General features: G+C 43.0%; 3 protein-coding genes across 11 annotated transcripts; 2 read left to right on the plus strand and 1 right to left on the minus strand.

The window, feature by feature from the left end:
• The first annotated feature begins 12,241 nt into the window (after positions 1-12,241).
• LOC129855458 (pre-B-cell leukemia transcription factor 1) lies at positions 12,242-105,259 on the plus strand. 4 transcript variants are annotated; one of them, XM_055923126.1, is made up of 10 exons: positions 12,245-13,041; positions 14,376-14,449; positions 90,322-90,569; positions 92,452-92,514; positions 94,469-94,659; positions 95,867-96,002; positions 97,167-97,326; positions 98,187-98,299; positions 98,756-98,845; positions 101,780-105,259. In XM_055923126.1, exons 1-10 carry the CDS (start codon positions 12,857-12,859, stop codon positions 101,870-101,872), a joined length of 1,353 nt encoding a protein of 450 aa, XP_055779101.1. In that variant the 5' UTR covers positions 12,245-12,856; the 3' UTR covers positions 101,873-105,259. The 4 variants fall into 4 exon arrangements, with proteins under 4 accessions (XP_055779103.1, XP_055779104.1, XP_055779101.1 ...); XM_055923128.1 differs by lacking the exon at positions 98,187-98,299 and having other exon boundaries at positions 12,242-13,041; positions 101,780-101,870; XM_055923127.1 differs by lacking the exon at positions 92,452-92,514 and having other exon boundaries at positions 12,246-13,041.
• Positions 105,260-113,953: 8,694 nt separating this feature from the next.
• On the minus strand, positions 113,954-116,865 carry LOC129855460 (mediator of RNA polymerase II transcription subunit 8). The gene is made up of 7 exons (XM_055923137.1): positions 116,546-116,865; positions 116,212-116,333; positions 115,733-115,877; positions 115,415-115,555; positions 114,810-114,897; positions 114,408-114,644; positions 113,954-114,141 (listed from the first exon to the last, which is right to left on the minus strand). The coding sequence occupies exons 1-7, from the start codon at positions 116,549-116,551 to the stop codon at positions 114,074-114,076; spliced, it is 807 nt and encodes a 268-aa protein (XP_055779112.1). The 5' UTR covers positions 116,552-116,865; the 3' UTR covers positions 113,954-114,073.
• Positions 116,866-116,885: 20 nt separating this feature from the next.
• Positions 116,886-226,993, plus strand: LOC129855459 (KICSTOR complex protein SZT2-like). Of its 6 annotated transcripts, none has more exons than XM_055923131.1 (75): positions 116,886-117,079; positions 117,730-117,855; positions 118,159-118,332; positions 121,145-121,315; positions 121,571-121,714; positions 122,878-123,043; positions 123,297-123,403; positions 128,428-128,638; positions 134,819-134,989; positions 135,575-135,806; positions 137,409-137,538; positions 137,821-137,966; positions 138,230-138,382; positions 138,610-138,724; positions 139,088-139,293; positions 139,466-139,702; positions 139,887-139,965; positions 140,235-140,323; positions 140,562-140,730; positions 146,630-146,852; positions 147,058-147,258; positions 147,503-147,600; positions 147,875-148,013; positions 148,496-148,789; positions 148,973-149,180; positions 149,734-149,781; positions 151,213-151,340; positions 153,812-154,070; positions 154,483-154,657; positions 154,775-154,873; positions 155,015-155,087; positions 155,280-155,600; positions 156,272-156,410; positions 156,742-156,858; positions 157,339-157,408; positions 161,846-162,031; positions 162,245-162,538; positions 162,762-163,194; positions 173,786-173,860; positions 174,097-174,235; positions 174,854-174,986; positions 175,366-175,486; positions 176,440-176,592; positions 176,910-177,012; positions 177,201-177,318; positions 177,718-177,826; positions 185,703-185,821; positions 186,107-186,271; positions 186,918-187,002; positions 191,555-191,728; positions 192,761-192,958; positions 193,427-193,665; positions 193,964-194,127; positions 195,095-195,192; positions 195,527-195,659; positions 195,868-195,995; positions 196,986-197,033; positions 199,174-199,295; positions 199,457-199,639; positions 202,337-202,604; positions 203,226-203,305; positions 206,145-206,273; positions 206,573-206,775; positions 207,445-207,538; positions 207,858-207,938; positions 208,233-208,307; positions 211,503-211,598; positions 214,096-214,309; positions 214,597-214,783; positions 214,862-214,984; positions 215,722-216,058; positions 216,339-216,548; positions 221,763-221,873; positions 224,873-224,941; positions 225,093-226,993. In XM_055923131.1, the coding sequence occupies exons 1-75, from the start codon at positions 117,056-117,058 to the stop codon at positions 225,234-225,236; spliced, it is 11,583 nt and encodes a 3,860-aa protein (XP_055779106.1). In that variant the 5' UTR covers positions 116,886-117,055; the 3' UTR covers positions 225,237-226,993. The 6 variants fall into 6 exon arrangements, with proteins under 6 accessions (XP_055779106.1, XP_055779107.1, XP_055779109.1 ...); XM_055923132.1 differs by having other exon boundaries at positions 211,530-211,598; XM_055923134.1 differs by lacking the exon at positions 196,986-197,033.
• The last annotated feature ends 61,365 nt before the right edge of the window (positions 226,994-288,358 follow it).

The following is a 288,358-nucleotide window of genomic DNA, read 5'->3' on the forward strand; positions in this document are numbered from 1 at the left end:
TTTGCTGCTAGCGCAGGCTGGCTTGACAAATTCCTCGAGCGCAATGGGTTTTCAGTATGATGGCACACTACTGTTAGAAATAGACACTGGCTCAAATTGAAGCCTGTTTCTAATAAGCGCCAGTTGTGTTCAGTGATCGAAGCAAATAAACGGCAGGCTACTAATTGAAGTTTTATGGTGTGTCGACATTTTGTTCAGATACCTTTTTCAATACAGCGGCCGTATGAACATCCTGTGCATACAGTACACCTAGGTTACATGCCAATGTCCAAAAATGTATCAACGTGCAAATGATTAAAACACGTGAAATGAAACATTTTCCAACAGGGTGTGTTTCACTCTGTGTTCATTGTGATTTGAACGTAGCTACCTTGAAGAGTCATCTTAATTGCAAAGGCTTCAACACTTGACCCTCCCCATCAGTTCACTAACCTGACAATAAAATAAGTTCTCATGCTTCCAAAACGGCATCCAGTCTGCCCATTCAAAAACCATCTAATTCCCTCCTCCTCCTTACACATTCCCCTATTGAGCAAATGACTCCACCGGCCACTTACTTCATCAATTGCCTTCATAATTTTAAAAGCCTTTTTTATGTTGTTGTTTTTCCTCTCGTATAGTAAATGGTGCCATAATTTAACATTTTTAACGCATGTTAATGTGTTGTTTAACCTTCTAGCAACAATCAGGCGTCTCTAAAAGGTTAACCTTGAACGTGAGCCAGTGCAGGCAGCGGTACAATAATGCGTCAATCTTTGAAAAACATCTCTGTCTAATGGATTGGTGGTTGATTGCCCGGCCCCATCTCGAGGTAGATGCCGTATATATTGGATAGGCATTAAAACCAGCATTTCTCAATTTTCTCCCTGCCACCCCTCAGGGTCAATGGATCGCTGGGGAGAAGAAAGGCTGAGTCAGCTGTACTGTTCTGTTGCCTCTGAATTTATCTCCGGGTTAGATTAGAGCTTCATTTAAGGCTCCACCACTCTACTACCACCACAGGCGGGAAATTAACATTTTTTTTTTTAACTAAGAGACATTTTGCAAAGTTTGGGATGCATGCAAGCAGCGTTAATATGTGCGTCAAATGGAGCTCAAGTCGACATATTATTTCATTAAAGGTCTTTCTACAGGGAAAGGGGGATACCTAGTCAGTTGTACAACTGAATGCATTCAACTGAAATGTGTCTTCCGCATTTAACCCAACCCCTTTGTGATATAGATTACGTTCTATTGCTTAAGTCAACAACAAAAAATAGTAGCTACCATACAAAAAAAGATATCCTTTGAGTCTATCAGCAACATGAATGCTATGTGTTGCTGGAAGCTACAGAATGTGAATGGACGCTATGTCACACATACTTTGTGCAAAGCCTTCTCTGCAACTGGGGAAACACTATCAACACTGCAAATAAACAACGTCATGATGTATGTGACTGGCAGCTTGTACAGACACCCTCAGACTTCAATGGCTAAACGAAAGAAAGTAAAGGCTCTCCTAAAGGCTCTATAACTGGTTTCTAATGGTACATAACAACACATACAGTATCTGACAGAGAATGTCTCTCAATGGTTAAGCTATTAGAAGTCACAATGATGACCCATTTCAGCTACGTTAACAAGCTTTAACCACCAAGCCACAGCATCAATCGTCCATCCCCAGGTTTCCTGGTGTGTTCCACAGCTCGTTCACTCATACAGTTGTCTGTCTTCATCCTAGACTATTTACTGAGACCCAAATGGCACCATAAAGTGCACTTTATATGGAATAGGGTGCCATTTGGGACACAGGTTGTGTGTAGCAGGGGCCTCTAAGCTGTGAAAGGTACATGTGAGATGCCTGTGATACACTACTGTGACAGTGGTTGAGCTGGTTGAGAAATGGGGCCTGTCGTGTTCTGGAGCCCCTGTCCAAATACAGTTCCCTTTTGTTCCATGATGTATCGATCCTTTCAGACCTCCCTTCCCCAATGTACTCCACACTCTGGTTCTCTCTCTCTCTCTCATACTCTCACTCTGCTCCAATACCAGCTTCTGTCGTGTCTCCCATTTTAGACCTCCCTTATATACTCCTCTCGTTCTCGCTCATTCTCTCTCTTGTTCTCTCACTCCGTGCCAACCCGTTTTTAAATTCCTCCTTCATTTTCATTCACAGTTCACACCTCAGCAGCCTTCCCCACAAAACAGACCCCACGTGGCTTAACTTCCTCAACGGGAGATCCCCTGCTTCCTTTGTTTTTCTGCTCCACTATGTGACCGATGGGCTGTATGTCCCAAGACTCCTGGCAGTATGGTTGTGGAATGGTGGGTCTTTTTGCTTTTATCAAAAGCAATTAATGCACAGAAACTATTACATAACAGAAAGGTGAATCTAGTTGTCCTGATCACTCATAGGCTACAGTTTTTATATTTGTTTTGTGTGATGTCCAATATTAGTCTCTGGTGACAGACTGTTAGATTTGTTTCTGGGTTCCAGTATTTGTCCGATATCTATAGTTCTATCTTGAACATACAGTAGTTTCAGTACCTGCAGGGATATAGATCTGTCTCCCCGATACTGACTGTAGATGACACTGTTCCTATTTCTTGTTATCATTGATGGATGAATTACTCCATTATTTGCTCATCGATTGATAGGCTCAGCCCCATCCCTGTCTTGTAAAAGAATGTACCATGTGCCAATGTATATATATCTGTTACTGCCTCAGGGGAGGGTTAGGGGAGGGCAGACATCAATGTGTTCACCTCGTCATCTATTGTTTTGAGGAAGAAGGACAGTATGTTATGTTTTTCTGTAGTCAACTCCAGACAAGAAAAGTCAAACGTCAGAAAGATGAAGAAGATGACTTTGAGAGTCAGCCGTCCGTCGTCTTAGTTAACTTAGAAGCAGTGAATAGATGAGGCCTCATTCTCACACTGTGTCACACGGACTCTCTCTCTCCTATCCCATGTCAATAGAAGGACCGATCAGTCTGAAGAATTGCAAAGTGACTGTTCTGCAGTGCTGTCTGATAAAATGTTCTTCCATACTTTGGGTGAGATCTCAATCCTTGTATTTCCTTTTTCACCTTACAATATCCTACATGGCATGCCAAAATAATCAAAGACAAACATGAATATGCAGGGAAGGGAAGTCCTAAAGCCTTTCGGAGTGAGACAGAGAGATGTATCTACATAACCTCATCACATGAGTTGACCTGAAGCCAAGAGTAGAGGGGAAAGAGCAGCACTGTGTCTCAGCTACTATGCACTAGGCCAGGGTTTCCCAACTGCCGGTCCGTGGGTGGTTTTATTTGCCCCACGCATAATAGAGAGACAAATGATCATATACAAATGTAAGCAAGGTTTAAAATGATTATGTTTTAGTCAAATATTATTATTACGATCAATTTGTAATTATGTTCTAGCCCCTCGACCATCTGCTCCAGAATCTAGTTGATGAGCCCTGCACTAGGCACTAGCTTGGGGACCTACACTACACTAGCTTGGGGAACTACACTACACTAGCTAGGGGAACTACACTACACTAGCTAGGGGAACTAGGGCAGCAGGTAGCCTAGTGTTTAGGGCATTGGGATAGTAATCGAAAGGTTGCTGGTTCGAATGCCCAAGCTGACAAAGTGAAAAATCTGTCGATGTTCTCTTGAGCAACCCTAATTTGTTCCAGGAGCACTTTACTACTATGGCTGACCCTGTTAAAAAAACACATTTCACTGCACCTATACGTTATATGTGACAATAAAATGATTGAACTTACACTGCAGCACTGTGAGCTCCCATTTACTTCAGCCATATCTGAGCCTAACAAACAGGGGTGAGCACGGCACACACACAGTATGTGGCTGATAATGGTAGAGAGTGTGTTTGCTGTTGCATTGGGTTGTCTCCCTGGCGTGATTAACATTGAGGCTCTTTCATAGACGAGAAACGTGATATAAGGCATGTCATGAATTACTGTCTACTGAAATGCAGCGATAGTACTGGTAAAGTCAATCTTTTTCAAATGCTACCTGTCAGGTGTCTCTCTTCGTGCTTTATCAGAGAGAACTGATACCACATAATACTTTATTTGTTTAATTTCATTCATTTTATATAATTTCAGCCAGTAGTTTAAAAACTGGTGGTCACGAGCATAAATGGGTCCCTGTTTTTTTGTGTTAGAATTTCTTGTGCTTATTATCCCGAAGTGCATCTTTAAGTAGTCATGAGAGTGATACACTATAGGTAATGGTACAAGTCAAATAAATCTACAGAATGCAAATTTAATTTCATAGAGTCTTTGGATTACACTTTCTACATAGAACATATATTCTGTTATGTTCTTCTAAACACAATCTAGAGATAAAAAGTAAACTCTCTTGCAAAAGAGATTTAAAAAAAATATGTTATCGACAGAAGAAGCAAAGCAAAGCCACTGAAGTTCTACATGTACTTGTGAGGGGCTAGGGTTGCTGCTCCCCCCATGGTGTTATATTTGACAGGACTGTTAGAAGCTGCTGCCGTCGTAACTTATAATAATTGGGATTATATTACAGAGAATCATATTAGCCAGGGCAATATTGTCTCATATGAAATGAACAAATACATTGCAAAGACAATCCTTATTATACAACTGATCACTGCTGCAATTAATGTCGCCATTTTGGTTTATTAGCATTTTTTATTGTATTTCAATTGGTTTGTGCATGAATGATCACGTGTTCTTCCTTATGGTTTCGAGATTGTGGTTTTACCTATACTACCGTTCAAAAGTTTGGGGTCACTTAGAAATGTCCTTGTTTTTTAAAGATAAGCACATTTTTTGGTCCATTAAAATAACATTACAACACCAGTTTCAACGTCAACAGTGAAGAAGCGACTCCGGGACGCGGGCCTTCCAGGCAGAGTTGCAAAGAAAAAGCCATATCTCAGACTGGCCAATAAAAATAAAAGATTAAGATGTGGAAAAGAACACAGACACTGGACAGAGGAACTCTGCCTAGAAGGCCAGCATCCCGGAGTTGCCTCTTCACTGTTGACGTTGAGACTGGTATTTTGCGGGTACTATTTAATGAAGCTGCCAGTTGAGGACTTGTGAGGCGCCTGTTTCTCAATCTAGACACTCTAATGTACTTGTCCTCTTGCTCAGTTGTGCACCGGGGCCTCCAACTCCTCTTTCTATTCTGGTTAGAGCCTATTTGCGCTTTTCTGTGAAGGGAGTAGTACACAGTGTTGTACGAGATCTTCAGTTTCTTGGCAATTTCTCGCATGGAATAGCCTTCATTTCTCAGAACAAGAATAGATGGCCGAGTTTCGGAAGAAATGGTTTGGACAACAATGGAGGCCAAAATTGGGCAGAGAGTAAGAGGGGTGAGAACTAGAGGAGGACGAGGAGGAGGAAGAGGAGGACAAAGAGGTGAAGAAATAAGAGGAGGAAGAGGTGAAGTAGGACGGGGGAGAAGGAGAGGACGGGGAAGAGGAAGAGGAAGGCGAGTCAGGAACACAATAACTGATGAAGTCAGAGCTACTGTGGTTGATCATGTTGTCAACCATGGGATGAGCATGAGGGGGGCAACAGGTTCAACCAAATCTGAGCCGCTATACTGTTGCAGGTATCAACCGGATATTTCGAAATGAGAACTGGCAAGCAACTGTAAGTGCTGTAGTCTTACTGGTACAGTAATGTGCTTACTGGTATGTACTGTACTTTCATAATGAGAAGGATATATCACTAAAACCATTCAAATGTTTTTACACAACTGCAAGAAAACCAGTATCTGGTGGAAGAGGTCGACTGTTCACCCCAGAGCAGGAGACCCACATTGTAAATATGGTCATTGCAAATAATTGCATCAGACTCAGAGACCTGCAGGCCCACATAATGGCAGATAACACCATGTTCCAAAACGTCTACAGAGTGAGTCTCTCTGCACTGAGTCGTCTACTGAAACGCAAAAGAATTAGGATGAAGCAGCTGTACAGATTCCCTTTCAAAAGAAACTCAGACTGTGTAAAACAATTGAGATGTGAATATGTGCAGGTAAGCTATACTATCCTATCATTGGTACTGGATCTGGAAGTGTCTGGTGCTACATCATATTGACTGATCCCTGTCTTTTCATACTGTGCTACATTGTTTTGTCTTGTCTCTTTCTGAGAGTCATGGAGCTAGAAGCAGATGCAGTGCATCATGAGCTAATATATGTGGACGAGGCAGGTTTCAACCTTGCAAAAACAGCAGAAATATCATCAGACACCGTGTCATCATCAAAGTCCCGGGACAACACGGTGGCAACATAACAATGTATTAGTAAAAACGGCGTCCTTCACCATCATGCCATCCTAGACCCATACAACACTGCACACATTATCAAATTTCTGGACACCCTCCACAACAGACTAATCTCTAATGACCAGGGGCCAGAGCAGCCCAGCTATGTTATCATCTGAGACAATGTTAGTTTCTACCGGGCTGCTGCGGTTCGCAATTGGTTCACAGGTCACCCACTTTTCATCGCACTCAATCTCCCCCATACTCTCTGTTCTTGAATCCTATTGAAGAATTCTTCTCTGCATGACGTTGGAAGGTGTATGATCGCCAGCCCCACGAACGCATGCCCCTTCTACAGGCAATGGAGGAGGCTTGTGGAGACATGGATCAGGGGTCATGCCAGGCCTGGATACGGCACTCCAGGCGATACTTCCCACGCTGCCTAGCTCAAGACAACATCGCATGTGATGTGGATGAAGTCTTATGGACAGACCCACAAAGAAGAAGAGATGTAGCCTCATTTTCTTCTGTTCTATTTTTTCTAGTCAAATGTTTTTGTTTTCTTCTACTGCACTGTTGTTTGAGGAGTGGTAGAACATTTTGAGAGAAATAATATCTAACTTTTTCCCCTTATTTGTATTGACAGTGTGTTACATTCGGTATACACATCCGTACTTTACACATTCGGATACCTTTGTGTATGTGTGTTTACTACATGTATGACAAAACCTTATTGCAAACAGCCATTCCCTGCACACAGAAAAAAATAATTTATACTATCAGTATGTAGTTGGTGCTTTGTGTGCTTATTCAAATGATGGTTTGTGTGTACTGTATTGACGCAACAACACCATTTATTTAAAGAGTTTAAAGAGTTTTTCAATAATTTTTGCTTTTGCAAGAGATGTATAATGTTTTGCTGGTTTGAGTGTGTAGAGTTTTGTAAAAATAGCCTATAGTTTCAAAGATAGCGCCTAAGCACTCAGAAAAAACTGTAAATAAGAATGTATTATTGGTTAATGTGTCTTGTGGCCATGCATAGAACAGAATAGAATAACATCAGCATATGTTTAGCTAGCTAAATGTCTTGGCTGATAAGAGAGCTCGGCAGATGTTACTTAGTGTAAGGATGTCTGGTGCTGCAACAACATACACCCCCTCAGGTATTCTCATTTTTCTCTCACTTAGCAGATGGCAGGAAAACTTGCTACACTTACCCCTTCTACATCATACATATTCTGACTTCTATTTACATAGCCACTGACTCAGAGGCAGCTGAGGCGAGTATGAGTGAGAGTGTGTGTGTGTGTGTGTGTGTGTGTGTGTGTGTGTGTGTGTGTGTGTGTGTGTGTGTGTGTGTGTGTGTGTGTGTGTGTGTGTGTGTGTGTGTGTGTGTGTGTGTGTGTGTGTGTGTGTGTGTGTGTGTGTGTGTGTGCGTGCGTGCGTGTGCGTGCGTGCGTGCGAGCGTGTGTGTGTGTGTGTGGTTGTTTGTGTGTTGTGTGTGCACACAGCAAGAGACAGTACCAAGCTCAAGGATACAACTGCAGCTTGCTGGCTTCACCTGGGACTGTGGGAGAAGAGAGTCTGACATGTCACTGTCAGTACAGCTCAAACTTGATATGCTAAACAGCTGTATTCCAATGGGCTCAGCTCATTTGTATATTTTTGATTGTACTGTATATGTTATTCTTGTTATAAAAACAACCCCCTGACCCGATGATAGTCAAGAAAAATACATGACACAGCACATTCAGCTTAGAACACGGTTGGGTTCTAGGGAACATGTCGGATTTGATTGAAAAATTAAGTGGTTTGTTACTCTAGACAATTTTCGCCTACCTGAGTATTCTATTCCATTCTATTCAATTCCTAAAAATCGGACTTTTTAACCTGAGTGCAAATCTAGCTTTCTGAATAGTACAGCATTGTTCATACTTTACTTCCACACTAGAGAGCTTTGGCTCTCCCCCTAGCATTCTCCCTTAGCTGTGTATGCCCACTACAGCAGCAGGAGGAGTGGTACTAAAGGACTGAGGGCTGTGCTGTGAGTTGCGTCCCAAATGGCCCCCATTCCCCATAGGGCTCTGGTCAAAAGTAGTGTACTATATAGGGAATAGGGTGTCATTTGGGACAAAGCCCTGTGCTGTGCAGCCTGGGCCTTAAGGGCACTTTTCAGCCTGGCCAGACGCACGCGGGCCTTACTGCTTGGCTGCGCACCATGGGTCACCGGCTTACATTAGGAGCACCCAGCCAAACCCAGCCATGCGGGGCCCTCCAACATACAGACAGCACTGTAGACCTACCTACCTGAAATACTAACAAACAATGTGAGAGCAGTGTGTAGTCTCAGTGCACCAAAATTCAAGTGTAAATTTGCACAGATACAAGCATGGTTATAGGCTATTCTAAATAAAATGTTACATTGTATCAAATGAAATACGAATAACATATGGTAATGTTGTTATTAAAATGTTGCCTCCAATGTATTTCAGTGTGATCATTCTACTTAGTAGGTGGATTCTTCTTTTCTGGTGTTAATCTTTAAATAAGTAGGCCTGCCTTATCTATCTAATCATTTTCCTAAATGAAGGGGATTGTCAATTGTTTTGATTCATGTAGGCTACCTTGGCAACAGGCAGGGGAAATGAAATGGACTGGTGTGGAGAGAAAATGGGGACACGTCTGTGGTCAGAGGGGAAAAATACAGCAGACCTCTTGTGTCAGCCACTATTATTTATTTGTAGTTCAGGTTCTATCCATCACATGGTTGCCACTCTGAACAGCCTAGTCTCATAGGCTAGACGTAACATAGCAAAAGTATATCCAGGACACTCGAATTAGCATGACATGTTACATTTGGTATGGTTACATAAGACTTAAGATTACTTAAGTCAAAAATTAAAGGAGGTTGGTTGGTCGGGTGTATAACGAGAAAGTCTAGTAACCGAAAGGTTGTGTGTTGGAATCTCATCACGGAGAACTTTAGCATTTTAGAAACTTCATAACGACTTACTACTTTTTTAGCTACTTTGCAACTACATAGCATGTTAGCTAAACCTTCACTTAACCTAAAACGTTTCACACGCGAGTCCAAATATCTCTAACGGTCGCCCCAGCGTAAGTTGTTTTATGCACGTGAAGTAAGAATGCACTCACTGTCCAAAATGTGATTGTTACGCAACAGGACAGTTAACACGGGCTACCTATTAATTATCTATAGGCTATGTTTCAACTTGTCAATTTACAATTATTTTCAAACAAGTTGTATTTTCTAACAACAGTTTGAATTGAGGTGTGTTCTGCCTCCTCATTAATTCACATAGAAGTATCCCGTTTCAGTGTTGAGGACAATTTATGTTTGAGGCTTTACTGAGTTAGACAAACTTCCCTCTTCTAGAAGAGCCCTTTCCCATTTTTTCTGCACATCAAGTATGCAGACATTTGCGCAGTCTTGCACGAACTGGCACATTTTCTGGCTGACGCTCACATTGTTGCATTGTTGTTTTTTTTACAAATAAAAGCTTTGGACATGTGTGCGTTCCTATCAAAATAAGTGCCTTATTTTCTGTATATCGTGTTGTCGTTTGTACTGTAGCATAAAGTATGTATGTATGTATGTATGTATGCATGTATGTATGTATGCATGCATGCATGTATGTATGTATGTATGTATGTATGTATGTATGTATGTATGTATGTATGTATGTATGTATGAATGTATGTATGGAGCATAATGTATTTATAGTTTTATTCACATTTTCAAGTACTGGTGACAAATAATGCATTCTGAATATTGCATAGATTGGAATGGACACCTATGATGTGTGTAAAATACTTTTGGGGTATTTTGTTGCACTGATTATAATGAGCTAATGCTAAGCTATTTGCCAGCTATGTGTAGCACCATGTTTATTGACATGATACAATGAATTCTGGGTGTCACTTAAACATATGTCAGACCAAAGATGTTATAATGAGGTGAAGGAATGGTTCACTTATCTTTTGAGTAAACTTCCGGAAGTGAATGAAGGAAAGAGAAGTATTGTAGACGACACAACCCCCTTCAACATGCATACTGCAAACTGACCAAACTCATCTTGTCTCATCATATTATATTTGGTTGAAGCGAAAAAAAACATGGCGGTGCGCACAAACTACCATTGTCAGATTACTTTTGATTTTTTAGAAAGTGTTTATTTCGATCAATGTTGAGCTCACCCGTGATGTTATGAATTATAAATATGAATTGCTATTAGATATTTCATATTGTGGTTTCTGTCAGACCAGGGTTCTCTAAATATGACCGCTTATGTTACGGCAATCTTTCTTCAGTTAGCGCTAGGCCTAATGTAGCCTACATTTTCCAGTTTGGATGATTGTGTATGCTGTAGCTACTTCTGTGAATGTCTGAACATTCCCAGCTAGCACAGTGGATCTGGGGCAATTCCGGCTGAGAGTCGGGGCACTCGGCTGAGAGTCAGACTCGGCCGACTCATGTGGCCCGAGTCTGGGCCGCCTTAGGCAGTATTACTTATGGCTAGGATGCGGGGATTGAGTTCGGGCTGATTTCGGTGTGAGTTATCTGGCCCAAATGTATTACTTGGGGCTCGGAACAATTCCAGAGTGAGTTATCTGGCCCAAATGTATTACTAGGGTCCCGGGCCGATTGGGGCTACTCTCTGGTAGATGATTACACGGACCGCTTTATATAACATTTCACCCCCCCCCCCCACATTTTCTCATTGTTTCTGTGATCAAAAAATACAATTAACATTTAAATTCAATTCTTTAAGAGTCCTGTTTAAGTAGTATTTTAGTATTTTGATACTTCGTACAAGGCAATTGATAAACATTCAAAACTTTGTGGATGGAGCCTCCCGAGTGGCGCAGCCGTCTAAGACACTGCATCGCGGTGCAAACTGCGTTGCTACAGATGCTAGTGTGATACCCATGTCGGCAGCGACCCGGGAAAACCATGAGGCGATGCACAATTGGCCCAGCGTCATCGAGTAAGGTCAAGGTTTGGCCGGACGGGATGTCCTTGTCCCATCGCATAGCAACTCCTGTGGCGGGCCAGGAGCATTCAGGCTGACACGGTCACCAGGTGTACAGTGTTTCCATTTTTTGGGGGGGTGGATGGGTATAATTTGTATGCATAAAATGTATAATAGCAATATTTACAATTTCTAAATCTGGTTATTTGTCTATTTTGTATACATTTATTTACATTTGCATCTGGCTGCTTCTGGGGGGATTCTGGTAAGATGCTGGCAAAGTCGACTGAATTCCTGTAGACGGAAACGGCCCGATGTACTTGGGCCGATTCTGGGCAGTCATTCATTTTGATCCCGGGCCGAGTCTGACACCCAATTCCGGGCCGATTCAATCAATTCCGGCCCCCTGGAATAGAGCTGCTTCTGGGCCGATTCCTCATTGCTAGCTGGGTTGCATCCAAAAATAAACTGGTCATATTCAGGACATAACTTTGTAAGGACTGTGATTGTGCAAAATGTTTCTGTGTGGCTAGCTTAAATGCTCACTGCTGCGTCAATCGAAACTGGAAGTTCTAAAAAAGCATTTTAATCATACCCGGTTTGAGCGTAAGCTGCAGGGACCACTGTAGAAGGATCACACCCGTTTGTTGGTACATGTGAAAAGGTTAACCCTTTTAGCTAACCCTTCCCCTAACCTTAATCTTTTAACCTAACTCCTAACCTTAACCCTAACCCTTAACCATAACCCCTAGCCTAGCTAACATTAGCCGGCTAGCAAACGTGTTCCACCTAGCCACCTAGCTAATGTTAGACACAACAAATTGGAGATCATAACATATCATGCGTTTTGGAAATTCACAACACTTTGTAGGATTTGCAATGCGTAACAAATCATACGATATTACATATCTTGGTTTAACGTACATAATAATACGAAATGCTCTGAAACCAGGTTGCTCCCAGTGCTTGCATGTGGCAACATCTGTGGCAACATCTCCTGCATCCCTCCTTCACACAGCGCTATGATTGAAGTTTCACGAGAGGCACCTCAAGGTGGGGCTAAATGGTCTCTATTCCCAATAATTTCGCGTAGGCGGAGTCTCACTTTCATACTCTAGCTATGTGCTGCCTTTCAGTGACTACCGTGCCGTACTGTAGGCTACTCAGCAAAAGCAAGCGGATGGAATAAGTCGAAATAGCTTGCACTTCAGGTTTCCAAAACCCTCCTTCGATACCGCCCAGTCTCGTAGAAAAAGTGATTGTGTTTCGGGAAGACACAGGCTCTGACACATGAAAGGAAGACGCATACAGATTCCAATGTTGTAGTTGAAGACAGTTTATCTTTTCCACGCACAGTCTGATCTGCTAAAGGGAGTATTTCATATCAGGTTTCACGTTCAGTTCTGACCAGCTGGGAGAGCAGAGAGAGGGAGAGAGAGGGCTTGTTTCTCTTCCCCTCCGACTCTGGGTCTTGGAACTCAGGAGCGCAGGAAAGCGAACCACGGCGTGGAACCCTAAACCTGTGTAGGCAAGATAAAACGTCCGTCGGAATTTGTTAAGGATTCTCTTTTGCGAGATTGACACATAGGTGAGAGCAAATAGATCGTAAGAGATGGACGAGCAGCCGCGGTTGATGCACTCTCATGCGGGAGTAGGGATGGCAGGGCATCCCGGCTTGTCTCAACATATGGAAGGCACGGGAGGGACGGACGGCGATGGGAGAAAACAGGACATTGGAGACATTTTACAGCAAATAATGACCATCACAGATCAAAGTCTGGACGAAGCTCAAGCTAGGTAAGGTGCTCGGGACCTACCTGGTCAAAATGTACAGCGAATCGTTATGGCAAACTACTCTATGCATTCAATAACGATGGATAATAAGACATTTCAAGAAAGTCAGATTTCTAGTGAAAAATATTATATTGATGAATTGAAAATAATTCGGGTTTCGCGCCCAACAGCCTACAATAATGATAAGCGGCCAAGCGGGCATTTGGAAAAATTATGACATCCTAAGTGCACCAGTTACTAAATGTACACTTTGAAGTTCTATTATTATTAATATTTAGAAAACAGATAATTTTTCTCCTGACTTTCCAGAAATTATACACAGTAAAATTGCAGCAGTTTAGTCTACAGGCTGCAACTATAGATTCAAAGTGTTTTCACACTACTGACAAATCAATAAAGACTCGCAAATTTGACATCTCAAGTTTGTGCATGCGATTCGTCATCAAAATAACAAGCATCACATTGATTGACAACATCATCATTTTGATGAACTTTTGTGCAAACACAGCTCTCTCTGTCACTCCAGGCAAAATATAACTGATAAGGCATAGCCTTAAATCTAATATAAATCGGGACTAAACTATTAGGTTATCATTTGTTATTTACATGGTAAATACAATGGGCTATTGATAGTAATTGCAGAAAATAATTTGCATTCTGTTATTACATATTTTGTTGACTCAGACGCTAAAGAGAAGTGCTCAGACGGGCACGGTGCGCGTGTTTCGCCTACATCGTCGAGAACGAGGAGCAGAGAGGAATCTGTTAAAATGCTATTAAACTCTTTGGACAACCTTTTCCGCTGTCGCCTGTTTCACTGCAATATACATGACTGTAATTTATACAAAGTCAACAACAAACAAGACATATAATAATTGTTGATCAAACTTTACCTTTCTAAACAACAAAAAAACATCTTCAAAGCTGTTGTATAAATTGTTGTTGGTATTGTTGCTCAATCAGTCCATAACTCAGCATGATTTTTTGCATGACATTTTTAGGCAGTAACAAGTAGCCATATATTCTAGTTTACTTTCTTTACTTGCGTCCAGTAATAATAATAATAGCATTATTAATAATAATAGGCCTATACATATTAATTTGTCATTTTTAAATAGTACATATGCAATTTTACTTTTGAAATTAAGCATGGATATAAAAAACACATCAGGCTATCAGAAAAAGGTTGATGCGATGGGCAATTGTATCACACAATTGCCAGTCTCCATAATTTGCGGCCCATGCTTCAATAAACCCGTTATAGCATACATATGTTTTTAAGATATAACACTTTTGTGATTTACGATAATTTTTTAATTGACTTTGTTTTGTTTTAGGAAACACGCCTTGAATTGCCACAGGATGAAGCCTGCTCTCTTCAACGTCTTGTGTGAAATCAAAGAAAAGACAGGTAGGCCCAATGCGTTTAATAAAGTTATCTACTGGTAAGATATTGATTGCACATCAAATATAGACATAGCCTGCACAATTTGAAGGGAAACTATTTATACTATTGGCTACAGAAGCCCACGTAAAGGGGATATATTGTATGCGCTCTGATGCGCGCATAGGACTCAGAAATGGCTTCACCGAAAGCGCGTTTTTCAATTCACAGCCATTCCTATCCACAAACTTGTTGCAGGACATGCATGATCGTTTTTCGATATGCTTTGAATTACATATGAGGTATACAAATGGTTTATTATACTTGTGTTTTTGCCTTGTGTTGTCGTGTAATCCATTTTATGCTGTTACACACTATGTAGGCCTACAGTCAGTGCTACTACATTGGAAATCCTTATCAATTATTGTGTCAAACATCTGAGCGCTAAATTACCATCTACATCATCATTTTCCCCCCTTGTGTGTTAGCTGTCAAGTCTCTCTGCTGAGTGTGTCTCATTTAATTCACTTGTGTCTGTTTTTTCATTTGTCTGTGCTGTTGTGAGAGACCTTGTCGCTAGAATAATTTCACCAAGAGCAGATGCAGTGACATTAGGCTTAGGGAGAGGCATAACATACGTCCTCTTTCCAGAATACAATCCCCTTTTCCCTTGACATTTCTGAAATTGGCACAGATAGAATTCAGCGTTGTTTAGTGTGTATATAAAGTACGGTGCCTATAGAAAGTATACACCCTCTTGAACTTTTTTCACATTTTGTTGTGTTACAAAGTGGGATTGAAATATATTTAATTGTACATTTTTGTCATTGATCTGCACAAAATACTCCATAATGTCGAAGTGAAAATAAAATTCTACAAATGTTCACACACTTATAAACATGTAATGACTAAAATATAGTTGTTGCATAAGTATTCACCCCCTTTGTTTAGGCAAGCTGAAATTAGTTCAAAAGTCAAATTTGGCTTAACAAATTACATAATAAGGTAGATGGACTCACTCTGGTTGACATCAGTGGCAGTCAGTGCCGTTTTAGATTAGGAGGCCAATTATTTTACGAGCATAGTCTTATTTCTATTACATCATATTGGATCACTGTCATTCATATTCCATTCACCCAGCTCAATGTAACACCGATAGGTTTATGTTACTATATGATACTCGAATTTGCCCTATACCCATCATGTGGTTGCTACAACCTAGCCTACAAATGAAAGTTTATAACGTAGGTGCACAGGTCCCAAACCAAATTGGATGAGTCAAGGTGATTGACAATGGGGCCGTCTGAGTGGCGCAGCGGTCTAAGGCAATGCATCGCAGTGCTTGAGGAGACCCATGAGGTGTTGCACAATCTGCCCAGCGTCGTCCGGGTTAGGGGAGGGTTTGGCCGGAAAAGATCGCCTTGTCCCATCACGCTCTACCGACTCCTGTGGCGGGCCGTGTGCATGCACGCTGACACAGACGCCAGTTGTACGGTGTTTCCTCCGACACATTGGTGCGGCTGGCTTCCAAGTTAAGCAAGCAGTGTGTCAAGAAGCAGTGCAACTTGGCAGGGTCGTGTTTCGGAGAACGCATGGCTCTCGACCTTCGCTTCTCCCGAGTCCGTATGGGAGTTGCAGCGATGGGACAAGACTGTACTACCAATTGGGGTGAAAAGGGGTAAAAAAAAAACTGCACTGACTATTTGTGATGTAAATTGAGTATATAGTATAGTTATTGGTCATAGTATGGATATAGTTTGTATGCCAAAAATTCCCGGATGTCATACATACTACATTCTCCAAAATACAAAGTATACCAACACGATTTCAGTGCTTTTAGGGCCCATAATGCAATTCTTCAGAAAATGGGCGTGGCTTCACATCGTTTTCAAATTTTGAAGAAAATGGCAGAAAATATGCAGCCGAAGTATGAGTGCGGAGACAAATTAATTGCTTTAACTAATTATGACAAAAGTTAAGAAAATGTTGAGCAATGTAATAAAGTAATGACTTTTCAAATAAGTTACCATACACGTTATGTTGGCTAACAATTTGTTTGCTACTCTATCCTTACGAACCACATAATATATCATTACAGCAGTATGTACCGATATGTTAGCTAGCTACCTAACGTTATTTAGCTACTATTACATCAACTTACCAGCATATTAACTATATGCTATCTAACTTAAATGTTTATTGACGTGATTATTCCCGTCATTCTTAGCTTAGCTGTGTGGTATAGTCGTTGTGTGTTCTCAATGGACATTCGGGTGCTTTCGTATATTCACTCTGGCTATCTACTCTGATTTCATTTCACTCTCATTCATCTGAGTGTACCAGAGCGCAGAATAACTGATGATGACTTTACAAGCGCTCAACACCCGTTGAACATGCCCGGTGTCAGTAAACGTCGGCAAAAAAGCGTAATTAAATTGTTGCCAGCAGCACAGTTACAGTCACCAACACTCTGGATCAGTGGTGTAAAGCACGTAAGAAAAATACTTTAAAGTACTACTTATTTCGTTTTTTGGGGTATCTGTACTTTACTATTTATATTTTTGGCAACTTTTACTTTTACTCCACTACATTCCTAAAGAAAAGAATGTACTTTTTACTCCACACATTTTCCCTGACACCCAAAATTACTAGTTACAATTTGACAGGAAAATGGTCCAATTCACACACTTATCAAGAGAACATCCCTGGTCATCCTTACTGCCTCTGATCTGGCAGACTCACTAAACACAAATGCTTCGTTTGTAAATTATGTCTGAGTATTGGAGTGTGCCCCTGTCTATCCATCAATTTAAAAGAAACAATTAGAAAATTGTGCCGTATGGTTTGCTTTATATAAGGAATTGGAAATGATTTATACTTTTACTTTAACTTTTGATAAGTGCATTTTAGCAAATTCATTTACTTTTGATACTTAAGTATATTTACAACCAAATACTTTTAGACTTTTACTCAAGTAGGATTTTACTGCATGACTTTCACTTTTACTTGAGTCATTTTCTATTAAGATATATTTACTTTCACTCAAGTATGACAATTTAGTACTTTTTCTACCACTGATCTGGATAACATGAAAACTGCCTTACCAGCTCTGCTAGGGCGAGTAAAATGGTCAGAGTGAGGTCATTTGTGTCTGGAAGTAGCTAGAAAGCTAGCCAACGTTAGCTTGGGTGCTTGACTACCATTGTAAGGCCAGAATGCTCGAATCAACCCTACTGCTAGGCCCGAGCATCTAGTGTGCGCTCCGAGAGCGCACCGCTAGTGTGTTTTAATCAGTTATTTGGTGACATGAATATATTTTGTATAGTTTTATCTAAAAAGGATAACTTTTTTAAATGTTTCACTATTTATATTTTTATAAAATTCACTGAGTAGGATGGTCCCCCACTTCCTCCTCTGAGGAGCCACCCCTGGTTGATCGGATTTTTGAATGACTACCCCTTCCTCTGTTCCCAATACATATAGCATCTGTAAGGTCCCTCAGTCAAGTATTGAAATTCAAACACAGAGACAACTACAAAGACCAGGGAGCTTTCAAAAGCCTTAAAGAAGGGCTGTGATTGGTAGATGGGTAAGAATAACAAATCAGACATTGAATATATATTTAAGCATGGTCAAGTTAATTATTATGCTGTGGATGATGTATTAAACCACCAAGACACATCAAAGATGCAGTCGTACTTCTGAACTGAGCTGCAGGACAGGAAGGAAACTGCTTAGGGATGTCACCATGAGGCCATTGGTGATTTTAAAACAGCTACAGAGTTCAATGGCTGTAATGGAAGAAAAATGACGATGTAGTGTCTCCACAATAATGACCTAAATGACAGAGGGAAAATAAAAATAAAAATATACAGAATATTCCAAAAAATGCTTATACTGGATGTATGCAACAAGGCACTAAAGTAATACTGCAAAAAACATGGCAAAATAGTGCACTTTTTGGCCTATATGCAAAGGCTTATCTTTGGGGCAAACTCAACACAACACATCACTGAGTAACTGCCTCCTTATGGTGAATGAAGCATGGTGGTGGCTGCATCATGTTATGGGTATGGTTGACATCAGCAAAGACTGGGGAGTTTTTTGGGATGAAAAGAAACAGAATGGAGCTAAGCGCAGGCAAAGTCCTGGAGGAAACCCTGCTTCAGTCTGCTCTACACCAGACACTGGGAGAGGATTTGACCTTTCAAGCAGGACAATAACCTACAACACAAAGCCAGATCTACACTGGAGTTGCTTACCAAGAAGACAGTGGAAGTTTCTGAGTGGCCAAGTTAAAGTTTTGACTTAAATCTGCTTGACAATCTAAGGCAAGACTTGAAAATTGCTGTCTAGCCATGATCCCCAACACCTTGACAGAGCTTGAAGAATTCTGAAAAGAATAATGGGCAAATATTGCACATTCCAGGTGTGCAAGGCTCGTATGAGACTTACCCCAGAAGATTCACAGCTGTAATCGCTGCCAGAGGTGTTTCTAGCATGTACTATATTGGGGTTATATTTTTCATTAATCGTACCAACAAAAAGAAAATCACTTTGACATTACATTTTGTGTAAATCGTTGACAAAAAAATTGCAATTAAATCCATTTGAATCCCACTTTGTAACACAATACAACGTTAATGAATACAAGGGGCCTTGTAGACTTTCTATAGGCACTGTGTCTTGTCCAATATTTTCCCTTTATAAGACATGGCGTGGAATAGGGACTCATTTAAATTTGCACTTAGATTTATTGAGATTCTATCGCTGTGTGCGTTTAATATGGAAGCATGTCCACTGTGTTTCATTGTCATTAGTGCATTAAATAAAATTGGATAGATACATAGATAGATAGACAGATAGATAGATAGGTAGATAGATAGATAGATAGATAGATAGATAGATAGATAGAGGCCACCACCTTCCACCTCCACCCTCCCACCAACCCAGTCCTTCTGCCCCATGTAGCTCACTCTCAATCTGGCCAGTGTCTCAGGAGAGCAGGGGGGCTTTTGAGGCCTGCTGGCTCTCTCTCCTTTCTCTGTTCTCTCGGTAGGGTTTTGGAGGGGGAGTGAGTGGCACAGTTATGCATAGTGTTTTACTCCCTGGCGTTTCTCTGAGTTCATCCAAAGTTCGTCTCTGCATGGAGCACAAAGTAACTTGGATCTGGTCCTGGCTGGGAGTGCTGTGCACTCTGTGCTAATTTTCTCTCAGTCTCGCTCTAAGCCGGCTACGACCCCAACAACCCAATAGCCCAGGTTTCTGTTTCTCCTGAAGGAGAATACTCTGACTCTGACCCCCTCTTCTCAGAGGAGGTTTAGTTACACATACCCACTGTGGGTGGAGAACATTGGGGTTCATTACATCAAGTGAATATAGATATATGGATGTACAAGATAGATGGTTTTGTACATCTCTACTCTTTTATATACTGTGTGAGACATTGTTTCATCTGCTCCCTAGTGTTGCTGTATAAGGTGTTAGAATTAAATTGTCACCAGTAGTTTTGATAATATCTTTGGGAAATGTCTGCTGCTGAAACCTGGAGTATATCTCTGTCGAGTAAACCTCGACTGGGTCCTCTTGGCTGGGTGCCAAAGTATTAAAAACGTTATGATGATTCTCCATGTAAAAAGAGCCTACCTGTTTTTAAAAACATTATTACGACTCTACCTGCCACAGTACAGACTACAGACAAGCCCTAGTGAGGCTGTGTAGGGTTGAGCCGGTTTGTCGGTGAGCACGGTTACTGTTAGGTCTTAAAGTAAATAAAGCTCAGCGCAGGACCTACTGACTGCACAGACCTCTGCTGCTGCAGCTCTGGAATCTGTCTTGTTTTTAACCATTAAATATGTATGAATGCACCAGATGCATTAGAAAGGCTATTTTGTAGTCTGGTTTTTACACCACGTGATTTTCACTTAGGATAACTGTTTTGTTAATATCTTATTGTAACATTTATTTATTTGTATAATTTTGTCATAGCAAAATTTGAGTGCTAAGAATTGATATAGGTGCATATAGCACATTACATTATATTTGTTTTTATTAAATGAAAAGTGGCCTAGTTTTTAGTCAGAACCTTCATTCACAGTTTTTTGATTTTGTGAATATATCAATATTCGTGGAATTTGGTTTCAGCAAATGGAAATCTTTTCCCTCAATCTCCACTACGCGTTTTACGTCTCTGACTGTCCCCAGTACCAGAGCAACTGACATCACCTGCAGGAGTCAGGACAGGATATAATGCCATGCTCAGGGAGGCAGGACAGGCAGGCAGCGCTGATTAAGCCAGTGCCTGAACTCCTGACCGACTCTGTGTATTTGTACTGGGATATTGCGGTGTGGTGTGGTTAGCGAACGGTGCCTAGCAGAATGACTGCTCACTATAAACAAGCACAATGCTGTGCTCAGCTCACACCCCACAGGAAAGGAGAAGAAGATCGAACAGTTGATTTTTTCCCCCCTGCCAGGCATCTTTCTTTTCTTTTTCTTTTTTAAAATTCTCACCGACACTGGTTTATTTTTTCCCTCCTTGACTGCATGTTTTGGTTGTCTTTCTCTACTGAAAGGAATGCTGCTGTTCACTAAAAGGCCTACCGTGTGTGCATGTGTGTGCATGTGTGTGTGTCTCTGTCTGTAATACGTTATAAAACGAGACAAGAAAATGTCTAATTTACTTTCATAGATTCTTAGAACTAAACATTGTTTGACCACTTACCCCTAAGGTCACTTTGAAGTACAGTCAGAGTAAGGAAGATAAGCTAAATTTAATCTTAGGGTCTTGTCTATGACAGTAGGCTACATGTCCCAGCAATACCCACCCAGAGCCATGCAATAAGAGGTTTTGGCACAGGGTACTTTCCTCAAATATACCCAAACAATTTGACTCCAATGCTATTGTGCCATGAAACCTTAACTTTCTGCAAACTCAACGCATTATAACATATACAAATGTAACATAACTCAATCTAACATCAGGGTTTTTAAAAGAAATAACATATTTTAAGTGTCATTCATTTCCTATCTTAAACACAAAATGAATGAATCACAAAACCTGAATGTAGAAGATTGCAAAAATATATGTTTCAATCATGTTTTAAAAACATTTCCACAGTTTGTTTTTAGAACTGATCTAAAGAACTGTCCTTCTCCTTTTGATAAGCAAACGGTTGACATCGAAAATTGTGCTTTGGAACATTTTCGAAAACTAATTGACTTCTGTAAACACCTCAGCAACGTCATAAATCTCCACCAGTGTCAAACAACCTCTCTGTGACTGAGATGCTCGCTCAGTAAATCTAGTGTGTGTCCCAAATGGCATGCCCAACATTTGTTCCTGACTACTAAAAGTAGTGCACTATATATGGAGTAGGGTGCCATTTGAGACGCATCCCTACTGCTCTGACTGGCTGTTTAGTTTTTTTCCCTCTCAACCTCAACAAAAGGCTAGTTTTCTGGTGGCCCGTGTTTGAATAGTGTAAGGTTTCACGCCTGGGGGATGCTCCATTTATAAAAATGTCTAGTGGAATGATGTAATGTTATTTTTTGAAGGGTGAAAATGGGGTGTTTTACAGAGGGCAGCGGAGTAATATTTGACGTGGGTGAAATGAGCCAGAGATCTGATTATAGATAGGTGTATTGTACAGTACATTACATTGAGTTGTCAGTCCATTCAGATGGCTTGGCATCTGCCTATTTTTACTAGAGAATGTAGAGTCCATTCAGAACCCTACAACACTATAGCACACCATCTTCATATAAACAATTTATGTCAGCCGTCATGATCCACAGAAGAAAATATCATATTAATTTTACCTTCGAAAACCAATGTGGTATAGAAACTCATAGGAATTAACAATTTGACTGTATATACAGTATTTTGTGTTTTTTTAAAGATTAACACAATAGTGTATTTTGAGTGTGTATCTAAGTGTATTGCCAATGCCAAACTGATGGTAGTCGAAAGATTAATGTTGACATATCAGTCCTCTCTCTATCTAAATCCCCCTGGTGTCACTTTGGCATGGGATGTAAAGTGTGTTTCCCAAACGCACCTTGTTCCTTCTATAGTGCACTACTTGACCAGGGCCCCAGCATTGGGATGCTGACATAGGCTAGGCCGGGGCCTGTTCAGAGTTCATGTTAACTAGCAGCCTGTAACAGTTTATTTTCCTTCCTATCAATGCAGGAGGATGTAAATGTCTACTCAGAGTGTTGTGTCACGGTGATATGCATCCCCCTCCCATCACTAGCTGGGATTTTTGCTAATACGTGCAGCAGCTTTTGTTGTTCCTTTTATCCAGCCTACTCTTCTATGCTGATGCTGCAGCATTCCGTGTGTGTGTGTGTGTGTGTGTGTGTGTGTGTGTGTGTGTGTGTGTGTGTGTGTGTGTGTGTGTGTGTGTGTGTGTGTGTGTGTGTGTGTGTGTGTGCTCGCAGCACTCACAGGAGAAACAGAAACACAAAGCTGTACTCTCCTCCACAGCTGTTTCCCTCCCATCTCTCTGTTTAATCATCCATCCAGCTGAAGCTCTACTTCTACTGCTCACAGAGTCACAGAAACACAGGCAGTGGCAAAGTAGGAAAATGTGACATTGTGCGTTTTTTTTGAGAAGCCTTCAAAAAGCTTTGCTCTTCACCTCTTTTTGTTAGTAGCGTTATTATGAACACAGTATGAAGGGATTCGTCGTATTATTGAGTCCCATGCTATGTGAGGTTTGTGTTTTTTTCCTCCAATCTTACAGGATCATTTAGTTACCTTATCAATTATGGAAATGACCAGAGGCCTAACTGATACATGTTAATCACATTAAGGGGCTTAATCATAGAATTATTAGTGTGATGTGATTGGGTCGTTAACAATGGCATCACAATGGTGGTGACTGTGAAATTGATCTTGCTGTTTCGCGTTGATCTGTTGTTTTTCCCCTCGTTGTTTTTTTTGTGATATTATCCCAGTGGTGATACCAGGGAGCAACCTTCTATGTTGTGTGTGAACGTGAGTAGCGAAGACAGAAAGACAGAGAGGCCTGAGAAAAAATAAACACAAGGGGAATGACTAGCATAAGTCGAACTCCTATTTCATAGGCTGGTGACCTAGCTACTAAAAGCACTGTAATTTGTTCCTATTATAGCATCAGCGGCAATGCTAAATGCTATTCACTAAACATGCAGATGATGTGCTTGTGATCTCCAAAATGAAGCATATTCCAGTCAGGGTGGTGAATGAAATTGATCAAATGGATAGCTGTTTGGTTGGATTTAGCCCTCATGCCTCACCAGACTGAATTAACAGACCACAGTATCCACTGCTTTTAAGATGGGGATATGGTAGCTTAAATCTGACTCTGCGTGCTTTTAAAAGAGCTCTGTTTGCAATAAGGTTTGGTCTGCCATAGCTTCCTCTAATATGTTCTGAATTTAATCAAATCTGCAAATTTGTTATGTACATTAAATTGAACATGCAATGGCACTTTCGAACGCGGTTGCCATACCAACCCCCCAGGAGTTCATTTTTCTTAATGCAGGGCTCGGAATCTCATTTCATACACTCTCCCCTGCTGCTAGGAGCTGCTCCGAGCAGGCGCTAGCTCAAGGCTTCCACGGTACCACTGACAGAGCCCCGGTCTACTATCACAGCCTTCAAACACTGGAGCTGTTATAGAGAGAGATGGTGAGAGGGGGGGAGGGGGGTGAGAAAGGGGGGGTGAGAGAGGGAGAGAGATAGAGAGCGAGGGAGAGGGAGAGCAGAGAGAGAGAGTGACAGAGCAAAGAGAGGAGAGAGAGAGGAAGATGTCTCTCTCCACGTAGTGGAAATGACACAAATTAATATACACTACTTAAACCAGACTAAGATTAATGGTTGCCTTTCGCGGCAGCTTAGTCCCACTGTCAGTTGCAGAGTGCTCGTTGGACAAAATCAACACTAATCAACATTTATTCCACTTTTGCCCTGGGCCCTCAGGAGTCTTGCAGGCGGCAGGACTGTGTTACTCCTCTCCCCCCCTCGCCTCCCCCGTCCGTCTTGCTACGCTTTTCACCTCCAATCCAGCTCCTTCATACATCACCCTGCTCCCTCCCTCCTTCCCGCCCCCCGGCCTGGCTCCTCGCAGGGGAGATCGCCCCCTCCCATCAGGACACATTACAGTCATGATAGATTTTCTCTTTTCATTTGCCTCTGATATTTAACACTTTAAAGCAGTTGCTCTGGCACTTTACATTGCAGGAGGTGTGTGTGTGTGTGTGTGTGTGTGTGTGTGTGTGTGTGTGTGTGTGTGTGTGTGTGTGTGTGTGTGTGTGTGTGTGTGTGTGTGTGTGTGTGTGTGTGTGTGTGTGTGTGTGTGTGTGTGTGTGTGTGTGTGTTTGTGCATCTGAGTATATTTTGTAATCAGAGTGATCTGTGACATTATCTGTCCTCAGTCTCACATTGAATTATCACTAGCAAGATCTGTGTTGTGTTGTGTGTATGCATTATGTACATATTTGAGTGGGTTTTTCTGAAAGTAACATTATGTATGTGTATGGCCCATGACTAGGAAACTGAGCACCGCTTTCTCTCCCAATAGGGCTCGTATTTCCTTCAGAGTGAAAGACAAGGCAATCTCCCGTGTATATTTGTGTCCTCATTTCAAAGAAACATAATATCAATTTCTGTGAAGTCATCAGATTCCGTTGCTGTCTTTCATTCTAGTGTTGCCCCCAATTTTGTTGTACTACATATTGTATATACACTATGCAGACCTAGACCAACTATCTATCCGTGTTTGACTAAAATTGAATTATTGTAAGGATATGGATTTTTTTTCAGCATTCATTAGATTAAACAGACTACCTTTCACATCACTCGTGACATTGATCATTGTACAGATAACATTGCTACTGTTTCATCTGTGTTTATGCAGAGTAGGGATGTGACAAATTGAACATGTTCTTCATGTTTTAAAGTTTTGGGGTTTTCCGTTAAAACGATACAAAATATTGATAAAATTCCATGTAAATTCACAATGCATAAAAAAGTCCTAATGCGCAATCACAGATATATACCGCAGTTCTATATAGTCATAGATAGATACATTAGGCTTTCTGTAATCAGCGCTGTGATTTTCTTACGCCGTCTCTTATTGCACATAGCCTACAATGCATCATCTAAAAAGTAACATATGCCTACACATAGTGGCTCCATTTTTTAAATCCTAAAACACCAAACTAGGCCTACATTATTATAAATTAGGCCATCATCACTGCCAAACGTGAATGATCATTCTTCACGTTTTATGTGTGAAACGTCCATGCATCGGCATGCCAACCATTTGATCCCAATCAGTTTCATGTGAATATGCATTTTGATCTTATTCTGCTTGAATGATGTAAGTAGCCTAACTATTGTATAATCAACGTTTAAAGCAGAGGGAGTTAAGAAGCTACACTTCCACCTGTATTTTGTTTCAATCAAATCATAGGGTACTAGGGGGTATCTAGCCCCGCCCCCCCTAAGGACTAGTTGTCTAATTACTGACACAAAAAAGCTACATTTGGGAAAAAATTGGTATGTGGATGAAGGTCATGCTTAGGTGAATAATCTATAAAGGGAAATAAATGGCTACAGTTTACACTTTTTTAGTTATTTCATTAAATGTTGTTTTTAGAAAAGGGGAGGTTTTTTTTACCCTCGGGGGTGCCAGTTACCCCATTAGAATATATATATATTTTATATATATTTTTTATTTCACCTTTATTTAACCAGGTAGGCCAGTTGAAAACAACTTCTCATTTACAACTGCGACCTGGCCAAGATAAAGCAAAGCAGTGCAACAAAAACAACAACACAGAGTAACACATGGGATAAACAATTTGCTGAGTAGAGTGTTGGAGGCTATTTTGTAAATGACATCGCCGAAGTCAAGGATCGGTAGGATAGTCAGTTTTACAAGGGTAGGTTTGGCAGAATGAGTGAAGGAGGCTTTGTTGCAAAATAGGAAGCCGATTCTAGATTTAACTTTGAATTGGAGATGCTTAATGTCAGTCTGGAAGGAGAGTGTAAAGTCTAGCCAGACACCTAGGTATTTATAGTTGTCCACATATTCTAAGTCAGAACCATCCAGAGTAGTGATACTAGTCGGGCGGGCGGGTGCAGGAAGCGATCGGTTGAAGAGCGTGCATTTAGTTTTACTAGCATTTAAGAGCAGTTGGAGGCCACGGAAGGAGTGTTGTATGGCGTTGAAGCTCGTTTGGAGGTTTGTTAACACGGTGTCCAAAGAAGGGCAGATGTATATAGAATGGTGTCGTCTGCGTAGAGGTGGATCAAAGAATCACCAGCAGCAAGAGTGACATCAGTGATAAATACAGAAAAAAGAGTCGGCCCGAGAATTGAACCCTGTGGCAACCCCATAGAGACTGCCAGAGGTCCGGACAACAGGCCATACCAATTTGACACACTGAACTCTGTCTGAGAAGTAGTTAGTGAACCAGGTGAGGCAGTCATTAGAGAAAGCAAAGCTGTTGAGTCTGCCGGTAAAAACACAGTGATTGTCAGAGTCGAAAGCCTTGGCCAGTTCGATGAAGACGGCTGCACAGTACTGTCGATGGCGGTTATGATATCGTTTAGGACCTTGAGCGTGGCTGAGGTGCACCCGTGACCAGCTCAGAAACCAGATTGCATAGCGGAGAAGGTACGGTGGGATTCGAAATGGTCGGTGATCTGTTTGTTCACTTAGCGTTCGAAGACTTTAGAAAGGCAGGGCAGAATGGATATAGGTCTGTAACAGTTTCGGTCTAGAGTGTCTCCTCCTTTGAAGAGGGGGGTGACTGCGGCCACTTTCCAATCTTTGGGAATCAAAGACGATACGAAAGAGAGGTTGAACAGATTAGTAATAGGGGTTGCAACAATGGCGCCAGAACATTTTAGGAAGAGAGGGTCCAGATTGTCTAGCCCAGCTGATTCGTAGGGATCCAGATTTTGCAGCTCTTTCAGAACATCAGCTGTCTGGAATTGGATGAAGGAGAAGAGGGAGGGGCTTGGGCCAGTTGCTGCGGGCGGTGCAGAGCTGTTGGCCGGGGTTGGGATAGCCAGGTGGAAAGCATGGCCAGCCGTAGAGAAATGCTTATTGAAATTCTCGATTATTGTGGATTTATCGGTGGTGACAGTGTTTCCTACTCTCAGTGCAGTGGGCAGCTGGGAGGAGGTACTCGTATTCTCTATGGACTTTACAGTGTCCCAAAACCTTTTGGAATTAGTGCTGCAGGATGCAATTTTCTGTTTGGAAAAGCTAACCTTTGCTTTCTAACTGACTCTGTGTATTGGTTCCTGACTTCCCTGAAAAGTTGCATTCGCGGGGACTATTCGATGCTCGTGCAGTACGCCACAGGGTGTTTTTGTGCTGAAAGGGGAATGCTCATTGAAGATGGTGAGGAAAGCACTTTCAAAGAACAACCAGGCATCCTCTACTGACGGGATGAGGTCAATATTCTTCCAGGATACCTGGGCCAGGTCGATGCTCGCAGAAGTGTTTTTGTGGGTGTTTGACAGTGATGAGGAGTGGTCGTTTGACCGCGGACCCATAACGGACGCGGGCAATGAGGCAGTAATCGCTGAGATCCTGGTTGAAAACAGCAGAGGTGTATTTAGAGGGCAAGTTGGTCAGGATGATATCTATGAGAGTGCCCATGTTTACAGATTTGGGGTTGTACCTGGTAGGTTCCTTGATCATTTGTGGGAGATTGAGGGCATCTAGCTTAGATTGTAGGACGGCCGCGGTATAAAGCATATCCCAGTTTAGGTCACCTAACAGTACAAACTCTGAAAATAGATGGGGGGGAAATCAATTCACATATGGTGTCCAGGGCACAGCTGGGAGCTGAGGGGGGTCTATAACAAGCGGCAACAGTGAGGGACTTATTTCTGGAGAGATGGATCTTTAAAAGTAGAAGCTCAAACTGTTTGGGCATAGACCTGTATATCATCCACTGCATCTTGCCATCTTTTTGTAATACATGTATCACTAGCTACTTTAAACTATGCCACTTTATGTTTACATACCCTACATTACTCATCTCATATGTATAGACTGTACACTATACCATCTACTGCATCTTGCCTATGCCGTTCTGTACCATCACTCATTCATATATCTTTATGTACATATTCTTTATCCCTTTACACTTGTGTGTATAAGGTAGTAGTTGTGGAATTGTTAGGTTAGATTACTTGTTGGTTATTACTGCATTGTCGGAACTAGAAGCACAAGCATTTCGCTACACTCGCATTAACATCTGCTAACCATGTGTATGTGACAAATACAATTTGATTTGATTTGATTTGATTTATGACAGAACTCTGCAGGTTATCTCTACAGTAGATTGCAATTCCGCCCCCTTTAGCAATTCTGTCTTGACCAAAAATGTTGTAATTGGGGATGGAAATTTCTGAATTTTTGGTGGACTGCCTAAGCCAGGATTCAGACACGGCTAGGACATCAGGGTTGGCGTGGTGTGCTAAAGCAGTGAATAAAGCAAACTTAGGGAGGAGGCTTCTGATGTTTACATGCATGAACCAAGGCTTTCACAGTTGCAGAAGTCAACAAATGAGAGTGCCTTGGGACACACAGGGCCTCTACATCACCAGAGGAATAGAGGAGGAGTAGGATGAGGCTACGGCTAAAGGCTATAAGAACTGGTCGTCTAGTGCTTTGGGAACAGAGAATAAAAGGAGCAGATTTCTGGGCGTGGTAGGATAGATTCAGGGCATAGTATACAGACAAGGGTATGGTAGGGTGCAAGTACAGTGGGTGTAAACCTAGGCATTGAGCGACGATGAGAGAGGTTGCATCTTTGGAGCCGCCAGTTAAGCTAGGTGCAGTCTCCGCATGTTTGGGGGTGGGACAAGGGGGCTTTCTGAGGCATGTTGAGCAGGACTAAGGGCTCCGCAGTAAAATAAAACAATGAGAGCTGCCCTTAACAACAGTATTCAAGGCATATTGACATTAGAGAGAGGCATAAAGCAATCACAGGTGTTGATTTGGAGAGTTAAGACAACAATGGGTGAGACAGCAACGGGTAAACAGCTAGGACAACAACAACGGGTAAATGGCGATGAATGGGCAGAGAGGGTCAGTTTGCTACACACAGGGCCTGAGTTTGAGGCTGGGGCCGACAGATAAACAAAATGAATTACTGTGTTAATGAACAGTCCAGCATGCATCAGCTGTGTAGCCGAGTGATCATAGGGTCCAATGAGCAGCAATAGATGAAACAGGGAGCCGTTCGGTAGTCGATTACTGTGATAGGCGAGCGGGAGACACGGCGTTCAGGAAGCTAGCAGGCCGGGGCCAGCAGATGGATCATCACCAACATCCACGACGCAGAGGCCGGTTGAGAGCACATCGGCCGAATTATGTCAGCAGACCAGCAGGCCAGTCGTGATGGATCGGCGAGGCATAGGGTTTCTTGGGTTTCACACAAGTGTGTTAAAATCCATTTAATCGGTTTTATTTAGAAATTCTTTAGTAACTAATACTTAAAAGCTAAGTCTAGTTGTCTTATTTTAATTATTTAAATAAAATATGGGGGGGAAATGGTGTTGCACATATCACCATTAATATCCGCACTATGAGGAGATTTGATCTAAAGTCCCTCTTTTTAACTCACCTGCACATGAATTTTCTTTGTTCTTTCTTTGTTGTTCTTTTCCATATAATACATTATGTTCAATTGCACTCAATATCAATCCCAGCAGTCTTTAAAATGACATTCAGGAGCAAACTGTTTTCAATAGTTGTTTTTAATGAATGAAAAACATATTAATTGGAAAATATATATTGGAATCGAATATAACTAATAACATTGAAATATAACATTTAATAACAATAACTTAACAAATTAATTCAGTGTAACATTGATGTGGTAACTCTCTTAAGCGCTGATATTGCATGATTCTAATTTGTACATAGGTTAAAAATAAAGCTATCCTCAGTAAAATTGGAGCACAACTCTTGAGCCCACCTCCAGCACTGCTCACACCTAATCCAGTCCCCACCTGTGATTGAAAACAGAGGGAGGGATGCCAATTGAAAAGCTCTCTCTTAAAAACGTAGCCAGCTATTGAGCTATATGACATAAAATGCTGTGTAAAATAGCTAAAAGGCTATAAAGTAACATTAACTGTAAAGCTATCAGTCACTAGTAGAAACATTTACAACTGCATTTAAGTTACGTTAACTTTTTAAAATGTATTTTACCTCAGACGATCTGATAGTAAGGTTGCTAGCTAGCACTCCTAGCAGCTTATGCCAACTAGATAGCTAGCTAGCATTTACTGCTAGTGAAGTTGCTACCTAGCAAGTTAGTATAATAAACTAGCACTAACTGGGCTAGTCATTGTCTTAATGGCAGGAAGAAACACATTCATAACCATAAAGGTAAACTAGCCCCCAGGGGCCAGTTACCCCCTAAACACACTCATCCAACATATTACTACTTTTCTCAAAAATGATATAACATTTTCTCTTTAAACAAGTGGATTTTTTTTATCTTAAGGCTTTCCTACTTGTATATCTAAAAAACAATTATAGATCTAACTTCATTTAAATATATCTTCAACTTTTTCTGAATTTAACTTAGTTACCCCCTACAGTATTTAGCCTAGTGGCTGTTGAGTTATGGCCACATGAGAAAAAAAATGTCATAAGTAGCCTAATTGTGTGGTGTTTTTTGTTTAACAATAGAGCCTAACATTGTACTAGGTTATTTATTCTATTTGGTTTGTTATGTAGAATACTGATGAATCATTAAGTGATCTTGTAAGACATTAAACAAGCACCATTCTGAGAAGTGGTGGGGACAGAATCGGTTTGGGTCTCACGGTACGTCCTTTTCAGATGGTTAAGCATTGCGCCTGTACTACCATTACTGTACCTCAACTCCACCTCACAAAGTTTGCATTTCACCACCTTCTCATTTAACTTCTCAAAGTGTTGTCATACAGGACTTCACTGCTATTGCTTGCCTTTCCATTTCTCCAACTGTTAACGACGATAACGTATGGAGTGCTCTATATCCGTGGCAAATAATATGAAAGATACATACAGTGTACTAACGTTAATGCATTGTTGCGTTAGGTTTTTGTTTATTTAAAAATGTTCCCTTTACGATGATCGGGACCTGTTAGTGGTAGTTTTGTGATAACTGCACTGTGGTTTAAATTTTGTGGTAAAAAACATTGTTTTTCAGTCAGGGATTTTTTCTTAACGTTAACACTACCAATTTAGTATAAACGTTTAAACGTTCACACCCCTAATGCAGAGCAAAGATGAAGAGATTCCTCTGTTTCACAGAACAGCCTAAATATCCTTGGTAGAAACCACCCGTCTAACGTTATGCAAATCTTTTATAATTAGACAGTCTAATGCATGGCAGTAATCAGCTGCTGGTGCTCATTATATCTTCCTGTCTCCCCACTGTGTCACTGGGAAACATGCTCTGGAGGAACATTTTATCTTTACCTTTAAGTCTCTAAATATGCTGGATTCCCAATACAACAGAAATGAATCAAAATCATTTAAGGCTAATAGTACACCAGAGTTCCATTTTATTTTCCTACACATCCTTTGATTACAAAAGAAGTTTAACAAAACAATTATATCTGTATTCCACCCACCATACACCCTACGCCCTCTCACCAAACTGTCTTTATAGGATTGAATAGTCATTGTTGTGCCACCAACTGGCATCCTCGATGCGACACCAACCAAGAGCTTTGTCAGCTCTCTATGACTGACGTCACAAATGGCAACCCTATTTGCTATTATAGTGCATTACTTTTGACCAGCACCTTATGTGCCCTGGTCAGAAGTAGTGCACTACTGTATATAGGGAATAGGGTACCAATTGGGACAGGCACTATCTCAGGTACCAATCGGAATAGATCAGCCAGCTTCATGGCATGGCCGCTTGGCAGGGGAGTGTGTGTGTCTGTGTCTGTGTCTGTGTCTGTGTCTGTGTGTGTGTAAATGTAGAAGGAGTGTGTTGGGCCTCGTGCCCCCTGAAAGGAAACAAATGTTCCGTAGCAGAAACACAGCGCTGCGGTGGTTTTGGACAGTTTCCTGGTACACAGACACAAGAGACATTTCGGGTAACTTTTAGCACGGGAAGAGGGGGAGGGAGGAGGGGGGAGGAAGAGAGGGGGGGATGCTACTGTATCAGTGGAGGACAGGGTAGTGTGGTAAAGGAGGTTGGTGAGTTAGGAGTGTGTTATGATATGTAGCTAATGTAACAATAATGTAATCAAAAGCTCACTGATGAGTGGAAGTGTTTTGGGTATTTCAGATTTCAACACAATTTTATTTTGAATAACTTATGCATGTCATGGAAATATATACCAACACACAGAATTGTACTAAATATGAATTCTGCATATGGATTTTATCCTAAAACCTTTTAAAAGACTCTTACATTAGCTACATCACAACCCATCCAATGCTTTGTTTACTGTACCTTTCTACAGTATATTTCTCCCAGTGCTGAGAAGTAATGATTGCTTCCTAAACCGATATTGCATTTTATGTCAGAGTCCCCATACATTTAATGACAAAACAAACAATAGCAAAGCAATTTTCTGCAATATAGAATTTTCCAATTTTACTTAGGGCTGTAATTAGGGTTGGTGTAAACGCTGCTTTGTGTAGAAAAGCTTTTGTCGTGTTGCATTTTTCTGAGCATGCGATAAGCCAACCTTGGCCTTGTTAGATTACTTGACAGGTCTTTGTTATCCATAGAGGGCCTTGTACAGTAGTAGTTATTCTTACTGATGTCCAGTTTGTGTTCTATAAATGGCTATCGTTTCCATTATGTGACTGTTTGCAGTAATACACACCAGCACCTTTGGCTTGGAAGGAGAAAGCAAAAAAGTGGATGTTTGATTCAATTGATGACTGAAGTCACATTCAGTGTTTTTCTCTATAGGCCTTGGATAAAAATAGTGCAATGTAGGGAATAGGGTGCCATTTGGGAAACATGCTAGGACTTTCTTGTGGGAAGAGTTGGGATGGTGTGACTGTGACGATAGACGGGTTTATATACAGACAATTGGCACATCTCCAAATTGCGACCTTCTCGGCCTCACCTCTTTTCCCCGGGCATGTGCCCTTGAGCGTGTGATTCCTGTTAGAACTCAGTCTGCATCCCAAATAGAACATTATTCCCTATGGGCCCTGTTCATACGTAGTGCACTATATAGGGAATAGGTTGCAATTTGGGATCTATTCTGAGTGTCACTCCTGGTGCCCTCGCTCCTTTGTTCCAGAGCTATAGCTGGCATGGCATTTTTATGACTGGTACTGTGGTGCTGCCTGAACTAAAGGTGGAAGTGCAGGCAGAGGGTCTACTCTGAAATGGAGGAAGTGTACGCTATAGCTATAACTATGCCACATGCAATGGCAGAAGGTCTAATCACACACACAATGGAAAATACTGCTCTCTGTCCTTGGGGACAGTGTGGACTGTCTATATACTGTACTGTATGCAACTGCTGCAGAACATATGACAGAATGGGAAGTGTGTACACTAAACATTTCGTTTTACATACATGTGAACTAGAGCAGGTCAAGAATGTAGATTTGGTGTTGGTGAGTGATGTTTTTATAGGTTTTGTATGTAAGATGTTGCGGATGTTGCTGTTAGAGGTAGGATCCTTGGAATTTGATTGTATGATACAATCACACATGTCCTGTTTGTATCAATGTTGTTTCACTCAATTGTATGCAAGTGTCCATTGATAACATTGTCATTGTTCGCTTGCTCCTCTGAAATTCACATCACCGCTCCAGTGTTTCCTTATTTCCCTCTGCTATGAAGAGATTGCATTGATAGCTTTATATTCTGTCAACAGAGGCAAGATAAAGAGGGGTTTAGGAGTTTGGAGGATAGGATAACCTTGATAAAACGTTCATCTCAATGACACTGATTTTCTCCATCTATCTTCATCCATTATGAAATATGCAAATGGAACTGTGGGATGGGAACGGATGGGAGTACAATACAGTGCTGTTAAATGGGCCATTTCAAATGTTCTGTGTACCATGCTGACTTCCAAATTTACCACCATCCAATTCAGTGCATGCTCAAGTGTTTTTCTCTCTCTCTCTCTCTCTCTCTCTCTCTCTCTCTCTCTCTCTCTCTCTCTCTCTCTCTCTCTCTCTCTCTCTCTCTCTCTCTCTCTCTCTCTCTCCTCTCTCTCTCTCTCTCTCTCTCTCTCTCTCCTCTCTCTCTCCTCTCTCTCTCTCTCCTCTCTCTCTCTCTCTCTCTCTCTCTCTCTCTCTCTCTCTCTCTCTCTCTCTCTCTCTCTCTCTCTCTCTCTCTCTCTCTCTCTCTCTCCTACACTTCACTCTCTTTTATCATTTATCTCCCGCTTTCTCTCTCTCACTCCCTCCATCTCTCTTGATTTGGTCGTGTCTTCTTTCCCCTTTTTTCTCCCTCCTCCCCCACTCTGTCTTTCTCTTCCCTTGCTCCCTTTCTTTTTCTATCCTGCCTTGCCTTACACATTACAGATATACTGCACAGTGTCAGAGTGGCTACTTATAAAATATTAACAGCGTGTAGAGAATTTTACATCGACACATTGCTTTTCATTTTTAACTACAGTACCAGTCAAAAGTTTGGACACACCTACTCATTCAAGGGTTTTTCTTTATTTTTACTATTTTCTACATTGTTGAATAATAGTGAAGACATCAAAACTATGAAATAACACATATGGAATCATGTAGTAACCAAAAAAGTGTTAAACAAATCAAAATATATTTTAGATTTTAGATTCTTGAAAAACTAGTTTTAATGACTCCAACCTAAGTGTATGTAAACTTCCGACTTCAACTATAGTACTGTAGTGTTTTTTTTCCCATTAAAAAAAAATATACAGTATGTAAAAAAAATATCCAGTTTGACGTTACAGAGTATTTTGTGTATTAAATCCATCCCACTTTGTAACACAACAAATTCTGGGAAAAAGTCAGGGGGTGTGAATACTATCTGAAGGCACTCTGAAGGCATCTTTTTCTACATAGTATCTGTTCAGTGGTAAGACGTTGCATATTATGTATCCTTTTGTGATTTAGGATAGGTGTTTATTGGGACTTTTATCATCTCAGTTTTTATGTTTTTATGAGAGAGGACCAGACCCTTTTAGAAACACCACTGCTCACATTTGGGATAGTGATTAACAAATGGTATTTGAGAGATTATTAATATACACATAACTTTTAATAGCCAAGATAAACAAATATATAGGCCCAATTAAAATTTGAGCGTGCACGATAGGCAACAAGCTTATGACGAGGATCACAAGATAAAGGATGGTGGTGGTGCTCAATGCTTGTGGATTAAGAATTGTATTGTACTAAGCGTCAGTTTAAACTGAGTGTGCGTCCCAAATGACACCCTATTCCCAGACACCCTATTTATACAGTGCACTACTTCTGACTAGAGCCCCTTATGGGCCCTCTGGACCCAAAAAGGGAATAGGGTGTAATTTTGTATAGGGAATATGGTGCCATTTTGGACGCACAATAGGATTTGGGAAGCCCATCATTTGATTGACAGCTCCCTCTTTATAGGAGGCCATCATCCAACAAAACAGTAGACACCAAAGGCCATCCCCTAAAACCGCCCACAGGGCCCAAAGTGCTCTGGGAGGCCAGTTGTGAACCAGAGAGATAAAATAGAGGCACTGAATCAATCATCAGCATGAGCAGATACTGTAAATCTACAAAAGTCCAACCTCCCTCACAGACACTCAGGATACATTCCAAATGGCACCCTATTCCCTAAAAAGTCCGCTAATTTTGACCAGGGCCTGTAGTGCACTTTGTCGGGAATAGGGTGCCATTTGGGACTCTGCCCTAAAGAGGAGCGTTGGTTTGTTCTGAGGCTGTTCTGCTATTAGAGCAGGGACTGGAACAGAACAATGACTTTTGTTGCCACAAGTGCATATCTGTATCTGTCTGCTGGCCTGGCTATATGGCCAAACCAGAGGTCGCCATCCTAATCCCATGAATGTATAATTTCAATTTGAATATACATAATATCACAAAGACAGGCACAAAGGTTGAGAGATACAGTTCTATGGATGAAGGTGATATAGTGATGCAGTTTCAGTCAGTACTGCCATCCATTTGGTTTTTCATTGATGCGTTTTGACAGAGGAAAAGGAATGATGTTTTGTTTTTAGCAAAGGTGTGGTTAAAAATTCATAATAACGCTCGATGCTTGGTAATCCACAAGTTGTGTTTGTGCCGTAAAATGGCATGAATTATGTAGCCACTCCTAGTGAATGGGATGCCTGTTAACACTTGAATGGATTGCATAGAGGACATTTGATTATGGCACACAGTATTGCAATGGGAATACACTTCTTCAAAAGTAGTGCACAATATCGGGAATATGTTTGGGTGGCGTAGAGATATCGGCAGCGCAGTGCAGAGGGGAGGCGCTGCCACTTGTCTTACTCTCTGACCGGCCACACAGTCACAGGAAGATGACAAAGTGGCCCAGTTTTCCTTTTAATTAATCCTAGCTTGCTGACAGCTACCTGTGCTACACATCATCATTAGCAGACAGGAGAGAGAGGAAGACCCGTCCACACATTAACGATAAGAGAGGAGGATACACCTCGTTAACTCATTTTTCTTCCTCCGTTTATTGGCTTTATTTATTGTTTTACAGCAACACAGTCATCCCACATACAATATTTCCTTGGAACACTCTGACGCTGTTGCCTTCTCCCAGACATAGAACCGGCACCCTATTTTCTACATAGTGCACTACACCTCTATGGGTCCTGGTCAAAAATAGTGCACTAAGTAGGGAATTGGGTGCAATTAGGGACACATACAGAGACTGCCAGTGGAGATCAGCACTACTGTGGGAAAGGGCCAACAAATGACACCGGAGGCTCAGGAGGTAGTAATAGCAAAGACAGTACAGTATGAAGAGATGCAGAAACTGCTTCCTCCTATAGAAATCCCCGATCACGCTTGCAGGCGATGTCATGGCGACGTTGGCTAGCTATGCTCATTCACAGAAAACATAATCGGGTCTGACGGTCGTCTCGCGCCGATCTTCGCTTGTGCAGACTGTCAAATCAAAGGCACTCCTTCAATATAAAGTTGTTTTTGACGAAAATGAAAACGTGTCAGTTTGTCACTTTCACGAGGTTGTAGTAATAACATGTTCAACTACTTAAGACGTTGTTTTGAATGTAGGTTGTGCCTTTAGATTTCTAGAAAATGAACAGCTAAGGAATAATTTTTCTCTTCTCTCATTGATTTCTCAAACCCCAAACCACGGCCTGGTCTGCTTGGTCTGCTTTGCAAGCATTCCCGGAAGTCTCGCAATGTTGCGCCTCTGGGTTTAGAAATTCTTCGGTAATAGATTGCAGAATCTGACAAACTCATAGACCTAGTGCTTAGATGTAGATTATTTTATTTATTTACTTTGCCTGTGACCTGCCTTTTTGCGAGGAAGGGAAAGAACACCCCAAAAAGGGTCCAGCATTTTAGAGGCAATTTCATCCACATCTTCCTGCTGTTCCACCTGCCAGTACCTGACAAATTTATTCAAAGAAGTGACATGAAATACTGGAAGCCAAAACGACTAATGCTATTCCCCTCCTCCACCCATTTCTCACAAACTGCGTCCCAAATTGCCCCCTATTCCATATATAGCGCATCATTTACCAGAGCTATGGGCTCTGGTCAAAAGTAGTACACTGTATGGGAAAAGGGTGCCATTTAGGACAGTTTTACATCTCCTTATTTTGTGGCTAGCTGTCCCATTACCTCTCCACGTATTATTTTTGTAGTCATTTGAATTGATCTGCGGTGAAGCCAGACAAAGATTGCTACATATTTAATGTCTTTCACCAGGTAGGCACGTTGAGGCTGTCGGTTGAATAGGAATGCTGTGACATTAATCATTTAATTGCAGCTGTGTATCTGAATGCTGCTGCACTGTTAAAATGAAGTGCTTTGCAACACCAAAACTAGTGGCAACTGAGCTGCCACCAACTTGAAGGAGACAAAACCTAAACTTTTCTGGAGTATTGAAACACATCATCCTGAGATGTTTTGAAACATTACATGGTGTGTTGTAACACCACTCAAGCAAGTGTTGTGCAATACCTTGCACTATCGAAAATGGTTGAAAACACTATTTTGGTGTTCCGAGTTACGTTTATTGCAGAATTAGATACCTTCTCTTTTGGTGTCGTTTCCTCTCTCTATAGCGTCAAAACACTATAATGGTGTTTCAAATCCTGTCTATTGCAGAATTAGATCACTGCTTCTGGAGTATTTTAATGTTTAACATAGATTTATCTGTATGATCATTTGCCAGTTTAACCCATTTTGGCAGACATTGTTGAGCACAGTGCTCAATCCACCAGCAGTAACTAGAGATTTTACAGCAAGCATTGCAGGATACTGAACTTGGAAATGTACATCATTGAACATAATTTTGCCTAAAGTTTTGATATCCGTTCATCATGATCCATTACACCTCATGGCACAACAAGCTGATTAATACTAAAAGAAATGTACTTTTCTTTCTTTAAACATGCATACAACATTGTGTATAAGAAAGTCACATTTTTTTGATTTACCCACAATCCTCTAAAAACAGAGCCATGTGGCAAAATAGGAAGTGCAAGGAAATTAAAGCCAGTTGTCCAACGGGTTCTGTCACGATCGTTATAAGGAGTGGACCAAGATGCAGCGTGGTATGTTTCCATCCTCTTTATTAGGAAAAGAAACTCAATGAAAAAACAATAAAGCGTTAAACGAAACGTGAAACTCAATGTAGCGCTCACAGGCAACTAATCCTAGACAAGATCTCACAAAGCACAATGGGGAAATGGCTGCCTAAATATGATCCCCAATCAGAGACAACAATAAACAGCAGCCTCTGATTGGGAACCATAACAGGCCAACATCGACATATAAACGCCTATATGACCCACCTTAAATCACACCCCGACCTAACCAACATAGAGAATAAAAGCTCTCTATGGTCAGGGCGTGACAGTACACCCCCCCAAAGGTGCGGACTCCGGCCGCAAAACCTGACTCAATAGGGGAGGGTCCGGGCGGGCATCTACCGTCGGGGGCGTCTCCGGTGCGGGGCGAAGTACCCACTCCGCTCGCAGATACGTCATCTTCCATGGCGGCTCTGGTGCGGGGATCGTTGCTTAAAGCTCCGGACCGTGGATCCTCACCGGAGGTACCGGACCGTGGCTCGTCACCGGAGGCACCGGACCATGGCTCGTCGCCGGGACTCCGGACTGTGGACCGTCATTGCCAGGGACTCCGGACCGTGGATCGTCGCCCGGAGGCACCGGACCGTGGATCGTCGCCGGAGGACCAGGACAGTGGATCGTCGCCGGAAGACCAGGACAGTGGATCGTCGCCGGGGGCTCCGGACCGGGAACCCTCGCCGGAGGCTCCGAACCAGGAACCCTCGCCGGAGGCTCCGAACCAGGAACCCTCGCCGGAGGCTCCGGACCGGGAACCCTCGCCGGGGGCTCCGGACCGTGGGCCGTCGCCGGAGGTTGCGGACCGCGGACCGTCGGCGGCGGTTCCGGACTGTGGACCGTCAGGCACCATGTTTTGCGGTGATACGCACTGTGTACTGCGTATCACCGCAAAACATGGTGCCTGACCGGTCACACGCTCCCCACGGTGAGTACGGGAGTTGGCTCTGGTTCAAAACCTGGCTCCGCCAAACACCCCGTGTGCCGCCGCCAAACATCCCGTGTGCCCCCACCAAAAACATTTTTGAGGCTGCCTCTCGGGTTTTCCTCGTGGCCGCGAACCCCGGTGTCGTCGTTGTTGTTCTCTCGCTGCCTCCATCTGATCCCATGGAAGGCGATCCTTTCCGGCCAGGATGTCTGTTCCTCCTGGCCACGCTGCTTTGTCTGTTTGTGTTGGGATCTTCTGTCACGATCGTTATAAGGAGTGTACCAAGATGCAGCGTTGTATGTTTCCATCCTCTTAATTAGGAAAAGAAACTCAATGGAAAAAAACAATAACGCATTAAACGAACCGTGAAGCTCAATGTAGTGCTCGCAGGCAACTAATCCTAGACAAGATCCCACAAAGCACAATGGGGAAATGGCTGCCTAAATATGATCCCCAATCAGAGACAATGATAAACAGCTGCCTCTGATTGGGAACCATACCAGGCCAACATAAATCATTAATCACCTAGATAACCCACCCTAGTCACTGTCACGCCCCAACAAAAATAGAGAATAAACAGCTGTCTATGGTCAGGGCGTGACAAGTTCAATCACTCAATCTTCTCTATCTTTGCTTATCCTCATAAAAGATACTTACATTTTGAGAAACATAATAAATTAGATTTTTTCTTAAATGTTTTGGTAAAATAAAATAATACTAATTGAAATGACTTGCATTCATTTATATTTTTTAATCCGTTTCAATTTGCCCTCTATTGTCCCCTTCTGTTTTTCTAATCTGTGTAAATAAATAATTGAAAAAGTGGGATTCCACCAAAAATATTCTCCATAGGCCCTTATCATCAATCAATATTTAGGCTATAAACCATTTCCATTTCTAAACCACTGATTGTATGAGAGATACAGTCTGCAAATAGTTTTTTGTATGTGTGTTTTGATGCTGCCTTTTACATGCACTGAAACCCCCAAAAGTTTTTTCTCTTAAAAACACCAATATTCAGATGGAAGAACCACTTTGGGTGTTTCAGAGTACTTCTATTCTGTTTTAAAACACTTTCTATGTATCAGAACACTTACGTACGTTGGGTTTACATTCAAACACCCTCCAGATCTCAGGCTAGGTGCACTACTTTTCATGGTTTCATTATACAACGTGGTGTTTTTAGTATTTCTATTTTTAGTGTGGAGTTCAAAGTGATATTTTTTTATGAAGTAAATGAAGAGTGAAGGCTAGGTGGATCAACGACTGCGTGTCAACACAAACACACATGCATGCACACACAAACAAATATAAACTCAGCAAAAAAAGAAATGTCCTCTCAAGCAAAAAAAGAAACGTCCTCTCACTGTCAAGTTCGTTTATTTTCAGCAAACATAACATGTGGAAATATTTGTATGAACATAACAAGATTAAAAAACTGAGACATAAACTGAACAAGTTCCACAGACATGTGACTAACAGAAATGGAATAATGTGTCCCTGAAAAAAGGGGGGGGGGGATCAAAATCAAAAGTAACAGTCAGTCTCTGGTGTGGCCACCAGCTGCATTAAGTACTGCAGTGCATCTCCTCCTCATGGACTGCACCAGATTTGCCAGTTCTTGCTGTGAGATGTCACCCCACTCTTCCACCAAGGCACCTGCAAGTTCCTGGACATTTCTGGGGGGAATGGATCTAGACCTCACCCTCCAATCCAACAGGTCCAACAGCTCAATGGGATTTCGATCCGGGCTCCTCGCTGGCCATGGCAGAACACTGACATTCCTGTCTTGCAGGAAATCATGCACAGAACGAGTAGTATGGCTGGTGGCATTGACATGCTGGAGGGTCATGTCAGGATGAGCCTGCAGGAAGGGTACTACATGAGGGAGGAGGATGTGTTCTCTGTAACGCACAGCAAGCTCAGTCCGATGATGCTGTGACACACCGCCCCAGACCATGAAGGACCCTCCACCTCCAAATCGATCCCGCTCCAGAGTACAGGCCTCGGTGTAATGCTCATTCCTTCCACCATAAACGCAAATCTGACAACACCGTGACTCGTCAGTGAAGAGCACTTTTTGCCAGTCCTGTCTGGTCCAGCGACGGAAGGTTTGTGCCCATTGGCGACGTTGTTGCCGGTGATGTCTGGTGAGGACCTGCCTTTTAACAGGCCTACAAGCCCTCGGTCCAGCCTCTCTCGGCCTATTGGGGACAGTCTGAGCACTGATGGAGGGATTGTGCGTTCCTGGTGTAACTCGGGCAGTTGTTGTTGCCATCCTGTATCTGTCCCGCAGGTGTGATGTTCGGATGTACCGATTCTGTGCAGGTGTGGTTACACGTGGTCTGCCACTGCGAAGACGATCAGCTGTCCGCCCTGTCTCCCTGTACCGCTGTCTTAGGCGTCTCACAGTGTACAGACATTGCAATGTATTACCCTGGCCACATCTGTAGTCCTCATGCCTCCTTGCAGCATGCCTAAGGCACGTTCAAGCAGATGAGAAGGGACCCTGGGCATCTTTCTTTTTGGTGTTTTTCAGAGTCAGTAGAAAGGCCTCTTTAGGGTCCTAAGTTTTCATAACTGTGACCTTAATTGCCTACCGTCTCTAAGCTGTTAGTGTCTTAAAACTTCTCACGAGTCACAAACCCGGATCCGGCACCCCCCCCATCAAAAAAGCTGACTAGCATAGCCTAGCCTAACGCCACAGGGATATCATATAATATAATTTTCATGAAATCACAAGTCCAATACAGCAAATGAAAGATAAACATCTTGTGAATCCAGCCACCATTTCCGATTTTTAAAATGTTTTACAGCGAAAACACAATATGTATTTCTATTAGCTAACCACAATAGCAAAAGACTCAACTGCATATTTTCACCATTTGTCTACCGCATAGGTAGCTATCACAAAACCGACCAAATAGAGATAAAATTAGTCACTAACCAAGAAACAACTTCATCAGATGACAGTCTTATAACATGTTATACAATAAATCTATGTTTTGTTCGAAAAATGTGCATATTTCAGGTATAAATCATAGTTTTACATTGCAGCTACAATCACAAATAGCACCGAAGCAGCAAGAATAATTACAGAGAGCAACGTGAAATACCTAAATACTCATCATAAAACATTTATGAAAAATACATGGTGTACAGCAAATGAAAGATAAACATCTTGTGAATCCAGCCAATATTTCAGATTTATTAAGTGTTCTACAGTGAAAACACAATATAGCATCATATTAGCTTACCACAATACCAAAACACACAACCGCATTCATTCACCGCAAAGGTAGCGATCACAAAAAAACAGCAAAAGATATAAAATGATTCACTAACCCTGACAAACTTCATCAGATGACAGTCCTATAACACCAGGTTATACAATACGCTTATGTTTTGTTCGAAAATGTTCATATTTAGAGCTGAAATCCGTGGTTATACATTGTGAAAACGTAGCAACTTTTTCCCAGAATCTCCGGATATATTTCTGACACTTACCTAATCTGACCAAATAATTCATCATAAACTTTACTAAAAAATACATGTTGTACAGCACATGAAAGATACACTAGTTCTTAATGCAACTGTCACGTTCCTGACCTGTTTTCTGTTGTTTGGTATGTGTTTAATTGGTCAGGGCGTGAGTTTGGGTGGGTAGTCTATGTTATGTGTTTTCTATGTTGGGTTAATGGGTTGCCTGGTATGGCTCTCAATTAGAGGCAGGTGTTTCCTCTTTCCTCTTGGCGTTTCCTCTGATTGAGAGTCATATTAAGGTAGGTTGTTCTCACTGTTTGTTTGTGGGTGATTGTTCCTGTGTCTGTGTAATCCACATGGGACTATTTCGTTTGTTCGTTCGTTTTAGGTAGTCTTTTCCTGTTCTTGCGTCCTTCGTCTAATTGTAAGTTCATTTGTTTCAGGTCTGTTGCCTTCGTTCATTGTTTTGTAGTTTGTTCTAGTGTTTTGTCAGTGTTTCGTCTGTTTGTAATAAATCGTTATGTATTCAACACCCGCTGCGCCTTGGTCCGTTCATACACCACCAGACGAACGTTACAGCAATCGCTGTGTTAGATTTAAAAAAATAACTTTAGTACGACATACAGCTTACGTTATAGCGAGACAGCGCCCGCAATGAGGGCGGAAAATAGGAATAAACATTTTCCACAGAAATACGAAATAACATCATAAATGGGTCCTACTTTTGCTGAGCTTCCATCAGAATCTTGTACAAGGAGTCCTTTGTCCAGAATAAATCGTTGTTTGGTTTTAGAATGTCCTCTTCTCCTGTTGAATTAGCAACCAATGCTAGCCAAGTGGCGCGAAGTTGTCCATCTTCACCAAACGCAGAGAATGGAAAATGCCAAAACTCCCGATAAACGTTCAATAATCTGATAAAACTATATTGAAAAAACATACTTTACGATGATATTATCACATGTATCAAATAAAATCAAAGCCGGAGATATTAGCCGTCTATACCGATAGCTTTTCAGAAGGCAATCCAGGGTTCCTTTCCGCGCCTTGCTGGACAAAGGAAATGTGTGTTCACGTCATTCCAAGAGCTCTTGTTCGACCTCAGATCAAGCTAGACACCCCATTCCACCTCCCACTGCCTGTTGACATCTAGTGGAAGGCATATGAAGTGCATGTATATCCATAGATTTCAAGCAAATGAATAGGAAGGCCCTGGAACAGAGCCTCGATTTCAGATTTTTCACTTCCTAACAGGAAGTTTGCTGCAAAATAAGTTCTGTTTTACTCACAGATATAATTCAAACGGTTTTAGAAACTTGAGAGTGTTTTCTATCCAATAGTAATAATAATATGCATATTGTACGAGCAAGAATAGAGCACGAGGCAGTTTAATTTGGGCACGATTTTTTACAAAATAGCGCCTCCCTATTGACAAAAGGTTAATGACCGTTCCACAGGTGCATGTTCATTAATTGTTTATGGTTCATTGAACAAGCATGGGAAACAGTGTTTAAACCCTTTACAATGAAGATCTGTGATGTCATTTGAATTTTTACGAATGATCTTTGAAAGACAGGGTCCTCTAAAAGGGCCGTTTCTTTTTTTGCTGAGTTTACATAAAGTGAATTTGGAAAGTATTCAGACCCATTGATTTTTTACACGTTTTGTTACATTACAGCCTTTTTCCAAAATTGATTAAATCGGGGTTTCCGTCATCAATCTACACACAATACCCCATAATGACAAAGCAAAAACAGGTTTATAGAAATGTTTGCAAATGTATAAACAATAAAAAAGGGAAATATCACATTTACCACATTTGCCTTTGGCAGCGATTACAGCCTCGAGTCTTCTTGGGTATGACGCTACAAGCTTGGCACACCTGTATTTTGGGAGTTTCTCCCATTCTTCTCTGCAGATCCTCTCTAGCTCTGTCAGGTTTAATGGGGAGTGTCGCTGCTCAGCTATTTTCAGATCTCTCCAGTGATGTTAGATCGGGTCAAGTTCGATCTCTGGCTGGGCCACTCAAGAACGTTCAGAGACTTGTCCCGAAGCCACTCCTGCGTTGTCTTGGCTGTGTGCTTATGGGTTGTGGTCCTGTTGGAAGGTGAACCTTCGCCCCAGTCTGAGGTCCTAATCGCTCTGGAGCAGGTTTTCATCAAGGATCTCTCTGTACTTTGCTCCATTCATCTTTCCCTCGATCCTGACTAGTCTCCCAGATCCTGCCTCTGAAAAACTTCCCTGTATTATGATCTTGCCACCACCATGCTTCACCGAGACTATTAAATATCAAGGAAATGTGAAAAACTTATTTTAAATGTATTTGGCTAAGGTATATGTAAACTTCCGACTTCAACTGTATGTAAATAATATATATATATATTTTTTTACATTTGTAAAAAACTATTAAAATGCAGTTTTTGCTTTGCCATTATGGGGTATTGTGTGTAGATTGATGAGGAAAAATGTTTTTTTAATCGATTTTAGAATAAGACTGTAATGTAACAAAATGTGGAGAAAGTGAAGGGGTCTGAATACTTTCCGAGTGCACTGTACATGCATAAATGCAAACACATACACACATGCCATCATCTCACACACACCACCACTATCTGTACCTCTTGAACATTAGGTGATTTTTTTTATTTCCAACTAAATAGATTTCCACCCATAAGTCATTATTTTTCATGATATGGCCATCTCAATAATTGGAAATGCTGCATGGTTTTAGAAAGGTCCTGAACTCACCTTTCTGGTAAAAATACTCATAAATTACTGAGGTGTACTCACATTTGAGGACACAAGATCAAGTACATATTACAAATATAAAGATTTTTTTATTTTATTATGAGTTATATTTTGTCGTATTCAACAAAAGTGGGCCAATGGGGCTTGAAATGATTGAAATGCTTTCTAAATATAGTAACAATTCAATTATAAATGACTTACTTTAAGATTCTACCGTCCTAAAACTGTAAAATAAATACAATCATACCTAGTGACAGTACAATATTGGCTGCCAAGCGTCCTCTGAGCGATGCAGAAACACCATTCAAATGTGTGCAGACTCGTTACAACTTCAGCTTTAAGCTATGTGACCAAGAGAAAGTTTAGGTCTGGGAATTGCTAGGTACCTCACGATACGATATTATCACAATACTTAGGTGCCGATACGATATGTATTGAGATTCTCAGGATTCTATATGTATTGCGATTAGATACTGCTATTTTATTGAGATTTTGATGTTCCTAACATATTGCTCAGCTATGTCTGCTGTAGAGAGACAAGAGAGAGCATGAGAAAATGAGTTTTGATCAGTCAAATAAAAGTGCTAAAAACATGTTGGCTCACTATTCAAAAAGAAGATGGATAACAAGATATAGGATGAAAAATGCAGGAGTTTTGGGGCTGGTATTGCTGACAAGCGCTAGCTAACGCGATCTAGATATTTCTAATTATTTTACAAATCGATACTTGGAATCAAAGAATGAATATAAAATTGTCCCAAATTTTTCCCCCGTCACTAATTTTTAAGGGCCTAAGAAGATAAAAATCCACCAAGAATGTATTGTTTCGGTCCTAATGCCGTTTGCTTTGATCTTTGGGACCTAAGGTCTGAAGGTCTTCGGCCCAAATGACTCTGTCCCCTTAGCTGCTGCTGTCAGGGACTGACAGACCTCATGTTTATTTCATCCTGCGTCTTCCTGGGCTGTCTCATTTCCATATTTTCCCATGTCATTAACGTGTGGAGCGAGGAGGAGCGGTGGGTGGGGGAGTGAAGAGGAGCGGTGGGGGAGTGAGGAGGAGCAGGTACCCTGTAGTGGCTGCTCCTAATGAATTCCACTGTGGCTGCTCCCCTCCACCATCCCGCCAGCTTGTTACACAGGCTCAAGGTGATAAATTAAAACAGCGTTGGAAAAGAGTGTGAGAGAGAGAGAGAGAGAGAGAGAGAGAGAGAGAGAGAGAGAGAGAGAGAGAGAGAGAGAGAGAGAGAGAGAGAGAGAGAGAGAGAGAGAGAGAGAGAGAGAGAGAGAGAGAGAGAGAGAGAGAGAGAGAGAGAGAGAGAGAGAGAGAGAGAGAGAGAGAGAGAGAGAGTTCACATGTGTATGTTAGCATGTGTATACACCCACATTTGTTGAACCAACTCTTGTCCAGGGGATAGGATTTGGACTAACGAATGAATGGTTGAAGCCTGAGAGATTCAAATATACTGTATGTGTACAGTGGTCAGGAAGACAACTGAAATGAAAGATTACAGCTGCGTCCTCAGACCAAGACAAAAAATCTCACAGCAGAAGTTGAACGACGTGAGTGAATTCATCTACATCAATGAAAGCACGCGTCTGTTGTCAGAGGCTCCTGCCATAGCATACGGTTCAGATATTGACTTTCTGGTTGAACTTTTCCTTCATTTCTCCCTCTGTGCTCACCATCAGTTCTATGATGATGAAAGCAGGGAGTTGCACACAACAGTTGGGTCTCACGGATAACCTCGTATATGAAATCGTCAGCATCGAGAGTGTCTTGGTGATCGGCTAATTGTGCTCATTTAAGTTGTCAATGTTATAAGGGTAACGGGAGTAGATGGGCTATTGAGCTGCGAGGTGCCTGGGACAGGCATAGCGGTAGCATTGCTTCTCTGACTGCGACTGACTACAGAACAGGGTTACATACTGGAAGGTTGCAAGTGCTTTCGGGCAGTACATGAGGGTAGTCTGTTTGGGAGAGGGCTAGCTATTGTTACAATACCAGGTAGCGCTGGCTAGTCATGATATCAGTAGTGTTCGGCGTGCACCAGGCTTGTGCTACTCTATAAACATATCTGGTAGCTAAGTGAGGCTAGCTCTGTGACGTCTACTTATGTGCATTTCCCAGTGGACTGAGTAACCATCAGAAATGACCGCTACTGGGCCATCTGAGGAGGAGGAGGCATCCCTATGTGTCTCTCTCTCTCGCTGACAGCGTCAGCAGATGGAAAATTGTGTCTATCAATTCACCATAGCAGCGTGTCTCTGTCTCTGTCTCTACTGGGACTGGGACTGGGACTGGGACTGGGACTAGGACTGGGACTGGGACTGGGACTGGGAGGAGAGCTGGGGGCGTGGTGAAGAGAACGTATCTGTGCTGTGTGGAGGTGGTCATAGGAGGTGCCGATGGAGACTGCCTGGTCTGCATGGGAAAGACCATGGGAAAGACCACCCCAAATATCACCTCAAAGACCAATCCATCATCTAAGACTGATGATAAATGTGGGACTGGGAAAATAACTGTTTTCCCATGTAAGTGATAATGATTTAGAGTAAGGCTCTCCAACCCTGTTTCTGGAGAGACACCCTCCTGCAGGTTTTCGCTCCAACCTCCGTTGTAACTAACCTGACTCAGCTTATCAACCAGCTAATTATTAGAATCAGGTGCGCTAGATTAGGGTTTGAGTGAAAACCAACAGGAGGGTAGCTCTCCAGGAACAGGGTGGGAGAGCCCAGATTTAGAGTGATTCATTGCGTTGTTGTGACTGTGATCATCACTGTTGTGACTTCACCAGTTGTATCTGATCTGAAGATGGGTCGGCCATGTCTTTGAGGGGAAGATAAAACACAGAGCTTAGATGACATGACCATTATATTGTCCTCCCCCTATGTGAGTAGGTCCCGCCCCTGTCCTCAATGAGGTACCCCTCTGCACTGCAACACTTGATACTCAAGAAGCACAGTCAGTAGCACTGACTCACAGAAGCCATTGGCTACACACCTGCTGAGCTTTCCAGAATGATGCTCCAGTATAGGTGGGAGTGATTTTGAAAGTCCAGTGTCTCTGACTCTGACGGCGATCCCCTCCCCATATTACCCAGAGTACATTTGTGCCATGGTGGATCACCTTGGCCCTCCCATCAGCTTGTTAGACTGAAAGAATGCGCAGCTTTAATTAAAGATATGTAAATATCCTTCAATGAGCTGCATTTGCACATTAAGAGAGATTTGCGGAATCAGCGGCATAATACATTTTAATTAAGGATTAATTAAAAAATAATGGGGATTTCAGTTTGCCTGGCTGGCGTACTGGGCCGGGTGTGTAGAGCAGTAGATGGGATGCTGCCTAGCGTCTGCTGTGAGATCATCAGAGACATTTTGAGCACCGTGGGTTTCTGCTTGACGCATGCTGCTTCGCTTTGACAGGAGCTGGGGGAGCATCTCAAGGTCTCCCTAAATACAAAAGCTCTCCCAGTCCCTCTCTCCCACTCCGATCGGGAAAAAAAGAGACAGTGTTACGGGTGGTGGGAGGGTCTCTCCCCTTGCTTTGGCTTAATTAAATTTTCTCTCCGCCTCCTCCCCCCATCCTCCCTCTCTCCTCATCCCCCCCTTCCCTCTCTCCACATTCTCGTTCGCCTGGTGGAGCAGCAGAGTGGCTCTGAGACACGGAACACTAGTTGTGCTGGCAATTATGTTAATGGGTTGCTATTAGGCCATGATTCCGTGTGAGCGATCGGGGAGAGGAAGAGCCCCGGCGGCAGAAAGCGATAACAGAGCGTGCGCCTCGTTGATACCGCTCCAGCAGCACCATTTGCATAATGAACCCTCCCCACTAACGAGGGGTGTGGCTTTAGCGGCAGCAGCAACAAGCTCGTCAGGAAACTCAGGAGTCTCGTAGCAGCGTGAGGCGAGGATAGTAGAGGAACTGAGGAAGCACAACGTGACAAACAAGATGCATCGTGAAGCATCAAATCTTCATTACAACTGTATAATTATTCAGTTGGTACCTCCACACATCTCATTTGTGTTTGGGATATACAGGACACATTTGTGAAGTATCCAGCCATAGGTTCTGACACCTCCCACTCACACTTGCATTGGGGTCTCCTATTTAAAGTCTTCTCAACGAGAGAGAGTCAGACAGAGAGAGAGTCAGACAGAGAGAGACTCAGACAGAGAGAGACTCAGACAGAGAGAGAATCAGACAGAGAGAGAGTCAGACAGAGAGAGACTCAGACAGAGAGAGAGTCAGACAGAGAGAGTCAGACAGAGAGAGAGTCAGAGAGCGAGACAGAGGGAGGAGAAAGAGAGAGAGACAGAAAGAGGGTGAGAGAAACAGAGAAAGAGAGTAGCGAGAGAGAGAGAGAGAGAGAAACAGAGGGAGAGACATAAATACACACATGCATATTTATAAGTATAGCTCCCATGGTGCTGCAGTGATGTTCCTCTTCAATCCCACCTCTGAATTCCAGGTATATATCTGATCCAGCTGATACATCCACAAAGCATTGTGCATCTGACTGGTATCACCCTGGGACTATGAGGCCCCATGCGGATGCCTGCCTGGCAGAAGTAAAAGGGAGATGAGCAGGGAATGCTCTAATTCACGGTGCTATGTTTATTTTTGATATATTTGGAGGAGCTCCTTTTCTCCCATCATATTAATACTCTCCAAGGCTATGTGCTGATGTTATTGATCCCAACCTTCACAATTCATTACTAATCTGCTGGAGCCAAACTACATCTTTGTTTATGCATCGTCTACTGTCTCTCCCTCTCTCACTTTCTCTCCGTCTCTCCCTGTCTCTGTTTTGATGTATTATTTGTGCATAGCTGTGTGTCCATGGCCAAAAATGTGTGTGTCTGTGTTTGTGGTATGTGTGTCAGCAGCGCTCTGTGTGCATTTGTGTTTCTGCGGTTTGTAAGGTCTGTCATCTTTAGACCCAGCCTCAGGCTTTGATCAGAACGATCCTGGCTTTGTGCGTGCGGGCATCAGTGTGTGCGTGCGTACGTGTGTGTGTGCGTGTGTCTGTGTGCGTGCCTGTGTGTGTGGAGCTGGATCCCTAGTGCTCCCTCCTCTCCCTTCGCTCGGACGTGACTGCTATGCGGATGAAGGCGCGGAATCAATAATTTAGGCCCGAGCCTTAATGGTGGGGTGAGGAAAACCGATACATCTGAGTCAGAGATTACATTTGAAAGGCACAGCCTGGCAGCCAAGATCAAGTGAAACACTAACAGGAGGCTGAAAGGATAGTTAACTGCAAAAGGAAGCGTCTTACTTTGTTTTCCCTTAAATGTGCCGGGCACGTTTAGTGTTTTCTGGAACTCCTATCACAGTAAATGCTGAGTCGGTATCTATATACACTGCTCTTTCCATGACATAGACTGACCAGGTGAATCCAGGTGAACGCTATGATCCCTTATTGATGTCACTTGTTAAATCCACTTCAAAATCAGTGTAGATGAAGGGGAGGAGACAGGTTAAAGAAGGACTTTTTTGAGACATTTGAGACAATTGTGTATGTGTGCCATTCAGAGGGTGAATGGGCAACACAATAGGTTGAGATGCCGTTGAACGGTATGGTAGTAGGTGCAATGCTGCTGGGTTTTTCACGCTCAACAGTTTCCCAGGTGTATCACGAATGGTCCACCACTCAAAGGACATCCAGCCAACTTGACACAACTGTGGGAAGCATTGGAGTCAACATGGGCCAGCATCCCTGTGGAATGCTTTCGACACCTTGTAGAGTCCATGCCCTGACGAATTCAGGCTGTTCTGAGGGGAAAAAGGGGGTGCAACTCAATATTATGAAGGTGTTCCTAATGTTTTGCATAGCCAGTGTATGTTCTTGTTTACCTATCCTCTTTCTATGGCCTGCACTCAGTAGATTGCGTGAGGCCATGCCAGTCTTGGAAGTCACTCTGAATAAGACCATCATGCAGCCAAGTGATTTGCATTAGAAGTAAATCTAATTGACTATGGGAAAAGTAATATTGACTATCTGTAGACGATCACAATCATGGCTAACTCAAGCGCACTCTGTAGTAGAATAATGGTCCTCCGAGCCTTTTTCAGGTCATCTTCCTTTAGAGAGCCTTAGCTCTGAGCGTTGTGCAGCCCTCCACACGTTCCCCCAGGGAAACATCCATGCATCTATTAAAGGTTTCCTCCACATTGCACCAACAAGGCCTAAGCAGAGAACCTTGCTCTCCTCTCTGCAGCAGTCACTCGCTCAATTATTAAAGAAAGCCTGGGTTCTGACACTCTGTTTTAACGTTGCCCTGAATTAGAGGGCAGAGGAGAAAGGAGACACATGCATAGGACAGTATCCCCAGCCAAGCCTCAGTTTTATCCCCCTCTACCCAGAACCGGAGAGAAAAGACAAAGAGAGATGGTGACAGTTTTACATTCACTCAGTTTCTGTCTATTAGGAAATCATATTTTTGTTGGAAACTTGGAGCGGGTTGTGCAACATTCATAGGGATTTCATATTTCAGACGTTTCCCCCTTCAAACAGAATTATGTATTGTGGGTTGCGTTGCAATTTTCCATCACTGCATGCAGTGTCACTGTCAATGACAAAAGGGCTGTATGCAAACAATTATAGCAGGAACACATTTGGTCAGGACTTGTTCTGTGATTGATGTGTGAGGGCTGTGGTTTTAACCCTAATGAAGTCCAAATGGTCGAGATAGCAACGTTTGTTATTGACTTCTCTCTGACAAACACAAATAACAGACCTCATTGTATCCTCAGTACAAACGGCACCCTATTCCCTCTTGGGGCTCAGGTTAAAGCAGTGCACTATATAGGGAATATGAGTCATTTAGGATGCAGACTATGGTAGTGAGAGAAATGAGAAAAATGAACAAACAGAACATGAGACACGATTCCACATTATTCCAGTCATCATTTGTAATATGAGGAGGATTCAGTTATTTCTTGGCTGTGTTAGAGTCTTGATGTGATCGTTTACTTTTTCATTCAAGTATTGAAGTAGACCTGATGGAAAAGTCTTCTGGCTTTAGGCAACAACGTCATTTTATATAAACTCCATCCATTGTCTGTCTGAATTGTTGCTGTCTCAAAACTACAATTAAATATTGATATCCATGTAAACACACGTCCCATATTCAGCAGTTTATTCAGTCACAGCCATCAGACTCCCAAATGGCACCCTATTCCCTATAGTGCACTCCTTTTGACCAGTGCTCAGGGTTAGCCCATAGGGTTCTGGTCAAAAGTAGTGCACTGTAGGGAATGGACTACATTTAGGACGCATCCTGAGCCGGAGTCAGAAAGGAATAAGCGGCTATTAGCTTGAATAATAGTCCCATCGTTTTCTCTTGACTTGTCATTTACGGTGACAAACCAAAGTGTTCAAACGCCAAATTGAAATTCATGTTCCTTCGTTGTCCCACCAAGCTGTCAATAAATTTGAATCCTTCTGTAAGTAAGAGCGAACATGCATGTGGATGTTTGGAGACGCACATAGGAATCAATTGTTCAGTGCCGTGAAAGTGGGAGTAATTTCCTCGTCCCAAAAGACATAAATAATATTTCCCTCGTTCAGACAAAAGACAGACACAGGATTAGCAGTGGATAATTGATTCACAGACACAGTTAGATTTATTCACCTTCATCCACAATCAATCAACACAGGACTCTGAAGAGGTTTTGTTGTTTGAAAGAAACATATGTCTTTGATTGTCATACATTGTCCACATTGGTGTCATCCAAAATAATATGTTCTAGATTCTGATTCCAGAGTTCTGGAATTCTGCTATAAGATTCTATGTGCTGTCTGTGAGTCCAGTATTCTTTATCTGTCTTGCCTCCATTAGTTTTATGAGAATGGCTATTCTCTTTGTTGAATGTATTGTTGTTGCATAGGCCTCGGCTTGTGAGATCCCTCAAGAATGCATGAACATCTGCCACATGGAGCATTGACAGTCAGTAGCTGCATGCTAAAATAGATGAAGGAATTTCGGAGGAAATTCTTTGCTCAAAAGGAGAGGCGTCAATTTTTTCTTCTCTCTTTCGCCTCTCTCTCTCTCTCACTCTCTCTGCTTCTCTCTGAATTATATATCTCCCACCGGCAGCCAGGGTTGTTTTTTAAAATTTTTCCTCCATCTTAGCGTGATATCTCAGGGTCGACTCGATGGCTTTGTGGAATAGAAACATTATAGACTCTTACTGTCAGAGTGTTAACTGTGATCTATAGAACAACCGAGGGGGAGGGGAGGTGTGTGTGTGTTTCTATGTGTTTCTGTGTGTTTCTCTGTGTGTGTGTGTGTGTGTGTTTCTCTGTGTGTGTGTGTGTGTGTGTGTGTGTGTGTGTGTGTGTGTGTGTGTGTGTGTGTGTGTGTGTGTGTGTGTGTGTGTGTGTGTGTGTGTGTGTGTGTGTGTGTGTGTGTGCCTGCCCACCTGCGTGTATTTGTGCGTGTGTGTACCATGAGCCGTGTCTTGAAGCTTCCATAACAGCCTCTGTCCTGGGAGAGGGGGAGCCATCCACATATACGAAATGAATGAGGTAATGTGCAGGGAGGTAATGTGCAGGGAGGTAATGGGTTTATGCAACATACTGGAACAGAGGAGCTCATTAGATACCGCGGATACCCCTAAGGGCACTGGTCAAAATTAGTGCACTATGTAGGGCATAGCGTACCATTTGGCACGCAGCCATAGACTGGGATGACTGTGGTCGTCTGTGGCCCAGTTGGTAAGTGTGTGGTGCAACGCCAACGGTTGTAGGTTCAGTTCCTCCAGGGGTCACATTCACTGTACTGCTTCCGAATATAAGGCATGGGATTTAGGATGGAGTAGATGGGAAGTCAGTGTATTCAATGTGTGTCGGATAAGTACATTAAAGTACAGGTGTGTAGTTCATGTCAGACAAATTATAATTACCAGTATATCTGCACTGTACACGTTTTATACATTCATGGGGAAATATAATCAATATGAAAACATTAAATGATTAGTGTATGTTGTGCCAGTGACCAAGTTGTCATATTACATATTTGCAATAAGAATAGTGTGTAGTTATTACTCCTCATGCAACATGTCTGTGTTTACCCCTGTGTATAGAGCCCACAGTGCTAGCTGCTGCGTTACTATGATTCCTGTGACTCTCTCCCTGTACCTGTCTTGGTTTGCCAAGGGCACTAGAAAGGTCACTGCCTACGCACAACTTATAGGAATGAGGTGGTGTGTACATGAGGGAGGCATGGGTGAGTGACAGTACTGTTGATATGTATGTGTAGGAGTCAGTGTGTGTTATACATACAGTATGTCTATGAATCCTGTGAGCCCCAATGTAATCTGGTCACATATGTGAGAGTAGACTGAACTCTCTAAATGTATAGATTTTACTGAGTGGAAAAGCCTGGAATGGGCATTTTGCCATGCACTGTGCTCTCACATCGCTGGCCACTAAGCTTAATATAGTTGGCCTACAGTCTCACTCGATGTAACCATGCACAAATATAGTATAGTACTGTAGATGAGGTGATATTTACACTATATAAGTATGATACACTATGTTATGATAGCATTTTGTTCATGTGATGTCTATTGGCTTAGTATCTCTCTATTATCCCTTTGTGAGAGGGAGGCAGACAGACAGACAGACAGACAGACAGACAGACAGACAGACAGACAGACAGACAGGCAGACAGGCAGGCAGGCAGGCAGGCAGACAGACAGACAGACAGACAGGCAGGCAGGCAGGCAGGGAGGCAGGCAGGCAGGGAGGCAGGCAGGGAGGGAGGGAGGGAGTTAGTTGTTGCTGGATTGGTTTCTGGGCTGAGAGGAGGCAGTGGGGAGGCTGGCAGAGTTTCTGGTCTATTTCCAGCTCTGCTTCTCATTCTAGGTGACTGGGGGGACAGTGTGTCATTAAAGGGCCGTCCTCTGCCTCTACCCAAGTGTGAAATGCAGCGCCTTAGAGATGCTGGTCTGCTTTTGTTTGTTCCATCAGAGTGTTGCAACATGGAAATCCTGGATAGTGCTGCTTTTTAGGGTCAAGGATAACCATGGCGGAATGTTTTTTGTCATGCTTTGTTCATATTAAACCAGCCTTTTCTTGACTGCACCTGACTGAACCCTAGTCTACATTTTTCATTGATCATAAATCAATAGCCTTTCTTTTAAGGTATTGCTTGGGAAATGTCTGAAACATCAGCTTTATCCGAAATCTATGTTATAATGATAAATTGTGCTCCCAGTTCCCACAGTGTAGATTGCAGTGTAGATTCTGAGGAAAAAGTGTAGATCAGTAATATATCACAATGTATCTTATTTAGATAGTGACACTACATCTTTGGGGTTTCCTCGAAGGTAAATGTCAGAATGTCCGACTGAGCCAGATCGGAGCATAGAGAACAGTCTCCTGAGACCTATAATGATAACAGTAAAACAGCCCCAATTATTCCTCAGTCGACCGTTTTCAAACAATTTCATAGTTGATTCAAAGATATAAAACTTTATTGGGTAAAAGGAGGAGGGACAGGTGACAGTGTGCAGTGTGGTTTTCCAGGCGCAGATTTACACTGTCTATGTTACAACCCCTCTGTGACATTTAAAACTTTATTGGACAATACTTTGAAATCTGGAGGAAGTATATGAAGTGAGGAATTTATTTGATTTTGTTCCCTGTATGTGTAGACTGCATGTTGATTGAAAGATTGTGTTGTAGACGCAACCAGCTGAACTCAGCTTGCGTCCCAAATGGTACCCTATTCCCTACATAGTACACTAGTTTTGACCAAGACCCATAGGGTAGTGCACTATATGTGGAAAATGGTGCCATTTGGGTTGCAGCCACAGTCTGTGTGTCTATCTAATGTTCTAATGAGTAATTCATTCAGAACTACAGACAGTAAATATAAATAGTATTTCCCAGACAGCTGCTGAAACAAACCAAATGTGACAGTATAACTTTACGTCGTCCCCTCGCCCTGACACAGGCGCGAACCAGGGACCCTCTGCACACATCAACAACGGTCGCCCACGAAGCATCGTTACCCATCGCTCCACAAAGGCCGCGGCCCTTGCAGAGCAAGGGGTAACCCTACTTAATGTCTCAGAGCAAGTGACGTAACTGATTGAAATGCTACTAGCGCGCACCCGCTAACTAGCTAGCCATTTCACATCCATTACACAAACATGTTATACGTGTTAAAAACATTAAGAACACCTGCTCTTTCCATGACATAGATTGAACAGGTGAATCCAGGTGAAAGCTATGATCTCTTATTGATGTCACTTGTGTACATGGGACTATTAAACACTAAATCTCTGAGTCTCTGAATATGAAATCCACTTCAATCAGTGTAGATGAAGCGGAAGAGATAGGTTAAAGAAGGATTTTTAAGTCTTGGGACACTTGAGACATGGATTGTGTATGTGTGCCATTCAGAGGATGAATGGGCAAGGCGATAGATTGAAGTGCCTTTGCACGGGGTATGGTAGTAGGTGCCAGGCGCACTGGTTTGTGTCAAGAACTGCAACGCTGCTGGGGTTTTCACCCTCAGTTCAATATTAGGAAGGTGTTCTTAATGTTTTGTACACTGAGTTTATAAATATTTAGCACCACAGATTTTGCTTGGTTTTTACAATGCCAATAATCTCCCGATCGACCCCTCTAAGTAGCAAACAGAGTGATATCTTCCAGTTAATTTCCAACAACACAATAAACAAACAGTGAATATCAAGATGTCTGATTATAACTCTTCTAATTGGTCAGCCTCTTTAGTTTTTAAAATGTCCTGTGTGATTTACTGTAATGGAACATTTCTTATACTGTAGTATTCAACATTGTTGAAATAAAATCTACTTAATTTCATATTTTGGGTGATCTAATGATACATACCATACAGTGCATCCGGAAAGTATTCAGACCCATTGACTTTTTCCACATTTTGTTACATTACAGCTTTAACAGCTTTTTACAGCGTTGGGCTCCCGAGTGGTGCAGCGGTCTAAGGCTCAGTCTTAAAAATAACAAACTGAAATACCTTATTTACATAAGTATCCAGACCCTTTGCTATGATACTTGAAATTGAGCTCAGGTGCATCCTGTTTCCATTGATCATCTTTGAGGTGGATTTGATTGGAGTCAACCTGTGGTAAATTCAATTGATTAGACATGATTTGGAAAGGCACACACCTCTGTATATAAGATCCCACAGTTGACAGCACATGTCAGAGCAAAAATCAAGCCATGAGGTTGAAGGAATTGTCCATAGAGCTCAGAGACAGGATTGTGTCAAGGCAGAGATCTGGGGAAGGGTACCAAAACAATTCTGCAGTATTGAACGTCCCCAACAACACTGTGGACTCCATCATTCTTAAATGGAAGAATTTTGGAACCACCAAGACTCTTCCTAGAGCTGTCCACCTGGCAAAACTGAGCAATTTGGGGAGAAGGGCCTTGGTCAGGGTGGTGACCAAGACATTTACATACATTTACATTTAAGTCATTTAGCAGACGCTCTTATCCAGAGCGACTTACAAATTGGTGCATTCACCTTATGACATCCAGTGGAACAGCCACTTTACAATAGTGCATCTAAATCTTTTAAGGGGGGGTCAGAAGGATTGCTTTATCCTATCCTAGGTATTCCTTAAAGAGGTGGGGTTTCAGGTGTCTCCGGAAGGTGGTGATTGACTCCGCTGTCCTGGCGTCGTGAGGGAGTTTGTTCCACCATTGGGGTGCCAGAGCAGCGAACAGTGATGGTCACTCTGACAGAGCTCCAGGGTTCCTCTGTGGAGATGGGATAACCTTCCAGAAGGACAACCATATCTGCAGCACTCCACCAATCAGGCCTTTATGGCAAAGTGGCCAGATGGAAGCCAATCCTCAGGAAAAGGCACATGACAGCCCGCTTGGAGTTTGCCAAAAGGCACCTCAGACCAGACTCTCAGACCATGAAAAACAAGATTCTCAGGTCTGATGAAACCAAGATTGAACTCTTTGGCCTGAATGCCAAGCGTCACGTCTGGAGGAAACCTTGCACCATCCCTACGGTGAAGAATGGTGGTGGCAGCATCATGCTGTGGGAATATTTTTCTGTGGCAGGTACTGGGAGACTACTCAGGATCAAGGGAAAGATAAACGGAGAAAAGTACAGAGAGATCCTTGATGAACATCTGCTCCACAGCGAGAAGGACATCAGATTGGGGCGAAGGTTCACCTTCCAACATGACAATGACCCTAAGCACACAGCCAAGACAACGCAGGAATGGCTTCGGGGTAAGTCGCTGAATGTCCTTGAGAGGCCCAGCCAAAGCTCGGACATGAACCCGATCGAACATCTCTGGAGAGACCTGAAAATAGCTGTGCAGCGACGCTCCCCATCCAACCTGACAGAGCTTGAGGATCTGCAGAGAAGAATAGGAGAAACTCCCAAATACAGGTGTACCAAGCTTGTAGTGTCATGCCCAAGAAGACTCGCAGCTGTAATTTTTCATAAATTTGCAACAGCTTAAAAAAAACTGTTTTTTGCGTAGTCATAATGGGGTATTGTGTGTAGATTGATGATGTATTTCTAATCAATTTTAGAATAAGAATGTCACGTAACAAAATGTGGAAAATGTAAAGTGGTCTGAATACTTTCCGAATGCTCCGTAGTTCTTCAGCACATAGTGTTGGCAGCTGGGAGGAGCAGGTATAGAATCTCTTTGCTAAGACGGCTGTGTGATCGTGAGGCATGTGTGCATCTGCCTCAGCCGCGGTCGAGAGGAGAATTTCAAAAGAGCTTGGTATATAGGTAGATAGGCTGAGGCTCTGTGGGGAAAGCAAGGTAGGAGGAAGTCAATAAGGTGAGAGAGAGAGACAGAGGCCTGCTGATTACAGGTATATAAGGAGTTTGGGAGATGGCCTATATCTACCTCAGATTTACCTCAGGACTCATTAACGTACCAGTCCCTTTCTACTGCCTAGCTCGTCTTGAGTCTGTGTGAATTTCAGGTGATTCCTTCATACCTTTCTGAGGGTTCGCAAAAATATAAATCAGGCATGTATGTTGAAGTGCAACCAAACGTCTCATTAAACACGTGACTTATGTGGACTATGACACATAACGTAGGATCATTATTTTACGTTTTTAGAAACCAGAATGATAATGCTTAAACTTGACTGTCTCACTGTCAAAGTATATTACATTTGTGTGCAGCTGACCTCTAGTCTTGTGTGTAATGTGCTGCTCTCAGGTAACGTCTGTTTTCCCCCAATATCATTCATCTTTGGGGAGAGGCTTTTATTACAGGATCCTATTGAAGCCCAGAGCATACACCAGGCCATGAATCTAGTGCAGGGCAGTTGCAACCACAGCTACACTCACCTTCGGTTCTGTCAAAGAAATCTTTGATCAAGTTTTTTTGTTTTTTGTCTAAGTCAAAACTCCACAGTGTTTTCACAGGCTCGGAAATAGGTTTTCGACAACATGCAGTATGTGTTTTGTCACTGATGCATCTCCCAGATGTGAATTACAGATTCATTTTCTCCAAATCATTTCACAGATGTTTGGTATTTTGCAGACCTTACATGAATGAATACTGTACATCTTGACAACATAGTTTTTGTGCCTCTTTGCTATGTTCACCCTTGGGAGTGTTGTCAAGTCACCCGCTATGCTACGCAGACATTGTTTATGCATGCAAGAGTCTGAACCTGTTCACTTTATGGGAGCCCTGTACACCTCTACCTGTCTACCTCTCACTTCAGCAAGATTTTTAATGCGTCTGTCTCAGAATCCCAAAGTCATTTTTGTTTTGAGAGTGTGTCTGGGAGTGTGTCTGAGTTACTGTTGTTTACCCAGCCTGGCTCTGCGGACGTTAGAGTTGGTATTGATTAGCGAGACAGAGAGCGCGTCTGAGAGAGAATCCTAGCCGTTGTTGTCGGTGAAGTGAGGCATCTGTCTAGACGCAGCTCTGCTAACAGCCAAACATCTCCCGTCACATCATCGCCTGATGTAAGCCATGCCTACTTACAGTAGCCTCCCCATCTAATTGACCATGCAGATAACAAAACAAACAGACAGACATGAAACTGACACCAGATGAAATGCAGACAAGAACTAAAGAACCCATGGTACTATAATTGGTGCCAGGAGGAGGTGTAACGTTGAAGTGGTTCTGCTCTGCTCAGTCATGATATCTAGGAGGAGCAGGTGGAGGACAGCTGAAAGGTGAGCATTGTGAGCCTGGGCTGGTTTGAACCAGGGCTGCATTCCCTCTCTCTTTTGGGGGGTGTTTTTCTTTCTTTTTTTTTACCCAGGATGCTCTGCTCTGGTGGCTCTTGTTGCAATTAAAAGGAAGTGTCCGCCAGAGGCTATCTGTGCTGTGTGTGTGGGTGTGTGTGTGTGTGTGTCCGTCAGAGGGCTATCTGTGCTGTGCTGTGTGTGTGGGTGTGTGTGTGTGTCCGTCAGAGGGCTATCTGTGCTCTGTGTGGCCCATATGTTTGGCTGCTGATAGAGCGTGGATTACTGTGTTAGGGCCTGAGATAACAGGCTGTTTATAACCTTGGCAGAGTCTGGGGCCTAATCTGGCAGCAGCATATTTCCCCTCAGCTCCCCGATAAAGGCCTGTTAGCAGCTTTATCACACGGCTAGATAAAGGCAGAGCCAGAGCGAGACGAGCAGGGCAGAGTACAACACAGAGCCCCAATCTGGCACCGCACACACACTCACTCACGCATGCACACACACACGCACATATGCACACGCGGTTCTGCTGCACGGTTATTTTTAGAAGCCCTGTCCCCCTTAGACACACTGCCGGAAAGAGCAATCAATTTCTACATCTGCCTTTAGAGGCAACATGGACACCAGCAGACTAAATTAAAAGGACCATGTCCTCATTCGTCATTGGGGCTTTTGTTTACAAGTTGGTAAATAATGAATGGTGGGAGTGCAGCAGTACAGGTTTGTCTGAAACTAAAGACTAGGAAGTTTGAGGTTATATAAGACCGGGAGTGAAGAACAATGAAATGGTTACTGTGCCATATTTAAAGGCCCAGTGCAGTCAAAATAATAATGTTCCTGTGTTTTGTATCATATTGTACAACAGCTGATGAAACTAACACTGTAAAAGTGTGAAAAGATGTGTTCATTGTTATTTCCTGACAGTTTCTTCTTGAAAATACGATCTACACAAGACCTTCTATTCAGCAGGTTTGCATGGGATGGAGTTTCGGCTTTCCATGGTGACATCACAAATTGGTTAATAGACTAATAACAAAGAGAGTTCCAAACCTCTCTGCCAAATACAGCTAGTTTTCAGTTTTCCCCTCCCCACTCAGACCACTCCCAGTCAGCCCTAGCAAAATTCTTGCCTGAGAAATATTTTTTGTTGTTGCTAAAAAGCACTTGTTGCCCTTTTTAAATTAAATCTATCACAGTAAAGTACAGTATCTAATTTTTCCCCAATTCTGGGGGGATATTGATTTAAAAACATCTGCATTAGGCCTTTAAGTATGCTTTTAAGCAATGTGACGTATTACTACTTACTGGGCGATACAAAACTATTGAGTTAGCATATCTCATATCCCAAAGCCAACACCTCCTTTGGCCGCCTTTCCTTTCAGTTCTCTGCTGCCAATGACTGGAACGAATTGCAAAAATCGCTGAAGTTGGAGACTTATATTTCCCTCACTAACTTTAAACATCAGCTATCTGAGCAACTGATCGCTGCAGCTGTACATAGCCCATCTGTAAATAGCCCACCCAATCTACCTACCTCATCCCAAAATTGTTTTTATTTACTTTTCTGCTCTTTTGCACACCAGTATTTCTACTTGCACATCACTATCTGCTCATCTATCACTCCAGTGTTAATTTGCTGAATTGTAATTACTTCGGTTACTATGGCCTATTTATTGCCTTACCTCCTCATGCCATTTGCACACACTGTATATAGACTTTCTTTTTTTTCTATTGTGTAAACTTGTTTATTCCATGTGTAACTCTGTGTTGTTGTTTGTGTCCCCACTGCTTTGCTTTATCTTGGCCAGGTCGCAGTTGTAAATGAGAACTTGTTCTCAACTATCTTACCAGCTTAAATAAAGGTGAAATAAAATAAAATAAAAAACAATTGAGATGCAGTGGAGATTAATTCCCTTGGTTAATTTTAACAGAGAGTAGAGATTATTTTCCTTGGTTAACTTACTATCCTATCAATTTCATGTGAGTCTTTGTGTTTGTATTTCTTCTGAGGCTGCTAGACATTATGGGTAAAGTGTATCTGCCTGGTATACTAGTCCCCTCCACCCAAAACCCAACTCTACCCCCATCCCCGTCATGGCGGCTCTGCCTCAGCACAATTATAAAGCACTCCTTTCAGAGGCAGGGAAGGAAAATTGTCATCCTCTATAAATTGCCTGTACTTTTCCTGTAGCTTAAAGAAGACCTTTCGTTCGTTCCGCTCTCGTTCAATCGCTCTTTCCTGCCTGCTCTCTTTCTCCGCTTTCCCTCTTTCAGGAAAATTGCTTTCCCGCAATCAACAGAGTTTTTTCTGCACTTAGGGGTAAATACAGGTAGCCTGAAGCATTAGCATACCATTATTCAGGTAAGTGTCAAGCCTTTAGCAGTTCCCTCTGCATCAGAGCACAGTGTGAGCTAGCAGGGTTATCAGGAGTGGGAGGACAAGGGGGATAAAGACTGGGCCTTCAGTCAAGACTAGGAAGTTGGTGAAGAGTTTGAATTGCCTAAAAATGCTGAACTACCAAACATATGCGCCTGTCATTTATATATATATATATTTTTACATCTAGCATGTGATTTTTTACTTAAGGTCCATTGAAATAAACAATTAGGTGCCTCATTCCTCAGAAATATATGAATAATTCAAGATGATTCCAACTATTGGTAAGTGCACATGACAACAGCTGCTCCTTTTGCAGGGTGAAGTCATTCTCAGCTAGATGTGGTGTCCAAGACAGGCCTGTGTAGTGCAGCGTAGAAGAGAGGATGACAAAGAGGAGTAGAGAAGAGACGAGAGAGAGAGGAGACGAGAGAGAGAGGAGACGAGAGAGAGAGGAGACGAGAGAGAGAGGACCCGAGAGAGAGGAGCTGGATGCAGGCAGGAGGGTATGTAGCATCTAGGTCAGACTACTGCTTTTATCATCCAGCCAGCACACTACAGTATGCCGAGGAGAGGAAAGGACTCAACAAACCAAAAGTGAAAAGCAAACTTGATTGTGAAAACAGTATGATAAAGCATATCTCAAAATACCAGCATTATCTGGATGTTATTCTGAACCATGTTAGATTCTGAGAGCTTAGGGTCACAGAAAGTAAACAAAATGTCTCCTCTTAAAAACCCATCAGGGTCTGTTATATATGTTTACCCAATATTAGCCAATAATTACTGAAAATATAAAATCCTAGTTTTAACACTTACTATAATAATAATAATTAAAACAAATAGTTTCACTCACTAAAGGGTAATGGAAGTCAAAGCCCCACAAAGCATGATTCACATGCTGTGTTAGGGACGGTTCACCAGGTTGAATGAGGAAGCCTATCACTACCCTCCTAACCCACCTCTCACTCTGCTTTCATTTAATATTCTTTTGTACACCTCTCCTCTGGGAGGGACGGCTGTGATGTGCAGCAGGCCTGATCTCTCACCCTTTCCAGGGAGTCTCTTTCTTTCTTTCTCACTCTCTTTTCTCCCTCCTCGGACCCCCCTCCCTCCCTCCCCCGCTATCTAACTTTCTCCACCCCCCCACCCCTCTGCTACTCTTCTCTTCCACTCCGTTCTTTTTTGTCTCTTGATTGACAACAGGGGTTCGTCTAGACCTAAATTTGCATCCGCTCCGTGACCCAGATAGGGCTCTCCTGTCCTCGTCTCCCTTAGCCCTTCCTTACCCTCCCCTCCTCTCCCTTTTTCTACCCTCCTGTAATGAGCCAGTCCACTCAGTCACTCACAGTAAATCTTCACTACTTGTGGTTCATCTTATAATACAGTGTCTTAGAGCTGGATAGTACTAGTGTCACCAAGTGTACAAAACCCTATAACTTTAATCATTAAACCCTCACTGAACTCTCTCTCTCTCTCTCTCTCTCTCTCTCTCTCTCTCTCTCTGGGATTTAAACAAATGCAGACAGACAATCTGTGTACTGCAAATGGCTAACCTCTCCGCCTTTATCACAAGCTTTAAACTAATGATACACTGTAACACTGCAAATAATTGCTTTTAACACTGCCACATTCTCCTTGAAATTATTGTTTATTTTTATTCATCCATTTTCTAGTCCACTCCATTTCATACGATATGTCCCTATCTGCTATGAACCGTCAGCTGGGGAGCCTTTTCCAGCGGCTATACTGAATGCGCTTTCATTTTCCCAGGCTGAATGGGCCTGCAATCATAATGACATTGTCTGCATTCCACATGGCTCCTTATTCCCTCTATACTGCACTGGGCTCTGGTCAAAAGTAGTGCACTATATAAGGAATAGAGTGCCATTTGGGATGCAGCCATGTCATGAACAGTCCCCTGCAGTGGACTGTATTGGATCCATTACAGTTTACAGTATATATTGTACTATATTCACTGTGATTTAAAGTACCACAAAACCTATTATTTCTCTGGCTAAAGAACAGGTAGGATTCCCAGCGGCACTGTAATGTTTAAACGAGAGACGGAGAGAGAGAGAGAAGAGAGAGAGCTGTCTGGAAGGCCCTGATGCCGCGACGATGTGATGCTCAACACTGACTTCTCTCTCTGCTGCGTTTCCTTAAACTGCCAAGCAAGAGCGCCATTAATAATGCAGCTCATTAAAGTGTGTAATTAATCCGTGGCCATGTAAGAGGGAGAGACTGGGGCACACCAGGGAAGAAACAGGGAGGGAGGCTCACCAGGGGACAGGGAGCTAGGGAGGGAGCTGGAGTTGTGCTCTCCAGGGGAGCAGGAGAGGGAGGGAGAGGAGGGGGGAACAGGAGGAGGACGGGGGAGCTGTGTAACCACTATGGTATAAAATTACATTATCTACTCACATTCGCATATGCCAATTCATGAACCGTCTATAACCAGGTTGCATCCGGTTTACACGGCACAACTTCACATGCGCTTTAGCACTCAGTGCGCACAGGAAGCAACGTGAGCAGTGTCGACGTCATCACGTCTTCCAAAAACATGGCAGACATTGGGCGAATATAAAATGTTCATATCTTCGGCTGTGAGTGATGAAAAACAAAATTGGGCCTCAGTGACAATTATTTGAATAATTCAGTGGACATTTTGTGCACAAATGTGATGAGTAAAGTGTCTTATTAGGAATTTTCTAATCTGACTTCTCTATGTGGCCGTCTATGGCACTTGTCTTTCTGGGCCGGGCGTCAGTTAAATTGCAGTACCGAGCAAAACTGTACGAGCAGTCGAAACCATGCTTCTAGACCAGAACCCTGGCCCCTTGTGTGTAACAGGGATAGACTGGGGCGCACCATAAGGGGAGTAGGAGGAGAGGAAAGGGGGGAGAGAAATACAACACCCCCCACTATGAGGGAGCCAGCCTCCACAGCAACACGACCATGCCTGATGCATCATTAATGTCTCAATGGAAGAATATAAATAGATAGGATGAGAGAGAGAGAGAGAGAGTGTGTGTGTGTGTGTGTGTGTGTGTGTGTGTGTGTGTGTGTGTGTGTGTGTGTGTGTGTGTGTGTGTGTGTGTGTGTGTGTGTGTGTGTGTGTGTGTGTGAGCGAGAAACAGAGGGAGAGAAACAGAGGGAGAGACAAATACACACACATGCATATTAATAACTATAGCTCCCATGTTGTTCTTTTGGGGACACAGAGACATCAGAGACATCAGAGACATCTTCAGGCATCAAAGACAATCAAGAATGCAGCATGTGTACTAGAGTGCAGAGGGTGAGGGGTGTGTTTAAAAGTCTATGTGTGTGAATGCATGCTTGTGCACAGGTGTGTGTGTGTTTGTGCTTGTCCTTGTTCAATAATGAATGTGGGGAACATGCTTTGATGTGTCTGTTTGTAATACATGCTGAGGTCAGTATATCTTGGATAATATTTATATTGTGGATATGGATTTAACGTGAAAGTGACAGCATTTAACTACTTAGCAGATATGAAACAAACAGAAAATCACATCAGTCCAAAATATCAAATTCCCAGTTTATGCTACAAAATCAACTTTATAAGAGGTTGTAAAAATAGGTTATATTTGACTTAACATTCCATGATGTACAATAAGGCATTATTAGCAGAATAGATGGATGCAGTACAATGCATGATTGATATATAGCTTCCCTTCGGGATGCACTGTTTCAGTTTCAATTACTCAATATTTTGGACAAAACAAATGAATGTAACTAAGTCTGGTAATGCCAATACAATCAAACTAGCAAGGGCAATGATCATGAGTCAGTAATAATGTGGATAATATGCTAGCGTATCTATTTATGTAGCAAGCTACAAACAGAGCCTAACGTTAGCTAGCTAGCTGCTAGGAGGGCGTCATGTCATTGGAGGACTGGGTGAGTGACTGACTTTTTCCCCTCATATTGTTTTTCGGTGGTTACACAGCTAGAGATGAACGTGTAATTTGGTTAGCTAGCAAGACATTTGAATCGCTTTGCCAGCTATGTTAAATTACTGTTATTCAGTTAGCATATCTCTTGCCTTTGCAAATTAACTATTGCTAGCTATCTACTCCGATTTTAGAGTACTCTTGTCCGAGTGTGCCTGAGCCCAGAATAACTGATGAATTTACCAACGCGCAAAATAGTTGGTCATGAACGCTCTACATGTTACATGCAAACAGCCTAACCTGCTCTACTAGGGTTAGTAAAATTGTCAGTGAGGTGTTCTCTCATTTGTGTCTGGAAGTAGCTAGCTAGCAAGATAGCCAACTTTACCCAGTTAGCGTGGGTGCTTGGTTGGGACTTATGCATTGGCAGGCAAGCCTCAGAAGGGCGAGCAGGATATTAGCAGTGCAATTTTGACAACCAACTAGCTGATAAAGTATGAGAGGGTTTATCTGATGTTCCTTCATTAGATTTTAGTTCATCTTGCTTTGGCTAGTCTTAGTTGTTGATCTTGTTGTTGTTGATGTGCATATAGGAGAAGATAGCCAACTGTTGTATGGTTGTTTGATCAATAGAACTGTAAAGTTCCCAAATGTAAGAGGACTCCCGTGGTATTTAGCTACATATTTGCAGAAATCCAAAATCCAAGTGTATTTTGTGGCTTTTCCCGATGCGTTCTAGTGATCTAAAGTTGCGCTGTTGCAACTGCCTGTAAACACACAGTCCAGTTCAAAGTGAATGATGGCAGGCCCTTGTGGCAAATGGCTTGTTTGCATATAGGCCTACTGTAACTCTGATTGGATAGGCTATGGCGCACCGGTCTGCACAGACTCCGGTCCTGGACGAGACAAGTGTTTTTATTAGGTTTTATTTACTGCAGTTTCTATTAATTGTCCAAACACTCGGCCACTTTACCACTATATTGCTATAGAATTAGTATAAGTATATAGTATACGTATAGCATACGTAAAACGTGAAAAAACTCTCACTTGTCAGAAAATGTTAAAAAGTGTCATTCTTCCTGGGGCTGTATATTAACAGATTTTAATAAGATTTTACGTTGCTAAAATGCTGTCAGTTCCACTTTAAAAGAAGGTTTTACTTGTTGGGTAAGGTTGAGAAAAGATGACGAATTGTGCTCTGGAGTGATCAATGTGTGATCTGTTTGTGTTTGAGCATATAGCTTAAAGGACTTTTCTCCAGCTAAGTGAGTAAAGACATTACACCCCCCATTTACAGTAAAAAAAACATTATATGCATACAACTCAGCACAGTGGTGCATCCAAACACAGCAACACTTCCAGTACAAGGTAGGCTTCAGTTCAGTAAAGGCTGCAGGCTAGCCAAACTCAGACACTATCCCAGCCTCTACTCTCTCCGTCTACTTCAATCACAGGCCCTCATCTGCTCCAGATGTGGACTAATTTACTGCGACTTGGCTAATCATGGTGATTAAGGATTAATTACTGTTAATCACTTTTACATAAGCTGGTTGGCAGTAGGAGAGCTGTGCTGAATGAGAAATAACCCCCCAAGTTAAAACAGTTAGATAGATTGGGGGATGGAGTGGAAAGGGAGGAACAGAGGCAGCCGGGCTCTCCATTCTGCTGGGCTTTACAGAGAGTCAGCTTGGGATATCGTCTATCCACTTGACCAATGAGCACTCCTCTCACACTCCAGTGACATCTAAAAGACCCTACCCTACACTCGCTCCACACAATACCATTGTAAACTTCATAAGAATACCCCCCCCCCCCCTTACTTTATGCAGTAGCACCGTCAGTCTGTAAAATATTGGTTTTTAATTCTGAAGCATGAATTGCCTTTCATCCATCTATGGTGTCCTTCCTATTCAGGGAGGTTGGTAGCCTAGCAGTTAGAACGTTGGGCAAGTTACCGAAAGTTTGCTGGTTTGAATAACTGAGCTGACAAAATGAAAAATCTGTCGATATGCCCTTGAGCAAGGCACTTAACCCTTGTTTTCTCCAGGGGTGCAGTACTACTATGGCTGACTCTGTAAAATAACACGTTTCACTGCACCTATCAGGTGTACGTAACAATATATATGCTGATCTCATAAGCATATTTGTCTCTGCCCTTCAGTCTGTCATTCTGGGTGGCCCATGGTGGGCGCGTACAGTGAGAGGTTGTTTGACCGTCCACTCACCCTTCAGAAGGACAGAGAGGACAAAGAACCACTTGAACGCCATTAACTCACACTGACAAGAGAATCACAGAGATCTGGTGGTGACCAAACATTGGCTGAGTGTGTGCTCATCTCTCTGCTTGGTCTCGGTGCTCATGATTGCAGTGTGCACAGTCACCTTTAGCTCTCTGGCCTGGTTTGAGGCATCGGTGACATGTTCATCTGATCTCCTGAAGGAATGGCTTTAATAAGGGGAGGAGGAGTGGGAGGCCAATGTTAATGACATGGCCCAGTCCCAGTCAACACGCCCCCTCAGGCACTTAGATCAGGACAGGCACCCCAGTCTGGTGCCTGCTGCCTTGATGCTAACTTAGACAACACTACAGTTGAGTGACTGGCTCCTCTATTTTTTTTATATATGTTTTTATTTAACCTTTATTTAACTATTGCCTGGCAACTGGGTTATGTTCACATATAGAAGAGATTTGCAGCAATTGTATCATGTCAGCAGTCATCGTCGTCATAGTTCGGCTCACCAACAGTCAATATCAGCTCTAGTGACTAATGAAAGATATTTTCCTTGATGTTTTAAACAGCCCTTATTAAAGTCTACTGATCAGACTTTATTTTTTACTCATTCAAAATCAGTCAATCGGATGGGTGGAATAGAGTTGCTACTCCGTTGTTTCCTGGAAAACATTGTCACTCTTTAACATTGCTTCATAGATGTTAATATAGCACGACTTTCCATGAAGCCTCAGGCTTCTTTTTATTGCATTAATGGTATCCTACACCATGACCTCAAATGTGATCAGATCAAGCATCTCAAATCACATATTTAAAGCGTCTTCATAAAAGAAAGAGGGAGTTTGACAGAAGAAATGTATTTGAGAAAATGTATTTGACCCGAGGCCCAATATATTGTCTCTCCCCTGAATAATGAACAGAATCTTTCTTATGAATACCTTTCACTTAAGATCCCAGCTCGTAGGAGTGGTGGGACAGGCGTCTCTCCACTGCAGCAGGGACTGCATCATAACTACCCGCCCCTAGGCCTGGCTACGGCTTGTACTGATTATAATTGCCATTGTTAGAGGTGGCTGCAGTGAAAGAGGGTGAGAGGACACAGCAAACAAAAAATGTAGGCCTTCGTCCCAAATGGCACCCTATTCCCTATATAGTGCCTGACTTTTGTCCAGAGCCCTCTGGTGCCATTTGGGACGCACGCCAAAGGGTAGCTAGCACTCGCTGCGATCTGCTCACTTTGGAACTGCTGGTCACAAACTCGTGGGACCGCGTAAACGACAAGAAGCCACCAAAGCAAGCTAATGTTTAATGCAACGTATGTCTGCTCCTCTCCCGCCCCCTGTCACCTTCTGAAGAGCACGGGGGATTATTCTCTTAATTGACATTTTATCTTATTGTTAATATCTCCTTTAGCTTAATAGCCTTCATCTATTGTACCTTTCGTGTGTCTGCTCTAGTATCTTCCTCGATGTGACTAATGGGCATTTAAATGGTATGAGTAGGCTCCCTCTCTCACTGCTATTACACTTGGCCTACTCTACGGTATTTACATTTAAAAAAAATGATAGGCCTTTATCAATTTGAAATCTTCCTTACGAAATAAAATATTGGACCAGTAAAAACAAAATGCTATTGACTGTAAACATAATTGATCACGATCATAAATGTTTTATATGTCTGTACATTTATATTCTGTCTTAATTATATGTTTTATAGATTATTTCCAACATTACCCATGAGCTGCAGCTTCACCTCTGATAACAGGCTCAGTATACATTTTATAAAGGCACAGAGAGGGAACAGACAACACTACTAAAGGACTGACCTGGCCTGGTTTTAACAATTTGATGCCTGTCGTTATCCTCCCGGTGTGTGTTGGTTCCCTTTCCGTTCCACTACCCTCGTGACTGTATAATGAATTATGCCGATGTTGAATTAGCATGTAGCTGTCGCTTCGGCTCTGCTGCCTGCCTTGTGACAGGACCACCGCGGCACACGCTCCTCACTGGCGTTGGGAGAGAGGGGGCCGCTGTGATTTATTAACTTCTAAAGCCACAATGAAGTGTGCCCACTGAATCACCAATGCAAACAAATAGGGCCAGTGCTGTCACTATAAATTAATCTAGACAAGCCCACCACAACCCCCCAACCAGAAAGGGTTAATTATGCAAAGGACTTTGGCTCAGCCACACACACACCACAATGTTCCCAGCAAGCATGTTTGGTTTCTTGGAAGTTGTGGGAATGTACGTTTTTGTTTTCCCATTGGTTCTGGGAATAAAGCCATACGTTTCCTTTTGTGTTCTGAGAAACGGAAGTGAACTTTCCCCTGTTCTGGGAACTTTAGTTTAAAGGTTGCAGGGAGGTTCTGAGAACGTTTTACTATGGTTCCCTGAATGTTTTCTTGGGAGGTTTATTAACGTTCTGAGAACGGAAATGTTGGTTATTTGAAGGTAGTTAAATAATGTTCTGAGAACATGGTTCAATAAGACTTAATAACACTGCTAGCTTAGGTTAACTGTTTTGAACTCCAAGCTCAGATAGAACTGTCACGTGTGCTTCCTCTCTGGCCTCTAGGTCACCAGGCTGCTCGTTAGGGCGCACACCTGTCACCAGCATTACGCGCATAATGACACTCACCTGGACTCCATCACCTCCTTGATTACCTGCCCTATATGTCACTCCCTTTGGTTTCTTCTCCAGTCGTCATTATTCCTGTTCCATGACGGTGTGTTGTTCGTGTTTCTTATTATGTTGCGTTTATTTATTAAAACACTCACTCCCTGAACTTGCTTCCCGACTCTCAGCGCATATCGTTATAGAATGAAGCTTCACCAAAGGGAAGCATCAGGGGGGATTTAAATTTTTTTTGTGTTGGAGGTGATGATGGGTCCAGGTGGCCTCAACCGGTTTGTCGGGTTTTCCTGCCTCAGCTGACTCGACGGGTTTCCATACCTCAACGGGATCGATAGGCTCCCTTGCCTCAGCTGGTGAACAGGTTCCCATGCCTCGACCGGGGTACCTGGGGAGGTCTCAGCCAGCTCATCAGGCTCTCACGCCTCAGCCGGTTCGTCAGGTTTCTGCGCCTTAGCGGAGGCGACCGGTCCGCTCCGGATCCCCGGGATCATCCCTTTGGTTGGCATCCTGTGGCTGGAGCCGTACGCACCGGGGAGGGATTACCGTCACGTATGCTCTCTCTCCGGCGCTCTATGCTGCCATGCTCCCGCGTCTCAGCCGGATTGACAGGTTTCCCGCGCCTCAGCAGAGGTGACCGGTCCACTCCTGATCCCTGGGATCGTCCCTTTGGTTGGCATCCTGTGGCTGGAGCCGAATGCACCGGGGAGGGGTTACCGTTACGTATGCTCTCTCTCTGGCTCTCTAGGTTGCCATGCTCCCGTGTCTCAGCCGGATTGACAGGTTTCCCACACCTCAGCAGAGGTGACCGGTCCACTCCTGATCCCCGGGATAGTCATTTTGGTCGGCATCCTGCGGCTGGAGCCGCGTGTCGGGGAGGGGGTTCTGTCACATGTGCTCCCTCTCCGGCTTCTAGGTCACCAGGCTGCTCGTTATGGTCCACACCTGTCACCATCATGACACACACCTGCGTGTCATCAGACTCACATGGACTCCATCACCTCCTTGATTACCTGCCCTATACTGTATATGTCACTCCATTTGGTTCCTTCCCCAGCAGAGGTGAACAGGAAACTCATTGTTTCTGTTTCATGTCTGTGCGATGTTCGTGTTTCTTGTTTTGTATTATGTTACACTCACTCCCTGAATTTGCTTCCCGACTCTCAGCGCACATTGTTATAAGAACACATGGAAATTAATTTGCTTCGGCGTTAATCATGCAAAAACATTTTGTTTTATTGTGGCATGGCATCAGTGAGATTCGATCATACTGTATGATTCTCTTTCCATGGAATTAGTCCACTGCGCCGCCAGGATGGAGCTAGCGTGCCATGATTTTATTAGCTCATATTGTTCATTTTTGTTTATTCAAACAGACCCCATTTCAAAGGAAACGAGCACTCATTAAGAGCAGGTGTGGCCAATTAGTGGGCACGGCCAACACACCTGAACACACTAACAAGATGGAGGCTAGATAATTTTGTTGATTCTGAGAATGGAATGTATATGTTGTCATTCCAGAATGTTCTTAGAATGTTCTCTGAATTCTTAGAATGTTCTCTGAACATTACTACAGTTTTCTTGTAGTTTTTATGAAAAGTTTTCTTAACGTTCACGGAACAATTTGAGAACATGAATTGAAATAGAACTATGGAAACCTGTAAGGAAACATTATGCTGAAGTGCTGAAATTCCCACAAGAATGTTGTTTCTTAACGTTCTCTGAACTATTTGATAACATTCCCAATGTCAAACCAGTTGGAGAACATTCCTAAAATATCAACAAAATTGAAATTAAATGTAACCATCTTCGAACTTTAAGGAAACGTTCTGTTATTAAAGTAATGAAATAAAGTTCCTTAATTGTGTTGAGGATGTTTCAAAGTCAAGCAACTATCCTGCATCATTCCAGAAAGTTGTTGGAAGGTTGTATGCAAAATAACAATAGGATAACTACGCTTTCACCAAGCTCTAAGAAATGTATGGTTCTCAAAACATGTGCTAGCTGGGTTGATGTTGGTTTTTTATAGTTGAGTTTTCTTCAGGTGGGAGAACAACATTAGAAACCATATACATTATGCCTTTCGATAGAGTTATTTGAATTCTAAAATGTTTTCATCTGTTCCTACATATGTTTCTTTCTAAATTACGCAGAGATATTTCATATTTTTGATCTTCTCTTTTTCCACTTAAAAAAATATTTACTCAATCACTTTGTGTATTACTCTAGTGAGCATGACCACCATCCCTTTTCCCTAAGTGCTAGTTTAACACAACTAACCTCACCCTGTTTTCATAATGCTACCCTTAGCACTACAGTACGTATGCCAACTATAATGCCAGACCCTGTGCCCTATTCAGTCCTAATCAATATTCAGACCAGACTAGTGTGTGTGTCCTGTGCATGGTGTCTAGTAGGGGACTCGCCCGGCCCTGCTGACCCTGGCGTAACACAGCAGATCACGTTACAGCATCGCTATGCAAAATGGAGAGGCTCCAAAGGTGTCTGTTGTCTGTCTATCAGCCCACGCAGTTTGAGACCGCAGCACAGAGACCGCAGTGACCTGTCATCTCTGTCAGAGGCACCCTCGGCTGTCACATGCACATGCACACACGTGTGCGCACACACGCATGCACGCACACACACACACACACACCAGTGTACAGTGGTTCCTCCTTTAAAAGTTGCGTCCTACTGCGGCACACCTTGCGGGCTGCTGCAGCATTCTGTGGTACGTTATCTATTTGTCAGCCATTTCTTCTGTTAATGCAAGTTATTGCTAGTTTGACCACCAGAGGGCATCTTTGAGAAGTGTTTCATAGTCTTCCATATTGGCATTAACAGAGAATTTAAAACCTTGTTTGTAATAACATAGTATATGGGATTGATTTTAAGAAATGTGTCTTAATTAATTTTATTAATATTATGGTGTTTCTATTCAGAGAAAAACGAAGGGGGGGTCACACCTAGCTCGGCTATTAGACAATTCTTTAGTAAAGGTTGAATAGTCTATTGTTCAGCTAATAGCCCATCCTGCTAAGCTTGTGAAAAACGAATAATAATACATTTTCCCCTTTCCACTTTAAAGATTCCAAATGATAAAGTGTTTTTAGCCAAAATCGGCCCCAACCCCAATTAATACATTTGGGCACAGTCGATAGCATGCTGGACTTCGGGCTAGAATGTTGAGGGTTTGAAACCTGCTCCCTGCTAGTTTCATTGCATTATTATGCCGGTCTCAGAGCAAATAGCCTGGATTGTTATTCCCATCTCGTTCCTCGCTCTCATCCACGCTTCATTCTCCGCCCGAGGGTCTCGCTTGTGGGTGTGCTGGCAGGATGTACTGTTTTTTATTCTGTATATATGAATTACAAATCAGCCTTTACTTAAATTATGTTTCTAGTCTATTGCATAATTACAATGTGTAATCATTGATGTCCCTGGAGCAGGAGTGGTAAACACTGTTGAAGTTTATAATTGTAATACATCATTCAAGGAATGGAGTTTGATACACATGATATTGGATATGACTGGAAAAAACTTGCTAAATAGCGATTTTCGTAAATTAACTTTATGACAAAAAATATGCACAATCGTTTGTCTCTACGTTAACTGACATATTCCTCTCAATTGTACATTTTTTGCTTGACTCGTTTTGACGTTATAATTACTTCAATTTGCTTCCACCATGTTTTGTCAGCCATCTTTGCTGAAGAAGGTCACCAGAGACGGGTGGCTCGCGTCAAATTCGCCATTGGAACCATTCGATATGATTGGTCCTATAAAAACCTTGGGACCCAAATGCATAATGAGTGCTTAAACGCCCCCTTGCGGGGGTCTGGAGCAATCAAGCCGTGACGCTGGGTACCTCTAAGTCCCACGGTGTAAACTCACACATTTTTTATTTATTTTCTTATTTTTAATTTGACCACCTTTTTCTCCCCAATTTTCGTGGTATCCAATTGCTAGTAATTACTATCTTGTCTCATCGCTACAACTCCCGTACGGGCTCGGGAGAGACGAAGGTCGAAAGCCATGCGTCCTCCGAAGCACAACCCAACCAAGCCGCACTGCTTCTTAACACAGCGCTCCTCCAACCCGGAAGCCAGCCACACCAATGTGTCGGAGGAAACACCGTGCACCTGGCCCCCTTGGTTAGCGCGCACGCGCCTGGCCCGCCACAGGAGTCGCTGGAGCGTGATGAGACAAGGATATCCCTACCGGCCAAACCCTCCCTAACCCGGACGATGCTAGGCCAATTGTGCGTCGCCCCACGGACCTCCCGGTCGCGGCCGGCTGCGACAGAGCCTGGGCGCAAACCCAGAGACTCTGGTGGCACAGCTAGCGCTGCGATGCAGTGCCCTAGACCACTGCGCCGCCCGGGAGGCTAAACTCACACATTTTAAAAAGGAACCACTTTACGCATCCCAGACATTACAATGAGCCCTTCCTCCTATAGCTCCTACCACCAGCCTCCCCTGGCACACACAGACACACACATACACCTTGACCATACATGTCTCTAACTGTGACAGAACGACCGAACATCATTAATTAAACATCAGGGTTTCCCCTATCATCAGACAGTCATGGCGAGCTTCCACAGAAATTCCCTGTCGACATGTCGGAGAAATCTAGTTTGGGATTATATTTTGTAATAGCTTTTGACAGCCCCGTTCGTTGTCGTTGGTGTTGGTTCGCCTCCCTCCCCTAATCCTATAGGATAAGATATCTGGACCGCGGACTGCGGTGGGTACGGGGTGTACTGTGCTGTAACTATCAGGGCCTGATATTGTTATACCATTTAAATTACCTGTCCAGTGAAAATCTCACTTTAATAGGTTAATATTCTGTTAAATCATACCCAGATAATGTTGTTGACTCATCCTATACACATATTTGTGGCCAAAGCATAAATTTGAGAAAAAACATTTAAAAAACCCAACCTCAAACTTGAATCTCATACAGACCATTTAAAAAATGCTTGCTATTTTTAAGGATGAGCTTGCCAATCATTGGTCTACTCGTGTTAATATAATATTTTTTAATATTTTAATGACTGGTATATACCCACACCATTCTGTTGTTGGGGTACGCCAACACCATTTCAACACATAACATTTTATACTTAATTTACATTTTTTTGGAAGGAAAACTATTTAACTTCTTACGGCTGAGATCCCGTTAACGGGATCAACTTGACAACAGCCAGTGAAAGTGCAGGGCGCCAAATTCAAAAAACAGAAATCTCATAATTAAAATTCCTCAAACATACAAGTATTTTACACCATTTTAAAGATAAACTTGTTGTTAATCCAACCACAGTGTTCAATTTCAAAAAGGTTTTACGACGAAAGCACACCATCTGATTATGTTAGGTCAGTACCTTGTCACAGAAAAACACAGCCATTTTTCCAGCCAAAGAGAGGAGTCACAAAAAGCAGAAATAGAGATAAAATTAATCACTAACCTTTGATGATCTTCATCAGATGACACTCCTAGGACTTCATGTTGCACAATACATGTATGTTCTGTTCAATAAAGTTCATATTTATATCCAAAAATCTTAGTTTACATTGGCGCGTTACGTTCAGTAATGTTTTGTCTCCAAAACATCCGGTGATTTTGCAGAGAGCCACATCAATTTACAGAAATACTCTTAATAAACATTGATAAAAGATACACGTGTTTTACATGGAACTTTAGAACTTCTCCTTAATGCAACCGCTGTGTCAGATTTCAAAAAAACTTTACGGAAAAAGCACACCATGCAATAATCTGAGTACGGCGCTCAGAAAAGAAAAAAAAACAAAAAAAAAACAAGCCATACAGGTACCCGCCATGTTGTGGAGTCAACAGAAGTCAGAAATAGCATTTTAAATATTCACTTACCTTTGATGATCTTCATCAGAATGCACTCCCAGGAATCCCAGTTCCACAAGAAATGTTTGTTTTGTTCGATAAAGTCCATAATTTTCCAAATACCTCCTTTTTGTTTGCACATTTAGTACACAAAAACTCAGGATCCGCGGGCAAGTACAGGCAAAAGTTCAGACGAAAAGTCATATTACAGTTCGTAGAAACATGTCAAACGAAGTATAGAATCAATCTTTAGGATGTTTTTATCATAAATCTTCAATAATGTTTCAACCGGAGAATTCCTTCGTCTGTAGAAATACAATGGAACGCAGCTAACGCTCACGGGAGCGAGCGAGACTGAGCTCGTGGCACTCTGCCAGACCTCTGACTCAAACAGCTCTCATTCCCCCCTCCTTCACAGTAGAAGTATCAAACAAGGTTCTAAAGACTGTTGACATCTAGTGGAAGCCTTAGGAAGTGCGATATGACCCCATAGGCACTGTATATTCGATAGGCAATAACTTGAAAAACTACAAACCTCAGATTTCCCACTTCCTGGTTGGATTTTTTCTCAGGTTTTTGCCTGCCATATAAGTTATGTTATACTCACAGACATCATTCAAACAGTTTTAGAAACTTCAGAGTGTTTTCTATCCAAATATACTAATTATATGCATATCTTAGCTTCTGGGCATGAGTAGCAGGCAGTTTACTCTGGGCACCTTATTCATCCAAGCTACTCAATACTGCCCCCAGCCATAAGAAGTTTAACTCATATTGTAATTAATTATAGGTCATATTTGATTGAAATCTTGAAACACTGGACAGTTACTTTAAAAATAGCTGAATCACTTGGATAAGGCACACAGGCAGGCAGACAGGCGGGCAGGCAGTGTCCTGGAAGAGAGCTAGCTATAGCTGAATCCCCCTTCCCCAAGGCTTTGAACAGAATGGCACCGGAGGCGATGGCTACCATTTTACGTTTTCCGTGCATCGGCAAGACAGAACAGCTACCTCCGGTAAGACGATGGGTGGTGGTCTGTGTCTATTTGTTAATAACAGCTGGTGCGTGTAATCTAATATTAAAGAAGTCTCAAGGTTTTGCTTGCCTGAGGTAGAGTACCTCATGATAAACTGTAGACCACACTATTTACCAAGATAGTTTTCATCTGTATTTATGGTAGCTGTATTTTTACCACCACAAACTAATGCAGGCACTACGACCGCACTCAATGAGCTGTATAAGGCCATAAGTAAACTAGTGGCTGGGGACTTTGATGCAGGAAATCTTAAATTCATTTTACCAAATTTCGACCAGCATGTCACATGCAACCAGAGGAAAAACAACTCTAGACCACCTTCACTCCACTCACAGAGACATGTACAAAGCTCTCCCTCGCCCTTCATTTGGCAAATCTGACCATAATTCTGTCCTCCTCATTCCTGCTTACAAGCAAAAACTAAAGCAGGAAGAACCAGTGATTAGCTCGATACGGAAGTGGTCAGATGACGCAGATACAAAGCTACAGAACTGTTTTGCTAGCACAGACTGGAATATGTTCTGGGATTCATCTGATGGCATTGAGGAGTATACCACATCAGTCATTGGCTTCATCAATAAGTGCATCGATGACGTCGCCCCCACAGTGACCGTACGTACATACTCCAACCAGAAGCCATGGATTACAGGCAACATCCACACTGAGCTAAAGGGTAGAGCTGCTGCTTTCAAGGAGAGGAACACTAACACTGATAAGAAATCCTGTTATGCCCTTCGACGAACCATCAAACAGGCAAAGTGTCAATACAGGACAAAGCTTGAATCCTACTACGCCAGCTCTGACGCTCGTCGGATGTGGCAGAGCTTGCAAACTATTATGGACTACAAAGGGAAACCCAGCCACGAGCTGCCCAATGACACAAGCCTACCAGGCGAGCTAAATGACTTCTATACGCGCTTCGAGGCAAGCAACACTGAAGCATGCATGACAGCACCAGATGTTCCGGACGACTGTGTGATCACGCTCTCCATAGCTGATGTGAGTAAGACCTTTAAATAGGTCAACATTCACAAGGCCCCAGGGCCATATGGATTACCAGGACATGTACTCAGAGCATGCGCTGACCAACTGACACGTGTCTTCACTGGCATTTTCAACCTGTTCCTGACTGAGTCTGTAATATCAACATGTTTCAAGCAGACCACCATAGTCCCTATGCCCAAAAATGGCAAGGCAACCTGCCTAAATGACCACCGACCCATAGCGCTTCCTTCTGTAGCCATGAAGTGCTTTGAAAGGCTGGTCATGGCTCACATCAACACCATCATCCCAGAAACCCTAGACCCACTCCAATTTTCATACCGCCCCAACAGATCCACAGATGCAATCTCTATTGCAATCCACACTGCCCTTTCCCACCTGAACAAAAGGAACAGCTACATGAGAATGCTGTTCATTGACTACAGCTTATCGTTCAACACCATAGTGCCCTCAAAGCTCATCACTAAGCTAAGGACCCTGGGACTAAACACCTACCTCTGCAATTAGAACCTGGACTTCCTGACGTGCCGCCCCAGGTGGTAAGGGTAGGCAACAACACATCACATAGGGTTGCGTGCTTAGTCCCCTCCTTTACTCCCTCTTCATCCACGACTGCGTGGCCAAGCACAACTCCTACACTATCATTAAGTTTGCCGATGAAAAGGAGGGCCGAGCACGCCCCTATTCACATCGACTGGGCTGTAGTGGAGCAGGTCGAGAGCTTCAAGTTCCTTGGTGTCCACATCACCAACAAACTACCATGGTCCAAACACACCAAGACAGTTGTGAAGAGGGCACGACAACGCTTCCCCCCCCCCCCCCCCTGGAGACTGAAAAGATTTGGCAAGGATCCTCAGATCCTCAAAAAGTTCTAAAGCTGCACCATTGCGAGCATCCTGACTGGTTGAATCACCATCTGGTATGGCAACTGCTCATCATCCGACCGCAAGGCGCTACAAAGAGTAGCGGTACTTCACTGGGGCCAAGCTTCCTGCCATCCAGGGCCTTCATACCAGGCGGTGTCAGAGAAAGGCCCTACAAAATTGTCAAAAATTCCAGACACCCTAGTTATAGACTGTTCTCTCTTCTACTGCACGGCAAGCGGTACCAGAGCACCAAGTCTAGGTCCAAAAGGCTCCTTAACAGCTTCTACCCCAAGCCATAAGACTGCTGAACAGTTAATCAAATGTCTACCCGGACAATTTGCATTGAACCCCCCCCTACCTCCTCGCCGTCTTTTTTATGCTGCTGCTACTTGCTGTTTATTATCTATGCACAGTCACTTTACCCCTACCTAAATGTACATATTACCTCAATTACCTCGACTAAACTGTACCCCCACACATTATTTTTTTTATTTTTTAACCTTTATTTAACTAGGCAAGTCAGTTAAGAACAAATTCTTATTTTCAATGACGGCCTAGGAACAGTGGGTTAACTGCCTGTTCAGGGGCAGAACGACAGATTTGTACCTTGTCAGCTCGGGGATTTGAACTTGCAACCTTCCGGTTACTAGTCCAACGCTCTAACCACTAGGCTACGCTGCCGCCCGGGTACTGGTACACCCTGTATATAGCCTCGTTATTGTTATTATATTGGTTAAGGGCTTGTAAGTAAACATTTCACGGTAATGTTTACACCTATTGTATTCGGCGCATGTGACAAATACAATTTGATTTGATATACTACCAAATATTGTCACTGCTGTCCAAACACTGACATACAGACACAAAGCTGGTATATTTTGGGAGGGTGGGAGATAGATCCTCTTATGCTGTTGTATTGTTTATTATATTTCTCCAATAAAACAGTGTGGTATTCCAGTGCCTGTGGAGGATATTCCTTTATTTTGTCAATTACTACCGTGGTCTATAGTGTCAAGTGAATATTTCCCTTCCTACACTAGCTGGTTATAACCTGCCTCTGTCTGCATATGGTGTCTCCCACAGCCGATCCCCTCCTCTCCTCTTCTCCTTCTCTCTGACACGCTTCAGTCTCTCTCAGAGAGAGGAGTGAGATTTGTCCCTTGACCTTGTTCAATTACGGCTCGCTCCAAACTCAGGGTTAAGCTGAAATTATCTACCGCTCGGTTCTAGCAGTTCAATTCATATTTCAACATCCAATGATGTTCCCCCTCACAGAAAGCCACGAGCGTAGCCTGTAGCTGGGTGATTGGTAAATGGAAAATACAGGGAGATGGAGAGAATGTTACACATCCTGAGAGAGAGAGAGAGAGAGAGAGAGAGAGAGAGAGAGAGAGAGAGAGAGAGAGAGAGAGAGAGAGAGAGAGAGAGAGAGAGAGAGAGAGAGAGAGAGAGAGAGAGAGAGAGAGAGAGAGAGAGAGAGAGAGAGAGAGAGGAGAGAGAGAGAGAGAGAGAGAGAGAGAGAGAGAGAGAGAGAGAGAGAGAGAGAGAGAGAGAGAGAGAGAGATCTCCAAATAGAGGTGTAAATCATCACCATGCCTAATATTCCCAGTTTATCCTCAAAGAACACGTCTGTTTCCTGAACGGCTTCTTGGAAAGGAAATAAATATTCTCCTATAAACGACCAGACAGTCAGAAATTCAGCTATCCAAAAGCCATGTGCCCCCAGGTTTTTTATTTTATTTAATATAGATTTTGATTTGTAAAAGGCCAGAGTTGAATTAATGTCATGGTCTCCCATTGGTTTAGTTTAAATTTATTTTCAGTGGTTGACATTTTTCCTGGATGCCTGGACTGTGTGTTTGCAGTGACGACGAAACTGACCAATGGTTGTCATCCGTCTGTCCTTTGTTGCTCGATCCATTGACCCTCCACTGCGAACAGTATGCATCCATCCACACTGATGCCTGCCTGCTCACTGTCTATATAGGCAAACAAAGAGACTACCTGCCAAGAGGGAGTTGATTAGGCCTAAACAATGCTCTCACTGTTTTCAAAGACACTTTTCTATCTCTCCAGAAAGAGAGCGAGAGAGATGCTGGGGGGGTAACAATCAATGTATCAGCCTGCTATGGCACAATAATATACAGTATTGTGCAGGAATAAAGTTTGGCTTCGCGCCTATACCTAGTGGGACTAACATGTCAGGGACGCCTGGAGAGTTGAAGAATAAGGCATTACGCACACACACACATACACACAGACACAGACAGACAACAAGCCATCAATGAAAGGGAAAGGGAGTCCATTAGAGACTTACGGCAAACGTGATATTCTCTGGTGAGGGGAGAGATGGAGGAGAAGGGGGAGATAAAAGGAAGAGGAGACAGGAGGAGGAGGGAGGGGAGAAAGGAGGAGGAGGAAGGGAGATGGGAGATAGGAGGGGAAGGAGTTAAAATCCCACACGGATAATTGTTTATCCCTGGGAGAACCCTCAATGTTTGTCTGAGGGTGGCTAAGTAAATTCAGCAGCACTATTGGACAGGGAGAGCAGAGCAGAGCCGACCTGGGTTCAAACGCTATTTGAAGTCTGTCAAATACTTTAAGTGTTTGCTTTAGCCTGCCTGGAGTGCCAGATGGGCAGAGTTTTGTGACTATTCTATTGGTCCATTGCGACAGGCAAGCTCAATCAAGCCCAGCTAAAGTATTTGAAATCATTTCAAATAGTGTTTGAACCCAGGTCTGGAGCAACACAACACAAACCCAAGGCTGGGAAACATTAGGATGAATCAATTAGCCTGCCATTAGCCACTAAAGTGGCCCTCAATGACTCGTGTAATTATGACCCACAGCAAAGATCGTTTTACCGAGGCACATTGTTCCCCCCTTTCTTTCTTTTCTTTATTTATTGTATTTGTTTAAGATAATCCGTTCTGTGGTTTTAATTATGCGCTTTAGGTTCAGGGCGGAATAAATAAATCATAATTTGCCTCCATCAGGGCAGAATCGCCTCCAGACCAGGCAGAGGCAGCCAGACACACTGCAGGTCCCAGATCCCTGGTTCAGCCGACTGCTCCTATGGGGTTCCTGTCTGCGGAAACCCCAAATACCCAAATACCTCCAATATTTTACATATCAATTATATTATACAATATACATACCTAAATAATATACTCCAATATCCTTGGAGGCAAACACACACTGCAGCAGGTTCTTTGGTTCTGTCTCTCATACGACCTGATAATGCTCCCTTCGGGGTCTCGTCTGTCTCATATGACCTGATAATTCTCCTCTGGGGGTCCTGTCTGTCTCTCATAAGACCTGATAATGCTCCTTTCGGGGTCTCGTCTGTCTCATATGACCTGATAATTCTCCTCTGGGGGTCCTGTCTGTCTCTCATAAGACCTGATAATTCTCCTCTGGGGGTCCTGTCTGTCTCTCATATGACCTGATAATTCTCCTCTGGGGGTCCTGTCTGTCTCTCATATGACCTGATAATTCTCCTCTGGGGGTCCCATCTGTGTAAACCAAATGCCCAAATAATTCCAGGGTGAAACCAGGATACAGGGAGGATGAAGGGATTGAACAGTAGCTATTTCTTGTAGCTATTGTATTGCTCAGAAAACAATTCTGTCTTTGCATCACATGTATGAAAACACAGGGAAACGCTGCGAATGTTCAGATTATGCTAACTAAATGATAGTATTACTCATGTCCCTAGCCTATAGCCTTCCACAAATAACTACTCTCTATTAACTACGGTATCACATAAATCTTTCATTTTTTCTGGTGCATTTTGTTGCTGAACTTTGTTCTTAGTTCACTATCTAAATGTGGATCAAATATTTTCCTTCTCTGTTTTTCTCTACGAGAAAGATTTTATAAGCTCTGACCTGCAGTAGAACGGTCGCTCACTTATAAGACTGATGGGGGAGGTACTTCAGGCCAAGTAAAAGAAACACTTTGTGAATGTTAAAGACATACTCCAGCAATTTCTTTCCTTTTCTCTTTTCCTTTTCCAAGACTTGGCAGACGAGAATCGAATCATTGCATGAATGCAGGAGGGTTTTTTGGGAGCATCCCAAATGGCGTCCTATTCCGTATCTAGTACACAACTTTTGCACTACAAAACTACTGCATTATAAAGGGAATAGACTGCCATTTCGGACAATACCCTTTATGTTCCGTTTTCACTTGACAGTCTAGACATTTTATGACTTTGGGAAGAAATCTGTGAGCCTCAGTTTTCAGCTGCATACAGCTGTGAAGAGGAGAAGAGCATCCTCCCTAGCTTTCGTGTGCTCTTTGAGTCTCAAAATTCTGTTAACTGTGCGACTTAGTTGGAAGTCTTTATCCCTGCCCTTTAACCAATGGACGGAAAGATCGTGTGAACTTGCAGTAAACAATAGACTTGGTTTAGTCATCCAGGTTTACTCAAAGTCCAAAATGTAGTATAACTTGCATACAGTATCAGTAAGTATTTCATTCCCACTATTCTAGAAATGTATTCCTGTGGTATTATCCTATGAGGAATTAAAGGTGATAACAATATTGTTCAACACATTTTTACACAGGGTTATTCTACTTTCAAATCAAAGTTTATTGGTCGGGCACACAGATTTGCAGATGTTATCGCAGATGCAGCGAAGTGCTTGTGTTTCTAGCTCCAACATTACAGTATAAGACCTAGCAATTAAAATAACAATACACACATAATATAGTATGAGCCATGACTAGAGTACAATATATAGTAAGTCCCATTAAGGGTCCCAATATGCCTGGCAAAAACCAAACACTGCATTCCACATTAAGAACCTCATACCAACAGTTAAGCACGGTGGTGGTTATGTGATAGTTTGGGGATGCTTTGCCGCCTCATGACCTGGATGACTTGCCAAAAGGAACCATGAATTCTGCTCTGTATCAGAGAATTCTACAGGAGAATGTCAGGCCATCTGTCTGTGAGCTGCGGCTGGAGCGCAGCTGGGTCATGCAGCAAGACAAAGATCCAAAACACACAATAAAGTCTACATGAAAAGTTTTGAAATGGCCTCGTCAAAGTCCAGACCGAATCCAAATTGAGATGTTTTTGCGAACTTGAAACGAGCAGTTCATACTTGAAAACCCACAAATGGCGCTGAGTTAAAGCAGCTCTGCATGGAATAGTGGGCCAAAATTCCTCCACGGCGACGTGAGTGAAGCGTTTCGTTGGAGTCTTTGCAACTAAAGGTGGGGCAATGCATTTTTCACACAGGGGCATTGGGTGTTGCAGAACTGTTGTGTTATTTGTTCACTCAGGTTCCCTTTATCTAATATTAGGTTTTGGTTGAAGATCTGATAGCATTTAGTATCAAAAATGTGCAAAAGTAAAGAAAATCTTTTTTCACAGCACTGTATATGTTGTACTGTTTACAACATCCCGCTAAACCCCCACCCAGCTAAACCCCCACCCAGCTAAACCCCCACCCAGCTAAACCCCCACCCAGCCCAGACACTCCCACCCTAACCACCTCAGCCATCCCATCCTATGGCTGGGGCAGCGATCTAATCTGGGTCTAATGCTACAAACTACTCCCATTGTCTCTGGATTAATGAAGTATTCCCTGCCTGTTCCATTTTGTTCTGAGACAATGAGACATGTGAGGAGGGTTAATGTTTTAAATAACAATTCTCAAACATTGGCCTTAAAGTCAGTAAGTCATACGGTGCTTTCGGAAAGTATTCAGACTCCTTGACTTTTTCCACATGTTGTTACGTTACAGCCTTATTCTAAAATTGATTTAAAAAAAAATTATAATTCTCAGCCATCTATATACAATACTTCATAAGGAAAAAGCGAAAACAGTTTTTTAGAAATGTTTGAAAATGTATAATAAAAAAAAAAACTGAAATACCTTATTTACATAAGTATTCAGACCCTTGCTATGAGACTCGAAATTAAGCTCAGGTGCATCCTGTTTCCATTGATCATCCTTGAGATGTTTCTACAACTTAATTGGAGGCCAACTGTGGTAAATAAAATGTATTTGACATGATTTGGAAAGGCACACACCTGTCTATATAAGGTCCTGCAGTTGACAGTGCATGTCAGAGCAAAAACCAAGCCATGAGGTTGAAGGAATTGTCTGTAGATCTCAGAGATAGGATTGTGTCAAGGCACAGATCTGGGGAAGGGCACCAAAACATTTCTGCAGCATTGAAGGTCCCCAAGAACACAGTGGCCTCCATCATTCTTCAATGGAAGAAGTTTGGAACCACCAAGACTTCCTAGAGCTGGCCGCCCTGCCAAACTGAGCAATCGGGGGAGAAGGGCCTTGGTCAGGGAGGTGACTAAGAACCTGATGGTCACTGACAGAGCTCCAGAGTTCCTCTGTGGAGATGGGAGAATCTTCCAGAAGGACTACCATCTCTGCAGCACTCCACCAATCAGGCCTTTATGGTAAAGTGGCCAGATGGAAGCCACTCCTCAGTAAAAGGCACATGACAGCCTGCTTGGAGTTTGCCAAAAGGGACCTGAAGACTCTCAGACCACAAGATTCTCTGGTCTGATGAAACCAAGATTGAACTCTTTGGCCTGAATGCGAAGTGTCACATCTGGTGGAAACCTGGCACCATCCCTACGTTGAAGCATGGTGGTGGCAGCGTCATGCTGTGGGGATGTTTTTCAGATGCAGGGACTTGGAGACTAGTTAGGATCAAGGGAAAGATGAATGGAACCAAGTACAGAGATCCTTGATGAAAACCTGCTTGAGAGCGCTCAGACTGAAGCGAAGGTTCACCTTCCAACAGGACAACAACCCTAAGCACACAGCCAAGACAACGCAGGAGTGGTTTTGGCACAAGTCTCTGAATGTCCTTGAGTGGCCCAGCCAGAGCCCGGACTTGAACACGATCAAACATCTCTGGAGAGACCTGAAAATAGCTGTGCAGCAACGCTCCCCATCCAACCTGACAGAGATTGAGAGAAACTGCAGAGAAGAATGGAAGAAACTCCCCAAATACAGGTGTGCCAAGCTTGTAGCGTCATACCCAAGAAGACTCAATGCTGTAATCGCTGCCAAAGGTGCTTCAACAAAGTACTGAGTAAAGGGTCTGAATTCTTATGTAAATGTGATATTTCAGTTGATTTTATTTTATAAATTAGCAATCATTTCTAAAAAACATATTTTTTTTGTCATTAAGGGGTATTGTGTGTAGATTGATGAGAAACCCCCCCGATTTAATCAATTTTAGAATAAGGCTGTAACATAACAAAATGTGGAAAAAGTCAAGGGGTCTGAATACTTTCCGAAGGCATTTTAAATTTAAATTTAACCTTTAACATTTTAAATTTAACCTTTATTTAACTAGGCAAGACAGTTAAGAACAAATTCTTATTTACAATGACGGCCTACCCCGGCCAAACCCGAGTGGCGCTGGGCCAATTGTGCTTCGCCCTATGGGACTCCCAATCACGGCAGGATGTGATGCAGCCTGGATAAGTGGCTGTAGCCTTAAAAGTAATGACATTGTGTATGCTACATTTGATGCACTTGCCTTCCCTGTTATCAGTTTGAATGCATAGACAGTGGGACAAGGTGTTTGTAATTGGAATGGATAGATCTGTGAGTGTGTGTTATTTCAGAAAGTGGAAGGTCGGCCTTGTCTACGCTAATGAACAGCAAGGGAGACCTCTAGAGGAAGGAAAGGGAACAGCATGAATACCTTCGCTCTGCCACTCCACACACACTGCCAAGTCCAGTGCTTGGCCTCACAATGTGCACTATCGCTCAATGACAGACTTCAGTTGTCGCCCAGATCCTTACGCTTTAAGAATCAGCACTGTTAGGGCATTGTAACAATAGTAACCAAGCACCACGGTAAGAGTATCAATCAGTGTGTTTTCTGTGTGAATGCATGGAGGTCACATTTACACACTGAACTGGTAATCAGTGAAGTACAAAACCACCATTATCCACAGTTCAATGTGTCCCAATACTAATATAAGGCACCTAAGACACCAGTGATGTCACCGACGTGATGTCCCCACATGGCACACTATTCCCTTTATAGTGCACTACTTTTGACCAAAACCCTGTGGGCACTTGTCAAAAGTAGTGCACTATAAAGTGAATAGGGTGCCATTTGGGAAGCCATAACTGACTCCTCAGAGACGATGCCTCATTCATTATCAGAGCGTAAACCCCATTTATAGTATTTGTTTATTTATTCCTCCAATATCATAAATTGCTTTATGACATATGTATTGAATACCAAACAGTCCTGGCCAATGCTCTGGTAGTTATTATTGAAGTTGCATTTTAAGTTAATGAAATTATATAAATTGAGTTTTATTATAGTGTAGTCTTGCCAGAGTCTAGCGCCGTAGCCTTTATTCTGGCACAGAGATGAACCATAAAGAGGCAGGTGATTTATCAACTGGATGAACCCTGTCCAGACAGGGATGTCCTACTGCCAGCTACACTACACGATGTACTTCTACTGCCATTTACACTACACACTGTACTCGAGTAGTCTGAGTCTCAGTCTGAGCCTGCTGGCTTTTACAGTCCACATGGATGCACCACCAAGCGTTACCACTGTGAAAGAAAACAATTCTGCCGCGCCGTTGCTCTCCAGACCAGAGGAGGAGGATGTGTCAGGCATGGTGTGTGTGTGTGTGTTCTGTGTGTCAGGCAGGGTGTGCAGCGCTGCCTACAGCCGACAGCTTGTTATGGTGTCACAGCGCTGTGTGTGAGTGACCTATGGCGTCACAACGCTGTGATTGGTGACCTGTGGGACTGACCTCTAACCTTTGACCCTTCCTGTCGTTTGCAGTGCTGAGTATCCGTGGCGCCCAGGAGGAGGAGCCTCCAGATGCCCAGCTCATGCGATTGGACAACATGTTGCTGGCGGAGGGCGTGTCTGGACCTGAGAAAGGGGGCGGTTCTGCAGCGGCCGCGGCTGCGGCTGCAGCCTCAGGAGGCGGGGCAGGAGCAGATAACTCAGCGGAACACTCGGACTACAGAGCCAAGCTCTCTCAGATCAGACAGATCTACCACACAGAGCTGGAGAAATACGAACAGGTAAGGATGGACGGGATACACTCACCCCTCAGAGAACTACTGTCTTAGGTGTCTCTTCCCATAATCACATACTCTAACCCTGTAACCGAAACGCACCAGCTCCACCCATCACCATTCCCATCACAGTGATTATTTGTTAGCCTATGACTACCTGAAGAATGATGAGTGATAAAGTTAGAGACACACAAATATCATACCACCAAAGGCATGTTAAACCTCTCACCATTTGGAGGAGAATTACAATAACAGGGGAGGTCAGCATTTTCAGGGGGTATGATGTTTGTGCGCCTGTAACTTTCTCACTCATCATTATTCACGATTTATTCAGAATTGATCTGTAATCATGATAGCATCCACATTCATGTATAAGTGTTCAGAAACATATTCTATTCTTATTTACAATAAAAGGGACTCCAAAATGACACAATACATATTTACCATTTAATTTCTATTGGGCTCAAAATAATCTGAAACAACCAAGACAAACAACAAAAGCATCCAACAAATGTGTAGAGTCACAAGCTTGATGTAATCATTGTGTGCTAGGAATATGGGACCAAATACATAACTTTTGACTACTTTAATACACATATAAGTGAATTTGTCCCAATACTTTTGGTCCTCTAAAATGGGGGGTCTATGTACAAAAAGGGCTGTTATTTCCCAACGGTTCACCCGAAAAGAATGAAAATACCCTCAAATTAAAGCTGACAGTCTGGATTTGAATTTATACAATGACTATGAGGTCAAAGTGCAAAGTGCTGGAATACAGAGCCAAAAACAATAATAAAGTGTCACTCTCCCAATACTTTTGGAGCTCAGTGTATATGCCATTTAGCAGATGTTTTTATCCAGAGTGACTTACAGTCATGTATGCCCCGTGTGGCTCAGTTGGTAGAGCATGGCGCTTGCAACGCCAGGGTTCTGGGTTCGATTCCCACGGGGGGCCAGTACAAAAATGTATGAATGTATGTACTTGTAAGTCGCTCTGGATAAGAGCGTCTGCTAAATGACTTAAATGTAAATGTATGCATACATTTTACATATCGGTGGTCCCGGGAATCGAACCCACGATCCTGGCATGCAAGCATCATGCTCTACCAACTGAGCCATTCATCTTTTTATATTTACATCCCAATTTAAGGAGACTTTCTACATTTATGGCATCCATCTAAAGATGTGACAGATTTTCTCTCATCTCCATTGCATCCCTATGTAATGTGCAGTTTCCTTCTCTTCTCCTCCATGTCATTATCCACCATGCCAATAAATCAGAGTGGATTTTACTGCATAACGTTGTCTACTTCCTAACCAATATACACACAGTCAAATGTTAAGGCCCTGACTGGCTGGAATGAATGCATGCCCTGTTTGATGAAATGCAAATGTATTTTCCGTATAGTCCCAGACACTGCTTACATTTATATAAAAAAGCAAAGTCAGTGTTGTGATGTTAATCTAGTCTGTAGACAGGGTTTAGTGTTGTGATGTTAGTCTAGTCTGTAAACGGGTTCAGTGTTGTGATGTTAGTCTAGTCTGTAGACAGGATTCAGTGTTGTGATGTTAGTCTAGTCTGTAGACAGGGTTGCCATCCTGAAACACACAGACAGTGGAGTAGGGTAAAGTTGCCTCTAGACGCTGATCTTGGATCGGTTTTGCATTGTCCCCACTAATGGTTAAGTTTAGGATTGGAGAAGGGGAAGCTGATCCTAGATCTGTATCTAGGGGAAACTTCACCCCGGAGCCACATACAATAGGCAGGACTGTAGCAGTCGGAAGTAGTGTGGAAAACAGTCCTGCGACTATGCCACCATTACATGCTGACAATGTGCTATATAATTATATATAATATGTAATATATCTGTAATATACTGTATTTAAGATGGTATCCCAGTGCGGATGGAGGGGGGAGAGTTACACAGGGAGTCATGGCAACGGAAACAAGGTACTCCTCCACTGCAGACCACTGCCCAACCATACACTATATAGAGAGATAATATATTTTATAGTCATAATATCATTAGTTAATAACATTATTTTACTTTGGTTAGGTTGTTTACCAAATAGACACCCTTCGGGAGGAGTTGAATCAAGTACATTTTTCCACATCTGACTAGTATTTATAAAGCTGGGTTAGTAACTAAATCTATTCGCGAATCCAATGTGAACTTGGCTCCAGTGTTTTTATTTACAACCCAGAGTTTTCTAAACCCAGCATTTTATACCACGCTTCCCTCCCGTACAATCTCAGTGATAGGGAACATACCTTCACTGTCAGGATCACGATTAGGAACTGGATGGCAACCCAGTCTTTTAAAGCCGTAGTGTTGCTTACGGAGAAAAAAAATACTATAACTCACTTATCATTTATCACCACAATTTATTTGTGGTTTAACAGTTGTTTTTTTTCTTTATTATTTTTCTATATATTTATTTATTTCTATACGTTTATTTGTAATTGATGCTATGTCTGCTTGCTTTAGATGCTTCCAGTAGCATCATAATCAGTACATTGCACTATATCATGTTTGCATGTATTTTGTTTCAGACAAGGCCCACATACACATGAACCAGGATATACATTTCTGTGTGTGTGTGTGTGTGTGTGTGTGTGTGTGTGTGTGTGTGTGTGTGTGTGTGTGTGTGTGTGTGTGTGTGTGTGTGTGTGTGTGTGTGTGTGTGTGTGTGTGTGTGTGTGTGTGTGTTAACCAATGTTGTTATGATGACATTATGTCTATAGTCTATCTGGGGTTGTGCCAGATGGCTTCACTGTCATCCACATGCATCACTGTATGACACCAACCGCATGACTACTCTGCACCTTACCTCTCATATCATCCACCTATTCACTGTCATTTACATCTGTTGTACAGACATTTTTGTATTGTTGTACTTTGTCTTGTTACTGTCTCTCTTCATTCACATACTTCTGCTTTGATAACTATTGCTTTCATGTCAATAAAGGCCCTTTGAGATGAGTGTGAATATGACAGACATATTGTAGAGTGACAGAGAGAGAGAGAGAGAGAGAGAGAGAGTGAGGGGGAGAATTAGAAGGAGAAAGAGAACAAGACACGACAGGGAAAGAGGGAGAGAAAAAGACAGGGAGAGAGACAGAGGGAGAGAGACAGAGGGAGAGAGACAGAGGGAGAGAGACAGAGGGAGAGAGACAGAGGGAGAGAGACAGAGGGAGAGAGACAGAGAGACAGAGAGACAGAGAGACAGAGAGACAGAGACAGAGGGAGAGAGACAGAGAGACAGAGAAGGAGAGAGACAGAGGCATACTGTAATATCATGTCAGGCTCACGCCTAGTGCCACACAGGAGGGTGAGTGTATCATCATGGCATGTTAATCTCTCAACCCGCTCAGCTGCGACTCGACTGCGGTAAGAAGAGAAGGTTTGCTGCTCGTCAGCAGGGACCAGCAGCTGTCATTTCTCCATGTCTCCTTTCTGAAAAACGAGACTTACAGTTGCCATTGCCACTTCTGTTTAATATGAAAAATATCACCACTTATATTCCCTCTTGGCTTCACAACATGGAAGCATTCCCCAGAACTACATACATTAAACACCTCTTAATTTGCATCAAATTTTTCCTTTCTGTCTTTGTGCATGACCTTGACTGATGTAGAATACCATACAGTATATTTTTGCACTGTATGCAAACACTGCATTAATCCAATGCTAGAGGACACCACCCAGCCTGTCAATAGCCATATAGTATATCACCATCATCATGGTGAGGCTGCTATGAAAACTCTCACCAACAACATTTCTTTTGACAGTCTCGATAGAAGAAACTGATGTCTGCTAAATGACTCAAATGTAAATGTAACAAACCAGATTGCTCTATCTATCTGATCATCTCTCTCTTTGTCTGTTTCCCCCCCTCTGCAGGCTTGTAACGAGTTTACTACCCATGTGATGAACCTGCTGAGGGAGCAGAGTCGCACGCGGCCCATCTCTCCCAAGGAGATCGAGCGCATGGTGGGGATCATCCACCGCAAGTTCAGCTCCATCCAGATGCAGCTCAAACAGAGCACCTGCGAAGCCGTCATGATCCTGCGCTCACGCTTCCTCGACGCCAGGTGTGTGTCTGTGTGTGTGTGCCTACAGCTGTACAAATTACCGTGTGCAAAGTCACTGTACCACTGCAATGTTTTTTGTTGACTTGCATAGCTAGCTACAGTATTTCCATACATGTAACTGCATTATTCACATCAGGTGCTTTTGCAGTCATGTTGACAGCATGTTATTCTAGTTTTGAGCCTACCTACGGCACATCTATTGGTGCCATTTCAACCAGCACATAGAGCCTTGCTACTTGGCCACTGACAATTATCTCCTCTCTCCAGGCTCCATAACGCTAAATATTTCCCTTTTTTTAATATAATCCCTTGTTCCTTTTGATGCATGTTTTGGATTTGCATACATTTCTCTGAGGATAAATTTCACTCTGAGTCGGAGTCGGAAGCATAACATTTAAATTAGGCTTGGGCTCGTCTTACAAAGCTCCCCCCTATTCTTCTGCAAATGATTGTGGCCGTGGTGCAGGGAGGGAGGCAGGGGAAGAAGGGAAGGGCTTTCAGTTAGAGAGTGAGTGAGTGAGAGAGAGAGAGAGAGTCACTGCCTCCCTACCATTCTCATCTTTACTGATTAATCTGCAGCCTGCCCTAGCACCATGCTGTGCACATTTACATATTCTCAAGCAGGCTTTTGGAGTGCGGGACGAAGATTTCAGCACAAATCTCTTTCACCAGTCAATCGATGCGATGCATGGAGGCACGCATTTTACAGGGTTCCCGACCTAGCTTATGTAAAGCCCTCTCATGAGATGTGGCACATGCAGACATGACCTGATAGAGGGTGGAGATGGAGAAGGAGGAAGAGATGGAGGGGTCAGTGAACTGAACCGGCATCAGCGCGTGCTTACGGCACGTTTTCTAGCCTTTAATAAGGAAGGCCAGTGTTCTGTTGTTCGTCAGGATTTGCAGGCGTTGTTCATTTCTATTAGTGAACCTCCGCAAAGAAAACATATTTCGTACCAGCTTAGGCAGCTGTATTGAAATGGGGTGGCAGTTGTATGGAAGGTATTGGATCGAATTGGGTGGTAGTTGTGTTGTTACTGTATGAGGTGCCCCAGTTTTGCCTGTATTACCACAAGTGGCTTTGACACATTTCCTCTATGTAGGCTTCAGATTTGTATATGCTTTGACCGGACGGTATTAACGGTATCTATTTTACATAGTGTTTATTCCGGTCCTAACTAACCAATTTCTATCATTCTCCTTGTAGACGGAAAAGACGGAACTTCAACAAACAGGCGACAGAGATCCTGAATGAGTACTTCTACTCGCACCTGTCTAACCCCTACCCTAGTGAAGAGGCCAAGGAAGAGCTGGCCAAGAAGTGCTCCATCACAGTTTCACAGGTACAGTACAGTGCCACCTGTCTTCAGGAAGGCCACAGTACACGTAGAACAGGATTAGAGGCAGTAGTGGATCATGTGGAAGGCCATTATAATCATTTTCACAATTTCACAGTATTATTCCAACCTCATTGTGTGGAAATATACATACAAAACTGGAAAATCTGTTTTTTGACTGCACTGGGCCTTTAAGATGTGAGCGTTACATTATTTTCTTAATTCATAGGCTACATCACAGGGACTACATTGATAGTGTAATATGATGATTGATAATGTAATTAAGAATGCACCAACAATACCAAGGTGAACAGCAGTTATGTTATGTGTTTCTCATCCATCATCTCCTCAAACGGTTTCATTAAGTTTATGCAAAATTATTTTGAGGATGCATCTGGGCGTTGTTTGATGAAAACAACATGCTTCAGGGTCTGAATGATTAGTTGAGCATCTGTCTATGCCCCAAATGGCACCCTTTTCCTTATGTAGTCCACTACTTTTGACCAGGTCCCATAGAGAATAGAGTTCCATTTGGGACTCAACCTCTGTGTTCCTGGGTCTATGATAAAATAATATGTTTACCTACCTTCTCTCTGCATTCGTTCAAACTCAGCAACAGGATTGATTTCGTTTTTGATTTTAATGTTGTTTATCATTAGCGCTACCTGGCTTATCCTGGTAGCTTCATCGGGGAGTCCATTAGCTCTAATGGGTGTTAGATAGTGGATGTTGACTGATTGGTGCTAGCGTGAGCTCTGATGATAGCTGCAGTCATACTGACATAATGAGACTGTTACTGGCAATCATTCCCTTCTGCCACTAATGTGGATTCACAGTACTGGTCTACGTAGCGAGTGGTAGTATTCACTACTACCTCAAAAGGCTATGTTCCAAGTGGCACCCTATTCCCTATATACTGCACTACCTTTGACCAGGGCCTATAGGGCTCTGGTTAAAAGTAGTGCACTATAAAGGGTATAGGATGCCATTTGGGACTCACAAAAGTCTTTCTTCAGTGTCGGATAGGATATGCCAGTGGAGGGCCATGCATGCAGTGCTCATTCTGATTCTGATTTCACACTCAGAATTTGCTCAGTAAAAAAGTGGGACATTTATTTGTGTAACATTAACGTTGTGTAAGCATTTACAAGTTGCACGTTGTTTGTACAGGTTTCCAACTGGTTCGGAAATAAAAGAATCAGATACAAGAAAAACATTGGAAAGTTCCAGGAAGAAGCCAACATGTACGCTGCCAAAACTGCTGTGAACGCGACCAACGTATCCTCACACGGGAGCCAGGCTAACTCGCCCTCCACTCCAAATTCTGCAGGTGAGACTAAAGAATAATACCAATGGGTTATTTGGAAGGCTCTGAATGCACTCTATATCAGTCAAGGGCATTTTTCTATGCTCAAGTCAAAAGAAAAAAAGGGAAAATGGCTTTGTCCAAGAGTAGGATACCAGGGCCCCATGTCAAGTCTCCCAATACTTTCTTAGCTGTTGTCTTCTTTTCGAATAACACACCTTTTATTGTACTTTATCTCAATACAGAACATTTACATTTTCTTGTACCAATTGCATTTACTGAATTAATTTAATCTTGTTGACCATGAATAACAGTTTTACAGAAACACATAACATATCATTCATGATACTTTGACTGTAGAGTCCCACTACCATTTTACTTTCATGTTGACAAATAGTCACAACAACAACACATCTGACGACTGTATTCGACTCACCGTTCCCTCAGCTCTATGCTGCCACTCTCTAATCTGTCTGCTCGCTCTGGCCCTAACCCTAACACTAGCTCTATTTCTAACTTTTTCTCTCGCAGGGGTGGGCAACTCCAGTCCTCGAGGGCCTGATTGGTGTCACACTTTCCCTCCATCCCTAGCAAACACAGCTGATTTAATCAAATTGCATTCTAAACTGAAGCTCATGATTAGGTGATTATTGGAGTCAGGTGTGTTAGCTGGGGCTAGGGGCAAAACTGTGACACCAAGGCCCTTGAGGACTGGAATTGCCCACCCCTGCGTCCAGCGCTAACTGCATTTGTTTGCCTGCTGACACTTTGCATGGTGCTTCTCCGGGTCTAAACCTGGACGGGGCCAAGTGGCTGAATTCTGCTCTGCTTGCTCCTCTTTCTCGCTGCTCTGTGATTCCAGTGCTCCCTCTCTCCTCTTCCAGGTTCTGCTGGATCTTTTAACATGTCAAACTCCGGTGACTTGTTCATGAGCGTGCAGTCTCTCAATGGGGACTCGTACCAAGGGGCTCAGGTGGGAGCCAACGTGCAGTCACAGGTAGGGCCCTATAACTAAGCAGTGCAGAAGATACGACTATAGGAACAGATCCACCTCCCTAAGAATAGGCCTTGTAATCTATCCTAAACGCACCACAGGCATCTCAGTACTCCTCCAGTGTCTACATCACTATGGGCTCCTAATAGCGCCACACCATAGGGTTTTCAAGGTATCTTCTTCCACCATACTAAAACATTACAGCGAGTGTAACAATGAAAGTAATTCAGTGCTCTCTGCAGCTCTCACTAATTTCATCCTTTCGACAGTCTTCTAAACACGTAATAACATTTTTGGGTTATCTTGCTTCATATTGTCCATGGCTGGATGTATTTCCTGTGTGTTGTCTCTGCCTGTACTGTGTATCACGCTCCTTCTTGTCTTTGTCTTACAGTGTTAGTCTTGTTTATCTTCTGTGCTCTGACCTTGCTTTGTTTGCGTTCCTCTGTTGTGTTTCAGGTGGATACCCTTCGCCATGTTATCAGTCAGACAGGCGGATACAGTGAGGGCCTCACAGCCAGCCAGATGTACAGTCCGCAGGGCATCAATGTAAGGAGAAAAAAAACACACGTTTTTTCCCCGCTTTCTCTTCCCCCTACCAATTATTTTAAAGCCATAGGGCTCAGAATGCCACTTAGTAGGACTTGTCTCAGCTCCACCACAGTCACCTAGTTGATTGCTTCTGTATCGGTCACGCCACGGGCAGAACGCCAGAACGGCGTGGGGCCGGCCACACACACACACACTCGGAGCGGCCGCCTGAGCCTGTCACGTCCAATCAGCTCTCCCGTAGCACCTGCAGCCAATCGCGGCCGTGCAGGAATGGCACAAACAGGTGACACATCCTTTGACGCGTGAATCGGACACCCCCCAACGCCCTCACCGACCACCTGATCCTAATCATCACTGCGGATCCAGAGGCCCCGTTAAAACCCTATCAGAACAACCCCAGAGTAGAGTCACACTAAAAATAAAACTAGCCAAACTGCTAGCCCCTCGACAGAGCACCGAGGGGCATAACATGGGGGCGTATTTCCACCATGTTATATTTTTTTCTTATTTTTTAGGGGATGGGGGGGTTTGGGTTTGGGGGAGTGTGTGTGTGTTTTGGGTGAGGGCAGAGGAGAGGAGGGGATGAAGGGGGGAGGTTAGCTGGCGGCTGCAAACAGCAGGGAAATTCACAGCGACAAGCCGTGTCGTAAAAGGGAAAATCAATAAGACAGACACAAGGAGAGCGGAGTGTGGACTTGGGACAGCAATCCAAGCGCATTGCTCAGATCATGCTCCCGCCACACTAATGGCCCTGACAGCGAGCCACGGCAGTGTGGGTCGGTGAGAGCTACGACGAGAGAGAGGACAGTCACAGGCACACACAGCCACGCGGCTAGGCTTCTGGCTTCCTCTCCCGTCGTGCCTCAATGGCCATATGATAATGAGATGAAATGCCTCCTGTAAAACAAAAGTGGGGTATGTAGTGTGTATTCAAATCCCCCCTCCTTTCCTGGCTTGCTCTCCACTCTACGCTCATCTCCCTCCCACAGAACAGGCTGTGATAACCCTGAGAGAGCACTACTAACGTGTTCAAGCCTTGTTCTCAGACAGCACTCTGACCTCATGGATATCGTTATCCTTGGACCCCTGCTTGCTGTACCACGTCCTAAAATGCCACAATATTCTATTTTTTGTCCACACGCTTTCATAGCTTTTAAAGAACCCTCTTACTGCGTAATACGAGAAGGATATCGTGTTATCTGATTTTTTAAAATAAAAATGTAACAGCAGACTAGGCTTACGTTGTTATCCTTTCATTTTTTTCGAACAAAAATATCACATACAAATATGGTTCCCCATTTTTAATGTAGGATTTGGGGAGATATAATAACTGTAATCATATCTTACAGAAATGATTTATACATTTTAGAATTCTAGAGTGGGGTTGACTAGTTTTATTTCCTTGCCTCTCTGCAGCATTTTACTGCAATAGTATTTGTGTCAAAGGGAAATTTCACAATTAGCTTATGTTCATCATCTCCAGCACCACCCCAACGTCAACATACAGTATGTGAAAATGACGCGTTTCTATGTTTCGTAGTGAAAGAGAGAGGAAGATAAGTGTTTCCAATGATATCATCAACCAATTGGTAGGCAATGCCTACTCATAATTGGCTAAAATCACACGATGCACACCGATGATGTCATTGGAAACACTTATCTTCCACTATCTTTTTTAATACAAAACTTAGAAACGTGCCATTTTCACATATGTTGATGTTGGGGTGGTGCTGGAGATGAATAGATGAATATGAAGTTGAAAATTACACATTTACCTCAGTATCGAACCTATTCACAAAAGCAAAGGCCAGGAAAGCTGTCACCTTAGAAACAGTGTATCAAACTTTATGCTCGTCCAGCTTTACAGATGGATAAGGAGAGAGAGAGAGAGAGAGAGAGAGAGAGAGAGAGAGAGAGAGAGAGAGAGAGAGAGAGAGAGAGAGATCGGCAGTATGTCCTATCTGTGAAACGATGAAAAGACTCCCCTCTCTCTGTGTTGATAATGACTGAGCAGTTACATAATGGGTTTTGTGGTAGACAAGAACAGTAATTACAGTTTGGAAATAGACAGAGAGAGTGTCACCAAAGTCAGACATTTGAAGACATTTCTTTTTCCTCCATTTTTGATTACAGACTTTCTTCTGGCTAAAATAACAGGCTTTGAAGTGAAAGGCTGTCAAGGACCATTTCCAGTTTTTCTGATGGCATGAAATTTGCTATTAATATCTCAATGCTCTTTAGCAGGCCTGTCTCTGGGATTGGAAATGGCTTACGCGTCCCTCATTGTGTTTTCATTCAATGTCACAATTGGCGACCATTGATTCCTCTTATGACTGTTTTGTGACTTTTGTTTTAAGGTCCTTTTCAGACATTGTCACTGTTATTATTATGTGTGTCGTTGAATGTAACAGGCATTTATCTCAACCCCAGTGATACAAGAATGCAGTATTGGTTTTGAAGTGAAGACAAAATTGTCTTCATTATAGAAATTTGAGCACACTGCATGTGATCTGAGAGGTACATATATGTGATTTACAGAATTTTCAGTTGCTTTAAACAAGTACAATTTTTGTGACAATTCTGTTCTGAAATATGAGGTCTAGGTTACTGTAATTTGAGTGAATCAGATCTTCGTCCAATACAGATTTGGCTTGAGGCTTTAGTGGAATGTTGGTTGTTGTTGTTTTGAGGTCGTTCTAGCATTAGTAAAGCTCATACCGTACCTACTACACGTGTCCCCAGGACTTCACAGATATGGCATTCAGTACTGCAGATAAGATGATATTATAAACTAATTGAACTGTATAATGAATATGTACTCTGAAAGAGAAGAGAAAAAATAAGAAGCAAAAACATAGGGTATAATTAGTGTCTTTTATGCCTGGGCTCATACTTCCTCCCTCCATTCTGTCTCTCCTGTCTCTCTCTCAGGCAAACGGAGGCTGGCAGGATGCTACCACCCCCTCATCAGTGACATCACCCACAGAAGGACCCGGAAGTGTTCACTCGGACACGTCCAACTGATCCCTCCACCCTTCTCCTCCACCACCGTCCAGACAGCCCTAACCTCCACCCTCGATCATCCAGCCAGCTTCCCAGCCAGCCCCCCCATCAGGACTGGAGGTGACACACTAGACTCGTCACAGGGCAGGAGACCTCTCTCTACGGGTGGGGACTACAGAATGAAACACCATCACCACCACCAGACAGTTCTTTACAACCAACCATGACACAGTCAGTCAGTCAGTAGCCCGAGTAGGGCTCTTTTCTTCCACCTATCTACAACCCCCTCACTGTCTGTTTGTACAGTTTTCTTCGCCATTTATCCATGTTGCCTCATTGTGTGATCATCTGATTTATAACACAGTAGGCAAACAGTTACAACACGTATATACAGTATGGCCCGTATCTTGTAGATTTAAATGCTTTTCACACTACCTCTATTGAAAATAACAAGAAAACAACAACAATGGTACATCTTCTAAATAAGCTTTGTTTTTTGTTGTTGTAATTACTGGTATCGACAGTAGCTCTCAATCTCCTTTTGTCCTGTCTCAAGGCTTGTTTTTAAGGACAGTTTTGCCTTTGTGACAAGTTTCACCCTATATAATTACTTAATTCACAACATAAAATAAATTCTATTAAAATTGTCCAGTGCCAAAGTTCAACACAGGAGATGAATTTGTATAATATGAATTGTGCTTGTAAATAAAACATCCCTCTGACATTTCATATCAAAAAATGGTTCATCACTGTATTTAATTACATTTCATGTTAGCAGAGTATCAACAGGGTGCTTTGAAAAGGAGATTCAACCTTTCCTCCTCATTTTAAGCATTCCGTTTCAGAGCTTCTACATTGGCCAATAAGACGTTAAACATTTTTACTGCAAGAATGGTAGCCTATGTTTTCTGCTCATACTGAATGCAGCACAGCATGAGTGATAACCAATGCATAAGCAAACATTATGAGAGTAACAGTGTGCTCCAGAATAAATGGAAGAGACTGTCTGGAAGGTCAGAAGGGAATGGATCGTGGGGATTCTAGCTACTGGAATTCTAATAAATTCACCGCTCTTGAAATATTGTTTGTAGTGTGCACTGCATCCAGAGACCATTGACCTGCAGTTTACAATCTACCCAGAACACTTAATCAATGAGTACATTAGCATCAATTATAATAAGCCAATATGTCTTTAAGCACAGTGACTTACAGTGATTACCCTGGGTAACACTTATATTTGTCAAAGAGAAGAACACAGTACAGAGAACACACATGAATGATAGTTGTACTCTATTCTATACAGTCTACATATACGGAACATATGGTGTGTATGCATCCTGTACACATACATACACTACCATTATCACCATCACTGTGCTATCGTAATAGCCAAATACTGCTGGTAACCAAAATCACTTGTTTAAGTGCAAAAAAAGGCATTTTAATGTAGATTTTAATTCTGATTTTGTGGTATAATGTTGTAGTAATTGAAGACACGACTACACATGATGAAATATCTCTCAAAATTACAGTCTTTGTTTGGTGTTTTTGGTGCTAGTTAGCTCTTTTATTTCCTATTTCTCAGTAGTATATTTCTGTCCATTTATTATTGTCACCCAGTTTGAATTTCTCCATTCAACCTCATCACTCATATCATCCTGTTTTTACATTTTGGTTATCACGGTTGGTCTCTATTCACTCTTATGTTTCAGCATCCTCCTAGCATATGGCGTCAGTCTAAATTACGCAAATAAAAAATAAATCATTTGAAATTAGATGTATAATTTTGTTGTATTTGATTTTAGCTACAGTATTTATGACACACAAATACACATTGCTTTCTTGGGCATTTCAACATATCCACCATATTATTACATAGATACCAAAAAATAACTGCAGAAACATCAGCTCTATACATTGGGATCAGCTTGACCAACTCGACTTTGTTTGTTTTGTAAAATTGTGTATTAACTGAAGTACTCCACGAACATCTCATAGGAATGTTCAGGTACTCTTTCTGTACTCAAAACACCAAAATGCAGTCCGAACACGGTAGTGTTTGTTTATAGGAATGAAATGGAAAAGACTAACCCTAATGGCACACAGACAGATACAGATGTTTGGATATATTTTTATGTCCTCATGTTGTGAATAAATACATTTGGCTACTGTTTTACTTTTCTTTTGCTTGGTTACAGGACTTACAGTACGTTCTATTTTATTTTCTTGCTAGCATAATGTGAATTAGCCCAAGAATGCTCTATGTATGTAGATGTACACCTTAATTCTTGTTTAGCGTTTTTTGGGGAATTGGACAGTATCCATTTTAAAACAAAGCAGCTACAGTAAATGTTTGACCGAGACAGACAGACAGTAGGACAGAGTTCCTTTCACATTACGGATATAATCCACTCGCTGGTTCACTTTGTACTTTCTAAAGCATCGACACAAAAGCTTGCTTCTAAAATGGGTACTGTCTTGTTAATTAAAGGTGATGTGAAAAGTTTGTGTGAACACTGTCTCACGACAGTGTTTTTAGCCCAACTAAATCCATGGTAATAGATATACATTATATAGTATTTAAAATCATAATCAACATCTGTATAGATAACTACAGTACCACACAGCTGAATCCACCATAGACTGCATATCACAGAACTAAGCTCTTCTTTCACAAACTACATTTTATATTTGATGTACTTTTTGGAGACGTGGAAGTGTACTATGATGAGTGAAGCAAAATCTTGTTATTTTTTTGATAACTACAAATGGCTTAATTTGCTCCCACATCTGACAGTCCAGTTGACGGACAACACATAGGTACACTATGAGTGGAGTATGTTTGAGTGGTATCCTGGCCTTTCGATACAGATTTTAGCCATGTGGCAAGCAGAACAATAGCTTTTGTGATGCGTTGGCCGTAAAATAAGTAAAAGTTACTCTACTTTTCACATTGACTTTCCAGTATCATCATTATTATTGAAAGCTTCATGTAATGATGCTTTTAGTTTTTGGATATAAAAGGGAGAGAAAAAATAACTATAAAAAATAAAGAAGAAACTGAACAATTTGTAAAACATCAAATGTTTTCTTTGTGGCATGTCTTTTGTTCTTTAATAAAATACCGTACTGCAGTGTTTTTGAATGTTACTTATTTTTTATAAAGATTTCAGAGTGAAATCATGGATCCTTTTCTTGACAGGTTTGACATTTTAAGATCTCTGCATATGTAAAAAAAAAAAAAAAAAAAAAAGTATAACATTGGAAACCGCAAAACTATTGTCTTTTTAATTCCGATTTAAAACCTGTTTTCTGTGGAGAAAAAAATAGCTAACAAGGTGTAGGTTTTATGGTCTCTTTCTTTGTACTGGTAATGCATATTCCAAATAAATTGTTTCTTTTGTTGCATACTTTTGTATTGTCCTCATTGGTTTTCCTTGTCACACACATACTATGGAGATTTCCATACATTAAATTAATTTATTCAGCCCCGTCCCTTAGCTTTATAACAAAACCAAGTAGTTGGGATGCAGTTGACTGAAAAACAAATCAAAGATTGTGAATTTAAGACATATAAGACTTCAGTAACAGGGTCAGGGTCATAAGTTACTGTAGGACACAAGTTTACACGTCTCAGACTTGTCAGTCCTTCACCTCTGGATAGGATCGCACATCACACTTCAAAAACATGCTTAAGCATTGGGGGCATTTTCTCACTGTTGACATAACGTCAGAGCTGGGGTGAGCTGGAGAGGGTGTGAAGGGGACATTTTCTCAGTTTTCTAAGTGAGTGAAAGCTGTGTGCTTACAGCAAGCAGACAGACGCCCCCGGTTCCCCCTCCTACGTCCTACCTCCCACACATAGCAGAGGGGAGGAGGGGGGGATAAGGAACTAGGAAGGGTTTCCAAAACGATCAGAGAGCAGCCAAATCACAGAGCGTGACAGAGACTGTGGGAGTGACATATGCAAACATGATCAAATATAATTACATGGGGATGTCTCCTTGTTTCTATCAAAGGGTTTCTTCTAGGCTCTGTTAGGAGGATGAAAGAGAGGAACTGTTGGATGTGTACTGTATGCTTTAATATATTCACCATGTCTTTACAAACCAAAAAGGTATTGTGAGTTTAATTACTGTACGCTGCTCTCTTGAAAAGGCATAAATCCCATACTGAGTAGAAAATCAGTTGCACTTACTATTCAAGTGCTTTAATCATCAGCAAAACAACCTGGTTAATGAGTTTCGCCTGTACCTTGCTGCCCATTCAAACACTTGTTGTGAATTCACTGTACTGTAAGCTATCCTACTGAATGCACAGAGCAATTGGGGATGCACAGCACTCTACAAAGTGTATGTAACAATATTATATATTCTGTGGTAATGGGTTATATTTTTCTTATAAATATGCAATAAGCATAATCCCTTTAACATGCTTTGGTTTTTAGGTGGTATTTAGTATGTCAATATTGATCTGTTCTATGTCTTGTAGTTGGGCAAATTAAAGGGACATATGTTTTAAAAAGCTCTGGCATTTCTCTAGTTCTATCAATACATACTCATTTTTCCAGCTGCACTTCATGAATAAATCACTTCTCAAACATAAATTGTTTTTGTCATATTGGCTGTTTTAGAAGTGTCTTTTTGAAAGGTCAGCAGCCAGGGACCGGTGTCTGAGAAACAAATTAAGTTAGGCAGAAGACCGATGCCAACCAAAGTGGTGGTGTTTATTGCTGGCCACTATTTGTAGTCCCTCACAATCCATATTTTTCATTTGTGCTTGATTTTGTGTTTGTTTTCTGCTATAGTATCCAATAACACACATGTGTTGAGCATAAACTGTCTCAGTACTAATACATAGCTTATGTCATATCTATACTTTCAACCTAATGCATGTTGCACACAAATCCCTTGCCAATGCCCACACCGTATCAATGGCAACACAATGCACAATGTACACCCCCCATATCAAGTTTAGTGTTATTCAGTGTTCATAAAGAAAACCAATACCTGCCAGCACAATACACATACACTGTAGGAATACAATAACCATCATACACCGTATAAAGGGCTGCAATGCAAGCCTGAGGGAATGGCTATGGAAGCAGAGACATGGCAGGGTCTGAGGGGCTGTGGTCTGATTGCAGGGGCTGAAGGGTTGTGGTCCTGGGGGGCAGGAGATTATGGAGGTCCCTCATTCCCTCATTCGAAGAGATCGCTAAGGGAAGGACCTCTCTCTGGGTCCTACTGGGCAGTTGGAGATGGAGGATCGACACCTCATGGTGAGGGAGATACCGCAGTCTCGACTGAGGGAGGGTTGGGGTCAATGCCACTTCAACTCAGGAAGTAAAGTGAAATTCAAATGTTTACCTCTTGAATAGACTGGACTGAAATGGATGGAACTCTGGTCTAAGTGTGTGTCTATTTGTATTGGTTTTCAGTGTGGCAAAGTCACTTGAGCAAAATGTTGTTGGAAGGAATGCTTGCGTTTCTTCTTACCTTTGCATTGCCACCCACAGATCTGTAATGAATTCTTCTGATCCTCTGGTGCTGGAAGTTTCATAAAGGAGACATGTTCGAAACGATTTTACAAATCAGTGTGTCATCATGGTCTTTCATGTCTTAAACCGTGTAATAATTTTACATTTGGGAGATATGGTCCATTTTCTAGTGTGGGAGTATGATGTTGTAGGCTAAAATGTTGCTTTATAATGTTAGCCTAAAGCTTTCTTAATGAGCCAGATATGGACCTTATCATCTTCTTCCAAAAAATGTAGCCTATATTTCCCTCGAAAACTGTGCCCAAAGACATTCTTTCAAGAGAATTCAAAGCCAAAGACAACCCATCTTGGAATATAAATCCAAAACAAACTGAGAAATGCTAAACATTATCCTCTCTAGATGATCAGGGACATACACTGCTCAAAAAAATAAAGGGAACACTAAAATAACACATCCTAGATCTGAATGAATGAAATATTCTTATTAAATACTTTTTTCTTTACATAGTTGAATGTGCTGACAACAAAATCACACAAAAATTATCAATGGAAATCAAATTTATCAACCCATGGAGGTCTGGATTTGGACTCACACTCAAAATTAAAGTGGAAAACCACACTACAGGCTGATCCAACTTTGATGTAATGTCCTTAAAACAAGTCAAAATGAGGCTCAGTAGTGTGTGTGGCCTCCACGTGCCTGTATGACCTCCCTACAACGCCTGGGCATGCTCCTGATGAGGTGGTGGATGGTCTCCTGAGTCATCTCCTCCCAGGCCTGGACTAAAGCATCCGGCAACTCCTGGACAGTCTGTGGTGCAACGAGGCGTTGGTGGATGGAGCGAGACATGATGTCCTAGATGTGTTCAATTGGTTTCAGGACTGGGGAACGGTCTGACCAGTCCATAGCATCAATGCCTTCCTCTTGCAGGAACTGCTGACACACTCCAGCCACATGAGGTCTAACATTGTCTTGCATTAGGAGGAACCCAGGGCCAACCGCACCAGCATATGCTCTCACAAGGGGTCTGAGGATCTCATCTCGGTACCTAATGGCAGTCAGGCTACCTCTGGCGAGCACATGGAGGGCTGTGCGGCCCCCCAAAGAAATGCCACCCCACACCATGACTGACCCACCGCCAAACCGGTCATGCTGGAGGATGTTGCAGGCAGCAGAAGGTTCTCCACGGCGTCTCCAGACTCTGTCACGTCTGTCACGTGCTCAGTGTGAACCTGCTTTCATCTGTGAAGAGCACAGGGCACCAGTGGCGAATTTGCCAATCTTGGTGTTCTCTGGCAAATGCCAAACGTCCTGCACGGTGTTGGGCTGTAAGCACAACCCCCAACTGTGGACGTCGGGCCCTCATACCACCCTCATGGAGTCTGTTTCTGACGTTTGAGCAGACACATGCACATTTGTGGCCTGCTGGAGGTCATTTTGCAGGGCTCTGGCAGTGCTCCTCCTGCTCAAAGGCGGAGGTAGCGGTGCTGCTGCTGGGTTGTTGCCCTCCTACGGCCTCCTCCACGTCTCCTGATGTACTGGCCTGTCTCCTGGCAGCGCCTCCATGCTCTGGACACTACGCTGACAGACACAGCAAACCTTCTTGCCACAGCTCGCATTGATGTGCCATCCTGGATGAACTGCACTACCTGAGCCACTTGTGTGGGTTGTAGACTCCGTCTTATGCTACCACTAGAGTGAAAGCACCGCCAGCATTCAAAAGTGACCAAAACATCAGCCAGGAAGCATAGGAACTGAGAAGTGGTCTGTGGTCACCACCTGCAGAACCACTCCTTTATTGGGGGTGATTTGCTAATTGCCTATAATTTCCACCTGTTGTCTATTCCATTTGCACAACAGCATGTGAAATTTATTGTCAATCAGTGTTGCTTCCTAAGTGGACAGTTTGATTTCACAGAAGTGTGATTGACTTGGAGTTACATTGTGTTGTTTAAGTGTTCCCTTTATTTTTTTGAGCAGTGTATATATACTGGTATTACAATCACTTTGCATTCAAAGCCAGAACCAAGACTATCGTGCTGGGCTACACACAGTGCCTTGCAAAAGTATTCACCCCCTGGGCATTTTTCCTATTTTGTTGCATTACAACCTGTAATTTAAATTGATTTTATTTGGATTTCATGCAATGGACACAAAATAGTCCAAATTGGTGAAGTGAAATGAAAAAGATTACTCGTTTAAAAAAGTTCTAAAAAATAAAAAATGGAAAAGAGGTGCGTGCATATGTATTCACCCCCTTTACTATGAATCCCCTAAATAAGACCTGGTGCAACCAATTACCTTCAGAAGTCACATCATTAGTTGAATAAAGTCCACCTGTGTGCAATCTAAGTGTCACATGAACTCAGTATATATACTCCTGTTTTGAAAGGCCCCAGAGTCTGCAACACCACTAAGCAAGGGGCATCACCAAGAATGCGCCACCTTGAACACCAAGGAGCTCTCCGAACAGGTCAGGGACAAAGTTGTGGAGAAGTACTGATCAGGGTTGGGTTATAAAAATATCTGAAACTTTGAACATCCCACGGAGCACCATTAAATCCATTATTAAAAAATGGAAAGAATATGGCACCACAACAAACCTGTCAATAGAGGGCCGCCCACCAAAACTCATGGACCAGGCAAGGAGGGCATTAATCAGAGAGGCAACAAAGAGACCAAAGATAACCCTGAAGGATCTTCATAGTCCACAGCGGAGATTGGAGTATATGTCTATGGAACCACTTTAAGCCGTACACTCCACAGAGCTTGGCTTTACGGAAAAGTGGCCAGAAAAAAGCCACTGCTTAAAGAAAAAAATAAGCAAACACGTTTGGTGTTTGCCAAAAGGCATGTGGGAGTCTCCCCAAATATATGGAAGATGGTACTCTGGTCAGATGAGACTAAAATTTAGCTTTTTGGCCATCAAGGAACATGCTATGTCTGGCGTAAACCCAACACCTCTCATCACCCCGAGAACACCATCCCGACAGTGAAGCACGGTGGTGGCAGCATCATGCTGTGGGTATGTTTTTCAACGGCAGGGACTGGGAAACTGGTCAGAATTGAAGGAATGATGGATGGCGCTAAATACAGGGAAATTCTTGAGGGAAACCTGTTTCAGTCTTTCAGTGATTTTAGACCGGGACGGAGGTTCACCTTCCAGCAGGACAATGACCCTAGCATACTGCTAAAGCAACACTTGAGTGGTTAAAGGGAAACATTTAAATGTCTTGGAATGGCCTAGTCAAAGCCCAGACCTCAATCCAATTGAGAATCTGTGGTATTACTTAAAGATTGCTGTACACCAGCGGAACCCATCCAACTTGAAGGAGCTGGAGCAGTTTTGCCTTGAAGAATGGGCAAAAATCCCAGTGGCTGGATGTGCCAATCTTATAGAGACATACCCCAAAAGACTTGCAGCTGTAATTGCTGCAAAAGGTGGCACTACAAAGTATTGACTTTGGGGGGCATGAAAAGTTATGCACTCTCAAGTTTTTTTTTTTTTTGGTCTTATTTCTTATTTGTTTCACAATAAAAAATAGGTAGGCATGTTGTGTAAATCAAATGATACAAACCCCCCAAAATCTATTTAATTCCAGGTTGTAAGGCAACAAAACCGCCTTCGTATCTACAAAGGTGTTTTCGGGGGAAACTGATTTTTAGAGAGGAACTTGGATGGGTAGGAAGCTGTCACATTGAGTTTCCCTGCCGTCCCAAGTATCATACCACAGAATGTCTCCTACCCCTCATTGACTCTGTAGGAGAGATGCTCTATTTGTGTCTGTATGTATTTATGCACAAAACTCAGTGAGAAAAAATATGTAATTATCACCTAAGTAAATTATGTAAGTGTCATGATAATTGTCAGTGAAAAGGCAACACGAACTCTAAAATATCTCTATCAGAGAGTGTACATCTGGACCATGAACTTGCACCCTAAAGACTGAAGGAGCTACTGTAGGTTGTAGAACTTTGCCCGATTCTGTTGTGAAACACCGCTGACCCCTTATGGTCAGTTAGGGCAGACTAATCCAAAGGGATAAGGCCTGACTGATTTACATAAGCTCTACAGTACTAGAGAGAACGGGCTACTGTTAAGTGGCATTCAGTGATGTCCTGAAGCTCATTGTATCCTTGAAAAGGTAAAACACTTAAACAGAAATTCCAGATCTCACCTTATCATTTTAGATAAGCTGTAAAACATGTTTTGATGATGAACCTGAATCACATGGAGTATGTGAATGAGAGGAAACATAATGGATCCCCAAACAATTAATAGGAGAATGATAAGAACAATGCAGCCTCTCTCTAAATTCACCACAAGACCAGTTCACTGCTTATTTATCAAATGAAGGCACTTCTGGTACACCTTGCAATTCGTCTCGTGACAGATTTTCTGTACACATTATTAATTAAATATTTAGTAGGACAATTAATCTATTCACATAATATTATCTTCCAGTAAGTGCTAATTTAATGTGCATAGAGGTCAGCCCAACCCCCAACCTGCTTCATTATCACCACCCTTCCCAAGGATTAAAAAAGGGGGGAGGGATAAAGAAAATAAGAGAAAGTGCAACATACAGTGCCTTCAGAAAGTATTCATACCTTTGTCAAGTTGGTTGTTGTACAATGCTATAAAGCCATTTTTAAGTCATGCCATAGATTTACAAGCTGATTTAACTCAAAACGGTAACTAGGCCAATCAGGAACATTCAACGTCACCTTGGTAAGCAACTTTAGTGTATATTTGGCCTTGTGTTTTGGGTTATTGTCCTGTTGAAAAGTGAATTTGTCTCCCAGTGTCTGTTGGAAAGCAGACTGAACCATGTTTTCCTCTAGGATTTTGCCTGTGCTTAGCTTTATTCAGTTACTTTTTTACCCTAAAAGACTCCCTAGTCCTTGCCAATGACAGGCATACCCATAGTCATCATTAGCCTCATGGTGAAATCTCTGAGTGGTTTCCTTCCTCTCCAGCAACTGAGTTAGGAAGGATGCCTGCATATTTGTAGTGACTGGGTGTATTGATACACCACCCAGTGTAATTAATAACTTCACCATGCTCAAAGGGATATTCAATGTCTGTTATTTTTAAAATGTTACCCATCTTCCAATAGGTGCCCTTCTTTCCGAGGCTTTGCAAAACCTCACTGTTCTTTGTGGTTGAATCTGTGTTTGAAATTCACTGCTTGACTGAGGGAGCTTAAATATAATTGTATGTGTAGGGCAGAGATGAGGTAGTTATTCAAAAATCATTTTAAACAACTATTGCACACAGAGTCCATGCAACATATGTGACTTGTTAATTACATTTTTTTTTACTCATGAACTTATGTAAGCTTGCCATAACAAAGGTGTTGAATATTTATTGACTCAAGAAATTTCAGCTTTTCATTTTTATTAATTTGTAAACATTTCTAAAAACATAATTCCACTTTGACATTTTGGGATATTGTGTGTAGGCCAGTGACACATTTCAATTTTAAACTCGAGCTGTAACACAAATTCTGGGAAAAAGTCAAGGGGTGTGAATACTTTCTGAAGGCACTGTATGTCATTTTACAAGGGCCTCACGTCAACCGAAAACATTTTCTTTATTGAATCAAGAGTTGCAGCCCTAATTTTTCTTAATATAAAAAGGAAGCTGCAGTAGCAAAATAAGCCTGTTCAGAGCTCAGAGGTAGGTCAATAGGACATAGGCAGATGGACATTCTACTGGCTATGAAGTCTATTGTTTTTTAAGACATCTATATACAGTCTGAACCTGTGCATCTTCTAGCTGTCTCAGCAGACTCTCCTCTCATAACAGGGCATGAAGGCTGACACAGCGAGACGTCGGCCCGGCAGAGGACAGAAGGCGTGTGTGTGTGTAGGACAGAGGGTGTATGTGTGTGTATGTCACTGTGTGTTTGTATGTAGGTCACCCAGCGACCTGTGTCGTATCTAGTGACAGCCACAGCGGTCATTGTGCCTGTGCCGTGGTGTCGCCCGCCCAGCGGGAGGTGGGATAGGGATTAGAGTGGACAGACCACGGTGAGGCAGAGGCCTCCCCCACACGTCAGCGTCAACTTTCTCATCTCCTCCCTTAACGACTTTGACGTTATCAGGCCAGGCAGTGCAATGTCCAGCTGCATTACTCTCACCGGTCCTACATTATTCATAGCGGCCACAATGTAGGCAGAGTGTAGGGAGGGATAGGAAGCGGTGTGAGGGTTCAAAAGACTGGACAGACAACATGGTGAAGCAGTTCAAATATAAGGTCTGAAATATAATGCCTGTTCTCTGACTGACTCACTGACACTAAACTCCACACTTGTGTTATATATTTTGAAAGACATAGCTCAACATGTCTGTGATAACACATTTTCTTTGTGTGATAAATTAACACATTGTGGGTTATCTGGATAAAGGTACATCGAAAAATAAAGTGCTAATATTCCCTTTATTCAATATTAATATCACATCTCATTTAGATTCTCCTGCAGCAATTACCAAGTTCTCAAAATGTCTTGTCCCTCGAATATAAATTGGAAGACCGTGCCATCTAGTGTTCACAAATTGAAGCACATATATCCGTTTCACTACATTCAACGACACCTCCTTTTCAAATGGATTTATTTAATCAAAAGATAACACAGCATATATGAATATTTTCATTGCTTTACATCACTCTCTCAGCATCCTGAACACTTTCTCAGTATGGAATAGAGAGAGAATCTTATCGGTTGTAAGGATGCATTGAGGAGGCAGCCTTGATGTTTGTCTTGATGTTGCTTGGCATTTTCCCTGAAAATCAAAAAAATGTAATAATAATAAAAAGTTCAGTTACAGAGCAGTCCTTTGATCAATACCTTTAGGGCCGGGTCCCCAGATACACATTAAGCCAAGTTCTCTATATAGTTATTTTTAGTCCAGAACTAGGTATACTCTGTGTCTGAGCAACCAACTGCCATTATTATACAAGTCTATAGAACCTTGATTTAGTGCCTTCAAATGAATATAAGACTTCAAAGTATAGTAAAGCCAGATGATGATATTCAGGCGCATCATACCTGGCTGTCCTTGTTGCTGAGGAGCACCAGGCCCCATGCCTTGCTGCTGGCCTGAACCCCCACCAATGGTAACTTGCTGTAAGGTGGGACCTCCACTCATCATGGGTCCTTGTCCTGGGTGACCAGGGGCAACTGGCCCAGGGGGCCTGCACTTCGAAAGCCCCTTGCCAAAGCCCACCGCTGCCACCAGTGCATTGGTGTCAGCGGTGTTGAATGATGGTTTGTTCTGCCGTATAGCTGAAACAGAGTAGAGTGCATAAGTATCAACTCCATAACATGGATCTTAGGTTAGACAGTGTGTACATTGAGTAAATAAGCATCAATAGCAACTCCATAACGCAGTTCTTAGGTTAGCTTGTTTAAATGTTCAGGTAAAAAACATTATTGGTTCAATCAGTGTACCTGCACTTTCTGCATCCCTATCATCGCGAGGATTGTTCAGTTTCTCCAGTAGATTTGAGCAAAGCTTATTCAGTGTCTGGATTTGTTTCTGTTGTGGGAAAAACAAGGGGTGCTTTTGTTACTCATTGCTTCCAAATATAGTTGTGGGATAAAAAGACTTCAATGTGCGTTACATGACTTGTACCATTTTACTTAGAATTGTGTCTTCCCACCACACACCATGGTCATGTTCATTATGTAATAAAGGTATCCACAGCGTGAAATGTATCCACTCGCTTCGCCAAATTGGTACCTTTTCAGTGGCACAACTGGCTAACGGCGTTGTCAAGCAGGCAGATGACTCTGGTAGGAGCTGTTGTACAGCACTGTACCGAGAACGGGAGGAAGTGAAGCTGCTAAGCAAGCATATTGAGGTCCGTCACACTTGCTTGAAGTGGCCTCAATATTTTCTTGTCGTATTGTCCTTTCCAACAAATGGTGGATGTACAACTTCACTCAGTAGTATGAAAAGGATACAGATTGCCTTATGTGAACCAGGGACCTACTCTCCTCACACACCTACCATAAAGAACTTGTATGTTGAGATAAAGACCATGTCTGTTTACCTGTGCCACCTCAGGTCCTATCCGGGCAGCTTCTGCACTCAGCTGTTTCTCCTGCTCCTCCACCTCAGGATCAGGCTTGGTGCGCAGGTGATCTGGCACAATCTCATGGCTGAACACAGGCACACGCTGCTCTGTCAGTTTCTGGATAGTGGGCACAGTATGTATGGATGTAAGCAAAGACTAGGGTAATGGTATCTGTAAATCCATCCTCCTCTAGCCTGGTTAAATCGGAATCAAAGCTATTCTCACCATTGTTTCACTTAGTGAGCACAGTCTGGTTCAACCAGGCTAATCCATATCCACAGAAAATATACTTACAGCTAGTTCCTCATCCCTGTCTGGAGACAGCAGAAGGGGGATGATGACCTGCTGACGGAAAGATGGTGTCTTCTCATTCCTCAACAGTTTATTGATGGTATTCAACTGACCGGACAGGAGGGCAAAGTTGTCCAACACTGAGGGCCTGTTGTCCAAGTTGTTCAATTACAAAGACACAACAACTTCATTAGCTAGTAGAGTATATTCATTTTTAGACAATCATATGCATTTATCCAAATAGCTCGTTAGCTAGCCAAGTCTTACATATTGGTTTACGTGATGTTTTTCTAAAAGCAACACTAGGACCTTAGTTCACTTTCTCCAAACTCAGCATTATACACGCCACGCTGTGGTAATTTATTTGAATGAGAACCCAATGGCTGTACGGGCTTGGGTTCTCGAGAGTTTGCTAACTAACTCATAATTTCAAAGTGTTGCATGCACAATGCTGTCTAAAGTTAGCTCGTCACTTAAGTTACCATGTCAGTCGTTCATACTCGTTTTCCAACTTGTAGATGAAACTGTGAAGAGCGTTTTTGAGATGAGCCACGCGGGAAATAAGGGATTCCACGGAGGCTTCCAGTAGTTTTTCTTCCCGTTGCTTGATATAAACAATTAAAGAGACATTTGATTAGCTAACTAACGTTAGTTTTTAAGCTATCGTTGGTTAGTTAAAGTAGCAGAGTGACATGGGGTAATGTGAGCTGAATCAAACGAAATATTTAACCTGCGATGGTGATTTTTTATTCAATGGATTGAATTTCAAACAACTGACTGCTTAGGAATTTAACATTTGTAGAAAACGCACCTTACCTGCATTTTTATCAGCCTCTCTTTATGGTAACTGGCTAGCTAGATAAAACAAAAAAAATCTTAACCGGAAGTAAACAATGAGCGCAACAGTGCGCATGCCCCGTTGAGAATCATTTTGCTGTATGTTCCACATCTTTATACTGAAGTCGCCACATAATCGTGTCTTTGAGTCATCATGCCGTGAAATATTTAATAATATATGCTATATCGCTTATCTGCACGCATTATTTTTCAGAAAGCTGGTCATATTGGAATCAAAATAAATTAGACCTACAAAACCGTCTAAACCTAGCTTTTTTTGTTGTGTCGTTGTCTAAGCCTAGCTGTGTTGTTCCGGCGGAAAGACTAGGACGCGAGCATCCAGATCACGTGCTTCTTAACTAAATAAACAATACAACGATAGCCTACAATCGTGCATGAAAACGAACTAAACAAATCGTTATATGTCAGCCAGGTCCTGAAAATATCCGCGGAGCTTTCACAGAACCTGCTAGTTATGCCATACAAGGCATGGCAGAGAGACAGGACAACGAGGTAATTTACTGAGGTTCATGTTTTTGTAGCCCTGACCTGTCACTAGCGCTAGCTATAGCTTGTTATGCTAGCTATAGCTAACTTCTCCACGTAAAACAGCTAGCAAAGCAGCGCTAACTTTAGCTGGCGTGTTGCAAAGCGCTCGCGCCTGAACTGAGCATACCAAAGATACTGTAACGTTACACATGCTGTAAAATACAGGGACAATTACAGTTACTTGACAGGCCATATTTAGCTATAGCCAAGTTGTTTGGCCAGTGTCATGCCGTGCATCCCATGAGTCAAATTGGGATCAGATTGCTGCTCATTAAGCTTTGCAATGATGTCACACAGCGTAATAGCATATGATACTATTTGGAAAACCTTACATCCAGAATATGCTAAATGTTTAATGTTGTCAATGTATTGTGGTAAAGCCTTCATACTGACATAAATAAAGTGTATCTTCTTCCTAAGACAATATTGAACAAAAGGTACAGGGTCAGGATAGTCCTTCCTTTGCAGATGCAGTCTGCGACCTCAGTACCCTTTAGAAAAGTTCATCAAGGTGTCAAACTTCACCAAGATATTTGCAGAAACATGCATGGGGGATCAGGCTCTGTCATTCTTTTCAGGAGAATACTATATGTTTAGATATTCTCTTTCTTCAGGTGGAGGAGGCAGACCAGGTGTACCTGCTGATGAAGGAGGAGTACCGTATCTCACGGAATGTACGTCTGGCCTGGTTCCTGGGCAAGCTCAACCAGGTCATCTGGCCGGTCCCAAAGTCTGAACTGGTGGGTTAATTAGCTCTACTGGAGGAGATGTAGCATGCTCCTAGATCTGTTGTGCTGTCTCGTCGATGACAACGACCATAGGGGTTGGAAAAACAGCATAAATAGATCTGGGACCAGCCCAGAGGAGATGGTTCAATCACTATTTTTATGATTATGATGTACTGATGTTCCCGCATGGTCCATATATACTGAATTGATGTGTCACTTCAAGTTGCTTTGAATGAAACTTAGCGTCTGCTAAATGATCATATTTACGTTGGGTTGTTGTTGATGATGATTGTTGTGGTTCCACCTACTGTGCAGCTGAACTCTGAGAATGAGCTGGATCTGCTCAGCATCTTGCCGAAGGGATGGCAGCCAGACTTTTCCCCCTCCACCATACCCTACCTGCTGGTACCTTCCACTCGGGTCACCTTCTTGGCCCGCAGGTACCGCTTCATCATCGAGCTGGACCTCAGCCCCTCCACTGGGATCGTGGTGAGTAAAGAGGCTTCTTCAACAAGTTACAAACTAGGCTACTAAACACAATCTAGGCTACTTGGGTTTAAACAGATACCTAATGGAGCAGGTTTTACATTAGCCCCCAATTGCCGGCTTTTGCACCCCCCCCCCAAAAAAAATGAAAAGCAGATTTATAAAACTGTGGTTGGCCAAAATGACCAGGAGAAAAAGCATCCCATTGTAAAATAATACTTTTTATTCATAGATGGAAATACCAGTTGACGGAAATACATCAATACCGTCATGACGGAAATACCGTCATGATTATCTGTCTGGGTTAATTTGCATAATATAGTGGAATTAAATAGCTGTGTGTGTATTTTCGTTAATCATCATGTAGCCTATCTTAATTATCCAACACAACTATCACAAACATACAACATACAGAGCGGGATTTCTCCTGCAGCTCCTCAGCTGGCTTTTGTAAGCCCATTCATTGCGCAACAATTCTACATGCAATCGTGTGTTAAAATCTGTTTGTGCACGATTAAAAAAAGTTAGGCCTACTATTTTTAGCCTAATTGAAGGGCGCTTCACATTCAAGTGCAGGCAACAGACTATCAGCGCGTCACCACCACTTTACGATATGAGCTGGAGGCAGTATGCATTTTGAAAACATAGACCTACTTAATTGTTTGAAACCTGAATGTTTTACATCATATTATGAGGCGTGTCTTACCTTGCTTCAAAGTAGCCTATAGACAAATCCAACCATGGAAACGTGGAGGCAATTATTTTATAAAGACTTCATAGGTGCGTGAGTTTCAAGTTTGTGGTAGCTTACAATTTATCCAACCATTTGTACCCATCTGTGTGCCAGTTATGATTTTCAAATGTGCATTTCCATGGAAGAGTTTTTAATTTTAATAAAAACATTTTTGTTTCTTAAAATCGTCACGTGGTTAATCATAAAAATAAAAATTGTATAGATCTAAAAGTTCAAATTCAACTATTGCGAGAGCACCAGCCTCTGCCATATGGACACATTGACACACCGTGATCCTAAAGAAATTAGCGCATGGAACTCATAGCCTATAGGCTAATGCAGCCGTAGGCATGTAACTTAATTGTCAATTAAGTCCAAATACATAAAGCTGACAAAAACAGAAAATATGATACATTCAGGTTCTTTCAATTGCATTCCTCTCTACTCAGCCTGTCTGCCTCCCTTTCTGTAGGTGTGGAGCTACTCTATTTATCAATTCCCAATTACATATGTTTACTGCTGGTGACATACAGTACCAGTCAAAAGTTTGGACACAGCTGCTCATTCCAGGGTTTGTCTTTATTTGTTTGTAATATTTTCTACATTTGTAGAATAATAGTTAATACAGTAAAACTATGAAATAACACATATGGAATTATGTAGTACACAAAAAAGTGTTAAACAAATCAAAATATATTTTATATTTTATATTTTTCAAAGTAGCCACTCTTTGCCTTGATGACAGCTTTGCACACTCTTAGCATTCTCTCAACCAGCTTCATCTGGAATGCTTTTCCAATTAACAGGTGTGCCTTGTTAAAAGTTAATATGTGGAATTTCTTTCCTTCTTAATGAGTTTGAGCCAATCAGTTGTGTTGTGACAAGGTAGTGGTGGTATACAGAAGAAAGCCCTATTTGGTAAAAGACTGAGTCCATATTATGGCAAGAACAGCTCAAATAAGCAAAGAGAAATGACAGTCCATCATTACTTTAAGACATGAAGGTTAGTCAATCTGAAAAATTTCAAGAACTTTGAAGGTTTCTTCAGGTGCAGTCTCAAAAACCATCAAGCGCTATGATGAAACTGGCTCTCATGAGGACAGCCACAGGAAAGGAAGACCCAGGGTTACCTCTGCTACAGAGGATAAGTTCATTAGAGTTACCTGCACCTCAGATTTTAGACCAAATAAATGCGTCACTGAGTTCAAGTAACAAACACATCTCAACATCAACTTTTCAGAGGAGACTGTGTGAATCAGGCCTACATGGTTAAATTGCTGCAAATAAACCACCCACTACTAAAGGACACCAATAACAAGAAGATACTTGCTTGGGCCAAGAAATCGGAGCGATGGACATTAGACCGGTGGAAATCTGTCCTTTGGTCTGATGAGTCCAAATTTGAGATTTTTGGTTCCAACCGCTTTGTCTTTGTGAGACGCAGAGTAGGTGAACGGATGATCGCTGCATGTGTGGTTCCCACCGTGAAGCATGGAGGAGGAGGTGGGACACACAATGTGTCACACACATTTGAATTACTTTTCACTGACAGCCGGTGGCCACGCGTTCTGCCCAAATTGCGAATTTGAATTACCGGTACCATAATCTAAATGTGATTTCTGAGCGTCGTAGGTGGATGCCCTAATGGGTTATGCAGCCAATGCATATGGTTCCGGTAAATTTCTCAAATGGCCAGTAAATTAAAATATTCCTGGTCATGTTGTCCGGCGCTACAATTTCCTAATGGAAAACCTATAATGGATTTGGTTCTCTGAACCGCTGAGCTCCATTAGAAAACAAGCACGCCGTTATAAGCAATGGCATGCAGGAGACCTGGATTTGAACCCTGCTGGTCGGACAATGTGTGCAATATGACTATTTTACAAGCATCTATGGGAATCTATGAAGGGATGCTTTTCTTTTTGACGGCAGGAGGAAGTTTACAATCCTTTATGAAAATCGTGCTACATATCACACTTTCATGCTATAGCTATTTTGGTCTAGTGCCAAGAGCAGATCCTCCTCATGATGTGTTGTTTGGTGTGTTAGGTACATCATGTTAGTTTTGCCTTCTGTTCACAGGATGACAGCACGGGGGAGATGATATTTGATGAGGTATTCCATGCCTTGTCACGATGCTTAGCTGGACTGGTCCGGCCCTTCAATGTTCCAGGCACAGATCTTGTTTTCCAGCCGGAAATCTTTGTCACTATCCTGGCTTATTCCTCCATTATTGGGCTCAATACACACCAGGTGATCATATTATTCATATCAAAATGATATACTACTTGGTGATTGAACGAGAGACAGATGAAATCCTTATTTTGCTGGTGCAGGTAGATGTGCTACCCATGATGGAGACAGATTTTAAAGGGGACGGGAACTATAGTAATACATTCTAGTCATGTGAGCCAATGTAGCTGATTGCTAAGTGTATCACTACTGAAAACTAGAAGCACTCTCCATCACACCTATAAAGAAACTGTGTTGTGTCTGCTTTGACTGTAGGTGTTGGTGCAGGGTTGTCAGCTGAATCGTACAGACCTGGTTCAGTTCCTACACCAGGTTTATCAGCAGCTGCGATCAGTGGAGAACAACATTGCAGAGGTCCTACAACAGCAGCACAGCCATCTTCAACAGCAGCACGACCAGGCAAGAGGACACATGGTTATTACAGTACTATATGGTTATTACAATACCTTTTAGGTCATCCGTCAGTCTTTTTACTCTAGAACAGAACCATATAATTACATATGTATAATATAGTCAGGTCCAAAATTATTGGCACCCTTGATAAAGATGAGCAAAAAAGAGTGTATAAAATAAATTATTCAAATACAGAGCTATATTGTATGCTCAAAAAGAGGGGGAAATTATATTATTTTATATTATATATATGCTAAGAGAAAGAGATTTGGTTTAAAAAAATAAAAATCTCAAAAAGATAGGGGTCAAAATGATTGCCAACCCTAAAGATTCTTATAAATATAAACAAACAAAATTACATCTACATTAAGATTCTACTTTTTATTTTTATTAGTCGTAATAAAATTAATTGTATTATGGCCTTCCATGGCTTTCTGTTTCACTGGGGTAAAAAAAATAGGTAATACACATGTAAAATCACTTTGATAATCATCACCATGGGAAAAGGCAAAGAACTCACAATTGAAAGAGACAAATGGTTGTTGACCTTCAGAAAATGACATCATGCCTACTGTAAAACATAGCACATATCAAAATTCAGAAATAAATGGTTTAATTGACCACTAAATCAACATTTTGCAATGGCCATCTCAGTCTCCGGACTAGAACCCCATTGAAAACCTGTGGTTTGAATTTGAAGAGGGCAGTCCTTAAGTGCAGACGAAGGATATCAAGCATCTGGAAAGATTCTGTATGGTGTAAGGTCATTGGCTACAAAACATTTTAGAAAAAGGCTCAGTGTCATTATCATCACAAGGGTTGTTTTGCGGAGTATTGAAAACGGGTCCAATCATTTTTACCTTAGATTTTATATATTTTTTAAATTATTACTTGTTAAACAAAATATATTTCTCTGAGGAATTGTATTAGTACAAAATAATATAATTTCAAAATTTTTGGGAGCAAAAATTTACAGTAGTTCAGTATTTGCATTATTTATTTTATACAGTTCTTTTGCTAATCTTTATCATGGGTGCCAATAATTTTGTACCTGACTGTACAGTATATAGCTCTGGAGTAGAGTATGACTATGAAAATGTTGTTAGAAGATGTTTGATATAATTTCCAGGTTGATCTCAGTTGATTATTATTCAATTTGTTTCTGATAGTCTGATGGGCCAATCCCGTGCTCCGGGCTTGGCAGTGACATCACCATGGAGGAGGTGCCTGTGAGGAAACATGGCGTTTCCATGGTGACTGCAGACGTCGGGCTGGTCAGCATGGTGCGACAGGGCATCCTAGCTCTACAGCTGCTGCCCCCCAACTCCTCCGCAGGTTGGTTAAGTCTGTCAATACCTTCACTGTTAAAGTTGAGCTTCTCAAGGCTGGTTCCATAGGGAGAAATGACACTTGTTTGAGTCAGACTTATAAGGTCCTCCTTTATTACAGCCTATTGAGTGAGCTAGCCAGGTCTGAAAGGGCACTATCGGAGTAATTGTCTAAAGGCACCATTCGAAGGGAGATCTGATTTATTTATATATGATTGATTATTTTAGACCTATGACACAGTTCCTGTCACCTCTCCCAGGTATAATCATCATCACAGATGGGGTGACCAGTGTGCCTGATGTGGCTGTGTGTGAGACCCTTCTGAACCAGCTCAGGAGTGGAACCATCGCTTGCTCCTTCGTCCAGGTACTGAAACATGCCACAACATATCCCAGTGGGTCAAACTGCTATTTGTATTCAGTCTACATTACAACATGACACACCATGAGAACTGCTGTCTGTCATCTACTGCATAGATAGTTGTATCTTCTCAACAGAGGCAGGCAACTAGCCCGGAATCCAAACTGAATCCATGCTCTGTTTAACTAAGTGAATCAAAGTGAAACGCAGCATGGATTCAGTTTGGATTCCAGACTAGCAGGCAACTGCCCTTTACAAAAGTCCATTTACTAATTACTGTCTAATATCTATCATTCAATGAAAGTTTCTTTTGTAATCAAAGTTCGTTCTGAATATATTTTTATGTACAGTGGGTATCGTAAGTGGGTATCGTAAGTATTCACCCCCATTTTGTGTTACAAAGTGGGAATAAAATTGATTTCATTGAATTTTTGGTGTACACAAAATATTCTAATGTCAAAGGGGTTTTCCTTTCTAACATTTCTTAAAAAGTAATAAAAGTGTATGAAAACACGAATATACCTTGATTAGATAAGTATTTACCTCAGTCAATACATGTCAGAAAGAACTTTGGCAGTGATTATAGCTGTGAGTCTTCTTTGGTTAGTCTCTAAGAGCTTTGCACACCTGGATTGTGCAATGTTTGCCCATTATTCTTAAAACAAAATGTAGGCTCTGTCAAGGAGTTGAGGGTCATGGCTACACGGCAATTTTCAAATCTTGCCATAGATAATCAAGCAGATTTAAGTCAAAACGGTAACTTCAAAATGCTCATCCAGAAGCGGCACACCTAGTGGCTGGGGACTTTAATGCAGGCAAACTGAAATCCGTTTTACCTCATTTTTACCAGCATGTCACGTGCAACCAGAGGAAAAAAACATTTGACCACATTTACTCCACACACAAAGACGCATACAAAGCTTTACCTCGCCTTACATTTGGCAAATCTGGCCATAATTCTATCCTCCTGATTCCTGTTTACAAGCAACAACTAAAGCAGGAAGTACCAGTGACTCGCTCAATACGGAAGTGGTCAGTTGACGCGGATGCTATGCTACAGAACTGTTTTACTAGCACAGACTGGAATATGTTCTGGGATTCTTCCAATGGCATTGAGGAGTACACCACATCAGTCACCGGCTTCATCAATAAGTGCATTGACGACGTCGTACCCACAATAACCGCATGTACATATCCCAACCAGAAGCCGTGGATTACAGGCAACATCCGCACCGAGCTAAAGGCTAAAACTGCCGCTTTCAAGGAGCGGGGCACTAAACCGTACGCTTATAAGAAATCCCGCTATGCCCTCAGACGAACCATCAAACAGCTAAAGCGTCAATACAGGACTACGATTGAATCCTACTACTCCGGCTCTGATGCTCGTCAGATGTGACAGGGCTTGAAAACTATTATAGACTACAAAGGGAAACTGGATCCTGCAACTGGATCCTGGACTTCCTGACGGGCTGGCCCCAGGTGGTAAGGGTAGGCAACAACACATCTGCCTTGCTGATCCTCAACACTGGGGATCCTCAGGAGTGTGTGCTTAGTTCCCTCCTGTACTCACTGTTCACCCACGACTGCGTGGCCAAGCACGACTCCAACACCATCATTAAGTTGGCTGACGACTCGGTGGTAGGCCTGATCACTGACAACAATGAGGCAGCCTATGGGGAGGAGGTCAGAGACAAGACAACAACTTCAACCTCAATGTGAGCAAGACAAAGGATCTGATCATGGACTATAGGAAAAGGAGAGCTGAACTGTCCCCCATTTACATCGACGATGCTGAAGTGGAGCGGGTCGAGAGTTTCAAGTTCCTTGATGTCCACATCACCAACAAACTATCATGATCCAATCACACCAAGACAGTTGTGAAGAGGGCACGACAACATATTTTTCCCCTCAGGAGACTGAAAAGATTTTGCATGGGTTCCCAAATCCTCAAAAAGTGCTCCAGCTGCACCATCAAACATCCTGACCAGTTGCATCTTTGTCTGGTATGGCACCTGCTCGACATCTGACCGTAAGGTGTTACAGAGGGTAGTGCATATGGCCCAGTACATCACTGGGGCCAAGCTTCCTGACATCCAGGACCTTTATACTAGGCGGTGTCAGAGCAAGGCCCAAAACATTGTCTGAGACTCCAGTCCAGTCTTAGACTGTTTTCTCTGCTACCGAACGGCAAGCGGTACCGGAGCGCCAAGTGGTACCGGAGCGCCAAGTCTAGGACCAAAAGGCTCTTTTAACAAAAGCTACCCCGAAGCCATAAGACTACTAAACAATTAATCAAATGGACACCCGGACTATTTACATTGACACCCCACCACCCCTTTGTTTTTACACTGCTGCTACTCGCTCTTTATTATCTATGCATAGTTAGTTTACAAATTACCTTGACTAACCTGTACCCCCGCAAATTGATATTGGTACCGCTACCCCCTGTATATAGCCTCTTTATTGTTATGTAATTTTCTTGTTACTTTTATATTTGTTTTTTTATTTTATTTAGCAAATATTTTCTTAATCAACAACACAGTTCAAGAAATGGAGTTAAGGGCTTGTAAGTAAGGATTGCACGGTAAGATGTTCTGTTCGGTGCATGTGACAAATAATACAATTTGATTTGATTTGGCCACCCACTGTCTTCTTGGAAGCAACGCCAGTGTAGATTTGGCCTTGTGTTGTAAACTCAGCAAAAAAAGAAACGTCCCTTTTTCAGAACCCTGTCTTTCAAAGATAATTTGTAAAAATCCAAATAACTTCACAGATTTTCATTGTAAAGGGTTTAAACACTGTTTCCCATGCTTGTTCAAAGAACCATAAACTATTAATGAACACGCACCTGTGGAACGGTCGTTAAGACTAACAGCTTACAGACGGTAGGCAATTACGGTCACAGTTATGAAAACTTAGGACACTGAAGAGGCCTTTCTACTGACTCTGAAAATCACCAAAAGAAAGATGCCCAGTGTCCCTGCTCATCTGCGTGAACGTGCCTTAGGCATGCTGCAAGGATTCATGAGGACTACAAATGTGGCCAGGGTAATAAATTGCAATGTCCGTACTGTGAGACAGGATGGACAGCTGATCGTTCTCGCAGTGGCAGACCACGTGTAACAACACCTGCACAGGATCGGTAAATCTGAATATCACACCTGCGGGACAGGTACAGGATGGCAACAACAACTGCCCAAGTTACACCAGGAATGCACAATCCCTCCATCAGTGCTCAGACTGTCCGCAATAGGCTGAGAGAGGCTGGACTGCGGGCTTGTAGGCCTGTTGAAAGGCAGATCCTCACCAGACATCACCGGAAACAACGTCGCCTATGGGCACAAACCCACCGTCGTACACAAACCCACCGTCATAATCTGGAGCGGGATCGATTTGGAGGTGGAGTGTCCGTCATGCTTTGTGGCGGTGTGTCACAGCATCATCGGACTGAGCTTGTTGTCCTTACAGGCAATCTCAACGCTGTGCGTTACAGGGAAGACATCCTCATCCCTCATGTGGTACCTTTCCTTCAGGCTCATCCTGACATGACCCTCCAGCATGATAATGCCACCAGCCATACTGCTCGTTCTGTGTGTGATTTCCTGCAAAACGGAATGTCAGTGTTATACCATGGCCAGCTATGAGCCCAGATCTCAATCCCATTGAGCACGTCTGGGACCTGTTGGATCGTAGGGCTAGTGCCATTCTCCACCAAAAATGTCCGGGAACTTGCAGGTGCCTTGGTGGAAGAGTGGGGTAACATCTCACAGCAAGAACTGGCAAATCTGGTGCAGTCCATGAGGAGGAGATGCACTGCAGTACTTAATGCAGCTGGTGGCCACACCAGAGACTGACTGTTACTTTTGATTTTGACCCCTCCCTTTGTTCAGAGACACATTATTCAATTTCTGTTAGTCACATGTCTTTGGAACTTGTTCAGTTTATGTCTCAGTTGTTGAATCTTGTTATGTTCATACAAATGTTTACACACGTTAAGTTTGCTGAAAATAAACGCAGTTGACAGTGAGATGACGTTTCTTTTTTTGCCGAGTTTAGTTTAATGTCCTGCTAAAAGGTGAATTCCTCTCCCAGTGTCTGGTTGAAAGCCTGAAGCAGGTTTTCCCTTAGGATATTGCCTGTTCTTATCTCCATCCCGTTTCTTGATGCAGCTACCACTACGCTTGAAAATAAGCAAGCACTTACTCAGTGATGTGTTTTGTTGGACGTATGTGATTTGGTAGCCCTTAACACTCGTAACCTAGCGTGGCTGACACGCGACCCACATGACTACACAGCAGGGATGTAGAGAGGCTAGTGTTAGCAAGACTATAACTCATACCTGTCCTACCCCACATTTTTCGGGAATATTCTTATGTTACTGAATGTATCCAGAGTATTTTCAGATTTCTTTATCAACAAGTACGGGAAATGTAACGTAAAATCAAAAGTGTAATGTTTGGATTCAGTTCTGTCAGGTGAACTGTTGTGTCCTCAACTTTGGTCTAATAATTTTCCCATATTCTCCAAACGGTTCCCTTTCAATTGCTATCATGCGTATGCTTTTCATATTTATTCTGTCACAAATATTTCAATTTAGCCCTATCCATATTGACCAATTCCCATGTGTAAACCCAAGTTTTAGTTTCAAGTTCCTTGATGTCCACATCACCAACGAACTTTCATGGTCCATACACACGCAAGCCTAAATGACTCCTGAACTAGTTCAGGCTTGCGTCAACAAAGGGGGTGAATACTTATGCAACGACTATATTTGAGTTATTTAATTTGTATTCATTTATAAATGTTTGTAGAATTTTCTTTTCGCTTTGACATTATGGAATATCTTCTGTAGATCAATGACAAATGTACAATTAAATGTATTTCAATCCCACTTTGTAACGCAACAAAATGAGAAAAAATATCCAAGTGGTGTGAATACTTATGTACCCGCTGTAATTTACATATTGTGGAGAGTCTGTAGTTGTGATTTGTTTCATATTTTGTTGCTATTCTCTGTGTCTGTCTGTTAGGTGGGTGGGGCCTACTCCTACAATTGTAGTTTTGGGTACATCCCTAATGTTGAGTTGATGAAGTTTATCTCCCTGGCGACCTTTGGCTCCTACCTGTCCAGCTGCCCTGAGCCTGATCTGGCCAGTCAGGATATGAACACCTACCACAAGGCCTTCCTCACATACTCCTTCCTCAAGACCAGCGAATCCATGAACCCGGAGTACTACTGTGGTAAGAAAGAGCATGGCATTCGTTAACGGTTGGGACGATTTTATATGATTAAGTTGAATATTGTGATATTTGACATTGACGATGTTTCAAGTTTGAATGTGTATTCGCCACGAGCCTAGGATACAACAGGTGTAAAACAGTACAGTGAAATTCTTAACTTGAGAGCTCTTTCCAACAGTTCAGTGATGATGATGATAATAATAGAAAATAGAACAGTTTCTATCCCCAAGCCATAAGACTGCTAAATAGCTAACAAAATGGCTACACCCTTGTATTTTATTTATAGTTTCTAAGCACACTCACAGGACTTTACACACTCACGCACACTGACACTCCATCACTCACGCACTCACTCACGCACTCACTCACTCACTCACTCACTCACTCACTCACTCACTCACTCACTCACTCACTCACTTTATTTGCTTACGCACACACAACATGCACACACATTTACACTGACTCCACACGCACGGACACACACTCACATACCATCATCATATACACTGCTGCTAAACGGTTTATAATATATCCTGATGTCTAGTCACCTTACCCCAAAATATACAGTCAAAAGTTTGAACACACCTACTCATTCCAGGGTTTTTCTTTATTTGTACTATTTTCTACATTGTAGAATAATAGTGAACACATCAAAACTATGAAATAACGCATATGGAATTATGTAGTAACCAAAAAAAGTGTTAAACAAATCAAAATATATTTTATATTTGAGTTTCTTCAAAGTAGCCACCCTTTGCCTTGATGACAGCTTTGCACACTCTTGGCATTCTCTCAACCAGCTTCATCTGGAATGCTTTTCCAACAGTCTTGAAGGAGTTTGCACATATGCTGGGCATTTGCTGTTTTGCTCCACTCTGCGGTCCAACGTGTCCCAAACTCAACTCATTGGGTTGAGGTCGGGTGATTGTGGAGGCCAGGTCATCTGATGCAGCACTCCATCACTCTCCTTGGTCAAATAGCCCTTACACAGCCTGGAGGTGTTTTGGGGGTCATTGTCCTGTTGAAAAACAAATGATAGTCCCACTAAGCACAAATGAGAGGGGATTGCGTATTGCTGCGGAATGCTGTGGTAGCCATGCTGATTAAGTGCACCTTAAATTCTAAATAAATCACACAGTGTCACCAGCAAAGCACCCCCACATCATCACACCTCCTCCACACTTTACGGTGGGAACCACACATGCGGAGATGATCCGTTTACCTACCGGTACTCTGCGTCTCACAAAGACAGCGGTTGGAACCAAACATCTCAAATTTGGACTCATCAGACCAAAGGACAGATTTCCACTGGTCTAATGTCCATCGCTCGGGTTTCTTGGCCCAAGCAAGTCTCTTCTTGTTATTGGTGTCCTTTAGTAGTGGGTGGTTTCTTTGCAGAAATAAGACCATGAAGGCTTGATTCACGCAGTCTCCTCTGAACAGTTGATGTTGAGATGTGTCTGTTACTTGAACTCTGTGAAGCATTTATTTGGGCTGCAATCTGAGGTGCTGTTAACTCGAATGAACTTATCTTCTGCAGCAGAGGTAACTCGGGTCTTCCTTTCCTGTGGCGGTCCTCATGAGAGCCAGTTTCATCATAGCGCTTGATGGTTTTTGAGACTGCACGTGAAGAAACCTTCAAAGTTCTTGAAATTTTCCAGATTGACTGACCTTCATGTCTTAAAGTATTGATGGACTGTCGTTTCTCTTTGCTTATTTGAGCTGTTGTTGCCATAATATGGACTTTGTCATTTACCAAATAGGACTTTCTACTGTATTTCACCCCTTCCTTGTCACAACACAACTGATTGACTCAAACTCATTAAGAAGGAAAGAAATTCCACAAATTAACTTTTAGCAAGGCACACCTGTTAATTGAAATACATTCATGATGCTGGTTGAGAGAATGCCAAGAATGTGCAAAGCTGTCAAAGGCAAAGGATGGCTACTTTGTAGAATCTCAAATCTATTTTGATTTGTTTAATAAGTCCTCAACTGGCAGCTTCATTAAATAGTACCCGCAAACACCAGTCTCAATGCCAACAGTGAAGAGGCGACTCCAGTATGCTGTTTAATGAAGCTGCCATTTGAGGACTTGTGATGCGTCTGTTTCTCAAGTAGACACTCTAATGTACTTGTCCTCTTGCTCAGTTGTGCATCGGGGCCTCCCACTCCTTTTCTGGTTTGAGCCAGTTTGCATTGTTCTGTGAAGGGAGTAGTACACAGCGTTGTATGAGATCTTCAGTTTCTTGGCAATTTCTCGCATGTAATACCCTTCACTTCACAGAACAAGAATAGACTGACAAGTTTCAGAAAAAGGTTATTTGTTTCTGGCCATTTTGAGCCTGTAATTGAACCCACAAATGCTGATGCTCCAGATACTCAACTAGTCTAAAAAAGGACAGTTTTATTGCTTCTTTAATCAGAACAGCAGTTTTCAGCTGTACTAACAGCGAGTAGCAGCAGTGTACAAAACAAATGGAGGGGGGGGGGGGGGGGTCAATGTAATAGTCCAGTGTCCATTTGAATAATTGTTCAGCAGTCTTATGGTTTGGGGGGTAGAAGCTGTTAAGGAGACTTCTTGTCCTAGACTTGGCGCTCTGGTACCTCTCGCCGTGTGGTAGCAGAGAAAACAGTCTATGTCTTGGGTGACTGGAGTCTCTGACAGTTTTATGGGCTTTCCTCTGACACAGCCTATTATATAGGTCCTGGATGGCAGGAAGCTTGGCCCCAGTGATGTACTGGGCCGTACGCACTACCCTCTGTAGTGCCTTACGGTCAGATGCCGAGCAGTTTGCATACCAGGCAGTGATGCAACCAGTCAGGATGCTTTCAATGGTGCAGCTGTAGAACTTTTTGAGCATCTGGGGACCCATGCCAAATGTTTTCAGTCTGCTGAGGGGGGAAAGGTGTGGTCGTGCTCTCTTCACGACTGTCTTGGTGTGTTTGGACCATGATAGTTCGTTGGTGAACTTGAAACTTGAAACTCTCCAACCGCTCCACTACAGCCCCGTTTATGTTAATGGGGGCCTATTCGGCTCGCTTTTTCCTGTAGTCCACGATCAGCTCCTTTGTCTTGCTCACATTGAGGGAGAGGTTGTTGTCCTGGCACCACAATGCCAGTTCTCTGACCTTCTCCCTATTCAGACCCTTTACTCAGTACTTTGTTGAACCACCTTTGGCTGCGACTTCAACCTCGAGTCTTCTTGGGTATGACGCTGCAAGCTTTGCACACCTGTATTTGGGAAGTTTCTCCCATTCTTCTCTGCACATCCTCTCAACCTCTGTCGGGTTGGATGGGGAGCGTCACTGCAAAGCTATTTTCAGGTCTCTCCAGAGATGTATTATCAGGATCCCGGTCGCTGAAAATCATCCTCACAGCATGATGCTGCCACCACCATGCTTCGCCGTAGGGATGTTGCCAGGTTTCCCCCAGACGCGATACTTGGCATTCAGGCCAAAGAGTTCAATCTTGGTTTCATCAGACCATAGAATCCTGTTTCTCATGGTCTGAGAGTCCTTTAGGTGCCTTTTGGCAAACTCCAACCACACTGTCATATGCCTTTTACTGAAGAGTTGCTTCTGTCAGGCCACTCTACCATAAAGGCCTGATTTGGTGGAGTGCTGCAGAGATGGCAATCAATAATCAATCGACAGCATATTAATGGAATAATACATCTAATCTATAATGATTTTAGCAGTAGCATATGTTGTGTCTGAGTGGGTAGATAGTCTGTGGGAGAGGTTGTGAACCTTTCACAGTCTTATGGCCAGGGGATAGAAGCTGTTTAGGATTCTGTTTGTCAGTGATGCACTGGGCCGTCCTCACCACCCTCTGTAGGGCCTTCCCGTCGCGGGCAGTGCAGTTGCCATACCAGACGGTGATGCATCCAGTCCGGATGCTCTCAATGATGCAGCAGTAATAGTAGCTTAGGATCTGAGGGGCCATGCCAAATCATTTCATCCTCCTGAGGGAGAAGAGACATTGCCGTGCCTTCTTCACAACAGCTCTGGTGTGAGAGGACCATGCTAAGTCCTCGGTGATGTGGACACTGAGGAACTTGATGATCTCTACCGCGCTCGTTGATGTGAATGGGGGTGTGGACCCCCCTGTTTCCTGTAGCCCACAATCAGCTCATTGGTCTTGTGGAGGGATAGGTTTTTGTCCTGGTACCACACTGCCAGTTTTCTGACCTGCAGGCTGTCTTATCACCGTTGGTGATCAGGCCTTCCACCGTCGTGTCATTAGCAAACTTGATGATGGTGTCGTGCGTGTTGGTAAACAGGGAGTACATGATGGAGCTGAGCACACACCCCTGGGTGTCCCCGTGTTGAGTGTCACTGTGGCAGAGGTGTTGTTGCCTACTCTCACCACCTGGGGTCGGCCCGTCAGGAAGTCCAGGATCCAGTTGTAGAGGGAGGTGTTCAGTTCCAGGATCCCAAGCTTGGTGACGAGTTTGGAGGGCACTATGGTTTTGTATGCTGAGCTGTAGTCGATGAACAGCTTCCTCACATAGGTATTCTTTTTCTCCAGGTGGGAGAATGCAGTGTGGAGTGCATCGCCTGAGTATCTGTTGGGGTGGTATGCAAATTGGAGTGGGTCTGGGATGATGGAGGTGATGTGTGCCATGACCAGCCTTTTAGAGTACTTCATGATTACAGATGTTAGTGCTGCGGGGCGGCATCCATTGTAGCAGGTAGCCTCCTAAAGCATGAAAGACACAGAGAATCTAACTGCCGATAGTCTTCCTATCGGTGCTTATCACAGTGGGAGGCTGTTCCTTCTTTTGTTAGAACAAAAGCGATACCTGCTGCTTGCTGACCTGGTAGCGACAAACCTACCGTTTCTACTTGTAGAATTGCACTGCTCGTCATTGGCCAACAACTTGGAGCCAATCAGAGAGCACGTTCGTGGGGGAGCCAACAGGAGTGACAACAAAATGCAATGTAGGCAATGGGATGGTAGCTAGCTAAGTGCACAGACACAATGCACACAAAACTAAATACTTCTTCCAAGCTAGCTAACCACTGTAGCTAGTATTGACATTATAATTAAAGGTGCAATATACAGACTTTGTCTACCTTTTGTAATCCGTAATGGACTGTGTCTCCTTCCACATGCGTTGACCATCGGAGTCAGTGCAATAGCATTCCACCTGGTTTCTATATTGTCCTTTTGCCTGTTTGACGGCTCTGCGGCGGTCGTAGCGGGACGTCCTGTACATGTTAGTGTCCCCATCCATAGCCTCGGGGTTGGCTGCGATAGCCCTGTGTGCAGTATTCTCTACTTGAGTGTATACCTCAGTGTTAATCTAGGGCTTTTGTTGGGGAAGCAGCGAAACATCACTGTGGGGACAACGTCAGCGATGCATTTCCTGATGAAGCGCCATACAGGTGCAAGATGCCCGAGATGTGAAGTGCAAGACGATATATCATGATGTGAAAGACTATACTCTATTTGAACTTTACAAATCAAAACTGTACAGTTTTAGCACTTAGGCTGTATCAATATGTTGAAAATGAAGTTGCTGTGTCCCCGATCCCATCAGAGTGCAATTTTGGCTGAAACAAGTTTGTTTTAAATATAGTGTTCTTGATTGTGCTCTCTGTGACAGCCCAAACACAGTGGCTTTTAAGCAAGGCTCTTGTCATTTCCAAACACCCTGCCATTATCTCTGAATCGTGTTGGAGACACCCACAGTGATGGCTGCTCACTGAATAGAAGTCTGTTTTCATAGTGAGAGGTTCAGCATAAAGAGATGCAGATGAAAGTACAATGTTTAATGGGTGGGTCTGACTTCACCGAGACATAATGAAATGGGTTGTCTTTTTTTCCCTGCTGCTTTTTAGAGTACTTCCTTCCCAATATATCTCTTTACGTTAGCTAGTATACCTACCGGTAAATTATTTTACTGGGCGAGAGCTTGTCACAGTGGAGATATCAACAGAGGAAGTGAAAATGCATGATGTTGATAATCGTACTTTCATTTCATATATGCTTTTTTTTCTCTCACATCCCTTCACTGCTTCTAAAATAAAGCATTGAGGTAGAGAAATGATCCAGTGCTGCCAGGCAGTTCAGCAGACATTATTTTGGTTAAAAGGCAGACTAATTGCCTAATTATACGCTGTTGTAAACGTTGAACATCTTGTTGGCATGTTCCAAATTCTGTTTTCCAGTGTCTCAGCACAAGCTGTTCAACGAGCACCTGGTGTCGGCCAGTGGGAACCCTGCGCTAGTGATGAGGAGGAAGAAGCACACAGAGAAGGAAGTGCACGCCCACCTGGTCAGTGTGGTGTCGGTCAGACTGAGAGAGGGATACACCATCAGGGAGATCAACCTCACTAAAGGTACCGGCTCACACCAGCCTAAAGCCTAACCTCGTCCCAGGCTAAATTGCTAACACAGATAGAGCCTGGAAACACTTTGCAACAAAGTGGCAGTGAAAGGGGTGCGGGTTAAAATTGAGATGGGAGAGAAAGAGAGCCTATTACAGCTCTGTTAGATGGGACTTGCAGAAAATCACAACAAAAAAATAAATGTTCTATCACGGCGACCATATTATTCGTTCCGATCCAGTTGCACTGCTCACACTTTGAAAGTCCACAATGTAGAGAGGAGGTTCTAAGGGTTGTGCTAGGTGGTGATTGGCTGAGAGATCAGCCAATTCGTCCGCTCCTGCCATAGACTTCCAGTCAAGTCCGCTCGGAAACCAGACGTCTCCACAGAGAGAGAGCAGGATGGTGGGATTAGCCTCTAGCCTAACATTTTAAAGTGACTTTCTACTGTCCACAGAAGACCCACGATATAGAACATCTGTTTTACTGCAAGTGCATCCACAAGGCCAACTTTCTTCCTCTTTTTCAGACTCTATACAGTGTTAAATAAATCAAACTACAAAAATGTTTCAATTTGTGTTTTGGTCCCTCCCGTAGGTGGCACCCAGCTGGAGGTGAAGCTGGTGTTGCTGTGGAAACACAACATGCGTATAGAGTACCTGGCAGTGGCCCAGTGGCCCCTGGATCCTGCCAAGAGGACCACCTGGGTAGAGGTCACCATGGAGGGAAGCTACGACATCCTCCATGATATCAGCTGTACCATGAGGAAACCCATCACCTCAACCTACCGCACCTCCGTCATCAGGCGATTCTGGAACACACTGCAGAGGTGACCTTTGACTCACCTGTATTTACCTGGCTAGGGAAACTGCTAGGGAACACTGATACAGCTCATTGTCAAGGATACTTTTCTATTTAAAAATATATATACTCCTATAATGGATAATCATAGAACCTACTTTAAAATTGTTTTAAAGCAATTCTACACATTTTGCCATGTCTTTTGCCGTGTTCTTATGCTATCTGAGTGACTCAAACATATCAAAATCAATGGGGTCCACATAGAATCTTTTATGTTAGATTCTCTCTGTCTAGTTTTTATTTTGGTGATTGTTAGTTCTCAAAGATGATCTTATTTTAACATATATAGTGTAGCTACATTATCGATTGTATATACTTTGTCTCTGGTTTTATTCATATAAGTTTACACTGAAAACATTTTATTATACCGGAAATTATTAAAACAAATAATTATAATAATAATAGTAATTTGGAGTGGCGTCAGTAAATATAGGGGAAACACTGAATTGAATTCAAAGTGCAAGATTTTGAACGTGTATACCAGGGGTGTCAAACTCATTTCGCATCGTGGGCCACATACGGCCTAGGGAGATGTCAAGTGGGCCGGACCATTAAAATTATACCATACTCTGCTATAAATAACCAAAATATCATGTCTTTCCTTTGTTTTGGTGTAAAGAAGCACAAGAACATTAGGAAAATATTGAAATTTTAATGAACTATCCTTTTACAAAACATTTCATGAAACACCTCATATTTCCTTTTCCTTAGTTTCAATTGACTGTCTAAATCTGACGATAGTTCCGAAATCCTCTCTGCTATAGTATTCCTCGTCAGGCTAATATTGGCAAAAGCTTGTCGCTTCTCGGGACATACAAGTTCAGCCGCCTTCATCATGCATCGTTTAACAAAGTCACCGTCGGAATACGGCTTCGATGCTAATGCTATTTCGCTAGCAATTAGGTAGCTGGCTTTTACCGCTGCTTCACTGACTTCTCGGCTCTGGATGAAAGTTGACTGCTGTTTCCTCAGACCCGCCAGCAATTCGTTAATCTTATCTCTTCTCAGTTGTCCTTGCAAGCCGTCATATTTTTCGCTGTGATGAGTCTCGTAGTGGCGTCGAATATTATATTCCTTCAATACCGAAACTTGTTGCAAACACACCAAGCACGAAGGTTTTCCGTGCATCTCTGTAAATAAATAGGACGTGGTCCATTTTTCTTTGAAAATTCTACACTCCTTATCTACTTTTCTCCGTTTGGATAACGACATTTTGGCTAATGAGGGTGTAGCGGAGAGGTAGAGACCAAGGTATTAACAACGTCGTAACAAGCAGCAGATGGCGCATTGATACCGTCTGCTGTTTTCAGTCTGTCTCAGTGATGCGGCTTGTCTTCTACTCTGAAGGAAAGAGTGCGCCCCTTAGCGGATAATCCATGAATTGCAGCGAATTAAAAATATTAATTCCATGTCTTTTATGCATTTTTTCCACTTTCAAATTATCCTGCGGGCCTGATCGAACCTCCTTGGGGGCCGGTTCCGGCCCGCGGGCCGTATGTTTGACACCCCTGGTGTATACTGTGAATTTGTCCTGATAAGACACATGTTATTATGCTCTTTGTCTTCACAGTATAAACCAGACAGATCAGATGCTGGTCCACCTGCAATCCTTTAACTCTCTCCCAGAGAACTACACAATCCCTGAGAGCACCAAGAACGGAGTTCCTCTCTTCTACATCCCGCCCGGATCCACCACGCCTGTATGTACTTTGTCTGCTCTGGTGTCCCCTTTACACTTACTAACACTGATTTTTCAAATTCATTTTTACATTGACCTATATTCATAAAGCTGATCTAGGATCAGGTCCCCACTTTCTTTAGTTTGTATTCATGATGCTCTAGACAAAACGCATCTTATAATCACAAAGGCAAAACTGATCCTATATATCCTACTGTTCTGAGAGACACTTTATGAATATGGGCCATTGGTCCTAGTGACCTAAGGACAGGTAGTCACAGTGTTCCTCTGCTGTTTCCTTCAGGTTCTCTCCCTCCAGCACAGCGGCTCTAAGGATTCCTCCCAGTCCCAGTTTGCCTTCTACTGGAAGCCCATCCTGTCCATGGACGCCAACTTCTGGCAGAGATGGCTTCACATGCACCGCATTGCTATCATCCTGGAGCACGACATGTGAGAGATGGTTTATATATACGACATCAACTTCTGGTGTCAATTTCTTAAATTACAATGTTGTGTCAATTCATATTGATTTCATTTCTCCTTTTAGATGTAATGTAAAGTGATGCATCACTGAGAGCAGTGTTGATAGCCCTCTCCCAGGCATTTAGTATAATTAGTCAAATCTCAGTAGAATCTACAAGTGTGCAGGTTTCATTTTAAAAGTATTTTCCCAGTCATTGTAATGGTGATCTCCTGTCTTCTCTTCTCTGCAGGCCTGTGCCCAAGCACCTCCACACTGCTGGTAGTAACGGGCGTTTCAGCACCATCCAGTGTCGTATCTCCCACTCAGCCCTCACCTCTTTACTGAGGGACTGGAGCAGCTTTGTACTGGTGGAGGGATACTCATATGTCAAGCTCATATACAGGTAGAGGCAGAGAGACTCATGGGAAATGTTGTTCACATTGTGGAGTGAGATAGAACTGTGTTAAAATAATATTTGTTTTTTCTTTCAAATGCTTAAGCTGTTATTCAATGAACCAATGGAATAGTCTCAAAATATACTAAAACACATACTATTTTAACCCAGGTCTGGATTGAGCTACAGTAAATGACTGGAGTAAGGTTTTAATGAATGTCCTATTCTCTCCCCAGTGCCTCTGACCAGCCCCCCAACTCATTCTACCTGGTGCGTCTGATCTCCAAGGCTCCCTGCATGGTGCTGAGGCTGGGCTTCCCTATCGGCACCCTGGCCCACACCAGGAACAAGGTATGGGACATGGTCCACACCGAAAACACTATATTCCACACTATAGTCCACACACGCAAAAAAATATATATTTTGAATCTCAAGAGCTGTGCCTATTTCTCCCCACTAAATGAATCTAACAAGCAGAAAGATGTCAGTCGCTAGGTGAAACATCATCTTTTCTTTCCTCAGAATGTTGCAACCCTCTGTTGGTGTGACCTTTTGTTGGCCGTTTATGTAAATGTTGATTCTTAACTCATTGCTGAAGGATGCAAAAACAAAAAATCCTCAACAAGGCCGAAAAAGGCAAGTGAACTGAACTGTTTGTGAGGGAACCAACACGTCCTATTCTTCAGCTTAACCTTTTCTCTGGCCCACTTCCAGATAGTGGATGAGCTGCGGGAGCAGATCCTGAGGCTTCGCTTCCCCCACCGCGTCCAGAACAAGGAGGCTACGCCCAAGACCAAGAGGAAGATTCTGGGGCACGCATCCCCCTCCAAGTCTCCTCCTCTCCCTGCTCCCAAACCTGCGCTGTCTGACCGTCCATGTGTGGTGGTCCTCAACAAACCTCTGGAGAAACTACTCATCAGGTCAGTGGAATGATGTCAGATTTGTGCCCTGGGCATGGACGTTTTTTTCAGCTACGTGGCTTATTACTGTGGATTACAATTATTGAGGTCATAACACAAAGTATCATTATGAAGACATTTTACCCAATTTATAAACATGAACACTCTAATGGTGTCCAATCTCCTCCTGTAGGTACGAGAAGCTCCCGTCAGACTTCCGGACCCCGTTTATTCTGAACATGGAGAACTTCACCCAGCCCACCAACATGACCGTGCCCCTTAGCATGGCAGCCAATCGGACGGCCTCGTCCACGCTGGCGTCTCTGTCACGCTACTTCCTCCACCAGCGCTGGGTGTGGACGGTGCAGAGCGGCCTGGGTGCTACCGTACCGCTGCAGGCTGTGGTTCATATACTGTCCATGCTGTCTGAGTGAGTCCCACTGGCATGTCTAATGTTACCTGACTCGTGCACTATGTATGTCATGTTTGTGAAGACTCTCCTTACGAATATAAATAAAGTCGTCATTATCATATCAGAGAGTTGTTAGGGAGGTCTTAGGAGTACTAACATCTTCTGACTTGTTGCCTGAAAATGTTTTTGAATGTTTCCCAAGGATTCGCCTCTCTGAGGGCTTTCATTTTGCTGCCAGTGGAGAGGGCATAGTCAACATGGTGACTGAACTGCCAATGAAGGTGAGAGTAGCATGCTGGGGCACTTAGGGACAGCAAATATTTACTAAACCCATATGAACTCAATAGAAAACCCCTGTCACTAAACCTTTGAGTACTAATGTAGCGTTGTCTACATTAACACTGAAAGGAAGATTAGGCTCCACAATACACACATACATATGTTCTAATCTGGACATATTGAGGCCAGACAGTTTATTGCTGTATAGTGTTTGCATTGAATTCCTATAAAAATCCCATTGTAATGATGCCTTGTGATGGTGTGCTCGTAGGGGATGCCAGAGGCGGTGGACAGAGAAAGTCACACCTGTATCGTCCAGTATATCCTGTTTCCACCTCACTCCACCTCTACCAAGGACAGGTGAGACTGAATTCCATTTAATATTTGGCCATTGTTTCTATTGCTTTAGTTCACCAGTTCCACACATTCTCCAACCGTATCTTCAAATATGATCAAATTATTTTATTTAGAGGAACAGTTACATTTCTAAGAACTTTTTATTTTTATTTTTTATTTTTAAATCTTTTGAACACTTTGGTATATGCATCTGCTTGTCTCCTCCTGTCCTGACCCCTTGTCTTCCATCATGGGTCTCCAGTTTCTCCACAGATGATGACAACGACACAGAGGTGGAGGCCATTGATGTGGACACAGAGCTCAACCTGGTGACAGAGTGTTGGGTAGAGCCTCAGAGTGGGACAGTATGGAGCCCTAGAGACCAACACAGACACTTCCAGGAGCTCACCTACCAGGAGATACCACAGGCGGTCAGTATCAATCGCTTCATCGCTTAATCAAATCGATCTTCATACATTCTCAGCTGTTGTCAAAGGTACTGTCACTATCCAGTAGTACAATCACCGATAAATCCAATTCACCAATTTGTATAGTATTACAATACTGATAGAGATGAGATGAAGTTGAAGCGTGTGTACATATGCAGCCAGAGGATAGACTAAGTCTGGATGGACTAAGTCTGGTTTCTTTAAGTCCGGTTCCTCTCTCTTCATTTGATTGATTGTAATAGTGAGTTTACTTGAATAACTGCTTATGGAAGCACTTCTCTTAGTGAGAAGTGTATTACATGTTTACGTGAGCTACATACGCTACCTTTAGATTCTTGATCCTAATGATATAGGCCTAAGTGTAAAACGGACGAGGTGATAGAGCAACAGCCCTGGAGTAAAAACCAAATGTGTGTGGTTGGAGAGAGGTTTACTCGTTCTAGATTGTCAGTACTGCATGTCTTCTTTGCTGTCGTGCCATGGCTGTGTCAGAGTCGATTGTAAGTTAAACTTATGTATCCCTTCTTGGGTAGTGTGATGCATGAGACACATTTTTACAGACAATCATTAGCGGCTGTTAAAATGCAAGTTCCTTTCTCTTTCTTTCTTCTTGTTGGAATATAACAGGATATAATAAGGAGTACATGAAATATGTCTCTCTGCCGATAGGCTCCGTTCATGTACTGGGCGTAAAGAACTGGTCTTGTGATATTTCTAGGTATTTTTCTTTCTTTTTTCTAACAATTGGATCCAATGAACTGAGCAGGCTGGGCTGACATGCTTATAGCCTTTTCTAGGACTTTCTTAATATGAGCATGAATCTATATTATTGTGCTCTTATTCATTTGGAAAAAGTCAAGGAGTCTGAATACTTTCCGAAGGCACTGTATATGGACCAAATAATGACGATCCACACTTCTTAGAAAATATATATAATAATCTATTGAGCTCACAAGTAATGAATGAATCTGTTATTATGGTGGGAGATGACAATATGATTATAAGTACCTCAATGGATCGTGAAGGAAATCACACTACAAACTATCACCTTCATGCACTTAAAGAGATCACAAATATCATGGATACATTAGAACTAGTTGATATATGGAGGCTGAAAATCTCTGACCTAGTGAGATATACATGGAGGAGGCTTAATCAAGCTAGCCGTCTTGATTACTTCCTGGTCTCATTCTCATCAAACGATTAAAAAGTATTAATAGGAGACAGAATGTAATTGAACCTTCATCTAATTGGCCTCCACATAACTCTTACAGAATTTCCACGTGGATATTGGAAATGTGATCAAAGCCTACTGGATGACAATTTGTTCTTAACTAAGAGAAGATAATTCATCATTAACTTTTTTTTGCACAACATACAGTGGGGCAAAAAAGTATTTAGTCAGCCACCAATTGTGCAAGTTCTCCCACTTAAAAAGATGAGAGAGGCCTGTAATTTTCATCATAGGTACACTTCAACTATGACAGACAAAATTAGGGGAAAAAATCCAGAAAATCACATTGTAGGATTTTTAATGAATTTATTTGCAAATTATGGTGGAAAATAAGTATTTGGTCACCTACAAACAAGCAAGATTTCTGTCTCTCACAGACCTGTAACTTCTTCTTTAAGAGGCACCTCTGTCCTCCACTCGTTACCTGTATTAATGGCACCTGTTTGAACTTGTTATCAGTATAAAAGACACCTGTCCACAACCTCAAACAGTCACACTCCAAACTCCACTATGGCCAAGACCAAAGAGCTGTCAAAGGACACCAGAAACAAAATTGTAGACCTGCACCAGGCTGGGAAGACTGAATCTGCAATAGGTAAGCAGCTTGGTTTGATGAAATCAACGGTGGGAGCAATTATTAGGAAATGGAAGACATACAAGACCACTGATAATCTCCCTCGATCTGGGGCTCCACACAAGATCTCACCCCGTGGGGTCAAAATGATCACAAGAACGGTGAGCAAAAATCCCAGAACCACACGGGGGGACCTAGTGAATGACCTGCAGAGAGCTGGGACCAAAGTAACAAAGCCTAGCATCAGTAACACACTACGCCGCCAGGGACTCAAATCCTGCAGTGCCAGACGTGTCCCCCTGCTTAAGCCAGTACATGTCCAGGCCCGTCTGAAGTTTGCTAGAGAGCATTTGGATGATCCAGAAGAAGATTGGGAGAATGTCATATGGTCAGATGAAACCAAAATATAACTTTTTGGTAAAAACTCAACTCGTCGTGTTTGGAGGACAAAGAATGCTGAGTTGCATCCAAATAACACCATACCTACTGTGAAGCATGGGGGTGGAAACATCATGCTTTGGGGCTGTTTTTCTGCAAATGGACCAGGACGACTGATCCGTGTACAGGAAAGAATGAATGGGGCCATGTATCGTGAGATTTTGAGTGAAAACCTCCTTCCATCAGCAAGGGCATTGAAGATGAAACGTGGCTGCGTCTTTCAGCATGACAATAATCCCAAACACACCGCCCGGGCAACGAAGGAGTGGCTTCGTAAGAAACATTTCAAGGTCCTGGAGTGGCCTAGCCAGTCTCCAGATCTCAACCCCATAGAAAATCTTTGGAGGGAGTTGAAAGTCCGTGTTGCCCAGAAACAGCCCCAAAACATCACTGCTCTAGAGGAGATCTGCATGGAGGAATGGGCCAAAATACCAGCAACAGTGTGTGAACCTTGTGTGAAGACTTACAGAAAACGTTTGACCTCTGTCATTGCCAACAAATGGTATATAACAAAGTATTGAGATAAACTTTTGTTATTGACCAAATACTTATTTTCCACCATAATTTGCAAATAAATTCATTAAAAATCCTACAATGTGATTTTCTGGATTTTTTTTCTCATTTTGTCTGTCATAGTTGAAGTGTACCTATGATGAAAATTACAGGCCTCTCTCATCTTTTTAAGTGGGAGAACTTGCACAATTGGTGGCTGACTAAATACTTTTATGCCCCACTGTAGGTACAGCAGATCCCCTTATTGTATGAGACACCTTTTAAATGTACTTTTAGAGGCCATTCAATACAATACTTGTCATTAAAACTAAAGCAGTTTAGGTCAAAAGAGAATAGACTAATAAAGGAAGTAACAGCGCAGGTAGATAGTAATGGAATCTGTATTATATATGCACAAAATAAGTTTGTGGAAAAACAAAAATAATTGGAAGAACTTATTCAAGAACAATCAAGTGTAATTTATTACAAAAATAAAGCGAATTGGATGGAAAACTGTTAAAAATGCGCTACTTTTTTCTGAATCCAAAAATAATTTACAGAAACTGGTTAGAAATGACAGTATTCCATGATTCAGCAAATTATATTTTGAAAGAGGAAGAAAAATATTTGAAGCAAGTTTTCTTTTCAGTCTCCTCCATCTCCACTGAATGATTTCAACTGTAAAGATTTATCTCCTAATAATAATACTTTTTTATAAAATGACAAATGTACAGAAATACCTGTGTAAAGGCCATATTACAGAGGAGGAACTTCTTGAGGCAATTCAATATTTTCAGTCTGGAAAACATCCAAGACGTGATGCTGTATCATACATTTTTTATGTAATCAAAGATCCCTTATGAGTATGTTTCAATTACTCCTTTAAAAATGGTAGACTTTCAGGTACTCAATAAGAAGATATGATTTTCATTACTACTGAAACAGGACCCAGGTGGTAAGTATAAAGATCCAGTCCATTTAAAAAAACTGGAGGCCTCTTACACTTCAATGTTGTGATGCAAAAATCCTGGCGAAATGCATAGCACATAGAATAAAAAAAGGTTTTTACCAGATATTGTTCATCCTGATCAGACAGGTTTTTTACATGGACGATATATTGGAGATAATATACAACAATTACTTGAAACAGTGGAACATTATGAAACGTCAAAGATACCAGGCCTGGTCTTCATAGCAGATTTTGAAAAGGCGTTTGATAAAGTATGAATACAATTTATATATAAATGCCTGGGCTACTTTAATTTTGGTGAATCTTTTATACAATGGGTTATTGTTATGTAAGCAACCCCAGGTGCAAAATAGTAAATAATGGTTACTTCTCAGAAAGTATTGAGCTTTTAAGAGGAGTAAAACAAGACTGTCCGTTGTCTCCGTATCTATTTATTTTGGCCATCGAAATGCTAGCTATTAAAATGAAATCCAACAAGAACATCAATGGGTTAGAAGTCCAGGGGTTAAAAACAAAAGTGTCAATGTATGCCGATGACTCTAGTTTTTTCTTAAGTCCGCAATCTGCATCCTTGCACTGTCACATTGAAGATCTTGATCCCTTTTCTAGCTTCTCTGGACTAAAACCTAATTATGACAAGTGTACCATATTACGTATTGGATCGTTAAAAGACACAATGTTAACACTACCTAGTAGTTTACTAATGAAATGGGTGGATGGTGAAGTAGACATACTTGGTATTCACATCTCAAAAAATATAAATTAACTTACCACAAACAATTTCAGTAGGTTTGCAAAAATAGATTAGATTCTGCAACCATTGAGAGGTAAATACTTGTCTTTTATGGAAAAATCACATTGATTTAACTCTGGTCCTATCAAAGTTTACTTACTAATGGTGCTGCCTACTCTAGATGACTCATTTTTTTAAATCATATGGCAAAAAATGACACTTTATTTGTAATGCTAAGACAGGCACATTTAATTTTGTCTATCTATATAATGAATATGAGTTTGGTGGGGCTAAAATGATTAAATATTACAGCTTTAAACCTCTCACTAAAAGCTTCACTAATACATAGATTATACTTCAACCCAAAATGGTTCTCCAGTAGATTATTAAGAAAGGCTCATCCTTTGTTCAAAATGGCCTTTTTGCCTTTATACAGATTACAACTTCTCATTTCCGACTAATTGAAAGTACCGCCCTTTCTTAAACAAGCCACACAAAGCTGGTTACAAGTAACATTTTATCTTCCAGAAAAAAGAGAAGGAATATTACAACAAATATTATGGTTAAAATCAAAACCATTCTTTATGGATTTTTTGGGTTGAAAAGGATTGGAATAAAAATAAAAATATACCAGTTTCATTTGAGGACAAAAATGTTGACAGCTGCGCCATACAAAAATGTTGACAGCTGCGCCATACAGGTTGCAAAATAAATGGGAAGATATTTTCAATGTACCGATTCCATGGCACATGGTACAGTATATGAATGGATACATAAAACAACACTTGAGTCAACACATTTCAATTTACATTTTTATCCAAAATTATTGCCACCAACAGAATGTTATATTTATGGGGCATACAACAATCTTAGCTCTGTAGATTTTGCCTGCGAAGAGACAGAATCACTAGATCATTTATTCTGGTATTGCCCCTATCTAGCTTGTTTCTGGTCACAGGTTGAGGAATTGTAAAAAAAAAAATAATAATCTCAACATTGACTTAAAATAAACCTTACAAATAGCACTGTTGGGTGATTTGGAAAGCCATAGTCAATGAATCAGCAATATAATAATACTTGTAGGAAAGATTTTCATCTTTTGCTCACAATCTGTGGATGAAATGCGATTAGAAAGGGCAAACATTAATGTAAACATCACAGCACATTTGAAAAATATATGGCACATGGAAACCAAATGAGGTTGGTCTATGGTGATAAGTGGGATGGGCTGAGTGGTGGGATTAAAGAGCTTATGTTCAGTAATGTATTACTGTTATGCGATTGCTGTATATAAAAGTACCACCTATCTAAAATGTATATGTAAAATGCAGAAAATATGTAGCAGAAAAGCTGTAAAAACAGTGTGTCCTTCGAAGAGTGGTGCTGGTGGATGGGCTAATAAAAAAAAATTAAACGAATGTGAATTTACGTTATCCACAGATCTTCCCCCGGGATCTGACCTGTATGTCCACCATTATGACGTTTGAGTACCTTAGCCAGCTGTGCCAGAACAAGGAGCAGGTGTACCCTCCAATTGGAACCGCTGCAGGAGAACCCCCTGCCTCTGAGGACTGCATCCACACTGTTCCCTTCCAGTTTGACCTCATCGAGCTGCTGCCCAAGTGCCAACAGATAGAAATCTTCTTCCTCACTCTCAGCAGAGGTGAATTTTATCATGTTATTATGTCCTCAAGTATCTTATTGTTATCAAACATGAATTTATACATTTTTGCTAAATCAAGGATTCCCTGCGACTGTTAGTCCAACACCTTAGCCATTACACCAAGAAGTACAAACCTCTTGACATGGTCACTGCAATATTATGAAGGTGGTGGATGAATTAATGAATACTTATGTGTGTATTGCAGTGGAGAACGAGGAGGTGTCCCAGAGCACCCCCTATATTCCCAACGAGCTCCTGCTGAGCCTGTTCCACAGCAGCTTGCAACAGGAGCTCAGTGACCGGGAGATCCCATTGGCTGACCAGGACAACGTCACCTTCATGCATCACATCCTAGACAGGGAACGAGACGGTCATGTTGCACCCTTCTCTCTACCGGTCATCAGAGGTAGGCTTTGTGAATGTGTGCCTCTGCTATGCATCTGCTTGCTCTTTGGGGTCTAGGCTGGGTGAATGTAAAGCACTTTGTGACAACTGTTGATGTAGAAATGGCTTTATGAATACATGTTGACTGACGGAAAAGAACAGAATCCTGCTAATGATTATATTCATTATGTAACAACATCCTATACTCATGCACACAATCTTTTACATTTTATTTGCCTTGCCATGTGGTTACTCTCCCTTCACAGAAGAGTGCCTGAAACCCCCAGAGAGACAGGACACAGTGATGTCCTTCCACACTACAGGGAGCAGTAAGGAGGTGACAGGATCAACCAGTACCCTTCAGGTAAACCTTTTAACCAGTCTGCATTCTCTCTTCAGGAAAATAAATCCAGAATGTTCCTCCTTGGCATTGATATCGGTTTTATGCAGTGTAAAAACAATGTAAAACCACTAGTGGGCCCGAGGTTCTGTTTTGGATGTCCAGACATGGTTTACACGACCCTCTTCTTCGTCTCATTGAAACTCTGTCCACCTTGGGGAAAACATTATGTTTAGTCTATTTTGTAGCACTTGTCCTCTCAGTTATGCCCGGTGAGTTTGTCCCCTCTTTCTCTCAGAGTTTCAGCAATGCAGACCTGGTGGATGAGGAGCCAGTCCCAGTGGAGAGGGATGGGTCTACCCCTCAGTGGAAGTGTTACGCCAAGTACATCAGCCCCCAACAGATCCTCCTGACCTTCCTCCCTGCCACCTTCACAGGTAGGTACCCCGCTACTGCTCCCTGTGCTCTGCTGTAGTTGTGTCATGTGCGTGTACGAATAGGAAAGAGCTACAGATCTTTTCTGCTCATTATTCAAGTGGGGGCTCCACTCTAGTTATAGGAATCCTATGTATTTAGGCTAGCCACCAGCCTGGCATCGTGCTAGTTTTAACTGATTGTAATCGACATGCTTATCATCATAAAGTGGTACAGCAACAGTGCTGTGTGTTCGTAGATGTTGGTAACCCCCCCCCCCCAGCCCCAAAAATATCTAATAAATAACCAGCAATTGCACTTGACCTATCCCCCCCCCCCCACCTTCTTGCTCGGATTCCACTAATAGCTACGTTTATTGAGGAAAAATGTACGTTCTATGCCTGTGACATGTGGTTGTAGCACCGAGCTATCTTAAGACGATTGTACTGACTGTAAGTCGCTCTGCAAAATGTTTGAGTTCAACATTGTTGTGTTTTCTCTGCAGATGTCCAGATGTTGATGTTGTCTGGGCTGGAGACCGAGCCCCAGGACAACGGAGATGATGACGACACCCTGACTTCTGGCAACAAATCACAGGTTGATTCTCACTCTGGCTCCACCAATGTGCTGAATGGTGGGTTGAGTAGCGGGTTGAGGTCCCCCATGCTCTCCCCTGGTGGTGGTGGTTCTGTGGGACCCAGGTCACCCCTGCTCTCCCCTGGATCTGGGAGCTCCACGGTGGAGCAGGACAACTGGGAGAGCCGTCTCTCTGAGCCTGAAAATGGCACCAAAGGTGCAGGTAAGTACTGTAGGATTATTGCATCATTAGTCCTTTGCTACTGACATACTGTACCTTCTCAGTAACCCAACCCTCTCTCTTTCTATCCCCCTCTCTCTGCAATAACATAATGTTACTGTTGTGAAAGGGAAGGGATGGGATGGGGCTCCCTGAGCAAATTGGAAATTACTCTCTCTCTCTCAGGTGTGGAGGAGAGGGACGGGGTGCAGTTCGCTGAGCCCCAGAAGAGAGACTTCCACATCACGTTCAGTCGCCAGGCGTCCCAGCAGAGCTCAGGGGACCTGTCCCGTCCGCGCTGCCCTGTATATGTCTATAACTGTTCCCTGGACTCTCTGAAGGATCAGCTACTCAATCCCCACTCTAACAGGCAGCCAAGGGACATCTTCTTCAGGTACCCAGTAAAAAACACACACACACACACACACACACACACACACACACACACCACACACCACACACCACACACCACACACCACACACCACACACACACACACACAGATGGGGAGCACATCTGGGTTCAAATAGGATTTGTTTTCTTTCAAATACTTTAGCTGCACTTGATTGAGGATGGATCGTTCCCCATGCAATGTTATCACTTGAATATTCTCAGAAGTAAAAAGTCCAGCCGTCTGGGACTGAGGAGTATTGAGGAGGAAACAATTTCAATTTGAACCCAGGTCTTGGGAGGGGAATACAGCAGTTCCAAGGCTCCTTGTATTCAGCACTTTACTTTTCATCAGTTTAATCACCTTACCATCCATCATATGTGACTGACTCTTGAAACGCTCTCAGTCAGAAGTCCTACCATGCCATACCCGATTATACCCTTCATAAGTCTACCCTTCACTCAACATTGGCTGCCAGCAAGCTCATTGTTGTTGGTTGAGTACCATGCTAACGTTGTGCACCTCTGATTGTTTTCCTATACTACGGTGATAAATAGACCTCAAGACGCTGACTCCTGGGAGATGCATCAGCAGATGAAGTTCAGGTAGCACAGCACAGCTAGCTTACTGCTGCTTCCATCATCCTGCCGCGTACCTCGCCCCCCCGATCCTCCTCTTCCACCTCCCCCCATCCTTCTCCCCTCCGTCCCTTCCTGGTGTAGAGCTGTGGTGAGATCAATCTCAATGAATCTCTCCTCAATTCCTTGCATCTTATCTCCTTGCGTCCTTCTCAAAAGACATAGGAGAAGGTCTGAAGGGGGGGGACCTTGGACCTTCTCCTCCAATACAGTTGAGCAGGAGGTGAGGAGAAAGGATGCAAGGGCTCATGGAAAGATGAATTGATGGGGTTTGGAGGGACTTAGGCCTGGCCATATGCTCCTAGCTCCTCCTTTTCCAGGGAGAGGTTTCTCCTCCTCTAAGTGGGTGAGGCTGAGGCCATCACTCTCTCACTCAATCCAGGCCTGTGTTGCTATTGGGAGGTTGGTATCTGCCTCCAGATAAGACTGTTGCCTCTAGATATTTTGACTTTATATTCATTTACATAACTGAAGGCTTGACTTCACAACGCAAGGCACTTATGTTTGCTGGAGCTCAAACGTCTTGTAGGAGGCTGTCTCTCTCTCTGCAGTCAGATACCAATGGGTGAAACTGTCCAAAATCAACATGTCTGCTGTGTAAACTGACAATATCTAACTTATTGCATGTTCCCAGAAAATCTAATTTGGTTCATGCAGTTGCAGTATTTTCTTTTTACAAGCGTCTCTGGGGGGGGTGTGGTGACTTTTTACAGACCCTACTTGATGCCATGGGCGTGGTGCTTTGGAAATCTCTCCTCTAAGCCTGTGATTAAACAATTCATGTTTTTTTTATGAATAAACAAGTTCCTATGTACTCTTTTTCTTTTTCACCTGCAAGTTCCAAGTCAAATATGGGAATTATACACTTGCGTATCATGGTACAGGACTGGCCATGTGTTGATCTCCAGATTAACATTAGTATTGACATATTGGATACATTTTCGGAGCGGTTTATTTCCCCCCATTAAAAAGCACGCTTCGGAGCTCTGTTGTTCAGTGACCACTCAAGCTAATAGACTTTTAACAGCACCCTCAATGCATAATGCAACATTACATGGAGCTGGACAGTGTGTTTCTTTTCTAATGGAGATTAAATGTCATCAGAGATTTGTGTTTTTTTTGTGGCGTGAGTTTAGAGACTGTGCGTTTGCGAAGGACACATGCGGCATGTTAATTGGGGGGTGAGATGAGATTTTGTGTTTTCAAAGGGGTGTGTAAAATAACCGCGTTATATCTGATGATGAGGCTATGCTCCCTCCTTTTCTCTGGCTTGTATGTTTCTCCCACAGATCTACTATTGTGCTTCCTGATTTTGAGCTTGCTCCTCTTCTTCTCTAATGGTGTTTGGGGTGTTTGTGTGTGTGTCCCCGGTGTGTGTCTGTCCTCTTCCTCCTGCAGGTCTCTATCTCAGGAACGCAGCAGCACTTCCTCCTGGACAGACCTGATGTCGCAGCCTCATAAACACAAGGAGCTGGCCAACTACTGCAGCCTGCTACAGGAGCACTACCACCAGTGTTACGTCACAGGTAATACACTGCTGACAGACGTGAACATTTACGGGTAACGGCCTGTCATGAGAGACCAGGTCAAAGGTGACTAGTTCAGTCTGACTGCTTAAGCTGTCTGTGTAGCTTGCATTTGACCACTGCGACAGCCAGACGTCATAAAACACCCCTTAAATAAACTGCTCAGGAAATGGGATAGTGCACCTCTACCTTCTGACTCGCAAATGACTGACGCAGAGAGGAGCCCAATGGTAATTTTCCCTGCTTTATGGCACTAAAGGGACAAGAGATGGGCTACTGGTGCTGGGGAAAGCAGATGGGAGGAGAAGTTTATTATTGACCACAGTATCGGCTTGTAGCTGATTCTTTTTCTATTCCCTATATAGTACACTACTTTTGATCAGGGCATTGCACCCTATTCCCTATTTAGTGCACTACTGTTGAACAGAATCCTTTAGGCCTGTGACTCGCCACACACACACACACATACCCGAAGATAGCGCCTCCAATACTACAGAAGCAAGCACAGGGTAAAGCCGTCACCTGCGTCATCCTAGTGACGGAGAAATCTATTAGAGGAGTGTTTTAAGCTGTCATCTCAGGATTTGTTTTTATGCTCCTTTGCAGCAGGATCTGTAAACCTCAATCAGGAGGAGAGCGACTAGACAACGCACGCACACTCACACACACTAGACACAACTCTGCTTCGGCGAAATATCCGCTTCTCTCTGAAAAGCCTGATGGAATTAAATTAGTCTGGCATGCCAATTTAAATATAAATATATTCACACCACGGCAGCATCTTTTCTCTCACTGCTCACTGAGTCAAGAGGTTAACACAAAATGTATACCTTGTGGTACTGAAAAAAGAACCCTGTGGTACTAATTTAAAACCTGTTTTCTGATATTGATATTGATATTAACAACATCCAGATAAAAGTATTGACTAATTTGTTAGGGTATATTACAGTGCTATAGAAAGTATTACTTTTGTTGATTACAGTGTGAAAATAGATTTTTTTAAAACAAAAACATTTTCACCCATCTACACACAATACCCATAATGACAAAGTGAAAAAAATGCTTTTAGAGTTGTTTGCAAATTTATTGAAAATGAAACGCAGAAATATCTCATTTGCATAAGTATTCACACCCCTGAGTCACTACATGTTAAAATCAGCTTTGGCAGCGATTACAGCTGGGTCTTTCTGGGTGAGTCTAAGAGCTTTGCACACCTGGATTGTACAATATTTGCACATTATTATTTTGAACATTTTCAAGCTCGCTCAAGTTGGTTGTTGATCGTTACTAGACAGACATTTTCAAGTCTTGCCATATATTTTCAAGCAAATGTAAGTCCAAACTGTAACTTGGCCACTCGGGAACAATCAAAACTTCCTAGTCCTTGCCGATGACAAGCATACCCATAACATATGAAGAGTGGTACTCAGTGATGTGTTGGATTTTCCTCAAACATAATGCTTTGTATTCAGGACATAAAGTTAATTTCTTTGCCAATTTTTTTGCAGTTTTACTTTAGTGCTTTATTGCAAACAGGATGTATGTTTTGGAATATTTTTATTCTGTACAGGCTTCCTTCTTTTCACTTTGTCATTTAGGTTAGTATTGTGGAGTAACTACAATGTTGATCCATCCTATCACAGCAATTAAACTCTTAACTGTTTTAAGTCCCCATTGGCCTCATGGTGAAATCCCTGAGTGGTTTTCTTTCTCTCCGGCAGCTGTGTTAGGAAGGACGCCTGTATCTTTGTAGTGACTGGGTGTATTAATACACCACCCAAAGTGTAATTAATAACTTCACCATGCTCAAAAGGGATATTCAATGTTTGCTTCTTTGAGACATTGTGGTTGAAACCGTTTTTGAAATTCACTGCTCGACTGAGGGAAATTCACTGCTCGACTATGGTGTACAGAGATGAGGTAGTCATTAAACAATCATGTACATTTTTATGTGACTTGTTAAGCTAATTTTTACTCCTGAACTTATTTAGGCTTGCCATAACAAAGGGGTTTTATACTTATTGACTCAAGACATTTCAGCATTGTTTGTAAACATTTCTAAAACCATAATTCCACTTTGACATTATCAGGTATTGTAGGCCAGTGACACAAAATCTCAATGTAATCCATTTTAAATTCAGGCTGTAACACAACACAATTTGGAAAATGCTCATGGGGTGTGAGTGCTTTCTGAAGGCACTGTTTTTTATGTGGATTTATGTGCTGACCTTGACTGAACTTAACATGGAATAGTTGGCCAGATTTGTATTTGAGAGTATAGTGTAAGGTTTCTGACGATGTAGCTTAGATATTCCTTGCATCCTCTCTCCTCCCCTCATTTTCAGATTACATTGGAGAAGGTCCACTTTTACGTTCTCCTTTAATGCAGTTGAGAAGGAGGCGAGGAGATAAAGACTTGAGGCATGGATCTGAAATGTGTGCGTGTGCATGATCGTGTTCTCTCCCCCTAGGTGTGTACCGCAGCCTGCAGCAGTCCCACAGCATCAGTTCCCAGGACTTGCTGACAGCCATGGACTACTGTGAGGAGTCTCTCCAGGAGATAGACATCACTTCCTTCCTCCAGACGCTCTGTGGACACATCCGGGTGTTCCGAGAGCGCCATGGAGATGCTGTGACCCCTGATCCCTCCATCACCCCCGCCACCTTCACCATCGGAGAGGCAGAGGAAGACGGGCCGGTCAAGAGAGGACCCATGGCCTCCTCATCCAGGTACTACTGAGACCTAGAGAGCAGTTACCCATTTCTTTTAAATATTTGAAGTACTCAGGGTGTGTTTGACTGGTGTGTTGTCTCTGGCTGGAGCAGCCTTCTACTTTTAATGATCAAATAAATCAAATCTAGCAATCTGGAGTTTGCACTTTTGCGACTAGCCCACGTCCCTGACAAACTAAATCAAGGGCACCTGAAGTATATTACATATTTTATATACATATTTGACCCAGGTCGGCTACAGAATGATCCTCAGAATGTTATCTGACCTTGGTTCAGAACTTCATTTGCAAAGAGTGGATACATACAGTACATTTGTTTGGTTTGTTTTGGTACTTGTTTGGTTCAGACTATTGATTAACGGTGCTGAATGGTGCTCTATGAGTAAACATGACGACCTTGTGTCTGCAAGTATTGAGATGGAGGACGTGAGTGAGGCAGAGAACAGGGGGAAGGCCTCGGCCCCTAACTCCCCCCTCGGCCTGGACGAACCCCCCGGGACCATCAGGATACCAGAGTTCCCTCTGTCCCTCCTCCGCCTTCAGCAGAAGTGTGAGGTCTACCCTGACCTGCACAAAATCATACAGGTAAACAACTAAAGGATAGATAATGGTAGAATGGAAAGAAATTAGATGGATTATGTTACAATTTGATGCTCTTGTTAAAGAACAGTTTTATAGCTAGCTAATGTCTGTATTCAACAGGACAAATTCATGGACATTGGTGCTCAGTTCTTCAAGACCGTGCCTTCCAATCCCCACTACTTCTACTACTGCCCACCATCATCTAAGAAAGAGATATGTGTATGTTATTTCCTATCCATTGTTCTCGGTTGGTATCCACCCCCAGGACACTGAAGAAGGCACTGGGGGCCGGAACATTGTTTCAGTTTTAACTAATACAGCGTTCTTCCTCTGATTTTAATGTTTTGTTCTCCTCCTAAGGACTCTGATAGGGAAGAGGAGAGACGACTTAGTGAAGAGGTTGTCTCAGAGGCTGAGCCTGCTACAGAGGACGGTGGGGATCCTTGTATTTTAGTTGCTTGGGTTGCTTGGTGTAACACCCGCCTAAGATCTTCTAGATAACAGTACATCAGATACTCTATTCTGATCCTGTGCACCACAGAGAACATGTAGTTAAGGATACGTCATAAATCCTGTGTACTATGTCATAATGCTGTGTACTATGTCATCCTAATGTGCACCCCAGAGAACATGTCGGGCTGTTGCATCATGATGGAGAGCGACACAGACCTGGAGGTGGAGTACCAGGAGAGGGCTGGGGGCCGGAGATCCCTAGGGGCAGACGGAGAGGGGGAAGCAGGGGGAGAGAGGGAGGATGAGTCCCTGTCTGACTCCAACACCGTGAACCAGGATGAGGACTCCTTCAGCATCCTAGAGGGAGACAGCCTGTTGGAGCCAGAGGGGCCTCAGCCTGAGATGCCTCCGCTGTTCGTCCACCTCACCTGCTCTGTTAACATAAAGAGCTGCCACGGATCCATGCCCATAACCACGCTACCCACCTGCCTGGGTGAGTACACACTGTACCTGACAACCGTCACAGAAGAGACACAAGCCAATAGACAGTATGTGACTCAGACCTGGTGTTTATCTCAAGGCCATCAGACTGTTAAATAGCCATCACTAACCGGCTACCACCCGGTTACTCAACCTTGCACCTTAGAGGCTGCTGCCCTATGTACATAGACATGGAATCACTGGTCACTTTAATCATGTTTACATACTGCTTTACTCATTTCATATGTGTGTTTACTGTATTCTACAGTATTTTAGTCAATGCCATTCTGACATAGCTCGTCCTAATATTTATAAGTTTCTTAATTTCATTATTTTACTTTTAGATTTGTGTGTTATTGTGAATTGTCAGACACTACTGCACTGTTGGCGCTAGGAACACAAGCATTTCGCTACACCTGCAATAACATCTGCTAAATATGTGTTTGTGACCAATAAAATGTTATTTGATAGCTTCACTTTATTGAGTTTGTCCGGCACAATGGAACCAGTGGACTAAGTTCCAAAAGTGCTAAACTTTCCCATCTGGCACTCCAAGCAGGCTCACTCCGACAGTCAAAGTATTTGAAACACAACAAATACTATTTGACCCCAGTTCTGCTGTGAATTTTCATAATGCTATTGAATGCCCTGCTGTTTGTGTTGACGTGTACTGTTTTGTTACAGGTGAGGTGATCACATGTCTGGAGAATGCAGAGGCCCTGCAGGCTCTTGATCTGAATGATCTGTCTGTCACACTGGACATCTTTGTCCTCACCTTACCCCTAGAGATCGAGGGTATGCAGTCTGACTTGAGGCACAACAGGTGAGAATTTTAGATCCTACTTGAGAAATATGTGGAACAAAATTAAATAACAAAAAAAAAATGCCTGTGTTTGTTCTTGGATTCATTAGTGTTCATATGGTAAGGTGCCCTTTGTTACACCAGGTTTGTAAAAACGTTGAAAGAACTTGGAGCTTAAACTAGGATATCAGTCATTAGGATAGGCACTCTTACCAGATACGTTGTCATTGGAATGATAATGCGCAATGTGTAGGAGCATAACCCTGTGCTGTATACTTTCGTAATTTCCACATACAGTAGGATCTTTCACTAAAAGATGATCACGTTAACTAACGGGCTGCACTCTCTCCAGGTACACGTCAGAGAGCAGTGTGTCTCTGAACCGTTCTCCAGGTCAGCCCTCCTCCTACCGCTCTGATGAGGAGCTGATGGGCAACTTGGACAGCCTGAGAGGAGTAGGGGTCGACGGGTGAGTCATTAGGAAGAATGGTGAAAAGAGTAGGCTGGTTCTATATCTGTTTGTGCTGTATAGCTGTTGTCATTTGGCTATACAGCACACACAAATCTGTTACCAGGCTAGAGGAGTAGTGGTTGACGGGTGAGTGGTCTGAAGGGTAGGGATACATTGGGCTAAGAAAGCATGTTGAGCAGTCCTTGGCTGCCTGCATGATCATTTGGCAGCATAACCTCTTACCCATCCATTCTTCGTAGTGCCGTTATTTGTTTCCCAGATAAATTGTCCTCATACGACCCATACCAGCTCACTGTCTGTCAACTGATTTAACTTGTAATATATGCTGGCTCCTTTCCTGTTTCAATTTTTTTACGTGGAACGTATATATTTCCCAAATTGACCTTCTCCTGTAACATACAGTATATATATATATATATGTAACACATGTAAGCCCTTTACTATTGCCTTTTTTACATTACTTCTTTATTTCAACAGGGTTGGAGGAGACCCCTTGGCCAAACTCCCAATTCCCCACAAACTAGCAGTGTTAGCCACCATGGATGAGGTAAGTTCAGTCTTTTTATTTTTATTTTTATTTAACCTTTATTTAACTAGGGAAGTCAGTTAAGAACACATTCTTATTTACAAAGACAGCCTACCAAAAGGCAAAAGGCCTCCTGCGGGAACGGGGGCCTGGGATTAAAAATTAAAAATAAATATAGGACAAACGCTCATCACAACAAGAGAGACAACACAACACTACATAAAGAGAGACTTAAGACAACAACATAGCAAAGCAACAACACATGACAACACAGCATGGTAGCAATGCAACATAACAACAACATGGTAGCAACACAACATGGTAGCAGCACAAAACATGGTACAAACATTATTGGGCACAGACAATAGCACAAAGGGCAAGAAGGTAGAGGCAACAATGCATCCACAATTGTCAGTAAGAGTGTTCAAGAGTCTTTGAATGAAGAGATTGCGATAAAACTGTCCAGTTTTAGTGGTTGTTGCAGCTCGTTCCAGTCGCTATATACAGCGAACTGAAAAGAGGAGCAACCCTGATATGTGTGTGCTTTGGGGACCTTTAACAGAATGTGACGGGCAGAACGGGTGTTGTATGTGGAGGATGAGGGCTGCAGTAGATATCTCAGACAGGGTGGAGTGAGGCCTAAGAGGGTTTTATAAATACGCACCAACCAGTGGGTCTTGTGACGGGTATACAGAGATGACCAGTTTACAGAGGAGTATAGAGTGCAGTGATGTCCTATAAGGAGCATTGGTGGCAAATCAAGTGCACCCTTACCTGCCGATCTATAAATTATGTCTCCGTAATCTAGCATGGGTAGGATGGTCATCTGAATCAGGGTAAATTTGGCAGCTGGGGTGAAGGAGGAAACCAAGTCTAGATGTAACTTTAGCCTGCAGCTTTGATATGTGCTGAGAGAAGGACAGTGTACCGTCTAGCCATACTCCCAAGTACTTGTATGAGGTGACTACCTCAAGCTCTCAACCATCAGAGGTAGTAATAACACCTGTGGTAGGAGGGGCATTCTTCTTACCAGACTACATGACCTTTGTTTTGGAGGTGTTCAGAACAAGGTTAAGGGCAGAGAAAGCTTGTTGGACACTAAGAAAGCTTTGTTGTAGAGCGTTTAACACAATATACAGGGAGGGGCCAGCTGAGTATAAGACTGTATCATCTGCATATAAATGGATGAGAAAGCTTCCTACTGCCTGAGCTATGTTGTTGATGTAAATTGAGAAGAGTGTAGGGCCTAGGATCAAGCCTTGGGGTATTCCCATGGTGACAGGAATGGCTGAGATAGCAGATGTTCTGACTATATACACTGCACTCTTTGAGAGAGGTAGTTAGCAAACCAGGCCAAAGACCCCTTATAGACACTGTTACTCCTTAGCCGGCCCACAAGAATGGAATGGTCTACCATATCAAAAGCTTTGGCCAAGGCAATAAAAATAGCAGTACAATATTGCTTCGAATCAAGGGCAATGGTGACATCATTGAGGACCTTTTAGGTTGCAGTGACATATCCATAACCTGAGCGGAAAGCAGATTGCATGCCAGAGAGAATACTATAGACATCAAGAAAGCCAGTCAGTTTATTATTGACAAGTTTTTCCAACACTTTTGATAAACAGGGCAAAATAGAAATAGGCCTATAACAGTTAGGATCAGATTGATAAAGGACGAACTGTGGCTGCCTTCGAAGCAATGAGAACCTCCCCAGAAAGGAGAGACAGGCTTGGTGATGATAGGGGCAGCAACCTTAAAGAAGAAAGGGTCTAAACCATCTGACCCAGATGTTTTTTTGGGGGGTCAAGTTTAAGGAGCTCCTTTAGCACCTCGGACTAAGTGACTGCCTGCAGGGAGAAACTTTGTAGTGGGGCAGGGGAAAAAAAGGGAGAAGTATCGGGGATAGTCTCATTAGAAGGGGTGGGAGATGAGGACATGTTGGATGGGCAAGCAGGCATGGCTGAGTCATATAGGAATCCTGACGTGGTGATTAAAGAGCTCAGCCATGTGCTTCTTGTCAGTAACAACCACATCATCAACATTAACGGACATGGGCAGCTGTGAGGAAGAGGGTTTATTCTCCAGGTCTTTAACCGTTTTCCAGAACTTCTTTAGGGTTAGACCCACAGAGAGAGAACTGCTCCTTAAAGTAACTCACTTTGGGCTTCCGGATAGCGTGAGTGCACTTATTTCTCATTTGCCTGAACGAGAGCCAGCCAGCCTGAGTATGCGTGTGTCGAGCCTTTCACCAAATACAGTTCTTGAGGTGGATTAACTCTGCAAGATCACGGTCGAACCAAGGGCTGAACCTGTTTTTAATTCTCATTTTCTTTATGGGGGCGTGTTTGTTAACAATACCACTGAAATATCAAAAAATAAGGTTCAAGCGTCTTTGACAGAGGGGATCAAGCTGATTCTATACCATTTTACAGAGGCCAGTTCATGAAGGAAGGCTTGCTCATTAAAGTTTTTTAGCAAGCGTCTATTACAAGTCAGGACAGGTCTTTTCACTGTTCAGCTGTACAACAGTGATCACTAAGGTCATTACAGAAAACACCAGACTGATATCTATCAGGATTATTTGTGAGGATAACAGCAAGGAGAGTAGCCTTTTCTGGGTGTTTGGAGTCATACCTTGTGGGATTGGTAATAATCTGAGAAAGATTTAGAGAGTCCCATTGCGTTTGGACTTGGTCAAGTGGTTTAAGCATGTCCCAGTTTAGGTCACCTATTAGGACAAATTCAGACTTAGTGTAAGGGGCGAGGAGAGAGCTTAGGGCAGGTAGGGTACAGGCCGGTGGTGATGGAGGACAATAGCACCCAACAACAGTCAACAAAGAGCTATTTGAAAGTTTAATGCTTAAAACCAGCAAATCAAATTGTTTGGGGACAGACTTGGCGGAGACAACCGACCACTGAAGGTGATTCTTGGTAAAGATTGCCACTCCCCCACCTTTGGAAGATCTGTCTTGCCGAAAAAGCTTATAACCAGAAAGGTTAACACCAGTATTCAAAACACTCTTCCTTAACCACGTGTCAGTAATGACCAACACATCTGGATTGTAGCTGTGAACCCACACTTACAATTGATCCATTTTAGGTAATAAGCTTCTAATCTTAACGTGCAGAAAAGCCAGGATTTTACGAGAGCAGAAATCAGTGAAGCAGATATCAGAGCACAAGTCAGAATTGGGGCTAGCAACAGTAGATGGGCCAGGGTGATCAGGCACATTTTCAGATATCATCAACAGTAATACAGTCAAGGCACGGCAGAGGACAGGGAGAGCTCTGCAGTGCTGATTTATATCATCTGAATGTGCATCAGATGGCAACAACATCATATTGTACAGCAATTTCATCAGGTAACATGAAAATAAAGCGAGAGGTGGTTAGAATAGGATGGGAGGCCAAAAGTCTGTGTAACCAATAGAGAGTCAGAGTCCCGAGTGTGGGAACAAACAGTCTGTCCCATGCTTGGGTAAAGAAAGTTTGTAGTCAACAAAGTATGCAGGAGTCATGAGGCAAATAGCAACATGCACAAGAAAAAAATCTAATATATAACGACTTGGGGCTAGCCATTGTACGTTCAGAGTCACTCGCCCCAACAGTGTGTACGTGCTGGAGGCGAGCGAAAGCTCGGGAGAGAGGGGGGAGTGTGGTGGCGGTACTTGTACCAGACGGGGAGACAAGCCAGGGCAGACGGTGAACAGATTTCCAGGTGGAATCCAAGTTGCAGTGCAGCAGGCAACGGGAGTAGGTGTCACACGCTTTTATTTATTTCTGGAGGCAGATTTCTTGTAGAAAATGCCAGTGAATGGTCTTTGAACAGCAGGAGGGGTCTTCAGAGGACGCTTCAAAGACTCCTGCCACTTGTTGGGCCAAAAGGCCTCGACACCTTTTACTTCACACCGTAGTGCTAATTGAATTTGTATCTGGTCTGTCCTTGCAAGCTTGGGAGCCTTAACTAAACATTCAGTCCCCATAATGTAAAATATATCCTTGTAATGTGCTTTCTTTTTCTTTTTCTTTTTACTTCTTGGCTTTAAAAATAGCATCATACCAAACACTACTCACTCAGTTCCAGGTTGGAATGGTGTCCTCTGGTCTCTGCTGTTTGTTTGCTAGAGCACCCTTCGTATAGCTTTAATTTGTCAAAATTAGGTTGTAGGTTTGAAGTTTTGATCTGGAGCGAAGGCCATGCTGTGGAGGGTAGCATCCTGCATATTTACCTGCCGAAAAATCTACATTTATCTATCCTTTTGTAAAAAAACATGTTGAAAAATGTGAGAGCTCACATGTGTGAATTACTTTTGAATTTCATCTCGATCTTGGAACTTCATATTGATATTGATTTGACTTTGAGCTAGTCGACCACTAAATAGCAGGAATTCACCCTGTCACTGAGCTACACATTTCAGGCCCATTCACTCACCTCTCCCTCTCCTGTCGCTGTAGATCCGTTGGCTCTTGGAGGACGAGATTGTGTCAGCGCTGCGTCTCTCCCGGGTTATCCGCTCGTCCATGCTACAGAAGGTGGCGGATCACGTGTTTCGCTCAGGCGGGCGACCACGGTGCCACTGTGAGGTCGTTCCTCTGCAGTTTGTCTTCGGCCCTGAGCAGTCCCTGGAGAAGTTCAAAGAGGTATGGTGGGAGGCTGACCAGAAGCGGTCACAGGGAGAACTGTTTTTCTTTCATAGCAAAGATGAGTTTTGGCCCTTTTTTCTAGTGGGGTCAATTCGTTTTTCACATTGTCAGGAACCTTACATGTTGCATACCCAAGTGCTACTCTGACGATTTGCTTTTCAATGAGGAAAATTGGTACTGACCCTCACCCTTGAATCTTCCCATCCACAGGAGTTCCGTAGGATGTCATTCTCAGGTTATCTTCTGAATGGAGAGCAAGACAACTTCTACTATATGTCTCTGAGTAGACTCCACCCCCAGAGGATCCAGGCTGCTAAGAGGCTGTCTGAGAGCACTGTCAACCCTGGGGAGGCGGGGTGGAACTCCATGATTGGACGGAACTCACAGCCATCCAATCACTGTCCTGATGTGGACGACAGCGTCAGGGCTCCGTCCATTCATGGCACACCAGGAAGAAGACCTGACCACGAAGCAGAGGTGGCGAGGGTGGAGCCAGACAGTGAGGTTTGTCAAACTTTTGGGGGGAGGGGGAGTTTCAACCTGACCAACTAGTTTATTTCCAAGCATCCTCTTTCATGGTCCTTCCAGCCGGATTAAGGTCTCTTATATTTCAATTTATTTTTATGAATAAATGAAATATTTATGAATGTATGAATAAATGAATGGATTAATAAATGGAGGAATGTGTATGAATTTAAACTGAATTAATTATTTTATGTACCTTAAGGTTCAGGGAGAAGAGAAGAAGTCTACTGTCGGGGCTGTTAATGAATCTGCGAGTTACTCAGCCCAGGAGCGCAGCGACACCCCAATCAAACCATCCCGAGCTGACTCAGAGGAGGGCCCTAGACCCCGCTTGAGTTCAGTTGGTGCTACCTCCACTGCCGCGGGTGACAGCCCCCGGTTGAGTTCTGTTGGTGCCTCCACCAGTCGACCCCGACTGAGCTCTGTGGGCAGAGGAGGAGAGGAGATAAGACCTCGGCTGAGCTCCGTGGGCTCCACCTCCACCTCTACCTCTACCACTACAGGGGACGGCGGCCAGGCCAGCACCCCTCAGCTCCAGCCCAGCACTAGCACCGACCGTTCCTCAGAATACACCTCGCCCCCCAAGACCCCCTCCACAGTCAGCCTGGCCGAGTCGGTGCAGTCCACCACCCACAGTGAGTGTCCCTTTCTCTAGACCCAGACTATATCAAGTACCTTTAGTTCCAGCTGCATTGTTGGGTGGTGTTCAGTAGGGATACATTTTTTTTAACAAAGTGCAACAGGGGAGGTGTTCATAGACAAAACAAAGGCCTTAAAATGTCCAAAGTCTTCTCGGCCACATGTCAATAGTACCACCCCACATCAATACAGTTCAAATAGCAATTCACAATAAGTGAAACACAGGAAGATGCTGATCCCACATTGTGTGCTGATCCCCCACAAATGAAGCAATCATCCCCTTCAGGTTTCGGTTTACCCTCTCGGTCAGATTGGTCTGAGGATGGTAGGCTGTGGTCAGCTTGGCAACTACACCCCAGTAGGTACAGAGCTCTTTGTAGATTCCTGATATGAACTGCAGACCTCGGGTCAGAGAGAAATTGGTCTGGAGTCTTGAATCTGGTAAAGAATTCCCTTCGCAGAATTAGAGCAATGGCAGATGCAGTGGCTCTGCAGAGTGGAAACAACTCCACCCAGTGTGTGTAGTAGTCCACTACCACCAGTAAAAATTCTTTCCGGGTCCCCCGGCTGGGAGGAAAATATCCCATGAGGTCAATTCCCAGCATTTCATTGGGATGGTTCACCGTGGTCTGCTGCAGTTTCACAGCAGGTCTGCCAATGTCTGGTTTGTATTTCTGCCAGACTTCACACAGTTGTACAAACTTCTTGGTATCAACCCACATGCCTGGCCAGTAAGCCACCTCCTGTAATCTTCGGTAAGTCTTAAAAACTCCAAGATGGCCACTCATGGGGTTGGCATGAAAAGCTTGGATCATCTGGTCACTCAATGTAGAGGGGATAAAGATGCGGTAATGGGTGTTGTGTGTTCCATCTCCTCTTGGAGTTTTGATACACTTTATTCCGAATTATGCTGAACTTCTCATTGAAGCGACTCTTCAAGTCTTCTTCAGACAGGCTCTTGTGAATCGCCATTATGGCGGCGTCATTCTGCTGTGCTCTCCACACATACTCATCATCCAGAGGGAAGGAATCATCCAGACACTTAGCGGTTGACAACGGTGGGTGTAGTTGGTGCATGGAAGTCAGGCGCAGGAGAGCAGAGATGAATGGACAATGTACTTTACTTAGGCAATCATAATACAGATCGCAACCGCGTCACAAAACAAATACCCACAGAACAAGTGAGGCAGCTAAAGTACAAAACCCAAAAACAAAGTACCGGCTGCCACGGTACTGGTAGAACAAAACCCGGCACAAACCAGCAGGAAGCGTTCCAACTTTGACAATAAACAATACCCCACACAGACATGGAGGGAACAGAGGGTTAAATACACATGTTAATTAGTAGGAGATGTAAACCAGGTGTGCAGGAAGACAAGACAAAACAAATGGAAAATGAAACGTTGATCGGCGATGGCTAGAAGACCGGCGACGTCGACCGCCGAACGCCGCCCGAACAAGGAGAGAAACCGACTTCGGCGAAGTGGTGACAGCGGTAGTGTAAGTGCTGCACAATGGAGAACAAACATTGGCAGTCTCTATAATCTAAAAAAGGGCATCTGGTACAACATTCTATTTTCCTTTGCGATACTCAATGATGAAGTCAAACCTCTGAAGTCTGCTCGACCAGCAAATAAGACAGCTGTTGGTCTTGCCAGATGCTAGAACCCACTGCAGAGCAGAGTGGTCTGTGACAATGGTGAAGACCTTCGACTCCAAGTAGTAGTTCCATTTCTCCAAATCCCAGACCACCGCAAGGCACTCCCTTTCAGTCGTTGAATAATTCCTCTCGGCTGAATTAAGGGTGAGACTTGCATAGGCAAGAACTTCTTCTGTTCCAGGACCTGTTTGTTGAGCCAAGACTGCTCCATATCCTGTTTGACTTGCATCCATGTACACGATGAAATCAGCATTCAGATTAGGATGTCCAAGCACTGGAGGAGTGATGAGACTGTTTTTGAGTGCTTCAAATGTGCTTTGGCATGCAGGGGTCCATTGGAATTTCACAGCCTTCTTCTTAAGGTGGTTGAGTGGTTCGGTGACCTTTTGAAAAGTCAGTCACAAACCTGTGGTACCATCCAGCCATACCCAGGAAGCGCTGAACAGCCTTGAGGGATGTGGGAATTAGGAATTCCTGCACTGATGCAAATTTGTCTGGATCTGCATGGATACCTTCAGCATTAACCACATGACCAAGGAACTTGAGTTCTGGCAAACAGAAATGACACTTCTTCAAGGTCAAACCTGCAGCCTTTAGTCTGTCGAAGATGGACCGTATGTCTTGCAGATGATCCGCGACAGAGTAGGAGTAGAGTATGATGTCATCCAGATACACAAGACAATTTCTTCCCCTCAGATCTCCCAAGACAGTCTCCATCAACATTTGGAAGGTTGCTGGAGCATTCTTCGAACCAAAATGCATGACTTTGAAGGAGTACAAACCAGCAAGGGTGACAAAGGCAGTCATGTCCTGACTTGCGGGATCCATTGCCACCTGCCAATATACACTGTTCAGATCCAGATTACTGAAAATAGATGCTCCTGCCAGAGAATGTTTGGTAGAGGGTAGGCATCGCTTTCTGTTATGGCTTTTGGCTTCCTGTACACAGAATCGATATCCACCATCTGTCTTTGGAATCAGGACAACCGGAGAAACCCATCTGGAAAAAGAAGGTTCCACAATTCCATTCTCCAACATGCTTTTGAGCTGTTCATTGAGATTTGGAAGTTTGGCAGGGGACAGCCTGTAGGGACGCTGCTTAATGGGGACTTCGTGCCGGGTATAGATTTTGTGTTTGAAGACGGTTGTAAGAGTACAGAGCTCACTGTTCATCTCCAACATCTGGGAGAGCTGCCACCTCTCGTCCTGACAGACATGCCTGTTCCACAGCTTGTTTGATGTAGAAATCAGCGTCAGGTTTGCTGTTACTCTCGAATAGAAGGGGGGGTACGGCTGTACTGGTGGAACTTGTTTTTGTCTTTGTCTCTTCTTTGTATTTTCTCTTTTTTTGTCATTGTCTTCAACTTGATCTAGCCAGCACTCTGAATAAGGTAGCAGGCTCCAGTCTGAAATCAGTGCATTTCCAAGTCGAAATGGATGAGGCTGGGAATGTTCAGAGCGCAGCCGATAGGATGGTTTGGACATCGAGATGGTCAGTCCACTGAAGGACAGGAAGTCCAGGCCAAGGACTAGAGCAAATGCAAGGCTCGGATCTGAAAGAATAGCCACAGGAAGGTTAATAGTCTCATCATGCAGCTTTATTGTCATATCAATCCAGCCCAAGGGAGTGGTAGGTTCTCCATTGGCCAAGTACAATGGCCCTTCCTCCCAGGTTCAAAGCTCCTCATGAGGTAATGCTATGTTTCGCACAGGGCTTCTTGCATCAGGGTGTAAGTTGCTCCTGTGCCGATTATGGCCTTCCTTCTCCAGTTCTTAACAGTCAGAGGAACCAATAGTTGTTGCGGAATAGGAATAAGATAGCCAGTTGTGCTGTCTAAAGGCTTCACGGTGGGCATTAAGGCCGACCAGATTGTATGAAAGCCACCACTCCTGTCTAGACTGTCGATTTTCTGACCTCTTCCTGAATCCCGACGCTGGCCATAGAGGGGTCAACCTCCAGCACATCACTGAACTTTTGTCTTGGATCTTGGGCACAAATAGCTGAGACGGTTTAGCCCCAGGAGAGTTATGGGTATACTGGGATAAGGGAACAGAGTTTTGAGTTTGGAGGTGGTGCTTCCAGTCCTTCTCAAACTGAGTCCCAAGACGCACCAGATCATCCACATTCTGCACATGTTCCCGAAAGTTGACTGGCAAAACGGGGAACCATGTTCTTAAGAATGAGTTTGACCATCTCTTTCTCAGTAATGTCAGTCTTCCATCTCTTACATAGAACTCGATAGAAGGCAAAGTCCCGTATTGGCTTTGCTTCACCCTGGACTCTGTTACGAACCCGTTCTGCCAGTTCATCCTCATAGTCCTCTGAGAGGAAGGCTGAGAGGAATAATTTTTTGAAACTCCTCCCAGGATGACACATGTTCACGGGCTATATCCCACCAGGCTCTTGCTGTACCATGGAGAACACTGAGGAGGGTGTCAATAACCTCCAAGTCAGTAAGGGGCCGGATAGAAAGGAAATCATTACACTTAGATAAGAAAAACAGTGGATCTGTGCTGCCAAAAGTGGGGAAAAGTAGTTTGATAGGGAGGGAGCTCTCTAGAGGAGGCATGATAGTGGCAAGGGGTCTTGGGGAAACCGGAGTTCTGTTTAACAGTTTCTTAAGAGGGGTTTTTGTAGTGCTACCTGTTCCTATTCTCTTAATGGCAGAGCCTGAGGGAAGTGCAGAGGATTTGTCCAGAAGGGAAAAACACTGCATTACCTCCTGGTGTAGCTCTTCCAGTTCAAGATCTGTGACATTCTGTGCTTTTTCCATCTCATTAAATGTATCCTTTTTGAGTCTGTTCAATCAAAAATCGTAGTTCCCCTGTGAGAGAATTGTCCGCCATAACCTCTTTCAGATAAGAACACACTCCCTTCACATCAGAGGCTGACTCCTCTGCTTTCTGTTTTTGTTCCTCCTCAAGATAGGTAATGACTAGATGATGGTTAGTTTCTATTTGTGTTTTGAAACTTTGCATTTTTCCTTGAATATCCTGTTTCAGAGAATCTTGTAAATATTTCTGTATCTGAATAGTTTGTTGTTGGTTTCCTCCATTTGACGGGGGAGGTGAGCCATCCACTGCACATCTTTCTGATGAGCCTCCACACTTTCACTTAGTTTGCGAATGGCATTTTCCTGCATTGTCAAACTATGATTGGTGTGTGTCCATTGTTGTTCCATTTGTCCAGTGAGCACAGAGACACCTCTCCCAGTCTGTCTGGGCAGGGTAACAGGAAGAGGTTGAGGGGAGGGTAATAGTGGAGAAGTTATAGGTGAGCCAGAAGCCTGAGGATAAGGGCCAGTGCTTTCCAACTCCATTACACCATCGATTCCTTTCCCGGTCATGATTACCATTAGGTGTGTCCACATTGGCACAGTATGGGGTGCCAACAAAAGACATGATACAACTTTGTGTGGGTGGTGTCATGGGTGCTTCTCTTCAAGTCCCTGTTTGGGCGCCAATTCTGTATCGGTATTGTTAGAGAGGGGTGAAGATAAAGATTTTGTTCGGGCACAAGGCAGGTATTAATCCTGCCGAAAGAAAAATGGTAGGATAGAGAGAGTACTACTACCAGACGCACACATCAGCAGAAAAGACTGCCTAGAGTGTAGCCTGTTTGCCAGATAGCCAGCGGAGAGAAAAGATAAGACACACCATATAAAACACACATCACAGCACAGGGGTAACCCAACCAATAATACCTCATATAATAATAATAATGGCAGAGCAATTTAACGGCGACTTCGTAGAAGCAATTTACAAGAAAGAACCCAGTCATCAACATTAGAGGATTTGCAATAATCTGTATTACCTCCCAGTGGAGGAGTGCAGAGGGTATGGAAGGGGGGAGTGTGTGTGGGGGGTTGGGGGGGGGGGAGGGGGGGTTCATAGCCAAAACAAAGGCCTTAATGTCCAAAATATTCTCGGCCACATGTCAATAGTACCACCCTACATCAATACAGTTCAAATAGCAATACACAATAAACTTACACTGTCTTTTGCCGAAAAGTATTCAACCTCTTTGTTATGACAAGTCTAAATAAGTTCAAGAGGAAAAATGTGCTTAACAAGTCATGTAATAAGTTGGATTGACTCACTTTGTGTTTAACATGATTTTTGAATGACTACCTACACATTTAAAAATATACATTTCACCTTTATTTAACCAGGTAGGCCAGTTGAGAACAAGTTATCATTTACAACTGCGACCTGGCCAAGATAAAGCAAAGCAGTGCGACACAAACAACTACGCAGAGTTACACATGGCATAAACAAACGTACAGACAATAACAGAATAAAAAAATCTATATACAGTGTGTGAAAATGTAGTAAGATTAGAGTGGTAAAACAATAAATTGGCCATAGTGGCAAAATAATTACAATTTAGCATCAACACTGGAGTGATAGATGTGCAGATGATGATGTGCAAGTAGAGATACTGGGGTGCAAAAAAGCAATATGGGGATGAGGTAGTTGGGTGAGTTATTTACAGATGGGCTGTGTACAGGTGCAGTGATTGGTAAGCTGCTCTGACAGCTGATGCTTAAAGTTATAGAGGGAGATCTAAGTCTCTAGCCTCAGTGATTTTTGCAATTCGTTCCAGTTATTGGCAGCAGAGAACTGGAAGGAAAGGTGGACAAAGCAGGTGTTGGCTTTGGGGATGACCAGTGAAATATGCCTGCTGGAGCGTGTACTACGGGTGGGTGTTGCTATGGTGACCAGTGAGCTGAGATAAGGTGGGGCTTTACCTAGCAAAGACTTATAGATGACCTGGAGCCAGTTGGTTTGGCGACGAATATGTAGCGGGTACTTGCCAACGAGAGCATACCGGTCGCAGTGGTGGATAGTATATGGGGCTTTGGTGACAAAACAGATGGCACTGTGATAGACTGCGTCCAATTTGCTGAATAGAGTGTTGGAAGCTATTTTGTAAATGACATTGCCGAAGTCAAGGATCGGTAGGATAGTCAGTTTTACGAGGGTTTGCTTGGCAGCATGAGTGAAGGAGGCTTTGTTGCGAAATAGGAAGCCATTTCCAGATGTATTTATTTATTTTACATATTTTTTAAAGGGGTGGATCAGCTTAATATTGCGGAAAGAATGTTGCTTCCAATGTAATTGTCTGCATCATTTCCAATCCCCCATATTTTTGGGGTAAATATATATATCCATACACGTATGCATACATATACACATATATACATATACATACACATACCTATATGGACATACATACTTTTTAAAAGAATATACCTTTATTATTATTCCCCGCAAACCCTACCACCGATCCCCCAATTGGAGTAAACTAATAAACACTTCTGCTTTTACCTTCAATTTATACATCTTATACACATTTTACAGACACATTCTACTACAATAGTTCTCTCTTGTTTGTTCTTAGTCCTTCCTCTATTTCTGATGTCCATCCAGGTTGATTTCTATTTGTAACTGTGCTATTTCACAAAAGTTCCGAACCTATATACATTTTACAGATCCCATATGCTTTACATTGTTTATCTTGTTATTAGTCCCACCCTTCAGCTCCATTCAACCCTTCCCATCTATCTTCCAACATCATCCATTTCGGATTTTTATTTGCCATATATTTTTCAACCGTGCTGTGATGATTCACAAAAGATTTGAACCTTCCTATTCTCATAGCTTCTACAGATTGTAAATTTAAAAATATATTTTTTTGCTAAAAGAATTATTATATTATTGATTGATTGACTATGGCTTTTCAAATCCCCCAGTATTGCTATCTGTAGCGTTAGTTCTAGGCAAATGTTACAATTCTTCAGCCATTCCTGGACCAAAAACGAGCTACATATGGACACTACCAAAATAAATGATCTAATGACTCTGCCTCCTCACAGCAGAATCTGCAGAGCTGGGAAGATTGTATCCCCCATATATATAACATTCTATTAGTTGCAAGAATTTTGTATAGTAATTTAAATAGAAAAATTAGACGTTTTGAATCCGGCGTTGTTTTGCGTATCAATTCATAAACCATGTGCCATGGAATGGGTACATCGAAAATCTCTTCCCAACTACTTCCCAACTAGGTCGAAGTGGTGGGTAGTATATGGGGCTTTGGAGACAAAACAGATGGCACTGTGATAGACTGCATCCAATTTGCTGAATAGAGTGTTGGAAGCTATTTTGTAAATGACATTGCCGAAGTCAAGGATCGGTAGAATAGTCAGTTTTACGAGGGTTTGCTTGGCAGCATGAGTGAAGGAGGCTTGTTGTGAAATAGGAAGCCGTTTCTAGATTTAATTTTGGATTGGAGATGCTTAAGGACATCAGGGTTGGCGTAGTGTGCTACAGCAGTGAAAAAAAAAAACTTGGGGAGGAGGCTTCTGATGTTAACATGCATGAAACTAAGGCTTTTACGGTTATAGAAGTCAACAAATGAGAGCGCCTGGGGAATAGGTGTAGTACTGGTGGCTACAGGGCCTGGGTTAACCTCTACATCACCAGAGGAGGAGTAGGAGAAGGGCACGGCTAAAGGCTATAAGAACTGGTCGTCTAGTGCATACCTACACATACCGTACACACATCTGTAAGGTCCCTCTGTCGAGTGGTTTATTTCAAACACAGATTCAACCACAACGACCAGGGAGGTTTTCCAATGTCTCACAAAGAAGGGCACGTATTGGTAGATGAGTAAAAATAAAAAAGCAGACATTGAATATCACCTCCTCCAAGGTGAAGTTGTATCACTACACCCAGCTACTAAAAAGATGCAGGCATCCTTCCCAACTCAGTTGCCGGAAAGGAAAGAAACCGCTCAGGGATTTCACCATAAGGCTAATGATGACTGTCAAACAGTTAGAGTTTAATGGCTGTGATAGGAGAAAACTGAGGATGGATCAACAACATTGTAGTTTTCCACAACACACATGTATAATGCTGTGTTTTGCTCAAACACAATAACAAAATTAATGATGCTAATTTCATTGTTGTAATTTTCTATTCTGTTTAGCTTTTATTTTGGTGATTTGTTAGTTCTTAAAGATTATATTATAAAAAATATATATAGGTTTTATTATCTTTTTGACATACTTTAGTGCCTTATTCAGACCCCTTGACCTTTTCCACATTTTGTTAGGTTACAGACTTTTTCTAAAATTGATTCGTTTTTCCCCCCTCATCAATCTAATTATTTTTATGAAATATCACATTTACATAAGTATTCAGACCTTTTACTCAATACTTTGTTGAAACACCTTTAACAGCGATTACAGCCTAGAGTCTTCTTGGGTATGACGCTACAAGCTTGACACACCTGTATTTTGGGAGTTTCTCCCATTCTTCTCTGCAGATCCTCTGAAGCGCTGTCAGGTTGGATATCAGGTTGGATGGGGAGTGTTGCTGCACAGCTATTTTTAGGTCTCTCCAGAGATGTTAGATCGGGTTCAAGTCTGGGCTCTGGCTGGGCCACAACTGCGTTGTTTTGGCCTTGTGCTTAGGGTCCTTGTCCTGTTGGAAGGTGAACCTTCACCCCAGTCTGAGGTTCTGAGCGCTCTGGAGCAGGTTTTCATCAAGGATCTCTCGGTACTTTGCTCTGTTCATCTTTCCCTCGATCCTGACTAGTCTCCCAGTCCCGGAAAAACATCCCCACAGCATGATGCTGTCACCACCATACTTCACCACAGGGATGGTGCCAGGTTTCCTCCAGGCGTGACGCTTGGCATTAAGGCCAAAGAGTTCAGTCTTGGTTTCATTAGACCAAAGAATCTTGTTTCTCATGGTCTGAGTCTTTAGGTGCCTTTTGGCAAACTCCAAGCGGGCTTTCATGTGCCTTTTACTGGCTTCCGTCCGGCCATAAAGGCCTGATTGGTGGAGTGCCGCAGGGATGGTTTTCCTTCTGGAAGGGTTTCCCATCTCCACATAGCAACTCTAGAGCTCTGTCAGAGTGATCATCGAGTTCTTGCTCACTTCCCAGACCAAGGCCCTTCTCCCCCGATTGCTTAGTTTGGCCAGGCAGACAGCTCTAGGAAGTGAATGGGATTTCCTGTAGTCCACGATCAGCTCCTTTGTCTTGCTGATGTTGAGGAGAGCTTGTTGTCCTCACACCACACTACCAGGTCTCTGACCTCCTACTTATAGGCTGTCTCATCATCGTCGGTGATCAGGCCTACCACCGTCGTGTCGTCTGCAAAATGAATGATGGTGTTAGTCGTGCGCGGCCACTCAGTTGTGGGTGAACAGGAGGTACAGGAGGGGACTTAGGTGCCAGTGTGGCGGATGTGTTGTCGTCTACCCTCTGTGTGGAGTGTCTCTTGCAAGGCTAGCTGTGTGTAGCAGATACTGACAAACCAATGATAAACCATTGAGAAGTGAGCGAGTGCTGTGTGAGTGAGTGAGTGAATCATCAGCAGCACTAACATCACAAGTCTCTTGGCTTAGCTTGCAGCTTTACTGAGTGTCTACCTCCAGGCTGTTTTCTCCCTCTCCTCACCAGATCAACAGGGAGCAGCACACAGCTCAGCTCAGAGCTGACAGACAGACAGAATAATACATGTGATGACCCCCCCCTCCCCGTACTCTCTTCTCTCTGGGGTACTTGTTCCAACACTGATTTGGGGAGACTCATAGGCCCTGCCAGGATAGGGGAGAAGGGAGGAGGAGAAAGCCCTGAGGGTCTCAGTCATGTCTCGGAGAGTCTAGGATAGTGGAGCTCTTGAGAGTGGTCAGTGCTAGGGAGGGTTGTTTAGATTGGGCCTGGGTTGTGTTCAGTAGGCACAAACCTGAAGAATGCTCCGTGAAACAGTTGGGTACTGTCTGTACATTCAATAATACATTTTTTTGTTTTCATTTTATATGTGCCCTAGCGAACATGCCCTTGGGCTGTGCTGACTCAGGTGAATGTGTTGTGGCGTGAGACTATAGAACTCCTCTCCTTCTTTCCACAGGCAGCGGGAAGCTGAGGCCCAGTCGAGTCCAGAGTGTGGTCTCCAGTCAAGGCAGCCTGGACTCTGACATGCTGGGTAAGAGATGGACATTATAGTGATGATGACAAAGATGATGATTATAGTGTTGATTATCACAATGACAATCATAATGATGATGATAAGGATTATGATCTTCATCACAATGATGATAATGATGATGATGATAATGCTGCTGGTAACGCCCATGATGATAATAATGATTATGATACCAATTCTAATGATTACTGATCTCCGGGACATTAAAAAAAACACATCTACCTGTATATTTTCAGGTTATGACGGTGGCAGCAGTGACTCTGAGTGTGAGAGCCCCACTGTGGATGAGCAGGAGTCCCAGGCCCCTCTGATGCCTGACTTCTGGCTCATCGTTAAGATCCACCAGGACAGAGTGGAGGTGTACTCTCAGTCTAGGTGAGGGAGGGGCTTAGGCAGGACACTTATCCAGCTCATAACTGGTTCTCATCTTCATCTATTTGAACTTTTCGGAATGCCATCTGACATGACATAATTGTTCCATAATGTTTCCATTATTTAGCTCTTGAGAACCCTTTTGGAAATACATTTCATAAATACAATATTATTCTTACTAACCACGTTTCCATGCGAGTAAAGTCATACGGTGTATTAAAAACAAAATCACAACAGCTTTGACTGACAGGAAGTGTCGTTTAAATTTCAGAAATGTCAACAGATAATGTGTTCGTTCGACATGGTGGGATCTTTTTATAAAACCAGATTGGGCAAGTTTGCCATTTTTTACAACCGTTTCTGTGACAAAATCATCGAGAGAGTGGAAAATGCCATGGAAACACAGTGAACTTAACTTTTTTTTATTCGGTACATTAGAACTTTAGCGCATTTAAAAATAAATGTGCGCTACCTCTTCACGCATCTTGCACATTTTTTTATGCGGATAATATTTGCATGGAAATCTGTCGCAAATTGGATGGAAAGCTAGCTACTGAGATAAAATATATTTAGCAAGACAGATCTGTAAGATACAAATCCATCATGGCATATTGTGTACAGGAGCTTCAATGAAGCTAAGGAGGGCAGAGTAGAGGAGAAGGAGGAGGAGGAAGAAGAGGAGGTTCCAGAGTACTTACGGCTGCATCAGATGGTGGTGAGGAAGATTGGGGAGATCTGCCGTATAGTCAATCAGGTAGGTTACACCCCTTTATATGACTGTGATCCTCTGACCTTAATTAACACTTTTCCATTAAGAAATAGTTTGTAAAAGGTAGGTTACGCTCTCGCCCTTCAAGACACATCTGCCACTTTATTGCTTGTATAGCAAGTTGCAACATTAAAGTGCAGTCCTAGCCTTTAACCCTCCCTCCCTCTGTCGGTCTGGTTGGTGCTGTTCAACCTCTAAGGCTACATTCAAATGTCCACAGTAGCATACCTCTTATAACTAAGCAGCGTATTACGCTTGCATTCTAAGTAGTGTGCTAGTGTGGATATTGGAACAGGCACTAACTCTCCTCTCTCGCCTCTCTTCTGTCTCGCCCCTCTGTTCTGTCTCTTCTGTCTCTCCACAGCGTCTACTACTCCAGGACCTCCACGACAGCCATGTGTGTAACTCGCTCCTGGTGGCAGAGAGCGAAGAGGACATCTGGAAGAATGAGTCCCTGTACAGACAGAGACTGGCCAACTCCGATGGTCAGTCAGTCAGCGACGCTCACAACCACACACTAATACAAACAGCCATGATGCATGCTTTTATGTAGACTCAACGACTTTCTAAACCTGCTTTACATAAATATCCAACAACTGTTTTGGGGTATTGACTACAGCCAAGGTAAAAGGATGTACAGTCGTAGTTTGTGTGGAACATCCCTATTCTAGTACCTAAGGCTATTTTAGGACATTTTTGCAAGTATAAACTTCATGTGCATCATATGCACGCCTTTGGTGGCACCAGGTTTGTTGTTGTACAGTGCACAAGTTAGTATTGGATTGCACTTTCTTGGCCCCACAAGCTCCCAACTGTCATAGTGATAGTAGAGCTCAATCCAATACAGGTCCATGGAGAAGGAAGCACACACAAACACACCCACTCTCTCTAATGTATTCAAGGTTACAGGTAGGAGCATTAGTGACAGGCCAGTGAAGTATGCTCGGAGACGGGAGCAGTGTGAAACGCTCATTAGATTCATTTTCTATTTTATGGCAGCCGTTAAGCCAGAATTACCAACTGTTATTTTCTAATATGGCAGATTTTCTTCCGCTCCGGTGTGTGTAAATGAATTGGATCCTGTAGAGGGGATAGGCATCAGAGAGAAGGCTTGTTGTTTGCGACTGCAGTCCAGTAACATAATGTTAGTGTGGAAGGGAAGTGGCTCCCAGAGCAAATTGTGTGTCTTTTCTCGGCTGGCGTCATGCTGAAATGCGCCCCCCCCCCCCCCCCCTCCCCTTTCCTCTCAGCAACTGTTGGTACATTTATTTGTAAATTATTTTATTTTCCTTTTTTAATCTTCTCGTGTCTCTTTCTTTCTTGTCTCTTTCTTTCTCTCGCTCTCTCCCTCCCTCCCTCCCTCCCTCACTCACTCACTCACTCACTCACTCACTCACTCACTCACTCTCACACACACACACACACGTACACACAACAGATTACAATGCAGAGGAGAGCTACCAGCCACGGGACTACCTAGCGGCCACAATGCAGTTCATCCCGGGTCACTTTGCCTGTGAGGTGGTGTGGAGCACCGTCATCCACATCCACCCTCGCCTCAAGATGGGGCCTAACATGGGGGTGTCCCGGGGTGAGTCCGTGACACTCGCAAAATACAGGACAAGAATGTGTTTGGGCATGCAGAAAAATAAAGACCACCAACAGAGCAGGACTTCATATCTTCATGACCATTAACAATAACCCCTTGATCCTGAAAAATACTTTTGAATATGCCAATATGAATATACATATGAAAATGATGTGGAAATGATAATGAATAGGTCTTCCTTTACTTAAAATACATTTTAATATGATGGATTCAGTACAATCAGTGTGAGTATATTTGAGATCATTTTCTCAGTATCTTTATTTGTGTTGAATGACTCTCTTCTCATCACCATATCCCAGCTATCCAGGCTCTGCGGTCAGTGCTCAACGCCATGTGTGTGGTCAACAGGAAGAGCATGTTTGTCTATCAGGAGCGCTCCACTAAATCAGTCTTCTACCTCAGGTTAGCACCTAGTGCCCCCCTCGTTCTAACTCCGCTGCCTCCCCTCTCATTGTACAACAGTCCCACCTCTTCATAGGCTCTCCTCTCTCCTGCATCCAACCCTGCACCCAAATACTTTCATTGAAGGAATTGAATTGAGCAGGCCAATTCTTGCTTATGAATATTCCCATGATCTGTATTCTTCACAGACTTTCTGAGACGTCCCAAACAGGGAAATACTCTGACCTGGATGGCAACCTGCACCCCATGTCTCGCTGCGTCGGCCTCGCCCGGAGCCAGGAGCCGCTCTACTCTGAGGACCTCACGGTACATTAGCACACTTTCTCATATGAACAGCAAGCATCTTGAAGAACCATTAGGGCTCTACTCTGAGGACCTCACGGTACAGTAGCACACTTTCTCATATGAACAGCAAGCAACTTGAAGAACCATTAGGGCTCTACTCTTGTCGTCTCATAGTAAACTCATACCACACTCGTAGTGTATTTCTCTATAAAGAGCAGGCAGCTTTGGCACTGAGAAACCATTAGGACTCTGAGATGGTGTCACCGCTAGATGATTGATCTGCTGTTCCCAGAACTGTGGTATCCTGCTCTTGGGTTAGAGAGGATTGTGCGATGTCACTGTCAAATATCTACAGTGGTCTGACATAGGTTCGTGTGTCTGCATGTTGTGTGTGTGTCTGTGTTTTCTTCCTATCCCCAGGGCTCCCGGTCATCTCTGGAAGGTGCTCGGGCGTCTCTGGAAGGTGCTCGGCCAGTGGGACAGGTGGACAAACACATCTTGTTGCTGGTGCATGGAGTGGGAAGTGCTGGTAAGACAGGGGTTTGAAGAGCAAGGGGAAGAAAGGGGCTCACATGGCTAGGGGACGATTCTAGGAAAGAGTGTAATTGACAGTGATTATGACTGCATACTTTTGGTACTGATAGCAGAGAATCCTACGGTGTATGGATTGTGAGAAGAGTTCTCCTAATGAGGGATTAACTGCATATGTAAAGGTCTGATGCGGGAGTTAAATGTAAAACACGACCTGTTTGTCTCCTCTCGGTGCATTTCCTCTCTGAGTTAAATTTATCCCTGTTTACTGTCCTCTTGGCAAACAGATGAAACATGAAACTGCTGATTCATTCTGTAGTCTGTGCTGCAGTACCTTCTAATGGCCTGCTAGATGGCACTGTTGCTCCTGCTCCATCTAGCTCTTCCCAGGCTTCATCCATGACATCAGCTCTTTTCCTCTGAAAATGTTTCTTAACAAGAGGGACATATTAAATTCGTACATGTTTTTTTCTCTCCCCCACAACTGTTCAACTTATTTATTGATGAATTCCTTTGTTTACAGAGAGGTGACATTTTCTTGAAGTGTGTGCATTTGTTTCAATGCAGCTTTTGTTTCTAAGGCTCCAGACCATGGGCCTCGTTTATAAACCTTGTGTATGCACAAAATATGTATGCTCCAGTTTTCACACAGAAGTTGGCATTCATAAAAACTGCCCCTTGACCTGTGAATGTGCTTATCCTCCTGCAAACCTTAGACGATGCGTACGCATAGTTTCCAGTGGTTGAAGTATTGCATTGCCACAAGGCAAAAGTAGCCTAGTAACATTGTGCAAAAAGGGAAAGTAAGGGTGGATGGTAGGCCACTTCCTTGCCCTGGTTGGTGTTGGTGAGCAAGGAAAGGGAGGATGCAGAATATCTAGTGCATGTTTTTTATTTTAAGGCTCTTGGAGCAGGTATTTATAAAATATACAAATTATCCAACAAGATGCTGGACCAGGCTCGGTGTATAATAAACCCTTTTTATTCTTTTTTCAAAACTAGTCAAATGAATAGAAAGACTGAAGAGCAGTCTGACTAGCCCCTCGGGCTCAGAATAGATGGCCCTGCCAAGCCAGGCGGCCATCTTCAACTACCATAAAGCTCTACACCCGAGCATATATACCCTGGCAGAGACCAGGTGACAGGAAGCACTTGTATTTGAATACACTTTGTCAAACTAAGCCTATAAACACTTAGCAAAATAAACTACTCTACAATAACAGTTTAGTAACCTGTACGATACAGAAATATACAGAATACTTTTAAAGAGCTGGACTAGAGCAGGAACTCTTTCCCCCCAATTAGTAACATAGTGTCCCTTAATTAATTGTCACCTGCATGCATGGTGGCCATGCCCCTCCACATGCCACAAGACCAATCTCACACAAACATTTGTTAGTACTGCTTTAGACTAGAAAATAGTACAGATTTAGACTAGCAACATAACTAACAAACTTTCTGATTTAAAAAGTCCCGTGTGGCTCAGTTGGTAGAGCATGGCGCTTGCAACGCCATGGTTGTGGGTTCAATTCCCACGGGGGGACCAGGGTTCAATTCCCATGGGGGGACCAGGATGAATATGTATGAACTTTCCAATTTGTAAGTCGCTCTGGATAAGAGCGTCTGCTAAATGACTTAAATGTAATGTAAATGTATTTACTTCTCATCTCTTCTGTAATTTATATTTAATGTTTAGAAATTATTTAGAATTGATCAAACACAGGTAACGTGACCAAGCAGTTATATCGCAATGTATACTGTGAAATGGGTCTAGTGAGGAGGCACAGAGTTAGCTTTCTCACAAGGAATGTATGATGAAATGTTAAATGTAAATGTAATGATTTATTCATGAAAAAAACAGGTAGCTAAATATGAAGATGCAATCATTGGCTGTTCGTGAGAAGAGCGAAAATCTATTAATTTGATAGTTACATTGTAAAATAATTAGAAATCTATTTCTGATTATTTATTTCATTTCCATGATCATTGCAAAATAAATTCCTGACTGATGGTTTCATTCTTGTAAATTAGCCTACAACAAGTTAGGATACAGTGGCTTGCGAAAGTATTCACTCCCTTGGCATTTTTCCTATTTTGTTGCCTTACAACCTGGAATAAAAATGTATTTTGGGGGGAATTGTATCATTTGATTTACACAACATGCCTACCAATTTGAAAAAAACAAGAAATAAGACAAAAAAACTGAACTTGAGCGTGTATAACTATTCACCCTCCCAAAGTCAATACTTTGTAGAGCCCCCTTTTGCAGCAATTACAGCTGCAAGTCTCTTGGGGTATGTCTCTATAAACTTGGCACATCTAGCCACTGCGATTTGACTAAAAACTGCTCCAGCTCCTTCAAGTTGAATGGGTTCCGCTGGTGGCCAGCAATCTTTAAATCATACCACATATTCAAATTGGATGGAGGTCTGGGCTTTGACTAGGCCATTCCAAGACATTTAAATGTTTCCTCTTAAACCACTCGAGTGTTGCTTTAGCAGTATGCTTAGGGTCATTGTTCTACTGGAAGGTGAACCTCCGTCACAGTCTCAAATCTCTGGAAGACTGAAACAGGTTTCCCTCAAGAATTTCCCTGTATTTAGCACCATCCATTATTCTTTCAATTTACACCAGACATAGCGTTTTCAATGATGGCCAAAAAGCTACATTTTAGTCTCATCTGACCAGAGTACCTTCTTCCATATGTTTGGGGAGTCTCCCATATGCCTTTTGGCGAACACCAAACGTGTTTTACTTATTTTTTTTCTTAAAGCAATGACTTTTTTTCTGGCCACTCTTCCATAAAGCCCAGCTCTGTGGAGTCTATGGCTTAAAGTATTCTTATGGACAGATACTCCAATCTCCGCTGTGGAGCTTTGCAGCTCCCTCAGGGTTTGGTCTCTTTGTTGTCTCTGATTAATGCCCCCCTTGCATGATCTGTGAGTTTTGGTGGGCAGCCCTCTCTTGGCAGGTTTGTTGTGGTGCCATATTCTTTGCATTTTTTTTATAATGGATTTAATGGTGCTCCATGGGATGTTCAAAGTTTCAGATATGTTTTTATACCCCAACCCTGATCTGTACTTCTCCACAACTTTGTCTCTGTTTGGGGAGCTCCTTGGTCTTCATGGTGCCGCTTGCTTGGTGGTGCCCCTTGCTTAGTGGTGTTGCAGACTCTGGGGCCTTTTAAGAACAGGGCTGTATAAATACTGAGATCATGTGACAGATCATGTGACACTTAGATTGCACACAGATGACTAATTATGTGACTTCTGAAGGTAATTGGTTGCACCAGATCTTATTTAGGAGCTTCATAGCAAAGTGGGTGAATACATATGCACACACCTCTTTTCGGTTTTGAATTTTTGAATTTAAAAAAATATATATGTATATTTTTTTTATTTCACTTCACCAATTTGGACTATTTTGTGTATGTCCATTGCATGAAATCCAAATAAAATCAATTTAAATTACAGGTTGTAAGGCAACAAAATAGGAAAAACGCCAAGGGGAATGAATACTTTTGCAAGGCACTGTAGGCTTCCATTTGTCCCATCTCTCATTTAATTGGACCCACTTCACAGTAGTAAATACTGTTGATAAGCTACCGGTATTTTGCTCTATGCGATCTGATCACAGTTTAACGGTAGAACAGACAGTTCACCTTTTCCATTGATGTTTGTAGGCTACGTCTGAATACTGTAATGTCAAATTTCTTGAGTCGCCTAGACAATATTTCATTTATAAACATAATATATACACTATTTATACAAAAGTGTGTGAACACCCCTTTACATTTGTGGATTCAGCTATTTCAGCCACACCCGTTACTGACAGGTGTATAAAGCACACCGCCATGCAATCTACATAGACAAACACTGGCAGTAGAAAGGCCTTACTGAAAAGCTCAGTGACTTTCAACGTGGCACTGTCATAGGGTGCCACCTTTCCAACAAGTCAGTTCGTCAAATTTCTGCCCTGCTAGAACTCCCCCGTCAACTGTAAGTGTTGTTATTGTGAAGTGGAAACATCTAGGAGCAACAAAGGGAAAGGGGGATACCTAGTCAGTTGTACAAAATGCATTCAACTGAAATGTGTCTTCCGCATTTAACCCAACCCCTCTGAGTCGGAGAAGTGCGGGAGGCTGCCTTAATCGACATCCATGTCATTGGCGCCCGGGGAACAGTGGGTTAACTGCCTTGCACATGGGCAGAATTTCTACCTTGTCAGCTCAGGGATTCGATCGCACAGACGCGAAATGGTAGGCCACACAAGCTCACAGAACGGGACCGCCAAGCGCTGAAGCGCGTAGCGTATATAAATGGTCTGTCCACGGTTGCAACACGACGACGAGCACCACCTTGTTAAAAAGTCCTGGGGAGAACCTTGGAAGTTATAAAGATAATTAAGTTGCTAATGGCAGCATGCAGTACCCTGGTCGGCCTTCAACTTTAGTTACTCAATGAGAGAGGGCGGCATGAGCTAGCCTGAAATGTCATTATCTGGAGTAGCTCAAACTGTGCATGTTATGGCATGCCATCTTAACCGACTTCGTTTGGCTTCAATGCGCTGTTGAGTCTTCACATAGGAATGAATGGTGTCATGTGATTGATGGCTTTGTCCATTCATAAATACAGTCATTGCTCCAGACTCCCTACTGAGCATTGATTTGCATAAATATGTCAAAGAGAAACACCTCTAAGGTATCCTCTCAACAGTAAAGGAAGTCAGCAATACATAATTTGAAGTAGAGAAGCAGCTGTTATACACTGAACAAAAATATAAACGCATCATTTAAAGTGTTGGTCATATATTTCACGAGCTGAAATGAAAGATCCCAGAAATGTTCCATACGCACAAAAAGCTTACTTCTCTTACAATTTGTGGGTACATTTGCTTACATCCCTGTTAGTGAGCATTTCTCCTTTGCCAAGATAATCCGTCCACCTGACAGGTGTGGCATATGAAGAAGCTGATTAAACAGCATGATCATTACTCAGCTGCACCTTGTGCTGGGGACAATAAAAGGCTACTCTAAAATGGGCAGTTTTGTCACACAACACAATGTCACATATGTGAAGTTTTGAGGGTGTGTGCAATTGGCATGCAGACTGCAGGAATGTCCACCAGAGCTGTTGGCAGAGAATGTAATGTCAATTTCTTTACCATAGGCCGCCTCCAATGTCGTTTTAGAGATGTTGGCAGTACGTCCAACTGGCCTCACATCCACAGACCACGTGTAACCACCCCAGCCACCCGGACAGTTGATGAAACTGTGGGTTTACACAACTGAAAAACTTCTGCACAAACTGTCAAACAGTCTCAGCTCATCTGCGAGCTCGTTGTCCTCATCAGGGTCTTGACCTGACTGCAGTTCGGCGTCGTAACTGACTTCAGTTGGCAAATGCTCACCTTTGATGCCCACTGACATGCTGGAGAAGTGTGCTTTTCACTGATGTTTCAGCTTTACCAGTTTCAGCTTTACCATGGCAGATGCCAGACAGCGTGTAAGGTGTTCAGTGGGCGAGCAGTTTGCTGATGTCAACATTGTGAACAGAGTGCCCGACGGTGGCTGTGGGGTTATGATATCGGCAGGCATAAGCTACGGACAACGAACAGAATTGTATTTTATCAATGGCAATTTGAATGCACAGAGATACCGTGACGAGATCCTGAGGCCCATTGTCGTGCCATTCATCCGCCAACCATCACCTCATGTTTCAACATGATAATGCACGGCCCCATGTCGCAAGGATCTGTACACAATTCCTGGAAGCTGAAAATGTCCCATGTCCCAGTCCCAGTCTTTCATGGACTGCGTACTCACTAGACATGTCACCCATCGAGCATGTTTGGGATGCTCTGGATTAGGACGGACCCCAATTAGTCGACTGGCCAATTCTTTGGTCGATAGGCTGTTGGTCGACCAAGATTTTTTTAAGTTGAGCAGTAGCGAAGATATAAATATCTTTTTTTATGGCACAAGAGACTTCTTATTCCTGCCCATCTCAGTGAACTAATCCAGTGCAGAGGCAGCAGGGATGACACTGTCCAAGAAGAAGGGGAGTGTGGCTAAAATGCACAATGCATGTCTCTCTCCAGGATACAATCTCACCCGCCAATTTATGTACATTCATTGTTTCATAACTTAATTGTGTGAATTGTTTGCATTTGATAGTTTACATATATCGACATATATCACCAGTAGTACATTCCTATAATTTCGAATCTACAATGTTTGTTTGGTTACGGTCATTTCTGTTAATGGATTCAATATATTATTATTCCAGTCTTTTACCATTCTCATTGTCGGAGAGGACATGTTATTTGCAGAAAAGCACAACCTATGTTTATTTCATTCCGTTTATGAGTTTGGTCAATTTAGTAATTGTATTTTGTTTAGAGCGCTCCAGTCAATGTTGAGTAAGGACGTGCACCTGATTACGCATAGAAGTAGGCCTATAGGCCACCTGGCCTACGCACAAATGTACACTACCGTGTACAACTGGCAGCTTCATTAAATAGTACCCGCAAAACACCAGTCTCAACGTCAACAATGAAGCGCCAACTCCGGGATGCTGGCCGAAAAAAGCAGAAAAAGCAGGAAAAAAAGCAATATCTGACTGGCCAACAAAAATAAAAGATTAAGATGGGCAAAAGAACACGGACACTGGACAGAGGAACTCTGCCTAGAAGGCCAGAATCCCGGAGTCGCCTCTTCACTGTTGTCGTTGAGGCTGGTGTTTTGTGGGTACTATTTAATGAAGCTGCCAGTTGAGGACTTATGAGGCGTCTGTTTCTCAAACTAGACACACTAATGTACTTGTCCTCTTGCTCAGTTGTGCACTGGGGCCTCCCACTCCTCTTTCTATTCTGGTTAGAGCCAGTTTGCGCTGTTCTGTGAAGGGAGTAGTACACAGTGTTGTACGAGAACTTCAGTTTCTTGGCAATTTCTCGCAAGGAATAGCCTTCATTTCTCAGAACAAGAATAGACTGACGAGTTTCAGAAGAAAGTTCTTTGTTTCTGGCCATTTTGAGCCTGTAATCGAACCCACAAATGCTGATGCTCCAGATACTCAACTAGTCTAAAGAAGGACAGTTTTATTGCTTCTTTAATCAGAATAACAGTTTTCAGCTGTGCTAACATAATTGCAAAAATGTTTTCTAATGATCAATTAGCCTTTTAAAATGATCAACTTGGATTAGCTAACACAACGTGCCATTTGAATACAGGAGTGATGGTTGCTGATTATGGGCCTCTGTATACCTATGTAGATATTCCATAAAAAATCTGCATTTTCCAGCTACAATGGTCATTTACAACATTAACAATGTCTACACTGTATTTCTGATCAATTTGATGTTATTTTAATGGACAAAAAATGTGCTTTTCTTTCAAAAACAAGGACATTTCTAATTGACCCCAAACTTTTGAAAGGTAGTGTAGGTATATAAATGTGCACATTTGGGGATCTGATAAGATTCCTGATTTGGCTGAACGCACCACCACTAATGAGCTGTGGAGCTTCTCAAAGTCATTTTTTCTTATGTCTTTGTTCATTGAAGAACTGGAAAGACAAAGCCAAGTCAGGTCTGAGGCAAGGGTCATTTTGACATGGTCTCTATTTTAATTGCTTAATCTGTCATCTCCCCTTCATATGCACTGATGGGAAAAATACTTACCCGATTAAAACAATATGGTGGACACTCATCATTAGCCTGGCTTTCACCTGGTCAGTTCTTTCTGGTCAAAGCGATGGAGAGGAGGCGAGGAGATGACAGATTATTTTTTGTAATTGTTGCATTTATTTACAATAAAAAAGCTATGGTTTGACGTCTTCTCCTGACCCTTGTCCTCTGCCTGGTCTCCAACACAGGTCCAGAGATCACAGATGAGCTGGTGAAGGTTTTGAGGAAGCGTCTGGATGAGACCACCCTGGACATCATCACCATCATGCTGGGCAGGAACTGCAAACTCACCCCTGCTGACGTGGAGGTAAATGATTAGGTGCATTAGTGTCACATATTCTTTTGATGAATCGTGATTTAATGGAGGCAGAGATTTTAACCGAACCGTTCGGTTTGTTCTGTGGTGGAAGGGGCTAAATATGCTATTTTTTTATGCTACTTTCACCCCCAGAAGTAGTGTTGAGATTTGCTTCTGAATCTCTTGTGGAAAAGACAATATTCAGTCATGGGTTTCAGAGATAACTTATAATTTAGTAGGAATAGGAGAGACATTGATGTGTTGCTTGATTACGTGTTGATGTTCTCCCCTCAGTTTATCCAGCCGTCAGGCTCTCCAGCCACTGAGGTGATGGAGTTTACTTTGCCGCAGTGCTTCATGCCCTGGACCCCTGCTGTGGCCCACTACCTCAGGCAGAACCTGCTCATCTTCCTCCACATCCCCAAGTACACAGACAGCTACGTAGAACACCACTTCAAGGTATGCAACACCACTAGTACACAGCACTGGTACCACTACACGAGTACACAGACGGTTACAGTACATCGAGCACCACTTCGAGGTAGACTACAGCCCAGCCTCATCCTGCATACAGACATTAGGGGCAAAATCTGCTTCTGCAAGTAAAAGCATGTATATAATGTCCCACCTCTCCCCCTCTCAAATTTGGAAGAATTTAAACCAATATAAACCGACCTCTGTCCCACCAACATTTTCCGGTGTGATGCCGCTTTAATAAGCGATTTTTGTCGCAAGTGTCTGAATGCCAGGTAACATTACTCGCAGCACTCGGGCTGCCCAATTCAGATGTCTTTTCCACTCTCTTTTGACCCATCTCATCAGATCTTTGTCAGAGCTCTAATTGGTCAAAGCGTTTTTCAGCGATGTATTTGTCAGTTTTATAGGATGATAGAAGGGGACCATTCAATTGATGCAAGTGTGGTGTATACAGTTCCCTATGAAGGGGTGTAGGCTAGATGTATAAAAAAATAGGACCAATCCGCTGATGGATAGAGTAGTGACTACATTTATTTTGACAAGTTTCATTTTTGTGTGGGAAATCACAAATCTCTCTCTCTCGCGCTCTCGCTCTCTCTCGCTCTCTCTCTCTCTCTCTCTCTCTCAGCACTACTTCCATCAGAGCAGTGAACTACCTGACTCTGATGTCTACCTCTACAATAAGCCTGGGGGCCAGGGGACTGGAGGGAAAGGTAATGAAGTTCTTTCTCTCTTCTCTCAGCTGTCCCTGCACACACACCGTCCTCTCACTCCGTCCCTGCAAAATGTCTATCTCTCTGTCTTGCGGTCTTGCACTGTCCCTCTTTCTCTCTCTCGCGCGCACGCACACGTGCACATACACACACGTATCCCATTGCAGTTGGCATAGCGCACTCTACAACTAATTCACCACCTGATATTGTGTTTATTTATAATTAGGTAGCCTTTGCTTGTTTTCTCAAATTATTTAGCGGAGGCAGTATTTTCTCTCCTCTACTTGACGTTTTTTGCTCCGCAGAGTCAGGTGTGTGTGTGTGTGTGTGTGTGTGTGTGTGTGTGTGTGTGTGTGTGTGTGTGTGTGTGTGTGTGTGTGTGTGTGTGTGTGTGCGTGTGCGTGTGTGTGTGCGTGTGTGTGTGTTTATAAGCTGCTGACTTCGAGGGAGTGATATCACAGGTTGTGCTGACAGCCTCTTTCCCTATTTATACCTCTCACCACATTAAATAATCGCACGGCAAATTATCACAGCACTGCCTTGCATAGCTAATAAGCACTAAGCTGACTTTTGTTCTGCTAAGGCACGTCTGGTATAGAATGTCCGTTTCTCTGATTAGTGTTACACTCGTTCTCCCAAGGTGACTGGCCCATCAGACTCTCCAACTTCCATATGTGAAGTGTGCTTTGGTGGATAACTTGCCAAAAAATGAAACGAGACTGAATAATGGCCTGTTTTGTTGTGTATTCCCCTGTTTGAGGATCAGCTTTCTCTGGGGATAGCACATGCTATTGCCGTGCGCCCGGGTGTGAGCGTGCACGTGTGTGATATGGCCTCCTGTCAGCTATAATGATTAACACACGGCTCCTATATTATCCCCACTGCCTGTCGTCATAAATATTGTTTCAAAACAGGCTGATATCTCACTTAAACTGATTTCTCTGCAGTGTCCTACTCAAAGTACCAAGGGTGATGCTTATTCGGGGGGGGGGGGGGGGGGGGTGTTCCCTCCAGGTTGCTTCCCAAATGGCACCCTATTCCTCATATAGTACACTAGTTTTAACCAAAGCCCTATTGGCCCGGGTGCACTATAAAGGGAATAGGGTGCCATTTTAGATGCACACACAGCCCAGGCTTTTGCATTCATTTCCCATGCAGTCTCACTACTTTTTATTTGCTGTGTGTGCATCTAAAGGGAAGGGAAGCTCTGACAGCATCTTATTAATTTTAAGTATTACACAACAAGGTGCTTAAGTGATTTGATTTGACTTGATCCCTGCCTGGCGTGAGAATGTGTCAGGTTCAGACTGCCACTCTGGCACAGATGGAAGGTTTAGCCTTGCACTGTTGTATTCCACGGACAGCTTATTAAGAAACTGTTTTCCAATGGTTACCACATTAATCTTGTAGAAAAGTCACAACCTAAACCACACGCCTACTGTGCTTGAATACCATGGAAGGCATTTTAGCATGGGCTGCTGCTTCAGTGATTCCATCTCAGAGAGCTAATAGACCGCGTTTCATTGCAGAATTCAGACAGAGATATTTTCCTCTTACTAATAAGTGTGTACGAAGGTCCTGCAACAAATAACTCCTATAATAACTCATGTATGTTATTGTATGTGTGATAGAATAGTAGCAATGTGCATAAAGGAAGTGAAAGAGTGTAGTGCCAGGCTAGTGGAGGCCTAGCTCTGGTCCAGGGCATTAGTGTAGCTTGTTAACACTGAGCCTTCTTTAAAGCTGCACTAACGCCCTGGACCAGAGCTAGTAGAGGCCCAGGCCCAGGTCTCCTGGACATTTGCATTCAATTGGTAGATCAATCAGAGATGGGGTTGCAAAATTCCGGAAACTATCCACAAATGTACAGGTTTTCTAGAACTCCCAGTTGGAAGTTCGCAGAACCAGGAGGGAATAAGCAGGAAATCCTTAACACTCCGACCAGGAGTTCTGGAAAACCTGTGGATTTTGAGAAAGGTAGCGGAACCATTGGCGACCCCAATTACAGATGATCTGTAGATGCTGTTCCACTGACTCTGCCGATTCCTCATCAGTTTATCAGTTTGCACTACTTAGTAGACAGTTCGCAACATACCATCCGTTACATTAGTAGCTGATGCACCCTTCAGAAAGGAGCTGATGAGAGACACCTCTCATATCATATCTGATGATACTAGAAGGTCATGTATTGAGGGTATGTCTGTCTGTCTGTCTGTCTGTTGACTCAGGTACCATGTCGGACCTCGTTCAACACCTCTTCCCACCCTCTCAGTTCCAAGGTATCATGTTTTATGAACCCCTAGCTACCTTGGCTCTACTGGCCTAGCTGGCTGGGGGTGCTTCTGCTCTTGCCTCATTTTCCATATGGCTTTATTTGGCTGTGTTTTACTCTTAAGGGAGATTGGCTCTTTGGAAGTAAATTGGCTGCACTTCAACAGAGGTAGTCTTTAATGTGGACCGGATTGCTTATTTGAGTTGCCCATTGCTCTCTGCATTACTTTTTAAGTGGCATGCAGAGTGACCTGACTGTTCTTTCTTTCTTTTAATGTAGTCTGGTGGTACTTTTGCCGCCTTTTAAAGCTTCAATGTGTTCTTGACTGGCTTTGGTCTCGGTTATAATGGCTTCTGCAGTCTATCAAGAGATGCTTCTCAATGAGAAATTGAATGGAAAATAATCAGGCATAGGAATATGTTTGCGTTTTAAGTTTAATAGTATCCAGCTTTTAAACGAAATTGAATGTTTTTTTTTTTCCAATTACGCAATGATATTTACGGCTATTGAGATATATAGGCTGGTTAAACACAGGGCTACTGCAATGTACTCATTGATACTGAAATAATTATTTTGAGCAGAATGAAACAATGTTTTACTACAATTGTAGTATTTTATTCACCATCTTTCCTATAGAAATGTTATGTTTGGATCTGTGGCGCTCTTTTCATTCCAAGAAAGGCCTATGTAGCCTAACGTGTGCATTTTCGGTGTTCTTTAAAAAAAAAAAAAATTGAATTAAGGCTGAGACAGTTTGAAAATGTCATCGCGGTCCTGTCTTGTTTGTCTAGTGGATGTCAGTGTGACTTCTTCAAAGGCTGTGGAAAGGATCCCCAGTCCAGACTAACTGTAGTGTAATTGACTGAATGACTGTCTGGCTCAGGGCCTTACAGGATAACGGCGTGGCCTTGTCTTGCAGATAGATAGAGCCCCATCAGCTCTAAATCCCGTTTTCTGGCTGCCACCATTACTGATGTGCTGTAGCAATCCGTTGGCTCATTGCCCTGGCTGACACGGGCAGCCGTCACAGAACCTGGACAGCCTGTCAGAGGCTGCATCCCAAATTCTGTAGCACCTTATTCCCTGTATAGTGCACTACTTTTGACCAGAGCCATAATGGCCCTGGTCAAAAGTAGTGCACTAAATGGGGAATAGGGTACCAATTGTTTGGGATACACCCTCTCGCGTTAAAGCCACTATGGAGGGAGTGCTGAACACAAAACGACGCCTGCTGCATTGTGTTTCTGTGTGCCGTTTGCGTTTGCGACTCGCAGGTGACGGCACCGGTCAGTCCGTCAGACCTCATAAACCACCCTGCTAAAGTAGCCAAAGAGAAATGGACCGGAGTCCCCGCAAAACTCAAAGTACAAAAACATCAAGTCACTTGCTCCGACTGACCTGTGCAGTCATCAGAATGCGCAAGTATGTAGTAGTAGTAGTAGTAGCAGCAGCAGCAGTAGTAGTAGTAGTAGTAGTAGTAGTAGTAGTAGTAGTAGTAGTGGTGACATGTGACTGCTTTGCTGACTAGCTGGCTGCAATAGGCAGATACGCACGCACACACAACATGCACGCGGTGTAGCATGACCGTCCGCAGTCGAGTGTAAAGCCCATGTGTGTGTTGCTGTTTTATTCCAGGTGATGAATGTAATGCATCTATGTCTCCCGCCAGCCTGCCAGGTACATCAGCCCATCAATCACTACTCCACGCCTGCCTCTCCCCACTAACGGTGCAAGCTAATAGCCATAGTCGTATCAAACCAAACATGGCCCGGGCAGATCGGCAGTAATATTAATTTAGCGCAGGTGTCGTGCATGGGTGAGGAATCCCTGTATGATGCAGGGTTTTATGAGGTGAATAGAAGATGCAGGGCGACGGGGTGAGAATCCGAAGACGACGCTGTCTGGGTTTGTGTTGGGATGGAACATCAACTGTGTTGTAGTAGAAAGGTCATGGTTTATACATTGATGCTGTAGTTCCTCTGATGTTAAGGCAGGTGAATATCAGACCGAATCAATGGTGAATCTCTGTAGTTTATAATGGCCCACAAAGTCGTTGTTTATTGCGTTCAAGCTGCACTTAATTTCACTTGAAAAATATGTTTGAGCGTTTAGATATGAACAACATGCACAATAGTCAAGGTTATTGTTAATAATGTACAAAAAAACACTATCCGGCTCAAAGGACCATTAAAAAGAGCACCACCTTTATTCATCCTCTAATTAGTCTATCAGTGTAACTCTGGGTCACCCTGTCCTCCACATTTCACCTGTTCCCTTCAGGTATCGCCTGTATCGCCCTGTCGTTCGTTGACGCTCAAGGCTGCCCCCTGCAGGTTCCAGCCCAGTACTGCACCACACCACCCAGAGGGGATGCATCTACCATCCTCCTACAGCCAGACCAGTTTGACACCCTGACAACTGTCATCAAGGTGGACTCCAACAACCTCAGCTCAGGTAAAGCCTGGCAGGGTTTCTTTTAGAGATCAGTGTCCGGTTTATTAGGGCACATGGTAGCCCTTTTTTGGCATCGGAAAACAAAAACGAATCATTCTTATTGGACAGGTTCAGATAGTACCCCTTCATTTAGTGCGTGATGACAAAGCCTGAGTAGCCAGGACAACCATTGGCGGAGTTGTTGCCCTGTCTTTTTCTTCTCAACGAGTGTCATGAAATATGTTTTCTATTATGTGCGGCATTGTCTATTTGTATTAAGTGATTGAATTATATATATATACATTTTGCACTGGGGAAGTATTTGAGAATCGTAAAATTCTAGCTTCTTACAGTACCATTTCACAAGATAGATTAATTTATAAACAGAGCAATAAGTCATACATAGTGGTCTCACTCTGGAATTAAATGGCAAGTCACCTTGAATAGGACTGGTAAAGCTGCTTGCATAATGATGGTCATTGCATCATTTTACAAGGAGTTTTTATTCCCTCTTTCTTAGATACAGGGATTGTATTTGTCAATGTGACCTTGAGTTAAATTGAATAAAATTATGATGAACTTTTATGTTTTTGTTGTTTAAAAAAAATCAAAAACCTCATCCAAACAATGACATGCATAAATGTATTATTCACATATAGCTAAGATCTTTAATTGGCAAATATGATTTATGCTTCCTAGTTTGTTTGAGAAAATGCAATTAGTTTCGAAGAGTAAAAATAACCTCCTCTCATGTGGTAATCTACTGCGTTGCCATGTGTTTGTGTAAGATTATTAATTAGAAGCCTACTACCTGAACTGCTTAAACTCTGCTGGGCTCTGCTCTACTGGGCCGTCTATAACACCATCATTAATCAGGTGTGCTCTGCACTAGCCTGATCACAGATGTGTGTATGTGTGCGCTGTATAGCCAACTCCTATGCTCATAGTCACAGTGTGATCATTGCCAAGACCTGGGACCAGGCTACAGTAGTTCTGCTCATGCTCAGTGCAATTCTCATTAGTCATGAATCTGCCCTTCCTTCTTCCTGACAGGGTCAGAGATGAGGGTGCGTTTTGACATCTGGGAGCAAGGTAACGTCTCCCCCCTCCAGCTGACTGACAAGCTGCGAGGGGCCCTGCGCCACGCCCTCTGTGACGTCATCATGGAACTCCGGGTCCTGCCGAATCCCCTGTGTCTGGAGACGTTCTGCACTACACCGGGGCGAGGGCAGAGAGAGGACTCCACTAATGGTGAGGAACTACAACTACCTTTACAGTACCTGCTTGGTAAAGCTGGGACAATCAACAGAAAAAAAGATCGACACCGACCATACCTATCACTTATCACAGGCATTTTGCTGATATCATTCGTTTGCAATAACTAGCCTCTAGAGAAATGTGAAGTTTGAAATGAAAGTTTTGCGGGTTGTTAAAGGGACAGTTGATGGCTACAACCATCAAACTATTAGTTTAAAGGGTAAGGAAAAAAATGATGCAGATTGTTATGAGCGTGTCATTCTATTTATCCTTATCGCATCAATTCAGGCAATTTATCGCGATACGGATGTTTGTCCATATCGCCCAGCTCTACTGCTTAGTACATATTGTTTCCTTTGGCCCGCACAACGAATACAAATGCTTTATTGGTTTTCTTGGAAAGTTAATTCAGTCTAATGTTCTCAGGTTCATCCCTTGTCTATCTCCATGTCTTTTCCATAGGTCTTTTAAGTCCTCCTCCATTAGAAGCAAAGGAGGGGAATGAACTGGAGGTTAGAGAAGTGAAGGAATTTAAGGACAGCTTCCGGCCTCGTAGTGGCTCTAGGAGGGTTAAGAACAGCCCCTCCCCTATCACCCTGATTCCTGCCCCCCTTGTGACCACCCCCAACACCGGACCAAGCACCCCTGAGTCCACTACGCCCACCGGCAAGACCACTCGCCGAAGCTTCTGGGAAATACTGGTGAGTGAAGTTCTCTTTCATTGGGTTTGTGATGTGTTGTAAGAGAGGATTTTGTCCAAAATGGCACCCTATTCCCTAATGCAATACTTGTCTATTTCTGCTATAGTGGCCAAAACTAGTTTACTTGATTGGGAATAGTGCCATTTCAGAATCTTTCATAAAACATTTCTGTGTGTCTCATCTGAGTTTAGTTCTGTCAGTGCTACATCCATCCGAGATCAACATTATATCTATATTTGGGTTATGAACCACCATGTTGCTGTTTTATTCAGTGAGGAAATTATTATCCTCCCTACAGAGCAAGCCAGACTCATCTGAGCTGGGGAGCCCTAAGACGACAGACGACATCGTGCAGGAGAAGGGAGAGGAGGGTCGGACACGCAGGAGACACAAGACGGAGAATGTGAAGCAGCAGTGGAGCCAGGAGAAGGCCATGGCTGTAGAACTGGAGCAGGCCCAGAGGTTAGAAGATACACAGAACACAGGCTGGATTTAGATCTGGGTTCAAATAGTATCGGTTTTCTTCCAAATGCTTTTTTTCCCCCTGTCTGGATTTACAGATGGGCAGAGTTAGAACTATTTCATTGATCTCATTGTGACAGGCAAACTCAATCAGGTACTTTTCTGTCAAGTAGACAGAGAAAATACCACTTGAACCTAGGTCTGGTCTCCGCTGTTTAATGTGTCTGGGTTCAATATCTCATTAAGCCAAGGAGAAGGCATTGAGCTACACTCACTGGACGGTTTATTAAGTACACCCATCTAGTACCGGGTCGGACTCCGCTGTGCCTCCAGAACAGCCTGAATTATTCGGGGCATTCTACAAAGTGTCGGAAACGTTCCACAGGGATGTTGGTCCATGCTGACGTGATGGCATCACGCCGTTACTGCAGATTGGACGGCGGTACATTCATGCTGCGAACAGCCCGTTCCATCTCATCCCAAATATGCTCCATTGGGTTGAGGTCTGGGGCCACTCAAGTAAACTGAACTCGCCGTACCTAATAAACTGGTCGGTGAGTGTATAGAGAAAGGCAGGATCCATGATTGGCTGAGATAATGGAGGGGGATAAAAATAGACTACAATGCAATGCCATGCTGACTCGTGTATGTATGGGGTTCATTCTTAAAGAGATGGGTGGGGCTGAGGCTTAAGAGGGTGTGACTGATGCTGAATGGGTGTAAATGAAGAAGAGCTCTTTAGAAAGTGTGGAAATCATTCAAGGGCATTTTTTTTTTTATCCTACTTGTCTCCAAAGGATACATTTATACAATAAAAAAACATCACTTTCCCATGTTTCCCCCAACTGCAGTGTGTGATATAGAAGTTTTTGGGGGACATAAGCTCTCCTTCCTGAATTCAGTCACAAATGTGGAGTTTCCGTCAGTAGTTTTGCACTGTTTAATGGGTGTGTGTATTTTCCAACAGGAGACATGTGTCCCAGCTAGAGGAGGGTGACATTGGGACCCTGCACCCTCTATACCAGGTCACCTGTCAGCCCTGGATCACCTTCATGGCTAAACTTGGTGAGTGGCTCCTCTGCCCTCTCCTCTGCCCTCTCCTTTGCCCTCCTCTTTGCACTTCCCTTACCCCTGTCCTTATTTCTGCTGGAGTGGAGAGGAGAGAGAAGATGGGAGGGAGGGTTATAGAAAATATTGGTTGCATCCCAAATTGCACTCTATTCCCTCTGTATAACCTCTCTGGTCAAAGTAGTGCACTATACAGAGACTAGGGTGCTATTTGGGACGATACCGTTGTCTCCTATCTATTTTCTGCGAGAGGCTTTCAATTTGAAGGTTAACTCTCATTTTCTCTATTTCTTCTCCTTTTCTCTCTCATTCTTTCCTCTGGTATAAACAGGATGCCCGTCGATTCAGCAGTGCACAGCTGAGATTGCCTCCCAGTTTCTGCTCCCGCCCATCCTGACAGAGATTGTCAATCTGGTCAGCTCCCTGGCCAGTGACACTGCAGTTAAGGTGTTTGAGAGGACAAGGTGGGTCATTTGAAATGATCACGCGTACAAATATGTGTACATTATTTGAATCTCTTCCAGCTAGTTTGGAATGAGGTGTAAATCAGGAAAGCATCTATATACACTTTTCTAGGACCATTAACACATTTTTCAAGCGAGTGTTGTATGGATATTGTTTTGATATGAACTTACTTTATCATGGTTTTGTGTTTTTTGTTTGGTCCCCTAGTTGTCCCCAAGGAGACATGTTTGTTCCCCTGCCTTTGATCCACCACCTCAGCCAACCGCCTACCACCTCTAGAACCTTCATCCTCATTGGACGGAACTTCCACCAATGGCATTGCAGCACAGAGCAAGGTACCTGCACAAGCCAGAGTTCTATTATCCCTGTGCTTTTGAAAGTAGTCACTGTTCACTGTTTGCTTAACCTAATGTAGCAGGTGTAAAAAGACGCCTGAGCAGAGGTCCCGCATCCGGTTTCCAGCGGAAAAGGAAGCTAGGTTGAATGAACTGTATCCCTGAAAACCGGATGCATCCGGCTCTTAGCAATTCTGCTAAGGGTGCTGTTTGCTTGACCTTTGATTTGATTGACTTATTAGATTCCTGGAGTTAAACATAATCATTGCCCTTTGCTAGTATTTGATGATCATTTTATACCTCAAATGATGCCTCATTTCCTTATTTCGTTTTGGGAAAGGAAAAAAATGACGAGGTACTTTTTTCTCCTCTGTAACTTTGGGATTCTGTGGTCAACCGTGCTTTACTAACTGACTTTATGGAAGCACCAAATTGAGAAATGAAAACGTGGGAAATACTACATCAGCATATATTGAGAGATATTATTACGCTGCTCAGCCACCCAGCTAGCAGGCACACCGTAGCAGAACTGGGCCCAAACCCAAATACTCCATCCTAACCCAACCTGGAACATTTTGCAGCTAATTTACTTCTAAATTACTCATTGCATCAAATCTGTTAGATAGATTCTCTCGCTTCAAAAACAACACTGCAATGCCATGTTACTATTAGCTATTACTAATGATCAGCTGTAGATGGGTGTAGAAGACTAAGTGCATGATGTGCACGGAGGCGTTATTTCTAAGCTTACCCTGTCATGACATGCTCTGTCTGCTACTGCGCTTTGGGTTCTCTTCTCTCTCCTCTGTCCCGCTCTGACAATCACCGCTGTTGCTGTTATTTCTTCTTTCTTTCTTTCTTTTGCAAGCACGTCTGTCTGTAGTGTCAGCGGAGTATCTCTGTGTAGCTACTGTAGAACTGTCTGTTGTCAGTGCCTGCACTCTGCCAATATCATGCTGTTTGTTTGTGCTCATCTCCGTTTGCCCACAGAAGACAGTTCAGATGATGAGAACATCCCTGAGATTAGTAGGTTCACACGTAAGTCTCACTCTGCCCCCTCCTCATAGTAGGTTCACACGTAAGTCTCACTCTGCTCCCTCCTCATAGTAGGTTCACACGTAAGTCTCACTCTGCTCCCTCCTCATAGTAGGTTCACACGTAAGTCTCACTCTGCTCCCTCCTCATAGTAGGTTCACACGTAAGTCTCACTCTGCTCCCTCCTCATAGTAGGTTCACACGTAAGTCTCACTCTGCCCCCTCCTCATAGTAGGTTCACACGTAAGTCTCACTCTGCCTCCTCCTCATAGTAGGTTCACACGTAAGTCTCACTCTGCTCCCTCCTCATAGTAGGTTCACACGTAAGTCTCACTCTGCTCCCTCCTCATAGTAGGTTCACACGTAAGTCTCACTCTGCTCCCTCCTCATAGTAGGTTCACACGTAAGTCTCACTCTGCTCCCTCCTCATAGTAGGTTCACACATAAGTCTCACTCTGCTCCCTCCTCATAGTAGGTTCACACGTAAGTCTCACTCTGCTCCCTCCTCATAGTAGGTTCACACGTAAGTCTCACTCTGCTCCCTCCTCATAGTAGGTTCACACGTAAGTCTCACTCTGCCCCCTCCTCATAGTAGGTTCACACGTAAGTCTCACTCTGCCCCCTCCTCATAGTAGGTTCACACGTAAGTCTCACTCTGCCCCCTCCTCATAGTAGGTTCACACGTAAGTCTCACTGCCTCCTCCTCATAGTAGGTTCACACGTAAGTCTCACTCTGCCCCCTCCTCATAGTAGGTTCACACATAAGTCTCACTCTGCTCCCTCCTCATAGTAGGTTCACACGTAAGTCTCACTCTGCTCCCTCCTCATAGTAGGTTCACACGTAAGTCTCACTCTGCCTCCTCCTCATAGTAGGTTCACACGTAAGTCTCACTCTGCCTCCTCCTCATAGTAGGTTCACACGTAAGTCTCACTCTGCCTCCTCCTCATAGTAGGTTCACACGTAAGTCTCACTCTGCCCTCTCCTCATAGTAGGTTCACACGTAAGTCTCACTCTGCCCTCTCCTCATAGTAGGTTCACACATAAGTTTACCCCCAGCCAGCCCCAACCAAGCAACGCTGGCTCTGGGCTATTCTGGTTTTATGTATATGTTTTAAATTCATATAGAATTTTCTTAGACATTATTAGTGGTTCAATTTACCCATTTAAGCCTCAAAGAATGTGTTCAAAAAAAGAACGGTAAAAAAAAAAGGATTTGTACCGAATGCTTCACTGAATGCATGTAGTGAGCTGTGCATCATGTAATCATGTTGCTTACGTAGCTTCATACAGATGACCTTATACCTGTGGAATAGGAAGAGTTCACACAGTTTCTTCTGTCTCGTCTCCCTCCAAACTTTTATATTTCAATTCCAAATGTCAACTCAAATCTCACAATTTCTGCTCTCATAAAGGGCTACAATTTCTCTTCAAGCTTAACTCTCTGGCCGTCTGGCAAAATAATAGTCAATTTCTTAGAAAGGAAAGGTTTTTTTCCCCCTTCTCTGCCTGCTCTAAAGGCAGCAGTGGAGTAGCCCCTTGCATGCCTCTCAAAGAATGGATCTGTGAATAATTGTACGCAACTGGCCCTGGGGGCTTAGAAAACCCTGCTGAGATGTTCTCTGTCTGATAGGACGTAATGAGAACCGTTTATTATTTCTTCTTAATAGCACCGTGTCCAGAAATCACTTTCCCACCATAGGGTGACTTACTGTCCGTTTAGTCATATACTTGATGGTCAGATGGTAATATACTTGATGGTAATCATATACTTGATGATCATAAGAGATGCAAGATTCTCAGTCTGGGACATTATTAAGGTCCCCTTGTTAAATTGATTGTCGGCCTGAGTCCATTCTACCGTACCATCCTTATCTTAGAGACTGCGCTAGAGTCTGGTTCAGCTCCGCTTCTCTCCTGTCTGTCCTCTGTCTGCTGTGTCAGGTTGGGGTCAATTCCATTACATTTCAGTCAATCCAGGAACTAAAATTCCAATTCCAATGCGCCTCATTGCTTGTCAATAAAGACAAAATGGAATTGGAATTTCAGTTTACTTTCGGTATTGACTGAAATAAATGGTATTGACCCCAAACCTGGTCTGCATCCGTCCCACTCTCACTGTTTTCTCTCTCCCTGTTGGTCCAGCTCATAAGGGCTTCCAGCGCTTCGAGGCCTTGGAGCAGTCTGATTGTTTCAGCCCAGGGCAGGCCTCGAGGGGCGTGGCCCCAAGACAGAGGTTCCTCCTCATACACATCCTGGATAAGAAGGTGAGGAGAGGAGGAGGTGGGGGAGTGAGTTGTTGGTGGGTGGGGGTATGTATGCACAATTTGGCCCATTTATTTCCACCCGTAGGCTATGTGAGGGGGGTTGATCTCAATCTCAATGTTGATCTATGTCTCTCTCCATCTCCCGTCCTCTCCCTCTTCAGGTGACCCTGTACACCTATAACTGGTCGCTGGACCTTGGTGTGTCTCTGAACCGGGGACTGGTCAGGCTGGTCCAGTGGCAGAATGCCAGGTCCCACGTTATCCACTGTCTCCTCAACCAGAAGATGGGCCTCTTCCACCACTACTGCTTCTCAGACACACCTGCCCACGAAGACCTCAAACAGGTAAACCGTTTCTCAGAATCCCCTTCACTCGCCGGGTACATTTACATGTACCAGGAATTTGACCTGGTGAAGTGGTGCTGACGTCGCCTTACGACACTGTCAATCTCACACGGAGCCATCATACTTCCAGTAACCACAGTCGAACACTCATACACACACCAACGATATCACTGAGGTACCGTATCTAAATCAGACACACCTGCCCACCAAGACCTGATCAGGTAAACGCTCAATCTCACGCACGGCACAGCCATCTGCTTGAATTCGTCGCGGTCTACCACTCTTTCGTGCACCATAACTGTGGCCTATAAGTATTAAACATATGCCCACACACAATACACAGATGGTGTGATGTTAGGATTGGGGACAATGTCCTGGTGGTTTAAATTGGGGTTCAGGCAGGTGGAATCAGTCTGTTGGTTAGTGTTACCGCAGTGTCTGGTGGTACAGCAGGGTACACACAGCTGTCAACTCCTGAGGGTGGGACTGAGATTCCTTTCACACTAGCAGGTACTGCATACACACACACACAGACACACTGCCTTCTTTCACTCTAGTGGGTATCCTACCTGCTCATTGCCTTTCTTTGATGTCCCCCTCCCACTCTCTCCTCTGCTTTCTTGCTTCTCTTCTTAGCAAAAGCTGGGAGGGGGTCTTGTCACTAAATCCACTCCCACGTCTCTTTTCCCATCGGAGTTTTAAATGGCAGCAGTTTTAATATTCCTATTGCGCTTGTTTTGATCGGAGCTCTATTGGGACCTGGTCAAGAGTAGAGCACTACATGGGGGGGATAGGGCGCCATTTGGTGTACTTAGTAGATTCTCCTTGGTCTTTAATACGGAACATCAACATGACCTAGTTTTCTCCCCCTCTCTGATCATCCCTCCCTCTTCCTCCCTACCTACCTTGGTATGACATGTCAGCACCGAGGCCTCCCTTCCTCATTCCTTCTGTTCCTCTTTTTTTCCCTCCTTTTCAGTCAACATCCCCGTCAGCGTCCTTGTATCTCTCACTCCTTTTGATATGCGCGAGGAGAGGAGCAGAGAGAATGGCTGTGTGCTAATTCTCACCCTATTCCCCTTGTAGTGCACTGCTTTTGACCAGGGCCCACAGTGCTCTGTAGGGAATGGGATGCCATTTGGGACCACAGCGAAGAGAATCGCTCAGTTCTCTGACTTCACAGGCCCGTGTTTTTAGTTCCGTAGCTCTGGGGGTCAAAAACAAAGAATGCCTATCATTTCTGAGCAGTCTGCACGAGTGCCGATACACGGGAGATGGAAGAAAGGCGAGACTTATTTTTAGGGCTTTGAGATGATTTTGCAAAAATAACATTCTGTATTTAATCTGTCATAGAAACGGTTTTTCTCTGCCGCTTTTCTTTTTACTGAGAACAGAAGAGGAAACACGCATTGCATTTTGTTTTACAACACTTTTTTTGGAGGGGGGGGGGGATCACATGATTTAAACATCCTTCTAACATTTTGCCACCGCCGTGCAACAACCAATTGGAGTGCAAAAATGTCAAATTAAAAGAAAAGAAAATCTCCCAAAGTTTCCCCTGTTTCTCCCTCGATGCCCTCACTCTTAATCGCCTCTCCACTAACGAATGCTGACAGAAGGCGGAATCAGAGCGACGGAAAATTTGCCCCCGCAGACTGTCATCTGTCACAGTGGGAGCACAGTGGGCACCAGTGCCCAGTTCAACCCCCCCCCCCCCCCCCCCTTGCCCAGCGGGCACAAGACAGACACTGGACAGAGGGTTCTGCCACCCTGGGGCATCTGGGCCCTCCTCTTCCTCGTCCGTTGCCTTGGTCCTGCCCAGCAGCCGTTAAGCTGCTCCGTTGAGCTAACTTGCTCATAAGTTCCCCTGAGCAGAGGGGAGAGGGGGGGGGGGGGTGGTGATATTGTGCGGACATATTAGCTGTGCAGTGTCAGTCAGGACATGCTGTCCATGAGTCTGTGCCATCTCTAGAGCTTCACCAATCCCTGCCACAGTTTGAGTCAAGGGCTCTGTCCTAGTTCTGCATTTCAACTAGATCATGGTTTCGGCCCTACCAGAGTTGCTCTGTACATTTTGATGTTTATGAACAGATACTGTACTCTATAAAGGGATAGGTTTCTACCTTTTTTAGGTTTATCTAAAATGTGTGTGTACAACTTGTGTCCTGGTAGTTTGTTTATTACACAGTGGCATTTGGAGTTGGAATTCAGATTTGTCAGATATGAGTTGCATTTTTGTTGTTGTTGATAACAACCTATGGTTTAGGCTTGTTTCATGTGTATTTAATAACATAATCATTGTCATGGCATGTTCATATACCAGAAAGTCACTTGTTCAATAACTTGGAGAACGCCTCACAGCTTCTATGCCCACCTCGCACTCACACCATCGTTCTCATTCTGCCTCTCATCTTCTTCTTTCTCTCTCTCCATCTCTCTCGCTCCCCCTCTATTCTCCTCCTTATTTCGCTCTATTTCTCTGTCCCTCCCTCGATTCATCTCTCTCGCTCCCTCTTACCTTCTACTTTCTGTCTCTTCCTCGCCATCTCTGTCCATCTACCTCACTCTCCCTCCTATCATCTACTTTCTCTCTCCCCTTTATCTCTCTTGCTCCCCCTCTCATCATCTCCTGCTTCCTCTCTCTCCCTCTCGTCCTCTCTCAATCTCTCTCGCTCTGACTCATCTTCTTCTCTCAAGGAGCCCAACCCGTTCCTGAACCCAACCTTGGAGGCTGATGCCCTGCTGAGGAGCCCAGTGCCCCCCGTACCCAGCAAGGACCAGGGCAGGCTGGCTAGCTCCGTCCGCTCCCTGGCCCCCCTCCACTTCCCCTCAGAGCTGGTGCCCTTTGACGAAGCCCTCCGGGACATCGGGATGGGCCGCCCCCTGGCCAGCGCTCAGGACGGGGCCGACGTGGTGGCTCGGCACGGGGCCCAGCTACTAGAGGTCAAGGCTGCAGAGAGGAGAGGTCAGATATGGGCCCAATGATGTGTATAAACACTGTATATGTTCTAAGATAATGTGAGGTTTATATTTCAGATTTAATGGGCAGAGGTCAGATATGGTCACTCCGCTCCTCACCCACCTTCGCCATATAACTAATACATACTGTGCTATCTACTTTCCTACAGTTTAACTAATGCAATATTACTTAGGTTGAGAATGACGTGGATATTTAAAGCATTTTTTTAAATAACACAACCAATGTTTATGTGTTGTAAAAGGTTTAATGGGGGGGGCTTAGAGTACAGAATTCTCTAGTTATGTTTGTTTGATACAATGTGAGCCACACCAGGCCATCCAGCAGCCAGGCAGACAGGAGCAAAGATGAAGTAGACAGCTAGGCTGATTGAGGAGATGGCGATAGTTAGTTCTTGGCCCTAACAGAGACAGGCAGAAGGCTTTTAGCTCTGAGGGATGGCTACATGACCCTGGGAACTGTAAGGCACCCTATTCCCCTTTATAGTGCACTACGTTTGACCAGAGCCCTATGGGTAGTGCACTAAATGGAATAGGGTGCCATTCTGGACCCGCCGCGGGGCTGTGTGACCAACGAGTGTTTTGTGTGGATTTATCTCCACGTTGACAGAGATGGAGAAGCAGATGAAGATTGAGAACCTGTTTGTGACTTGGCAGCAGAGGTCGGCGCAGTCCAACATGCCCATCTCTGTAAGTACCGATCTACCGCAACCATTTTACGTCACATTTGACACTTGAGTCGTTTAGCAGACGCTCTTATCCAGAGTTACTTGTGAGGGTGTACATTTTCATTCATTTTTCTTACTCATGTCTCGTGGGAGTCGGAACACACAACCCTGGCGTCGCAAGCGCCATGCTTTACCAACTGAGCCACGCGGGACCCTCCATTTTAGCCGTTTCCCTCCCCATGAAACGCCAATGGACACAAACACGCAAACGCTGCACTGTAAACGACTCTGCTGAGGAGAAATATCCGCTCCCCTCTGTCTGACAATCGGCGCTATCTACACTATATATACACCAAAGTATGTGGACACCCCTTCAAATGAGTGGATTCTGCTACTTCAGCAACACCCGTTGCTGACTGGTCTACACAATCGAGCACACAGCCATGCAATCTCCATAGACAAACACTGGCAGTAGAATGGTCTTACTTAAGAGCTCAGTGACTTTCAGCGTGGCACCGTCATACGATACCACCTTTCCAACAAGTCAGTTTGTTAAATGTCTGCCCTGCTAGAGCTGCCCCGGGTCAGCTGTAAGTGTTGTTATTGTGAAGTGGAAATGTCCTCATACTCTCGGTCATGTAGTGTATCTTGCGAATGCATTGAGTTCACGCGGGCTGGCAGATTACGCACACAGCGACTCTCATCCAAATCTCAGCAAATGGCTTCTCTCCATCTCAAATACATTTACAGCTGAACTTTTTTTATGCACTGTAGCTAATTGATGTGTATTTAACTATTGCCATGTTTTAGTATTCTGGGACTTTGGCACGGAGAAATAAATACGAGATTATTTTTAAGTAGTCCCCATTTTCAATAGTGCAACTAATTTACAAAGTTTGCACGCTGGAGCATTTGAGCAGCTCTTCACGAGAGACGGTAACTCTTAAGTTGATATTCTAGCAAGCATTGTGGGACAGTAGACTTCATATTATTGTAGGTTTCCTGGGACTCACCAGCACAAGCTCACCAGTGCTTTCATCAGAGGCACTGCAAGATCTTGACAGGCAGCTAGGGCTGGCACAATAATCATATAATCACGACAATTATGGACAATAACCTGTAACAAAAAGAACGTGATAGTTGTCTTAGTACATTCATTTTAGGTGAAGGGGGGATTTAGCTTTATATTCAATTAGATAGACTTACGTTTTTGACATGAATAGGGTCAAGTTTTAAGATCAGAGCAGCACGGTTAGGAAGAGAGGCTTGGTTGAGACGGGTGTCACTTAAGCTGTGTTGTATTCGTTAGGTAAATCGCAGCGGATTTTTGAAGACGCATCACAATTATGACAATGCCGTGATCATTTGCGTGACAATTAATCGTTACCTCTAAAACGACGTCATCGTCACAGACGGCGCATCTCTGGAACACACCGGCGCAGCGTACTTTATCAATGGGGAAAAAATCAAGTGTGTTTTGACATTCGTTCATGTTTCTGAAACGCTCATTTCACAAAAATGCAATGTGGTGCGGGTGTTTTTCCCCCAGCTACCTTCATCATTAAAGGAAGATGGATGAAAACAAAAGTCTGAATAACTGTTGGTTACAGTATAAACAGTAACACAACAAACGCCACCAGTAGTCAGTCCCAATTAGACTCTTGTCTATTGAGCCTGGTGATGACATTTTCTGTGTTCCCTGTGTCTGCTCCTACTCCCTCCCTCAGTATGTTACCCCTCACCAGAGCAGGCTCATCCATTACCGCCCAGTCAGATGGCTGGCTGGCTGCCTGACTTGGTCCATCCACAGTGGGGGACCCATCTCCCTTCACTGGCCCCTTAGGTCACCTCAGATCTGCCTGCCGGCCCGCCCGTCGATTCCCGACTCTATCACTGACGTGAAGGATTAGATATGAGAGGAGATCACATCAGTTCAACAGACGGAGTTGTCTTCTGTCTGTCTCCCCTTCCCTGCTATATCACACGTGTGTGACTGTCTTCCTGTCTCCTTCCTGATACCTGCTCAGGCCAGACTACAATGGAGCTCCCAGAATGCCTTGGGGCAGGGTTAATGGCCCTGTTTATTTGGCCCGTTGCTGACGTCATCAGGACACACGCAGGACAGAAGGAACTTTTACTAAAGCCAATTGAGGAGCTTGCGCACACACACACACACACACACACACACACACACACACACACACACACACACACACACACACACAGTCCTATCTTCATCTCCATCTTCAGGCTGCACTGGGAAGATAGATGATAGACGTGTCAATGAGAGTGATTTATAAGAAGGCAACAAATGAATTACTGGATAAGATGAGCCGTAACGTTTAACCAGTCAGATTCCTCTGTACTACGCCCATTAGCTGCATTGTCGGCGTAACGTTTAGTAGACTGTTTTGATTGTATCATTAGAAAAACCGGACGTTGATCTCAGTGGTTGTGACGGTGGGTAGGTGGCTGTGTGTGTATTGTAAAAAAAATAAAAAAATAAAAATAAATGAATAATGTATTTAACTAGGCAAGTCAGTTAAGAACACATTCTTTACAATGACGGTCTACCCCCCGGGCCAAACCCTCCCCTGACCCGGACGACGCTGAGCCAATTGTGCGCCGCCCTATGGGACTCCCGATCACGGCCGGTTGTGATAACGGCCTGGGATCGAACCCGTATCTGTAGTGACGCCTCTAGCACTGCGAAGCAGTGCCTTAGACCGCTGCGCCAATTAGGATCTGTCGTGTGTGTGTGCGCGCGTGTATTAACATTCTGGGGCTTTTGGTATATATACTAGGAAGAATTCACATCTGACTCGAAGGACCACAAAGAGATGTTTCCTTACTTTCCACAGGTGGTGGACTTGGACACTCTGAAGCAGTCGTCCAGGCTAGTGCACTACTGCGCCACCCCTCTGCTCTTTGACCCCGTGTTCAGGAAGCAGATCCAAGAAGAGCAGATTGTCCAACCTCAACAGGTCAAGGTACAGCAATCATGGCTGCTTTCCCTTGGGGCCTAACTACAACACACAATCTCCTCATATGCTTTTTCACTTCTTTCTTACTTTTGAAAGATGCCCTTTTAGTTATAAAATCTTGGAAACCATCCCAAACTTGGAGAATTTCTGAGAACAGGAGGGGAACAAGCAGCAATCATCCAACAATCTTTCAACCAGAAACCTCTGAAATCTTTCAACCAGAAACCTCTATTTTCACCCCTCCGCTCCCCCTCTTCCCTCTCTTCTCCTCCCCCTCTTCCCTCTCTTCTCCTCCCCCTCTTCAGAAGCGCCACTGCTCCAGTGACTCCACGGCGTCTGGCAGGGACCGTAGCTACAGTACGGACTCAGCTGATATGCTGCCTAGCCGGCTGAGAGAGGAGCCCTGGCTGCAGGACATCTCCAACACCTTCCTCCAGCAGTATGTCCAGTACCTCCAGAGCATGGGCTTCATCCTGGTCCAGGTCCGGCCACAGTCCCCCGCACGCAGGTACGTCTTGTCTCAGTGGGAGCCCAGTGGTCCTCAAATCGCTACACACTAATATATATATATATATATATATAATCAAACACTCTTTCTGCACCATACTAGCTCATGTTTCAAGTTTATTTACCATGTGTAATGAATACTTTGGAAATCTAACTCACCCGATCTCTCACAATAAAAATACAAACGCAATAAACGCAATAAAACTCAGGGCAAATGTCCTCTTTCTCTGAGTTTCCCTCCCACGATCCTCTCTGTGACAGTGAGCCGAACTGTGAGCAGTGTTCATTCATCCATTAGTCATCAGATGTGTTGTGATCACATCCTAGCCCCCAATAGCCACATCCCTCTGGCCACAGATGTGATATAACTGCAGCAGCCACTGGGCAGATGCTGTTTCTGCTTCTCTCGGTCTCTGTCATCCTCTGGCCCAGGACTGGGTGATTCACTCTTTTGTGTTGCCAGTCTCTGGGACCCCTGCTTAAAGGAACACACACACACACACACACACACACACACACACACACACACACACACACACACACACACACACACACACACACACACACACACACACACACACACACACACACACACACACACTCTCGTTGGTCTCTCCATCTCTGCCTCACCCCTAACACTGCTTGTCTCTCCCTCCGCTCCTCCCTGCAGCATCGCCAGGGCCCGGGCAGCCATGCTCAGCTCACTTTCATCAGAGAGGCAGTCCTTCTCCTATAACAAGGCCAGGAGTGAGGACAGCCCAAAGGTAAGTAGTGTTGATGCAAGAGATGAGACTATTCACACACACACACTTTTAGTGACTGAAAGGCATACCGGGATATATTGACTCTCACTCACTCACTCACTCACTCACTCACTCACTCACTCACTCACTCCTTCACTCACTCACTCACTCACTCACTCACTCACTCACTCACTCACTCACTCACTCACTCACTCACTCCTTCACACACACACACACACACACACACACACACACACACACACACACACACACACACACACACAATTCCCTCCATCATCACCCTCATCAACTCTTGAGATACTGTTGTATTTCTCTGCAGAGCACAGGGTCAGGCACCACCGCGTACCACCTCCAGAGGGCGCTCCCAGGGGGCATCGTACTGATGGAGCTGGCCTTCCAGGTGAGACGGCTGCCTACAGACCACTGCTCTCTATATATTAAACCTCCTCTCTCTCTTTCTCTCCCTCTCTCGCTCTCCCTCTAGCCCTTTCTCTGTCACTCCATATTACACCCCCCCTCTTCTCACAGTGTCAGGAGATGAGTTTAGAACCGTTGTCGTCATTGTAAACACACCACACAATATGCACTTCAAAATCTCTCTCTCTTTCTTCTCCCCTTGTGTTTCGCTCTCTCCCTCTATAATTGTCTTGTCTTTCTCGGTCTCTCTTTCCCTCTCCCTCTCTCTTTCTCTCAGGGTTGTTACTTCTGTGTGAAGCAGTATGCTCTGGAGTGTTCCCGCATCCCCATGGGACAGACCGTCAACTCTCAGGTAACATCATGACGGCGTCTCTTATCGCTGGTGCTGTGAGTTAGACCACAGAGCCAGGGCCAAATTAACCAGACCATAGTCTCTTCTAGGTATGCTTGAGGCTGGGTAAAGAGAGGGATGAATAGAGAGGGAGGGAGTGCGAGATGAGATCTTGTAAACAGCTTGATTTCACATCTCTGGAATCATCGTCATGACTTTATACCCCTCCCCCCTGGCTATTAGGGGTCTAATGGTACACATATTATGAGGCCTATAGTCTATGCCTGCACTGTGTTGTACGCCTGCCTCTAAAAATATAAATGCCGCATTTCAAACTGTCTTTTTGTGAGCGGCAACCGGGAACTAGTTCTGTTCGATGGCGAGTGGTGGGGGGGATCTAGAATTGGAGGATCCTCCATCACTGTTTCAATCTTCAGTTTGGCAACATTTTGGCTTCCCAGTAGATCACGACGGCGATGGACAGAGAGTTGTGGATAAAACGTTAACAGTATGTCGCCACGCTCAACGAGAACAGGCTACGCATCTGCAAACGCCTCAAATATGTTGACGCGTTTATGCCGACATCACACCGGTATACCAGAGCAAGACTGAAACGCAAAGAAACAACAGCACAACATCGTCTCTCCCCTCAAGCAGCCCTCGGCAGCTGATTCTGACTGGGCCAAATAAATGATAAGAGCGATATTCTTTACGTTTTTTGTTTATAGCCGTGGATATGCACCCATTCTCGGTGGTTGAGAATAGGGGGTTTCAGCACCTTGTGAGAATGCCCGAGACACGTTACTCACGTTCTTTTTGCACCCATTTCAGCAAACAAGTATTATACACTCTAGATAAGCAAGCCAAAGTTTTTAATGAATTTCACAGTGAGAGCCCATCAGATTACCCCGGAGTGGGAACACACCCCCCTTAGTACTCATCTGGCACTGAAGGAAGCTGTGTTGGGGTGCGTTCGCATCCAAATGGTAACTGGGGATTTACAGCATACGACTGGGAAAACCCCACTTGAACGGCCCTCAAACTGGTGATTACAAGTGGGAAACTCATTTATCATCCTGAGCACTCACTTCTATATAACAGCATTTTCATCAGTTAAATGCAACTACAAAACATTATTTATAAAAATCAATGTATTAATGGGTTTTATAAAGTAGTTTTTTACAAGCATGATAGCTGTACTTTTAATTTATTGTTGGCAGCTTGTTGGCCATCAGCCAATCGCCATTTCTCAATGAGTTCAAATCACATGAATGAATCCAACTGGTATTTACGACTTCAGAACTGGTAAATTCCACCTCCCACATGGTTACAAACGCAGCATCCGAGTGGAAACTTGAGAGGCCCAGCATAACAATCCGGTCACAACAGACAATGCTGAATGAACATTGTGAATGGCATTACATTTTTCCAGTGTACCAAAACTGAACCGAACCAAGACGCAAAACCGCAACACTTACCGAACCGAATGTTTGGTGAACAGTTACACCCCTACAGGCTATGGTGTGATTCATGTGAGTACCTCTCCCCTCCCTCCCTCCCTCTTTCTTTCTCCCTCTTTCTCCACCCTCCCTCCTTCCCTCTCTTAACCCTGCCCCCCTCTGTTCCTCCCTCCTTTTATCTATCTCCTAGATAGATAAAAGTTGACTCTGGTTCACTCTCTTCCTTCCTCCCTCTCTCTCTCTCTCTATCCCTCTCTCTCTCTCCCTCTCTCTCTCTCTCTCCCTCCCTCTGTATATAAAGCTGGAGTGTATCGAGGTTTTGCTCTAAACTGGGTGTAATTCAATGTAAAGGTGTGTAAATGACTGCTGTGTGTTTGCTGAGCGTCTCCAGATGTCTCTCTGCTGGTAGTGAGGGAAAGCCCCGACAGGTGTTTCTCTCCAGCAGCTGGTCATCTACAACTATTAAGACATCTGATTTTTTTTTTTAACTTTTTTGGTTTGTTTGTTTCTAAATGTGTGTGCTCAAAGCCCGGAAGCTATGAAATAATGAAGGACTGGTGTAGTACTAAAACCACAGTGGGAAAGTCGGTGAAGCATTTATGTTTGCTGAAATGACCTACAACTATATTAACAAGAGAGGTGATTTGAAACATTCCGTCCTCCATTTCCTTTTTATGTCAAACTGAAAAAAATGAGTGAACTCACTTCGCAAAATATCATTTTCTGCTCTTTTATTAAATTCTTCATAATGATTGCCTGCCGTGTATTCTATTCTGATCTGAGAAATATTCCGGTGCTCAAATATAACCAGTATATTTCAGACTGGTAATTGCTTTGCCGTGTAAACTAATGGGCAGAGTGGAGTGTGTGTCTAGCTACTGCAGCAGCCCACCTACTCTAAACAGAGCTAATGGACTGTCGTGTCTGTGGACTAGGGAGATATGGAGATGGACTTAGCAGCGGTAGGTCTGTTCTGGACTTTATGTACTAGACTACTGGCTGTGATCGGCTCGGCACGGCATGCTGAGTACAGACTGACTGACTGGATCTCCTGTGTTGTTAGGCTTTTTGTGAAAAGCTCTTTTTCTCTCTCTCTCTATCTATCCTTCTTGTGACGAATCAGTTTTCAGGTCGTGAGTTGACCGTTGTTTAATGTGATACAGACAGAGGACCGTGTGTCAATGTCCTCCACGCCGTTCTTTCTCCAGACTAGTGTTACTAAATGGCTCAAAGTGATGCGTGTTAGTCTGAGTCAACAAAGAGAGAGGGGCTTTCTCTTTTAGTCGCGGTAAATAGTTTGTGAAGAGCCATCGTGGTTCCGGTGTCTCGGTGCACAGCAGGGTGGCCGACATGTTAGTTAAGCACTGGAGTGGATGAGTGAGAGATTCATGGGCAGCTGTGTTTGCCTTTGTGTGTGTCTGTGTGGTTTATAATTGGACGCTGTCACCAGTCACCCTCAGTTCCCATCAGTGTTGACTGTTGTATTTGTGGCCTGTCTGACCTGCTCGTGCTTGGTGCTCACACACACCCACTAATTTGTCACCTCTTGTCACGTCACCTCTCTCTTCCATGTAACTGTAATCTTATTAATGTGAGTGTGTAGCAACACATTTGTCTTTGCATGTGTAATACATCTCAGTATTGTGACGGTTGTCTTTTTTATGTGTATTTTGCTCTGTTTGTGTTTCTGTCTGTCTTGTTCTGTGTTTGTCCACTTCTTTTCCTTTTGTGCGTGTATGTTTCTGTGTTTGTCTAGTCCCATCTCATATCCTCTCTCCATCAGGGCTCCCTCCTCACCAAACCTCTCCGTCTCAAGCCGTTCCCTGACGCCACACCGGTCTCTGACTCTGCGGTATGTCCCAGAACCCTTAGGGGCGGGGTGTCTTCCACCAATCAGGCTCCACCCCCTCCTCTTCCCTCTGCTTGCTGCCATGGCCCCTGATCTCTCTCTCTCTCAATCTATAGTATCCCTCTTTCTTTCTCTCTCTTCCTCTCTCTTTCCCTTTCCCTATTGTGCTATTTCTCTCCCTCTCTCTCTGTCTCTGTCTGTCTCTGTCTCTGTGTGTGTGGAATTATGATGGCTTCATCTGTCTGATAGAATAGATTCAATCATCAGTGCAGCCTGGTGGAGCTTTTGACTTCCCTACGTGTCTGTTCTGTTGTGACTCTTGGGTTTATCTCAGTCCTCTAGACTCTGTTGTCTTTGGGGTTGCCTGACTCCTGTCTCAATCTACATCTCCATTTTACTGCTGGGGCAAACAGTCCTGGGCGATGCTGCGCTGTGATTCACTGTCTGTCTGTGCGTCATTTTGCCCCTCCCTCCGAGCTGCTTCTGTATCAGTCTGTGTTTGTCTTGCAGCTGGTGAATAAACTAGCCTAAATGCTGCTTGTTCTGCAGAATGCCTACTGTTACTGTTGTCCTTGTGTCTTGTTTTTTGTGCAGCTGAAATCTGGACTGAGCAATCTTCTGACTTCCATGAAGTCTTCAAGCATCTGTTTGTGATTTCTTTTAGCACATTTAGTAGTTGGAACTTCATGTCACCTGGTGTGGGGTCTTGCGGGTTGGTGACCCATCGGTCCAAGGATCTGGGATCTTCTTCTTCAAGCCTTCTGATGGGCTCGAATCATGTTCCTGTCTGGCCCTGCCTTCCATTTCGCTCTTTCTCTGCTCCAATAAACTCTTATGTGATTTCTCTGCTTCCTGGATGGCCCCGATAATTAAGAATCCTCTCGGTATCTGTTTTTTTGCATCACTAATCCACTGTCATCCTCTGTCGTTGTAATGTAAAGTGTCTCTTTGTATTAGAAAAGAGCTTTGATATATTCCGAAAATTGACTTTTCAACTAAGTTATATACTTTCACCTCTTTGCTAGCACATATGAACAGTTTGACAGGTGTGTAGCATTAACACTAAGTTAAAGATACAAGCAAGTTTCAAAGTATACCCAAAATACTTTTTAGATTTGATTGGCCAAGCAATTAATGCATGAAATGCCTGAGAATTTAATCCACGGTGTTGATGTTAAAAGGTCCCTAATAAACGTGTTGTTCCACTCACAGAATTAAACAGTCTTATATTGTGTCCCTGTGGTTTCACTGCTAAAGGGAAGTTTGCACTCCTAATAGCTTCCGCTGCCCTGTGGACACAGGGGTCAGAGGTTCCAGGTAATTAGACTCCAGATCTCTCCAGCTACAATTGGGGAACACTGACCTACAGAACCATTTAACTACTAAACTGCTCTGTACCGTCCCGTTCCGAACTTCTGACATTACTCTACTACTTCTATCTCTTCCACCGTCTGTACAGAAATGTTTTTTTATTTTTTATTATTGAAGGCGTCTGCCCGAACACAAAATAACATGGCAAAGCCAGGTTCAAAGTGTTCACTTTATCAGAGAGATTGTGAAAGGTTCAACTGTTACGTTGACTTAAAAAGGAGAGAAAAATAACTTTATCTTGATGTGTAATGTACTATATGCATCTAGACTAGTGCTGGCATTAAATGAAAACGGAGTGTTATTATTTTTCCCCTTGACTCTTGGATTTGACAAGACCTGTTCCAGGCATTGGGTCAAGATGAAAGCAGCAGCAGTAATAGCATTTACCCCCCTCCCCTTCCCGAACACCCCTCCCGGAACCCTAGCTCCTGTTATTGTGTAGTAATTACTGCATGCTCCAGCCTCTCACCGCAATCATTTGCATTTTGCCATTAATGCTTTTGTAAGCCTCGGCTTTGATGTTGGATTTAATTAAATAAGATATACAATTGTGAAGTTGATTGATATCACAGTTGCTTACAAAAGGCTCTCACAAAGGAGGGTTGGGAGGAGCGTTGCAGTATAAGCACTTTAAGTGCATGCTGCCACAGATTGGATGGATACAACACAGACAGACAATGGCTGTAGACAACAGTTTAATGGGGCTGCTATAACTATTAGACACTAGACAGATAGCAATGCAGAGAGAGAGAGAGAGGCGCTGGGCCTAACTTTAGAAACGCTATTATAAAACATTGAATTGTGCATATGATACTGCCAATGCTGGCTTGATTTTAATCCAGGAGAATTCAGATGATTTTGTGAATGTATCGACCTGAAAAAAGGGGTTTGGGGTTTAAGGTCATGATCTGAGGATGCTAAGGATGCTGGGTAGCGTAGGTCATGGGGATCTTCTTCCTCTGGACTAGGTGATTGTTAGGTTCCATTGTGTGTGTGTGTGTGTGTGTGTGTGTGTGTGCGTGCGTGTTTGTGTGGTGTATCCCATTCAATCCCATCCCCGCAGCCCTTAAAGAACTCGTTAGTGAGTGTCTACACTGTGTCGCCCCCTCTCTCTCTCTCTCACCTCCAGCTCTCCATGCTGTTCACAGAGGAGTGTGATAAGGTGCGTGACCTGATGCACGTGCACTCGTTCAGCTATGACTTCCACCTGCGGGTGGTGCACCAGTACCTGGTGGGCTGTCACATGACCCTGCGGCAGGGATACCAGCTGACCGGCTTCCTGGAGGACTTCATAGCTCATCACCCTGACATCCCCAAGTTCGGACGCAATCACGTCTTCCAGGGTGAGTCTGACCCAGCCCACCTAAACAAGTAGACCCTGATGTTGCTGCGACAATGAGTCCCAGCAGTAGGAACATGGTTACGACTGTGCTTTAACATAAACCACCTGTGCTTTGCGCCTTCACATGTGATCTCTGCTTGAGCCTAACAGTGAACATGATCTCCGTGAACATCTGGGAAATTGCCTTTGAAAGTATGTCGCTGTGCGCGGGTTACTAATCTGTGTTGGGTTGAATCTAGGCCGATGTCCTGTCAGTGAGCGCATGCTTTCTACCTGTCTGTCTGTCAGGGAGTTTCTCTATCTCTACGGGGATGATCACAGCCCACCAGCTGTATAACTACATCACTGACCATGCTGGCACCTACGGCATGAAGCCCCTTCGCATGTCCAAGGTTGCAATGACCAGCGAAGGCAAGAAGGGAGCGCCACCCAGCTCCGACCTGCATGAGTACGCTCTGGTGGCTCTTTGGAACAGGTAGGTTTATGGACACACACACACACACACCTCCGCGACTTTAAAATACATTATTCATGTCCTATTCTTCTCCTCCAGCTCGGGCTCCTACAAGGACCTGGAAGGCCTGCGTCACCATGACGATTTTGACGTGTCCCTGCTGGTGTGTCACAATGCCGCTCCGTTTGAGGAGCAGTCGGAGGGAGAGAGACATCTGCTGAGGTCCAGTGTAGATCTAGTTTATAAATTGCCTGGCAATTTGCCTGGCTGATAAATTGCCTGGCTGATGAGACAGTGGATTGCGCAGTCAGATGGAACAGAGTGAATGGGCATTTTAACGTCGTAGATTTAGCCGGTGCTAGCTTGTGGAATAGACACCGGCTTTAATGCGGTTTTAACCAATCAGCATCCGTGATTAGACCCACCCGTTGTATAAATATCACACAATGGATGGGGGAAGTAATTACTCCTAGTCAGACGGGTTAGACCAGGGTATACATGTGGTGAAAACCATGTTGCTCTCTTTTGTCCTTGAGCAAGGCAGTTAACCCCCAACAACGGGCGCCGATGACGTGGTCGTCGATTTAAGGCAGCCACCCGCACCTCTCTGGTTCAGAGGGTATGGGTTAAATGAGGAAGACATGTGTTGGTTGAATATCATTCAGTTGTGCAACTGACTAGGTATCCCATTTCCCCTTCTTCAATCCTCTGAAATCCTGTGGGGAAATGGTTTCTTTTGAAAATTGGGGAAAGGTTACAATTTTGTAGGTTATAATTTCATACAGTAGGTTGCTATTGAAAACAGTAGGTTAGTATTCTGTACAGTAGGTTACCCAAAATGAAGCAGTGTATTGTTCCAATATCTCTGTGTATGTAAGAGGTTTATTGCACTGCATTGACAGTGACTTGTCTGTCTTTTCAATCTGTGTGTGTGTCCATGCGTGTGTTTAATGGTTCAGGCTGCGTTACTACGTGATCATGACCAGTCAGCGAGAGCTGTTCCCCCGGCTGACTGCTGACATGCGGCGCTTCAAAAAGCTTCCCCAGATACACCGAGAGGCCCGCGACCTGGGCGGAAAGGTTCCCCCTGAGAGGGGGACAGAACCGGGCGGGGCACGGGACCCTGAACCAGACCTCTGGGAGGAGACCCCACCTGCAACCTCAGCCACAGACACCGCCATCTCTACCCCCAGCGATGGGAATGAGTTTTACCCCCTGACTGGCCGCCGGAGGTCTGGGTCTGGGGCCCAGGGACTCCTCTACCCCTCTCCTCTGTTCCCTCTACTCAATCAGGAGGTAGGGTTCTCCAGGACTGCTAGAACCTAATTGTGTTTTTAATCTTCAACTATTTCATATGTGTAACATTGTACTCGCATGGATGAAGAAACTGTAGGTTACTATTTCATACTAGGTTTATTTCCAAAAATTAAAGGAATAGGTTACTATGTTAGTATAACTAAATAAATCAGTGTACCAATATATTTACGTATTAGTTATTGGCAATGTGGCATGTACATGAAATTATAAGCAATGTATTTTAAATGAGTCAAATAAATTGACTCCGTCATCCATCCAGGTGGGCTGTGCACGGAGGCAGATCCAGGCGAGCGTGGAGCAGGCCATGGGCCACTGTCGCAGGGATAATCTGTGGAGGAGGCTGTTCCATGGTGAACACCATCACCTGGCCATGGACAAGCTCAAGCTGAGCAAACTGTCCTTCAGCGAACTGGAGGAGCTCCTCAACGCCGTGCAGAGTCGATCCGTAGAGGAGATCGACCCACAGCTGGTAAAGAACACACTGTACCTCACTCCACTACAGACCACGCCACCTCACCTCACCGCCGTACTTCATATTGTTCATGTCTTTCCTGCGGGGTCGGGGTCCATTCCATTTCTATTCAGTCAATTTAGGAAATATTCTGAAATTCCAGTACTCAATTTTCCTCATTTACTTTTCAATGATTGACCCTGACCTTGCTTTCCTGTTTACACACAAACCCTCCTCCCTCGCTGACTCACTCAGATGTGCAGTGCTGTATGATGAAACGTGTCTTTCTCAGGTCTTGTTTGTATCGCCTCTATTCGCTTATTGCTTTAGCAGTAGCTGCTGTGTTGATTTGACAGCATCTGTTTGCTGCTCTTCCTGTTTAGGAAACATCTCAGACGCCCATCAGCACCCTACTGCACACATACAGCAAGAGGCATAATTATTATAGAGCAATCTACACCCATCATTAAAACGCATCCGGTCACTGATTGGATTGTGCAGCCGTTCAGAGTGATTGGTTGGTTCCAGTCAGCTGTACATATGTATTCTTTTCAATAGCCTGATTTCCAGTATCACGTCATGTCCATATTAGGCTATTGCGTTCCAGTGGTGATTTGGATTTGGCTAAGTACCTCTGGAGGTAGATAAGCATGTGTTGTGTCAGTGTTGTAGAGTTTCCTGTTAGCCTCTTGTGCTTGTTAGATGGACACATTTAATTTAGTTGCCTGTAAATTACTGCGAACAGATTATCTTCTGCAATAACAAAACAAAAAACACTTTAACCCAGAAGTTTGTTATTGTTGTTAACGATATAGCCTTCCTTCACCTGTTGGCTTTGTAAAATAAAGGCCTTTCTTCAGAGCTCCAATAATTACAATTATTCATCCGTTATACTTAGTTTCAAGTACCCTGCTCCAATTACACAATGGTTTTGAGCAACTACAGACACAGGTAGACAAATGTGCCTTTCAGCAGGACAATGACCTAAAACACAAAACCAAATATACACTTGAGTTGCTTACCAAGACGACATGAAGTAATCCTGAGTGGCCTTGTTACAGTTTTGTTTTAAATCGGCTTGAAAATCTATGGCAAGTCTTGAAAATGGCTGTCTAGCAATGATCAACCAACTTGACACAGCTTGAAGATTTTTTTTAACAATAATGGGCAAATATTGTGCAATCCAGGTGTGCAAAGCTCTTAGAGACTTACCCAGAAAGACTTACAGCTGTAATCACTGCCAAAGGTGATTCTAGCATGTATTGACTCAGGGGGTTGAATACCTATCTCATCAAGATATATTAGTGTGATTTTTTAAAATATATATTTTTTATGATATAATTTTTCTTCCACTGACATTACAGAGTGTTTTATGTAGATTGTTGACAAAAAAAAAATGACAAATCCATTTTAATCCCACTTTGTAACACAACTAAATGTGGAAAAAGTCAAGGGGTGTGAATTCTTTCTGGAAGGACTGCATGTATTGTGATTTACCATTAAACCCATGCAACTCAGTAACCATTACAATAGCAAAACACTATCATCTTTTTTTGATCTCCTTCCTATTGTTATTTTTACAATTATTATGTTCATCGTTAGAATAATAAGTAATGACGATACCATTAGTGCTCTTTGTATAGTAGCCTTGTATAACCACCATCGAGTTGTAGGCCTTAGAGTCCTGTTTCGTCTTAATACAGTAACTTACTTAGCCTATATTTCCATATATAGGCTACTGTGTCATTCATTCGTTCATGCCATCACAAAGCACACGAGACATTCATGCTTTGAAATTCAATCAAGCATTTTAGTTTTAAAGTGAAATAACAAAGGGAGCTTTGAATAATTTGCCTAAACAATAAATAAACCGCAATTCACGAATGCATGCGACTGTTTTTAGTCTGCTGTAATAAAGGATTTGCAGACTCCCTGGTACACTGTTCCAAAGGGTCCGAAAAAATAATAATATTGTAATCTAACAGCAACTGTTTGGCACACAATACTCATGCAACGCTTGCTCCTATACCCTCCCTTTTCTTGATCTCCAGTAGTTTCCACAACTAACTCAATGTCTTCCCCAGATCTGACTTCCCCTTTCCCTCCTGAGCAACCAGTAAACATTCACCCGTTTCGGGTTTATTTTTCCACATCCATTGTGCTGTCATGTGTTACTGTGTTTGGAGTTTGTTATAACCCATTTATTGATGTGATTATGATAAGCTATAGGTCAGGCCCTAGTGGCATGCCATGCTTATATGTTTCACGTCAAGAGAGCAAGGGTTGAGGGAATAGGGAATGTTTTTCCTAAACAAATTTGGGTTTTCGGAAACAGAACTTTTCAGTCCGAAACAAGTAAGAAACTAAATGGCTGAAATAATGTTGTAGCTTCAGCACGGACAGCGCAATAAACACTTGCTGTGGTGTGGTGCCTTTCCGCTGCAGTAGGGAGGAGAGCGAGACAACGTGCGCCAGTCACACAGGAACTCGCTGTCATTTTTTTTAACACAGTGTGACCATCGGACTCTTTCTTGAGTCATTTTTGTGTCTTAATTATGTCATCAAACAGTATTCGTTTAAGCATCACACAAGCTCGCTGCATATGTCGTTTATTTTATTCAAACACACAGGGGTGTGTCTGCCTATATATGGGCCAATCGGTTGGTCGAAAGAACAGGATGACTCTCGGTCGACCAAGATTTTGTTTTTAGTCGGGGACAGCCCTAATTGGTTTTCTACCCAAAGTTGTAAAGGAAATGTTGTCATCTATTTAATAAAGACAAGAGACCAGCACAATGGATGAGTGTGGCGGTATAACAGGTACTTTCGCACTACTTTATGGTAAATAATGCAAGCGACTTCAATTACTAATTTCTCTGAAAAGAGGAAAAACACATCACCAGATTCAGGGTGAGGGAAGGGAATACATTACGGTACATAGTATGGAGAAGCAATACTCCTCGCCGCAGCTTCATACTACTTGTCAAACATAAAGAATTGATACGGGTTGTTAGGGTGGGATTGGCATGGGGTGTGGGGGGCTTTTTGACATTTTGGGGGGGATTCCTCATGTCTTACTCATTGATAGGAAAAAATTTGGTACAAATCTGATGTTGGGTACTATATTTCTGGGATATTATCTGAATCCTAGAAATAAAAGTGGCCAATTTGAGTGCAATCAATTCGCTTAATGTCACTGAGATTAAATAAAATGTTTAAAAGAAAATGCAGAAATGCCAATCTTAGCTGTTTCTAACTACAGAAAGAATTTCAGAACAATCTGAGATGGTGGGTGTCATGGCTTGCTGAAATGACAAGGAACGACTCCACATTATCCTTGGATGAATAGTCATAATCACAGAGAGAGAGGTGTGTGTGTGTGTGTGTGTGTGTGTGTGTGTGTGTGTGTGTGTGTGTGTGTGTGTGTGTGTGTGTGTGTGTGTGTGTGTGTGTGTGTGTGTGTGTGTGTGTGTGTGTGTGTGTGTGTGTGTGTGTGTGTGTGCGCGTGTACACACATGTTTCTTGTGCGTGTCGAACAGGAGAGAAACACGGTACGTAATCCATGGAGAAAGGAATCCTGATAATCACAGGCTCCCTCTAAAAGCCCCCATACTTTTCCTGATCCAATGGTTGTGGGCTACTGGGCTCCTCACTGTGTGACTGACAGTTCCTTCGAGTCTTAGAGCCTTCCCACAGTGCACCGCAGTAGCTCATCCCATCAGAGCTGAGACGGGGAGGCAGGTGGAGAATGGAGCCAAGACCAGGCCGTATCCTCCATATATTAACCACACAAGCTTTACAGTGACTGCAACATGAGGATAGTGCTGCCGTCGTATCCCCATGTGCAGTTGGAGAACATGTCAATCTGCTGAATGCAGATATGTGCATTGTGATTACATGTAGCTACTCCACTGTGCCAATGTCATATTTGATCTATTCTGTAGTTACATCCCGATTCCATATATAGTTACCTACTTTTGACCGTGGGCTCTGGTCAACAGTAGTGCACCGTTTTAGGGAATAGGGTACCATTTGGGATGCACCCTGCATTTGGGATGCAACCTGTGAGTTTGTTTTATACCCCCTGACCCTCTGGGCATGTCAGAAGTCTACATGCTGCTCACATCTAGGGGGTAGCGCTCAGCTACCAGAGGTCTACTCTGGCTACATGTGATCCCCAGCTACAAAATAGATTTTAAACCAAATTGAACTACATATAGAATGTGTCTGATGATACTCTTTGCTAGTAACAAATTCAATTTCATTTAAATGATGTCTCGTTAAAGATGAACTAAAACTATTATCAAATCCATCATGAGTTGAAGCTTCCCGATGCTCAGAAGCCCAACGTGCAGAAGGTATTAATTCTGACTAGGATGTTAGCATGGGATGCTTCCCAAACCCTATTTCCTAGTATATAGGCAATTGGGTGCCATTTGGGACAGTAGAGAGCAGCCTTTAAAAAATATAAAAAATAATATATAACTGTATCATTATGTAGGAAAATGTACACTTCAATTTAGTGTGGAGGTATAGCTACAGTAAAGAGCTGCCCTCTTCCAAGATAATACACGCTCTGTCTTTCCCACAGGGATCTCAGCAATTATCAACAGGAAAGTCCTAATTTAAAAACCCAAATGTCCTATTTATATAAAGAAAAAAAGAAGTGGAATGGAAACTTCACTGCCAGCGAGCTGAGAGAACAGATTAAGAGTGTGTAGTAAAGTATGCACATTGTGAACTGAGTAGGCTCTACAGCATTGCAGGGGTCGCCGTTGAAAAGCTGCCTGCAGCTCACCCCCCCCGCTTTGCCTTCCCTCCCGATCCTCTACTCTGCCTGCATCAATTGCTGCTATTCATAATGTATGCCAGGGAATCACAGATTCTCAGCCAAGAAATGTTTTATACATTTTAGATTCAAAGCCAGCTTAGTAATTGGATGTGTACTATTTCTGCATTTTTAATTTGGAAGGTAATATCGAGAAGACTTTGAAAGATCTTTACTTTTATCTTAATTCCTAATGTATCCTTTGTCAGTGTGTGTAGGCGAATTGTTCCTCCAGTTTCAGCAATAGTTCTTATGTAGCTGAAGCGGCTTTGTATGTGGGTGGTAACTGGTAGGGTCAAGCCATTTCTTTATCTGTAGTTCAGAAGCCTGATGAATACTTTCGGGTCGAAATGTTGAACAATAACACTTTTTTAAAAGCTTTGTGTCCTCTCTCTCGGTTCCAGGACTGTTTCCTAACCATGAGTCCCAGCTGGTACCAGAGTCTGATCAAAGTGCTGCTGACTCGATTCCCTCAGAGCTGCCGACACTTTGATGACAGTGGCATTCAGTATCTGGTAAGAAAAAACAACTAATATAACGTATGAAATATAAACACTACAAGAACATGTAAAAGCTACAACTCCACAATCACAGTAGAATTCAAATTGTTTGTCAAAATAGGTTCCAGAGGGCGGCCTTCAGAGCTCAACCACCACTAAATCAGTGTCATGTTCAGTAGGACACACGTGGCAAAATCTGCAATGGAAAATCTATCAAAACTTTTCTCCCAACTGAACACAGCCCATCCCAGTATATTATGAGGTGCCCCCCCCCCCCCCCCCCCTATTTCTGACAATATATAAATAGCTCTCTAAGTTCTGCAATGACTGACATGACAAGAGGAAACCTACTGATGCACTACCCAATTTCGAAATTGTACCTTGTGCATTCAACTATTACAACTGTCAAGAGTAAGTTGAAAGCCTGACTTTCAAAAAGAACAAAAACAATTGCATTTGTTCATCTCCCCCTACCTCTCCGCACCCAAAAGTTTGGGAACCACTGGACTATAGCACCACCAGCTACTGCAACTCCAGCTGATTCAATGTGACCCAGAATATAATGCAGATTAACAGGGGAAAGCACCCCACTAAGCAAATGAATTATCCCCTCTTCTCTACTCCACATTCAATGATTCCATCCGCCTCAAGCCAAACTGTATCGTGACACTGCATGCAACAACATCAAAGCCAAGATAATCCGTCCACCTGACAGGTGTGGCATATCAAAAAGCTGATTAAACAGCATGATCATTACACAGGTGCAACTTGTCCTGGGGACAATAAAAGGCCACTCTAAAATGGGCAGTTTTGTCACACAACACAATCGTCACGTTCCTGACCTGTTTTCCCTTTTCTTGTATTTATTTAGGTGGTCAGGGCGTGAGTTGGGTGGGTTTGTCTATGTTTGATTTTCTATGTTGGGATGTTTGTGTTCGGCCGGGTATGATTCTCAATCAGAGACAGCTGTCAATCGTTGTCCCTGATTGAGAATCATACTTAGGCAGCCTGGGTTTCACGTGTGTTTTGTGGGTGTTTGTCTTCCGTGTAGTCGTTGTGCCACACGGGACTGTTTGTCGGTTTGATTTTCTATTTGTTATCTTGCTTCATATAGTGTTCAGTTCAATGCTAATAAATTATGGACACTAACCACTCCGCGTATTGGTCCGATCCTTCTCGCCTCTCCTCGTCCGAGGAGGAGGAATATGAAAGCCGTAACAACAATGCCACAGATGTCTCAAGTTTTAAAGGGACAGTGCATTTGTCATGCTGACTGCAGGAATGTCCACCAGAGCTGTTCCCAGATAATTTAATGTTCATTTCTCTACCATAAGCTGCCTCCAATGTCGTTTTATAGAATTTGGCAGTACGTCCAACCGGGCCTCACAACCGCAGACCACGTGTAACCACGCCAGCCTACATTCGGCTTGTTCACCTGCGGTATCGTCTGAGACCAGCCTCCCGGACAGCTGATAAAACTGTGGGTTTGCTCAATGAAGAATTTCTGCACAGCCTGCCAGAAACCGTCTCAGGGAAGCTCATCTGCATGCTTGTCATCCTCACTGGGGTCTTGACCTGACTGCAGTTCGGCGTTGTAACCGACTTCAGTGGGCAAATGCTCACCTTCGATGGACACTGTCATGCTGGAGAAGTGTGCTCTTCACTGATGAATCCCGGTTCCAACTGTACCGATAGCAGACAGCATGTATGGCGTCGTGTGAGCGAGCGGTTTGCTGATGTCAATGTTGTGAACAGAATGCCTCATGGTGGCGGTGGGGTTATGGTATGGGCTACGGACAACCAACACAATTGCATTTTATCGATGGCAAGATCCTGAGGCCCATGGCTGTGCCTTTCATCTGCTTCCATCACCTCATGTTTCAGCATGATACTGCACGGCTCCATGTTGCAAGGATCTGTACACAATTCCTGGAAGCTGAAAATGTCCCAGTTCTTCCGTGGCCTGCATATTCACCAGACATGTCACCCATTGAGCATGTTTAGGATGCTCTGGATTGAAGTGTACAACAGCGTGTTCCAGTTCCTGCCAATTTCCAGCAACGTTGCACAGCCATCGAAGAGGAGTGGGACAACGTTCCACAGGCCAAAATCAACAGCCTGATCAACTCTATGTGAAGGAGATGTTGTGCGCTACATGAGGGAAAGGGTGGTCACACCAGAAACTGACCGGTTTTCTGATCCATGCCCCTACCTTTTTATTTTTGGGGGTATTTGGGACCAACAGATGCATATCTGTATTCACAGTCATGTGAAATCCATAGATTAGGGCCTAATGAACTTATTTCAATGGACTGATATCCTTATATGAACTGTAACTCAGTAAGATTGTTGAAATTGTTGCTTTTTATATTTTTGTTCAGTTCTACTGGACTAATCCGTTTTAGGAACTGCCTCAAGTCACCTTGAACTTTTCTAAATGAAACTCAGCTGTTTCTCTCAGGCTTCTAACTTTCATTGGTAACAGGGGAGAAAAATAACTATTGAGTGTGAAGAAGGCAGAAAGAAAGAAAATGGTCTGTTCAAACATGTAAAATTGTGAGACCTCTGCAGTTTGCAAGAAGGGTTTTGACATTGTGTAAAAATGTGAAGCGTGGCTCTCAAGGGGGATTATGGGAGTCTTGTGGGGAATTTTCATCTCCTCTTCTGTGTCAAGAGGTTATTCTCTACTTAATATGGTAATTGAGAGAGTTGAGATCAAAAGAACATCCCCCTGACTTTTTCTCTTCTGGAGATGTTCCGCCCTAGTACTGTAGTTGGTGACATAAACTCAACCTCTCCCTCCCTAGCAAACGACACACAATAACTTTTTGGTTCCAGAGGGAAAAAGACTAAAACAGCTCAAACACAAGATCCCATCCATCTATTAACTGTAGGCAGCCACCTATTTGTGTTCCAAGTTATATTGTGTGGAATAAGGGGGGATGGAATTTTAAGTAAGTCATTATAGCTTGAAATAAACAGTTGCCCTGCAATTCTCTTATTTTCTCTTTCAGGCTGTCCTAAACCAGAAATTCACTGACTGCTTTGTTCTGGTCTTCCTTGACACTAAGGCAGGAAAAACGGTGAGTAATTGTGATCCCTGCCCCTTGTTATGCTCTCACTCTTAAAATCCCATTTATATTATTATATAGCTTCTCCAATACTGTGTATGAATTCCTTATAAGCTATAACATGAGATGACAATTTCAATTTATCTTTGTTGCCTCCCACCAGAGCCTCAAGGTTGTGTTTAGGGAGCCGTTGCCATCCCAACCGCAGCCTAGCAGCAGCCCCCCACCCCAGCTGGTGTCCATGTACCATCATCTGGAGTCTGTGATCAACACAGCCTGCTACAACCTTTGGACCGGTTTGCTCTAGGGCTGGAGGGCCAATCAGGACCAGGCATGCCTCAGAGAAACGGAGCTGCTGGGAGGTGTAGTTCCAAACAGGCGGCTTCCTTTATAGGCCGCCTTGGCTAGTGGGACACCAAAAAAGGATGTTATCGTTGAAAAGTGCTGAACCAGCGAATCAGAGAGAGAGTTTGCAGGTCAAAGCTTCCTGTACAATTAATCAGTATTTTACTAATTCTACCACTGCGGGAAAAGATATTCGGTGGAACTATACACACTATTGCACACAAAGGTTCTTCTTTATCAGACAGTGTATGTGCCCTATAGTGACTGAAAATACATTTTTACTTTACTCTCAACACAGAATGTAGGTTGAGTTGAACCAGAGACAGGCTTTGGCTGAACTCTTTTCTGCCAGTTGTGGGTGTTGACATGCCCTCTGCAGTGTACGTTGGGCCTCAGACAGAGGTCACTTTACAAACGCTTTGCTTTGAGGCTCAGGTGAACACTACCTCACAATGACAGAATCCGATTGAAGAAGATTTAGCTTTTTGCACTGAACAGTGCACCAGATCAAAGCAGGGAAGTTATGCAATTTGCCCCCATTTCAATGCCAACTTTCTGGGCCCATTCCTCATTGACTTGGAGGTCAGTGGTGGTAGGGTAGAATGAAAGGGGGATGAGACTTTCAGTCTAGTTTGATCTAAAGCCAAACTTCTGTATGTAATCTCAGCCATGTTCCCATTCAGCTTCTACTTCTAATGAGAGATCATCTACAATACATGTACAGCTAACCTGAGGTGGATCTCACTCCCCAACCAACTGAATTGGACTGTAAACAAGTCACTATTGTGCAACCAAGTGTTGGGAAATTAGATTCTATTCTCCAACTCGTAACCCATTTATCATTGTAGGTGTTCAAATCCTATGAACACGAATATGTGAAGTTATTTCTCTCGGATACTGTGCCTTGCGAAGGTACAGGACGAGATGCTCAAGATCGCCACTGCACACAATCCAGTGAATCCGCAGTCTTGAGTCTCCTGCGGAGGTGAAAGATTGCTGCCATTTCAGTCTGAAATATTGGGTAATAGATTTTTCCCCCTCTTCCCATTGTATCCTAACTGTCAAACCTGCTACCCAATTTGCCCTACTGCCATTTCTTCATCCTAGAAGTGCCTTAGTTTTTTTATGTTTTATTTCTTAACAATGCTACCAGAGCAGTTTTATTGTTATTGCATCAATCGTGCAAGTGGAATTTCTGGGAAATGCAATTGGACTGCTAACTAGCTACATTCGGACAGGCTTGAGGGTATCGCTGGTCTCTGTTTACAAAGATATGGAGTGTTGGGTGGACATACTGTAGGAGCCAGCTTGTGTACAACATTGTAATATCACACACACACATCAGTTCAGAGATGTCATTGCAATACATTATGACTTCAGATGGCCTTAACGTTGGTACACATTTCAATGGAAGGAAACCAAATGTTTCAAGATTGTTTAAAGTTCCTGATTAAAAAGGAATGAAGGAAATTGGCATGTTAATAACAATAATAATGGATTTCTGAGTAAGGTGAATTGTGTCTGTAGAGATGTTTCTTTGTTTTGAAGGTAAGAACACTGGATTTGGAATAATTCAAGATAATGTTAACAGTTAGGCCAGCTATAGCAACAGTATAAGCATTCTGAAACTGTAATATAATCTGAAACTTGTATATGTACATTATGTATATACAGATGGATTTGTATGATATGCTACAATAAACCTTATGGTATATTCGAGTGTGTTTTAACAGTAACTTGACAGATGTAAGTATGGTACTACTGTATACATGGGTGCGTTGTGCAATGTTAGGGACTGAGAGTGGAGTGAAGAGAGAGTGTGGTACAAACACAGGACTTTATTGTACAAAAGTAACTTAAAAAGACAATGAAAAAATACATATTGGCTTACAAAGGATCTGATCATACTGCTTGCTGCTCAGCACACATTCAAAACATCAATGAGGACCTCCCGAGTGGCGCAGTGGTCTAAGGCACTGCATTGTAGTAGCTGTGCCACTAGAGATTCTGGGTTCGAGTCCAGGCTCTGTCACAGCCAGCCGCGACCGGAGACCCATGGGGCGGTGCACAATTGGCCCAGCATCTTCCGGGTTAGGGGAGAGTTTGGCCGGCAGGGATGTCCTTGGCCCAACGCGCTCTAGCGACTCCTGTGGCAGCCCGACGCATGCACGGGCTGGTCGCCAGGTGTACAGTGTTTCCTCCGACACGTTGGTACAGCTGGCTTCCGGGTTAAGCGGGCATTGTGGCAAGAAGTCTTGGTCAGGTCAAGTTTTGGAGGACGCACGGCTCTCGACCTTCGCCTCTCCCGAGTCCGTACGGGAGTTGCAGCGATGGGACAAGACTGTAACTACCAATTGTATACCACAATAATAAATTATTATTAACCATAATAATAAACTAAGAAAAAAAATATTTAAAAAAACATCAATAAGAGCTACACTACATGTCCAAAAATATGTGGACACCTGCTCGTCAAACATTTAATTCCAAAATCATGGATATTAATATGGAGTTGGAGCTTTCTGGGAAGGCTTTCCACTAGATGTTGGACTATTGCTGCGGGGACTTTCTTTCATTCAGCCACAAGAGCGTTAGTGAGGTCGGGCACTGATGTTGGGCGATTAGGCCTGGCTTACAGTCGGCGTTCCAATTCATCCCGAAGGTGTTTTTGGTTGAGGTCAGGGCTCTGTGCAGGCCAGTCAAGTTCTTCCACACCGATCTTGACAAGACACCGATCTTGACAACCCATTTCTCTATGGATCTCGCTTTGTGCACGGGGACATTGTCATGCTGAAACAAGCTGTTGCCACAAAGTTGGATGTATAGAATCGTCTAGTATGCTGTAGCGTAAGGATTTCCCTTCACTGGAAGTAGGGGGGCCTAGCCTGAACCATGAAAAACAGCCCCAGACCATTATTCCTCCTCCACCAAACTTTACAGTTGGCACTATGCATTCAGGCAGGTAGAGTTTCCACATTTCACATTGTTAGTTCATGATTTTGCCTATTCTACCAAATATAATATTCCGGTCTCTTGGTCCATCACTTGTAGTTCCTCTTCCAGTAATCTTTCACCCAACCCAGACCTTCATTTGTAGAACCTTGATTCAAAGTTGACAGTTTTACTTTATACAGTATACACACTAACATTATCATAACTTTACTACTACACTCTACATTAGAAATATGATGATTGAAGTGAGGAAACAGTTTAAATCCTCAATGTCATAAGTGAGTTGAACTGTAGTCCAGTGCAATGAAAGGTAGTTTAGTTAAGACATCAATTAGTTCACCATTAAACCCATTAAATGTGAGGCCTCTGGCTAAAAGTAATGCGCTATATGAGGAATAGTTTGACATTTGGAATGCAGCTCAGTTCTCACCTAGTAGTTTGTATTCATAGACAATTTATCCCTGGTAACCCAGCTACTCCAGTAGACTGAAGAGGTACATGAATGGGAATTTCAGCTCTTCTGCACTGTCTGGGGTCACGTCTACACTTGACACTTACATGCGACTTCTGCTATCTGAATACAAATATCGCATTGAAAAGACTGGTCCAGAGGTGGTCACAGATTTTTCCTCAGTCTGGACGCAATCAGGCTACCGAAAGAGCATACAGTGGGCGACGTCATCAGCACTCCGTCCACAAGTCTCCACAGCCCAAAAAATATTAGAATAGTGAAACATTAAAAAAGTTACCCTTTTTAGATAAAACTATACTAAATATATTCACGTCACCAAATAACTGATTAAAACACACTGTTTAGCAATGATCTACAGTACCCTCTAGAGTAGCACCATGGTGTAGCCGGAGGACAGAGAAAAAGAGAGCTAGCTATTTTGTTGTATATTTTTAACTTTTGACGTACTTAGCAACAATGTGACTCAAACCGAGAGGAATTATATTTATGTTAGCGACCTGGCTAAAGGCATCCGAAAACATGGGTTCGTTTTGCTCCTAGCAGAACTCGGCTAGGGGAAATTAATATTTGTGTTCGCATACTCCCTTAAAATACCTTCCCTTAAAAAAGGCAAGGCAGGGTGGGAGGCATGGTTTCCGGTTAGGGAGAAAGATGATGGCTGTGGGTGGATGGGGACAAACAAACTTTTAATAATTTTCAAAGAATGTTTTATGTTCTCAGACTCCACAAAACTCTATCCTCTATCTTGTTAAGTGTGTTCAGGTGTGTTGGCCGCTCCTACTAATTGGCCACACCTGATGTTGAGTGCTTGTTTCCTTTGAAATGGCGTATGTTTGAATAGACTAAAATTAACAGCTTTGTATGATTAAAAAAAACATAGCATGCTAGCTCCATCCTGGTGGTGGACTAATTCCATGGATAACAAATAGAACATCACAGGCTCGAATCTAACTGATCACCTTTTGCAGGATTCATGCATAAGCAAATGCATTTCCATGTGTCCTACCTGTGCTTGGAGTTCAAAACAGTTAACTCAAACTAAGGTAGGAGTGTTATTAAAAAACTTTCAGGGAACCACAGTAAAACCTTCTCAGAACCTCCCTGCAACCTAAACATTTACTTTACAAGAACAGGCGAAATTTCCACTTCCGTTCTCAGAACGTAAATGTAAAAAAATAAATGTTTTATCGATCAGGAAATGTATGGCTTCTTTCCCAGAACCAATGGAAAACCAACATTTTACGTTCATACAACTTCTAAGGAACCAAATGTGCTTACTAGGCATGCTCAATAGTTTTTTCCTCCTTAATCTTGAACGGGCCAGGCCGCCACTCAGGGCCAGCGGCAGAACAAATCAGTTGGATGGGCAATTGATTTCTATAGGCAGGCCAGTTTTTTTTCATGGGTACTCCTGTGTGCATGTGCTTGTGTGTGCACAAATTTTGGTCATGCGTGTTATAATACAGACCATAGGCAGCTCCTTGGGTGAAGCTTACAATTTATCTTACCACATATGATTATTTTATATGCACATTTCCATGGAACAGTTTAATTTTAATAATAACGTTTTCATTTCTCAAAATTATTGTCACAAGGTTAATCCTAAAAATTAAAATGATAAAAATCTAAAAGTAAAAATGTAATTAATGCAAGAGCACTAACGTTTGCTATAATGAACACATTGATACAATGTGATCCATTTGCAGGTCAATAAATTAGTGTAGGGAACTGTGAGATAGCCTATAGGCCAATGCGACAGTAACCTATAACTTCCATCGCCGACTAAGTAAAATACATAAGCCTAAGGATGACAAATAAAAATCACATTACAGTAATCTCTCTCCTCCTGTTTCGTGATATCCAATTGCGATCCAATTACAATCTTGTCTCCTCTGCAACTCCCCAATGGGCTCGGGGGGGGCGAAGGTCGAGTCATGCGTCCCCCGAAACATAACCTGCCAAACCGCTCTTCTTAACACCCACCCGCTTAACCCAGAAGCCAGCTGCATGAATGTGTTGGAGGAAAAACTTTTCAACTGACAACCGAAGTCAGCCTGCATGCGCCCAGCCCGCCACAAGGAGTTGCTTGAGCACGATGAGCCAAGTAAAACCCTCTCGGCCAAACCCTCCCCTAACCCGGACGATGCTGGGCCAATTGTGCGCCGCCCAATGGGACTCCCGGTCACGGCCGGTTGTGACACAGCCTGGGATCGATCCCGGGTCTGTAGGGACGCGTCAAGCATGGCGATGCAGTACCTTAGACCGCTGCGCCACTCGGGAGGCCCGTATGCCCCCCCCTTTCTATCTGTCTTGACTTGAGCTATTCCTAGTGAAGTGCAACATTGTATCAACTCAGCAGATTGGCGTGCTCAGGTGTGCACGCTCCCTAAACATTATCAGGACAGAGACATTAAAGTTATTCGCATAACCACGGTTCTATGAGCTAGGGACTATGCTAGTCACTCAATGTGGTATCTTTCTGCCTGGCGGCAGGATGAGTCCAGATATTAATATCAGAGTAATTCCGTGCCAGAGGTGTGATGCACGTGCACCCACCCCCTATAAATACATGCGTGCGTAGCTTCACTTCCCCAAGACTCTTCCTACAAGGGATCCAACATCTGGAATAGCATAGTCCCTAGCTCATAGAACCGTGTTTACGTGAGTAACCTTCAGTCTATTTTGCTTGAGTGACTATGCTAGTCACTCAATAGGATGACAATACCAGAATAAGTCAGTTTCCATAGGCCACAGCCTAGAGCACAGGTGTCAAACTCATTCCACGGAGGGCCGAGTGTCTGCGGGTTTTCGCTCCTCCCTTGTACTTGATTGATGAATTAACATCACTAATTAGTTAGGAACTCCCCACACCTGGTTGTCTAGGGCTTTATTGAAAGGAAAAACCAAAAACCTGCAGACACTAGGCCCTCCGTGGAATGAGTTTGACACCCCTGGCCTAGAGCAACACATCACCATAGGCGTTCGAGGCAGTACACGTCCCAACCACAGGTTACTGTTGGGAGTCAAGGGTAGCACCAAGCACAGCTGAGCTCACATCGTGAGGGTCAGCCACATTCAGCGGGTAAAACCTTGCAAAGGTACTTTTGGATGCCCAGCTGGTAGCCACGCATATGTTAGAGAGCGGGACTCCCTTACGCAGTGCCCAGGAGGTGGCAACTCCCCTGGTGGAGTGTACTACCACAAAGGATGGCGCTGGGTGGCCAGCTAGGCTATACGCTTGCATAGTGTCTACAATCCAATGTGACAACTTATTTTTAGAGAGACTTACCCTGTAGTCTTCAAAGCACACAAACTGCTGATCAAAGCAACAGATCGCCCTAGTCCGCTCCAAGTATGCATTTAGGGATCTCACAGGACACAGAACGCGTACATCAACATAATGAGCCCCAGGAGGTATAGAGGTGGACAAGGCTGTTAGCACCATTTCCCTGTTCACGTGACCTGGGGGCAAGACCTTTGGTAGGAAGGCAGGATTAGGCCAGAGAGTAACACTCGCCTTACCCGGGCCTAGACAATCTCTAACAGATATAGCATGTAGCTCGCCAACCCTCTTGGTAGAGGTGATGGCCACCAGAAACGCAGTCTTAAGAGATAGATGTTTATAGAGAAGTCTATAGCGTCTAACGTTTCGAAGGGAGGTCTGGATAGTACTCCAAGAACCATATCCAAATCCCATTTGGGAACTGAGGGGGCTCTTGAGGGGCGTAATTGACAGATTCCCTTAAGAAACATTGCCATGAGTGAATGGCTGCCAAGAAGACCATTCTGCTCTTCATCATGACATGCTGAAATGGATGCTGCGTATACCTTAAGTGTGGATGCAGCCCTGCATCAAATGAAGACATCAAGAACTGGAGCACAGTTTTTATGTCACAAGATTCTGGAGTACCTCCTGCTCTCCACACCACTAGCAAAACATGTGCCACCTCGTGTCATAGGTTGACGTGTTGAACGGCGCCCTGACACTCTGAACATGTTAACAACAGAGGGCTCAAGATCTAAACCAGACCGTTTTCGCTGTTCAACAGCCTGGCGCACAGCTGCAGGTAGGAGGGAGTCGGATGCCGCAATGTGCCCTCCGCCTTTGATAATAGGGCCAGCCTTCAAGGTAGTTCCCATGCTGTCCCCGCTAGGAGTGACAGTATTGTGCTCAACCAGTGGCATCTCGGCCATCTTGGGGCAATCCGAAGGACCTGCTGGCCCGCTTCCCTGATTCTAACCAGAGTCACTGGAATCAGCAGATCGGAGGGAAGTCTTGCAGTGTTCAGGATCCCTGGGAGGTGTACAGGTCTTAGTGAGGCCAGATTATTCTGTGAGGTGAGCCCTCATTAGAGACGAGTTCATCCGCATGCCAACAAATATCACAGTTTGTGTGGAGACCAGGGGGATTTTTTTCATGTTCAACCTGAGGCCTAGCTCTGATATGTGCTTCAGGAGAGATGTCATATCTTCTGCTGCCTGTGATCCTGACAGACCACAGATTAGCCAATTGTCTAGGCAATTTAGTACTATTATCCCTTGTGATGTTAGTGGTGCTAGAGCGGCTCCAATTCATCTTATGAATGCGCTTGGTTCCAGCGAGAGGCTGAAAGGTAACACTTGGTACTCGTATTCTATGCCGTTGAATGCAAAGTGTGGGAACTTCCTGTGATCCAGGTGGATCGGTAAATGGAAGTAGAATAATTTAGATCGACAGTGGTGAATCACTGTCTTGGGCTGATAGCCTATAGGATGCTTAACTGAGAACATCTTGAAGGGGAGGGTTTTCAAGAACCAGTTGAGAGGCCTCAAGTGCAGGATGGGGCAAAAGCTACCATCTTTCTTGGGGACTAGGAAATATACTGCATAGAACCCACTGTTCTGTTCTGATGGTTTGAGTTGTCTGATTGCATTCTTCCATGCCGTCCCTAGGAGGGGTGCGTCACTTGAGTGGGTTGCGTCACTGATGTGATCTTCCTGTCTGGGTTGGCGCCCCCCCTTGGGTTGTGCCGTGGCGGAGATCTTTGTGGGCTATACTCGGCCTTGTCTCAGGATGGTAAGTTGGTGGTTGAAGATATCCCTCTAGTGGTGTGGGGGCTGTGCTTTGGCAAAGTGGGTGGGGTTATATCCTTCCTGTTTGGACCTGTCCGGGGGTATCATCGGATGGGGCCACAGTGTCTACTGACCCCTCCTGTCTCAGCCTCCAGTATTTATGCTGCAGTAGTTTATGTGTCGGGGGGCTAGGGTCAGTTTGTGATATCTGGCGTACTTCTCCTGTCTTATCCGGTGTCCTGTGTGAATTTACGTATGCTCTCTAATTCTCTCCTTCTCTATTTCTTTCTCTCTCTCCGAGGACCTGAGCCCTAGGACCATGCCTGATGACTCCTTGCTGTCCCCAGGCCACCTGGCCGTGCTGCTGTTCCAGTTTCAACTGTTCTGCCTGCGGCTATGGAACCCTGACCTGTTCACCGGATGTACTACCTGTCCCAGACCTGCTGTTTTCAACTCTCTAGAGACTGCAGGAGCGGTAGAGATACTCTTAATGATCGGCTATGAAAAGCCAACTGACATTTACTCCTGAGGTGCTGACTTGCTGCACCCTCGACAACTACTGTGATTTTTATTATTTGATCATGCTGGTAATTTATAAACATTTGAACATCTTGGCCATGTTCTGTTATAATCTCCACCCGGCACAGCCAGAAGAGGACTGGCCACCCCTCATAGCCTGTTTCCTCTCTAGGTTTCTTCCTAGGTTTTGGCCTTTCTAGGGAGTTTTTTCTAGCCACTGTGCTTCTACACCTGCATTGCTTGCTGTTTGGGATTTTAGGCTGGGTTTCTGTACAGCACTTTGAGATATCAGCTGATGTAAGAAGAGCTATATAAATACATTTGATTTGATTCTCCGGCAGAGAGGCAATCTCCAGTTAGAGAGCTTCTCTTTTCAGGGGGTCGGCTGTTGTAGTTGACCAAACCCTTCTGAAAGGTGGTGGCCGGCGTCGGAACTGGAGTTTGTACCCCTGTAGTATTGTATCCAGCACCCAGAGGGACTCCACAAACTCCTCCCACTTTACCCGATGGGTGTGAGAGAAGAGAGCTGATCCCTGGGGCAAGACCCATCAGGATGACTGAGGGAGCCCGTCCTCCTTCGGAGCAGAGGGACGGTGCTTGTTATGCCGCTGCCTGTTCTGGTGGTGGCACTGCTGATCTGGAGCCTGTTGATGTGGCTGGTTCAGGGGGGGAGGGCCCAGTGGCCTTTCAAGACAGGGGAGAGCTGAAGTCTAGTCTAGACTGCAATGGTCTCTGGATAGGGTAATACAAGGCAGGGGGACCCATGAATGACTGCAGGGTCTATCTGTCCTTCTGCAGCTTTGCTGTTTGGTCCAAAATGGCATCCACACCAGGACCAAGAATTTGGCCTGGGGAAATGGGGAGCTCCATAAAGGGTCTCTTCACGGTGTGCGACATCTTTTGTCTGTGAGAGCCAAATCTGTCTGCGTGACTAGATGACCGTATACAAATGCTTTTCCATTAGCACATGACATATTAGAGGGAGACCATGGCCGCAACAATAGGGTCCATGATGGGGTACGGGACCAGTCCCAACTCCTCGGGGTAAGCCATGAAGGTCCAAGGCTTGCACTGGCTTGAGACATGGAACCTTGAGTTCACCCCAAGTTTGACACAGGTCATTGGAGAACTTGGGACACTGAGGAATGTACACACTGCTCTGGCTGCTGTTAAGGTCTGGCTCAATATCTAGAGTTTTCAGAACCCTAGAGAGGAGCTCCTGCATATCACCTGATGAACAGGGCACTTCCCTCTCAGCCCTCTCTGAGCCATTTTCGCTGACCCAGAAATGTCTCAGAGGTCTCTTCATCTAGGTCATTACCAGCAAAGATGGAGATGGCATTATGATCTTGTCTTCAATGGAGCCTGTCAGGCTGAGAGAGCAGAGCTGTGAAGAGTAGGTCCCCTGTTCTTCCTGGACTGCTTGGGGGACAGGCACACTGCTGAGAAGGGCTGTTTATGCTTGAGGCCACCCGCGGAGCCTCTAGCATTTGTCTCCATCATAGCTAATCATGCTTCACATAGGCGTGGGCCGAGAGTAGCACAATAAATGCAGCTAAAGGGGGAATTCACAGCCTGAATGGCATGCTCTAAGCCTAGGCACATCATACAGGTGGGAATGGGCAACAGCCAAAGCCAGCATTGCATTTATCTCAGTTGTATGGCACGGATAATATTCTGTCTAGACTGAAGCAGAAATACAGATATGTCTTATTTAAGCAATAAAACATGAGGCCATGTGTTATGACATTTCTATCATGTATGTGATGTGGTCATAGCTACGGGCGAAGCCAAGTGGCGTAGACCACCAAAGTCATGATAAAAATGTCATAACACATGGACTGGAGTGTATTATTGCTTTTATACAACTGGTTACCCTCATTAAAAATCAATATTATTTCCCAAAACATAAACATTTTCAACAAAATGTGATGCTACATGCAGTAACACTGGTTGTTAAGTAACATTTTTGGCATTCTCTGGTCGTTCTATTTGTATTGGCTGCCATGTAAACTACCCAAGTGCTTGTTGATAGTTCCAGAACCTTGGTTTCTAGGGTCGCTGTCCATGGTGCTGAAAATAGAGCACGTCTGGTCCATGCTTAGGAAAATTGAATGCCAGATTGAAACATTGTATAAGGGCGCTGTCCATGGATCTAAAAACAGCGCTGCAACATTGAAGCAAAGACATTGATACAGCAGATAAGAATGGAAACCACAATGACATTTTTTTCCGGATGGTCACAGCATTGACAGTTATTTATTTATGATACTGCAGAGCTCGTTCCCTAGGTTGTCATACATGCAGCCGCGACGATTCTCTCTGTCTCTTTCCATATCTATGGTTCTTGGTTTCTTCATCGAATCTCAGTGTTGCGAATCTCAAACCATTTTTGAGTCTGGCGATTTCCTTCATTGCCTCTTCGGCCAAAGTGCAACTTTAAATCAAACGACACCTTCTTCAGTGGGTGGCGTATGAACTCCGGAGAATGTTATCCATTTCCGGTTTTGAAACAGTTGCCCGATTGATGTTATCCCATTTTCTGACATCCAATCCAGAAAGCACTTCACTGCCAAGTTGGTTTGTCTGAATGTAGCTAGCTTCTTAGTTTCTCTCATTTTCTATGTCATCAATAGCAGCACTAACGTTACTGATTTCTCCATGTCTACCGTTAACGTTAGGCTCAGGTTGCTGGTTCACATGTTCTTCTTCTTGTTTAATTTCTTATTTTCTTTCTCCTCCTCCTTTTTGTTGGCACCATTTTCAGTCGTTAGTGGATAAAACAAATCAAAAGTAACTTTAAAATGATGACGAGTTACAGGTGCTGAGACTATTAGTTGTAAAAGTAGTAGTGGTAGTGCGTTCTTAGGTAATTACGTAAACGACGCCACTTTACATGAACTTGGCCATGTGTATGTTGTCTCGTACTGATTAGTGTATTTCACAGCCTTTTACCAAACTATGCAGCCTATTACCAAACTTTTTAGGCCTTTAAATAATTTTGAAGCCTTTTACCAAACTTCGCAGCCTATTATTTTGAAAGCTGGTTTTCCCCTTAGGGCAACAGTACTACCTAGGGCTCCTAGTACCCCTGGTTGGGAACCTCTGTCTTAAATGACTTGGTTTTCATGAATTTGATGATATAAGCATGAAACCCATTCAAAAACAATATGTGTCTTGCAACAAGAAGTAGGCAGGACTTACATAGTGTATAATGATAAATACTGTGACAGAAATTTACTTGAGTCTTGATCGATTTTGCATCAGCATCCCTTTTCCTCATCAAATAGTGGGATCCACTGTGGTTCATGAAGTGGCTAGGGATGCTGTAGTAGGCTATGCTTATAGATTTATGCTTGATCAGGCAATGCTGTCCGGAGGCTCCGTATGGAGGTTGTGATGCAATTGCGGAGCCTCCAGAAGCTTGCGGAGGCCAAATCGAGCTCTGCACCGCAACACGATGCGCCTTCCAAATTGTGTAACAATGCAGAGGACTCCGTATAGTTCCGTAAAACTCACTTCCTTGACAACTTCCTTCACAACACCTCTGCTCCAACAGCTCTACTCTGCTCCGCAAAGCAAAGCACAAAAAGTATGAATGCCTTGATTTCTGCAGAGGCCGTATCACCGTAAATGCTGTACGGCCAATGCAGACGTCGGATTGAAAATGCAGCGCCTTTTAGAAGGATGCTGTGAAGTAGAGAGATCCTTGAGAAAATCTCTATTTTCTATTTATGTTGTGTGATGTGCTTTGTGTTAATTACCATGTCTAAGGAACTGCATCTCAGTGATAGAGGAGTCACTACAGACCCTGGTTCGATCCTGGGCTGTATCACAACTGGCCGTGATTGGGTGTCCCATAGGGCGGCGCACAATTGTCCCTGCATCGTCCGGGTTAGGGTTTGGCCATCATTGTAAATGAGAATTTTTTCTTAACTGACTTGCCTAGTTAAATAAAGGTTAAATAAATAAAAAATAAAGATACATATGGCCTCAAACACACATTGCATTGACCTATTATTTTTCTTCATTATACTGTACACAGTGACGGCAAAACATTTGATCAGATTTTCCCAGTCATGTAACAAATTGTCCTCTTAGCCAGTGGCGTGTCCAGGGGATTGGTTGGGGTTAATCTGGTTGGTCCCCAAAGAAATTCTGAGATCTGATAGGTAATCTCTGAATATATTGATAATTTTGATCAAGACGCACACTGACTGCAAGACTCAATCTCACTGGAGAAAATATCAGAGACAGTGAAACAGCGCCCCTCTGTCTTAGTATATGTAGCGCATGTATCTGATGCTGTTTGGCCAAAAATAGTATGACATTTCATATTATTTTTGGTCAGACAGCATCAGATACATAGGCTACAGATACTAAGAAAAAGGGTGAATGTTTGCTCGCTTGGATGCTTTCTCTGATGGTGAAATAGATTCAGCCTCTTGCGAATTGAAGGAAAATTATGAAACGGATAGATACGAATGATACATATATATATATATATATATATATATATATATATTATTTTAAATCTTGGGGAAGCCTGGCTTCCCTTGGCATCCATGAATACACAACACCTCGTAGGCTGAATGTCATTATACGTACGGTGTTCGTAATAGATTTCAAATGGCGGGTGCACAGTGCACTGTTTGGGTGCTGGACTTATTTTGGAGTAGGCAAAAGTGAGTAACACGTCATCCTTATGTTAGGCCCATATGGCTGTGGGCTACACTAGTTAATTTAGCGGACAAGATTTGTATATAATTCCTGTGGCATTATTTTATAGTAAGAACAATACAATTAAACATAGCTGAATGAAATAGACAGGATATTTTCCCCAACGATTTCTGAGCGAGTGTGCACATGCGGCTATTCTGTTATGAGTGGTTAACAAAGAAACAGGTCCTCCTATATGCTGAACTTATTTTTTTATGCAACTTTAGATGTGATACAAAAGTTAGGCTATATGTTTTGATTTCTAATACATTATAAGGCTGCGTGAGGCTACTCTAATGATGATTTGTGCAGGCTGCGCACACACACACTTCATCAGTCTCTCATTCACAATTTGACACGCCCTTAATAATATTCTCACCCATCAGACTATGCTCAATTTAATCTGGTCTTTACATATAGCCTACTAACATATGTGGAATCATTTTTTATTTAGAATGGTCCACGAAAACCATAATCTGTAGCCTGCGCTGGAATAGCGAATGGAAGTTACTTTTTAATATACCATGTAGGCTACACTGTTTGTGAAGCGGATTAATGTGTCATCAAAACAATGTTTTCTCACACAATTGCATAGCCTATTGAAATGTCCCGCAACATGGGCTTATAGGAACATGTATTTAATTCCATGCATCAACCAGCTATGAGGAGCTGGCTCTCGCTGAGCAACAGCGGATCCTATTCCACTCACACTCTGAATGCCAGGGCTCTCATGAAGTGTTTGATTTGATTTTCTATTACACTTGCACTGATGTCAGAGTGATTTAGAGGGACAATAAAGGGCTGAGTACCGGCCATTAGAGACGGCCATTAGCAAGTTTGGTAAGCTGCTAATGACCATCAGAGGCGTGAGAGTGCATTTTTGGAGTAGCCTGGTTACCGTAACTCAACTGTCACATATCATTTGACTGCGGTCATGACTTGTGACTGCCAGTGAGGCGGTAATACGGTCACCGTAACAGCCCTATTCATGACACATTAGAAGGTAATACATTTTTGCAGTTAAATTACGTCTTTACTATAAAGCCCATTAAAAAAAAATCCACATTGGATGTTCCATTAAAAACATAGCGACCTTCGAATGTCATGGTATAATTTGCACTATGGATGACACTTTCAAGTGAATTTACTGCTGTATGCTAATACCCTTACATAAAATCCTGATCTTGAATGCAAACACAGTAACAAGAATGTTGGAATTGATTTATGATTTATTTGAACAGGAAAATGTACCAAGCTTTAGCAATTAATGCATTGAACCATCATAATTACAGTACCAGTCAAACGTGTGCACACACACCTACTCATTCAATTTTTTTTTTTACTATTTTCTACATTGTAGAATAATAGTGAAGACCTCAAAGCTATGAAATAACACATATGGAATCATGTAGTAACTAAAAAAAGTGTTCAATAAATCTAAATACATTTGAGATTCTTCAAAGTAGCCACCCTTTGCCTACATGACAGCTTTGCACACTCTTGGCATTCTCGCAACTAGCTTCACCTGAAATGTTTTTCCAACAGTCTTGAAGGAGTTCCCATACATGCGGAGCACTTATTGACTGCTTTTCCTATACTCTGTGGTCCAATTAATCACAAACAATCTCAATTTGGGTGAGGTCGGGTGATTGTGGAGGCCAGTTTATCTGATGCAGCACTCCATCACTCTCCTTCTTGGTCAACTAGCCCTTACACAGCCTGGAAGTGTGTTTTTGGGTCATTCTGTTGAAAAACAAATGATAGTCCCACTAAGCGCAAACCAGATGGGATGGCGTATCGCTGCAGAATTCTATGGTAGACATGCTGGTTAAGTGTGCCTTGAATTATAAATAAATCACAGACAGTGTCACCAGCAAAGTACACTCCCACACCATCACACATCCTCCTCCATGCTTCATGGTGGGAACCACACATGCTGCAATTTCTGAGGCTGGTAACTCTAATGAACTTATCCTCTGCAGCAGAGGTCATACTGGGTCTTCCTTTCCTGTGGCGGTCCTCATGAGAGCCAGTTTCATCATAGCGCTTAATGGTTTTTGCACTTGAAGAAAGTTCTTGACATTTTCCGGATTGACTGACCTTCCTGTCTTAAAGTAATAATGGACTGTCATTTATCTTTACTTATTTGAGCTGTTCTTGCCATAATATGGACTTGGTCTTTTACCAAGTAGGGCTATCTTCTATATACCACCCCTACCTTGTCACAACACACAACTGATTGGCTCAAATGCTTTAAGAAGGAACGAATTTCCAGAAATAAATGTTTAACAAGGCACACATGTTAATTGAAATGCATTCCAGGTGACTGCCTCATGAAGCTGTTTGAGAGAATGCCAAGAGTGTACAAAGCTGTCATAAAGGCAAAGGGTGGCTACTTTGAAGAATCTCAAATATAAATATATTTTGATTTGTTTAACACTTTTGTGGTTACTACATGATTCCATATCTGTTATTAGTTTTGATGTCTTCACTATTATTCTACAATGTAGAAAATAGTAAAAAATAAAGAAAAACCCTGGGATGAGTACATGTGTCTAAACTTTTGACTGGTACTGTGTACCATATATATATATTAAAAAAACTTGCATCGATTAAGTTTCAAAATGTTATTGCCCCATTAAACTTGGTTTGTGCCCCACCTTTGCAACCCCATTTAAAATGTTCTGGACACGCCACTGTTCTCAGGGTACCTGTGGTTCCATCTGTCAGTCCCTATCTGAGTGTTCTTGATTCTCTCTGTCATCCTATTTAGCTCTCTAGTGGCAGCAGGGCTTGTTGCTAGGCAATATAATATTTTACCTAAATGCAGTTGTGGTTGTGCTCCATAAACCGAGCCTTTGTTTGTTTCTCCTCTCTAAAGGGTACACTAGTGGAATTGACAGAGGTGTTGACTTCTTCTGACATGGAAAATAATCATTTAAATTAAACATTGAATATCCCTTTGAGCATGGTGAAGTTATTAATTATACTTTGGATGGCGTATCAATACATCCAGTCATTACAAAGATACAGGCATCCTTCCTAACTCAGTTGCCCGAGAGGAAGAAAACTGCTCAGAGATTTCACCAGGAGGCCAATGGTGACTTAAACAGTTACAGTTTAATCCTTAAGAGTTCATTGGCACCAGTGCGTCAATCTAAGTAACATAATTTAAAAAAATCCCCATCCAAATCCCCTCAGTTTAAAACTTATTCGGGATCAGTGTCCCTTCCACGGGACGGTTGAGCTAACGTAGGCTAATGCGATTAGTATGAGGTTGTAAGTAACAAGAACATTTCCCAGGAATTAGACATATCGGATATTGCCAGAAAGCTTAAATTCTTGTTAATCTAACTGCACTGTTCAATTTATAGTAGCCATGCTATTGTAGCCATGCTATTGCTAAGAATACCATGCTATTGTTTGAGGAGAGTGCACAATTTGGAACATGAAAAGTTATTAATAAAGAAATGATGCACATTTGGGCAGTCTTGATACAACATTTTGAACAGAAATGCAATGGTTCATTGGATCAGTCTAAAACGTTGCACATACACTGCTGTCATCTAGTGGCCAAAATCTAAATTGCACCTGGGCTGGAATAATATCTTAGGGCGTATCTCTTGCATTATAAAGATGACCGTACAAAAAAAAGTATGTTTTTTTTTCTTTCTTTGTATTATCTTTTACCAGATCTATTGTGTTATATTCTCCTACATTCCTTTCACATTTCCACAAACCATTGTATTTCTGTTCAAATGGTACCAAGAATATGCATATCCTTGCTTCAGGGCCTGAGCTACAGGCAGTTAGATTTGGGTATGTCATTTTAGGTGAATTTATAAAAAAAAAGGGGTTGATCTTTAAGATGTTTTTAAGCTAGAGATGTCTGCATGTTTTTTTTTGCGTGCATCTCAATCCGCCGCATCCGCCTATCTGCGGTGGAAGGTTGCCGAGCCACAGTTGTGTTTCATCTCCAAAATCGGTCTTTTCACAAAAACATCTGTAGCATCTGAACGGTTTAGCCTACAAACTAAAGTGTAAAGATGAGACTCTCTCAAACACGGTGGTGTTCTCTGTTTTGCTGTACAACTCCCACAAGCCCAACGGGTCTTGTATGATGGTAACACATGCAAATTATTGGAAGTATGGAGGTAATTTTGTTGCAACAAAAATAAAGGGTAAAATACGTTTCCAAAAAAAATACAACATTTCCTCATCTTTCTTACATCTCCTAGATATAGGACAGACACTTCAAAACCTCATTCTTATGATTTATTTTTTGAATGCCTTTTTTGTAATTGTCAATGTGTTATTCAATGCATTTCTATGATCTATACAGTGTCTTCATAAAGTATTCACACTTTTTCCCAAATAAATTGTGTTACAGCCTGAATTTAAAATGGATTGAGATTTTTTTGGTCACTGGCCTACATACACTACCCCATAACGTCAAAGTGGAATTATGTTATTCTAAATGTTTACAAATTCATAAACAAAATGAAGAGTATTAAGAGTATTAAACCCGTTTGTTATGGCAAGCTTAAATAAGTTCAGGAGTAAATATGTGCTTAACAAGTCACAAAATAAATTGCATGGACTGTACCCCACACATACAATTCCATTTTCCTGTAAGGTCCCTCAGTCGAGCAGTGAATTTAAAACACAGATTCGACCACAAAGACTAGGGAGGTTTTACAATGCCTCGCAAAAAACGGCACCTATTGGTAGACGGATATAACAAAAAAGCAGACATTGAAAATCCCTTCGAGCATTGTGAAGTTGTTAATTACACTTTGGATGGTGTGATACACCCTGTCACTACAAAGATACAGCCGTCCTTCCTAACTCAGTTGCCAGAGAGGAAGGAAACTGCTCAGGGATTTCACCATGAGGCCAATGGTGACTTTAAAGCAGTTGCAGAGTGATTGGAGAGAACTGAAGTTGGCTCAACAACATTGTAGTTACTCTATAATACTATCTAATTGACAGAAGGAAAAGGAAGCCTGTACAGAATACACATATTCCAAAACATGCATCCTTTTTGCAACAAGGCATTAAAGTAATACTGCAAAAAATGTGGCAAAGCAATTCACTTTTTTTCCTGAATACAAAGTGTTATGTTTGGGACAAATCCAATAATATTTTTATGAATTTGTAAACATTTTGAAAAACATAATTCCACTTTGACGTTATGGGGTAGTGTGTGTAAGCCAGTGACAAAAATATAAGGTATTAGTGAGTAGCACTCTCCCTATTTTCAAGCATAGTGGTGGCTGCATCATGTTATGAGAATGCTTATATTTGTGAAGGACTGGGGAGTTTTTCAGGATAAAAAATAAACAGAATGGAGTTAAGCATAGGCAAAATCCGGAGGAAAGCCTGGTTCCGTTTGCTTTCCACCAGACACTGAGAGATGAATTCAACTTTCAGCACAACAATAACCTAAAACACAAGGACAAAAATACACTGGAGTTGCTTAACAAGAAGACAGTGAATCTTCCTGAGAGGCCGAATTACAGTTTTGATTTAAATCTACTTGAAAATCTATGGCAAGACCTGGAAATGCTTGTCTAGCAATGATAAACAATCAATTTGACAGATCTTGAAGAATTTAGAAAAGTATAATGGGTAAATGTTGCACAATCCAGGTTTGGAAAGCTCTTAGAGACTTACCCAGAAAGACTCACAGCTGTAATCTCTGCCAAAGGTGCATCTACAAAGTATTGACTCAGGGGTGTGAATACTTATGGAAATTACATATTTCTGTATTTAATTTTATAAATTAGTATACGTTTCTAAAAACCATGTTTTCACTTTGTCATTATGGGCTATTGTGTGTACGTGGGTGAGAAAAACATATATTTAATACATTTTGAATTAAGGCTGTAACACAACAAAATGTGGAATAAATCAAGGGGTATGAATACTTTCATATTTATGTATGAATACTCCCCCCAGATTGTCTGTCAGGCCTAACCAACAGACAATCTGGGCAGTATTCTACTGCCTGATTGCTCTGAAAGTCTAACTTGTAGGGTAGACTAATTTCCTATTGTGATGGCTGGCCCATATTACTACCCACTGGGCACAGATGTCTATTCAACTTAATTTAATTGAAATTACTTGGAAACAATGTTGATTCAACCAGTGTGTGCTCATTTGAATGACAGGTTAAATCTGGTAGATAGAACATTTGCAACGTTCTCCTCTTGCATGTACAATGAAGACTTCATACATTTGAGGCCATCGAACCCATTGATGTTGTTGACTTGCAGATACCATGGCCTTAAAGAATTTGATTCATTTCTCACAGACCAGCTGAAGCAGTATTTAATTTTTTTTTACCAATACGCCGCAGTGACTGTCATTCTATGGCCACCGCCACCATAAGTTGTAGGTAGTCTAACTAACAGGCCTCCTCCAAAGACGGTGTAAATGAAACCACCTCCATCTACGTACAAATGGCACCCTATTCCCTATGTAGTGCACTACGGGTCAAAAGTAAAGCAGTATATATTTGGGATGCAGCCCCAGAGAAGAGGGCTAGCGCTGCCCCGGGCCCAGGGGAGGGCACTGGTGCAGGAAATTGAAAAGCGGACAACACAGACCTCATACGTCCTAGCACTAACAAGTCTACTTTGGGGTGACAAAAAGAAACCTAGGGCTTTTATTGATTTCATTGTTCAGGCTGATGTGTTAACTGACGGGCCATCTAACGGTGATAGATGTAACATTACTGCTGCAGGGAGGGAAGAGAGGAAAGTGTGGGAGGTTTTAGGGTTCAGATAAAGAGGAATGTACAGTTGTATTATGTTGATTAGTTCCAATATGTAGCTCACAATATCTTCTCTTGTCCCTTGCGTTTATAAGTTGGCCCTATGTTAAGCATAGGCTATTGTTCACATGTAAGACAAAATGCACTTGCGTTATTATTTGGAGTGTTCATAACAATCTCGGCTTGGATGACAATCTCACAGAGCTTTTTTTGCACATCTGTGGCTCTTTTGTGTCTACATCAATGTCAAGTCAAGGTCATATACCTACCCACCACATGCTTAAGGAGTTTACAGTTGTACTTCTACTAGCCATAAGATCTTACGATACGATCCAGATTACATCAATTCACTGATGTGTGGTTTTATAGATATAAAACCTTAGTAACATTTTGACGGAATTGTAGGACTTTTTCATCCAAAATAATACTGCTATTACACCTGTGGTCTGCTGTTCGCAATAGCACACCTGTTATGGGTTCATGTTTCACATTCATTGTTGTTCCATGGACGCCTTCTGTGGTTTGTAGTACAACAGTGCATTGTGGTTTGTAGTACAACAGTACATTGTGATTTGTAGTACAACAGTGCATTGTGGTTTGTAGTACAACAGTGCATTGTGCTCCTAGTGAGCAGCTGATATTTCATATTGAGGCAACCCACATGCAGCAGCTACTCTTCCTTGGGTCCACATAAAACACACAACAAAGTACAGAACCGTTGTAGACTGTGGCGCAGCGGTCTAAGACACTGCATCTCAGTGCTAGAGGCATCACTACAGACCCTGGTTTGAGTCCAGGCTGTTTCACAACCGGTCGTGATTGCGAGTCCCATAGGACGGTGCACAATTGGCCCAGCATCATCCCTACCCCGGTTTTGTAACGATCTGGGTGTTGTGGGTGTGAAGTCAGGCACAGGAAACAGAGAGTTCAAGATAGTGCTCTTTAATGCACACACGGCGGACATAGGCCACCACACGAAACACTGGGTGCCGAAAAACAAATGCCCCAAACACGGGGACTAAAACAGTCCAGCAAAATCCACGAACAGGAACAAACACGTTCGTCTCCAACATACACAAATGTTACCACAATCAATCCCGCACAAAGAAACAGGTGGGCCGGCTGACTAATAAAGCCTTATTAAATCACCACAAACTCATAACAGGTGTAACCAATAAACATACAAGGAGGGGGAGGAAAGAATCAGTGGCAGCTAGTAGGCTGGCAACGACTACCGCCGAGCGCCACCCGAACGGGAAGGGGAGCCACCTTCGGTCAGACTCGTGACAGGTTTGGCCGGGGTAGGCCGTCATTGGAAATTTGTTCTCAACTGACTTGCCTAGTTAAATAAATGAATAAAAATAAGATATTACATGAAGTTAAAAATTACAATAAAATAAGAGTTATATATTGGAAAGACACTGAGAGACAGCACATATACTATTTACACACCATTGATATACAGTACCAGTCAAAAGTTTGGACACACCTACTCATTCAAGGGCTTTTCTTTATTTGTACTATTTTCTACATTATCTACTTATTATACATACAGTTAAATTAAACTATGAAATAACACATATGGAATCATGTAGTAACCAAAAAAAGAGTGTTAAACAAATACAAATATATTTTAGATTCTTCAAAGTAGCCACCCTTTGCCTTGATGACAGCTTTGCACCCTCTTGGCATTCTCTCGACCAGCTTCAATTGGAATGCTTTTCCAACAGCCTTGAAGGAGTTCCTTTTTCTTTACTCTGTGTTCCAACTCATCCCAAACCATCTCAATTGGGTTGAGGTTGGATGATTGTGGAGGCCAGGTCATCTGATGCAGCACTCCATCTCTCTCCTTGGTCTAATAACCTTTACACAGCCTGTAGGTGTGTTGTGCGTCATTGTCCTGTTGAAAAACAAATGTCACAACACAACTGATTCGCTCAAATGCATTAAGAAGGAAATAAATTCCACAAAGTAACTTTTAACAAGGCTCACCTGTTAATTGAAATGCATTCCAGGTGATTACCTCATGAAGCTGATTGAGAGAAAGCCAAGAGTGTGCAAAGCTGTCATCAAGGCAAAGGGTGGCACCTTTGAAGAATTTCAAATATAAAATATATTTTGATTTGTTTAACACTTTTCTGGTTACTACATGATTCCATTTGTGTTATTTATTAGTTTTGATGTCTTCACTATTATTCTACAATGTAGAAAATAGTACAAAGAAAGTAGGTAGGTAGGTGTCCAAACTTATTATGCATACAGTTAAATTAGATCTTTCGAAAGAGGAGAAGCGCTGTGATACAAGATGTTTTGAAAATCTTTTTTATGCTCAACTTGCTTTTTGCCTGAGTCACCTCTGGTGGCAGTACATTCCATGATGACATGGCTACATATAGTACATAACTGAGCAATTCATTAAATCTGTTTTTGGTTTGGGTACAGTGAAGAAACCCATAGTGGCGTGTCTGGTGGGGTATGTACATTGCCTTCAGAAAGTATTCATACCCCTTGACTTATTCCACATTTTTGGTGTTATAGCCTTTTTTTTATGTTCGCACATCTAGACACAATACACCATAATGACAAATTGAAAACATGTTTTTAGAATTTTTTCAAATGTATTAAAAATGAAATACAGAAATACCTAATTTACATTCACACCCCTCAGTAAATACTTTGTAGAAGCACCTTTGGCAGCGTTCACAGCTTTTGAGTCGTCTTGTATGTCTGTATCAGCTTTGCACATCTAGATTTGGGGATTTTTTCCCATTCTTCCCTGCACATTTTCACAAACTCAGTGAAGTTAGATGGGGAGAGGTGGTGAGCAACAATCCTCAAGTCTTTCCACAGATTTGTATTTAAAATTGTACCCCCTTTTTCGTGGTATCCAATTGTTAGTAATTACTGTCTTGTCTCATTGCTACAACTCCCGTACAGGCTCAGGAGAGACAAAGGTCGAAAGCCATGCGTCCTCCGAAACACAACCCAACCAAGCGCACTGCTTCTTAACACAGCGCGCATCCAACCCGGAAGCCAGCCGCACCAATGTGTCGGAGGAAACTCTGTGCACCTTGGCCCAGCCACAGGAGTCACTGGTGCGCAATGGGACAAGGCTATCCCTACCGGCCAAACCCTCCCTAACCCAGACGACGCTAGGCCAATTGTGCGTCGCCCCATGGACTTCCCGGTCGCGGCCGGCTGCGACAGAGCCTGGGCGCGAACCCAGAATCTCTGGTGGCACAGCTAGCGCTGCGATGCAGTGCCCTAGACCACTGCGCCACCCGGGAGGCCACAGATTTTCAATGGAATTCAAACATGGGCTTTGGCTGGGCCACTCAAGGACTTTCACATTCTTGTTCCGAAGCCATTCTAGCATTGCTTTGGCTGTATGCTTAGGGTCATTGTCCTGTTGGAATTTAAATCTTCACGCTAGTCAGTAGTTAACTTGTTCTTTGAAAAATAGCATTGTATTTGTTCAAACACAATTTTCTCCATCAGTATACTAAGAACAGGCAGCAAATGTATAGGTCAGCTGTTAGAGCCAGCATATGATGCTTTACTATTTTTAGGTAGTGGTATAGGTCGCTATCAATACAACTTCACGATAAGGTGCAGAGCTTTCGATTTGACTGCTGGGGGGCAAGGAGACCCCTATTCACATTTACAGCAAAGACTTGTGGAATAGTTACAGGGGAGAGGAAGGGGGATGAATGTGCCAATTGGAAGCTGGGGAGGAGTAGGTGGCCATGAAGGCCAGATTTGGAATTTAGCCAGGACACCCAAGTTAACACCCCTACTCTTGCAATAAGTGCCATGGGATATTTAGTGACCACAGAGAGCCAGGTCACCCATTTAACATCCCATCTGAAAGACAGCATGCTACACAGGGAAATGTTCCCCAATCACTGCCCTGGGATAATTTTTTAGCCCAGAGGGAGAAGAGCCTCCTACTAGCCCCACAACACCACTTCCAGCAGCATCTGGTCTCCCATTCAGGACCAACCCTGCTTAGCTTCAGAGGCAAGCCAGCAGTGGTCTGCAGTGTGGTATGCTGCGTGCCATTGTTAAATAAATTTAAACTATTTGGTTGTAATATCATGACCTCTTAAAGAGCATAGATAACTATTCCACAAGTCATTTCCAATTATTCCATGCAAAACAATTGCACAGATTTAGCGCTATCATCAGAGTTATACAGCATGTAACTGCATGCTTTTCATGATCAGTAAACATCAATTGATCATGTCATTTTAGATATGTGAGGGTAGACTTACGCTATCTCTCAATATTGGTCACCATTAATTAAATATTTGAGTGAGCTAAAAATGAAATAGAACTATACATGACAAGAATGAGTGGTTTAGGTTCATTTCCCATCCTTTATGAGCTTTGTCTGTCAACGATCAGAAGGGGTATTTGCCGATGTACTGTACTGTTAGCTGGTTATGTTTACAGTGCAAGCTACCGGTAGAAATGTTGTTCAGTTGGTAAGTAGACCTAATGTACATTTTTCTCCATCCACTGTAGGCCTAGCTAGCGAAGTTAGCCAACATCCCCTTTTAAACATTGTTTTTAAGAGTGTTTAATCACAACTTCTGCCGACAGACATGTCGTGGAAATTCTAACCAGAAAGGAAGAAACTAGATTCTTCAAACAACAACTTTTTATTGTAAGATTTGCAAATCTGGAGCTGGTTAACAATCACTCAAAAGGTACAAAGTTAAATACCCAATGAACAAGAGTTGGGTCTCAGCTTTTATAACCTTTGTCTACGTGGCAGTTTAGCTGGTGTGTGAGATCATGATGGGAACACAGCGTACAAACAAGTGATAACGCCAGTTTTGTTACTCCTTTCTGTTGACAGAAGTGTTGCTGCTGCTCAAGCTAGCCTTTTCTCTTCATATCTCCACACAGCTGTGTCCTCTAAAGGTATGAAAAGAACAAGATGGATCAAAAACTGGTCACTCTCAGATGGCCCTTTGTCTTTTGCTGCATAACTAAGTTAGTCAGAAACAAGAGAGGAAAAACACTGGCTACTTCTTACTTACATCAGAGAAACAGACAGTGGAAATGTACAGGTTTAAGGCTCAAACAGCGCATGTGCATAACAAAGTTTGTCATTTGAACCCAAAGATAAGATAGGCTACATTGATTGAGGGACCAAATTGGCTAGCTAGCTAATAACAGATCACATCCATATGGCTAGTGGCTAGTTAACAAGCTAACTTACAGTTGATAAACTAGATGACTATATATATATATTGATAACGACCTATTACATTAGCTTCCTTTCACACCTGTGGACACACTCCTTTAGGCTTTGGTTAAAGACATGGAAAATAGGGGTGGCAATCCAGTCTGCTACCATTCTAAATAGTTTTCCATCTAGGTTGTCTACCTGGTGGCATATTATTCTTGATGGATAACAATAACTTTTTCACCTCTTCCACACAAACTTGACCAAATTCAAAACAGCAATCCTTTTCTTTTATTATTAGATCTTCAATATACAAATATGATTGTTCACTGTTCAATGTTGTCATTTCACTTCTCAGTTTGTCCACTTTACCAGTAAAATAGTAATTGAAATGATTGGCCATTTCAAAAAGCTTTGTTATAAATTACACATCAACCTTCAATGAACGATGGAGATGAATTGGGTTTTCTGTCCATAATATCGTGTCATTTTTTTAATGTCATTTATCTTGTTTTTGGTAATATATTTACTTATTTTTTTGTTAGGTTTAGTCACAACATTTTTCAATTGACAGTATGTGAACCAATCAGCTGAGCAGCCTGACTTGTTTGCCACCTTTTTTTTGCATAATTTCTTTGAACCATCAATTCAATTCATCATCGATCCATGGGGCTCTAACAGTTCTCACAGTTAGTTTCTTTAACAGGTGCATCTTTGGCAAAAATTGGCAAGACTAATTTTACAAATTCTCAAAGTGCTGCATCTGGATTCTCCTCCTTATACACATCAGGCCAACATACATTTTTTACATCTTCAAAAAAAATTGTCCTGAGAAAACATTTTGAATGATTTCTTATAGATAACTTTAGGTCCTGCCTTTGGTACTTTAGCATTTTGTGTTATTGCCCAATTATGGTTACTACAGCCAATGGGAATTGATATTGCTTTGCAGCATTAGCGAAGACATTATCAATAATAGTGGATGTCACAGATCCAACGCTATCGGTATACACTTTAGTTGGCAGACTGATAACCTTGGTAATGTTACAGGCATTAGCAGCCTGGTCTCATAGACTAGACGTAACATAGTAAATGTAAATCCGGGACACTCAAATTAGTATGATACTAGAATAGTATCTTTTGAGGCTCTTGTGATCTGGCCTTAATTAAAATGATATGTCAAGATGGCCTCCTCTTCTCGCCTGCTCCTCACCCCCCTCGCCAGTCACAGTTACTAGACACCATCATGTTGTGTCAAGACAGGGTGGACAGACAGAAGGGTTGTTGATGCCCACCCTGAGAGGAATGGCCACAGTGTAAGTAAAGTATTGACTTGAACCCGATTGAACATCTCTGGAGAACCCTGAAAATAGCTGTGCAGCGACGCTACCCATCCAACCTGACAGAGCTTGAGAGGATCTGCAGAGAAGAATGGGAGAAAATCCCCCAATACAGGTGTGCTAAGCTTGTAGCGTCATACCCAAGAAGACTCAAGGTTGTACTCACTGCCAAAGGTGCTTCAACAAAGTAAAGGGTCTGAAAACGTAAGTACATGTGATATTTCATTTTTTTTTATATACATTTGCAAACATTTCAAAACACCTGTTTTTGCTTTTCCATTATGGTGTATTGTGTGTAGATTGATGAGTATTCTTTATTTACTTAATACATTTTAGAATAAGGCTGTAGTCTACCAATATTTGGAAAAAGTAAAGGGGTCTGAATACTTTCCGAAGGCACTGTATTTTATATTCAGTAAAAGAGAGGATCTGTTCTTTTGAAGTGTGGCCGTGTTAACATGTTTCCCTCCTTGTATGCTATCCTCTGTCTGTCTGCACATCTGATGTGATTCAGTTAGAAATGGGATCAGCTACAAGGTGACATCTTGTTTTGCACTTATAATCGATACCAAGCGAGTAATGTTGTCTCCTCAAATCAGAATCACATTGGACATTTTGTCTGACAGTCTGCTTTTTGTTGTTGAAAACACAACACATATTACCCTTCACTTTGGACTAGAGAGGTCTGGGCAGCCAGGGTGTGTGTCTGTGTGTGTGTGTCGCCCGGCCAGATGTGCACTGTTTCTTAAATTAAGTGGCTAATGAGAATACAGCAGCTGCTTCCCTTTAACACTAGACCTACAGTATTGATCTGCAGTCTGCAACGCAACACACACACATCTGACAGATCAAGTCGAATTCAAAGCAACCCATGAAAACATCACTCTGTTCTTTTCAGACACAGAAGACACCATTTTTTCCACCTACAGTGCACTCGGAAAGTATTCAGACCCCTTGACTTGTTCCACAGTTTGTTAAGTTACAGTCTTATTCTAAAATGGATTAAATAGTTTTCTTCCTCCCATCAATCTACACACAATACCCCATAATGACAAATCATTATTTTTTTTCTTCTTCAAATGTATATAAAAACATATAGCATTTACATAAGTATTCAGACTTGTTACTCAATACTTTGTTGAAGCACCTTTGGCAGAAATTACAGCCTCGAGTCTTCTTGGGTATGACGCTACAAGCTTAGCACACCTGTATTGGGGCAATTTCTCCCATTCTTCTTTCCAGATCCTTTCAAGCTCTGTCGGGTTGGATGGGTAGTGTCGCTGAACAGCTATTTTTAGATCTCTCCAGAGATGTTCAATCGGGTTCAAGTCCGGGCTCTGGTGGGGCCACTCAAGGACATTCAGAGACTTGTCTTGAAGCCATTCCTGTGTTGTCTTGGCTGTGTGCTTAGGGTCGTTATCCTGTTGGAAGTTGAACTTTCGCCCCAGTCTGAGGTATTGAGTGCTCTGGAGCAGGTTTTCCTCAAGGATCTCTCTGTACTATGCTCCGTTCATCTTTTCTCGATCCTGACTAGTCTCTCAGTCCCTACCGCTGAAAAACATCACCACAGCATGATGCTGCCACCACCATGCTTCAACGTAGGGATGGTGCCAGGTTTCCTCCACACGTGGCGCTTGGCATTCAGGGCAAAAAGTTCAATCTTGGTTTCCTCAGATCAGAGAATCTTGTTTCTAATGGTCTGACAGTCCGTTATGTGCCTTTTGCTAAACTCCAAGCGGGCTGTCATGTGCATTTTACTAAGGAGAGGCTTCCGTTTGGCAACTCTACCATGAAGGCTTGATTGGTGGAGTGCTGCAGAGATATTTGTCCTTCTGGAAGGTTCTCCCGTCTCCACAGAGGAACTCTGGAGCTCTGTCAGAGAGACCGTCGGGTTCTTGGTCACCTCCCTGATCAAGGCCCTTCTCCCCCGATTGCTCAGTTTGGCCGGGCAGCCAGCTCTAGGAAGAGTCTTGGTGGTTCCAAACTTCTTCCATTTAAGAAATATGGAGGTCACTGTGTTCTTGGGGACCTTCCGGACCTTCCATGCTGAAGAAATATTTTGGTACCCTTCCCCAGGTCTGTGCCTCATCACAATCCTGTCTCTGAGCTCTATGGACAGTTCCTTCGACCTCATGGCTTGGTTTTGCTCTGACATGCACTGTCAACTCTGGGACCTTATATAGACAGGTGTGTGCCTTTCCAAATCATGTCCAATCAATTGAATTTACCAGAGGTGGACTTCAATCAACTTCTAGAAACATCTCAACGATGATCAATGGAAACAGGATGCACCTGAGCTCAATTTCGAGTCTCTGTTTTTTAATTTCTACAAATTCTAAAAGCTTGTTTTCACTATTTCATTATGGGGTATTGTGTGTATATTGATGAGGAAAATGTTTGATTGAATCAATTGTAGAATAAGGCTCTAACGTAACAAAATGTGAAAAAAGTCAAGAGGTCTGAATACTTTCCGAATGCACTGTATGCTCAAAAAGTATTACAAACATTCCGAAGCAAATCGTTTGATGAATGATGAATTTGGGTGTTGAATAGGAGACAATAAATAAAGACATTCTTGACTGCTCAGGACAAATAAACCTGCAATTAGACAGAAGTGTAGGAATTAGGTCAGGATGGTTTCTAACATGCTTTTCTGTCGCCCCTTGATATAGGCTAACGACACAGCTATAATGATTTTGAACAACAGCAACAAAAAATAGAGCCCAGTAATGCTCAATTCATTTATTCCGATCTTTTTTGCAATACAATACACCACATGATAGTTACAAAAACAGAATGGGCATTGGAACAGAGAAACAACATCTCTAATCAGATATTAAGATAAGGCATGTTACTCAGATCATGTTTGCTGTGAGAATCACATATGATTGCTCTCCCTTGTAAAAGCCAGTGGGTGACAGAGTGAGATGTAGGGGTTGTTTGGGGGCCACAACGACAACTTGGTGTGTCGCCAGAATACTTATCTCCCGAGCCAGTCTGGGTCTGGGTGGGATGGTTCCTCTGATCCAAATGTGTGTGTGTGTGTGTGTGTGTGTGTGTGTGTGTGTGTGTGTGTGTGTGTGTGTGTGTGTGTGTGTGTGTGTGTGTGTGTGTGTGTGTGTGAGTGTGTCAGTCTAGGTGGGATGGTTCCTCTCTTATCCTAGGATGGATATTTTTTCCCTGTGATTTTGTCAGTTGGAAAAACAGGCCCTGTCAAAGAAGAGGTTAAAGGGTCTATCTGCCATTTGACACATTCATTAATCTACCACACATTACATACACTGTTCAGAAATGAGAACATAATTAACTTAGGTAGGGGATATGCAAGATTTATTTTGTCCTATTGATATATAGGCCAAGTCCAGAATATAACCACTTTTTTAGCACACAAATGCACAGGGATAGCCTACTAAGAATGAAAAAAAAAAAGAATATTAACATGGCAAAACATAAAATATAGATGTCTTCAATTATATGTCTGTCTGCAGAGAGAGGCATACCTAAAGTAGTTCAGGGGAATTCTACCTCAGCTGCAGGTTCAGGTTGCCATGTAAATGCCACCAACCAGTGACAAGGCTATTGTCAGCTGTTGTCAGAGAGTTAGCCATGTTAGTATTAGCATATATTAGAATAACTCAGCACAGCTGTCCATCTCCTCAGAGATAATGAAGGCAGAAGGACCACGAGATCGGACTGAATGGGCACCTGTATAGATGGGGGGGAAGAACTGAGTGTGTGTGTGACTATCAAGTGTGTGTGTGACTGTCGCCCCATTGCACTCACTTCTGTCATCATGAAGTGCTTTGAGAGACTAGTCAAGGATCATATCGCCTCCACCCTACCCGATACCCTAGACCCACTCCAATTTGCTTACCGCCCCAATAGGTCCATATACGATGCAATCGCCATCACACTGCACACTGCCCTAGCCCATCTGGACAAGAGGAATACCTATGTAAGAAGGCTATTCATTGACTACAGCTCAGCATTTAACACCATAGTACCCTCCAAACTTGTCATTAAGCTCGAGACCCTGGGTCTCAACCCCGCCCTGTGCAACTGGGTCCTGGACTTTCTGACGGGCCGCTCCCAGGTGGTGAAGGTAGGAAACAACATCTCCACCCCGCTGGTCCTCAACACTGGGGCCCCACAAGGGTGTGAGTTGTCAGCCCTCTCCTGTACTTCCTGTTTACCCATGACTGCGTGGCCATGCACGCTTCCAACTCAATCATCAAGTTTACAGACGACACTACAGTGGTAGGCCTGATTACCAACAACGACGAGACAGCCTACAGGGAGGAGGTGAGGGCCCTTGGAGTGTGGTGTCAGCAAAATAATATCTCACTCAACGTCAACAAAAATAAAGGAGATGATCGTGAACTTCAGGAAACAGCAGAGGGAGCATCCACATCGACGGGACAGTAGTGGAGAAGGTGGAAAGTTTTAAGTTCCTCGGCGTACACATCACGGACAAACTGAAATGGTCCACCCACACAAACAGCATGGTGAAGAAGGTCCAACAGCGCCTCTTCAACCTCAGGAGGATATATCTACAGATGCACAATCGAGAGCATCCTGTTGGGCTATATCACCGCCTGGTACTGCATTTGCACCGCCCTCAACCGCAAGGCTCTCCAGAGGGTGGTGCGGTCTGCAAAACGCATCACTGGAGGCAAACTACCTGCTCTCCATGACACCTACAGCACCTGATGTCACAGGAAGGCCAAAAAGATCATCAAGGACAACAACCACCCGAGCCACTGCCTGTTCACCCCGCTATCATCCAGAAGGGGAGGTCAGTACAGGTGCATCAAAGCTGGGACCAAGAGACTGAAAAACAGCTTCTATCTCAAGGCCATCAGACTGTTAAACAGCCATCACTAACATAAAGAGGCTGCTGCCAACATACAGACTCTAATATCTGGCCACTTAAATAAATGAACTCAATAAAGGTATCACTAGTCACTTTAAATAACGGCACTTTAATAATGTTTACATATCCTACATTACTCATCTCATATGTATATACTGTACTCTACACCATCTACTGCAACTTGCCTATGCTGCACGCCATCGCTCATCCATATATTTATATGTACATATTCTTTTCATGCCTTTACATTTGGGTGTATAAGGTAGTTGTTGTGAATTTGTCAGATCACTTACTAGATATTACTGCATAGTCGGAACTAGAAGCACAAGCATTTAGCTACGCTCGCATTAACATCTGCTAACCATGTGTGTGATCAATACAATTGTATTTTATTTGTGTGTGTGTGTTTGTGAGTGTGCGTGGCGTCAATATACTTGTTTGTGTTGTGTGTGTGTGTGTGTGTGTGTGTGTGTGTGTGTGTGTGTGTGTGTGTGTGTGTGTGTGTGTGTGTGTGTGTGTGGGTGTGGGTGTGGGTGTGGGTGTGTGTGTATAAAGGTGGGGCAGGAATTCTAAGAAACTTGAAAGTAGTCACCTTGCTGACATCAGTCTAACTCTTTAAACTCACAATTCCTTCAATCAACTTATTCAACAGTGTCAGCCTGAATCAATCATTTACCCTCCCTGACAGTTCCTGGAAGTTAAACAACAGGTCACCTAGAAAGACCCAAGCCACAGCAGACAGACATGCTATTGTCAACTCACATTTGTTAACATTGTGAATTAACATTGTGAAAGCATAAAATGACTTCAACAGAATGCTTTGGCAGGAATAACAAATTATGTTTACACTTTGCTTTATGCTAGGCTTTTATGCGTGTTTTAATTCAATAGTAAAGAAACAAACAAGTAATGTTATTACAGTCTAACCATTGTTGTACCATTCACTTTCTAAATTGTAATAAACACTCCTGGATAATGTGAAATCATCCAGTCATTCTCTTCAGGGATTTCTATGTTAGTCTCACTAATGAAAACACATTATGCTAAGACAGCCTTACCGTATCCGGGTGTTCAGAGACACCAACAAGACCAGGAGGACCTGTGGTGGTTCAACCACATCTCTACTCATTCTGAATCAAGTCATTGTGACTAATGAATCACAGATGAGACTGCATCCCAAATGGTACGCTATTCTGCATGGAGCACACTTATTTTGAACAGAGCCCTATGGCATAGAACAGTGGTTCTCAATCCTGGTCCTGGAGAAACAAACAAAACAGAAACGTGCACCCCTTTGGGTCCCTAGGACCAGGGTTGAGAACCACTGCAATATAACGGAAAAACTGTCAATTATACAGTACATTTTTGTATTATCAACAGTAAAATACTCAAACATTTTGCTTCAGCATACTGTAAATGATGGTGCATTGTGGGAAGATGTTGTGGGAGGGGAAACAATTGCTTTATTTCAAATGGTACTTTAATTCCAACCCACAGAACACAGTACGGTACCGTATCATTGGAGCGCCAAAAAACCTTTTGACCTCTAGTGAGTGCATGGCATTGTTGTTTTGAGGAGTGCCTTGTGAAGAGGCCATATTTGTTGCACCCAGGAGTGAGAATGCTGTACCAATTTAACTGATATGTGGTTATAGTGCCCTGTTAATCTCAAATGTTTAGGGGATATGAGGCTGCAAGTCTTAAACCTTAAATGATTTAGCATTTTGCCATATCCTTTTGGTCTGTTTTGCCTTGTAGTCACTGCCAGTTTGGAAGCCTTTGATAATTAAGGCCACTAGAAATGCAAATAATGTAAAACACCAAATATTCATTAATATGTTGTAATGTTTGTAAACACGTTACCTTGCAGCCAACCTGGAGGTATCCTACTAAGCAGGTTTGAGCCAGGTAACTTTGGTCAACTCAGGATAACCAGTCATGCGAAAGTGTCTCACTTTTAAGCCTGGTACATTTCTATGGCAACGAATCCTTCAGAACTAACTTGCTCCGTGGCAGGCTAACACACAACTCCACTAACCCTGAATGAAATGACTGAGCCACAAGTTGAGGACCAATGAAATCAGATTTCCTCCCTCTTGAAAATATTCATTCCCTTCATTTGAGGAAGAGACGGATTAAAAAATATATATTATTCAAATGTTTTTTTGTGTACATTTTTTAAAATCTTAAAATATATTACATTACACATTTAGTAATGACAGAATGCATTTTAAACTTCACACACAGTAACACTTTAGCATGACTTATTACAATCATTGTGGGGAAAAAGGTGATTGTGGTTGTGCACCAAAGCACAGCAAAGTTGACGTTCACGATAAGTAATAAAATAAAGACGGCCCTTCTAAAAGCCTTGACCTCTAGAAGCCTGAGTTGGAATGTAAAGCCAACTGAAGCTGGTTAGCTTTAGAAAACACTGAGTAGATCTACCTTGCTTTGTAGGATACCTCTCTGCTTGCACCAATCCCTTGTAATTACAGTAAAATACTGTGAAATACAAACCCCACACTTCAATGAATTTAATTCATTCATCCATTCGTTCATTTATTCCGATTATGGTAGCATTTACTTTTTTACAATATAATACAGTTCATTTACGGTATTGCACTATGTGGCATTAGATAGTTATTGCTTTGATGCCGTATTTATATTACAGTAGGTGTAAAGAATTTTACTTGCCACCGAGCTGCTTGTAAGCTACTGTCAAATTCACGGTAACCCCTTTGGGGCCTGTGATGAGAGCCAAAATGGTTGATCTTCAAACGAGCTACTCACTGATTAATGGAATTTTGTCTAGTGTCTCACCTGCTATTACCACCTTCTGTCACCTCATCACTCTATCAATTACATCTGAGGGTTTTACAGTGTGGAGCATCAATAATTTAGGCTACTTCATCTGGTAAGTGCAGTGTTAAGAAAGTTTTAATTGGTAGAGATGGTGAAAAGATTTTAACGTGTAACAGGAGGAAAAAAAGATGCCTGTGTTGTACAAAATTAATCCCGATTGTACAAAATGTATTATAGTGCTGTATAAAATGTATTTTTTTATATATGTAATCTTACATACAGTTTCTTCAGAAAGTAAATTACTTTTTCAATATTTTGTTGTGTTACAGCTTGAAATGAAAATATATTAAATTGAGATTATTTTGTCACTGGCCTACACACAATACTCCATAATGTCAAAATGGAATTATGTTTTTTGACATTTTTACAAATTAATATAAAATGAAAAGATGAAATGTCATGAGTCAGTAAGTACTCATCCCCTTTGCTATGGCAAGCCTAAACAAGTTTATGGGTAAATATTTGCTTAACACGTCACATAATAAGTTGCATGGACTAACTGTGCAGTAATAGTGTTTAACATGGTTTTTGAATGACTACCTCATCTCTGTACCCCACACATACAATTATCTTTAAGGTCCCTCATCAAGCAGTGAATTTCAAACACACAAAGACCAGGGAGGTTTTACAATTCCTCGCAAAGAAGGGCACCTATTGGTAGATCATAAAATATCCCTTCGAGCATGGTGAAGTTAATAATTACACTTTGTATGGTGTATCAATACACCCAGTCATTACAAAGATACAGGCATGCCCCCTAAATCAGTTGCCAGAGAGGAAGGAAACTGCTCAGGGATTTCACCATGAGGCCAATCGTAACTTTAATACAGTTACAAAGTTTAATGGCGGTGATAGGAGAAGACTTAGGATGGATCAACAACATTGTTGTTACTCCACAATACTACGCTAATTGACAGAATGAAAAGAATGAAGACTGTACAGAATACAAATATTCCAAAACATGCATCCTGTTTGCAACAAGTCACTAAAGTAATACTGCAAAAAAATGTCATGAATGTCATGAATACAAAGTGTTAACTTTGGGACAAATCCAATACAACACATTACTGAGTACCACTCTCCATATGTTAAACCATATTGGTGGCTGCATCATGTTATGTGTATGCTTGTAATCATTAAGGACTGGGGAGAAGACAGTGAATGTTCCCGAGTGTCCGAATTACAGTTTTGACTTAAATTTGCTTGAAAATCTATGGCAAGACCTGAAAATGGTTATCTAGCAATGATCAACAAATCAATTTGACAGAGCTTGAAGAATTCTGAAAACAATAATGGAAAATGTTGCACAATCCAGGTTTGGAAAGCTCTTAAAGACTTACCAAGAAAGACTTACAGGTGTAATTGCTGTCAAAGGTGCTATTACAAAGTATTGACTCAGGGGTGTGAATATATATGTAAATGAGATATTTTTGTATTTCATTTTCAAACAAATTGCTAACATTTCTAAAAACACGTTTTCACCTTGTGGTATTGTGTGTAGATGGATGAGAGAAAAATCAATTTGAATTCAGGCTGTAACACAATAAAACGTGCAATATGTCTAGGGGTATGAATACTTTCTGAAGGCACTACACTTTGCAGAACACGTGACCTAGGAAAATAGGGTATTTGCAGACACTTACATTGCAACAATCTGCACCTTGAATGACCTTGGGCAATAATAATCATCATTAGTAACACAGTGTTTTACATAACTGGCAAGGCACAGATTGTTCCCCTCCCGAATGCAATAAGGAACAATTCTGTTGCTTCTCCTGTTCTCTCGCTTCTGGTGACATTTGCCATGTATAAAATATGGCCCAGGATTAGCATCCCCCCTCTCTCCCTCCCCTACAGGCCAAAGCCATTTCCTACCATGATTAATTTCATTGTTGCTTGGGATATTATTATTCAGTTATTTGGTTCGGCTGGTGGCTGAGTTCCATAGCAATTTTATAATTCAGGTTAGGTTGCAGCAGGGAGGATTTTTAGGTCTGTGTCATAATCCTATTCCCTACATAGCGTACTTTCTTTCACCATGCAGAGCCCTTATGTGCCCTGGTCAAAAGTAGTGGTGCCCAACCTAGGAAGGGATGCCATATACACCATATATATATATATACACTGCTCAAAAAAATAAAGGGAACACTTAAACACTTCATGCTACCACTAGCGTGAAAGCACCGCCAGCATTCAAAAGTGACCAAAACATCAGCCAGGAAGCATAGGAACTGAGAAGTGGTGTGTGGTCACCACCTGCAGAACCATGCCTTTTTTGGGGGTGTCTTACTAATTGCCTATAATTTCCACCTTTTGTCTATTCCATTTGCACAACAGCATGTGAAATGTATTGTCAATCAGTGTTGCTTCCTAAGTGGACAGTTTGATTTCACAGAAGTGTGATTGACTTGGAGTTACATTGTGTTGTTTAAGTGTTCCCTTTATTTTTTGAGCAGTGTATACTCTCTCTCTCTCTCTCTCTCTCTCTCTCTCTCTCTCTCTCTCTCTCTCTCTCTCTCTCTCTCTCTCTCTCTCCTCTCTCTCTCTCTCTCTCTCTCTCTCTCTCTCTCTCTCTCTCCTCTCTCTCTCTCTCTCTCTCTCTCTCTCTCTCTCTCTCTCTCTCTCTCTCTCTCTCTCTCTCTCTCTCTCTCTCTCTCTCTCTCTCTCTCTCTCTCTCTCTCTCTCTCTCTCTCTCTCTCTCTCTTCCCCCCCCCCCACCCAACTGCCTCTCATGCAGACAGGACAGCACCCCCCCCCCCCCCCCCCATTACCTCCTAGCAAGACGGCTATGCAGAAGCCCACAAAGAATGATTCACCCTGCTTCAGCCGACCTGCTGAACATAATCTGTTCAAAAATGTTATTAGTAGAAATATAATTATTAGAAATACACCTATTATCATTATGAGTTCTGTTTTAGATAAGATACCCAGGATAATATATGAACCATTTCTGAGAATACAAGGATATAACATCCATAGAAACTCAACGGTTGCTGGTTGCTGTATATAATGTGAGCCGTATTCCTGTAAATCTCCGAGAGGATCTCATGACAAATGAAGTAGAAGTGCTGTGGTTACAGGTTCACCTGCCTCATCTGAAGCCTCTTCTTTCAGGGTCCTGCTTTAGGCCACCAAGTACAAACTGTCAGTATCTGGAGAATATGTGTGTGATGCAAACAGAGAAATATGTTTTCTCGGTGACCTGAACATTGACTGGTTATCATCTAAGTGTCCTCTCAAGATGAAGCTTCTTATTGTTACTAATGCCTACATGGTCTCAGAGCATTTTGTATTATTCTATACGTAAATCCTAGACACCATATTTATTATGAAAGGTTCTATAGATAAAGTCTGTCATCATTATCATTCCTGACATTATTGTATGTCCACTTGTTTTATGAACACAACAATTAATACTCAGTATTAATGGGTATGAGCACAATAGATTAAAATGTCATCATCGTCTCCTGCATGGATGCATCCCAAATGGCACCCTATTCCCTACATAGTGCACTACTCTTGACCAGCGCCCTAGGGAATAGGGTGACATTTTGGGATGCAACTATGTTATGGAGCTAGAGTGCCCGTGCAACATTAGGCAGGTATTGTGTTATTTCACAGGCTCTCCTCTCTTATAATAGAAGGCACTGCACTGCCATGAGAATGGCAGGAAGAGTTTGAGAAAACGTTAATTGGGAGCCTGTCACTGCAACCTGGAGAAAAAGTCAGGCTCCTTTTCTATCACTGCCTTATCAGCCAGAAGGAAGGAAGATCTGTCTGAGGCCTGTCATTAAAATAGGCTCAGCTTTTTATTAAAGATTGTTGTGTGCTAAATTTCAAGGTCTAGTCAATGGCAGCAGACAAATTAAATGAAAATATCCTCCTGGCCCATCTTCAGTCAGTGGAGACTGGAGAGATAGTGTTCCTGTCGCTGCAGTAGAGAAGGAGACTGTTTATAATGGGGACATCATGCATCATCTGTAGGATTTACCTACTGAGTCCCAAGTTGCACCCTATTCCCTATATAGTGCATTACATTTGACCAGAGGCCACCTGGAGATAGAGTTCATGTCATCAAGGAGAGCTGAGCTAGAATAATCTGGGTTTCACATCATTGGGTTTTTATTAGGGCTGTCAAACAACAAATATCTTGTTTAATTAAGTTAATTGCAGGATTTGCTGTGATTAATCACAATTAAACGCACATTCAGAAATTGCTCAAATTGAGACACATTTTAAGATTTTGTTTTACACAAAAAGCATTACAAGAATGTTGACTTCTTGATTTGGTCCAAAATAATGGTCAGCAAAGTCAGGTCAATTCATAAAGCACACTTTCTTTAACCTCAATGTCAACTTGTTTTGACATTGTGTTGTTGTTTTTAGCTGTACAGATGATGTATTTTGTATGTTTTAAGTGTATTTTGAACGCATTCAGACGATATAAAATTACAAAAAGTCAACTTGAGTTAACGGATTAACTCTGACAGCCTTTGTTTAAAAAATGTTCCCCCATGAAATCTCACACACAGTCCAGATGTTCTTATTCACCTTATGAAGCTTGGCAACAAGGACGAGTCCAATTTGTTGCAATTGTTTTCCTCATTGAAACTTATTGAGACTCACCTGATGTCATTAAATTTAAATTACATTTGTCAGGGCCTCCTGAGTGGTGCAGCGGTCTAAGGCACTGCATCGCAGTGTTAGCTGCGTCACTACAGATCCTGGTATGATACCGGTCTGTGTTGCAGCCAGCCACGACCATGAGACCCATGAGGCGGCGCACAACTGGCCCAGCGTCGTCTGGGTTAGGGGAGGGTTTGGCCGCCCGGGATGTCCTTGTCCTATCGCGCTCTAGCGAATCCTGTGATGTGCCGCGCGCATGCACGCTGACATGGTCACAAGGTGTAAGGTGTTTCCCCGACATATTGGTGCGGCTGGCTTCTGGGTTAAGCGAGCAATCCGGAATTTCGATTAAGACATTAATGAGCGAGTTAGGACGAACTTAGTCAATATAACTATTTGTTTAGCACTTTTGAAATGTACAGCGACATAATTCAGAACATGGGACGTTCTTACAGTGTTCTCCCTGTACACCAAGTCAGAACCATAGGATAAATAAAGGGGGCATATAAGCAGACAATGAAAGCTCTTACAAAATGTTATGATAAAAATTTTCTAGAACAGGTTATAGGCTACATGTGCACCACCAAGTCAGAACAGTAGGCAAAATTAAGAGGGGTAAATAGACCAAATGATTAAGGTAATGCACATGGGCTACTAACATCTTACTACATCTTACTACACAGCATTCACTTAGTATTACTTTCTTAGCTACGGTATACATATCTCCCTGGCATATTACATCGTTTATGCAGCAGCATACAATACATTTTTGGACATCTTGTGCTTTGCTCACTTGAACAGGAAGATGGCACGGCGGTCCTTCGTGAGCAAATTTTGTCATCAAAGTCTGGAATTCTCTGGATTTATTGTGCTTTCAAAACAAGTAGGAACTCGGGGAAAAAACAAGGTGGAATCATGATGACGTCATTGATCTTCAGGTCGTAGCTCAGAAAGCGTTCAGATTTACAATTCCGAGTTGGATGACCGTTCAAACCGTATTTTCCCAGTCTGAGCTTTTTTGTTCCCGACTTCCCAGTTGTCTTGAACTCACTGAAGTCAAGTTTTCACAGTTCCGAGTTAACAGTTGCTTTGAGCGCGGGACAAATCATGCTTCATTGGCAGCATGGCCAATGTTGAATGTTTATAGTTTTAAACTTGGAAAAGAGCCCCATAATCCAAGATTTGGGACCAAACAGACACTCCACTGAATAGCAGGCTTGTGATTGTCACTGATGCCACTGTCACTGATTCCTTCCAAACCACTCATTGTTGAATTTGCGATTTCCAACTTGTTGTGTAATGTTTATGTCCAATGGCCGAAGAGCACCGATACATTTTATCTTTAATTTCTCTTCATTATTTCTCTTCAATTGACAAGGATTAAAATGTATTTTCCAGTAGGTTGTCAACTTGATTCATGATGATGACTGCTATAAGATTTTGATGATGTATGATGTTGACATGATCAGTACACTCAAAGCTACTGTACAATATATGGCGATTTGGCGTTCTTTTATCTGTGGCCAATGACCTTGTGCCTTCTTGGATGGGCACTTCTAATGTAACTCTATGGCAGTACCCAAGGGGCTAGAATCTTCTAGCTCTACCCTTAGACATGGTGGTGACGTAGTGTCCCCATGAGTTACAGAACACTGAGCCAATCACGGTGCACTGCTCCGTATATTCTGCTGCTTGCCCCACCACCACAGAAAGCACTCGGCTAGGCTGAAACACTGCCTTTCTTGAGCTGCCTTAATCAAGAAAATAAAAAAGAGACCATGTTTGTATGTGGCTTTATGAACTAAATGTTTTACATTGTTTGCAAACTAATATGTGCCACTTATTAATGCCAAAATAAGGCTGTTTTTTGTTGCTAAAAATGTCGGGCTCAAAACAGGTGCACCTGCCCTGAATGACGGATCGCCACTGGGTGGAACATAAGATATTACAGTTTTTAATGTCTCGTTGGTAGGATAGTCTCGAACGGAGCTCATCCAGTTTATTCTCTGGTGATTGCAATTTGGCCAATTGAACAGACTAATTTTCACAAGTCACCCCGATCTCCGCCCCCTGTACCTCTGTCTTTTCTTCACACGAATGATAGGGATTTGGGCCTGGTCTCGGAGAAACAGTAAATTCTTTGCGTGAGACTCATTAAAGAAAAAATCTTCATCCAGTTCGAGGTGAGTAATCAATGTTCTGATATCCTGAAGCTCTTTTCGGTCATAAGAGATGGTAGCAGCAACATTATGTACAAAATAAGTCACAAACAATTCAAAAAAACACACAAGATAGCACAGTTGGTTAGTAGCCGTAAAACGGCAGCCATCCCCTCCAGAGCCATTGTGGACCATTGACATTCGATGTCAACACAGCTTTCTGTTCCCAAAACTAAAATCTGTTACGTACAGAGTGCACTACGTTTTATAGACTTGACCCTTTGCCAAAGTTCCCAGAATGTTATTGTTTAAATGTCAGATATAGGTATTCTTTAGAAAAGTTGACAGGTTTAGCATTTCTTAGTCTTCCTTTGAAACAATCTGAATCTACATTCCCGTACACACTGTACATACAGTACACATCCAGTACCTTGCTAGTCCTATTACCCTGCCTTGAAGATTATGGTTAGCAGTGGTCAGAGGACTGATTTAAACTGGGGAGTGTCACTCAGGGAGCATCCGTGTTTGATGCAGGCGAGACTGCTGACCTATGTGGTAAATTGGTAAAAAAATTTCCTAAGAGATACTTTGAAGTTGTCTGCAGAGGAAGTTGGTTTTATCCGTTTTTAACGATCATTCAGAGCCAGGGCTGAGAAACAAGTTGTTACGCCCTGACCATAGTTTGCTTTGTATGTTTTATGTTTTGTTTGGTCAGGGTGTGATCTGAGTGGGCATTCTATGTTGTATGTCTGGTTTGTCTATTTCAATGTGTTTTGCCTGATATGGTTCTCAATCAGAGACAGGTGTTTTGCGTTGTCTCTGATTGGGAACCATATTTAGGTAGCCTGTTTTGTATTGTGGGTGGTGGGTGTTTGTCTTCCGTGTCAGTGTTTGTCGCCACACGGTACTGTTTCGTTTGTTCACATCGTTTATTGTTTTGTTTAGTGTTCTGAGTTTAATTAAAAATCATCATCATGAACACTTACCACGCTGTGCTTTGGTCCTCCTCTCTTTCTCCCGAAGACGATCGTTACACAAGTGAAGATCAGACGCGGCTCTTATAGCACAGGCTTTGAAATGTTAGTATCCTTGTAGCTGGAGAATACTTCTCAACATTGTTTTGGATGGGTTCTTATGTTATTACTTATGTTGTTACTTGAAGATTAGGTTTTATTCAGAATGATATTTTAGAACATGTATACATTCTGTATTTAATTAAGGGCCGTGTTCTGTTAAACAAATCTCTCATCACTGTGCAATTTTTAAGCCCCCAGAATCTTTGGGTGTGTCCCAAATTACACCATATTCTATCTCTCTAAAAGTTTGTCTTGTATGTGCCGGTGACCATTGCAGATTATTATAATTTTTTTCTCATATAGTTGTTTTGGGTCATTTTTTTTTACACATCTAGCATTTGTTTGGTGTTTTGTCTCAAGCCAAAGGGTGTAGTTAACAAGTTAACTCCTCTATTAACCTATTACTGTCATCTATAGATATTCAATGGGGAGGTAAAACAAAGTTTTGTTTGGTCATTGAATGTTTGGTCATTCACATAGATCTCAAAGGATTCAATAGTTAGCTCTGTTCAGCACCTTTGTTTGAAGTTGGCAACTTGACATCAGCAACAAAGGAGGGAGAGATACATTGAGCAGCTGTGTTTAAAGGTTGCAACTGCTCACTATCTGAATGTAGATATTTTTCTGTCATAATTTGGTGTTCGTACCATGCACCTCTCAATCCTATACCTCAATACAAAACATTTTGCCTGTCTTCTGGTAAAAGATGGCTTGATGTCTAAGCTGTTACTCACTGGTAAGGCATTCAGCTATTGGTTGACTGATGGATGGATTTGGATATGTTTTTTATAATGCATTCACAACAGATTTCACAACATATTAAGTGTGTGCCTTCAGGCCTCTACTCTACTACCACATACAGTATCAACAACACAAAATACATGTGCACGTGTGTGTAGTGCCTATGTTCTGTGTTGCTTCACAGTCCCGCTGTATTTTTTATCTGTTTTTTTTAAATCAAATTTGACTGCTTGCATGAGTTACTTGATGTGGAATAGAGTTCCATGTAGTCATGGTTCTATGTAATACTGTGCGGCTCCCATTGTCTGTTCAGGACACGGGGAATTTGAAGAGACCTTTGGTGGCATGCTTTGTGGGGTATGCATGGGTGTTCAACATGTCAATACCTCTCACAAATACAAGTAGTGATGAAGTCAATCTCTCCTCCACTTTGAGCCAGGAGAGATTGACATGCATATTATTAATGTTAGCTCTCTGTGCACATCCAAGGGCCAGCTGTGCTGCCCTGTTCTGAGCCAATTGCAATTGTCCTAAGTGACACCTTGTTCCCTTTGTATTGCACAACTTTTGACCAGGGACAATAGGGCTCAGGTCAGAATAGTGCATTATGGAATAGAGTGCCATTTGGGATGGAGACAGACTGTATTAGAAACTTAGCATGACTTCACATGCAGAGTGAATGTGACTCTCAATAAAATGGTAATAGAAGTCACTGTCACTATGCTCATCGGAAGAGGGTGGTCAGTGTGGCAGTGGCTCTATATTTCTTCCAGCCAGTTCACCGATGAAACAAGTCAGTATTTAACATCCATCTACTGTATGTCTGAGGTTGTTGGGAGATTATGTGGAAACCAACCACTAGGGGCAACAATGAGCGCTTTTAGCTTCAAGTAGGTTTTAGTTTTGCTAAGGTGTTATGGCCGGGATAGTGGATGGGCATCAGCATCCATCTCTGATTCCAAAGATTGCAAGTTCAAATCCAGCAATAGAAAGTAAAAATATATATTTTTTAAGCATCTGCCTCTGTTTGCATGATGGCGCTGGAGAGGATGGCTGCCGTTTTATTGGCTTCTAACCAACCATGCTTTTTTATTTTTTTTGCATTGTTTGTATCTTATTTTATATAAACTCAGCAAAAAAGAAACATCTCTTTTTCAGGACCATGTTTTTGAAAGGTAAAGGGTTTAAACACTGTTTCCTATGCTTGTTCAATGAACCATTAACACTTAATGAACATGCACCTGTGGAACTGTTGTTAAGACACTAACAGCCTACAGACGGTAGGCAATTACGGTCACAGTTATGAAAACTTATGACACGAAAGAGGCCTTTCTACTGACTCTGAAAAACACCAAAAGAAAGATGCCCAGGGTCCCTGCTCATCTGGGTGAACGTGCCTTAGGAATGCTGCAAGGAGGCATGAGGACTGCAGATGTGGACAGGGCAATAAATTGCAATGTCCGTACTGTGAGACGCCTAAGACAGCGCTACAGGGAGACAGGACGACAGCTGATCATCCTTGCAGTGGCAGACCACGTGTAACAACACTTGCACAGGATAGGTACATCCAAATAGAGGCTGGACTGAGGGTTTGTAGGCCTGTTGTAAGGTAGGTCCTCACCAGACATCACCGGCAACAACGTCACCTATGGGCACAAATCCACCGTTGCTGGACCAGACAAGACTGGCAAAAATTGTTCTTCAAAAAAATAATCTTTAATGAGTCGGACGGGAAGGATATACTCCAAACACCAGAACAGGCCCTCACCCTCATCCTTTGCAGGAGAAAGAAACTGAGAGGATCAGGCGACGAGTGACTAATCTGCCTTTGCCATCCGTACTCTTAGCCAACGTTCAATCGCTGGAAAATAAATGGGACAAACTAAAAGCGTGTATATCCTACCAACGGGATATTAAAAACTGTAATATCTTATGTTTCACCGAGTCATGGCTGAACAACGACATTAATAACATACAGCTGGAGGGTTATACACTCTATTGGCAGGATAGAACAGCAGCCTCTGGTAAGACACGGGGTGGCGGCCTATGTATATTTATAAACAACAGCTGGTGCATGATATCTAAGGAAGTCTCAAGGTTTTGCTCGCCTGAGGTTGAGTATCTCATGCTAAGCTGTAGACCACACTATATCTGTATTTTTCGTAGCTGTCTACATACAGTACCACCACGGACCGATGCTGGCACTAAGACCGCACTCAATGAGCTGTATACCGCCACAAGCAAACAGGAAAACACTCGTCCAGAGGCGGCGCTCCTAGTGGCTAGGGGACTTTAATGCAGGGAAACTTAAATCAGTTTAACCTAATTTCTATCAGCATGTTAAATTTGCCACCAGAGGGAAAACAACTCTAGACCACCTTTACTCCACACACAGAGACGCGTACAAAGCTCTTCCTCGCCCTCCATTTGGCAAATATGACCATAATTCTATCCTCCTTGTTCCTGCTTACAAGCAAAAATTAAAGCAGGAAGCACCAGTGACTCGGTGTATAAAAAAGTGGTGATATGAAGCAGATGCTAAACTACAGGACTGTTTTGCTAGCACAGACTGGAATATGTTCCGGGATTCTTCCGATGGCATTGAGGAGTAAACCACATCAGTCACTGGCTTCATTAATGTGACTGAACATACCTACCCCAACCAGAAGCCATGGATTACAGGCAACATTCGCAGTGAGCTAAAGGGTAGAGCTGCCGCTTTCAAGGGGCGGGCCTCTAACCCAGAAGCTTAAAAGAAATCCCACTATGCCCTCCGACGAACCATCAAACAGGCAAAGCATCAAGAAAGGACGAAGATCGAATCGTACTACACCGGATCTGACGCTTGTCGGATGTGGCAGGGCTTGCAAACCATTACAGACAAAGGGAAAGGGAAGCACAGTCGAAAGCTGCCCAGTTACACAAGCCTACCAGAAGAGCTAAACTACTTCTATGCTCGCTTCGAGGCAAATATCACTAAACATGCATGAGAACACCAGCTGTTCTGGAATACTGTGTGATCACGCTCTCCCACAGCCAATTTTAGTAAGACCTTTAAACAGGTCAACATTCACAAGGTTGCTGGGCCAGATAGATTACCAGGACGTGTACTGTAATCATGCGCTGACCAACTGGCAAGTGTCTTCACTGACATTTTCAACCTCTCCCTGTCCGAGTCTGTAATACCAACATGTTTCAAGCAGACCGCCATAGTCCCTGTGCCCAAGAACACTAAGGTAACCTGGAAAAATGACCACCAACCTGTAGCACTCACGTCTGTAGCCATGAAGTGCTTTGAATGGCTGGTCATGGCTCACATCACACCATTATCCTAGAAACCCTATACCCACTCCAATTTGCATACCGCCCAAACAGATCCACAGATGATGCATTCTCTATTGCACTCTACACTGCCCTTTCCCAGTTGGACAAAAGGGACACCTATATGAGAATGCTATTCATTGATTACAGCTCAACACTATAGTGCCCTCAAAGCTCATCACTTAGCTATGGACCCTGGGACTAAACACCTCCCTCTGCAACTGGATCCTGAGCTTCCTGACGTGCCGCCACCAGGTGGTAAGGGTAGGTAACAACACATCCACCACGCTGATCCTCAACACAGGGGCCCCTCAGGGGTGCGTGCTCAGTCCCCTCCTGTACTCCCTGTTCACTCATGACTGCACGGCCAGGCATGACTCCAACACCATCATTAAGTTTGCCGATGACACAACAGTGGTAGGCCTGATCACCGACAACGATGAGACTGCCTATAGGGTGGAGGTCAGAGACCTGACTGTGTGGTGCAGGGACAACAACATCTCCCTCAACATGATCAAGACAAAGGAGATGACTGTGGACTACAGGAAAAGGAGGACCGAGGACGCCCCCATTTTCATCAACGGGGCTGTAGTGGAGCAGGTTGAGAGCTTCAAGTTCTTTGGCGTCCACATGACCAACAAACTAACATGGTCCAAGCACACCAAGACAGTCGTGAAGAGGGCACGACAAAACGTTTTCCCCCTCAGGAGACTGAAAATATTTGGCATGGGTCCTCAGATCCTCAAAAGGTTTTACAGCTGCACCATCGAGAGCATCTTACAGGTTGCATCACTGCCTGGTATTGCAACTGCTCGGCCTCCGACCGCAAGGCACTACAGAGGGTAGTGCATATGGCCCAGTACGTCACAAGCTTCCTGCCATCCAGGACCTCTATACCAGGTGGTGTCAGAGGAAGGCCCTAAAAGGCCCCCCCCACATTGACTCTGTACCAGTACCCCCTGTATATAGCCTCGCTATTGTTAATTTACTGCTGTTCTTTAATTATTTGTTACTTTTACTTTTATACATTTTGATTTGATTTGATTCCAAAGGTTGCAAGTTTCAATCCAGCTATAGATAGATTATTTTTAATAGTTATGTTTTAAGCCTTTCCCAAACCTTAACCTTTACCTGAACCATTCAGAGCTAAGGTCTAACCTTAAAAATTCAGAGTTAATGCCTAAACTTAACCTTAAACACTGGAGCTGGGAGATTTCTTCTCATGTGACAGTACACTTTATGCAAAGTCAAATGATAAACGGATGCTCTCTCTCTGTCATGTTACAGTACAGCAAAGGATAAGACAGGCAGCTGAATGAGAAACCTGGGTATTGTTTGGCCATTCTTAGAACAAACACTGTGCTTGATGGATTTGACCTTGGTTGACCTTACAGAGTTATGTTGTGTTTTCCAACGAGTAGCAGAAAAGAAGAAAGTGTATTTGAACTCTGAAGCGGTCCTCACTTCATCCCTTGTCATCCTGTGTGTGCAGACCCTAGTGTATATTCCTACCTAGTTGCTCTTTTACATGCATTTTACTGACAAAAGACATCATTCAAAGTGGTTACAGTACATGGCTCCTGGCAAGACTTATTTTCAATCAGCCTCCATTTGTCCCAACACCTAAGAACATTTAATCACGAACCACTTTGATTTGTGTGTGTATGTAAGGGGAGGGTAGCAGTTCTACATAATTTGCCTGGAGGGTAGACCAATGCACTTGAGTACTATTTTCACTAATAATAAAACAGCTTGTTACACTAAGACTACTTACAAAATGCTGATGAGATACATCCCCAGAGCTCATGCTCCTTCAGTTTAGTATGGATTGCTTGTGTTTGGAACCAGACTTGTGAAAGGTTTCGCTCCCAAGTGGTGCAGTGGTCTAAGGCACTGAATCTCAGCTAGAGGCGTCACTATAGACAACCTGGTTCGATTTCAGACTGTATCACAACCGGCCGTGATTGGGAGTCCCATAGGGCGGCGCACAATTGGTTTGGACGGTGTAGGCCGTCATTGTAAATAAGAATTTGTTCTTAACTAGCTTGCCTAGTTCAATAAAGGCTAACAATGACACACTGCAGGTCTCTCTCATACAGTATTGCATGTTATGTGCCAGCCAGTATCACAGGATAGCATTGAGGTGTTTAAAAAAATATTATTATCCACTATAAATGAAATTGACAACATTAAATCAATTGCATTTGTGACCAGATGCATTCTATGGAATGGAATTTCCACAATGTGCTTCCATGTTTTATTGAATATACCTTTTCCCTTTGTCAGCGAGCCAGCAAGATAAGTGACATATTTGTCATTGTTAAGTGGCCTGGCTCAGTCACTTATAAAGGAATACATCATGTTCTCTGTGCAAGCCCTGAGAGAGCAAAAAGTCACGAGGACGAGGAGCTCCACATCTGGGCTTGTCATGTGCTCACAATACATTACACCTATGTAATTAAAACTGTCATATGTGAAGCTGGGACAAACATATATACGTGTTACAACTTTCTAGGTCCCTGTGAAGGCGTGGCCCCTTGACATAGGATCTCCTGAGATCACGTGATTTTATGTGAAGTTAGTGTGACACAAAAGTACAACATGTGATACCATGAAACTACACGTGACATTTGAAAACCCATTTGTTGTTGAGAACATTTTCAGAACGTTGTGTCATGGTCCCCTGGATTACTTGGGACCCAACCTCTCTTCAGATTAGAACTCACAGGTACCTGAAATTCCTGCTGCGCCACCAGATCTGTGGACATATTGGAGATTGGCTATACATACAGTACACTGAGTGTACTAAACATTAGGAACACCTACTCTTTCCATGACATAGACTGACCAGTTGAATCTAGGTGAAAGCTATACTCCCCTATTGATGTCACCTGTTAAATCCACTTCAATCAGTAGAAACCTTGAGACAATTGAGACATGGATTGTGTAAGTGTGCCATTCAGAGAGTGAATGGGCAAGACTAAATATTTAAGTGCCTTTGAACAGGGTATGGTAATAGGTGCCAGGTGCACCGGTTTGAGTGTTAAGAACTGCAACGCTGCTGGGTTTTTCACACTCAACAGTTTTCCGTGTGTATCAAGAATGTTTCACCACCCAAAGGACATCCAGCCAATGGCAGGCCAGTAGTCAAAAAGAGGTAATTGATGAAAGAGGACAAAGGAGGCTGACACGAATTGTGCAGAGCAACAGATGGGCTACAGTTACTCAATGTACCTTGACATGAATGGGGTATGGCAGCTGACGACCTTACAGAGTTCCACTTCTTTCAGCAAAAAACCCAAAACTGTGATTGCAGTGAGAAACAGAATGAAACCACTGGACACTGGAGAATTGGAAATTACTTTGCCTGGTGAATCCCAGTTCCTGCTGTTTCACACTGATGGGCATCCATCATGACCCATGTCAGCATTTCAAGCTGCTGGTGGTGGTGTGGGCTGTGTTTTCATGGCACACACTGGGCCCCTTGATAAATGTGGAGCAACGTTTGAATGCCACAAGATATCTGAACATATAATATAATAAAACTTTATTGTCCATCCAGGATGGACACTTTTCTTTGGTATCACCTTCCGTTAAAGGGATCACATACAGATACATTCTCACATCATACACATTTAAACCAGTCAGTCCATCATGTTGCATATACTAAGAACATAGAAGACATTAATACATTCACTCACAACCGACCGCTGTCCCAACTGCACTGGATAGATAAGTACCTACAGTGGCAAGAAAAAGTATGTGAACCCTTGGATTTAATAACTGGCTGACCCTCCTTTGGCAGCAATAACCTCAGCCAAACGTTATCTGCAGTTGCGGATCAGACCTGCACAACGGTCAGGAGGAATTTTGGACCATTTCTCTTTGTAAAACTGTTTCAGTTCAGCAATATTCATGGGATGTCTGGTGTGAACTGCTCTCTTGAGGTCATGCCACAGCATCTCAATTGGGTTGAGATCAGGACTTTGACTGGGTCACTCCAGATGGCGTATTTTCTTCTGTTGAAGCCACTCTGTTGTTGATTTACTTCTGTGTTTTGGGTCGTTGTCCTGTTGCATCACCCAACTTCTGTTGAGCTTCAATTGGTGGACAGATATCTAACATTCTCCTGCAAAATGTCTTGGTAAACTTGGGAATTCATTTTTCTGTCGATGATAGCAAGCAGTCCAGGCACTGAGGCAGCAAAGCAACCCCAAACCATGATGTTCCCTCCACCATACTTTACAGTTTGGATGAGGTTTTGATGTTGGTGTGCTGTGCCTTTTTGGCTCAGGTGGTTGTTGTCCTTGATGATCTCTTTGGCCTACCTGTGACATCGGGTGCTGTAGGTGTCTTGGAGGGCAGGTAGTTTGCCCCCGGTGATGCGTTGTGCAGACCGCTCTACCCTCTGGAGAGCCCTGCGGTTGAGGGCGGAGCTGATGCCGTAGCAGGCGGTGATACTGCCCGACAGGATGCTCTCGATTGTGCATCTGTAAAGGTTTGTGAGTGTTTTACTGTAGGTGACATGCCAATTTTCTTCAGCCTCCTGAGGTTTAAGAGGTGCTGTTGCGCCTGCTTTAAAATGCTGTCTGTGTGGGTAGACCATTTCAGCTTGTCTGTGTACGCCGAGGAACTGAAAACTTTCCGCCTTCTCCACTACTCTTCCGTCAATGTCGATGGGGGGATACTCCCTCTGCTGTTTCCTGAAGTCCACGATCATATCCTTTATTTTGTTGATTTTGAATGAGAGGTTATTTTCCTGACACCACACTCCGAGTGCCCTCACCTCCTCCCTGTAGGCCGTCTTGTCATTGTTGGTAATCAAGCCTACCCCTGTAGTGTCGTCTGCAAACTTGATGATTGAGTTGGAGGCGTGCATGGCCACGCAGTCATGGGTGAACAGGGAGTACAGAAGAGCGCTGAGAACACACCCTTGTGGGGCCCCAGTGTTGAGGATCAGCGGGGTGGAGATGTTTCCTACCCGCACAACCTGGGGGCAGCCCGTCAGAAAGTCCAAAAGCCAGTTGCACAGGACGGGGTCGAGACCCAGGGTCTCAAGCTTCATGACGAGTTTGGAGGGTACTATGGTATTAAATTATGAGTTGTTGTCAAAGAACAGCAATCTTACATAGGTATTCCAGATGGGATAGGGCAATGTACATTGTGATGGTGATTGCATCGTCTATGGACCTATTGGGGCGGTAAGCAAATTGGAGTGGGTCTAGGGTATCGGGTAGGGTGGAGGTGATATGATGCTTGACTAGTCTCTCAAAGCACTTCATGATGACAGAAGTGAGTGCAACGGGGCGATAGTCATTTAGTTCAGTTACCTTAGCTTTCTTGTGAACAGGAACAATGGTGGCCATCTTGAAGCATGTGGGCACAGCAGACTTGGATAGGGATTGATTGAATACGTCCGTTAACACACCAGCCAGCTGGTCTGCACATGGTCGCGGCTAGGGATGCCGTCTGGGCCGGCAGCCTTGCGAGGGTTAACACGTTTAAATGTTTTACTCACGTTGGCCATGGTAAAGGAGAGGCCACAGGCTTTGGCAGCGGGCCGTGTAAGTGGCACTGTATTGTCCTCAAAGCGAGCAAAGAAGTTGTTTAATTTGTCTGAGAGCAAGACGTCGATGTCCGCGATGGGGCTGGTTTTCTTTTTGTAATCCTTGATTGACTGTAGACCCTGCCACATATGTCTCGTGTTGGAGCCGTTTAATTGCGACTCTACTTTGTCTCTATGCTGACGCTTTTCTTGTTGGATTTCCTTGCGGAGGGAATAGCTACACTGTTTGTATTCGGTCATGTTTCCAGTCGCCTTGCCATGATTAAAAGTGGTAGTTCACACTTTCAGTTTTGTGCTAATGCTGCCATCAATCTACGGTTTCTGGTTAAACATGTCACATAATAAGTTGCATGGACTCACTCTGTGTGCTAAAATCGTGTTTAACATGATTTTTGAATGACTACCTCATCGCTGTACTCCACACATACAATTACAGTATCTGTAAGGTCCCTCAGTCGAGCAGTAAATTTCAAAAAACAGATTCAACCACAAAGACCAGGGATGTTTTCCAATGTCTCACAAAGGAGGGCACCTATTGGTAGATGGGAAAAATAAATATTAAAGCAGACATTGAATATCCTTTTGAGAACGGTGAAGTTATTAATCACACTTTGGATGGTGTGTCAATACACCCAGTCATTACAAAGATATAGACATCCCTCCTAACCCAGTTGCCGGAGAGGAAGGAAACCGTTCAGGGACTTCACTGTGAGACCAATGGTGACTTTAACATAGTTACAGAGTTTAATGGCTGTGATAGGAGAAGCTGAGTATGCATCAACAACATTGTTGTTACTCCACAATACTAACCTAATTGACAGAGTGAAAAGAAGGAAGCTTGTACAGAATAAAAATATTCCAAAACATGCATCCTGTTTGTAACAAGGCACTGAAGTAATACTGAAAAAAACGTTTTGTCCTGAATAAAACGTTTTATGTTTGGGGCAAATCTAATACAACACACTACTGAGTACCACTCTCCATATTTTTAAGCATAGTGGTGGCTGCATCATGTTATGTGTATGCTTGTAATCGTTAAGGACTGAGGAGTTTTTAAAAGAGAAATGCAATGGAGCTAAATGTAGGCAAAATCCTAGACGAAAACCAGGTTCAGTCTGCTTTCCACCAGACAATGGGAGATAAATTCAACCATCAGCAGGACAATAACCTAAAACACAATGCCAAATCTACACTGAAGTTGCTTACCAAGAAGTGAATGTTCCTGAGTGACCAAGTTACAGTTATGACTTAAATCTACTTGAAAATCAATGGCAAGACCTGGAAATTGTTGTGTAGCAATTATCAACAACCAATTTGACAGAGCTTGAAGAATTACCTTGCATGGGTCCAGAGAAACTGTGTTACGCCAGTGGTGAAAAATGTGGTTTTAGAACATTTCACATGTAAAAATTTAGTTTTGGAACACTTCACATGTGATCACATGAAATTCCTGTGTTTTTTCTTAAGGCTGAGGACAATTCTTGAATGTTTGTAAGAGTTTCTCAAGACATTTGTTTTACCACTCGTCAGGACGTCACGTGATGGACCCAGATGGTCTCAAACCATCCCAAACCATTATAAGTAAAGTAATGAAATGGTGGTTTTAAAGTCAGTGGGATGCTGTTCAGCTAAAGTTTGACCCAACCTGGGATTTGAACTCATAAGCTTGGGATTTGATGTGCAGTGATCTGTATTCCCATACATATTCATTACCTATAATACATCTCGGCACTTAGTAAAACTTGGCACTTAGCCTTCTGCACTGTTATTTTAGTAATCTAATAATCTGACTATCCTCTCATCATTGATTTCATTTACCAATTTCAGTAATTTGAGTTTTTTCTGTATATTTGTCTAATGTTGGTAGGGCATATTATTCAGTGTTAATGTTGCTCCTGAATCACTATGATAAATGTAAGAGTTGATTTTTAACAAAGCTGAGATTAACTTTGAAGTTCAAAGTGTAGGAATACAGGCAGTGTCAGTTAACAGCAGAGGCATGGTGTCATAGCAGAACAATCAGAACGCCATGAACTAAGAGGTTGTGAGTTCAAATCCCAAGTGAGGACTTGTTGAATAATAATTACTGTATAAATTTACATACATTATGTAGTCAAATATGTAATGTAAAAATTCACTATGTGTATTATAGCTACTCTTTTCACATGTGAAGTGTTCCAAAACCACATTTTCACGTGTAATGTGAAGTGTTACAAAAACATGATTTCACATTACTTCTTCAAAGCAAATGTTCGTATAATATATCAAATCAAATTGTACTGGTCACATGCACCGAATACAACAGGTGTAGACTTTACAGTGAAATGATTAGTTATGAGCCCATTCCCAACAATGCAGCATAAGAAAAATATTTGCTAAAGAAAAAATGTAATAGTTCACAATAAAAACAATAAAGAGGCTATGTACAAGGAGTTCCAGTACAGAGTCAATGTGCAGGGGTACGAGGTAGTTATGAGGGTATATACAAGGAGTACCTGTAGAGAGTCAATGTGCAGGGGTACGAGGTAGTTAAGAGGCTATATACAAGGAGTACCAGTACAGAGTCAATGTGCAGGGGTACGAGGTAGTTATGAGGCTATATACAAGGAGTACCTGTAGAGAGTCAATGTGCAGGGGTACAAGGTAGTTGAGGTAATTTAAGTAATACAGTATGTACATGTGGGTAGAGGTAAAAGTGACTAGGCAATCAGGATATATAATAAACAGAGTGGCAACAGTATGTACATGTACAGTATGTGCATGTTGGTTTAAACAGTACATGTGGGTAGGAGTAAAGTGACTAGGCAATCAGGATATATAATAAACAGAGTAGCAGCAGTGTGTGTGAAAGTGTGTCTATGTGTGAGTGTGTGAGGCGTCAATATACATGTGTCTGTCTGTCTGTCTGTCTGTCTGTCTGTCTGTCTGTCTGTCTGTCTGTCTGTCTTGGAGTGTCAGTGTAGTATGTGTGAGTGTGTGGGTAGAGTCTACTGAGTGTGCATAGAGCTAGTGCAAGTGAGTTATTTCAAAACAATTGCAGAAAAGAAAAGAAATAATATACATTACTTTTGAATCGCTCCCACTTCAGAGTTGAAGGTAGAACTAATTCTATGTTCTTGGCTCCAGAATTCATCAATATCTTCCCTGAAGCTCATCCAAACCCCATAGAAACAATAGTTCCCTGTTGGAGAAGGTTGGATGGATCTGCAGCTAGGAAGCAATTACCAGACATGACTGGCTTCCCTCACAGCTTATCATGGGATAAAATGAATTGGATTTAACTGCTAGAGTCTTCAAAAACGATTATGTTCATCGTGGGTTCAAGCACCACATTGTATTCCAGTCATAGCAGCCATCGTTGCACCCCCTCACCCTTAATCTCCTGCTGGCAGTGCAGAGCAGAGACGGCAACGGGACAGTGATGGATTGCAGATAGACAATGTTGCTGTACCGTTCCTCCAAGAACATTGCCTTGATATTGGTGATATTGGACCTGTCCAGATCCCGCCTGACCCAAGGCCTCGTCTTAAAGCCTTGTTATACAGGAGCACTGAGAGTCAGGACTCCAGTAATTACAGGAGAAAAGCAAGTGGCAGTATCAGAGGACAAGGCTGTGCTCACAGGTCCACAGAGAGGTCCACAGGTCCAGTAACCGTGTCACGATGCCATCATGTCAGATCCTTTCTGGCTTGCAGGGCTCTCTATGTGGCTTTGTTTGTCAGGTCCTTACACCTGTTGCCCCCGACCCCCACCTTGCTGCTGTCTGTTCTCAGACTGTCTCTGAGAGTCTAAGGTCAGGGCCCAGATTCAGAGACTAAGAGAGACTAGCCCTAATGGGATTGGTGACTTCTTCTTCCTCCTCATCCTCCGCCGGGCGGCTCAATCTCCTCTCATCTCTCCTCACAATAAACACTAACTAGCCCTACTGCTGCTCGTGGCTTTTATGTGCGGGGCCGATGTGACCATGGGGCTGACCACACGACACACACCAAGTTGTCTGGACCCGATTGACGCTGACAGAGAATGGAGGAAGTGTCTATTGGAGCTTTAGACTCTCTCTGTCTCTCTTTCTGTCTCCCCCCACCCTCTCTGTCTCTCTGTCTCTCTTTCTGTCTCCCCCCACCCTCTCTGTCTCTCTGTCTATCTTTCTGTCTCCCCCCACCCTCTCTGTCTCTCTGTCTATCTTTCTGTCTCCCCCCACCCTCTCTGTCTCTCTGTCTATCTTTCTGTCTCCCCCCCACCCTCTCTGTCTCTCTGTCTATCTTTCTGTCTCCCCCCACCCTCTCTGTCTCTCTGTCTATCTTTCTGTCTCCCCCCCACCCTCTCTGTCTCTCTGTCTCTCTTTCTGTCTCCCCCCCGCACCCTCTCTGTCTCTCTGTCTATCTTTCTGTCTCCCCCCACCCTCTCTGTCTCTCTGTCTATCTTTCTGTTTCCCACCCACCCACCCTCTCTGTCTATCTTTCTGTCCCCCCCCCACCCTCTCTGTCTATCTTTCTGTCCCCCCCCCCCACCCTCTCTGTCTCTCTGTCTATCTTTCTGTCTCCCCCCCCCCCACCCTCTCTGTCTCTCTGTCTATCTTTCTGTCTCCCCCCCACCCTCTCTGTCTATCTTTCTGTCTCCCCCCCACCCTCTCTGTCTATCTTTCTGTCTCCCCCCCCACCCTCTCTGTCTCTCTGTCTATCTTTCTGTCTCCCCCCCACCCTCTCTGTCTCTCCATTTCACTCCCCCACTCTTTCTCCCCACTATGAAAACAACATCTGTATGAGTCAAAATAAAATTTCAGTAATGAGAGGGTGTATCAGCAGAGCAAGTTACAGGCTAAGCAGGGGGTTTTCACATAGTTTCAACGCATTATAAGACCCAAAGGAGATACTTCTATTTGTGGTTCTGCTGTAGCTGTCAATGCAGTCTTTGTAATGATATTGAGATGTTGCCAAAGGTTATTTTGTATTGATCCAACAGGCCCCTTTACAAATATGGATTAATTGTCAAGAGCAAATATCACATCCGTAGACAGTATGTGAATTGTGAAAGTTTCCCCCACGTTGCAGGTTGCTATGAAACTACTATTCAGACATGGATGTGAAGCTTTTCAGTACGTGGAAAGTAAACCTTTTGCAACAACTGGTGACATTTGCATTCACCACAGTCTTTTCTACCTACTCCTTTCCTCATATCGGTTTGGATCATCTATATATTCCACTTAGCACGTATTTTAAAAAATCCAAAATGACTTACAGTACAGTGAGTACATACGTTTGATGTCATCCCTGCAGGAATTGAACAACCTTGCTGTTGCTAGAGTCAAGCTCTTACAAAGGACCATCTGTAACCATCAGCTGCCAGCCGTGACTTCCAGACACCAGCATAGAACTTAATCACTAATGGGAAAACTTGTTGTCCTTTTCCTATAATAGGTACAAACAACATCACAAAGAAGTATGTGTTACCCTTTAATATCAATACTCGAAATGGCAGAATTAGCACTTTGTAAAAACACAGAATTGAATATCATAGGTGGCATAAAAACATACAGTACAGTAGTCAATAGAATCCATTAAGCAAATCAGTCCAGATTATCTCTAAAGAGCATGCATGGTTACTGGTTCCATTTCACGACCTTGTGGCATTCAAATGGTAACCTGCACTCTCCTACTTTCCTCCCCTCCCCTCCCCTCCCAACCCCTAACAAAACTCTGCATTCTCATAGGACACGTCCCATGGCACCCTATTCCCTTTATAGTGCACAACATTTTATGCTGCATAGGGAATAGGATGCCATTTTGGACATAGCGATACGTTCCCTGACACAGCACATGGAGATAATTCAAGCATATACCTGCTAATTCCATACTATAGCTTTTCTTTTATGTTGATCTTCAATAGGGTTTAGGCTGATTTAACTCTATCTAGTGCTGTCTTCCTCTGTTTCGCCAATGGCACACTATTCCCTGTATAGTCCTCTACTTTTGACAAGAGCCCTATGGGCCCGGATCAAAAATAGTGCAGTATACAGGGAATAGGGGTGCCATTTGGGAAGCAACCTTCCTCCATACACAAATTTGTGATAATGAGCTTCTTTCTGTGCGAAAGCGTTGACATTCTGCACAGAGGTACAGCACTAGCAAGAGCCTTAAGACATCAAACACAGAAACAACCAGGCTTATTCCCACAATGGATTAGCTGCTCTGAATGTGCATCTGGCTGAATGGACAGGAGGAAGCCAGGAACGTACATTCTCTCTGTGTCCAAAATGGCACCCTATTCCCTATATAGTGCACTACTTTTGACCAGGGCCCATATGGGGAATATGGTGCCATTTGGGACACATTCTCTATTTCCCTTATCCACGTGTTCCGTACTCTTGGTAGGTATAGGAAAAATACAACTAGCTGTTAATTATCTTTTTCATTAGGCTGCTCTGAAAGGTCTGACAAGTCTTAATCACGACCGTTCTCATTTTCCAGAGACTCTGAAAAGACTGTTTGCAGAAGAGAGAGGGCATGAGGAGTTGAGAGGAAATGAGAAAGGAAAGGAGGAAAAGGCATATGCATTATTATTAGTCACCTAGGCATTTTTTCTTCTAGGACACAGTTCCCTGATTTATCCAGTATTGCACAGGATCCATGGAAACGACAGATACTCTCACAGAGGAATGCTGAAATGTAGACACTGAGATACATGTAGCCTACATACTTTCCTTGTCATTTCCCCCATCTTTTGTTTAACATTCTTCTCTCAAAAACATTCTGAAGGTGAGAGAATAACAAAGGCTTCGCTGTGTAGGCCTAATCTATTCACCCCTGATATGTCAGATAGTTATACAATCATAGAAATATAGTAATTATATTAATATACAGCACAATGTGACTACCCAGCAAACCAAAATTGGTTCTGTGAAAGTTCCCAGAACATTTGTTAGGTTGCGGCAAATGTTCTCATAACACATAAACGGTTCAGTTGTGCCGATGATTATACAATGTTTGTATAAAACATTCGACTGACAATGCAAGAACGTTCCAAGATCACATTTTGTTTGTTTTTTAAAGGTTTCTACCATGTTTTATTAGGTCGTGGGAACAGTCTTTTGGGAACATTATGGGGACATCAAAAAATATATGTTCCCAAAACACATTTTGTACATACAATGTTTATTTTAGGGTGCAAAAACCGTTCCCAGAATACATTGTTTAGATTGTGGTATTATTGTGGGGGCATAAGAGATACAGTATGCTGCCAAAACACAAAAACTGACCAGTTGATTACAATGTTTCTATTAGGTAAAATAAAATTACCTGATGTTGCAAGAACATTCCCAGAATAAATGTTTTTCATGTTCTTTAAAAACCCATAAGGTCGATGTCCGCACCCCAGTTTTTTGCATTGGATTCGTCTCAATCCACCGCATCCGCCTATGTCACACTTTTGCATCTGTGGTGAAAGGTGACAGAGCTAGAAAGGTATTTGTCAGACCATGAAATGCCTGAACGGTTTGGCCTAAAAATTATTATGAGACTGTCATGAACACAATGATTTTTTCCGTTTGGCTCTTACGAACCCACAATAGTCTTGGGACTTGTCTGAAGTCGGTACAGCCGATCTGCCAAATTTTGTCTGCAGTGTCTGAACAGTTTGGGCCACACACTAGTATGACCCCTCTGTGGAAAGGTGAGACTCTCACAAACACGTACATGTCAGTGTTTTGCTCTAGGACGCCCACAGAAGACTTGTCTGAAGGTACCAGTTGAGAAAATGAACGGAACTATATACAGTGCCGTGAAAAAGTATTTGCCCCTTTTCTCTATTTTTGCATATTTCTGATACTGCATGTTAATCAGATCTTCAAAAAAACTAATATTAGATAAAGGGAACCTGAGTTTACAAATATCAAAACAATTATACTTATTTTTTATTTAATTAACAAAGTCATTGCCCCCTTACACTCAGTAACTGGTTGTGCCACCTTTAGCTGCAATGACTGCAACCAAATGTTTCCTGTAGTTGTTGATCAGTCTCTCACATCACTTTGGAGGAATTTTGTCTCTCGCTTGCATGTAGAACTTCTTTAACTCAATGACATTTGGGGGTTTTCAAGCATGAACTGCTCGTTTAAGTCCTGCCACAACATCTCAATTGGGATTAGGTCTGGACTTTGACTAGGCCATTACAACATTTCAAATGTGTTGCTTATAACCATTTTCATGTAGACTTGATTGTGTGTTTTAGATCATTGTCTTGCTGCTTAACCCAGTGAGCTTCAGCTTCAGCTCACAGATGGATGGCCTGACATTCTCCTGTAGAATTCTCTGATACAGAGCAGAATTTATGGTTCCTTCTATTGAGGCAGTTATGTACAGTATAAAATAGTACATCACATTACATTTCATAACACTTTTCACAACACATTCAGTGTGTTCCCTCTACTATCACATATCTACAATACAAAATGCAGTGTGTGTATAGTGTGTGTCTTCTGATGTGTATGCGTGTCTGTGCCTGTGTGTGTGTCTCTTCATAGTCCCCGCTGTTCCATAAGGTGTATTTTTATCTGTTTTTTTTTTTCTGATTCTACTGCTTGCATCAGTTACCTGATGTGGAAAAGAGTTCCATTTAGCCATGGCTCTATGTCGTACTGTAGAAGGTGCAGTTAGATCTGGCACCAGTGTGACGATGTATGATTTGCAGGTAGAAATGTATAAAATGGAACTCCCCATTTCCAACACGTAATTGAATCTCCCAGTTTACCAAATTACGCAAGATTTTAGCTTAGGGTTAACCAAGATTATAAACTGGGTGGTTCAGCCCTGAATGCTTATTGGCTGACAGACATGCTATATCAGACCGTATACCACAGTTATGACAAAACATTTATTTTTACTGCTCTAATTACATTGGTAACCAGTTTATAATAGCAATAAGCGGGGGGTTATGGTATATGGCCAATATACCATGGCTAAGGGCTGTGTCCAGGCTATCTTGGGGTGGCAGGTAGCCTAATGGTTAGAGCGTTGGACCAGTAACCGAAAAGTTGCTAGATCAAATCCCCAAGCTGACAAGGTAAAACATCTGTCATTCTGAACAAGGCAGTTAACCCACTGTTCCCAGGCTGTCATTGAAAATAAGATTTTGTTCTTAAGTGACTTGCCTAGTTAAATAAAAAAACAGCCCTTAGAAGTGGTACATTGGCAATATACTACACCCCCTTGTGCCTCATTGCTTTTATAAACTGGTTACAACCATAAACATGTTTTTTGAGTCATACCCATGGTATATGGTCTGATATACCAATTCTGGGGGGGAGAAATGTAAACTTGAGTAAATGTAAACTTGTTAGCCCAGGCTCACCCGTGACTGCACCCCTGCCCAGTCATGTGAAATGCATAGATCGTATAAGGAAATCAGTCAATATAAATAAATAAATGAGGCCCTAATTGAAATGGTTGCGTTTATATTTTTGTTCAGTATATATTGTAGAGGCAGCGTGGCTTGTGGGAGGCATGGTTTTCAGAAAGTTATTTTTGGCCACCCGTTAGAGTAAAAATGTCCTTCCTGTAAGTCATTTGCAGTTCACGAACAAGAAAAATGTATTTTACTGACCTGATAGTTATGATTTGTTTTTCTGAACGAATTATTTGTTTGAACTGCTAGCTGCAATGAGTTCTACAGCAGAATTAGTACACGCTGCTCTGGCTCAGCTAATCAGGTGACTTGCACTGACCGGGAACTGTCTATCATGTTTTTTTCTGTGAGGGAAAATAGATCATGAATCATAGAGGAGAAAAAGACATGTATAAAATGGATAATTGATTGCATGGTGCAAGATTGAATGCTAATAATTTACTATTGAATGTTACTCAATGGGCTAATGGAGAAATGTTGCTTCCCTAGAAAGACTCGCAGCTGTAATCGCTGCCAAAGGGTTATGTCAATTAGATATTTCTCTATTTTATTTTCAATAAATTTGCTACAATTTCTAAAAACATGGTTTCACTTTGTCATTATGGGGTATCGTGTGTAGATGGGTGAGAAAAATATATATTTAATCCATTTTCAATTCAGGCAAAATGTGGAATAAGTCAAGGGTTATGAATGCTTTCTGAAGGCACTGTAGATATTCTGACATAATATTGTATATCAGTGCATAAAGACAGCCGTAGACGCTCCATCTACCTGCTGGGTTGCTAGACGAGCTGCTCTGCCTCAGAGCCTCCAAGCGCACCGGCCACAACAGCAGGTGAACCATGAAGCCACGCATGGCAGCATCACTCTACCATTGCGGACTAATCGGCAGATGTATTTTACAGCTGTTCCCATGACAGAACCACCAGAACGACCACCCGTTCAGTTTGCTTCATCAACCATGGACTCCCTCACCCCGAAAACTCCCCGAGCAACGCTCCAGCAAGGCAGGCAACAGACTGTCTGGCTGCAGTCATCTGGACACACAATCAAACATCACATGCAAAGGGGTTGACGGTTGACCTAGGGCTGACATTAGGAGGGGAGAGTAAGGCACTGTGTGGGTGGGTGGGGACTGGGGAGGGACTCTTGTGGTTTACAGTTTTTTTACAATCGCTTACACACTAGAAGTGGTGCTTGAGGCACACTCAGTGAAACCATTAACTTATGTACCTAATCTTCAGACCAAGTCTGCAAGAATGTCAGTTTGTAATTGTAAAACACACTTTTTGCAAAACACTAAACACAGATCTCTACATTAGACACACCGTTCAAAACGAACAGGTCTCGTGTTTTCTTTTGGAAAACACTGCCAATCCAAATGCCACAATCATTTACCGATTACCTACACCCAGTGCTGACATGTGAA

Source organism: Salvelinus fontinalis, chromosome 5 (genome assembly GCF_029448725.1).
Source record: "Salvelinus fontinalis isolate EN_2023a chromosome 5, ASM2944872v1, whole genome shotgun sequence".
Classification (NCBI taxonomy): Eukaryota; Metazoa; Chordata; class Actinopteri; order Salmoniformes; family Salmonidae; genus Salvelinus; species Salvelinus fontinalis.

Coding starts and splice junctions, on each gene's coding strand:
- LOC129855458 (XM_055923126.1), top strand. CDS start 12,857: ATGGACGAGCAGCCGCGGTTGATGCACTCTCATGCGGGAGTAGGGATG. Junction 14,450..90,321: donor TGAAATCAAAGAAAAGACAG/GTAGGCCCAATG, acceptor TGTCGTTTGCAG/TGCTGAGTATCCGTGGCGCC. Junction 98,846..101,779: donor ACAGTCCGCAGGGCATCAAT/GTAAGGAGAAAA, acceptor TCTCTCTCTCAG/GCAAACGGAGGCTGGCAGGA.
- LOC129855460 (XM_055923137.1), bottom strand. Junction 115,556..115,732: donor ACAGGGATGAGGAACTAGCT/GTAAGTATATTT, acceptor CCCACTATCCAG/AAACTGACAGAGCAGCGTGT. Junction 114,645..114,809: donor TAGGGATGCAGAAAGTGCAG/GTACACTGATTG, acceptor ACTCTGTTTCAG/CTATACGGCAGAACAAACCA.
- LOC129855459 (XM_055923131.1), top strand. CDS start 117,056: ATGGCAGAGAGACAGGACAACGAG. Junction 139,703..139,886: donor ATACTGTCCATGCTGTCTGA/GTGAGTCCCACT, acceptor ATGTTTCCCAAG/GATTCGCCTCTCTGAGGGCT. Junction 193,666..193,963: donor GAAGCTTCTGGGAAATACTG/GTGAGTGAAGTT, acceptor TCCTCCCTACAG/AGCAAGCCAGACTCATCTGA.